This window comes from Anolis sagrei, chromosome 3, assembly GCF_037176765.1.
Source record: "Anolis sagrei isolate rAnoSag1 chromosome 3, rAnoSag1.mat, whole genome shotgun sequence".
Taxonomy (NCBI): domain Eukaryota; kingdom Metazoa; phylum Chordata; class Lepidosauria; order Squamata; family Dactyloidae; genus Anolis; species Anolis sagrei.
Window position 1 is genome coordinate 163,606,672 of NC_090023.1, and position 275,077 is coordinate 163,881,748.

Below are 275,077 nucleotides of genomic sequence, written 5' to 3' on the forward strand. Positions count from 1 at the left end.
GGATTAATGATTCCCTTGCTTTTATCATATTAAAAACTAGAACGGTAGCATTATAATTGCTAGCAATTATAATAGGTGGCAAAATCATCAGCATCTGTGCAATGTAAGGCTAGCATATTCATTAAATTCCTACAATCAAATATTCCAATTTATATGGTCCCTATGGAGATAGAGAGAAAGAGGGCAATAGCAACCATCTAACCTCCATGTTGTATAAAATATTCATAGCATTATAAAGCATCTGAACTCAGCTACTTAAAATATAGGACTGAGGCAACCAATGTGATTGGATTTCTTATGACCTAATCGTTTCGGTCCCATATGTGGCCCCCAATCTGTTAAGGATTGTTAACATTCTTGGGTTTTGTACTGCCTTCCCTAGAGAATGCTGGGAAGAATTATAGGTAGTGGTGGGAACAGATGGGATGTTAGAGATTGGAAAAAGTGAAATATTTATTTTTAAAGGGAGTAGTGCCTACGTTTAGAGGCAATCACAGTGGAAAAAAATAACCAGGTCAAATTAAATCTTAGAACCCTCCCCCCCCCCCGCTACCCTCCACCACTATGTTCCTGTCCAGCGTACCTGTCCGAACGTATCTCCTTCTACATCCCACCTCGGAGTTTAAGATCTTCTGAGGAGGCCCTGCTCTTGTTATGAATGACTTTTCAATGATTTTAAAGCATAGGTTCTTCTTATTGCAATTTCCAGTGTGAGAAGGTATATAAGATTACAGAAAACATTCAGACAAAGAATGACATTGGACATACAGACATACAGATTCTATGCAACTACATTGGATTCACAATTACATTGGTTAACAAACAAACATAGGGGAATTACCTTTTCACTCAACATTCACACACATGTACACGCATTCATCCACATGCATCCAACTATTACCATATCCTTTTTCCCTCCTTGGAGAAGCACCTGTTAGGCCAGACCCTGCTTTCCTGCAGCCTGCCAACGCAGTTCCATAACTTCCATAATGCCAAAACTTCAAAACGCTGAGATGCCAAAACTTCTTTCCCTAAGAACAGTGCCAAGGACCAGACCTCTGTTTTCCATACAGCAGAACCTGACTCCCTGCACAAAATCCAAGACTCCAAAAGTGCACTTCTTCCTCTTCCCTTGAGAAAGAAGCCCCAAAGTGTCCAGAATCATGCTTTCCCATAGCATATCTGACACTCTCTGAATACACCACCTCTGTCCTTCCTATGGAGCAGAGCATGGCGGGTGGAACAGACTCCTTGGTCTGCCACAATTTGAGCATTATTAGCCTGAGTCTTTTATAGGAAAATTCTGTTGATGTCGTCCCAAAGTTGCAAATTAATGATAGACGTCTTCCATCCTGGATCCATCCCAGTTTCCTGGCCAGATGTTGATCTTCTTGATTGGTGTTGATCTTCCGTTGACTTCCTTCTTAACATAAGGAAGGTTGCAAACATTTCCTTTATCACTGTCCCAGTTCTTATCAGGGTTTCTCATTAGCAAGTCCAGCAAGCAGGTAGTTAGTCATTGCAGGCCTTAATATTATACTGGTGTTCCCAAAATTATTAACTCCATCCATACAACTTCCATTCTTCCATTCATTCCCACACATCATTCACATTTATTGAAATTGCACATTGAATTTCTTATTACACTCTCGGCCCCACCTCTATCACAAGTGAGGTTGGTGGGGATGAGGGGCAGGGCCTTCTCGGTGGTGGCCCCTCGCCTGTAGAGTTCGTTTCCCGGGGAAATTAGATCATCGACATCCCTCCTCTCTTTTAGAAGGAAACTAAAAACATGGATATGGGACCAGGCCTTTGGGTAACCTGCAGACAGACAAAAGACAATGACAACTAGAACTGGATAGGATTATGACAATGCGGAATGAACTTACGGATTTTGAGCTTGCCGAACGTTGATCACTAGATTGGTATTTATTAGTTGTACTGTATAACTGGATTGTTTTAATTGTTTTATAATTGTTGCTGCTATGTATTTATCTTACTATGTGTATTGCTGGCATCGAATTGTGCCTTTTGTAAGCCGCCCTGAGTCCCCCTTCGGGGTTGAGAAGGGTGGGGTAGAAATATTCGAAATAAATAAATAAATAAATAAATTTTACATCCACTTATTTTAATCCTTCTTTCTGGTGCATCAAAAAACAACCCTATTTCACCTTCACCATGACAGTCCTTCAGGTAGTTTTCTTGAAGACTTCTGTCAAGTCTCCACTTAATCTTTTCTTCCCCAACCTAATATTTCCAGTCCCTTCAAAGATTTTTTTCATGAGACTTTTTTTCTACATCCAGACCTGTATCAGGACTACATCCTTTCTTAAAGCATGCGATGTGCAAACTCTCCATTTCTACAAGGCACTGGGACATCGACAAATGGGTTGAGTTTCATCAGTCTAGCAAAATCTGTATTAAACAAGCCTGGATTATTTGTTTGATGTCTTCCTTCCCTGGATTGTTGTAGGTTTTTTGTGGCTATATGGTCATGGTCTAGAGGCATTCTTTCCTGTCATTTTACCTACATCTATGGCAAGCATCCTCATAGGTAGTGAGGTCTGTTGGAACTAGGAAAAAGGGTTTATATATCTTTGGAATGACCAGGGTGAGACAAAGGACTCTTGTCTGCTGGAGCTAGGTGTGAATGTTTCAACTTGATTAGCATATAATGGCCTGACAGTGGAAACCCATTTTCCTAGTTCCAACAGACCTCACTACCTCTGAGGATGCTTGCCATAGATGCAGGCGAAACGTAAGGAGAGAATGCCTCTAGACCATGTCATATAGCCCGAAAAAACCCTACAACAACCAGTGATTCCGGCCATGAAAGCCTTCGACAATGTTCCTTCCCTGTTTCTGACTGATAATTAAAAAGAGTTGTTGATGTTCTTGAATTGATGTATTGAATGCATGAACAGTGATTTTTGAGAGTGTTTATCTATTGGGAGTTGAGGGCAAAGGATTAGTTCTATTTGTGTTAGTTTAATCCTTTGGCATGTATGACAGCCACAACGTAGCTAAAAACTAAAATATAGGATTACCCTGTTAAAATGATGCGCAGATTATGGAGTTAATGTGGCCTCTTTCTCTGAGCATTTGCAATTTCATGATGAGGCCAGGTAAGAGCCTTTTGTTTTCTTAGAGGAAATAAAAAGAAATAAAAGGATAGCAATCCTGAGAATCCACACAGCAAGACGTGAAACCAGCTGAAATCAATGGAATGTACTTGCATGTCAATACAGTTTAGTCATTGAGCAGACAAACAGGCAGAAAGAAGCAAGATAGAGGAGGGCAAAGGGAAGGAAGTTGAGGGAAGTGAATAGCAGAGCACATGGAACAAGGGAGGTGGGTGGGAGCATGTTGCACAGCAAGCGGATCTTCGCCACATTCCATGCACAAGACATATAGACAAGAGTAGAAATGAACAGGAAAACTTTTACTCTTAATAGCAGAGATGAAACACAAAGTTGCAATGTTGCATACAAAAAAAAACCAAAAACAAACAGCCCAAGAAACTTACATAGTCTTTGTAAGTAACACAAAATAAGGCATCGTAATCTTAAGTCATATGAGAGAGCAAAACATAAACCTTGAGCAAAGAGCTATTCCACCATAGCCTCCTTTAGAGCTGCATAACAGTTTCTTTCCAATCTGCTCCTCAGGACAGAGCCTTTGTGCATAGATAAAATAAATAAATAAATAAACTTTATTTGTACCCCGCTACCATCTCCCCCAAGGGACTTGGTGCGGCTTACATGAGGCCAAGCCCAAAGTACATCAAACAAAACATCAATAAACACAACATCAATAAACAATCAATAAAATACAAATCATATAAATCACATAAACAAAAAGAAAACAATCAATAGTGACATAAACAATTTTAAAAATGGCTGGGCCAAATGTAATAGATTAAAATTGAAATCGAGGAACTTTGACTGATGAAGCGGGAAAAGAGACGGCTAGAGGGCATGTGGTGAGAACTCCATGACGGAGCATCAAGAACTACTTATGAGGCATTTAGGGAGTCTTATGAGCATGCTATCACCGAAGCAAAGCGAGTATATTATGCCTCTTTGATCCCTGTCTAGCCTGCCGCAGATGAAAAAAGGCGGTTCTGCTAACGGCGGAAACCTGGGCCTCCATCGTCAGCAGAGGGTCCAAGAGGACTCCCAGACTCTTTACCAATGATGATGGGCGTAGTGCCTCGCCATCCAGGGTAGGTAGCTGGATATCCCCACTGCCTCAGCCATAGGATCTCCATCTTTGCTGGATTCACCCTCAACCTGCTGGCATGCAGTCATCCTACTTGTCCAGGGATGACCTAGCTACGGTGATCCAGGCCACGGTCATCTCAAGACTGGACTACTGTAATGCCCTCTACATTGGCCTTCCTCTGTCGGTGATCCGGAAGCTCAAGTTGGTACAAAATGCAGCTGCTCGGCTTCTTGCGGGAATTCCGATGAGATGCCACATAACATCAATCTTCCTACAACTGCATTGGTTACCAATTGAGCACCAGATCACTTTCAAAGTGATCATACTTACCTTTCAGGCCTTGCATGGATATGGGACCGATGTACCTGGGGGACTGCCTCACCCCCTTCCAACCCCAGAGATCCCTCTGTTCTGAGGACCAAGATTTATTGGAAATTCCCAGTGTCAAGACCTTGCGTCTAACAGCAACCAGACACAGAGCCTTTACAGCAGTGGCACCATCACTCTGGAATACTCTGCCACCTGAAGTCCGTGCCTTGCGTGACCGATCAGCTTTCCGCAGGGCATGTAAGACATATCTGTTTCGACAGGCCTTTGATCTCTGACATTGTTGTTTTTAAATTGTTTTTAAATTGTGTTTGATTTTAGCCTGTTCTTGTAAGCCGCTCCAAGCCCCAAGGGAGTGGTGGCATATAAGTTTGAATTATAAATAAATAAATAAATAAATAAATAAAATATACAGTAATGTAATATAAACTACTTTAGTAGCAACTCTGTATATTATGTGAAGTTTCTTCTGAGTAGCCAATTGCATATTATCTTATTAACACGTAACTTCAATAAAATTGTGTCTTTATCAGTTAGATAGTACATTTTTTGGATTTCCTAAGCTATGTGAAATTACTGCATGGGCTTAAGAATTTCCCTGAATTATGGGTTTTTGTGGTTCCGACTTACAATATTTTGGTGATCCAACCATCCACCTTTTTCACTGTTGATCTCATTGAATCACCATCCCGTGAATTCCTCAAATCTTAAAACAGTTTTGATGGTAGGAAATTTTCTTGAGCTACTTAATATCAAAGATCACACCTTCAATTCTGATTGAAAACACTGTTGGAAGTAGAATCTGTTCCTTTGCACCCAGAGAGATAACCAAGCAGAGAGATAACCAAGCTCTTGGCTTGCTCATACTATAAAAGGGTTAAATGAACACGCACGCACACACCACCTCACAGGCACAGGCACTCTTTTGCATTTCTGTCAAAGACCCACTCTCCAAGCCGCACCAGTGGGGCATGGTGAGCTTTCACAGACTAGCTGCCTGCCAGACACCTTTCACAAGGGAAGCACTCTTGGAATTGTAACCAAATTGTCACAGTGGGACCATCTGTTTCTGAAGACATCCCAATGGCCCAGGTTTGAAGAAAAACAAGAGAACTTTCTCACTTTCTTTGCCTGTAAGACTGAAGGCATTTTACATAATCATTCTGCCTGGAACATATGGAAAAATCAATTCTGTGCTGTTAAACACGTTTCCCGATTGTGTTTTCCACCTGCCAGCAAAGTATTCCAAAAGTCGAAGTTGGAGTGCTTCATTTGGATTTCTGCTCTGAAGGAAAGTTGCTCAGATAACATCTATCTTAAGGTAGGTGAACTAAACTGTTGTGTCTCTTCATTTTCTGGGGGGGAAGGAAACATAACATTCTCTCCAATAATATCTTGATAGTAGTTGGTTTAACCAAGAAAAATTAGATTTAACAGTGTTATTCTATTTGGATTCACCCTGTTGTTTCTGTCTTTTTCTGGGAATTTTACTCAATATGGGAACATTATTTACCTTTTGGATTTCCATGAGCATAGGAAAACTGGTGTTCTCACCTATACAAAAGTTAGAGCATTTTGTTCCATTTATAAGATGCAGTTTCAACAAAATATGTTGCAAGAACAATAATGTGGAGGGTTTTATTTATGTACTTAAGAGTCTAAAGAAGTCTTGCAAGTGTCATATATTTGCATTCAGCCATTTGCTTTTAAAAATTATGGGCCATTTATCGACGTCCCTTCAATTTTTCCATAGCATTTTTCCATAGTAAATAATTGTATATGGTATAAAGGGGAATTGAGCATTTCTTGATTTGTATTGTCGAAGGCTTTCATGGCCGGAATCACTCAGTTCTTGTGGGGGTTTTTTTCGGGCTATATGGCCATGTTCTAGAGGCATTTCTCCTGACATTTCGCCTGCATCTATGGTAGGAATCCTCACCTCTGAGGATGCCTACCATAGATGCAGGCGAAATGTCAGGAGAAATGCCTCTAGAACATGGCCATATAGCCCAAAAAAACCCACAAGAACTGAGATTTCTTGATTTGGTGACAGATGCAAGCACATCTGGAAACATCTTTAACAAAAAAAACTGAGTTATAAATTTAGTTTCAATGCAATGATAACCAGTACCAATCTAAGCAAAATTAAACAAAATTGCAATGGTGGAATGCCTTTGGAGTTATTCTCATATACACCAAATCATTTTCGCAAGGTAACAAAAACATTTTTCTTGTCTTTGTATATTCACAGTCTTTGTTGCCATTGTTTGTGAACACTATTTTCCATTTCCCCGCACTGTGTACTGCTAAGGTCCAGCTTAAGGAAGCATTCCCTCAAACGGATGCTGTTCTAAGAGCACCCCCTGCCTACAGACATTTTGTTCTGCAACAGCTATCTGTTCTCCAAACTTGGCAGCTTCCCCTCCCTCCATCTCTCTGTTTTTCTCTTCCTTTTTCAATTTAATGTGCTCTTTTTGTTGCAACAAATATGCGGTGCTGACTACTTTGTACAGTCTAGAACACAGATGGGAGAACTTTTGTCCTTGGACTAGATGTAGAGATAGAAAAAAATAATTTGAAAATGGTCAAAATATGTTACTCAAGTGTCAAGAAACTTTGAAGACTACTAGACTGAAGAAACTTTATGAATCAGGGCATACTACATAAAATCCATGTGTAGTTTGTGCGCCAGCTGCGCCCGTACCTTGGGAAGTCTGACTTGGCCACAGTGGTACATGCTCTGGTTACATCCCGTATAGACTACTGCAACGCTCTCCACGTGGGGTGGCCTTTGAAGACTGTCCGGAAGCTACAACTAGTACAACGAGCGGCAGCTTCCAAGCACAATTCAAAGTGCTGGTGTTGACCTATAAATCCCTAAAACAGTGTTTCTCAACCTTCCTTATGCTGTGACCCCTTAATACAGTTCCTCATGTTGTGCTGACCCCCAACCATAAAATTATTTTAATTGCTACTTCATAACTATAATTTTGCTACTGTCATTCAGTAGCATACCCGATATGCCCAAATTTGAATACTGGTGGGGTTGGGGGGGGGGGGTTGATTTTGTCATTTGGAAGTTGTAGTTGCTGGGATTTATAGTTCACCTACAATCAAAGAGCTTTCTGAACTCCACCGACAATGGAATTGAACCAAACTTGGCACACAGAACTCATATGATCAACAGAAAACACTGGAAGGGTTTGGTGGGCATTGGCCTTGAGTTTTGGAGTTGTAGTTCACCTACATCCAGAGAGCATTGTGGACTCAAACAATAAAAGATCTGGACCAAACTTGACATGGATACTCAATATGCTCAAATGTGGATACTGGTGGAGTTTGGGGAAAATAGACCTTGACATTTGGGAGCTGTAGTTGCTGGGATTTATAGTTCATCTACAATCAAAGAGCATTCTTTACCCCACCAACGATAGAATTGGGCCAAACTTCCCACACAGAACCCCCATGACCAACAGAAAATAGTCTTTTCTGATGGTCTTTGGTGACCCCATCGCGACCCCCCAAGGGGTCCCGACGCCCAGGTTGAGAAACACTGCTAAATGGCTCTGACCCTATTTACCTGTCTGAAAGGATTCTCCCCTATGAACCAACAAGGTTGTTAAGATCTTCTGGAGGGGCCCTGCTCTCGGTCCTACCGCCTCCGTAATCGCTTTTGGTGGGGACGAGGGACAGGGCCTTTTCGGTGGTGGCCCCTCGGCTTTGGAACTCCCTCCCGATGGAGATTAGATCTGCCTCTTTCCTCCTGACGTTTAGAAAGGAGGTAAAAACATGGCTTTGGGATACTGCATTCGCAGAATGACGACTGAGTAAATAACTGCTGACCTTTCTGGCGGATGGCGATGAATTTGTGATTCTTTTGGACAAACTGATTTTTGCTGTAATTTGTATGAATTGAATGAAGTGTTTTTAATGTGTTTATACTGATGACCTATAATGTTTTTCTTATTGTACTGAGTTTTATGTTGTTAGCCGGCCTGAGTCCCTCTCTGGAGGTGAGAAGACCGGGGTATAAAAATTCTAAATAATAATAATAATAATAATAATTATAATAGTTTCTCATCAGGAAAAGTATCATTATATGTGAAATTTCTGCAGAATAAGTTTTCAGCTGAGAATACTCTGTGAAAATAGCCACTTCGTGTCCCCTTTGGGGAGATAAAGTGGAGTATTATTATTGTTATTCAAAAGTCCTTGCCACTAGAAAAAAATTGCTAAAATTACTCATTGTTTCCTCAAAAAGTAAATAGTAAAGGCTCCAGCAGACAAGAGTCCTTTGTCTCACCCTGGTCATTCCACAGATATATAAATCCTTTTTCCTAGTTCCAACAGACCTCACTACCTCTGAGGATGCTTGCCATAGATGCAGGCAAAAGGTCAGGAGAAAATGCCTCTAGAACATGGCCGTATAGCCCGAAAAAACCTACAACAACCCAAGGATTACATACTTTGTGCAAATTGTCCTTCCAGTCACAAATTTCTGTTATCAGATGAGAGGCTATGTACAACCTAGTAAAGTATGGCAGAACTGCAGGAAACTGTACAAGACAGAGGGCTGAATTGGCCTACAAAATGGCAACTGCTGACCCGTCCTGGAGGAAGAAAACCAGTAGTTGTGACACTGTTACTAGAATCATAGAATCATAGAGTTGGAAGAGACCTCATGGGTCATCCAGTCCAACCCCCTGCCAAGAAGCAGGAATATTACATTCAAAGCACCCCCGACAGATGGCCATACAGCCAGTGTTTAAAAGCTTCCAAAAAAGGAGCAACTACCACACTCTGGGGCAGAGAGTTCCAGCTTTCACAGTCAGGAAGTTCTTCCTAATGTTCAGATGGAATCTCCTTTCTTGTAGTTTGAAGCCATTGTTCCGCGTCCTAGTCTCTAGGGCAGCAGGAAGCAAGTTCGCTCCCTCCTCCCTATGACTTGCTCTCACATATTTATACATGGCTATCATATCTCCTCTCAGCCTTCTCTTCTTCAGGATAAACATGCCCAGCTCTTTAAGCTGCTCCTCATAGGGCTTGTTCTCCAGACCCTTGATCACTTTAGTCATATACTAAACCCATATACTAAAGTGAAACTAGTATGAAGGAGGGACAGATCATTTAATGGTATTCTATATTTAATTATTAGGATAAGATAAAAAAAATATAAGAAAGCTTATTCATATCTTCATTGTTTCCCTAGGCTCCTAGCACAGATGATGTCAAGACTCCAGCCCTGCCTTCTCTCCTGGCTCCTCTTGGCCACATGCTTCTGCCATTCAGTGGAGATGGCCACTAATTTACAGCAAAGCTTCAAGAGTGATCTCCTCCACTTTTATCACACGTTAATTCTTCCAGATGGAAAGGAAACTACAGTCCATCTCATGAAGGATGTACTGAAAAGGTATGGGGAGTCTTCTATGATTTTTCATGTTTTTGCCCATGCCATGACAGCCACATAGGATGTGGAATTGAAATGTTAATTGCTATGAGCCCTTTCCAATTGTTGTAACAATGTTATGTCTATATTATCAATGGGGTTATCCAAGCTCTTGAAAATGACATTACAGTACAATCCCCATATCTACAGGTGATATGTTCCAACACACACACACATAGTATTCTGGTTCAGTTGTACCAGGAGCTCCAATTTTGTTTGCTTTACATTAAATGTTTGTTTGCAGTCCTAGGTTTCAGGGACTCTGCAGATAGGTGGCTTCTTTTGATTGCAGTTATAGGGCAAGCCACCTGTCCATCATCATTAAGTTTGGTCCCGCCCCTTGCTCAGGGCAATTGGGAAGGCAAGGGAGCCATTTTTAGTTAGTCTCAGCAAGGAAAGCTATGTACAGGATGTGTGTAAAGCTTCCCCTGTACAAAAGCTTCAACCTTTAAGAATTTCCAGGGTTACAGAAATTCCAACAGAAACAGAAGGAAAAGAGTCTCCAAAGACTTTCCAGGGAAACAGCCCTAAAAACTCCAGCTGAAGAGACTACAGGCCTTGCTGGTAGGTCCACTCGGTGCTTTGAGATGCAGTTCAACCCGGTAGTGGTGCCCACATCAGTTAGGTTTACATTTACAGTCAGCCTGGGAGAAGTTAAAAAGGGGTTTGTCCTTTAAAGAAGAAGTTATTGAAGATAGTTGCCTGTCCTTCGTGGGCAAGTTTAGGAATTCACCAGTTGACCAAAAGCTTGGACTCATGTACTTAACTTTACTGAAGACAAGAGAAGTTTCTGTTTGATTGTACATTAATAAAATACTTTGTTGTACTTCTCAAGCCATCTAAAGACTGTTTGTGGTGGAAACCTCTGAGAACTTCTCTTTGGGCCCCCTGGCTTCCCGTTGGGCAAAGGTTGCACGTCCTGTTTTAAACACAACTATTTACAGGCCCATCACACGACAGAACACATAGACATTGATACCTTAAACTGTGGGTGATAATGAACCCTATATTTGACTATATATAGGCTAAAAGCATTGAAAGGCCCACAAACATTGCAAGGGGAATTTTTGGGAAGATGGAAAAATGAAATCATAGATCTCTAATCCATGGATAAGGGAGACATATTGTATTTAGTTATGTATTGGGTTTGGACCCTTTTAGTTACTGCAAGAACTTTACTTTTAAGAAATAACTTTTTTGATGTTACTCTGAACTCCTGTGATTTTCTTTGTCATTGTAATCATAGCATGTTGCATAACACTATTAAAATAATTTAAATGTAACATTTTATTAAACACTAGCCATCCCCTGCCACGCATTGCTGTGGCCCAGTCTGGTGATCTGGAAAATAAAGTAATGAGAAAGTGTTGGTGCCTAATATTTATAATGTCTTGATGCTTGTGGGTCAACAGTATTTCTTGCTGTTTCTTTGTCACTGTTGATGTGGAGATTGTCTGGTTTGCCTACTCTGGAAAATGCCACATATAATTGTTCTTCTTTAGGGGTCCCTTTCAAACATACGATACTATATTTCTCTGTGTGTGAATCATATCTATCTCTCTATATCTATGGCTGGATGGCTCTTTGTCAGGAGGGCTTTGATTACGTTTTCTTGCCCTGGTGAAGAGAGTTGGACTGGATGGCCTTAAGTATTTTCTGCTGGTCATCAAGGTTCTGTGTTGGAAGTTTGCCCCAATTTTGTCAGTGGTGGGGTTCAGAATGGTCTTTGATTGTAGGTGAACTATAAATCCCAGTAACTACAACTCCCCAATGTCAGGGTTTATTTCCCCCAAACTCCTTCTGTATTGATATTTGGGTATATGGAATATTCGTGCCAAATTTAGTGTAGATCCATCATCGTTTGAGTCCACAGTCCACAAACTCCCAAACTCAAGGTCAATGCCAACCAAACCTTCTGGTGCTTTCTGTTCATCATGGGAGTCCTTTGTGCCAAGTGTGGTTCAATTCCATTGTTGGTGGAACTTAGAATGCTCTTTTATTGTAGGTGAACTATAAATCCCAGCAACTACAACTCCCAAATGATAAAATCATATATTTTTTTTGAGTTAAGGACATACATTGGGTTGTTAGGTGTATCGTGTCCAAATTTGGTGCCAATTGCCCCAGTGGTTTTTGAGTTCTGTGAATACCACAAACGAACATTACATTTTTATTTATATAAGATGTTGCATAACATGTTTTATAAAATGTTCTATTTAAATTATTTTAATGCTCTTTATGTAGGGTTTCTTATCTTAAGAAAGGTTAAACAAGCACAAATAAGCTGACAAAAGAATGAGTCAGCTTTGCTTCCCTTGGTGGGGTGCTCCAAAGCAGCTGCTCAAAAATGGCACCATCTATCACAGGTATGAAACATCTGTCCTGAAGCAGACCTTGCAGAAGATACCAAAAAAACTTCCTCATGCTACTTATGTTCAACCCATCAGTATTGACACATAGTGAGGCAACAATCTTGGACAGAAATGTGAGGGGAAGGGCATGAAAAGCAATCAGCAGCATATTAGTTTATTATTATTACTAGCTGTACCCGCCACGCGTTGCTGTGGCCAACCTTCCCTCCCTCTTTCCTTTCTTCCCTCTTTCCTTCCTTTCCTCTTTTTCTTTCCCTAACTCTCTTCTTTCTTTCATCGCTACCTGTTTCTTTCCTCCCTTTCGTTGCTCTTTGGTTACATCCTTCCTTCCTTCCTTCCTTCCTTCCTTCCTTCCTTCCTTCCTTCCTTCCTTCCTTCCTTCCTTCCCTATCTTTCGTTCCTTCTCTTTCCTTCCCTCTCTTTTTCCTTTCACTTTTTTATTTCCTTCTCTCCTTCCTTGCTTTACTATCTTTCTTTCCTTCTTTCCCTCCCTACTTCTCTCCTTCCTTCCTTCCCTCTTTCCCTCCTTTCATTACTTCTTGACTGTCCCTTCCATTTAATATTGTATTTACATCTTACATAGAAAGAAGGAAAGGAAGAAGGAAGGAAGGAAGGACATGAAGGAAGGAAAAAGAAATGGAGGGAGGAAAAGAAGGGAAGGAAGGAAAAGAAAAAAGGAGGGACAGGGAGGGAAGGAGGGACAGGGAGGGAGGGAGGGAGAAGGAACGAAGGAGGGAAAGAAAGGAGGGGGATGAAGAAAGGAGGGACGGAAGGAAATGAAGGGGAAGAAAATGAAGAAAGGGAAAGAAGAAGGAAAGGAAGGAGAAGGAAAGGAGAAAAGGAAAGAAAGGAAGGAAGGAAAGGAAGGAAAGAAGGGAAGGGAGGGAGAGAAGGAAGGTCCTTCATTCAAGCACCGTGGACCTTTCTCACCTCCTCCTCCTCCCCCTCCCTCTCCTCCTCCCCTTCTTCCTTGCTCCGTTGCTGCTGCTGGCACTCATCCACCCTTTCCTCTTCCAACAGGGAAAGGAGGAGGAGACTGCCCTCCTGACATAGGAGGGAAAGAGAAGGGGCTGCATGCTGCAAGCCTCCACCTCCACTCGCTTGTGTGTGTGTGGCTGTGCACGTGTGCCTGGCTTTAACAGCCAGCTGTTTCCCCATGAGGAGGAGGAGGGGACGTGGGCATGGGTCTCTGTAGACATGCAGTTTCTTCTTTGTGGACATGCAGTTTAGAAGTCCTTTCCACTTTTGGTTTTCATTGTTTCTTTGAGTGGAGAACATATATTGGGTGGTTAGGGACATAGTGTCCAAATTTGGTGTCAATTGCCCCAGTGGTTTCTGAGTTCTGTGAATAGCACAAACGAACATTACATTTTTATTTATATAGATTATTATTATTATTATTATTATTATTATTATTATTATTATTGGAAACAAAACAAGATGAGTCCACAGCAGACACTCTGCTGGCTGTTGAATTGGATCACACACCGGACACATCCCAAGTGTCTAGGACTGTGTGATGTTTCAGCGAATAATGCATGCAGATCCCAGTAAAATGGCCTTCTGCAGCTGGCAGATGGTAATTTTGTCAGAGCCGATTGTGTTCAAGTGCAGGCCAAGGTCTTTAGGCACTGCACCTAATCACCTCTGGGACCACCTTTACTGGCTTGTGCCAGAGTCTTTGCAGTTTGATCTTTAAATCCTCATATTGTGTCAGCTTTTCTTGTTGTTTCTCTGCAATCCTGCTGTCACCTGGGATTGTGACATCAATGATCCATACTTTGTTTTTTAACACGATTGTGAGGTCAGAAGTGTTGTGCTCCAGAACTCTGTCTGTCTGAATTCGGAAGTCCCAGAGGAGTTTGATATGTTCATTCTCTGTAACGTTTTCTGTCTTGTGACCCCACCAGTTCTTTGTCGCACGCAGATGGTGTTTGTGGCACAAGTTCCAATGAATCTTCCGAGCAATGGTGTTGTGCCTCTGTTTGTAGTCCTGTCTGCGCGATCTTCTTGCAGCAGCTGAGGATGTGATCTATTGTTTCATCTGCTTCCTTGCAGAGTCTACATTTGTTGTCAACTTTTCAATTCCGGCTTTGATGGCATTGGTTCAAATGGCTTGTTCTTGGGCTGCCAGAATCAGGCCCTCTTTTGTCTCCTTTTTCAGAGTTCCATTTGTGAGCCACAGCCATGTTTTTTCTTTGTCAATTTGGCTCTCAGTTTTTGCCAGAAACTGTCCATGGGGTGCCTTCTTTTGCCAGTTTCCTCTTCTGCTCTGGATTGTGTTTTTACAGTATTCGCTCTTTGTCTTTTGCACTTTAATCAGTTTACTACTATTGACTTCCCTCAATGTTGGTTCTTGACTGCCTTTCACATAATCTTCTTCTTCTTCTTCTTCTTCTTCTTCTTCTTCTTATTATTATTATTATTATTATTATTAAGTGTAAGGTGCAAAAGAGAGTAATGGGTATCATGGACCCAAATGTCAAATAATTTGATAGGCCTAAGTTACTCTGGGACTTTGAGAACTAAGTACCATTTTTTTTGGTCTGGCTTAGGAAGTGGAATGACTTTGTCCTAAAAACTGAGGCTTGGATCCACTTCCAGTTACAGTAGAGCACTGAACTCCACACATTTCAACTGTTCATAGATGAAAACAAGGACAGAACTGACTGAGCAATATCACAATGTGATCAATTTGGCGTGGTCAGGCAATAAGAGATCCAAAACCATTAATGAGGAAGACGGAACAAACTATTACTTTAAGCAGACTAACCCTGGAATTTATGTATTAAATTTAGAAAACAGATTAGAGAGATGGGCCAAAACTAACAAAATGAAGTTCAACAGGGACAAATGTAAGATACTCCACTTAGGCAAAAGAAAGAAAGAAAGAAAGAAAGAAAGAAAGAAAGAAAGAAAGAAAGAAAGAAAGAAAGAAAGAAATGCAAAGATATAGAATGGGTGATGCCTGGCTCGAGAGCAGTTATGTGTGAAAAAGATCTTGGAGTCCTCATGGACAACAAGTTAAACATGAGCCAACAATATGATGCGGCGGCAAAAAAGCCAATGGGACTTTGGCCTGCATCAATAGGAGTCTAGTGTCTAGATCCAAGGAAGTCACACTACCCCTCTATTCTGCCTTGGTTAGACCACACCTGTAATACTGTGTCCAATTCAGGGCACCACAATTCAAGAGAGATATGGAATGTGTCCAGAGGAGGGTGACTAAAATGATCAGGGCTCTGGAGAACTAGCCCTATGAGGAGCAGCTTAAAGAGCTGTGCATGTTTAGCCTAAAGAAGAGAAGGCTGAGAGGAGACATGATAGCCATGTATAAATATGTGAGAGGAAGTCACAGGGAGGAGGGAGCAAGCTTGTTTTCTGTTGCCTTGGAGACTAGGACGCAATGGAACAATGGCTTCAAACTACAGGAAAGGAGATTCCATCTGAACATTAGGAAGAACTTCCTGACTGTGAGAGCCATTCAGCAGTGGAACTCTCTGCCCCGGAGTGTGGTGGAGGCTCCTTCTTTGGAGGCTTTTAAACAGAGGTTGGATGGCCATCTCTCAGGGGTGCTTTGACTGTGATTTTCCTGCTTCTTGGCAGGGGATTAGACTGGATGGCCCACGAGGTCTCTTCCAACTCTGTGATTCTATGATTTTAAGTGTTTTAATATTGACGCATCATGTTGTCTGATACTAACAATCAATGTTGCAGAATTATTTAAAGCATTACCTATTACTTCATAATATTTTAAGAGTCACACTGATGAATATTTGGCTATTGGGGCAATTCTTTATATATTAGTAACACATATCTAATGAATCACATTACTGCTTTATCAAAGTCTAAGGTCAATGAGAATAAAATATTTTTAAAATTAATGTTCTTTTTAAGACATCTTTCCAATATTTCTGTGAAAAATATAGTTGACTTGCCTCACTGCTGGATAGGCACAACCCTTTCTGTGTTAGGATACACATAACAACATATTTATTTATTTATTATTTACAGCATTTATATTCCGCCCTTCTCACCCTGCAAGGAACTCAGGGCGGATTATAGTGTACACATATATGGCAAACATTCAATGCCAATTTTGACATACAACATATACAGACATACACAGAGGCTATTTAACTTTTCTGGCCGCTAGGGGAGCTGTCGCTTTCATCGTCCATCTGCAACACTGATGAAGTACTTCCGCATTCCCCGCATGCTTTTGCTGGAGTGCTTTGCTGGAGTCTTTTCTTTAAAATATTTTTTATTGAGATTTCTTAATAGCAATATATCAGTAAGGTGTTAATCATTGATATATTGAAGTTTACATTAAAAAGAAGAAGTAAGGGGAAGCGGATTGGGAGGGGCGTAGGGACTGGTCAGGGTGTCTCTCTATGGGTTGGGGTAGGGGAGCTGTGGATCAGACAGTGTAGGGTGTCGCCTAGCTAATCCGGGTTGGGGTGGGGTGGTTGTGCATGATAAGGGAGGTGAGACGTGGAGTGTGTTAGTATATTAATAAGGTTCCCCCCTTGTTCATTAGTTACCCCCATGGGTTAGTTAATATTTGTGTATTCTTTCTCTGTGTATCTTCATTCTTCTTTGTCTTCTTTCCCAATCCTCTTTTCTATCTTTACTTTCCTTCTAAGTATTGCCTAATTGGAGACCAGTCTGTTCTATTGCTTCTTGTCGTCTGTTTGGCTGTTAAGTATTGTGTCAAAGTGTCCATGTTCATAATGTCCATTAACTTCAGTCTCCATTCGTCTATCTTTGGAATTTCCTCGCTTTTCCACTTGCTTGCCACTACTAATCTTGCAGCGGTCGCCATGTGGAAAAAGAGTTTGTCTTTATTCTTGTCTATCTTAAAGTCAAAGATTCCTAGTAAGTAATACTCTGCTTTTTTCTCTATTCTTAGTTCCAGTATTTTTGTTGTTATTTCATGAATTTCCTGCCAGAAATTGTTAACTTTCCCGCAGAACCACCAAAGGTGGAGGAAGGTGCCTTTGTTGTCTTTACATTTCCAACATTTGTCTGTTACTTTTTTGTAGTATTTTGCCAGTTTACTTGGTGTTAAATACCATTGATACAGCATTTTGATCCAATTTTCTCGTAGGCTGTAAGAGTTGGTCCATTTTAACTTTGTCTTCCATGCATTTTCCCATTTCGGTGTTGCGATTGTATGGCCAAGGTTGTCCGTCCATTTTGTGATGGAACTGTTTATTCTATTTCCTTCTGTTTTCCAGTTTAGGAGGATTTTGTATAGTTTTGTTATTCCTTTCTTTTCTGTTGCCATGATCCTTTCCCATTGTCTATCAGTGCTTTCGAATCCGTCTTTTTTGTCTCTATTGAATGCTTCGTTTAACTGCCTGTATTGGAACCATGAGATTCCACCATATGTTTCTTTGATTTCTTCTAGCGATTTTAATTTGAACCCTTCTCTGTCTTTCTTTAGAATGTCCTTGTATTTAGGCCATTTTCCCCACCCCAGTTCTCTTCTTTGGGATGCCTCTAACGGGGATATCCATAAAGGGGTCTTTTGCTGGAGTCTTTTTTATGGCCTCATAAATTAGTTAATTTAGCCTCCCCACACTTTAAGGTGGTACCTAATTTTCCTACTTGACAGCTGCTACTGTCTTTCGGGTTGCAAAGGTCGACAACAGGCTACACAATTGGTTGGAAACCCACTCCAACCCGGGCTAGCTTCGAACTCATGACCTTTTTGGTTAGAGTGATAATACAATTTTTCTTGGCAAAAGTCACACACATAGATTAACTCTTTTTATTTCCTTGACTGAGTTTAGCTAATATGTGTTACACATAAGAATCTGAAGTTCAATGCTATTGTCAGATTTTTGCAAGGCAGTGGTTCCATCTTTCACCAAATTTTGCCCTGTTATCCCAAAGACATCAATTAAATACATTAGCATTTGTGGATCTGATCCATGTTCAGGTACAAGAGCTACAGTGAGGAAACCAGATGGTTCACATCTGACAAAGGTACAGTTCAGAAAGCTTCCATAAATTCTGCACAGAATACCAAGTTACCTAATATATAGCATGACTGCTAGAGCAAGCTGGAAAGCTCCCACAGGAACAGTAAAAATACGAATTGGAATAACTGGTAGTGGTTTTAAAATATTGCATCTGTTCTCAGCTATAACAGCTGGTTAAGACGCAATTCAGCAGTGTTTGTCTTCATTTCAACCATACACACAAAATCAATTCTCGTTTATGAATATGCCCATTTAAAACTTGGGCTTTTAAAAATTAGAAATGAATAAGGATTTACAAATGACTTATGTGGTTTAAATGTTGTTGATTTTTATCTCAGTTCCTGCATGGCCAAAGAAAGGGAAGTAGTTTCCACCTGCATTGGGATCCCTCCAGACCACTCAACCAACAGAAAAAACAGTGTTTGAAACAAAATATAGGACTCTGACTCCAGTACAGTCACTCCCCAAATTACGAACAAGGTTCTGTAGGCTTGTTCTTAAGACCTATAAAACCCTATACGGCTCCGGCCCAGCGTACCTGTCCAAACGTATCTCCTTCTATGTTCCACCTCGGAGTTTAAGATCTTCGGGGGAGGCCCTGCTCTCGGCCCCGCCTCTATCACAAGTGAGGCTGGTGGGGACGAGGGACAGGGCCTTCTCAGTGGTGGCCCCTCGCCTGTGGAATTCACTCCCCGGGGAAATTAGGTCATCAACATCCCTCCTCTCCTTCAGAAGGAAGCTGAAAACATGGATATGGGACCAGACCTTTGGGTAATCTGGCAGACTGACAAGGTAATGACAACCAGAACTTGGAAAGGACTGTGGTAATGCTGAGTGGACTTACGGATTTTAGAACTCGGTGAACGTTGGCCACTAGATAGGCTTTTCATTGTTATTGTTTTAATTGTTTTAACTACTGTGGTAATTGCTGTTATGTAATTTATCTGTTGAATTGTTGGCATCGAATTGTGCCGGTTGTAAGCTGCCCTGAGTCCCCCCTTGGGGGTTGAGAAGAGCGGGATAGAAGTGCCCAAAATAAATAATAAATAAAATAAAATTTGGAAGTAAGTCAGAACAGATACATTTTAAAGTGTAACTCCAGATACATACACACACACACACACACTTTGGATAACATGGGGAAGGGTTAACACCCCTGGATTGTGCCCATTCAAAAGATTTCACATCACTTTCTGTTTCTGTGATAATTGGATTCTTTAAAAAATTGTTTACTGATTTCTCTCACTTCCTGTTGTCTCCCCCCATTTGTAACAATGAGTTGTTTGTACGTTGAATGTTTGCAACTTGGGGACTGCCTGTACTATCACTTTTCTTTTCTTCTCCCGTGTGATTTTTAAAATATATATATTTTTAAAATATACTCTTTATTGTAATTTTTACATACTTTAATTGAAAATATTTTTAAAATATTTTTATGACGAATCCAGTATAGTTTCAAATACTTGCAAGAAATGTTTTGTGAATTTTAAGGGACCAATAAAGGCATGACTCATATGTGGGATATTTTTTTTTTGCACAGCCAATACCCTTGAATATGTATTAAGGATTTCCTGTTCTTTCATGACACCCAGAATCTGTGCTTGAGGTGACTGCCTACCTGGGCTCCATAGTGGAATGTGTTTGGTCTAATTTGGTACCTTGGGAAGTCGGATCTGGCCACAGTGGTCCATGCTCTTGTTACATCCCGAATATATTACTGCAACGCACTCTACGTGGGGTTGCCTTTGAAGACTGTTTGGAAACTTCAATTAGTCCAGCGGGCGGCAGCCAGATTACTCACCGGAGCGTCATACAGGGAGCATACCACCCCTCTGTTATGTCAGCTCCACTGGCGGCCGATCCAGTTCCGAGCACAATTCAAAGTTCTGGTTTTGACCTACAAAACCCTATACGGCTCCGGCCCAGTGTATCTGTCCGAACGCATGTCCCTCTACGTCCCACCTCAGAGTCTCAGATCTTCTGGGGAGGCACTGCTCTCGACCCCACCTCTATCACAAGTGAGATTGGTGGCAACGAGAAGCAGGGCCTTCTCGGCAGTGGCCCCTCACCTGTGGAATTCACTCCCCGGGGAAATTAGGTCATCAACATCTCCTTCAGAAGGAAATTAAAAACATGGTTGTGGGACCAGGCTTTCGGACAATCTGGCAGTTAGACAAGGACAATGATGACTAGACAATATGGAATGAATTTATGGACTCTGAGATGGTGAACGCTGAGTATTGACTGGTTTTATTGATTTTTATTTATTCTGTTGTATAAAGTGACTGTTTAATTGTTATAATTGCTGTATGCATGTTTTATCCATTGTTTATGTTTATGCTGGCATCGAATTGTGCCTTTTGTAAGCTGCCCTGAGTCCCCCCTCGGGGGTTGAGAAGGGTGGGGTAGAAATGCGCGAAATAAATAAATAAATAATAAATTTGAGAAACATCATCACTGTCTACAATAGAACACATTTCAAGGATTACCTCTAGTTTCTTTGAACCTCTTCTGCTGGAAATCTGAGCCTTGACATGCATTTCATTCCATGTATCACTTCATTTCCAGGTATTATTTTGTTTTAGAAGAAGGCAGAAGCTCAGCGCCACTCACAGTGACAGTGACCCCATGCGACGTCCCTATCGAGTGGAGTATACGGGTCCATAAGTCTTCGACAAACTACCTTGGAAAAGCAGTTCAAGGTAAAAGAATATTCAAGGACAATCTCAAAGGATATTTAATAGCACAATTGCTATTTTTAACACAAAACTATTGATTTGTTCCTTCACTTTATTTCTCCAGATGTCAAAAGAGTTCCCAGTATCAGGGCTGGTGGACTTAAGATCAGGAAGGGAGAAGGGAGGAGGATTATGAGGATGCATGATTTAAATCAATGACACTTTTAGAAAATCACATAAAAACAAATTATTCTCTTACATCGCCTGATCCTTACTACCTTGTGGATGCTAAAGTGCAGAAGACAGACAATCTTGCTCCTCATCAGATTGGCAAACTGGCACAATGAATTGGTAGGTGAAGTGGTGCTGAGTCTCATTGTCTTAGAGCCTCATCAGATGGACAAAATTGCCTGTCATATGATGCTCCTATTCACTTGTGGCGCAGAGCCCGTCAGCTCCCATCCCATGATGACAATCCACTTCCAGTAGGGCTCCATGTTGCAAGTGAAGTGGGAGCATGGTAATTCATTGCTGCAGCAACACAAGAGGCTTCCCGTGTTGTATAGGCAACAACAGGAGGAAGCCATGAGGTGGACACTTCCCCCTATGGGATGGGGTTAGGAGGAAAATGGGTGATGTGGGGTGCAGGGCAATGGATTCCCCACACCGGGCCCTTCCGGATTAGTCATGATGCATACGTAATCCCACCTTTAATGTGATGAGGTCCAGAGTCCATGGTTCAAGACCTCCTGTGTGCATCTGCACTGGGCACTGCACAGTTACAGCGTTTGATTAGCCAACAATAATAAATTTAAGAAGTGTGTGTCTACATGTGTGCAAAAATACTTTTAAATCATCTGTCAGCTTTTGATGACACCATGAACTTCATAAGATTTACTTAGACAAACAATATTCTGGGGTGATTTTGCCAATTCTATAGCCTACAGCACTTAGTAGACATGGTTAGGTATCGTCGGAATACTCGTAATTTGGAACAAAGTCGGAAAAGTTCCCTTTTCGAAGCAATTTTGACGTTATTTTAAAAACAGGAAGTCCCATTGCCCTTTCGAAGCTTTCCTTGCCATTTTTGATACGATTCAGGAAGTGAGTCAGAAGTGAGTTAGCATGCAAGCTGCTTGCCTCCCAGCCAATGAGAGGAGAAGTTTTGGGGAGGGGAGAGGTTTTAGCAGAGCAGCCATTGCGCTATATAAAGGGCAGCACATAATAATAATAATAATAATAATAATAATAATAATAATAATAAACCTTTATTTATACCCCGCTAACATCTCCCGAAGGACTCGGTGTGGCTTACAAGAGGCCAAGGCCCAACACATCAATAAAACAACAGCGTAACAAATACAACAATAAATAAACTCATAAAATAGCAATAAACATTAAAACAATAGCAATAAACATTAGACAATAACACCATGACACATTTAAAACTAAGACCGGGCCAAATGTAATGATTAAAAATTTTAAATGCTGGACATGACAGGTGAGATGGATAGGTTTTTGGAGATAAGTGCGGTGTGCAGACAATCTTAATCTCTAGTAAAGTGCAATTAGGGCATGATGCTAGGAGTTTCCTATTCTGGGAAGGCACACTGGAACAACCATGTCTTCAAGCTCTTCCTAAAGATTGCCAATGTTGGGGCTTGTCTGATATCCTTAGGGAGAGAGTTCCAGAGTCGGGGGGCCACCACGGAGAAGGCCCTGTCCCTCGTCCCCACCAATCGCGCTTGCGATGCAGGGGGGATCGTGAGCAGAGCCTCTCCAGATGATCGGAGAGATCGTGTGGGTTCATATACGGAGATGCAGTCACATGGCTCAGAAGCTCATTCAGAACCAGAAAGGGAGAAGAGAAAGGGAAGGGAGGTTGTGAAGGGAGGTTGGAAGAATGGTTAGAAGAGCAGGGCAAGTGGACAAGGGCTGTTGCGTGGGTGGGCTGCCTGCCTTGCCACTTGTGTGTTGTTGCTGTTGGGGTTTGGGATGGGTGGGCGATGCATGGGTGGGTAATATTGGGATGTGAGGGTGCATGATGTGGTGTTGCATGGTGTGAGTGGAAGGATGGAACAGCGCAGAGGAAACAAAGCACTCCAACGTTTGAAAAGGCCCCAGTGTTGTAGCAGGTCTCTCTTGCCTGGCCTCTCTGTTGTACATTGCCTCAATAGAACTAGATATCCCATCAATTCAAGCCACTCTTTGAACACCAAGTATCCTTCCTAAAAGTGTGAAATCAACTTCCAAAACCACAAAGGCTTCTCTCTGCTGTTTGTTTCCTTTGTTCGCCTTGCGTTGCCAGACACTACAAATCCCATATAGTCAAAATATTCTTTCTAAAGGTGTGAAATCAACTTTAACGAAGCAATTTGGAAATTTCAGAAATTTCAGAAAGTTCCAAAAAAATTCGGAAAAATTCGGAATTCAATTCCGAATCGAACTACCGGCACCCCCTACATCCGAAACGAGTTTCAACCCATCTTTTTTATCAACCAAGCCTAGCAGCTAGTATTTGTTGGGTGTCTCTTTTCCAAGTATTAGCCAGAGCTAACCCTGTTTAGCTTCCAAGATCAGATGAGATCCAGGGCTTTTAAGGTGCTTCAGCTGTAGTAAGTAATACCAAGTATCTAATCAACTATGTAACCAGCGCAACCCGGGCCATTGTTCAAACTGAAAACGATTCAAAAATCATTTAGATGGGTTAAACCTCTGATAATAAAGATAAACACTCTACCAGGAAAAAGCCATGGCTCTTTGACAGTAGTCATGTTCTGTATGCCAAAGGTCTCTTGGTATCTGCAGCTCAGGCTGTGAAATATGTTTGCTTCAAATGCCAGGCAGATGAGTCACTACTGAGCTAGATGAACCAATGATATGACTCTTTACATATTCATAAAAGATATCTGGTATTAATAAACTACAATTCAATTTGTAGCTGATTTATTTCTTTGTCATGTCAGGGCAACCAGTCAATTATATTACATTTCTAACAGAACAAAGCAAACAAACAGACAAAATACACAACTTGTGAGTTTGGTAGTTGATTAAATGTCCTTTGACCAGTATCTGGCCACTTGGAGTGCTTCTGGTGTTGCTGCAAGAAGGTCCTCCATTGTGCATGTGGCAGGGCTCAGGTTGCATTGCAGCAGGTGGTCAGTGGTTTGCTCTTCTCCACACTCGCATGTTGAGGATTCCACTTTGTAGCCCTATTTCTGAAGGTTGGCTCTGCATCTTGTGGTGCCAGAGCGCAGTCTGTTCAGCGCCTTCCAAGTCGCCCAGTCCTCTGTGTGCCCAGGGGGGAGTCTCTCATTTGGTATCAGCCATTGGTTGAGGTTCTGGGTTTGAGTCTGCCACTTTTGGACTCTCGCTTGCTGAGGTGTTCCAGCGAGTGTCTCTGTAGATCTTAGAAAACTATTTCTAGATTTAAGTCGTTGACGTGCTGGCTGATACCCAAACAGGGGGTGAGCTGGAGATGTCTTTGCCTTGGTCCTTTCACTATTGGCTGCTACTTCCCGGCTGATGAATAATGCAAAGTATTTGAGAGTGTGTGTTGTTCTTTAATTGCCAATTAAGATCCACCAGATTTACAATAGATCTTTTCTTGCTGGATATGAAAGCTGCAAAAATGCTTGGAATTCAATATTTTGGACCTTTCTTGATTGATAGCTATGGAGATTATTCTGATGACAGCCTATACTTCAGAATTTGTCACCATAGCTTTGCCTATGACTTAGGCCAACTATTGATTTCCCCTGCCCTGCAAAATACTAAATAACTGACATATCTGTGTTTCATTGACAGATAAGTTGGATGTTGAAGAATCTCCAAAGTTTCAGAAGACTACAAAAATAATTTCAACTCTTTTTAGCTACAGAGGCAATTCTGTGGAAACCTACACAGGGACATCTTACTATTCTGCTGTCTATATGTTTGAATTTATGTCAGTTGAGAGAGATACCCACATTACAGTGTATCTAGCCACTCAAACAACTTCAGAACACCTATATCCAGAACTCCCTGCAGATCCACGGATTGATGTCATTGGGATTGGGCACACCACAGTAACTCTAGCTTGGAAGCACAGTCCAACAGCCTTGCAAGACAAAGAGAACACCCAATACTGTGTTTTGATGAATGAAAAACACAACTACAAAAGTTTGTGTGCTGCAGAAACTGCAATAAGATCTTCTGGGATGAAATCATACCAAGCATTGGCATTTTCTCTCCCTCAACATGGAGCTTTGTTGGATACTCAACAAGTGATGATACTGTCCAATGGTGAATTAAGTATCATCAACAAAGCTAGCAATGGGGAGGTGAGACAGACATGTGTGGGCACCAAGAACACCTACACAGTGCCCAATCTTACTCCTAGCACTCAGTACTACTTCGATGTTTTTGTAGTCAACTTCCTTACCAATGCCAGTGCCGCTTTTACTGGGACCTTTGCCAGGACTCTTGAAGAACCTGAACCCAAAGTGACTGATATGAAAGATGGGAAGATGATACAACTCACCCTGGATGGAAGAAACCAAAAATCCTCTACTTTGCAGTATCGGGCAAGGCACAAGCAGGTCCAATTTGCATTCCAGTCTTGTAGTGGCCAAGTACAAGTCGAAATCTCTAGGAATGGGAAAGTTCTGATGTCAGAAAGATTCGCAGGCTTGAGACACTTTGTGCTAAAGGGAAGGTTAGGTGATACCTACTCAGTACAGCTGGGGTCTACTGAACCTTCAAACGCCTCTGTAAAGGTTCAGGTGTCATCCCTCTTCCACAAACCTTTCTTTCCAGCTCTTCCAGAGAGTTTAAAAATTAAGTCCTTTAGTAAGCTGAGGACTTGTAATTCGGTCACTATAGCGTGGCTAGGAACCCAGCAGCTCAGCAAATACTGTGTATACAAGAAACAGATTGAGGAGGACCAAGTCTGGATGGAAACAAGAAATGCTGACCGGTGTTCAGGACCTGAGTCAAGGCAAAAAAGTGACAAAGTCCTGTGCAAATATTTCCACGAAGCTAATTTACAGCGAGCAGTGACAACAGCAACCATCAAAGGGCTGGAAGCAGGGATTGTCTACTTGTTTGATGTTTATCTCATTGGTCCCTCTGGGATTCCTGTCAGGTATTACAGCAAAGCTGTAAAGACACGAAAGAAATGCTGAGCGTCCTTCAACCATTGATTCCTGAGAATGCTGAAGCTGGAGAACATTGGACACATTTGTGGCCCACATAACTCAAAATGTGCTGGAACAGAAAACAGTGTTTTCCATTATAAAATTTGAGAGGAAAAGAAATATTCATCTAGAATTATAGACTTGCTCCTGGGACCTTTCCCTGTTAATTTAAAATCTCTTATCTGCAGTTTTTCAAAAAGCACTTTATGAACCAAATGCTTGACATCAAAATAAAAATATGGATCTCAAAACCTGCACGATTTCAATCTAGAAGAAAGAATTACAGCAGCAACATCGGCAAGCAAATTTAGCAAGACGATTTTTCAATAAGCACTCCACTGTGAGTGTCCCAAACCCTCTAACCAGGATTTATGGGTGATAAATTTGCCGTGTAACTTGGGAGCTGAATACTTGGGTTGGAAGTGAACTGAAATCAATTTGTGTAATTAGATTAAAACCCAGAAATGGGAGACCCAAGATATTTTTTTGATAAACAAGAAGCGCCAGCTCATTATATTTCTATCTTACATATAGGGATGCACCATGGCAGTCATAGCTGTTTGCCACTAGAAGGTGATGTAGTGTGAGAACAACCATGCATTGGCTGCACTACTGTTGATAGGATCCTCCGGATACTGTGCCACTTTTTTTATAAAGTATTTTTCTAGAAGGATAGAGAAGTACTCTTTGCCATAGTCTGATCTAGAAATTTGAGTGTTTGACTAGGGATCGGTGACCCCAAGGTTCAAATCCTGAAAAGCCATGGAAAACCACTCAGGCCCCTTCTACACTGCCCTATCTCCATCAACCACTGTTAAGATTGAGATTCTCTGGCATGGTCGCCCGGCAGGTCTGACTCATCTGTTACCCACCTTCGATGATGCCGCCCTATCTCCATCGACCATTGTTAAGAGCTTAGGTGTCGTCCTGGATTCGCAGCTGACAATGGAAGCTCAGGTCACTGCTGCCAGCAAATAGGCCTTTTTCCATCTACGACAAGAGAGGCAACTGGTACCCTACCTATCTGATGAGGCTCTGGCAACTGTCATCCATGCCACGGTCACGGCTAGGCTGGACTATTGCAACGCCCTGTATGTTGGCCTTCTGATGTCTACGACCCGAAAGCTCCGTATTGTACAGAATGCGGCAGCCAGGTTACTCACAAAAACACCCATGAAATGCCATATAACACCAGTGCTGCAACACTTACATTGGCTTCCAACTGAGTACCGTGGCCTGTATAAGATGTTAGTTCTGACCTTTAAATTTTTTTACAGCCAGGGTCCATCCAACCTTAGGGACCGCCTCTCCTTTTCCCATCATCGGAGGCCGCAACGACCAGCCCAACACAACTTACTCTATATACCAGGTCCTAGAGAAATGCACTTGGAAAGTACCAGACGCAGGACTTTTTCTATTTCTGCCCCTGTCTTATGGAATTCCTTGCCGCCCTACATGAGAGCCATGCGTGACTTAGGGCCTTTTACTTTAGCACTTAAGACCTGGCTTTTTACTAGAGCATTCGATCTCTGTTATATTTTAAATTTTGTATGTATGTATTTTATCTTTTACAATTTAGCTGTAAATCACCTAGAGCATTCTCGGATGGAGGGCGATTAATAAGTAATTAAAGATGATGATGATGATGATGATGATGATGATGATGATGATGATGAATATAACCCAGATCATCAAAACAGATAATCCATGTTATCTGCTTTGGACTGGATTATATGAGTCTACACTGCCATATAATCCAGTTCAGAGCAGACAATCTGGATTTATATGGCAGAGTAGAAGGGGCCTGAGTGGCTTTTCAGACATTATTATACTTAATACCAGAAACCTACAAACATTTGCTCTGTGTATTCTTTTTCTTTGAGAACACAGATTTACAATTTATACTTCACAACACTCCTATAGCTGTTTATCTCTTTGCATGTCCTTTTATACTGGAATATGTTGCATTTCTAATCAAGTATAATAAGTTGCGTTCCGCACTGAATCTGTTATCATAGCATGTAACCACTCCATCTCTTAGTTCTGTCATTCTCTTAAGTGGATAGCAATGTGTCTGGAGAGCTTCTTCTGTGCATGTATGCCCTCCATACTATCAAGAATAAAAAAGTCATGTACAGGGGTTGAATGAAAAGTAATGCCTCCACCTTCGTAACTCCTCAACAGAGGGCAGTACTGGTATGAGGCAGGTACTGGCTTGTTCAGTAGCCTCTCCTCTACAGTTCCATTTTGGCAGGAAACCTTAACATTGAATGGTTGTGTTGTTAAAGTGCAAAGTATAGAACCCTGCACAGACGGTTGGTCAATGCGACTTAAGCAACGTACAGTCATTGAATTTTTGACAGCAGAAGGTGTCACCCCAAAGGAGAGTCATCAGTGAGTGCAAGCTGTTTATGCTGATTGTGTCGATGTGAGTACTGTGCATCATTGGGTGAGTAAGTTTAAAGATGTTGAGGTGGGAACATCTGACTTGCATGACAAACAAAGAGTTGGATGTCCTGTGACAGCAACCAGCGAGTTTCACAAGCAAAAGGTTGACAGATTGATTCAGGATGATCGTCGTATCACTCAGAGAGAAATTCTAAGCATAATCGGCATTTCACAAGAATGTGTGGGTCACATCATTGGTTTGCTTGGCTATCGGAAGATCTGTGCACGATGGGTACCCAGGATGCTGACGCCTGAAATGAAAGCATGCAGACTTGAAACTTCGGAGACTGGATCTCACCACCGTACGACATCCTCTATACAGTCCAGATTTAGCACCATCTGACTTCCATCTGTACCCAATAACGAAAGATCTATGGGGACATCATTATGCTTCTAATGAAGACATTGAGAGAACTGTGAGACACTAGTTGCGGACACCGAGTGTTGACTTCTTCTGTGATGGCTTCAGAAAACTTGTTCATCATTGGCAGAAATGTATCCAATTGTCTGGTGATTATGTGGAAACATAAATAGTGGTAGTTAAAGAACACATTCTAAGGATTATTTCTGCATTTGATTTATTAAAATATTCTCATCCAAACCCAAGTAACGAAGGCGGGGCATTAATTTTCATTCAACCCTCGTATGTGAAAAGCATCCATATGCAGGAGAAATTTTCCTGTTCAGATTTGCCATTCCTCCACAAGAGTCGAGTGAGAAACCAAGGGGGATGGGGCTAGAATACTCCTCTATCTTTTGCATGTTGATTCAGCACATTTATGTAATGAGGATATATAACTTACGTAGCATTTTCCAAGGTGCTGCTCTTATTCAATAGCTGGCATAGAGAGTGCCAGTAGAAACAGCTTTTCTTTTGATGTTGCCTCTTTAGTTATGGTTGTAAAACAAAACACAGTAAGAGAGATTAGATAGATGAGATAGATAGATAGATAGATAGATAGATAGATAGATAGATAGATAGATGACACCTCATATGTACATACAATCACTTTCTAAAACACTGCCTCATGGGTATAGTCAGAAAGTAAAAGAGTTACATACCCAAATGTTTAGAGTGGGATACCCCATATTATTCCTCTTCAGCTGTTAGATTACAGTTGAAATGGACTCAAGAAGAAGGGGAACATGCTACCTCCCATACCACATCCCAATGTGTCCTCACTTGAAGAACAGCAATGTAAGACAAGTCTCCATTGTGAGTAAAGGCTGTCCATGTGGACCAAAACGATATGTAAATATCTCTGTTGCAATTAACATTCTGTTATGCCAAAGTGTGGGGCAAAAATACAACAGAATGCAGAGTTATCCTGAAAAGCCTGCTGGCTAATGTTGTTTAAATCAAACCACCCACATTTCTTTGATTCTAAAGTGATATTGATTGTAAGGCACACATTAATTTCAGTACAACCTAAAGACAAAAACAGCTTTATTTATATACTAGTCGTCCCCTGCCACACGTTGTTGTGGTCAACATGGGGGTTCTGTGTGGGAGGTTTGGCCCAATTCAGAATGCTCTATGATTGTAGGTGAACTACAAATCCCAGCAACTACAACTCCCAAATGTCAAGATTCTATTTCCCCCAAACTCCACCAGTGTTCACATTTGGGCATATTTATTCATGTAGAATTTAGTCCAGATCCATCATTGTTTGAGTCCACAGTGCTCTCTGGATGTAGGTAAACTACAACTCCAAAACCAAAGGACACTGCCCACCAAACCCTTCCAGTATTTTCTTGGTCATGGGAGAACTGTGTGCCAAGTTTGGTTCAATTCCATCGTTGGTGGGGTTCAGAGTGCTCTTTGATTGTAGGTGAACTATAAATCCCAGAAACTACAACTCTCAAGTGACAAAATCATTTTTTTTAGTGAAGGACATACATTGGGTTGTTAGGTGTATCGTGTCCAAATTTGGTGCCAATTGCCCCAGTGGTTTTTGAGTTCTGTGAATACCACAAACGAACATTACATTTTTATTTATATAGATTGTGATACAGACTATTGCTCTGCTCATGCCAGTCTCACTGTTACACTTTAGGAACAGGAGGTATGCTTTACAGCACATAAAACTTTCCTTTTTGTAATTGCAAGTTGTAGGGGGTGGTCAGCCATGGTGAAAAACCCTATCCCTGATTGATTTTCTCAAGACTTGTCCTACCATTGGGCAGAGTATAATTCATATACATCAGGCAACTGGTTTTGGCTATCATGAAAAGGTTACACTTTATTATTTATTTCATTCATTATGATTGTATCTGTTATTGACAAAGATGGGAAATGACGATTGTAGCATTTCCAACGAAATATGCCATTATAATTTCCCTAGTTTGAACCCTCTGCTTGTTCTAGTTTAGGCCAGTCTTGGATCTCATGACAGAAAAACCGCTCATCTTTTATTTCCAAGAAATCCCAAGATTTCCCAAAAACATGAATGTACAAAAGCAAATGCATTTTTTCTTGAATAAATCTGACACAAAATAATGTTGTTTATAGATGCTGTGTGTATCCATCATCTCATATGTAGTGAAGTCATGCCAGACTAATCTGAGCTCTTTTTTCAATAGAGTTACAAGCTGGATAGATGCAGGGAATGCTGTGGATCTGGATTTCAGTAAGGCATTCAGTAAGGTCCCCCATGACCTTCTGGCAAACAAACTAATCAAATGTGGGCTAGGCAAAACTACAGTTAGGCACCGGGATTGTGGTGCAGCTGGCTGAGTGTCAGCTGCATTAAGATCACTCTGACCAAAAGGTCATGAGTTCAAAGCCAGCCCGGGTTGGAGTGGGTTTCCAACCAATTGTGCAGCCTGTTGTCGACCTTTGCAACCCGAAAGACAGTTGCATCTGTCAAGTAGGAAAATTAGGTACCACCTTAAAGTGTGGGGAGGCTAAATTAACTAATTTATGAGGCCATAAAAAAAAGACTCCAGCAAGCACTCCAGCAAAAAGCTTGCGGGGAATGCGGAAGTACTTTGTTAGTGTCGCAAATGGACGATGAAAGCGACAGCTCCCCTGGCGGCCAGAAAAAGTTAAATAGCCTCTGTCTATGTCTGTATGTGTTGTATGTCAAAATTGGCATTGAATGTTTGCCATATATGTGTACACTGTATTCCGCCCTGAGTCCCCTGCGGGGTGAGAAGGGCAGAATATAAAATCTGTAAATAATACATAAATAAATAAATCTGTAATTGGTGAAGTGACCGAACCCAGAGGGTGCTCACCAATGCTTTCTCTTCATCTTGGAAAGAAGTGGCGAGAGGAGTGCCACAGGGTTCCGTCCTGGGCCCAGTCCTGTTCAACATCTTTATTAATGACTTAGATGAAGGGTTAGAAGGCATGATCATCAAGTTTGCAGGCAACACCAAATTGGGAGGGATAGCCAATACTCCAGAGGACAGGAGCAGGATTCAAAACGATCTTGACAGATTAGAGAGATGGGCCAAAACTAACAAAATGAAGTTCAACAGTGACAAATGCACGGTACTCCACTTAGGCAGAAAAAATGAAATGCAAAGATACAGAATGGGGGACAATGCCTGGCTCGAGAGCAGTACGTGTGAAAAAGATCTTGGAGTCTTCATGGATAATAATAATAATAATAATAATAATAATAATAATACTTTATTTATATCCTGCCACCATCTCCCCAAGGGGACTCAGGGCAGCTTACATGAGGCCAAGCCCAACAAAACATCCGTTAAACAACAAAGCAGTAAGCAGATAAAACAATACAATTAATATAACTCACATATAAACAGTAACACACACAAAAAAAAAATTAAAACGCTTAAAGCCCGGCCAAATGTAATAGATTAAAATAGAATAAACACTGGGTGTGAACAGAGGTAGGATGTATCTAAGCAGGAGGGTTTTAAAGGATAATGTAGGGAGAGTAACCCAGCAGGTAGTTAAAGTGCTTCTGAGGACATTTTGCAGGAAATGAGCCAACAATGTGATGTGGTGGCAAAAAAAGGCAATGGGATTTTGGCCTGCATCAATAGGAGTGTCGTGTCTAGATCCAGGGAAGGCATGCTCCCACTCAATTCTACCTTGGTTAGATAACACCTGGAATACTTTGTCCAATTCTGGGCACCACAATTGAAGGGAGATGTTGACAAGCTGGAATGTGTCCACAGAAGGGTGATTAAAATGATCAAGGGCATGGAGAACAAGTCCTATGAGGAGTGATTTAAAGACCTGGGCATGTTTATCCTGAAGAAGAGAAAGCTGAGAGGAGACATGATAGCCATGTATAAATATGTGAGAGGAAGTAATAAGGAGAATAATAATAATAATAATAAACCTTTATTTATACCCCGCTAACATCTCCCGAAGGACTCGGTGCGGCTTACAAGAGGCCGAGGCCCAACACATCAATAAAACAACAGCATAACAAATACAACAATAAATAAAATCATAAAACAAGCAATAAACATTAAAACAATAGCAATAAACATTAGACAATAACACCATGACACATTCAAAACTAAGGCCAGGCCAAATGTAATGATTAATTTTTTTAAAAAAAAAATGCCGGGCATGACAGGTTAAATGGATAGGTTTTGTGTTTTGTCTATTCTGTAAGTTGTTATTGTATGCAAATAAACATTTGAAAAAAAAATGGATAGGTTGTTGGAGATAGGTGCGGTGTGCAGACAATCTTAAATCTCTAGTAAAGTGCATTTGGGACATGATACTTGGAGTTTCCTATTCTGGGAAGGCACACTGGAACAACCCCGTCTTCAAGCTCTTCCTAAAGACTGCCAATGTTGGGGCTTGTCTGATGTCCTTGGGGAGAGAGTTCCAGAGTTGGGGGGACACCACGGAGAAGGCCCTGTCCCTCATCCCCACCAATCGTGCTTGCGACGCAGGTGGGATCGTGAGCAGGGCCTCTCCAGATGATTGGCGAGATCGTGTAGGTTCATATACGGAGATGCGGTCATGCAGGTTGGCGGGTCCCAAACCGTTTAGGGCTTTGTAGGTAAGCACCTGCACCTTAAATTGGGACCAGAAAATGAATGGCAGCCAATGGAGCTCCTTAAACAGGAGGGTTGACCTCCTGTTTAAAGGAGCAAACTTGTTCTCTGCTGCCCTGGAGACTAGGATGCAGAACAATGGCTTCAAACTACAAGAAAGGAGATTCCATCTGAACATGAGGAAGAACTTCCTGACTGTGAGAGACATTCAGCAGTGGAATTTTCTGCCCCGGAGTGTGGTGTAGGCTCCTTCTTTGGAGGCTTTTAAACAGAGGCTGGATGGCCATCTGTCAGAGGTGCTTTGAATGCAATTTTCTTGCTTCTAGGCAGGGGGTTGGACTGGATGGCCCATGAGGTCTCTTCCAACTCTATGATTCTATGATTCAATAAGTCCATAGAGCTACAAAGAATGGTAAAATTCATATTATGGCCGAAGATTGACTATACACAGTGAAACTTCCATATCTGCAAGGGGGTACGTTCACAGCCAGTCTGTATTACCTGAAATTATGGATGGGATCAGATGCCATTAACTTACCAAACTGATGGTTCCAGAATACAACAGTCACTCAGGTGAAGATAAGAGAAACTGTGGATAGAGGTTCCGTGGTTGCAGGATCTTATTGTAATATATCTCTTATTATATAAGCCCACTGGCGAGTCATTTTAAAACTCGAATAATACACTTTCTTAATTAAGAAAAAATTCAACCAGACTGGCCAGTTTCCTGTATACATTATATCTAAATGACTGTTATTGGATAAGAAAACAGAATTGAAGTTTTTTTGGTCTGATTTGGAATTGTGTTGAGTTCCTTCCCAATTGTTTCATGCTTAATATTAGCTTGAAAGACCAGTAATTGCTATCCTGGAATGCACAAATTTTACCACAACATAGAGATCCGGCTGAGTTTTATTTTAAAGTTGAAATGTCAGCATCCACCTGATGAACTGTCAGAACCTCATTCCCAAAGATTCAGCAGCCAAGCTTTGGATGTTATTCTCTGGCGTAATATTTGAAGGCAGTGTCTGTTTCTAGAACAGATTAGCAAATTTCTTTGATACAGGACACTGCTTCCTCTTTGGAATTTATTTTTTGTTTAAAAAGGAAACTCTTACTCAGATGCTTGCTCTACTTTTCTCCATGGATGATACTACTGGTGTAACTAGAATAACAAGAGTGGAAATGTGGGAATTCATCATGCAATGAAGGTAATAAGCCTCAAGACTTAGAGGTGTTATCTATTTGCAGTGGTACTTAAATTTATCAATACTGCAAGGTTAAACCCTCCTAAAGGATTGTTGCTGATCAAAAACATATCATCACAAAAATATTTTTAAAAACCAGAAAACTGCACCTAGTGTCTTTTTCTGTACAACATTCACACACAGATACTCCACTTAGGCAGAAAAAACAAAATGCAAAGATACAGAATGGGGGACAATGCCTGGCTCGAGAGCAGTATGTGTGAAAAAGATCTTGGAGTCCTCGTGGACAATAAGTTAAACATGAGCCAACAATGTGATGTAGCGGCAAAAAAGGCCAATGGGATTTTGGCCTGCATCAATAGGAGCATAGTGTCTAGATCTAGGGAAGTCATGCTACCCCTTTATTCCGTTTTGGTTAGACCACATCTGGAATATTGTCCAATTCTGGGCACCACAATTCAAGGGAGATATTGACAAGCTGGATTGTGTCCAGAGGAGGGCGACTAAAATGATCAAGGGTCTGGAGAACAAGCCCTATGAGCGGCTTAAGGAGCTGGGCATGTTTAGCCTGAAGAAGAGAAGGCTGAGAGGGGATATGATAGCCATGTATAAATATGTGAGAGGAAGCCACAGGAAGGAGGAAGCAAGATTGTTTTCTGCTTCCCTGGAGACTAGGATGCGAAACAGTGGCTTCAAACTACAAGAAAGGAGATTCCATCTGAACATGAGGAAGAACTTCCTGACTGTGAGAGCTGTTCAGCAGTGGAACTCTCTGCCCCGGAGTGTGGAGGAGGCTCCTTCTTTGGAATCTTTTAAACAGAGGCTGGATGGCCATCTGTCAGGGGTGATTTGAATGCAATGTTCCTGCTTCTTGGCAGGGGGTTGGACTGGATGGCCCATGAGGTCTCTTCCAACTCTTTGATTCTATGATTCTATGACAGCGATTTTACATAGAAAAAAAGAATTTTCTGCACATAAAAAAAATCATCTTTGTGATTTTGAAGAATCTGATTTTGGGAAGTTGGGGTGTATGTATTAGGCTTGTGCATTTCAAGTGAATTGCCATCTGTTTGTGATGCTGAATAGAGAAGGAGGATCGATGATCGGCTGCCACATGGCCCCTTTTCATGGCTAGCCCCTTGTTGTTTCAAGCATCTGAACAAAACAGATAAGCCAAATGACTAAAAACAGATACATGCACATGTCTAGTAGGTATTCATATACCGTAGTTCCAGTTATGGGGAGGAATATTTGCTCTCCTGCAAAAATAAATAAGGCTATGTGTAGCTCATATATGAACCCCTCACACCTTCATCTATAAGATGATGTCCAAATCTATCACTCCTTTCCACCTGTCACTAAGGAGCCTGTTCAAACCTAGATTACTGCAGTGCATTATATGTGGTGTTGCCTTTGAAGACTGTTCAGAAACTCCAACTAGTTCAACGGGTGGCAGCCATGCAGGGAGCACACCACCCCCCTGTTATGTCAGCTCCACTGGCTTCCGGTCCACTACCGAGCACAATTCAAAGTGCTGATGTTGGCCTATAAAGTCCTATACGGCCCAGCTTACTTATCCGAACTTGTCCCTCGATCTAAGATTCCCATTTCCTCAAGGTTGGGCTGCTTGTTAGTGTCAGCCTGGTTGCCTTCCTGCCTATTATCAGGCTGAGAACTGTCCTCCTTTTCTGAGTCAATTTGCACCTGGTTAGTTTCAGTATCAAAAACATCATTCCCTGCTGTGGGAAACTGAACTTGCACACCCCGTTCCTCATTGTCTACAACAGGAACATTTTGAACCTGATTGTGAACCTGAATCCCACCATCCTAGTCAGAGTCACTCTGAGACCCCATCTGAGTCACAACACTATCAGTCTGTGTCTGTGGTTCCAGCTGAGTCACAACACTAGAGTCCACCAAAAATATGCTATAAAAAAGCTATTTGCAACAAGCTAACATGATCTATGTTTTGAAATTGGAAGAAAATACAAAACCTCATTTATGACCACTAGAGGACAGCACAACATTAGAGAAAGTAAAGAAAGTGTGACTACTTAAGTTGACAAACCAAAACACAAAGCCTTAAACTCTGCAATCATATATTTGTCTGCTTGAAAATAAATCAATTGACGTCAATGGGGCTTACTCTCAAGTAAGTCTTTGGCACACAGTGACCATGCAAACAAATTCCTAATTAAATAGACCCCAAGAAAATCATTAAATAGTGGCACACCCTTGAACAGTGTAAATATTGGTGAAGAACAATATAGTGATGGTCAGAATTGTAAATAATGTTGAAGAACTTGTGTGGTCCAGAGAGCTGGAAGGGAGGGGTGCCAAGCTTCAATCCCTCTTCAACTGTAGACTTATTGTGGGCTTTGGGAAAACTGATATCTCTGAATTTCACTACTCCATCAGAAAAATAAAAACAAAGAATCGTTCTCATGAACTGCTGAGATTTTTAAAAACAACCACTGATCTACTTTGCCTAGCTAGTTATATCTATGTTTGACTTCTGCAATGCAATTTACATTGGGCTAACTTCAGGCCCGTAGCCAGGATTTCGTTTCGGGGGGGGGGGCTGATTTTTTTTCAGGGGGGGGGGTCGGGGGGGCTGAGTTTCGGGGGGGGCTGAGTCTGAGTGAAAGAGGGTCTAGCCTAACAAACCCTTTTGTATCATTACCCTAATACTCCCATGCATATGGGATATATTGAGTATGGTGATCAGATCATGATATGAATAAACATAACAGTTTAAACAATGCAACATTAAGGCCTTTTCGCTGAAGCCCCCCGAGCCCCCCCCCCCCCCCGGCTGCATGCCTGGCTACCTTTGTACCAAGTTTGGAAACTCCAGTTGGTTTGAAATACCAAATTGGTTGCAGGAACATCTAGAAGTGAGCATATTATACCTATCCTAAAGTCACTCCACTGGCTGCTAATTAGTTTCCAGGCAAAGTACAAGGTTTTGATTTTGATCTTTAAAGCCGTACATGGTTTGGGTTCATGTTACCTTGGGGGGCAGTTATTCTAAACAGCCAAAACCCGACTGGCAACTATCACCAAAAGGATCTTTTCATTGGGTGCACCAAGACTGAGGAATGACCTGCCGGATGAGCTTCAACAAATAAATGAGCTGTCAGAATTTAAAAACCATCTAAAGGTCTATCACTTTCACTTTCCCTAATCCATCTAAAACACAGACATGCGCCTTTCACCTTAAGAACAGACAAGCATCCCGAGCTCTGAGGATTACCTGGAAAGGAATCCCATTGGAGCATTGCAGCACACCCAAATACCTAGGAATCACTCTGGACCGTGCCCTGACCTACAAGAAGCACTGCCTGAACATCAAGCAAAAAGTGGGCTCTAGAAACAATATCATACGAAAGCTGACTGGCACAACCTGGGGATCACAACCAGACACAGTGAAGACATCTGCCCTTGCGCTATGCTACTCTGCTGCTGAGTATGCATGCCCACTGTGGAACACATCTCACCACGCTAAACCAGTGGATGTGACTCTTAATGAGACATGCCGCATTATCACAGGGTGTCTGCGTCCTACACCATTGGAGAAATTACACTGCTTAGCTGGTATTGCACCACCTGACATCCGCCGGGAAGTAGCAGCCAATAGTGAAAGGACCAAGGCAGTAACATCTCCAGCTCATCCCTTGTTTGGGTATCAGCCAGCACGTCAACGACTTAAATCAAGAAATAGTTTTCTTAGATCTACAGAGACACTCGCTGGAACACCTCAGCAAGTGAGAGTCCAAACGTGGCAGGCTCAAACCCAGAACCTCAATCCGTGGGTGATACCAGATGAGAGACTCCCCCTTGGGCACACAGAAGACTGGGCGACTTGGAAGAAGCTGAACAGACTGCACTCTGGCACCACGAGAAATGGGGCTACAAAGTTGAATCCACGACATGCGAGTGCAGAGAAGAGCAAACCACTGACCATCTGCTGCAATGCACCCTGAGCCCTGCCACATGCACAATGGAGAGACTCCCCCCTGTGCACACAGAAGACTGGGCGACTTGGAAGGCGCTGAACAGAAGACTGGGTGACTTGGAAGGCGCTGAAGACTGGGCGACTTGGAAGGCGCTGTGTCCAATTCTGGGCACCACAATTCAAGAGAGATACTGACAAGCTGGAATGTGTCCAGAGGAGGGCCACTAAAATGATCAAGGGTCTGGAGAACAAGCCCTATGAGGAGTTGGGCATGTTTAGCCTGAAGAAGAGAAGGCTGAGAGGGGATATGATAGCCATGTATAAATATGTGAGAGGAAGCCACAGGGAGGAGGGAGCAAGCTTGTTTTCTGCTTCCTTGGAGACTAGGACCCGGAACAATGGCTTCAAACTACAAGAGAGGAGATTCCATCTGAACATGAGCAAGAACTTCCTGACTGTGAGAGCCATTCAGCAATAGAACTTTCTGCCCCGGAGTGTGGTGGAGGCTTCTTCTTTGGAAGCTTTTAAACAGAGACTGGATGGCCATCTGTCAGGGGTGATTTGAATGCAATATTCCTGCTTCTTGGCAGGGGGTTGGACTGGATGGCCCTTGAGGTCTCTTCCAACTCTTTGATTCTATGATTCTATGAGGACCTTCTTACGACAACACCAGAGGCACTCCAAGTGGCCAGATACTGGTCAAAGGACATTTAATCTACTACCAAGTTTGCAAAATTTGTGGGTTTTTTATCTGTTTGTTTGTTTTGTTCTGTTAGAAATGTAATAACTTTCAGCAGCCCTACCCAGCCAGTTTTTAAGCATGAATTTTCAACTCACGTTTATAGAAGAAAACAAAATAGAAATATCTAGCCTCAAGAGTTTCTCAATTGTGTATTCCTGGATGAACCGGATGGCCCTTGTGGTATCTTCCAACTGTATGATTCTATGAAATAAACAATTGGCAGCATTCATGAAAACAGGCTTGGGTTTTGGCTGTAATCGGAGCTCTCAAAACCTAGCACCAACTCAGAAGAAAACACTTGGAATGAAAAGGACCCATGAGGCAGTCAGGGTTTCAAAATTCAAACTCTAACAGCCAAGCCCAACAACTTTGTTTTTATCTGACTGTGGCTCCAGTTACACTGACCACTTAATGCAATTTCATATGAGTACTGAAGAAAGGGGCTTGTGCAGATGATTACATATGGAGTCCTGGAACCCGTTTGAGGCCCAGATGGTGATTACACAACCAGGCAGCACTGATATGTATTAAGGGCTTTCTTTCACATTCTTTTGTGGGAGTTTTTTGTCTGGCCACCACAGTTTGAAGATAGTGTCAAACTGTATTAAATGGTCTGTATAGATGAGGTCTTTAATGGTGAGCCAGAATAAGGAGCTGCTGGCCTCTGCAGCCAAAAGACATTGCCAAAAGACAGCTGCTGGTTGAACTGATCAGTGGTCCTATAAAGCAAGAGTGAGGAACATTTCTCCCCTAGAAGTTCATATTTGGGTTGAAAATTCTGATCAAGCCTAGATTCAGTCACATACATGCCGCATTATCATGGGGTGTCTGTGCCCTACACCACTGGAGAAATTACACTGCTTAGCCGGTATTGCACCACCTGACATCCACCACGAAGTAGCAGCCAATAGTGAAAGGACCAAGGCAGAGACATCTCCAGCTCATCCCCTGTTTGGGTATCAGCCAGCACATCAACTACTTAAATCAAGAAATAGTTTTCTTATATCTACAAAGACACTCGCTGGAACATCTCAGCAAGCGAGAGTCCAAAAGTGGCAGGCTCAAACCGAGCACCTCAATCCGTGGGCGATACCAGATGAGAGACTCTCCCCTGGGCGACTTGGAAAAAAAAAAAACAGAAGACTGGGCGACTTGGAAGGTGCTGAACAGACTGCACTCTGGCACCACGAGATACAGAGCCAATCTTAAGAAATGGGACTACAAAGTTGAATCCACAACATGTGAGTGCGGAGAAGAGCAAACCACTGACCATCTGCTGCAATGCACCCTGAGCCCTGCAACATGCACAATGGAGGACCTTCTTGCGGCAACACCAGAGACACTCCAAGTGGCCACATACTGGTCAAAAGACATTTAATCAACTACCAAACTCACAAATTTTGTATTTTGTCTGTTTGTTTGTTTGTTTGCTTTGTTCTGTTAGTAATGTAATATAATTGACTGGTTGCCCTGACACGACAAATAAAAGTCACATACATATGTTTATATAGATGAGAGTTATACCCTTCTTACTGTCCTTCTGGCAGAAGGTGGAGACATTTTTCACACAACTTTTTAACAAAGATCTGCAAGTGTTGTATTGTAATTTAAATTGTGTAACTTTATTTTGGAGTTTAAGTTATTAACACAGCTACAGTTTAATTTTAGTTTTAATGTTGTTTTTGTATGTTTCTAACTGTAAGCTTTTGAATGTGCAAGTCATTTGAGTCCAAGTCTTGAGAAAAAGACAAGAAAGAAAAGAAAAGAAAAGAAAGAAAGAAAGAAAGAAAGAAAGAAAGAAAGAAAGAAGGAGGGAGGGGATGGGATGGGATGGGATGGGAGAAGACGTGGTTGTGGAGACAGGCTTTCGATCAATGAGACAGCACCCTAGGATTGTGGATGGAAGATGAGGTATACTTGTTTTAATATGACGACTGACCACCGTAGTTTTAAATATAGTTTATTTATTATTTATTTATTTACTATTCTTGTATACCGCTGTATCTCAAGCCCGAGAGCGACTCACAGCGGTTTCCAAACAGCAAAAACAATAAAAACAGCAATAATTAATATACAATAAGTTACATTACACATTTCCATTAATAACTAATAAGCAATCATCAATACACAGTTATCACAAATCCCATCCCTGATCGCCTCATCATCCAAGCGTGATCCAAATTTGTCGTCCATTGTTCCGTTCCTATGTTCAAATTACCAAAATTGCACTGAATTACTCAAATGCCTGCACAAACATCCAGGTCTTCAACTTTCTACGGAATGTCATGAGAGATGGTGCCAGCCTAACGTCTACAGGAAGGGCGTTCCACAGCTGAGGAGCCACCACCGAGAAGGCCCTATCTCTCGTCCCCACCAACCGTGCTTGAGAGGCTGGCGGGATCGAGAGCAGGGCCTCCCCGGAAGATGTCAAAGTCCGGGTGGGTTCATAGGCCGAGATGCGGTCAGATAGGTATCTTGGGCCGGAACCATTTAGGGCTTTATAGGCCAATACCAACTTTGAATTGGGCCCGGTAGCAAATCGGCAGCCAGTGGAGCTGGTGCAACAGGGGAGTTGTGTGCTCCCTGCGCTCCGCTCCTGTTAGAATCATGGCTGCCGTGCGTTGGACTAATTGCAGCTTCCGGGCCGTCTTCATGGGCAGCCCCACGTAGAGAGCGTTGCAGTAGTCTAGGCGGGATGTGACAAGAGCGTGGACTACCGTGGCCAAGTCAGACTTCCCAAGGTACGGGCGCAGCTGGCGCACGAGCCTGAGCTGTGCAAATGCTCCCCTGGTCACCGCTGAGATGTGGGACTCCAGGCTCAGCGACGAATCCAGGGTCACACCCAAGCTGCGAACCTGTGTCTTCAGAGGGAGTGCGACCCCATCCAACACAGGCTGTAACCCTATACCCTGTTCGGCCTTGCGACTGACCAGGAGTACCTCTGTCTTGTCTGGATTCAACTTCAATTTGTTCGCCCTCATCCAGACCGTCACAGCAGCCAGGCACCGGTTCAGGACCTCGACAGCCTCCTTAGTAGCAGGTGGAAAGGAGTGACAGAGTTGGACATCATCTGTGTACAGGTGACACCGTACCCCGAAACTCCGGATGATCTCACCCAGTGGCTTCATGTAGATGTTAAACAGCATGGGAGACAGAATAGAACCCTGAGGAACCCCACAAGACAATGGTTGTGGGGATGAACAGGTGTCCCCCAATAACACCTTCTGGGAACGACCCTTAGTTTATTTATTTACTTTATTTGTATACCGCACTATCTCAGCTCGTAGGCGACTCAGTGCGGTTTACAACAGGACAATATACAAGGTGCATAGCATTAGCATCTAAACAGTCATTAAAGCAGTTAAAACAATACAAGTTGTTATTTTAAATGTGTTATTGTAATTATGGACTATGATATTTTACTGATTGTATGTTTTTATGGCTGTAAACCGGGCTGAGTCCCTCTAAGAGGTGAGAAGCTCGGTATAGAAAACTTTGAAATAAATAAATAAATAAAATGGGATGGGATGGGATGGAGGAAAGAGAGGCCATTGCCCCAGTACCATTCTTGATTTATTTATTTATTGTATTTGTATACTGTCCTTCTCAGCCTTCAGGCAACTCAGGGCAATTTACAATGGAAACTATTCGATGCCCAAAATCACCACAAAACATTTTAAAACATCTATATATATAAATAAAAAATAATGTTTGTTTGTGGGATTAACAGAACTCAAAAACCACTGGACGAATTGACACCAAATTTGGACACAAGACACCTAACAACCCAATGTATGTCCTTCACTCAAAAAAAATAATTTGGTCATTTGGGAGTTGTAGTTGCTGGGATTTTTTAGTTCACCTACAATCAAAGAGCATTCTGAACCCCACCAACGATGGAATTGGACCAAACTTGGCACACAGTTCTCCCATGACCAACAGAAAATACTGGAAGGGTTTGGTGGGCAATGCCCTTTGGTTTTGGAGTTGTAGTTCACCTACATCCAGAGATCACTGTGGACTCAAACAATGATGGATCTGGACCAAACTCTACACGAATACTCAATATGCCCAAATGTGAACACTGGTGGAGTTTGGGGGAAATAGAATCTTGACATTTGGGAGTTGTAGTTGCTGGGATTTATAGTTCACCTACAATCACAGAGCATTCTGAACCCCACCAACGATAGAATTGGGCCAAACCTCCCACACAGAACCCCCATGTGGGCCACAGCAATGTGTGGCAGGGGACGGCTATAAAACTATAACAAGAATATTAAAACAAGAATATTGATTCCACCATATCACCCTTCAATAAAAAGATATGCTTTCTCAGTGTGTGTTTATATGTGTTGGTGAATCATAGAATCATAGAATCATAGAATCAAAGAGTTGGAAGAGACCTCATGGGCCATCCAGTCCAACCCCCTGCCAAGAAGCAGGAATATTGCATTCAAATCACCCCTGACAAATGGCCATCCAGCCTCTGTTTAAAAGCTTCCAAAGAAGGAGCCTCCACCACACTCCGGGGCAGAGAGTTCCACTGCTGAACGGCTTTCACAGTCAGGAAGTTCTTCCTAATGTTCAGATGGAATCTCCTCTCTTGTAGTTTGAAGCCATTTTTCCGCGTCCTAGTCTCCAAGGAAGCAGAAAACAAGCTTGCTCCCTCCTCCCTGTGGCTTCCTCTCACATATTTATACATGGCTATCATATCTCCTCTCAGCCTTCTCTTCTTCAGGCTAAACATGCCCAGTTCCCTAAGCCGCTCCTCATAGGGCTTGTTCTCCAGACCCTTGATCATTTTAGTCGCCCTCCTCTGGACACATTCCAGCTTGTCAATATCTCTCTTGAATTGTGGTGCCCAGAATTGGACACAATATTCCAGATGTGGTCTAACCAAAGCAGAATAGAGGGGTAGCATTACTTCCCTAGATCTAGACACTAGGCTCCTATTGATGCAGGCCAAAATCCCATTGGCTTTTTTTGCTGCCACATCACATTGTTGGCTCATGTTTAACTTGTTGTCCACGAGGACTCCAAAATCTTTTTCACACGTACTGATCTCGAGCCAGGCGTCCCCCATTCTGTATCTTTGCATTTCATTTTTCTGCCAAAGTGGAGTATCTTGCATTTGTCATTGTTGAACTTCATTTTGTTAGTTTTGGCCCATCTCTCTAATCTGTCAAGATCGTTTTGAATTCTGCTCCTGTCCCCTGGACTATTGGCTATCCCTCCCAATTTGGTGTCATCTGCAAACTTGATGATCATGCCTTCTAGCCCTTCATCTAAGTCATTAATAAAGATGTTGAACAGGACCGGGCCCAGGACGGAACCCTTTTTGTGAGAAGACCGAGGCAAAGAAGGCATTAAGTAGTTCTGCCTTTTCCCTATCCCCTGTCAGCATTGCCCCATCTTCTCCTCGAAGAGGTCCTATCGCCTCCTTGTTTTTCCTTTTTCTACTGACATAAGAATAGAAGCCCTTTTTATTGTTTTTAATGTCCCTGGCAAGTCTGAGCTCGTTTTTTGCTTTAGCTTTGCGGACCTTTTCCCTACAGGTGTTGGCTATTTGTTTGAATTCTTCTTTGGTGATTTCTCCCTTTTTCCACTTCTTGTGCATGTCTCTTTTGTGTCTTAGCACAGTTAGAAGTTCTTTGGACATCCATTCTGGCTTCTTTGCACTTGTCCTATTTTTTCTCTTTGTTGGCACGGTTTGCAATTGCGCCTTGAGTATTTCACTCTTGAGAAATTCCCATCCATCCGTAGCTCCCTTGTCTTTTAGTATCTGTGTCCATGGAATGCTGCTCAGCGTTTCCTTCATTTTTTGGAAATCAGCTCTCCTAAAGTCCAAAATGCGGGTTTGACTTGTCTTAGTTTCGGCCTTCCTTTGTACCTCAAATTGCAGGAGCACATGGTCACTTGCCCCTAAGGATCCTACCACTTCGACCGCATCGATCAGGTCCTCCGCATTTGTTAAGATGAGATCAAGAGTAGCCAATCCCCTTGTTGCCTCTTCTACCTTCTGGACCATGAAATTGTCTGCAAGGCAAGCGAGGAATTTGTTGGACCTTGTACTCTTGGCCGAGTTTGTTTTCCAGCAAATATCGGGATAGTTGAAATCGCCCATGACTACTACATCTCTTTTCTGTGCCTGTTTGGTCAACTGTTGGCAGAAGACTTCATCAAGATCTTCCTCCTGGCTTGGGGGTCTGTAGTAGACGCCTACAACGACATCTTTTTGAGTCCCAGTTCCCTTGATTCTTACCCAGATGATTTCAAGCTGGTTTCCCAGATTGCTGTCTTGAATCTCTTCTGCAGCATAAGAGCTTTTGACATATAAGGCTACTCCGCCTCCTCTCCCCTTTGTTCGGTTTCTGTGAAAGAGGTTATACCCCTCGATATCTACATTCCAGCGATAGGAGTCATCCCACCAGGTTTCAGTGATGGCTATGATATCATATTTGTGGTGTTGTGCTAGAAGTTGGAGTTCGTCTTGTTTATTTCCCATGCTCTGTGCATTAGTGTAAAGACATGTGAGCCCCTGGGATCTTACCTTGAGCTGTTTAATTGGGATTATTGTGCTTTTGGTACTTGGTCCTTGTTGTGTTTGTGCAGCCCTCCATTTAGCCTTCTGGCGATTCCCAGACATTATGGGTAAAGTAGTGTTCGCAAGGCTGTTGTCCCCCTCCCCCGGTGGACCTAGTTTAAAGTGCGTCTAATGAGGTTTGCGAGTCTGTGAGCAAAAAGGTGTTTTCCTACTTGTGTGAGATGCACCCCATCCCTTGCCAGTAGGCCATCCTCCTGGAATAGCAGGCCATGGTCGAGGAAGCCAAAGCGTTCCTCCTGACACCATTTTCTAAGCCAGTCATTGACCTGTACTATTTTTCTGGCTCTTGTGGGTCCGTGTCTTACAACAGGGAGGAGGGATGAAAAGACCACCTGTACATTACATTCTTTTAGCATTGCTCCTAGAGCTCGAAAATCATTTGTGATCTTTTGAAACGTATGCCTTGCAGTATCATTGGTTCCTACATGAATCAACATGAGGGGAGGACGGTGATAGGGCTTGAGGAGCCTGGTGAGCCTCTGAGTGATATGGTGTATTTTTGCCCCCGGTAGGCAGCATATTTCTCAAGCCATCCAATCTGGTCTGGAAATGACAGCTTCCGTTCCTCTAAGGAGGGAGTCGCCTACTACCAAGACCTGTTTACTTTCAGGAATGACAGGGCCCCTTTTGTGCAATGTAGTGTGTAGGTCTCCAGAAAAGTGATCCTGTTGGTGTGAATTGTGTAGGTGAAAAGTGTTGTCCTCCTCCTCGACATCCCCGGTGCATTCGTCAAGGACAATCCATTGAGATTCGTCCAAGAGCCTATGGTTCTCCTGTATGTGTTCCTGTTGCTCCTGGTCTATGGTTGGGGATGGTACCCCTGCACGATTGTGCAAGTGTGAATGTTGTGAAGTGTTGTCCCAGTCAGGGCTATCCCCTGCACACTGATCAAGGATGAGCCACTGATCAGTATCTAAGCCATTCTGGTCTTCCCCAATATGTTGTGTTTCTTGGTCAGGTGCTAGTTGTGTGAGAATTTGGAATCTATTGTGTAACTGCAGCTGAGCGGAAGTATTCTGAGGAGGCTTCTGGGTCCTATGTGTCCTTCTAAGGGTGACATTTCTCCAAGCCTGAGGGTTGTCCACATCTGAGGTGCTGTTCTGTTGAGCCTCCCCGTAATGTTGGTGTGATATGGGCCGCGTGTCTAGGCCAGTGTGGTGTGTGGTGTCTAAGAACAGCTCAAGTTCCTGAATGTCCTTAAGGGTCTTAATACGGTCCTCGAGTTGTCGTATCCTGTGTTCCATGCGAGTGATCTGTGTACACTTGGGGCAGATGTAATTGAGTAATTGTAGTGTGAAAAAGCTGAACATGCCACAGCTTGTGCATGAGATGGGAAGTTTTCGTGTTTGTTCCATCTGGAGGTTGCTAATGACCTCCTCTTGGTGTGTGTTTGATGTTGTTGTCTGTATGCAGGGGTGAAAGTATAGATTACTGAGTGTACGAGTTCACTCGTACACTCACGGCGCGCGCGACACTGGTGCGCACGACACCTCACGGCGCGCGCGACACTGGTTTATATAGGATAACCAGGAAGCCCCGCCTCTCAGACAGAGCAGTTAATTTTTAAACTCAGGAAGCCCCTCCCCTCAAACAGAGCAGTTAATTTTTAAACTCAGGAAGCCCCGCCTCTCAAAGAAAGCAGCGCTGAAAGCTGTTAAATTTAAACAAAGCTTACCCTGAAGCAGAAGGAAACAAAATGGGTTCCTGCTTCCTCCACTTCTGTGGAAAGCCCAGCTGCCCCTTGGGTTCAGACACTGGTTTATATAGGATAACCAGGAAGCCCCGCCTCTCAGACAGAGCAGTTAATTTTTAAACTCAGGAAGCCCCTCCCCTCAAACAGAGCAGTTAATTTTTAAACTCAGGAAGCCCCGCCTCTCAAAGAAAGCAGCGCTGAAAGCTGTTAAATTTAAACAAAGCTTACCCTGAAGCAGAAGGAAACAAAATGGGTTCCTGCTTCCTCCACTTCTGTGGAAAGCCCAGCTGCCCCTTGGGTTCAGACACTGGTTTATATAGGATAACCAGGAAGCCCCGCCTCTCAGACAGAGCAGTTAATTTTTAAACTCAGGAAGCCCCTCCCCTCAAACAGAGCAGTTAATTTTTAAACTCAGGAAGCCCCGCCTCTCAAAGAAAGCAGCGCTGAAAGCTGTTAAATTTAAACAAAGCTTACCCTGAAGCAGAAGGAAACAAAATGGGTTCCTGCTTCCTCCACTTCTGTGGAAAGCCCAGCTGCCCCTTGGGTTCAGACACTGGTTTATATAGGATAACCAGGAAGCCCCGCCTCTCAGACAGAGCAGTTAATTTTTAAACTCAGGAAGCCCCTCCCCTCAAACAGAGCAGTTAATTTTTAAACTCAGGAAGCCCCGCCTCTCAAAGAAAGCAGCGCTGAAAGCTGTTAAATTTAAACAAAGCTTACCCTGAAGCAGAAGGAAACAAAATGGGTTCCTGCTTCCTCCACTTCTGTGGAAAGCCCAGCTGCCCCTTGGGTTCAGACACTGATTTATATAGGATAACCAGGAAGCCCCGCCTCTCAGACAGAGCAGTTAATTTTTAAACTCAGGAAGCCCCTCCCCTCAAACAGAGCAGTTAATTTTTAAACTCAGGAAGCCCCGCCTCTCAAAGAAAGCAGCGCTGAAAGCTGTTAAATTTAAACAAAGCTTACCCTGAAGCAGAAGGAAACAAAATGGGTTCCTGCTTCCTCCACTTCTGTGGAAAGCCCAGCTGCCCCTTGGGTTCAGACACTGGTTTATATAGGATAACCAGGAAGCCCCGCCTCTCAGACAGAGCAGTTAATTTTTAAACTCAGGAAGCCCCTCCCCTCAAACAGAGCAGTTAATTTTTAAACTGGTGAGAAATAAATACTTTCTACTGGAAATCACCGAGAGTAGCAATTCTCCACCAAAAGCCTTTTGGCTTTCTTTTTCCTGACCCATCACAAGACCCAGAGGTCACAAAAATCTGAAGGCCCTTTTATTTCTAGCCTTCAGTGCCATGTCCAAATGAGCAGAACAATGTTATTGGAGCATTTGGGGGTGTTTACTGTGTTTGTATGTTTGAAAACAATACCTCATTTTTCCTTCCATGACCTCAAGGAAGTGTACACGACTTCCTCCAGTCCAATTTATCCTCATAACAACCCTGAGAGATGGGTCAGGCTGAAAGTGAAAGACTGACCCCAGGTGACCTAGTGAGCTCAGCAGAAAGAAAGACTTGGGTCTCTTAAATCTGTATCCCTTATCCCAACCCTCTGTCTGCATTGGCATTCATAAGTTGCATATCTGTAAACCTAGTATATTTAAAGAACAAATAGGATACTTAGGGTGAGGTCAACTATTATTTTTTTTGCTTAAATTATTAAAATGAAGATCTTTTCTTATTTTAGATAATTAATATCTTACATTTTCAGCCCTAGAAGGGACCAAGTAATGAAGATTACACTCATTTTAACAATCTAACATTTTCTCCTTCTCATCCTTGAGTCAGAAGTTAAATATACTAGCTATTTGGATAAGCCTTTCATCACCTGTAGCATGCTGATTTTTTATTTGCTTGCATGTCTTAAACTCCTGATTAAACAAGGTATTCATAAAATGTGTGGTAATAGAATGGGTCAATCAAGACATACCAAACATTCTGTTCCAAAATGGATTGAGAAATAGCTTTTTTAAAGAAAAAGAAAGAAAGAAATCCAAACACTCTTTTGCAACATCCTTAAACTCCTCCATCTCTTCCACAGTCATGGAGGACAATTGTGAAAGTTTCACATTTTATGTCATTTTCATATCAATCCCAATATTATTTTAAAAAAATAAACAGAAAGGAAAACTAACAAGGATTGCAGTAAATAGCCCAGTTAGTTATTTTTTAAACATTGCCATGAGTAACTGCAACTAATTGCCTTATGATAAATGACAACAACTTTTAAAAAGTCAATTACTAGCATATGCAAGTGCAAGCAATTTTATTATTTATTTCGAGTATTTCTACCCCACCCTTCTCAACCCCTGAAGGATTACAGGGCGGCTTACAAAAGGCACAATTCGATGCCAACAATATACATAGTAAGATAAAATACATAGCAGCAACAATTATAAAATAATTAAAACAATCCAGTTATACACTACAACTAATAAAACCAATCTAATGATCAACGTTCGCCAAGCTCAAAATCCGTAAGTTCATTCAGCATTGTCATAATCCTATCCAATTCTAGTTGTCACTGTCCTTTGTCTGTCTGCCAGGTTACCCAAAGGCCTGGTCCCATATCCATGTTTTTAGTTTCCTTCTAAAAGAGAGGAGGGATGTCGATGACCTAATTTCCCCAGGAAGCGAATTCCACAGGTGAGGGGCCACCACCGAGAAGGCCCTGCTCCTCGTCCCCACCAGCCTCACTTGTAATAGAGGTGGGGCCAAGAGCAGGGCCTCCCCAGAAGATCTTAAACTCTGAGGTGGGACGTAGAAGGAGATGCGTTCGGACAGGCATGCTGGGCCGGAGCCATATAGGGTTTTGTAGGTCAAAACCAGCACTCTGAATTGTGCTCAGAACTGGATCGGCAGCCAGTGAAGCCGACATAACAGAGGAGTGGTATGTTCCCTGTATGATGCTCCGGTGAGTAATCTGGCTGCCGCCCGTTGGACTAATTGAAGTTTCTGAACAGTCTTCAAAGGCAACCCCACATAGAGTGTGTTGCAGTAATCTATTGCAAGAGCCTGTAATGAAAAGTTACAGTATTTTTTAGAGGTGTGCACTTTTTTCGTTAGTTGTAAGTCATATCAAATTCATTGAATTCATACTTATGATGCGATATCCAATGCCCAGGCATGGCTCATGCCAAAAACTTAAGAATTGAAACTTACTCAATACTTTTTCATTTGAATTTTGTAAATCTCTGAAACCTCCTAAAGTCAGTCTGATTTTTAGTTCAAGGAAGCAATGCAAAGCCAAAAAGGCAGCCTTTCCTCTTTAAATTAATGGCCTCCCACCATTAGGAGAAGGAAGCAGCAGGGAGAAAGCAGAGTTTGCTGGGAAAGAGAAAGCGAAAGCTCACAATTCTGGGAAATGTAGTTTGAGAAGGCGAGGAGCTCTTTGCCAGAGAATCCCATCCTCTGTCATTCATCCTCCCCCAAACTGCACCAGGATGTAAAGGGGCTCATGAGGATTATGTGTGCCAAGTTTGGTCCAGGTCCATCACCCGTGCAGGTCGCAGTGGCTTGTGGAAGTGGGAGCCAATCAGAAAGCTGCCACATACACTGCCGTTTGCATGCCTGTCACACACATACATACAAACATTGACTTATATTATATTTATAGATCAGTGAATCCTTGGTTGTTTACCTTGAATTAAGAGTTTAATTTACTCCATGGTGGTCCTCTTAACTCAAATCACTCTTATCTCAAGGCAAATTTCCCATTGAAATGCTATTAATCTATTCTGCCCCCCCCCCCGAAACTTCCTCCCCCATTTTTGTTACATGTTTGTAAATAAGAAAATGTACTTTATAAATAAGAAATAACGTATAAATGCACATTCACATGGAACAATAAAAAGAAATATCAACTTTAAAGTGGTAGAAGCGCAAAGTTGTGGCACAAAGCAAAGAGACAGAAGCATCATTTTCTTCATACTGTACTTATTCCAGCCTCCTTTCCTCTCTTACTCTCTCTCCATGGAGTCAAACATAACAGAAATAAAACCACACAAAATCAACTAACCCAGAGTTCCTCAAAGCAGACAAGAGAAAAGGAGACAGCAATCTCTCAAAGTGGGCAAGAGCGCAAGATAGAGCAGGAAGGAGACACGAGGCATAGAGGCTACTTCCTTAGAATCATAGAATCAAAGAGGTGGAAGAGACCTCATGGGCCATCCAGTCCAACCCCCTGCCAAGAAGCAGAAACATTGCATTCAAATCACCCCTGACAGATGGTCACCCAGCCTCTGTTTAAAAGCTTCCAAAGAAGGAGCCTCCACCACACTCCAGGGCAGAGAGTTCCACTGCTGAATGGCTCTCACAGTCAGGAAGTTCTTCCTAATGTTCAGATGGAATCTCCTCTCTTGTAGTTTGAAGCCATTGTTTCATGTCCTAGTCTCCAGGGAAGCATCAAACAAGCTTGCTCTCTCTTCCCTGTGACTTTCTCTCACATATTTATACATGGCTATCATATCTCCTCTCAGCCTTCTCTTCTTCAGGTTAAACATGCCCAGCTCCTTAAGCTGCTCCTCATAGGGCTTGTTCTCCAGACCCTTGATCATTTTAGTCGCCCTCCTCTTGACACATTCCAGCTTGTCAATATCTCCCTTGAATTGTGGTGCCCAGAATTGGACACAATATTCCAGGTGTGATCTAACCAAGGCGGAATAGAGGTTTAGCATTACTTCCCGAGATCTAGACACTATGCTCCTATTGATGCAGGCCAAAGTCCCATTGGCTTTTTTGCCACCACATCACCTTGTTGGCTCATGTTTAACTTGTTGTCCACAAGGACCCCAAGATCTTTTTCACACGTACTGCTCTTGAGCCAGGCATTGTTCCCCCATTCTGTATCTTTGCATTTCGTTTTTTCTGCCTAAGTGGAGTATCTTGCATTTGTCACTGTTGAACTTCATTTTGTTAGTTTTGGCCCATCTCTCTAATCTGTCAAGATCATTTTGACTTCTGCTCCTGTCCTCTGGAGTATTGGCTATCCCTCCCAATTTGGTGTCATCTGCAAACTTGATGATCATACCCTATAGCCATGTACTCTCACATTAGTGCTCCCTCTGACACTAGCTCTTAACTCAAAATGCTGCTTGTATGCCAAAGTGAAACTTGGGCCAAGCGTTAACTCTTCTCAAAACACTCTTAAGTTGGGACACTCTTAAATCAAGGTTCCACTATGTTTTTGAAAAGGTTGTTTGGTTATCCAGTATTATAAAATGTCTTATAAAAAGGTCTTTACATAAAACAGAATAATCAAAATTAAATACAACAATTAAGAAGCAAAATGAGACCTCTTTATTCTTTTGCATGTCAATTCTAATACGTGCTTTCCAGTCTTTGAATGTGCAAAGCCCAGGGATCCCCTGTGGATAAAGAAGTGGTTTAAAGATTTCAAAAATACATACATAAAATTAGAACCACCAAATTCCAAAACGTGAGCACATATGATTGTTCCCCTGTGTAGTTTTCCTATTGCAGGATACAAATTGCTCTGTAGCTTTGGCTATTTGTCTTGCTGCTCAGATTCATCTGACCCTGTTCATTCCTAAACGTAGTCTAATAAAACAGAGTCCTCTTGCCTGCCCGCCAGCTCCAGTAATCCCTGTGTGTATGTGGTTCTTTTCCAGCTAGATCTATGAATAATTTACCCGCTAATGACCCCTTTCTCTGTTTATGAAACGATACTCTTAAGAATAGTAAGGCAGGACATAAGCGGGAGCCATATGTTTCTTCTCGAATTCCTGCTCGACAAATGACCTGAAAATTGCTGTTGCAAGAACTTCTAAAACATATGGCTACGCAAAGGGAATTTTAAGTTCTTGTGCGGGTTCCAAAAACTTTCCAATGATCAACAAAAGATGGCATACCAGCCCAATTACTCCTGAAAGATTCCAGTCAAGACGGAGACTGAGTAACCAAAGTTGTGTGGGCGTAGTCAGTTTGAAATGACAGGAATTGCTGTGAATTGCAAGTGTAAATAAAGTGTGGAGACCATTTATATCTCCCTTTCACGTTCAGACAAATGTGTCCCTGCTGTGCTGAATGTGCTTACAGGAGGAAGTTGGGGCTTTTTCGGCATCTGACCAACACTGATCTCAAGCCATCATAAACTATTAGAGGTAGCGTTCATTCTCCAGTGTCACAAAACTCCTGCAACAGCTTTTTCACTTCATTTGTCAACAATGGACAAAGGACAAGAGCCAAGCTCTTACATAAGGAGATAAAAATGTCCTGAATGGTTATCAGTTGTGTTGTCCCACAATACGATTAATTATTAGAGTCAGGGAGAAGGGTGGGGAAAATCTTTGACAAATAGTTTTGGGTGTAGAATTTATACCTGCCTTTCCATACTTCTTGGTCTACTGGACTGCAACTCCCATTACAACCACATCATCTGAAGCTATAGAAAGTTCAATATATCTGGACATCACCATCTAATGGGGAAGGTTAATATAAACAGTTATTACAAGGATTGATATGCATAACTATAGAGGTGGCAGGTCATATTGTACTGTTCCATTATCTGGGTATAGAATTGTGGAAAAAATGGACCCCTGTCTGATTCCACAGGAAGCTGGCTTCAGGTAAGGCAAAAGCTGCACATTGCAAGTGTTGAACCTGACTCAGCACAAAGAAGATGGCTTTGAAAGGCAGCAGATCACAGGAGCTGTCTTCATAGACCTGTCAGCGGCTTATGATACTGTGAACCACCGCCTCCTCCTGAGAAAAATGTATAATATCACAAAGGACTACCACCTCACCCGCCTCATAGGAAACCTGCTACAAAACAGGAGCTTTTTTGTTGAGCTCCAGGAACAGAGAAGTAGATGGTGGAAACAGAAGAACGGCCTGCCTCAGGGGAGCGTGCTCACTCCATCAATGTTCAACATTTACACAAATGACCAGCCACTGCCAGAAGGGACAGAGAGTTTCATCTATGCTGATGATCGTGCCATTACCGCTCAAGCAGGGAGCTATGAGAGGGTTGAACAGAAGCTCTCCGACACTCTAGGTGCTCTTACTGCCTGTTACAGGGAAAACCAACTGATCCCTAATCCATCTAAAACACAGACATGTGCCTTTCACCTTAAGAACAGACAAGCATCCCGAGCTCTGAGGATTACCTGGGAAGGAATCCCACTGGAGCATTGCAGCACACCCAAATACCTGGGAGTCACTCTGGACTGTGCTCTGACCTACAAGAAGCACTGCCTGAACATCAAGCAAAAAGTGGGTGCTAGAAACAATATCATACGAAAGCTGACTGGCACAACCTGGGGATCACAACCAGATACAGTGAAGACATCTGCCCTTGCGCTATGCTACTCTGCTGCTGAGTACGCATGCCCAGTGTGGAACACATCTCACCACACTAAAACAGTGGATGTGGCTCTTAATGAGACATGCCGCATTATCACGTGTCTACGCCCTACATCACAGGAGAAATTACACTGCTTAGCCGGTATTGCACCACCTGACATCTGCCGGGACGTAGCAAGCAATAGTGAAAGGACCAAGGCAGTGACATCTCCAGCTCATCCCTTGTTTGGGTATCAGCCAGCACATCAACGACTTAAATCAAGAAATAGTTTTCTCAGATCTCGCTGAAACACCTCAGCAAGTGAGAGTCCAAAAGTGGCAGGCTCAAACCCAGCTCCTCAATCCGTGGGTGATACCAGATGAGAGACTAGCCCCTGGGCACACAGAAGACTGAGTGACTTGGAAGGCGCTGAACGGACTGCGCTCTGGCACCACGAGATGCAGAGCCAGTCTTAAGAAATGGGGCTACAAAGTTGAATCCACGACATGCGAGTGTGGAGAAGAGCAAACCACAGGCCACCTGCTGCAATGCAACCTGAGCCCTGCTACATGACCTTCTTGCGGTAACACCAGAGGCACTCCAAGTTGCCAGATACTGGTCAAAGGACATTTAATCAACTACCAAGTTTGCAAAATCTGTGTTTTTTTATCTGTTTGTTTGTTTTGTTCTGTTAGAAATGTAATACAATGGTATGGTTCCTCATGACACGATAAATAAATAAATATAAACAGTTATTACAAGGATTGATATGCATAACTATAGAGGTGGCAGGTCATATTATACTGTTCCATTATCCGGGTAGACCCCAAAATAAACTATTCTTCTCTCTCAGTTCCCCCTTTGTGGTCTTTACCCAGATAATGGAACAGTACCAGTTATATTTTCCAGTCTGGAGATTTTTCCTGTGATACAGACTCCTAGCTTAGTGATAGGCAACATGGCTTGAACTCTTAGACAGGAATCCAATCTTAAGCATGTATAAGTTCCTCTATGTGAGTGGTTGAGCATTTTAATCCTAAAAAGACTTACTTAGGCGATCCCTCGCTGTCCAAATAGGATTGTCTTCCAAGATCAGTGTACTTGCAGTGGGTACATAAGTGACTGTGAAGCCCTATTTTTGACCTGCATGTTCTCCCACAGAGAGGGCATTGGTTTCGAGGTGGAAGGCGGTCCCGGTCGGGATTGGCTTGACACGCCTTCTTCTTGTCACATTTTTCTCTTTCATTCTCCATTCATGCCACCTCAAATTCTACAGGACTGCTGGTCACAGCTGACCTCCAGCTGGAGCGTTCGAGACCCAGGGCTTCCCAGTTCTCAGTGTCTATGCCAGAGTTTTTAAGGTTGGCTTTGAGCCCATCTTTAAATCTCTTTTCCTGTCCTCCAACATTCCATTTTCCGTTCTTGAGTTCAGAGTAGAGCAACTGCTTTGGGAGACAGTGGTCGGGCATTTGGACAATGTGGCCTTTCCAGCGGAGTTGATGGCAGAGGACCATCGCTTCAATGCTGCTGGTCTTTGCTTCTTCCAGCATGCTGACATTTGTCCACCTGTCTTCCCAAGAGATTTGCAGGATTTTTGAGAGGCAATGCTGATGGAATCGTTCTAGGAGTTGCATGTGATGTCTGTAGATAATCCACAATTTGCAGGCATATAGCAGGGTTGGGAGGACAATAGCTTTATAAACAAGCACCTTGGTATCCCTACAGATGTCTTGGTCCTCAAACACTCTCTGCTTCATTCGAAAAAGTGCTGTACTTGCAGAGCTCACGTGGTGTTGTATTTCAGTTTCAATTTTGACTTTTGTGGAGAGGTAGCTGCCAAGTTAGCGGAAATGGTCAACATTTTCTAATGTTACACCATTAAGCTGTATTTCTGGCATTGGAGAGGGATTGGCCGGTTACTGCTGGAAGAACACTTTGGTTTTCTTGATGTTCAGTGACAGGCTGAGCTTCTCATATGGTTCTGCAAAGGTGTTTAGAGTAGCTAAGAAGAACACATTCAGTTCAAGGTTGTGAAAGACTGATTGGGCACATGAAACTGTTGTACATTCAGCTATACAACAGGTGTTGTGCTAATCATCTATATATTTCTTAAATTCTAGTGTTATGTAGCAAAATCAATGTAAATAAATCTCTACATGGCTCAAGAGCAGTATGTGTGAAAAAGATCTTGGAGTTCTCGTGTACAACAAGTTAAACATGAGCCAAAAATGTAATGTGGTGGCAAAAAAAGCCAATGGGATTTTGGCCTGCATCAATAGGAGCATAGTGTCTAGATCTGGGGAAGTCATGCTACCCCTCTATTCTGCTTCGGTTAGACCACACCTGGAATATTGTGTCCAGTTCTGGGCACCACAATTCAAGAGAGATATTGACAAACTGGAACGTGTCCAGAGGAGGGTGACTAAAATGTTCAAGGATCTGGAGAACAAGCCCTATGAGGAGACGCTTAAGGAGCTGGGCATGTTTAGCCTGAAGTAGAGAAGGCTGAGAGGAGATATGATAGCCATGTACAAATATGTGAGAGGAAGCCACAGGGAGGAGGGAGCAAGCTTGTTTACTTCTTCCATGGAAATTAGGACAAGGAACAATGCATTCAAACTACAAGAGAGGAGATTCCATCTGAACATGACAAAGAACCTGACTGTGAGAGCCGTTCAGCAGTGGAACTCTCTGCCCGGGAGTGTGGTGGAGGCTCCTTCTTTGGAAGCTTTTAAACAGAGGCTGGATGGCCATCTGTCAAGGGTGATTTGAATGCAATATTCCTGCTTCTTGGCAGGGGGTTGGACTGGATGGCCCATGAGGTCTCTTCCATAGATTCTATGATTCTATCATTCTATCATTAAATCTTTTTTCCTGTCCACCAACATTTCATTTTCTGTTCTAGGATGTGTATACATTTTAGAAAGAAACTATATTTTTGCAACAACAACACAAATCCCAAACAGGTCAGTAGGAAGGTATTTTATAACTGGGGTATCAAAGCAGATGTTTCTCATCTAGTACGCTAAAAATGTGATGTGGAGATATGCATTATCACTGTAGATTATGCAATTCAGGTCTGTGGAATCAGACTGATTAGACTTTGAAGCTGCAAGGCCATTCAATGCTAATCAAGGTGGCCAATTGCAACATTCACACTTGACTCAAGAAGAGAAGAGTTCTTTCTCCAACCCTGGACATTCCACAGATATACAAACCTCACTTGCCTAGTTTACAATACTCCTCACAATCTCTGAGGATGACTGCTATAGATGTGGGTGAAATGTCAGGAGAGAATGCTTCTGGAACATGATGATAAAGCCTGGAAAACTCACAGCAACCCAGACTGATTTAATCTTAGTTTGGCAAACTGCCTCTGACTGTGGAAATACCAGAGATTCCTGTAAACTGTCCAGGGGGTATATCACAGTTTTCTTGAAGGAGACGTAGAAATAGATGAAACCAAGTGGTTTTGCTCAGATAAAGTTTTCAGTTTCTTCAAAAATGTTTGCTTTCACCTTGAAATTACTTTGCTCAGAATGAACTCCCCCAGCAGGCAAAGTGTGGCAAATGCCTCAGGCATCAGTCAGAGGGGAGATGGAGGGAGGCAGCAAGAAACAACAGATAGATATGGAGAGAAATAAACTTTCCTTCAGTAGAATGAGGCTTAGTAATTTTCTCTATGATCTCCCAGAAACCCTGCTTTCCTCAAGATTGTCCTGTCCCTTGCCTTAGTCAATAAACTAAACCTTATGCTGGCGTTATTTGTTTATCCTTATTAGTCTCCTTTATTGACACTGTGAAATGACATGGATAATGAACATTTGGCACCAGAGGTCAATTGACAATGGATCCTAGTGGTCCCCACCCTTGGCGGGGACGAGGGACAGGGCCTTCTCAGTGGTGCCCCCCCCCCCTGTGGAATTTACTCCCTGGGGAAATTAGGTCATCGTCATCCCTCCTCATCTTTAGAAAGAAGATAAGAACATGGCTGTGGGACCAGGCCTTTGGATAATTAGGCGAAAATGACAATTGACATTGTTGACAATGGCTTGGAAATGGATTATGGATAAGTTGAATGGAGTCCTCAATCATAGCATATGGCTAGACAATGGCCACCAGACTGGTAATAGTTTGGTAGACTGTAAGTATATTGCTTAAATGTTTTTATGCTTTTAACTATTGTAATTATTGGTGTTTTGTATTTTATTATGTGGCATCGAATTGTTGCCAATTGGAAGCCACCCTGAGTCCTCCCAGGGGTTGGGAAGGGCAGGGTAAAAGTGTTTGAAATAAATATTAAATAAATTATCATGTCAGTGTGATGCTGAATCCACTTCGGGTTTTTGTCCAACCTTTAAAGCACTTATCCATACTACTGGATCTATAGGTTTCAGCACCATGGACAGCCCTTTAAATATTTATTTATTTATTTATTCACTTATTTATTTATTTATTTATTTATTTATTTATTTTTGACCCTCCTCATTCACAGTATAGGGACTCAAGACAGCTAATCATCATCATCATCATCATCATCATCATCATCTTTATTTGTACTTCGCCACCATCTCCCCAATGGGGACTCGGGACTGCTTACATGAGGCCAAGCCAAACAACGCAATACAATAGATAAAATCAAAACACAACAACAACAAAAACATAATAAGTTAGATAAAACATAAAATATAAGAAGATAGTAAACAAAATAAAATTACAATAAAATCATTCATAACATAACATAGAAGAGTGAGCAGGCCTGTACAGACTAAAATACTAAGGCTAAAAACACGGCTGAAACACAGGGTGAGACAACAATGGATCAGATTATTTGTGGGGGAGAAGTTTTTCCGGAGTGGAGTCGAAAAAGGGGCTTTGTACAGAAGAGGAGGGAGTACGCACTAAAGACATATGTTGAGGAATAACAGTCAAATGAGACACATGCCCATCCCCCACCAAACACCCCACCTTGTCATGCCCAGCATTTTTAATTTTAATTTTAATTATTACACTTGGCCCGGCCATTGTTTTTAATTGCGTCATTGGGTGTTGTTTAATGTTATTGCTTTGTTTTTTGAGTTATTGTGTTGCTGTTGTTGTTGTTGCTGCTGTTTTAATTGTTGTATTTGGGCTTGGCCTCTTGTAAGCCGCAGGGAGTCCTTTGGGAGATGGTAGCGGGGTACAAATAAAGGTTTATTATTATTATATTTATTAACACAAATGCATTAAATCATGAGCATAAAAATAAAGAAATCAATTAATCCCTTTGTGTCAATAAACATTATTGTTTATTTGTTCATTTGCTTTCGACTCTTCGTGACCTCATGGATCAGGCCATGCCAGAGCTCCCTGTCGGCGGTGGCTACTCCCAGCTTCTTCAAAGTTGGATTTTCTCGTGGTCCAAGGCACTCTCAGAACTTTCCTCCAACACCACAAAAAGCATCTATCTTCCTTCGCTCAGCCTTCCTTCGCTCAGCCTTCCTTATGGTCCAGCTCTCACATCCGTAGGTGACTACGGGGAATACCATTGCTTTAACTATGCGGATCTTAGTTGCCAATGTGATGTCTCTACTCTTTACTATTTTATCGAGACTGGACATTGCTCTCCTCCCAAGAAGTAAGCGTCTTCTGATTTACTGGCCACAGTCTGCATCTGCAGTAATCTTTGCCCCTAGAAATACAAAGTCTGTCACATTTTCTCCCTCTATTTGCCAGTTATCAATCAGTCTTGTTGCCATTATCTTGGTTGTTTTTTATGTTTAGCTGCAACCCAGCTTTTTCACTTTCTTCTTTCACCTTGATTAGAAGGCTCCTCAGCTCCTCCTCACTTTCGGCCATCAAAGTGATGTCATCTGCATATCTAAAATTGTTAATGTTTCTTCCAGCATTTTTAACTCCAGCCTTGCATTCCTCAAGCCCCGCACATCGCATGATGTGTTCTGAATACAAGTTGAATAGGATGGTGAGAGTATACAACCCTGCTGTGCACCTTTCCCAGTCTTGAATCAGTCTGTTGTTCCATGGTCAGTTCTTACTGTTGCTACTTGGTCCTTGTACAGATTCCTCAGGAAAGAGTCAAGGTGGCTTGGTATGCCCATACCACCAAGAACTTGCCACAATTTATTATGATCCACAGTCAAAGGCTTTAGAATAGTCAATAAAACAGAAATAGATGATGATGATGATTATTATTATTATTATTAACTTTATTTATACCCCACAAAATCTCCTGAAGGACTCAATGCGGCTTACAAAGGCCGAGGCCGCTGCCAACAACAACATACAATACACATTAAAACTCATAAGCAAATAATAAAACATCAAGCAAAACAATGGAACAGTAAAACAATGACACCGTAACGCAATTAAAAACCTAGGGCTGGGCCAAATGTAATGGACAAAAATTTAAAAGTGCTGAGCCTGACAGGTAATATATAGAGGTATTTGGAGGTAGGTGCAATGTGCAGATAATCCTGAATCTCTAACAAAGTGTTTTTGGGGCTTGAAGCCAGGAGTTTCCTATTCTGGGAAGGCACACTGGAACAGCCAGGTCTTCAGGCTCTTCCTAAAGACAGCCAACGTTGGGGCCTGTCTGATGTCCTTAGGGAGAGAGTTCCAGAGTTGGGGGAGCACTACAGAGAAGGCCCTGTCCCTCGTGCCCACCAAACGCGCCTGCGACGCAGGTGGGATCGTGAGCAGGGCCTCTCCAGATGATCGGAGGGAGTGTGCGGGTTCGTAAACAAAGATGCGGTCACGCAGGTAGGCAGGTCCCGAACCGTTTAGGGCTTTGTAGGTGAGGACCTGCACCTTGAATTGGGACCAGAAAATGAACGGCAGCCAATGAAGCTCCTTGAACAGGAGGGATGACCTCTCTCTGTAAGGAGCACCAGTTAACATCCTGGCCACTGCCCGCTGGACTAGCTGAATTTTTTTTCTGAAACTCCCTGCCTTTCTCCATTATCCAGCGGATATTGGCAATTTGGTCTCCCGTTCCTCTACCTTTCCTAAACCCAGCTTGTACATCTGGCAACTCTCTCTCCATGTATTGCTGGAGTCTTAGAGAACTGTCACAGAGAACTGATAAATTGCATTAGACTTGTGAGCATTAAAATATCAAGTCTACTCAAAAGTATTTTTGTACAGATTATTAACATATTTCAATGTCTCATGGGCCAACAATTAGAGGACCAATTTGCCTTTAAACAAAATAAAATCCATTTAACATTTTATTTACTATGCTGCAAACCCATTGCTGTTCTTACAGCTTATATCACACTTTCTTTTTTAAACCAAGAACTCCAGGTAGGTTCTGTTAGTTTGCATTATATATATAACACTGAAACTAATATCAGAAGTTTCTTTCTGTATACAGATTTGCCACTTGTTTTGCTAATATTGAAAGAAGAGGGATAAACAGAGAGATGGAAACCGTTATGACACCAATGTCTTCCTCCCAAATGGAAGATAAAGGGGAGCGTGTGTTGCTTTTTATCAGAACAAACAGTGGTATCGTGCAAGCCGCACTGGAATTTCCAATATTAACCTACCTGTAAACCAAGGGAAACATTTTCTCATAGCTCAGGAATCACATTAGCATAGTAGTTGGCTTCAAACGATAAGGAATGTAGCTTGTCGGAATTCTGACTAATTGCAGATGTGAAGGGCTGAGGGCGACTGAAAAAAAAGAGGCCCAGGTTTAATTACTTATTGCCTTTCCTTTTTCTCATCCACAATCTTAAAGTTGACCAGAACTTTTCTTTCACAGAGAAATCCAAAGTAATTATTCAGTGGATGAATTACTTGAATGAATTAAAGCCAAGGCTCTATTATTCACTAGTAGCAACCTTCTCCTTGAGTCCAAATTATTTTAAAGACATTGTGTGCCATCGAGTTGTTTTGATTTATGGGGCCCATAAGATCATAGAACCATAAAATCAAAGAGTTGGGACATCCAGTCCAACCCCCTGCCAAGAAGCAGGAATATTGCATTCAAATCACCCCTGACAGATGGCCATCCAACCTCTGTTTAAAAGCTTCCAAAGAAGAAGCCTCCACCACACTCCGGGGCAGAGAGTTCCACTGCTGAATGGCTCTCACAGTCAGGAAGTTCTTCGTCATGTTCAGATGGAATCTCCTTTCTTGTAGTTTGAAGCCATTGTTTTGTGTCCTAGTCTCCAGGGAAGCAGAAAACAAGCTTGCTCCCTCCTCCCTGTGGCTTCCTCTCACATATTTATACATGGCTATTATATCTCCTCTCAGCCTTCTCTTCTTCAGGCTAAACATGCCCAGCTCCTTAAGCCACTCCTCATAGGGCTTGGTCTCCAGACCCTTAGTCATTTTAGTCGCCCTCCTCTGGACACATTCCAGCTTGTCAATATCTCTCTTCAATTGTGGTGCCCAGAATTGGACACAATATTCCAGGTGTGGTCTAACCATCCAGGTGTGACTAACTCATGGTCAACCAGTGGGTTTTGATGGCAGAGGAGGGATTTGAACCCTGAACTTCATAGTCATAGCTCAATGTTCAAATTGTTTCACCACTGAATTATATCCAAAACCAAACCAGCATGAAGATGGGGAGCTCTATTTTCCAACTGAAGCTCTTTCTACCAACTAGAATTAAACTACCATAGAATCATAGAATCATAGAGTTGAAAGAGACCTCATGGGCCATCCAGTCCAACCCCCTGCCAAGAAGCAGGAATATTGCATTCAAATCACACCTGACAGATGGCCATCCAGCCTCTGTTTAAAAGTTTCCAAAGAAGGAGCCTCCACCACACTCTGAGGCAGAGAGTTCCACTGCCAATAACATTTTAAAACAATTTAAAACAGAGCAAAACCCAAACCTCCCCCACTGTTTGCTAAAACAGTATATCAGAGCAAAAAAGCTTACCACTACCTTCTTTTTATGGTATGTTTATTTTACTTTGTGCAGGAAGCTTTGTTTATAATGAAGAATTCAAGATCTGACTAGCCAAAAAAGCTGAAGTGGTGTGGTCCAAAATTATACCACCTCCATTTTTTATACACACAGAGATGGACTCACGCCCACATCCTGCAATAAATCTATATTTTCATTATGAGAGTTACCGCAACATGATTTCTGTACTGCAATAAGAAAACATACGAATCCCTGGGCAGTGTGGGGAACTGGGTATATGGAAAGGTAAACATTATAATCTGTTTTTGTGTGATCCCTCCGTTTTTCTCCTTCACTGATGCTAGAGTGTTCACTGCTATGGAAACTCAAGGAAATATCACTCTGCATGTGCAGGTACAACTGTACCAGGAGCTCCAATTTTGTTTGCTTTGCACTGAATGTTTGTTGTAGTCCTAAGTTTCAGGGACTCTGCAGATAGGTGGCTTCTTTTGGCTGCAATCATAGGGCAAGCCACCTGTCAATTATAGTTAGGTTCCCTGGTCCCGCCCCCTTTTTGGGTTTTGGAGGGAATAGGAGCCAGTTTGGGTTCAGTCCACACAGAGAAGCCTTTCATGCAGGACATAATACCAAGAGCTCCTGTAGAAAGCTTCGTCTTCTATGGCTTGGCCAGGGAGATATACAGCCCACAGCTTGGCCGGGGTTATACAGCCTTACCGCTCCTTTGCTGAAGGACTTCAGTCAGCCATTACCAAAACCTGAATTCCTTTTCCCTGGAAGTCTACAAAGCTCTGCTTGGTAAGGGTCACTCACGGAAGCCAGAAGCAGTTGGTACCGGGTGCAGGGGCTCCATGACAACAGAGGCAAAGACAGACTGCCCAGATTAGAAGTTAAGGATTTCCCTATTAGCTAAATACAGTTTATGAAGATAGTGCCTGTTCCCTGTGGACAAGATTGAGAGAGAGCCAATAGACTGTTAAGAAAGCTTTAAAGTACCTGTTTGTTTTCATCAGTAAAGAACATTGTTGAACCTTTAAGCAATCTAAAGACTCTGTTTTAATGAAATCCAAAGGCCTTTAATCTGAGGCAGCCCCGGCGTCCCGTTGGGCACACGGAATTTATGTCCTGTCTACAGTCTTATGCACAGGCCCAGCGTGCGACAGCACACTGCATTATATGATCTACTATCAGCTACCCCCGGTGGTGCAGTGGGTTAAACCCTTGTGCCGCCAGGACTGAAGACCAACAGGTCGCAGGTTCGAATCTGGGGAGAGGCGGATGAGCTCCCTCTATCAGCTCCAGCTCCTCATGCAGGGGCATGAGAGAAACCTCCCACAAGGATGATAAAACATCAAATCATCCGGGCGTCCCCTGGGCAACAGTCCACAGTAGGCACACTGCTGGCTGTTGAATTGGATCACACGTCGGACACTTCCCAAGTGTCTAGGACTGTGTGATGTATCGGCGAATAATGCGTGCAGATCCCTGTAAGGTAGCCTTCTGTAACTGGCAGATGGTAATTTTGTCAGCACCGATTGTGTTTAAGTGCAGGCCAAGGTCTTTAGGCACTGCACTTAGTGTGCCGATCACTACTAGGACCACTTTTACTGGTTTTTTCCAGAGTCTATGCATTATTATTATTATTATTATTATTATTATTATTATATTCAGAGGAACAGTGGTAGCTGATAGTAGGTTGTATTATGAGCTAATTTAGGTAATAGACATGGAGTAGGGACAGAGCCACAGCTATCCAGGCTGTTCTTCCTGACATAAGGCATAGTGAACATCTTGTGGCTTGACATGCATGGCTAGTAGACTGTAGCCATCAAAGGTCACAAAGGATTTTGATCAGTAGGAGCCAGGGGCGGCTCAACCCATTACGCAAAGTAAGCATTTGCAGTATAGTTGAGTTTGCCCAGGGGCGTTCTTGGGTGAAAATAGATCTTGACATATGCGAGTTGTAGTTACTGGGATGTATAGCTCACCTACAATCAAAGAGCATTCTGAACTCCACCAATGATGGAATTGAACCAAATATGACACACAGAACTCCGATGATGAACAGAAAATATATATCAGTGATTGGTTGGGGGGGGGGGGGGCTAAATACTGTTTGCTTACCGTTGAAAATTACCTAAGATTGCACAGCAGAGACAAAGCCATGCCATTGGAGTTCTGTACAATTAGCCCTCCATTTTCACAAATTTTGCAGCCATGGATTCCAATCTCCACAGCTAGAAAATACCCCCCTCAAATCCCCCAAACCAAAACTTGATTTCACCATTTTATGTAAGGGATACCATTCTACTACCATGACGTTTCAAAGAATGGAATCATCCACCGATTTTGGTTTTCATGAAGGAGAAAGGAATCAACCCCAGCCACTAGCAAGGACTCAAGATAATGCTGAAATGTTATCAAACTGAATGCAATTGTATGCATATTTCTTTGAGCAGAAAGTGCCCTCGTGCTTTTTACATTAATGATTAAAGGAATGTTCTAGCCCAAATAAGTTACTTATTATTTCATCTTGTCTTTAAAAAACAAAACAAAATGATGTCACTGGAATTTGGAGATAATGGTAATCTTTAACCTCAGTTCCTTTATTTCTAATGACATCATTATATTGACAGAGCATTGCAGAGCATGAAGAAGAAGGGTAACATTTGGCACTCACCACTTCCCCAAGCAGTAACAAAAATAAAAATATTATTCAACACCACTTTTGGTAAGTATACCAAAGACTGATGCTGTCACTGCAATATTTTTATATGTATAAACATACAAGCTAGGCCTCGTAGGCCTTGTTAAATCAAATAATTCCAGAATCCTGGAATCAGGCTGAAATAGTGATGATACATAAAGAAGGCCTACCATCTGAAGACATTAAAAATTATAGACCTATTTCCCTACTAAATGTGGATTACAAAATTTTTGCGAATATATTGGCAACGAGGCTGAAAGAATTTTTGTCAGACTGGATAGGGGAGGACCAAGCTGGATTCCTCCCGGGAAGATATATGAAGGATAATATCCGAACTGTTTTAGACTTGATAGAATATTTTGAAGTAAATCATCAAAAGGAAGCGGCCATCTTATCAATTGATGCAGAGAAAGCTTTTGATAACTTAAACTGGGACTTTTTTAAGATGCTGATCCAGGAAATGGACATGGGGATGCAATTTACGAATGCAATCAATGCTATTTATGAAGTACAAAGAGCGAAAATACGGATAAACGGTCAACAATCGGAAGAATTTATAATAACGAAAGGAACAAGACAAGGCTGTCCGCTATCCCCCCTGATTTTTATTATGGCCTTAGAGCCGTTGATGAAGAAAATAAGAGAAGATACAAATATAAAGGGAGTAAAAATTGGAAAATTCGAATATAAGATTAAAGCCTTTGCGGACGACCTGTTAGGAATTGTGGAAGATCCCATAAATAACCTTCAGAATTGGATATATAAATTGCAAGAATATGGAAAAGTGGCAGGCTTCAGGGTGAATAAAGGGAAATCAAAGATTTTAATAAAAAATGTAAAGAAGGAAAATCAGGAAAAGATTGTATCCACTACAGGAATGGAAATAGTTAAAAAACTAAAATACTTAGGAATTTGGATAACAGCAAAGAATGGCCAATTGTTAAAAAACAACTATGAATTGGTCTGGAATAAAATACAGAAAGACCTTAAGAATTGGAAAATTCTGAAGCTATCTTTATTAGGAAGAATTGCATTAATTAAAATGACTGTTTTACCGAAGTTATTATTCTTATTCCAAAATATTCCCGTAATTAGAAGTAAAATAATGTTCAAAAATTGGAATAAAGAACTCCTGAAATTTGTATGGGACGGAAAGAGACCCAGAATTAAATATATTAATTTAATCGATAAAAAAACAAGAGGTGGACTTGGTTTCCCAGATCTACAAACATATTACGATGCAAGTGCTCTCTTGTGGATAAGAGATTGGATGTTGCTAGAGAATGAAAAATGTTTGAATTTAGAAGGACATGATCTACGTGTGGGCTGGCATGCCTACACGTGGTATGAAAGAGAGAAAAAGGAAAAGAACTTTGGAAATCACTTTGTTAGAGCATCTTTGTTGAGAGTATGGACAAAATATAAAAATCTCTTTTATAATAAAACACCTCTTTGGGTTTCACCAATGGAGGCACATCAAAGAAGATTACTAGGCTGGAGAGCGTGGCCGACATATAAGGATATTTTGAAAGAAAATACAGGGGAGATTAAGTCTTATGAGTTTTTAAAGGAAAAAAATAAGAATATGACATGGTTACATTACTTACAAATGAAAGACTATATTAAACAAGATAATAAGACAGGCTTCGCTTGGGAAGGATCGACGTGGGAAAAAATTCTAAGGGTGAAGAAGAAAGTTATCTCGGTTATCTATAATACTCTTTTGACGTGGTTAACGGAAACTGAACAGGTTAAACCATGTATGATAAAATGGGCACAAAATATAAGAAGACCTATTCAATTCAAGGAGTGGGAACAGATGTGGAACAAGAAACTAAAGTACGTTTATGCAACTGATTTAAAAGAAAATTGGATAAAAATGTTCCACAGATGGTACACCACTCCCAAGAAATTATCTTTAATAAATAAGAATTCTCTGGATAAATGTTGGAAAGGATGCCAACAGACAGGTACCTTTTATCATATGTGGTGGACTTGTAAAGAAGTAATGAAATACTGGTCTTCAATCCACGAAGCACTTCAAAAAATTTTGAAAAAAACATATAAGAAGAAACCCGAATACTACTTACTGGGCTTTACGGATAGTGAATTACAATTACAAGATAATGAGGACAAACTTTTTACCTATATGACAACGGCGGCGAGAATTGAATTAGCAAAAGTGTGGAAACAAGATAGAATCCCTACTAAGGAGGATTGGTTGGGAAAAATAAGAGAAATAAGGGAGATGGACGAGTTGACTTTTTATTTGAAGAAAAATACCGGAAACCCGATAAAGAGGACAGATTGGACACTTTTTGACAAATACGAGGAAGAAGAGAAAAAGTAAAAAAGAGCTAAAGTTTAGAAAAATAATAGAAACAATTTTGGAGGCACTACACCTGACGATGAGATGGAAGTCAAACCTTTTTATATTTTTCCCTTTTTTTTTCTTAGTTTTATTTTTATTATTAGATTTTTGTAGTTTTGTATTTTTTCCCCTTTTTATATAGTGCGTTTTCTTCTTTGTGCCCCTTCTATCTTCTTTCCTACTGTTCTATCTTCTTTAAATGTTCTCACTCTTTCGTTGTATTATATAAACACCTTAATAAAAACCATTAAAAAAAAAAACATACAAGCTGATCAGGGAAAAGTAGGCAATCAGCCAGACAGGTAATTTTTTCAAGCAGCTATTAGTTCAACTGCCAAATAACAGCAAGTCCTTCAAACTGCTTCTTGTCAAATTTAAATTTGAAAATACATATTTAATCAGAGACAAGTACTATAGTCTTCAGTGGAGCATAAGTACTGGAAAGATATTTATTTATTTATTTGCGACATTTATATGCTGCCCTTCTCACCCCAAAGGGGACTCAGAGCGGCTTACATATATATATACTAGGGCTGGGCGGTTTCGTTTCGTAATTTCGTAATTCGTTAAAAATTCGTTATTTTTTTATAACGAAGCGATAATGAACCATTCAGGAGCATCTAAAAAACGAAACGAATTTTTAAATTCGTTTCGTAATTGCTTCAGATTCGTTTTGTATTCATTTTGTTATTGTTTTGAAATCGTTTCATTATTATTTCCGCATGTCTGGGGCAAGTTGTATAGTTGTTGTTTGTTTAATCAGTGAAAAAAAATTATAAATATCACACCAACAGTCAACAACAGAGGGAGAGGGAAGCTTCAGAAGTTCCCCCTGTCCCATTTGGAGGTTTTTTAGCGTATTGCGCGGTCGCGTCCGCCATTAACGAATCGATTCGTGATTGTTTTGTAATTGTTTTGTAATTATTTTACGAATTACGAAATTTCGTAAATATCGAACATTTTTACAGAAAAATTTCGGAATTCTTTTAAAAATCGAAACACAAAACCCCCCAAAAAAACGAATCGATTTTAGAAACAAATTTTTCCGTTGTTACCCAGGCCTAATATATACAAACACACGCACATACATACGCACACACAATACATTATACAGTGAGGACAGTACAATATCAGCGCTATACATCACTATATTGTACTATACAATTATATTGTAATACTAACTGTCCCCTGCCACACGTTGCTGTGGCCCACATGGAGGTTCTGTGTGGGAGGTTTGGCCCAATTCTATCGTTGGTGGGGTTCAGAATGCTCTGTGATTGTAGATGAACTGTAAATCCCAGCAACTATAACTCCCAAATGTCAAGATTCTATTTTCCCCAAAATCCCACCAGTGTTCACATTTGGGCATATTGTGTATTCGTGTAGAGTTTGGTCCAGATCCATCATTGTTTGAGTCCACAGTGATCTCTGGATGTAGGTGAACTACAACTCCAAACCTAAAGGACACTGCTCACCAAACCCTTCCAGTATTTTCTGTTGGTCATGGGAGAACTGTGTGCCAAGTTTAGTTCAATTCCATCATTAGTGGAGTTCAGAAGGCTCTTTGATTTTAGGTGAACTATAAATCCCAGAAACTCCAACAGTCCCACATGACAAAATCAATCACCCCATCCCACCAGTATTCAAATTTGAGCATATCGGGTATTTGGGATTTGAAAGTACATCCTGCATATCAGATATTTACATTATTATTCATAACAGTAGCAAAATTACAGTTATGAAGTAGCAAATTTGGTGTCAATTCATCCAGTGGTTTTTGAGTTATGTTAATCCCACAAACAAACATTACATTTTATTTATATAGATATATTATTAGTAATATTACATCTATATAAATAAAAATGTAATTTTCGTTTGTGATACCATCAGAACTCAAAAACCACTGGGGGAATTGACACCAAATTTGGACAGAAGACACCTAACAACCCAATGTATGTCCTCCACTAAAAAAAAATTGCTTTTGTCATTTGGGAGTTGTAGTTGCTGGGATTTATAGTTAACCTACAATCAAAGAGCATTCTGAACTCCACCAATGATGGAATTGGGCCAAACTTAGCACACAGGGCTCCCATGACCAACAGAAAAAACTGGAAGGGTTCGGTGGACATTGACCTTGAGTTAGGGAATTGTAGTTCACCCACATCCAGAGAGCACTGTGGACTCAAACAATGATGGATCTGGACCAAACTTGGTACGAATATGCAATATGCCCAAATATGAACACAGATGGAGTTTAAGGGAAATAGACCTTGACATTTGGGAGCTGTAGTTGCTGGGATTTATAGTTCACCTACAATCAAAGTGCATTCTGAACTCCACCAATGATGGAATTGAACCAAACATGGCATACAGGACTTCCATGCCCAACAGAACACACTGGAAGGGTTTGGTGGGCATTGACCTTGAGTTTGGGAGTTGTAGTTCACCTACATCCAGAAAGCACTGTGGACTCAAGCAATGATGGGCCTGGACCAAACTTGACACAAAAATTCTATATGCCTAAAATGAACACAGATGAAGTTTGGAGGAAATAAACCTTGACATTTGGGATTTGGGATTTGTAGTTACTGGGATTTATAGTTCACTACAATTAAGGAGCATTCTGAAACCCACAAATGACAGAAATGGGGCAAACTTCCCACACAGAACATCAATGACCAACAGAAAATACTTAAGGCCATCCAGTCCAACTCTCTTCACCAGGGCAAGAAAATGGAATCAGAGCCGTCCTGACAAAGAGCCATCCAGTCATATTTAGATAGATAGATAGATAGATAGATAGATAGATAGATATGATTCTCTCTCACACATACACAGATATAGTATCACAGATTTGAAAGAGACCCTTAAAGAAGGACTATGATATGTTGCATGTTCCAGAGTAGGCAAACCAGACACTCTCCACATCAACACTGACAAAGAAACAACAAGAAATACTGTTTGCTCACAAGCATAAAGGAATTACATATATTAGAAACCAACACTTTCTCGTTACTTTATTTTCCAGATCACAAGACTGGGCCACAGCACCGCATGGCAGGGGACAGCTAGTGTAATATAAATATATAATTATAATATCATAATTATTGGACTAGATGGTGGTGCATTAATATTATACTGTATTACATTATAACATTATAAATATAATATATATAACACATTATATTATATTACATGTAATATTCTTTCATTATTGATTTCCCTTTCTGCTCTAAAGGCAGATCATCCTTACAATCGTAACCAGAAATAAAAACATTTGAAAGTGCTTATTTTTGAGATTGCTGCAGTTGTCTCACCAATCATTTTGAAATAGCGCAAAATATCTTGAGATTTGTCTTTAGCAATATGATGAAAACCAAACAGTCACTTAGTCTCGGGGATTTACATTCCTAACTATCATTTTACTCTGGACATGCTCACCCACATAAGGTGAGGGGGAGATCTAAATAGCTTCCATTTAATAAGGTCCAAATTGCATGGTACAAAGTATAAATGCAAGCCAGGAAAAATACCACTCGCTTCCTGCATAGTGAAATAGACAGCTATTGTGTGTAATTTCTTCTAAATGGAACAAATTAAACTAAAATAATGGTCATAGATTTCATTTTACTAGTGTGGTATGTTAATGAATATACATATACATACACACACACTGTAAATTGAAATGCCACATTGTTATTAAAAGTGTTACCACCCACTTATGTGCACATGAGTCTTATACTGAATTCATTTTCAGGTTATTATGCTTGAAAATGATCTTAATTTTACACCTAAGCTACAAAGAAATAACATTAGATCTGGGTAAAGTTCACGTTCATCTCAGCTCAGAACAAAATTGGGCAAATAATTTTTTAAAGTATGTATTTTTTTCCTGAGCCCATTTTGTAGTCTGGAGCCTAAAAGCTCTGGTGATTAAGGTGATGGTTCAAATACCATATGAGGCCCCTTACACATAGCTGAATTATCTGCGTTGAACTGGAATATGAATGATGAATGAATCAATGAATCAATGAAACTTTATTTATAGTCCACCCTTTCTCCCCGAAGGGACTCAGGGCAGCTTACAAGAAAATACACAAAGGCAAACATTCAATGCCAACAATTATATATATAGTATTGTCGAAGGCTTTCATGGCCGGGATCACTGGGTTGTTGTAGTTTTTTTCGGGCTATATGGCCAAACCTCTGCTGAGGTGTCGCCTGCATCTATGGCAAGCATCCTCAGAGGTAGTGAGGTCTGTTGGAACTAGGAAAAAGGGTTTATATATCTGTGGAATGACCTGGGTGGGGCAAAGGACTCTTGTCTGCTGGAGCTAGATGTGAATGTTTCAACTAACCACCTTGATTAGCATTTAATGGTCTGACAGAGCCAGGAGCAAACTTTTGTTGAGAGGCTATTAGATGTCCTTGTCCAACAACCACCATGTCAGACTACACAGAGAAGCCACTGAAATCCACAAGCATGTGGACAATTTCAACAGAAAGGAAGAAACCATGAAAACGAACAAAATCTGGCTACCAGTATTAAAAAACTAAAATTACAACAGCACAACAACAGAGAGAAAACAAACAAGGACATCTAATCACCTCTCAACAAAAGTTTGCTCCATGCTCTGTCAGACCATTATATGGTAATCAAGGTGGTCAGTTGAAACATTCGCACCTAGCTCCAGCAGAGAAGAGCCCTTTGTCCCACCCTGGTCATTCCACAGATATATAAACCCCTTTTTCTAGTTCCAACAGACCTCACTACCTCTGAGGATGCTTGCCATAGATGCTGGCGAAACGTCAGGAGAGAATGCCTCTAGAACATGGCCATATAGCCCAAAAAAAACCTACAACAACCCAATTATACACACACACACACACACACATATTATACACACACACACACACACACAGAGGGTTATTGTAAGTTTTTTGGTCATGCTCCAGAAGCATTCTCTCCTGACATTTTCCCTGCATCTATAGCAGGCATCTTCAGAAGTTGTAAGGACCTTCAGAGGTTGTAAAGACTCTAACCATGAAAGCCTTCGAAAATAAAAAAACCCAACTCAATAAATTATAAAACAACTCAAGTAAAGCATATGTAGCATGATACACATAATTACAAACACATTAAGTCTTTAAAATCTCATTAAAAATCTCTAAAATTAGGCTAAAATCATGAACCACAGTTTAACAAGGCAGATATTAGCAGCTAGGCAAGAGTGAATATAGATGTACTTAATCCTTCTCTCCATAAGCTAAATTGCATAGATATGTTTTAATAGCTTTTTAAAGGAGAGGAGGGAGGAGGCCATTTTTAATTCTTTAGGGAGGGAGTTCCAGAAGTGGGGAGTAATCACAGAGAAGGACTTCTCTCTTGTTCCCACCAGTCACACTTGAGACGAGGGTGGGACTGAGAGGAGGACCCCTCTCAGCTGACCACATATATGTCAGTGAATATATGTCAGTGTGGACTCGAATAACCCAGTTCAAAGCAGATACTGTGGAATTTTCTGCCTTGATATTCTGGGATATAGGGCTGTGTGGAAGGGCCCATAGCCTCAGTCCGAAGATTTAGTAATCAGAGCAGAATCAATATGTTTTTCTCACTCTGGAAAAAACTAACATGGCATTCTGTCTTCAGAACCTAAACGAGAAGATTCTGCTTTCAGCCTTGCTTTCAGAGCTGTTCAGCAGTGGAACTCTCTGTCTCAGAGTGTGGTGGAGGCTCCTTCTTTGGAGACTTTTAAACAGAGGCTGGATGGCCATCTGTCGGGGGTGCTTTGAATGCAATATTCCTGCTTCTTGGCAGGGGGTTGGACTGGATGGCCCATGAGGTCTCTTCCAACTCTATGATTCTATGATTCTGGTGGACAGGGCCAAACTGAATATACATGCATTTTGACTAACCCTGTATACTGATATCTATCTAGAAGTGCATTTGCACTGTAGAATTACTGAATTTTGACACCACATTAAATGTTTGCAGCTTAATTTTATGGAATCATAAGAGTAGTAATTTTCCAAGGAGCTTAGTCTTTACCAGTGTTTACTCCTCGGGATTCCCTAACATTGAGCCATGAAAATAAAATTGATATCAAACTGCATTAATTCTCCAGTGTAGATGAACCATAAGCTTTATCATATTTTATAAGCCCCACAGCATTATCCCTCAAAATGTTTTATTTTGACATATTTTATTTTCTATTTGTTTTTTATGGCACACACAGCTCTGTCTTCCAACGCTTTGCTGCCATACTGGCATTTGCCAGTGGAAATGACTTGTCCCAGTGTTAAATAGCATGGCTAGCCCTGCTAATAGTACAAGCTCAAGATTCTTCAAAGAAATTACTCTCCTTTTGCCTTTCTAGATGGAATGGAGACTTACTTACTTACTTACTTACTTAGGTGATCCCTCATAGTCCGAGGATGATGGTCTTCCAAGTGTAATGTTCTAGCTGAAATGGTCCACATTTTCTAATGTTACACCATTAAGTTGTATTTCTGGCATTGGAGAGGGATTGGCTGGTGACTGCTGGAACAGCACTTTGATTTTCTCGATGTTTAATGACAGGCTGAGCTTCTCGTAAGCTTCTGCGAAGGTGTTCAGAGTGGCTTGTAGGTCTTCTTCTGAATGTGCACAGACGACGTTGTCATCAGCATACTGGGTGCTATAAGGGATGTTGTAACCTTTGTTTTGGCTTTCAGTCTGCTGAGGTTAAATAGCTTGCCATCTGTCCAATAGATTGTTTCCACTCCGGTGGGAAGCTTCCCATGAACAAGATGGCAATGAAGATGGAAAATAAGGTTGGGGCAATAACACATCCCTCTTTGACACCTGATTCCACCTTAAATGGGTCACTTTGGGAACCATTGCTGTCCAAGACTGTTGCCATCATGTCATCATGGAGGAACTGCAGGATGTTCACAAATTTGTTAGGGCACCCGATTTTTTGGAGGATCGTCCAGAGAGCACTGTGATTCACTGTGTCGAATGCCTTTGCAAGGTCGATGAATGCCGTGTACAGAGGTTGATTTTGTTCCCTGCATTTTTCTTGGAGCTGTCGTGCAGTGAAGATCATGTCCACGGTTCCTCTGGAGGGGAGGAAGCCGTTCTGGGATTCTGGGAGGGTGTCTTCTGAGAGGGGCAGAAGGCGGTGTGCAAGGATTCTTGCGAGGATTTTCCCAGCAGAGGTTAGAAGAGAGATACCTCAATAGTTTTTTCAGTCTTTTCTCCCCCCCCCCCTTTTTTTTTTTTTTTTTTTGAAGAGGGTGATGCTGGTGGCATCCTTGAAATCTGCTGGGATTTTCTCGGTCACCCACACTTTTTCTATGAGCTGGTGGAGCTTTTGTGTCAGCTCAGGTCCTCCCTCTTTAAAAATTTCAGCAAGGATCCCATCAGGTCTGCTGGTTTTGTTATTTTTTTGAGAATAAATATGGGGACAGGGTGGATTTTTGTTAATGTACTAATAAAATTTCTCTTTACAAGGAGGCCTGGGTAAGTTATGATTTCCTGCTCCTCCAATATCAACAAGCAAGTGTTCCAATATATTATTTTATCTTTCTATGCTGCATACTTCATACTGGGGAAGAAAATCAGCCTCTATTCATTTTGGGATTCTGAGACCACAAAGCAACTGAGATCATTATAGGAAGCATTATAAAGGGATATCACAGAAGGGAAAAATTGTGCTATTCTTTGATCAAAAACGACTAGCCACAGAACAAAAAATACCAAGTTACACATGCCAAAACCAACCTCAACTAATATTCTGCCTAAGTACTAGTGTCATGATCTGCCAACTTCCCCACTGTCTGCACATGCCATGTTTTTCTAACCATTAAAATGTGGCTTTCTGATTTACTTAAATGTAACTTAATCTGTGCTGTGCACTTGGTCCTTTATGGTGACATTGAAATACTTTGAAGGAACACTCTAGATTACATGGAATCCATGTTCTATGATGCGATATGCTGCATCTAAAGGATTTTGAGGGGAATATGGGAAAGTGATATGAAGATGGTATCCATGCAGTGATGGGACCTGCACTTGTAGCTTCTGTAGATAGATTCATGGCACTCTTAGGTCAGGATTGTGATGAGCTGGTCATTAGAAGACTCTGGAATTTTAGGATTTAACTAGAGGTCCTTTAATACTACAGAATAGTATTTAATACTACTATGATTCTACTTTTAACTGCTGCGGCTGTATTCTATTTGTAGTTTAAGGGGAAAAAGCATTTAGAGAACTCAGCCAGAGAGCTCAAGAGATTCACCAAGGTCACTTCCAGATAGCCATATAACCCAGAATATCAAGGCAGATAAATCACAATATCTGTTTGAACTGGGTTATCTGAGTCCACACTGCCATCTAATCCAGTTCAATATGGATTTTATACAGCTGTGTGGAAGAGGCCCAAATTGCAAAATCTGGAAGTCCCATAAGAGTTGAGTAACACTTAGAATCATAGAATCACAGAGTCATGGGCCATCCAGTCCAATTCCCTGCCAAGAAGCAGGAAAGTCACATTCAAATCACTCACGACATAAAGAATTATGCTTGTATTATGGATAGCGAAGTATTTATTTTATTTTTCATGTCAGGAGCGAAACAGAACAGTTGTATTGCATTAAAAACAAACAAACAAACAAAACACAAAGTTTGCGGACATGGTATTCTATTAAATGTCCTTTGATCGGTAGCTGGCCACTTGGAGTGCCTCTGGTGTTGCAGCAAGAAGGTCCTCCATTTTGCATGTGGCAGGACTCAGGGTGCATTGCAGTAGGTGGTCTGTGGTTTGCTCCTCTCCACACTCACATGTTGTGAATTCCACTTTGTAGCCCCATTTCTTAAGGTGGGCTCTGCATCTCGTGGTGCCAGAGCGCAGTCTGTTCAGCGCCTTCCAAGTCGCCCAGTTTTCTGTGTGCCCAGGAGGGAGTCTCTCATTTGGTATCAGCCATTGATTGAGGTTTTGGGTTTTAGCCTGCCACTTTTGGACTCTCGCTTGCTGAGGTGTTCCAGCGAATGTCTCTATAGATCTTAGAAAACTATTTCTTGATTTAAGTCGTTGGTATACTGGCAGATACCCAAACAGGGGGTGGGCTGGAGATATCACTGCCTTGGTCCTTTCACTATTGGTTGCTACTCCCTGGCGGATATCAGTGGTGCAATACCAGCTAAACAGTTTAATTTCTCCAGTGGTGTAGGGTGCAGACACCCCGTGATAATGCGGCATGCCTCATTAAGAGCCACATCCACTGTTTTAGCGTGGTGAGATGTGTTCCACACTGGGCATGCATACTCAGCAGCAGAGTAGCATAGTGCAGGGCAGATTACTTCACTGTATCTGGTTGTGATCCCCAGGTTGTGCCAGTCAGCTTTCGTATGGTAGCGAAGTCAGAGTAAGCAATGAGGTCTAATGGCTTTACAAGGAGCCATATAAAGTCCCCAAAGAATAACTGAAGAGGATGCAAATGGAAAACCCACTTCTGAGTATTCCTAGTCTAAGAAAATCTTATGAAATTCACGATGGGAAACTTGAAATCACATTCACACACACAAGATTAAAAGATGTTGAAGGCCTGCTATTCAACATCCAAAGTTAAACTGCACAGTGCGGGGTGTAATATTAAAGATGTCTGCCTAAAAGCGACAGGTCCAATGATTTCGACTGATAAGCAGGGTCAGTCCTGGTGAGTACTTGGATGGAAGACGACCAATGAATGCCAGTGCTGTAGGTTATATTTTAGTGGAAGGAACAGGCAAAATCATCTCTGAGTATTCCTTTCCTAAGAAAATCTTATTGCCACAAGTTGACAGATGAGTTAAAGGCACATAAACACACACCAGCACACACATTTTAAAGGACCGCAACCATTTAAACCAGTGTTTCTCAACCTTCCTAATGCTGTGACCCCTTAATAGAGTTCCTCATGTTGTGGTGACCCCCAACCATAACATTATTTTTGTTGCTACTTCATAACTGTAATTTTGCTAGTTATGAATCATAATGTAAATATCTGATATGCAGGATGTATTTTCAAATCCCAAATACCCGATATGCTCAAATTTGAATACTGGTGGGATGGGGTGATTGATTTTGTCATTTGGGAATGTTGGGGTTGCTGGGATTTATAGTTCACCTAAAATCAAAGAGCCTTCTGAACTCCACCAATGATGGAATTGAATCAAACTTGGCACACAGAATTCCCATGACCAAGAGAAAATACTGGGAGGGTCTGGTGGACATTGACCTTGAGTTTTTGGAGTTGTAGTTCACCTACACCCAGAGAACACTGTGGACTCAAACAAAGGTGGATCTGAACCGAACTTGGCATGAATACTCAATATGCCCAAATGTGAACACTGGTGGAGTTTGGGGAAAATAGACCTTGACATTTGGGAGTTGTAATTATTGGGATTTATAGTTCACCCACAATGAAATAGCATTCAGAACCCCACCAATGATAAAATTGGACCAAACTTCCCACACAGAACCCCCATGACCAACAGAAAATACTATGTTTTCTGATGGTCTTTGGTGACCTCTATGACACCCCTTCGTGACCCCCACAGAGGTCCCGAACCCCAGGTTGAGAAACACTGATTTAACCAAAGCTATTCAATCTTGAACAGCTGACACTTTTCTTCTAAGAAAAGATTTCCTCCTTCTCCAATCTTTTGGGACTTCTCCTGTTCTCCAAAAATTCTCAAAAAATAATTGCCAGTGGTTCTGAAATTACTTCTGCTAGTTCCTCTTCCAAGTACTAACCAGAGATGATTCTGCAGGAGGATCCTGGTGTCTTTACTATCCAGTACCACTTAATATTTCTTGTTGAAGCAAGCTTGATGAAATTCATGGGGTTGTCAAACATCATCAGGTGACCTAAAAGCACACATATATACACATATGTGAGTGTTTAGTATATAAGCCTAAATTAATTGCTTCTTCCCAGGATGAATGTAGGTGTTTAATTTTATCAAGAGCTCCTGATGGAAATAACAACTTGCAATTTGTTCCCCTTTCCAGCAACTCGGGGCCCATCCACACAGTCCTATAACCCAGAATATAAAGGCAGAAAATCTCACATCTGTTTTGGATTGGGTTATCTGAGTCCACACTGCCATATATTCCAGTTCAAAGCAGATAAATGTGGGATTTTCTGCCTTGATATTCTGGGATATAGGGTTGTGTGGAAAGGCCCCAAAATGCAATTTTATTACATTGTTGTTGTAATTTAATGAGGTATAACTGCACTGTTTTCCTTATGCTTCATAGTTAATTGTAAAGATATGGATATGGATGTGGTCTCAATAAGTGATGAAGAATATCATATAGTTCAACTGCTAGCTTGTAGCAAGCCGTGTGGATTCAAATGATTTTTTTTTTTGAAACAAGAAGGGCTCTAGGTACTTTTCTGAAATGGGAAAGAGTTACTTATTAAAAACTGAAACTCTGAAACAGATGACTTAAAGGCACATAAACACACATCAGCACACACATTTTAAAGGACCACAACCATTTAACAAAGCTATTCAATCTTGAACAGCTGACACCTTTCTTCTAAAAAAAGATTTCCTTTTTTGTTTACCAAAAACAAGTCATGCCAGATTAATCTGGTCTCTTTTTTCGATAGAGTTACAAGCTGGGTAGATGCGGGGAATGCCGTGGATGTAGTGTACCTGGATTTCAGTAAGGCCTTCGACAAGGTCCCCCATGGCCTTCTGGCAAACAAACTAGTCCAATGTGGGGTAGGCAAAACTACGGTGAGGTGGATCTGTAATTGGTTAAATGGACGAACCCAGAGGGTGCTCACCAATGCTTCCTCTTCATCCTGGAAAGAAGTGACGAGCGGAGTGCCGCAGGGTTCCGTCCTGGGCCCGGTCCTGTTCAACATCTTTATTAATGACTTAGATGAAGGGCTAGAAGGCATGATCATCAAGTTTGCAGACGACACCAAATTGGGAGGGATAGCCAATACTCCAGAGGACAGGAGCAGGATTCAAAACGATCTTGACAGATTAGAGAGATGGGCCAAAACTAACAAAATGAAGGTCAACAGGGACAAATGCAAGATACTCCACTTTGGCAAGAAAAACGAAATGCAAAGATACAGAATGGGGGACAATGCCTGGCTCGAGAGCAGTATGTGTGAAAAAGATCTTGGAGACAACAGGTTAAACATGAGCCAAAATGTGATGTGGCGGCAAAAAAAAGCCAATGGGATTTTGGCCTGCATCAATAGGAGCATAGTGTCTAGATCTAGGGAAGTAATGTTACCCCTCTATTCCGCTTTGGTTAGACCACACCTGGAATATTGTGTCCAATTCTGGGCACCACAATTCAAGAGAGATATTGACAAGCTGGAATGTGTCCAGAGGAGGGCAACTAAAATGATAAAGGGTCTGGAGAACAAGCCCTATGAGGAGCGGCTTAAGGAGCTGGGCAGGTTTAGCCTGAAGAAGTGAAGGATGAGAGGAGATATGATAGCCATGTATACATATGTGAGAGGAGGTCACAGGGAGGAGGAAGCAAGCTTGTTTTCTGCTTCCCTGGAGACTAGGACGCGGAACAATGGCTTCAAACTACAAAAGAGGAGATTCCATCTGAAAATGAGGAAAAACTTCCTGACTGTGAGAGCCGTTCAGCAGTGAAACTCTCTGCCCCGGAGTGTGGTGGAGGCTCCTTCTTTGGAAGCTTTTAAACAGAGGCTGGATGGCCATCTGTCAGGGGTGATCTGAATGCAATATTCCTGCTACTTGGCAGGGGGTTGGACTGGATGGCCCATGAGGTCTTGGAAGGCGCTGAACAGACTGCGCTCTGGCACCACGAGATGCAGAGCCAATCTTAAGAAATGGGGCTACAGGGTGGAATCCTCGGCATGCGAGTGTGGAGAAGAGCAGACCACTGACCACCTGCTGCAATGCAACCTGAGCCCTGCCACATGCACAATGGAGGACCTTCTTGCGGCAACACCAGAGGCACTCCAAGTGGCCAGATACTGGTCAAAGGACATTTAACCAACTACCAAATTTGCAAAATCTGTGTTTTTTTTTCTTTTTAATCTGTGTGTTTGTTTTGCTCTGCTAGAACTGTAAAACAATGGTATGGTTGCTGATGACACGATAAATAAATAAGACATGGTGGTTGTGAGAGTGGTCCAGCATTTCTGTGTTTATTTATTATTTATTTATTTACTTTATTTGTATACCGCACTCTCTCAGCCCGTAGGCGACTCAGTGCGGTTTACAACCAGGTCAATATACAAAGTGCACAACATTAGCATTAACATTTAAAACAGTAACTAAAGCGACTAAATAAATATAACAATACATCAGTACATCAATATAATATCAATACATCCATATAACTAATCCATCACGTCTCATCAGTAAAGTCATAATCCGATCTCCTCGTCCATTATTCCAAGTTCCAAATTCCATCAATTGATTGCACTGCTTAAACGCCTGTTCAAAGAGCCAGGTCTTCACTCTTCTCCTGAACGCCAGCAGGGAGGGGGCCGATCTAACATCTGCGGGAAGGGCGTTCCACAGCCGAGGGGCCACCACTGAGAAGGCCCTGTCTCACGTCACCACCAGCCGTGCTTGTGAGGCTGGCGGGATCGAGAGCAGGGCCTCCCCGGACGATCTTAATGTCCTAACTGGTTCATAGGGGGTGATGCGTTTGGACAGATAGGTCGGGCCAGAACCGTTTAGGGCTTTAAAGGCTAAAGCCAGCACTTTGAATTGTGCCCGGTAGCAAATTGGCAGCCAGTGGAGCTGGCGCAACAGAGGAGTGGTGTGCTCCCTGAGTGCCGCTCCTGTTAACAACCTGGCTGCCTGTTCTCAAATAAAATGCTGTGTCCAGGTTGGTTCATCAGGTGGTCTGCTATGGCTGACTTCTCTGGTTGAAGTAGTCTGCAGTGCCTTCCATGTACCTTGACGTGTGTTTGGGCAATGCTGCATTTGGTGGTCCCTTGCATTTTTCACTGTTGAATAATACTACCTGCTTTAATCTGGGTTATCTGAGTCCACACTGCCCTATATTCCAGTTCAAGGCAGAAAATGTGCCATTGTATTCAGCTGTGTGGAAGGGGCCTTAGTTTGTAAAGAAGGCCTGTCATCCCTATGGCGCTCATTTGGAACAGCTGGCCCTGCAGTGTTGTGAGGAGGAGGAGGGAGGGAAAGGAGGCTGGGGCGTCGCCGAGGGGGCGGAGCTTTGCCCCTCCCCCTTTTTTTGACAGACGGCTCCCGGAGAGCTGGAGCGGCGCGTTCTTCTGCTTTTGGCTTGGCGGCCCCGCCCCTTGGAGGCGCGAGGACAGCCCTTTCCTCCCGCCCAGGCCTCGCGCGCCCCTGCCTGATTGCTCCTTCTCTCTCTCTCTCTGGGATGGAGAAGCCGAAGGAGGAGGAGGCTGGTGCCGAGGAGGCGGGGATGCTGTGCGGACTGCGGGCGGGTTGGGGGCGCAGCAGAGCCGCCGCCGGGCCGGGGCAAGCACTTTGCAAAGCCAGCGGCGGAGGTTGCGAGAAGAGCAAAGAGCCCGAGCTGGCGGCCAAAGCGGACTGGGATGAAGGCGAAGGCGGAGGAGGAGGAGGAGGAGGGAGAGGGCTGTGGGGACAGATAGCTTCCCGCGGAGGAGCCGCCGCAGGAGGGAGGCGCAGAGGCGGCGTCGGCGAAGACCTCAACGGCGGCTGCTGCTGCTGCTGCTGCGGGGAGGCCGCGTTGGCGGCGTTGCCTGAAAGCGACGGGGCGGGGGGGCGCCTCCGAGTGGAGCTCTTCCTCGGCGCCTTTCGGGATGGCGGCCCCGGCGCTCTCCGACCCGGGCTCCAACAGCGAGCGCAGCGCCGACTCCCCGCTCCCCGACGACGACGGCGGCAACGGCTCGGCCCGCGCCCACGCCGCCAGTCCCGAGTGGGGCGAGGAGCGGTTCCGAGTGGACAGGAAGAAGCTGGAGGCTATGCTGCAAGGTGAGGCCCCGACGAGGGAGAGAAGGAAAGGGGGGGGGGGGAGAAGTAAGACGAGAGGCTGTTTCCCACGTGGCAAAACGAGCCCCTGAGGAGAGGCTCTTCCCTGAGAGGCTGCTTTCTGAAAAGAGGCTCTTCCTTAAGAAGACACCCTGAGTTGAGGCACTTCCCTGAGGAGAGGCTCTTCCTTGAAGAGACGCCCCCCCCCCCCCCCTTGAGGAGAGGCTCTTCCCTGAGATGCTGCTTTCTGAAAAGAGGCTTTTCCCTAAGAAGACACTCAGGCACTTTCCTGAGAGGCTCTTCCTTGGAGAGAAGCTCCCCCCCGCCTGTGGAGAGGCTCTTCCCTGAAGAGAAGCTCCCCCCCGCCTGTGGAGAGGCTCTTCCCTGGAGAGAAGCTCCCCCCCGCCTGTGGAGAGGCTCTTACCTGGAGAGAAGCTCCCCCCTCCCAGGAGAGGCTCTTCCCTGAGATGCTGCTTTCTGAAAAGAGGCTTTTTCCTAAGAAGACACTCAGGCACTTTCCTGAGAGGATCTTCCCTGGAGAGAAGCTCCCCCCCGCCTGTGGAGAGGCTCTTCCCTGAGATGCTCCTTTCTGAAAAGAGGCTCTTCCCTCTCCCCCCCCCCCCCCCCGAGGCTCTTCCCTGAAGCTCCCCCCCCCCCCCAAGCTCTTCCAGATGCTCCCTTCTGAAAAGAGGCTCCTTCTCTAAGAAGACCTTCCTCAGTTGTGGTACTGCCCTGAGGAGAGGCTGATTCCTGAGGAGAGGCTCTTCCCTGAAGAGAAACACACCCTAGGAGAGGCTCTTCCCTGAAGAGAAGCTTCTCCCCCCCCCCCCCCAGGAGAGGCTCTTCCCTGGAGAGAAGCTTCTCCCCTCCCAAGGAGAGACTCTTCCCTGAGATGCTCCCTTCTGAAAAGAGGCTCTTCCCTAAGAAGATGCTCCTTCCTCATTTGAGGTTCTTCCCTGAGGAGAGGCTGATTCCCGAGGAGAGGCTCTTCCCTGAGATGCTACTTTCTGAAAAGAGGCTCTTCCCTAAGAAGATGCTCCTTCCTCATTTGAGGTTCTTCCCTGAGGAGAGGCTGATTCCCGTGGAGAGGCTCTTCCCTGAGATGCTACTTTCTCAAAACAGGCTCTTCCCTAAGAAGATGTTCCTTCCTGAGTTGAGGTACTTTCCTGAGGAGAGGCTGATTCCTGAAGAGAGGCTCTTCCCTGAAGAGAAGCTCCCCCACCCCCCTGCAGGAGAGGCTCTTCCCTGAAGAGAAGCTCCCCCCCCCCCATGAGAAGAGAGTCTTCCTTGAGATGCTCCCTTCTGAAAAGAGGGAGCATCTAAGAAGACGCTCCTTCCTCAGTTGAGGTTCTTCCCTGAGGAGAAGCTGATTCCTAAAGAGAGGCTCTTCCCTGAAGAGAACCCCCCCCCCAGGTAAAGGTGGCCCTAGGTAATTTTCAATGGTAAGCAAACAGTATCCCCCCCCCCCCCCCCCACCAATCACTTGTCATGGGAGTTCTGTGTGCCTTATTTGGTTCAATTCCATCATTGGTGGAGTTCAGAATGCTCTTTGGTTTTAGGTGAACTACACATCCCAGTAACTACAACTCGCATATGTCAAGGTCTATTTTCCCCCAAGAACGCCTCAAGAGTGCACCTGGGCAAACTCAACTGCAAATGCCTACTTTGCGTAATGGGTTGAGCCACCCCTGTCCTCAGGAGAGGCTCTTCCCTGAGATGCTCCCTTCTGAAAAGAGGCTCCTTCCTTAAGAAGACGTTTTTTCCTCAGTTGAGGTTATTCCCTGAGGAGAGGCTGATTTCTGAAGAGAGGCTCTTCCCTGAAGAGAACCCCCCCAGGAGAGGCTCTTCCCTGAAGAGAAGCCCCTCCCCCCAGGAGAGTCTCATCTCTGAGATGCTCCTTTCTGAAAAGAGGCTCTTCCATAAGAAGAGGCTCCTTCCTCAGTTGAGGCACCTCCCTGAGGAGAGGCTCTTCCCTGAAGAGAAGCTCCCCCCTCTGAGGAGAGGCTCTTCCCTGAGATGCTCCTTTCTCAAAAGAGGCTCTTCCCTAAGAAGATACTCCTTCCTAAGTTGAGGCACTTCCCTAAAGAGAAAATCCCCCATGAGGAAAGGCTATGCAGCTGAAGCCCCTCCCTCTTCTCTCCTGGAGAGTGACAGCTGTCCCCAAAGAGGAGGCATAACCAAAGACCCGACCCACACTTCCTTTCCGCAGGGAAGCCTTTCTCCCAAGGTTGATTCTTGGGTTGGTTTCCTCTAGGACAGTGTTTCTCAACCTGGGAGTCAGGACCCCGGGGGGGGGGGGGGGGTTCACAAGAAGGTTTCAGAGGAGTCGCCAGAGACCATCAGAAAAAAACATATTACGGATGGTCTTAGGAACCCTTTGGCAGACAAGACTGAGGATCTCTCTGCCTGTTCTTTTCCTTTTTGGTGTTGGTGAATTACAACTCCTAGAATTCAAAAACAGCCCCCTCCTCCAACTACCCCACCAGTATTCAGTGTTGGCTATGTAGGTAGTATGCCAAGTTTGGTGTAGATCCATTGTGGGCTGCGTTCAGAGTGCTCTTTGATTGTAGTATAAATACTAGCAACTACAACTCACAAATGTCAATGTCTATTTTCCCCAAACTCCACTATTTGGGCATATTGAGTATCCGTGCCACGTTTGGTCCAAATCCATCATAGTTTGAGTCCACAGGGTTCTCTGGTTGTAGGTGAACTACAACTCCAAAACTCAAGGCCAATGTCCACCAAACACTTCCAGTATTTTCTTTTCGTCATGGGAGTTCTGTGTGCCTAGTTTGGTTCAATTCCATCATTTAGTAAAGTTCAGATTGCTCTTTGATTGTAGGTGAACTATAAATCCCAGCAACTACAATTCCCAAATGTCAATATCTGTTTTCCCCAAACTCCACCAGTGTTCACACTTGGGCATATTGAGTATCCGTGCCAAGTTTGGTCCACATCCATCATTGTTTGAGTCCACAGTGCTATCTGGATGTAGATGAACTACAACTCCCAAACTCAAGGTCAATGCCCACCAAACCCTTCCAGTATATGTGGTTGGCCATGGGAGTTCTGTGTGCCAAGTTGGGTTCAATTCCATCATTGGTGGAGTTCAGAATGCTCTTTCATTGTAGGTGAACTATAAATTCCAGCAACTACAATTGCAAAATGACAAAATCAACCCCCCCACCCAAACCCCGCTAGTATTCAAATTTGGGCACATTGGGTATTTGTGCCAAATTTGGTTTAGTGAATGAAAATACATCCTGCATATCAGATTCATAACAGTAGCAAAATTACAGTGCATAGGGTACTGTTCCATTATCCAGGCAGAGGCCACAACGAGGCTCTAGAGAGAGAAGGATAGTCCATTTTATGGAGAGGGAGTAGTTGAAGGAATAAAACCATTTTCCCCAGTTTTCCTGTTATTCCTCCCACCCATGTCCTCATCATAGAAACAACCCTCGTTTATGAAATGGGATGGCGGAAGGGGGCATGACTAGAAATAATGGCCACTCTGGGGCCAGAATAAAGAAGGGGAGCCGGGAGGACATTGCCATCTTGTCCCCTGTGACATCAGCGCCCCTGCCCTAGCAATAATGTAATATTATGTAGTACTAGTGTTATGAATGATATAATAGTACTATGCTAGTTAGTTATGTATTATATAGTATGTTGTATGTACTTATGACTTGTAAGCCGCTCTGTGTCCACTTCGGGGTGAGAAGGGCGGCATATAAATGCCGTAAATAAATAAATAAATAAAATAATGGGGGAAATGGCTTTCTTCCTTCAACTCCCCCCCCCCCCATAAAATGGACTGCACTTCTCTTTCTAGCACCCCCTAGTGGCCTCCGCCCACATGATGGAACAGTACCATAAACACTATGTAACAGAGTTTGTTGTTCGTGGGTTATCAATGTAATTTTTTTATTGATTCTATCATAAAAAATGGGGAAAAGTGGGAATAGTTCCATTAACCTGGCAGTCCATAGGGAGTATTAGAAAGAGAAAGATAGTCCATTGAAGGAGGAAACCTATTTCCTCCATTTTTGCTGGTTATCCCCCTCCCATATCATAAAAGATGGTTGTTTCTATGACAGGGACATGGGTGGGGGGGGGGACAGCAGGAAAATGGGGAAATTGTTTGCCTCCTTCAACCCCCCCCCCCCCGGATAAAATGGGCTATCCCTTTCTCTCTAGCACCCCCTAGTGGTCTCCACCTGGACAGTGAAAAAGTCATCAAAGCAACCATCATTTATGATGAGGGAAAAAGAGGGGGTTGGGATAACCAGCAAAAACGGGGGAAATAGTTTTCCTCCTTCAACTCACCCCCCCCCCCCAATAAAATGGACTATCCCTTTCTCTGTAGCACCCCCTAGAGGTCTCCATCCAGACAGGGAAACAGTCATCAAAGGAACCATCATTTATGATGTGGGAAAAAGAGGGGGGGGGATAATGGGCAAAAATGGGGGAAATGGTTTTCCTCCTTCAACTCCTTCCCCCTCCCACATAAAATGGACTATCCTTCTTTGTCTAGGCCCCCTTTTGGAGGCTGCCCGGATAATGGAACTGTACTGGAGGTAGTGCACAATGAAACAGGAAAGAACATCAAATCAGGAATGGGTTTTTTTCCAAAGTTTGTTATATAGTGTAATAATAATAGTGATAAATGAATGGGGCTTCCCTGGGAGGATTGCACCACAAAGTCACAGAGTCTGGTGAGTGACTGTAAATCAGGACTTCTTAACCCCCCCCCCCCTCCTAGTAGTGATCCCTTTCTAGCTGACTAGGTATATAAAAATATTCAAGATTTCCTTATCATAAATCAGCACATACAAGGCTTGTGAAACAGGCCGATGTTCCTTTTTGTGGAGTACAGCTGAAGCATCTTCTGCAGTGTCCACTGTAAACATTCCATTGTACTGTTAACAGATTTGTATAAAGTTAAGAAAACCTTTTAGTGTTGCCAATTTTTGGGACCCCAACATGGCTACTCAAGTCCACAGGGGTCCTGGAGCCCAATGCCAGTTGATAACAAGAACTTTTTGAAGTGCATGCTTATAGCTCAGTTGTTTGAAATTCTAGTTTTGAGAAGGTCTCTCTTTTTGTGCCATAAATGTTGAGAGGAGTTGGCCGTGACCCTTGAGATCACATTGGGAGCTCAAAGCCATCCTGATGGGACTGGCTGTCTGGTGAGAGAGGAGATGTTTTGGTGTGAGTTGCTCTTCTCTGCCCACATTACAGTCGAGTTTCCAGCCCAGTCTTCCTTTTCCCCATTTTGAACCAAAGTATCCTTTTCCTCTGTTCTGGGAATGGAAGCTGCTGTAATTTGATGCTTCTGGGATGCCTCAAGTTCAGCCTCTCCGGCTCCCTTGGAAGCGCCTGCTTACAACACAATGCTAGAAATAGGCTGTAGAGCAGACACGCTGGGATGTGCGGGTTGGAAGCCTCGCTGGCTGTTTTCTTCTCTCCCTCCTCCCAGTTTTCCTTCCCAGCTTGTTTCTCCAGATACATCAAATCCCAAATGTGTTTAAACTGTCCTTTCTGCAGATGTCAATGTTTGGAGCTTCTTCCTCTTTTAGGAGGGCTGGAAGTGAATTTGGGGTTGCCAGATGTGTCCAGAAGTGAGCTTTTATAGAGGGAATGTCTTTGTTTTATTGATACAAAGATACACTTTAACATACGCAAGAGTTCTAGTTCACAGTATCTTGGAGCTGTAGGGTTTACTGTCAACATGTTAGTTTCACATATTAACCTGCAGTGAAATCTATAAGTTTGTCCTTGGTATTCACTGGGGTTTAGCTCCAGGACTCCCCACCCTATGGATTACAAAATCTGTGGGTTCTCCAGTCCCATTATATACAGTGAGGTAGTTAAATGAGGTCTCTTGAATAAAATATTAAAATCCAGGCTTGCTTTTTGTTTGTTTTTGCTGGAAGAGGAGTATTTTCAAGCCATGGATAGTATCTGTGATTGCAATATCTATGGACATGGAAGGCCAGCTGAACAGTCAGCCTTCCATATTCACAGAGGTTAGGGGCACAGAAACCCTGAAAAAATGAAGAAAAACTAAATAATAAAACTGCTATTTTCTCCTGCCTCCCTCCCTGAACTGAATATTTAGTGTCTCCAGCAGGACTCTGTAGCTGTGTTTTGCTTAACAACAACAACTTTGTTTGTATATTTATTTATTTACAGTATTTATATTCAGCCCTTCTCACCCCACAGGGGACTCAGGGCAAATTACAGTGTTCATATACATGGCAAACATTCAATGCTATAGACACACAACATGTATAGACAGACACTTAGAGGCTATTTAACATTCCAGCTTCTGGACACCAGGGGAGCTGTCGCTTTACCGTCAGTTTGTGATACTGATGATGAAGTACTTTCCTAATTCTTTGCATACTTCCTGGAGATTTTTAATGTAACTTTTATTATACTGCTCTATCTCCCTAAAGCAGTGGTTCTCAACCTGTGGGTCCCCAGGTGTTTTGGCCTAAAACTCCCAGAAATCCCAACCAGTTTACCAGCTGTTAGGATTTCTGGCATTTGAAGGTCAAAACATCTGGGGACCCACAGGTTGAGAACCACTGCCCTAAAAGGATTCAGGGCAATTTCCAACATTTAAGGCAAACGTTCAATTGCCGGAAAGAAAACCATACAGGACAATTACATCAAAATAAACACATTCGACAATACACAACCTAATTTAACTTAACAAACAAAATAACTAAAAATATCATAAAATACCAAAATCCTGTCAAACACACTAAAAAAAATTAAAAACCCATTTCATTGTAGCTCCACCAGTTGAGGTTCAACAAACCAATGGCCAGGATTACAAAATGAACATGGCCAACTATAAAAGGGCTGGCCAAGGGATAGTGCAAACAGCGTATCATAGGGCTGAGGAAGTGGATGAATTGCAGAACAGAGTGCTAGCTGGCTATTTAGGGACTGGGCCTAGGGACTAAACATTCTTGAAAATTTCCTGGAACATCCAGGTTTTCAGATCCCTATGAAAGGAGGACAGTTTAGGGGCTTGCCCAATCCCCCTGGGGGAGGGTGTTCCAAAGACCGGGGGGGCACCACCGAGAAGGCCCTATTCGTTGCCGCCACCAACCATGCTTGTGATGGTGGTGGAAGCAAGAGGAGAGCCTCCCCAGCAGATCTTAGAGCCTGCACCGGTTCATTGGGGGAGATGCAATCATACTGGAGGACCTAGATATTCTTAGGGAAGTTTTCTCTCTATGAACCTCTAGGTCCTCCAGCATGATTTAATGATCAGTTTTTGACAGAAGTTGATCATAGAGTCATATTGATAGACCTGGAGTTTCCTAGAGATGACATATTAATCAAATCCATGAATAATCAAATCCACAGAAGTCGTCTGCAAATGTGGAGAATCCATTGAACTCTGAAGTAAATGCTCTGTGCGAAGTGGTTCTCCACATTTTAGATTTATGGTCAGTCTTCTCAATAGGAACATCAGATTTCAGCTGAACTAGCATTTTAGATAAGTAACTACTTTAATGCAAGCATCTGTGGCAACAGGAGCTTTTAGAAATTTGATTTGAGAATCTAAAGGTTCTCAAATATCTGTGCTCTGAGGTGATATAATCTGGCCTAAGACCCTCTCCACCTAGAAACCAAACAGAATATTTTTCTTGTGCTATATTTTACTTACATACCGTAATCAGAATTTCCTCCAGATCCTTCTCATGTTGACTTGATTTAAATGTTGATGCTGGGTGTAGCAAAGGTTTATGGGACCTATCATAGGATATTAGATGCTGCTAAAGCCTCTTGAACCTAGTTGCAATCACATACAAATAGATAGCCTGATCTGTTTTTGCAGTATTTAAAGAAGGTGTTATAGTAGTACCTCTTTCATTTGTTGTGTGCATGAATTGACCCACTAGTGCAGGGCTGGGCAAAGTTTGTCCCTATTCTGACTCCTAATCCTGTGAACCTCAAAGAGATATGTAATCATTTTGCAGCTCGAGGCCCCATGACAGTCCCCTCAAAATCCTATTTCCAGTTTTAAAAATGCAATTTTGAGTCAAAGTTCATGTGAAAATAGTGCAGAACTCCCATATGCAAAAACAACCCACAGCCTTCAGAATCCCCCACACTAACTTTTTTCATTGGCTTCTCTCTCAGAAAGGCAATGAGATGTGTCACAATGTTATTACCAGTCACTATTTTGAAAGAAACTCTGAGGGGAAAAACTCCACTAGAAGTATGTTCAGTGTGCTGCAGGAGCAATGCAATTGTGCGTGTGTGTGTGGCGATTGGCCTCTATCCCCTTTCAGTTATTCTCCCTTGCAGGAATGTTTTGGTAATAAAGATTTCAGAAAGTTTTATTGCACTAAATGTTTATTTATGACATTTCTGCCCCACCTTTCTCATCCCGTAGGGGCTCAACTATGTAATGTTGTCACTTACATAGCAGATGTTAATGGTTGTGCTGTGAATTATGAATAATTTTGGGTGCATCTACACTGTAGAATTAACACAGTTTGAAACCACTTGACCTTCCATGGCTCAATGCTATGGAATCCTGGGTATTGTAGTTTGGTGCGGCATCACCACTATTTGGCGGAGACAACTAAAGACCTCATGAAACTATAATTCCATGATTCTGTAGCATCGAGCCATGGCAGTTAAAGTCAAACTGCATTAATTCTACAATGTAAATGCACCCTTTCTCACATTGTTGTTATCAGTGTAAAAAGATGTCACTGTTTTTAGTAAAATGTGCATTCTTTAGTTTGGATAGCAGAGGTTTATGCAGCCTATAAATTGTCTTTGAGTTTATATATCATTTTATTATGGAATTTAGTAAACTTTTCTGGTATCTCAGAATTCTGCTGGATTTTGTTAGAACCACTATTCTATGAATTAAAGGTCAGTGGTACTGCACAAGTGAACTTCTGTATTAAAAAACATGTGCATGGTGAGAATTGTGTGATAGAAAATGTTTGACAGCGAGGTCTGATGGTTGCCCTTTATTCTGGTAAAATGCCTTCTGTCTAGCTATTTATTACCAAAACATTTACTATGAGTCGTATATAAAGAGTGGCATGGGTTTGAAATTATTAGACACACAAAGAAATTGTGTGACCAACTGAGATTGTAATGGTTTCATTGAAGAAGACCAGAAATAACATCACATTCTCCTTTATGAGTTGTATAGAAGAGATATGAAGAACATTAGGCCTTCCAGATTTTGGGAATGTGGTTTCTCCTATTATTGAAATGAAGTCCATCAACCTTAAAGTGCTACATACATCCCAGTACTGATGTAGCCAATACATTGACACAACACAAAAACAAAAGAGAGCAAAAGAAATAAACAAAAATCAAACCTTTATTTTAAGGAGGAATATATAGAAAACCTGACCTCATGTTCATTGTTTTTGCTCTTTTCATAGCAATCTTTACGGTTATGTTGCCTATATGTATGTTGGAATGTTCTGTTCCATTGATTATGCCACAACTCTTTATCACTTCAGTGAACTATGTTGGTATGACTCGACCATAATGTTTGGAATTTGTTTCAAATTAGATTCAGTCTCCTGGGGGTAAGTTAATCTTTAAGCAGTTAATATTTTGTTTTGCTGATAGAGGGATTTTGGTATGCAGCTAGACAGGGAGTTCACGGTACTTCTTGTAATTCGTACAATTTAACTTTTAATTTGAAAATACCTGTAAAAAAAGAACAATAAGACTGTTAGAAAGAAGTAATGGGGTGCTTATGTGATTGCACAGATCATGAAAACTGCTGCTTCATTAGGAAAGAAGAGTTGAAAAGAATTCCGAACTGATTACAGGATTGATACCTATGGCCTGTTAAGGATTCTTGCCCATCATAGTTATTTAAACAAACCAGAATGTGGCTGAGTAATTGATTTCAGAGGTAGTAATTTCTTTTCCTGGTGAAGACTCTGGAGCTTTCATTTGCCTTTTTAAAACAAACAACTGCTGTTGGGTTTCAGGTCCGAGGCCCATTATCCCTGATCAAAATTAACTGTGGTTAGGGATAATGGGAATTGCCTTCCTGCATATCAGGAGACATGCTGCTCATCCCTACCATACGAGATGATTTGCATGAAGGATTAGATAGTGAGAATACAACTTTCTTGGTTCTGCTAGATGTCTTATAATTTGGGCATTGTGCAGCACTCACCATGATATCCTTCTGGCGTATCCTTAGGATTGTGGGGGATTCCACTTTTTAGTTGATGTTCAGTAGTAGTTGGTTGGTCTAGGTCAGGGGTCCTCAAACTTTTTAAACAGAGGGCCAGGTCACAGTCCCTCAAATTGTTGGAGGGCCGAATTATAATTTGAAAAAAACATGAATGAATTTCTATGCACACTGCACATATCTTACCTGTAGTGCAGAAAACACTACAATAATTAAAATGAAGAACACCTTTAACAAATATAAACTTACTAGCATTTCAATGGGAAGTGTAGGCCTGCTTTTGGCTGATGAGATATGATTGTTACTGTTGTGTGCTTTCAAGTCATTTCAAACTTAGGTTAACCCTGAGCGAGGGCCAGGTAAATGACTTTGGAGGGCCATACTTGGTCTCCGGGCCTTAGTTTGAGGACCCCTGGTCTAGGTGATCTGCTGTGCAGAGCTCTGCCTTCCTCTGTGATCCTTACCATTTATACCACATAAGATGTGGACAACTTGTGTCTTTCCAGATGTTGTTAGACTAACTCTGGGCCCTTCCACACAGCCATGTAACCCAGAATATCAAGACAGAATAACCCATATTATCTGCTTTGAACTGGGTTATCTGAGTCCACACTGCCATATATTCCAGTTCATAGTGGATAATTTGGGATTTTATTAGCTGTGTGGAAGGGGCCTTTCTTCAGCACTAGTCCAGGGGTCCTCAAAGTTTTTAAACAGAGGGCCAGATCACAGTCCCTCAAACTGTTGGAGGGCCGGATTATAATTTGAAAAAAAAAACATGAATGAATTTCTATGAACATTGCACATATCTTATTTGTAGTTGAAAAACACTTAAAACAATTGAATAATTAAAATGAAGAACAATTTTAACAATTATAAACTTGAAATATAGTATTTCAATGGGAAGTGTGGACCTGCTTTTGACTGATGAGATAGGGTTGTGGTTGTTGTTGTTGTTGTTGTGTGCTTTCAAGTCATTTCAGACTTAGGTTGACCCTGAGCAAGGGCCGGGTAAATGACCTTGGAGGGCCATATCCGGGCCTTAGTTTGAGGATCCCTGGTTTAGTCAGTGTTGAGGGATGAAGGGCAACCATGTCAAGATGACTACAGGTTCTCTGTACCTTTGTCAGAAAAAAATCTAGCTGCTGGTCAAAATAGATCAGCTAAATCAATTTGATTTACATAATTGTTTATGCATTGTTTAGTAATGAATAAAGTGGATCTACTCTAGTTGGGACTAGTAGTTGGATTTAGACCAAGAGCTTCATTGTGTGCAACATGTAGGTCTATCTTTGTCTATATGAGAGTTCAGGAAACACAATGAGGTGCTTAAATAACTATTTAGATGTGGCACTTCTTTTCATGAAGAAAAGAAACTAAAGCTTAATCTGGAAAAGAAGGGGGTACTATGATCTGGGGAAGGTGAGGCAGTAGATATAAACAGATGTGTGTTAAGTGTGGTCATCTTAAGATATCAGATGCACAGTTTGAAGTTGCTCTTGGACATGCCTCTTGGATTTTTGGGTGGTAGCTATAGCCAGGAGATTTTTTTTTTTTACAAACTTTATTTGTATATAAACTACGACACTAGGGACATAATTATGCATTAATTTTCTTCTGGAAAAAATAAATGTTCTTTGTGCTGAGGAAATATCTTCAAAAAAAGAATAGTTTCAAAGACCTTTTTGCAACTTGTGACTTCTCATTGTATCAGTCAGATTTTATCTGTGCACTGCCTACTTCAGTGGGATTTAAATGGGACTGCATTTAGTAATGAATAACAAAATTCATAGTACACAGTGCAGAAGTTTCCCCAGATATGAGATACAGCAGTAGAGATGGGTTTTTTTAAAAGGATTTCCTATTACCATGTATTTTCCTACATAACCCATTAATATAGTATAGACATATATACAGATCATATGTGTGTGCATGCATACGGTTTGGAAATATATCTATGTCTAGGAATGCATATGCATTATAGATTTACACATACATTTATATGTATGTGGTAGTTTTCCTTAGTTAAGGAATAGATTAGCCTGAGAGACAAATTACTCAATATCGTACCATTAAGTTTTGCTGCTGAATCGATAATTCAACCCCAAATCTTGCATTTCTCAATCTAACTTTTTCCATATAACCACAGCATTGTACTTTACCTTTTCCTTACCAGTTTCAAGGACTTACTCCTTGGATAAGTTTACCACTTGGCAATAGATTTTACAGACAACTAAGTTAACAGTCATTGTGAGAGCTCATAAAGCATGGGTTTGCATTCAGGCTCATGCATTCAGATTTTTAAGTGGTTAGAAGCACACACTGATGAATTAATATTTGACAGATCATTGTCTCTGTTCTCCAATACATATATTCTTTTTACATGGTGCCTGCCTCCAGGCTATGTAACAGTTTAGTTCATTTTCTTTTCTTTGCTAAGGTTCACATACATTATGCATAGGAATAATATAAATCATAGTATGTACCCCTCCCTGGATTTAATCATAACATTCCTCCAGTCTGTCTCATATGGTTTCATCTCCTTATCTAAAGTAAGACATAAAGTAATCCAACAACTCTTGTTATAGAGGAAGGGGATAAGGCAGGATAGTGCTGCTGTAGAAGTGCTCTAGATACAGACATGGTTAATTTTGCATAGGTGTTCAGTATTTTGGGTTTTTCAGACAGAAGTACTACTTTGTTAAAATTATGACATTGATAGATAGCTCTTCTGTAAATGACATGTTTGATTGGAGAGCAAGGGACACACTGGAGTAATATTCATAGAGAGAAATTAAATGGATCACTAGGTGACATTACTTCCCCTGCCAGAATTCACTCCTTTCTCTGGATTACTCTCAGCCATTATTAAAGGTGTATTAGACAAGATGATGTAAAGGAAGTTTTTTCTGTATTTATTTTAAACATACTTCTGTTCAAGGTGTCCTTTCTATCAAGGGGTCCTGTTTCAACATCTTTATTAATGACTTAGACCAGGGGTCCTCAAACTTTTTAAACAAAGGGCCAAGTCACAGTCCCTCCAATTGTTGGGAGGGCCAGATTATAATTTGGAAAAAAATGAATGAAGTTCTATGCACACTGCACATGTCTTATTTGTAGTGCAAAAACACTTTAAAACAATTTTAACAAATATAAACTTATTAGTATTTCAGTGGGAAGTGTGGACCTGCTTTTGGCTGGTGAGATAGGATTGTTGTTGTGTGCTTTCAAGTCATTTCAGACTTAGGTTGATCCTGAAAGAGGGCCAGGTAAATGACCTTGGAGGGCCATATCTGGCCTCTGGGCCTAAGTTTGAGGACCCCTGACTTAGATAAAGGATTAGAAGGCATGATCATCAAGTTTGCAGATGACACCAAATTGGGAGGGATAGCCAATACTCCAGAGGACAGGAGCAGGATTCAAAACGATCTTGACAGATTAGAGAGATGGGCCAAAACTAACAAAATGAAGTTCAACAGTGACAAATGCAAGATACTCTACTTAGGCAGAAAAAACAAAATGCAAAGATACAGAATGGGGGACGCCTGGCTCGAGAGCAGTACGTGTGAAAAAGATCTTGGAGTCCTCATGGACAACAAGTTAAACATGAGCCAACAATGTGATGCGGCGGCAAAAAAAGCCAATGGGATTTTGGCCTGCATCAATAGGAGCATAGTATCTAGATCTAGGGAAGTCATGCTACCCTTCTATTCTGCCTTGGTTAGACCACACCTGGAATATTGTGTCCAATTCTGGGCACCACAATTAAGGAGAGATATTGACAAGCTGGAATGTGTCCAGAGGAGGGCGACTAAAATGATCAAGGGTCTGGAGAACAAGCCCTATGAAGAGTGGCTTAAAGAGCTGGGCATGTTTGGTGTCCCTTGCTGTATATAAAACCACTAAGAAGGTTTTTATGCCATAGATCAGTGGTCCTTAAACTTTTTGAACAGAGGGCCAGGTGACAGTCCCTCAAACTGTTGGAAGGCCGGATTATAATTTGAAAAAAATATGAATGAATTCCTATGCACACTGCACATATCTTATTTGTAGTGCAAAAACACTTAATACAATAATTAAAATGAAGAACAATTTTAACAAATATAAACTTATTAGCATTTCAATTGGAAGTGTGGGCCTGCATTTGCTGATGAAATAGAATTGTTGTTGTTGTTGTTGTTGTTGTGTGCTTTCAAGTTGTTTCAGACTTAGATTGAGCCTGAGCGAGGGCCGGGTAAATGACCTTGGAGGGCCATATCCAGCCCTTGGGCCTTAGTTTAAGGACCCCTGGTCTATGTCCTTAACTCCAAGTTGGCTCCTAAGGCTGAGTGGAGCATTTAATCTTGCCATTTTCTCCAAATGTTAGGGCAACATTTTGTAGACTGTTGATAATCAGCTGAGTAAAGATTTATTCATTCTGCATGTAGAATTATAACATATTGCTGCTGTGGATTTTTCCAGGAGGAGAAAAGTGACAAATTACCCAGTTACATTTTATCACTTAGAATTAGGATGAGCAAAGTGTTGGGCTCTGGAGAACTTCATTACAAATCTGTTGCTAGCTGGAGGGCCTAGACTGATTTGACTAACTGCCTTGTGGAATGTGATTCTTTTAATTTAATCAATATACTACTTTATGAACGGTGGATTCCAAGCTCTAGGGGACTTACTGGCATTAGTTCTATACTAGTGGTGGTATTAAGTTATTAAATGAGAAAAATCTGGATAGGATACGGTCTTCTGAGCCAGTGGGAAATTTTATTATGTAAATATACAAAATGTGAACAATCCATCTACATTTATTGGAGGCTGGAGGTCAATAACAGCAGTGTCATCCAGAAAAAGTATGCATCCCATGACCTATATTTTACTCACCTTGTGAATGTAAAAAATGCCCCTGATGGCGCAGTAGGTTAAATCGCTGAGCTGCTAAACTTGTTGACTGAAAGGTCACAGGTTCAAATCTGGGGAGTGGCGTGAGCTTCTGCTGTCAGCCCCAGCTTCTGCCAACCTAGCAGTTTGAAAACATGCAAATGTGAGTAGATCAATAGGTACCAGTCCGGTGGGAAGGTAATGCCGCTCCATGCAGTCATGCTGGCCACATGATCTTGGAGGAGTCTATGGACATTGCTGGCTCTTCGGCTTAGAAATGGAGATGAGCACCAACCCCCAGTGTCGGACACAACTGGGCTTAATGTCGGGGGAACCTTTACCTTTTTGTGAATGTAAAATGCTGCAAAGAATAGCAAAATGTTGATATTAATATGATCCTGGTTTAGTGCTGGTTGATTGCTAGATAGGGTGAGTATTTTTCCAACAGCAGCTTGCCAGGAAATTACTTTTTGAACAAGAGCAATAATTTACCACATTTAACTTTTAGCATGCTGGTAGCAGGTGGCATGATTGGTTTGAGAGCTGAGGATCGCACAGCCTCACATGTCTACAGACACTAAATGTGTACAGAACCCTTTAGTTGCCTTCTACGTGTACCTATGTTAGTCATTTGTGCCACACTGATGACATATACAGGGAGGAAAATAGCAATTAATATTACCATTTCTAAGTGCTTCAACAAGGCCTGGCATAATACCTTTGTCACAGACAAATATAGTTGCCCTTTTGAAAAGCAGAACCATTTTGTGGAAGGAGAGAGCCACAAATAAATGATAGAAAGAAGCACTAACAATGCTGTCCCCACTGTACTCTAGATAGTACAGTAAGGAAAAGAAAATAATGCTGAAGAAGAGATGTTACCTAATACCAAAAAGCTTGTCAAATGATTCAGTCTTATGTAAATGCCGATCCCTCTATTTACCATTTGAAGACTAGCACCAAAGACCATCAAAACTAGTGCTTCCATCTTCATAGAGTTTGTTTACACTTCTACAAATCTGTGAGGACCCTGCAACATAAGAAGGCTTATCTTTCGTTATATTAAATTTAAATATCTATTAAAACTAGCTTCGAGGTTTCAGTCAAACCAGATATGCTACCCGAAGACAACATTCTAAAACATTTATTAATTAAACATGCATTGAATAATAGTTACCAGGACCGGTTTCATGTCCCTGATGAGATTTACTTAAGGTCAGATGTAAAAAGACTACTGGGACTTTCACCTGCATCCAAATCTTTTTTTAAAGTGTCTTATTTTAGTTGTTGCTTATGCCATGGGAACACATTTGCTTACTCTTTATGTTACCCTCCTTCTCCAGGAATCACTTTAAAATATCATAGAATCATAGTCGGAAGAGACCTCATGGGCCATCCAAACCATCCAAAAAAAAAACAAACTGAAAACATGGATGTTTGAGCAAGCATTCGGCTAATCCGATGCGATGAAGTTTTTGATCAAGGACTGGCAATCATAGACAACGAAATTGGATTATGATTTTAATTAAGAGATCCATTGGTCTGTATTGGTGGCCCAATACTGTGTATTGTATATGTATGTGTTTTATATTTTTAATCGGAATTATTGTTGTTTTTAAATGTTGTAAACCGCAATGAGTCGCCGTTTTAGGCTGAGATATTAGTGGTATACAAGTGTACTAAATAAAATAAATAAATAAATAAATAAATAACCCCCTCCCAAGAAGCAGGAAAGCACCCCCGACAGATGGCCATCCAGCCTCTATTTAAAAGCTTCCACCACACTGTGGGGCAGAGAGTTCCACTGCTGAACAGCTCTCACAGTCAGGAAGTTCTTCCTCATGTTCAGATGGAATCTCCTTTCTTGTTGTTTGAAGCCATTGTTTGACGCCCAAGTCTCCAGGGCAGCAGAAATCAAGCTTGCCCCTCCTCCCTGTGACTTCCTCTCACATATTTATACATGGCTATCATGTCTCCTCTCAGCCTTCTCTTCTTCAGACTAAACATGCCCAGCTCTTTAAGCTGCTCCTCATAGGGCTTGTTCTCCAGACCCTTGATCATTTTAGTCACCCTAAGTTTGCATTTAGGCTTTCTGTTTTGTCAGGCCTGAAAACATTTATACAGAACATGTGAAGTATTGATGAGAAGCTAAGTTGACCCCTCATGGGTATTTAGACTTTAGAACTCCTGAAGGATTGAAGGATGCTACGGTTTGGCTTACATGCTATATTTAATGTGTTTTTGTTAGGATAGGGATTAGTGTTTTTTGCTACATGAAGCAGTAAAATCTCTCTATATAACTCTTAGGTTTGTTTCTGAGTTTGGTGATCTTACTTCAGGTTGATGTTCACTGACTTGGTATTCTTACAGGGACAAAGTGATGGATCTCAGTTTGCTAGGTCATTCAGAAACTCTAGCCAAGTATTGTTGATGTTCTGATTGGCAATAGGAGGGTTTAGCCCAAAGAATTCTGCTAAATTCCAGATACTGTATATACTCAAGTATAAGCCTAGTTTTTCAGCCCCTTTTTTAGGCTGAAAAAACTCCCCTTGACTATACTCGAGTCAAAGTTATTTATTATTTTACTCTGTTTATTACTTTATTATTATTTTTATTTCATGTATTATTTTACTCTCTTTATTATTATTACATTTACAGTATTTTACCCTATTATTATTATTACATTTATTATTTTACTTTATTATTATTACATTTATTATTCTACTCAATTATTCTGTTATTGCATTTCCATTATTTTGCTTTATTATTATTATATTTATTATTTTACTCTATTGTTGGAAGGATATGTAAGTACATTTACATTGAAGATATGTAATGATTAAATCAGAGTTGGGCAGTCTTATCTCAAATTACAGTTTTATGTAAATACTCAAAAACATTTCACCTCCTGATGCCTCAATTAATGTAATTTTATTGGTATCTATTTTTATTTTGAAATTTACCTGTAGTGGCTGCATTTCCCACCCTCAGCTTATACTCTAGTCAATATGTTTTCCCAGTTTTTTGTGGTAAAATTAAGTTCCTCGGCTTATATTCGGGTTGGCTTATACTCGAGTATATGCGGTAGTTTACTAGTCCATAATATTAATGATGCCTTTTTCTAAACCATGGGTCAGCATAGCTGTATTATAGTGGAGAAACATAAGGGAAGCTGTTTATGTATAGAGAAGGAAGCAAATACAATTTAATAAATATATTGTTTATGTGATTGTTTTAATCTCAATTTTAAATGTGCTTCCTTAAAACCTGAGTCAACATGGTGGCTAGAAAACTGCTTTCGACCACTGCTTTCCAAGAGCCCTGTTTTCTCCTACATATGCATTTTCCATTATTTGGTTTTAACTATCATGATAAAAGGGCTCTCTGTGCTTAAGTGATCACCACAGATGTAAAACCTATTTCCAATAGTTCAAGTTACAGTTCAGAATAAGAATTAAATTCTGGCTTCTTTGGAATCAGTAGGTGCATGAAGCAGGAAGTTCATTCTTTCCTATGTAAATACTTTTCAGTAATAATAAACCCTTGAAAGAATCCAAGTCTCTGTTTCCCTGGGTTTTTAATGTACCTCTGTAACTCTTTGCTTAGCAAATCAAAATACTGAAGTTTCAGGTTAACCATCCAAATTTTGTAGTAACCAGGCATGTTTAATAGCATTTACATTTTGTGTTTTATGTGTGCCGAGCAGGAAGAGTTTCAGTTACTTTTTCGAGCTTTCATGTGCCAGATTTGCTGATTAGGCTGTCTTGTAGATAAAATAAATATATGAAATGGATTTGTGGGAGTTGTAGTCTTTAAAACGTTCTTGCATTCCTTTGCTATTGTAATAATACCACTTACTCAAATGTCAGTGTTTCTTTAGTAGTGTAACAATCTATCTTGGTTTGGCATGGTCGTCTTGGTTAAGTATTGCTAGCTTGCACATTCTTGTTGGTTACATTATAATCTCTACCTATCATTGGAAAATCTGCCCTGTTAAATGCTTATTGTGGACAGCCTGATTAAAAACCTGCCTGAGTAAACATGTCAGTGTTTATTCTCTACACGACCTGGAAAAATGATATATCTTTATAATTGTACATGTTCAATATTTTGAAATGGTTAATGGGAACCATGTGTGTTTTGCGCACACACAAAATTGCAGGTTCAGGATACAGAATAAGTTACACAGATATGCATACTATGTGCATAGATTCCCATCCACCCACCCATCCTAGGAGGTTTAGAAACTCCTCTGTAAGAAATTAGGTGATAGGAAAAGATAGAAACTGCCTGATAAAATGTATGAGAATTACAGTACAGAATGAGATAGTACCCAAAGAGTGAAGTAGGAGCCAAGAATACTGTTTGTGTTACTGCATGTGATCAAAGACTATGTCTGGTTTGGTCAGTTTAGCAATTGTAGCAGCAGAGAGGGAAATACTAAGTAAATGTGTTCATTAAAATAAAATCAGTTTTTTAAGGGTCAGTTCTTAAAAATAGTTTCATTTTTCTGAGAGGTTGTATGCCTGTAGGTCAGTGCCTTTCACCAGCATGGAATAGGAATATCTGCATTAGATTATTCAGCATGGAGCAAAATAGCTGGATGCATATTTTTGTTGTTCATTCGTTCAGTCGTTTTCTACTCTTTGTGACCTCATGGACCAGTCCATGCCAGAGCTCCCTGTCGGCCGTCACCTCCCCCAGCTCCTTCAGAGTCAAGCCAGTCATGTCAAGGATGCCATCTATCCATCTTGCCCTTGGTCAGCCCCTCATCCTTCCATTTCCCCCAGCATAATTGTCTTCTCTAAGCTTTCCTGTCCTCACGATGTGGCCAAAGTACTTCAACTTTGTCTCTAATATCCTTCCTTCCAATGAGCAGTCAGGCTTTATATCCTGAAGTGTGGACTGGTTGGATCTTCTCGCTGTCCAAGGCACTCTCAGAACTTTCCTCCAGCACGACAGTTCAAAAGCATCTATCTTCCGTCGCTCAGCCTTTCCTATGGTCCAGCTCTCACATCCGTAGGTGACTATGGGGAATATCATTGCTTTAACTATGTGAATCTTCATTGCCAGTGTGATGTCTCTACTCTTCACTATTTTGTCGAGATTGGACATTGCTCTTCTCCCAAGAAGTAAGCGTCTCCTGATTTCCTGGAAGCATATAATAAACAGTTATTAAGTTTTTAATTCCATTTTTTTAAAAAAAGAAAAGAAAATGAAAAACAGCTTGCCTCATCATTTCATTTACTTTTAAAAAATAAAACATCTTGCGTCACCAAAAGTGATCCCACAGCTATGTGTGTAAAGTTACAAAAACAATCACAGGTAACAGAGTTGAATTCAAAATTGTAATGATTATCTTCAGAATGCAAAAGCAAATAGGAGTGACCACAATACAATTTAGACTCATTTAATCAATGGAAATTTGGTGAGTCAACACTTATTTAAGTTCTTTTTATTCAATGGGTCTATTCCCCTTATGATTAGTAATTGGATCATTTTAATTTGGTGTAGTAAAGGATATAATATTCAAGTTTTAAAGTTCTCAGGGGAGGCCCATCCCTGCTAAGGCCATGAAAGAACAGTACTGATACTACTCTCAGGTTGTGAACTCACTTCTGAGGCACACTAAGACAACTCCCTCCCTTTTGCCCTTTCACAGCACTGGCAGAAAAAGATCTTTTTATTTAGGAACACTTTTGGAAATTGACTGGTTGTGGAGGAAATGACTTTTTAAAATTAAATGTTTTGAGACCTAATGTATTTAGGTGCTCTCATGTATATGCACACCTTTTTTCATGGTGTGCTTCAAAATTACTTTTCACTTCATCATTTTAATAAAACCTGTTTAATTGTGCCTTATACAGGGTGAGGCAGAATAACTTCCTTTGTTCAAAACTTAATAAAAACCATTGTATGAATCAGAATTTTTTATTATTCTGACAAAAAAGTTTTGTTTTGCGTAGTTTCGAAGATCAAATTAGGTAGGTGACGTCCCCCATTCTCCATACACTGAGTAAACTGATTTCTGGCATTTGTCATGACCCTTGCCAGCATAGCACGTGCTATGTTGGCAGTTTCTTCCTGGATGTTGGTCTTCAAATCTTGTAGGGTCCTTGGACAGTTCACATAAACACGGGATTTCAAAAAACCCCATAGAAAAAAAAATCACAAGGGGCCAAATCTGGAGAGCCACTACAAATCCGCTCAAAAAGTAGGCCTCAATGGCAAAAGCCCGCTCCTCACTGTTCCAATGCATGATGGTGACTGAACTGTGTCAGGACAAAACTTTATACTCCCGCCTCTCGAACGAGACCACTAGTGCTCCGCTACGTCTTCAACCGACTGAACGGCGCGCATTTTAAAAAGGAAGTTATGCTCCCTCACCCTGTATTAAGAGACACTGGAAACGTGAGTGACTGAACTGCCCTGGATTCAATACATTTTGCTATTATGAACTATAGCAATTTCTATTTGAAATATTACCATCTCACACTTCTGTGTGAAGAATACATCTGTCAATTTGTCTTATAGATGAATGCATACATTCATTGATTTGATGTCTCTATAAATAGCTGAAGTAGTAATAGTTTTACAATCGTAAAAATCAGTCAGTTCATTTTTGTTACATTTATCAAAACACCACTAGCTTTCTTGTCCTGTCCCAGTTCTGTATCAGGTTGCAAGGCTTCTTCCTCCATAGAAATGTGTGCATATTTTGATGTATATTTTCTTAAAATATACATCTTATAACTGACTAAAATACTATATACAATTTTCTGAAACATATGCATTTTTCAAAGGTATGCATGGTTTTGTGGTAATTTTTCTTTGCCAAAATGTATTGAACGTCTTATGAGGTTTCCCAGGCAAAATGCCATTTACCCTGTTGTAGTTCCAGGAGTTACAATATGAGTCTTTTTGTAGGGAAATGTGAACCCCACAAATTCCTTTTATTTTTCTAAGAAATTCAGATAGATACAGCAGTGTTTATGCTTATATCTACCATGGGAAGTAAGATGACATGAGAATGATTTGCCCAGACGTCTCAGTGATGTTGGCAAAATAATTAACTTACCTTATTTCTTGATTAAATTTTTTCTACCCCACCCTGTGATATAGGATCCCATTGTGGCATACCAGTAAAATTATTTAAGCAGTTTAAAACCTAAAGCAGCTAAGAAGTGTATTCATCATTTCTATGATTTCAACAATCTGAAATAGCTTAAAATCATGGATGGATGTAGATTTAGATGAAACTATTGGTTTTTAAAGGCTCTAATTAAAACCAATATTCTAACTTGAAACTTGAATTAAGTCAGAGTTACTGCTAAATAGACTACCAAGTAGAGGTTATTCCACAGCTGGAGCCACCCAGTAGAGAAGGCTCTTTCATTCATCCTTTTGTCCTCTGGTCAGTTGAGCAATAATTGGCCGAGAAATACTTCTTTAGGTTGGAGTGTGAAAGGTTGACCAGACTGTATGTTGTTTTCAATATGTTAAGTTTCAATATATGCCCTTTCTTTTGATCAGAAATCATCCAAGGGGGAAATTTAGTCTGGAACTGCAATAAGGGCAGGGAAATGGGTTTATTTTACTTTCTGTATCCATGGATTCTAATATCTATGGCAGGGGTCCTCAGACTAAGGCCCGAGGGCCGAATACAGCCCTCCAAGGTCATTTACCCAGCCCTCATTCAGGGTCAACCTAAGTCTGAAACAACAACAACAATCCTATCTCATCAGCCAAAAGCAGGCCCACACTTCCCATTGAAATACTAATAAGTTTATATTTGTTAAAATTGTTCTTCATTTTAATTATTGTATTAAATGTTTTTTGCACTACAAATAAGATATGTGCAGTGTGCATATGAATTCATTCATATATTTTTTTCAAATTATAATCCGGCCTTCCAACAGTTTGAGGGACTGTCACCTGGCCCTCTGTTCAAAAAGTTTGAGGACCACTGATCTATGGCATAAAAACCTTCTTAGTGGTTTTATATACAGCAAGGGACACCATTTTACTATGCCATTGTATGTAATGGGATATCAGCACCCATAGTTTTTTGTATCAATGGGGTGCTGTAACCTATCATTAGCAGATACCATGGGCCCACTGTATATTCCTCCCCACCACAGCACTGAATCCCTCTCAACCCCTCCCCCAGTGTAGCTATTGATCTATATAAATAAAAATGTAATGTTCATTTGTGGGATTAACATAACTCAAAAACCACTGGATTAATTGACACCAAATTTGGACACAAGACACCTATCAGGCCAACGAGTGACCATCACTCATAAAACACTGACAAACACAGCAGAAGGGACTTAAAAAGCCACCCCCCCAAAAAAAAATATTACAACACATGCATAAAACCACATATACACACACACATGTACACACACATATATGCATATACACACATGAAACACATACACAGAAAGGGGGAAGGAAGGAAAGAAGGAAGAAGAGAAGGCGGGAGAGGAGGAGGGAAAGAAGAAGGGAAGGAGCGAAAGAAGGAAGGGTAGAGAAGGAAGGAAGGAGAGCAGGAGGGATAGAAAGAGGGAAAGAAGGAGATAAGGAAAGAAAGAAAGGTAGAGAAGGAAGAAGAGAAGGAATAAAAAAGTGAAAGAGGGAAGGAAAGAGAGAAGAAATGAAAGAGAGAACGAAGGAGGGAAGGAAGGAAGGAAGGAAAGAGACAAGGAAGGATGGAACCAAAGAGCAAAGGAAGCGAGAAAAGAAACAGGTAGAAAAGGAAGAAAGAAGAAGGGAAAGAAAAAGAGGGAGGGAAGGAAGAAGAGAAAGAAAGGAGAGAAAGAGGGAGGGAAGGTTGGCTACAGCAACGTGATCTGCTGGCGTTGGCCTTTAAAGCCCTAAACGGTTCTGGCCCAACCTACCTATCCGAACGTATCTCGGCCTATCAGCCCACCAGGACCCTAAGATCTTCTGGGGAGGCCTTGCTCTCTATCCCGCCTGCTTCACAGGTGCGGCCGGCGGGGACGAGAGACAGGGCCTTTTCTGTGGTGGCCCCTCGGCTCTGGAACGCCCTTCCCATGGAGGTAAGATCAGCCTCCTCACTGATGGTATTCCGAAGAAGACTAAAAACTTGGATGTTCAAACAGGCATTGGACCACGATTTTAGTTAGGAGATGTATTGGATTGTGATTTTGTGATTTCATGTAATATTGTGTATTATGTTTTTTATGGTTTTAATTGTATACTGTGCACTGTATATTTTGTTGTAAACCGCGTTGAGTCGCCAGTTAGGCTGAGAAACGGCGGTATACAAGGACAGTAAATAAATAATAAATAAATAAGAAAAGGGTTAAAATGTTTCAATCATATGGATTACAAAAATGTGTTTGAAAGTAGTAAAAGAGATTGCATGAGAACATCAGCTTCTGCACTTAATCAAAACTGAGTAACACCAGATTTGATGAAAATGTCAAATTCATGGGAAAATGGCATGTTGCATGACATATTTGTGTTGTTCAAATCCATCACCCCAAAATACATTTTAAAAAATTATATTAGGAAAATAATATAACATACTTGTATGTGCTCAACCCTAAAGAAAAAGCTACCAAAATTAAATGAGCCTGTTTCTACCTACCACCACTCAACCCCTGAAAAAAGCATGTGAGGAACTGAGATTAATTGGAAAGGAGGTTTATCCATTGCTATTGCAGACATGGGGTTGGGGGCAAAAAGAAGTTATCTGCAAAAGTTATATTTTATTTGATTTACCATTAAGTTTTATTTGCTTCAAGGTTAGAAGTCTTTGGTTAGCAAAACTACTTGTTGTTTATCATCTCCCATAATCCCTTACAGTTGTTGTACAGAAATAGTGTGCTGAAAATTCCTCACCTCTGATTTACATAATTTCTCCAGCAATTACAGATTTGTATGTGCATATGTGTGTGGATGCACATTTTCCTAGTTTCTGGTTGAGCGAGTGACTGCAACTTTCAGTTACTTGTGGTTACCACAAGTAACTGTTTCTCAATAATAAGGTATGACTCAAATAGTGTGGACATGGCATGAAATTATCTTAAAGATAGCCAACAATTAAAAAGGTATCCCTACAATTGAGTATTTTTCCTAATCCATGCTTTTGCTAACAACAGTATAGTAAACATTAAAACGAGGACAGAGGGAATTGCAGTGTGAGTGGTATATCTGAGGTGAACACAATGAGTAATCCAGTTCTTTAAAAAGCAGATTTCAAGGCAGTAGATGAAAATCTAATAAGGATTGTTCCAGTAATCATTAATATGTGTTACTAGTAGCTATTGTTTATTTATTTATTTAGAAGTTTTCTATACTGGCCTTCTCACCTTGACGAGGGACTCAGGTCGGTTTACAGCATTATTGCACATACAAGTGTTCATAATTTTCACCTATCATTCCAAGAGTTACTGAGAAATTGAGCAAGAGTATATGCTCTGTTATTTGGACTGACATGGAACGTACACTGAGCTTAAGCATTTAATTGACTTGATTTGATTGTGGAGTGTGACAACTGATTTTCATAAATGTTGTTAGATAATGTTGAAGGCCCCCTCCCTCAACTTTCAAGTGTTTTTTTTTAAAAAAATGAGTGGGTGATGGCTGCAAAAGACCACTGTGATGGCACGCCTGAGCCTTTGGGAAAAACTAGTGTCCGGCTTTACTGGGGGGCTATCGGATACCTTCTGTTAAGATTAAGACCCTTAGCAGACAGAGCTACTTTAGGCCAGGTGAAAAGATAACTAAAATGAGTTTACTGAAAACAAGATGAATAAAGGGTTAATTCCACCCAGGACTATTATAGAATAGCTTGAAACAATATGTTACAAAAGGAACCTTTGCTGGCTGCAGTCATCTCTCTGGAGTCTTCTGCCTCTGGTGCAAAACGATGATTTTACAAGCTGTTGCTTATAAGCTGTCTCAATCTTCTTTCTTGTGAAGCTTAAGCTGGTCAAAAGCTTCTGTTGTTACTGGGACTGGTGGTATAAGAATACTGCTGAATGCAGGTGCTAAGAATGCCTGTTTTTGGATTGCTAGGGCCTCCAATTACCAGATAATCTGTAGCTTTGATGCAGAAAAGGAAGGGGTCCAGCAAGAGAGCTATATACAGACAAATGGAATAACGCTGGCCTCTAGAGGGCTTTTTATGCTCCACCCAAAAACTAATACAAAGGAAGGTATCTACACTATCGGGAAAACATAAACAGGGAAAACTAAAGCAGAGGAGAGGAAAAGGCAGAGCCAAGACTTCACAACCACATATGTTTCTATCAGTTACAAGGAACACTGACTTCACTATGGATTGGTTTTGCCATTGGTTTTAGCAACACCATCAATTCCCTCCCTCTGATTTTGACATGGTCAAAAAAGCTCAAAGGGCAGGGAGTTCATGATGTGAGTTTTTTTGAAGACAAGCTATTAAAAGCACAATTGGAAGCAATTCTAATGAAAACTGGCTAAAGAATCCAGGGTGAGTATATAAAGTAGTTGCTCAGATTTAAAAATTCAGTCTTGCTAAAGAGGTCAAAATAATAAAGGGGTGGGCGGGAAGATGAGACTATGTTCAGAGTGGAGGAAGAACAAGAAAACGGTGAGGCTTCTACATAAAGAAAATGGTGAAGCCGTAAGAAAGAACACAGAGAAGGCAGAACTGTTCAGCAACTTCTTTGTCTCAGTCTTATCCCAAATCTGTTCAATTTGATACAGATAGAACAAATGACTATAGCCCAAAGTAGTATTTTAAGAATATTTAGGCACTCCAAATGAATTAAAGCATCCAGGGTCTGATAATCTGCATTCAGTAGTATTAAAGGAACTCATGGATGTAATCTAAGTGCTATTGGGAGTTCTTGGAGAACGTGATAAATACAACCAGGCTGGAGAAGAACAGATATTGTTCTCATCTCCAAAAGGAGGTTGGAAGACTACTAGAGAGAGGGACTGGATTACATGGCTTTGTGGTTCCCTCCAACTTTTTATAATCATTGGCTAAAAGAGAATTAGTATACAATATTTGACCTCATTTCTGTGAGGTTGCTTCTGCGAAAGCTGCCAGGCAAAAGGGAGTCCCTATATAAGAAAGGCTAAAAAGGGGTATTGAAATTGTGAGAAGCAGTGACAGTGAATAAGTTAAAAAAATAACACTGACTCAACTATTTTTCCCTTTGAGGAAAGTTTTTTGCTTCCCTAAAAGCAGTGCCTTCAACTTCAAAACCCCATCAGACTAATAAAAGACCCTTAAAAACAAAGTATTAGTGTTCTTGCTTTTCATTCATAAAATGGAAAAGTGAGATATTTGATTCTTCAGTTTTTTGTGTACTGAAGCATACCAGTGACAAAAATGTTCAGTGCTGTAAAATGTATTCTGATGACATTGTTGGTTTTAACTTAAGGAAGTTCATATTATGAATGAGGAATAAATATTTTCGGAAACTGTTTGACACAAACTTCTAGAAGGCATGTAAAAGTGAAGAGTCCGTAGAAATAATTCCAAATGCCATGTAAAAGCACTCAGTGTGTATTTAAGAAAGCTTGATTGTAGTATATACAGTTCACCAAAGGCTTTGGAAAAAATCTTTGAAAGAGTTGTTACTTGCAATGGCTTCATTCTACCCTGTTTCCACAAATATTTAGGATTGAATTTTTGCAATAGTTTCAAAACCCTTGACCAAAACCTTTGCTTGCTCATACAAGGAAGGTTTGCAACCCATCTATCCCTTAATTAAAAACTCACATTTTGATGGTTCTGCTGACTCCACACATTGTTCACAATCCTCTTGGGAGGTCCATTCCACCTTTGAGAATTGTTATTTGAGTTTATTTCTTGCACATTCCCTAGACCCTGGTATACAGCTCTCTATAGTTCTTATCAGCCATAAATGCCTTCTGTATTTCCTTGATTCCTGAAGAGACTGTTGTAAAATGAGCAGAAGTATTGTTTGACATTCTGTCTGGACCTTGGTAACCATGCTACATAGATAAGGAATTGTTAAAGTAGATGTAATCGACCATTGGTTAAATGCTTTAGATCTCTTTTGGAAGCCCAAGATGACCTGGGCCTAGTATTTATTAAGCATCATCTTAGGCCCCTTCTATACTCCATATAATTCAGATTATCAAATCAGATAATCTACATTACCTTCTCTGAAATGGATTATCTTATTCTACACTGCCCGATAATCCAGTTCAAAGCAGATAATCTGGATTTTATATGGCAATATAGAAGGGGTCCTAGTCCTCTTCATTGTGGAACTTCTTGCAACCACTTTTTGGTAGAGGATCCTTGGTCATTTTCATGAGGTGATACCTGTTAGCAGTGGTTCTCAACCTGGGGTCCCCAGATGTTTTTGGCCTTCAACTCCCAGAAATCCTAACAGCTGGTAAACTGGCTGGGATTTCTGGGAGTTGTAGGCCAAAAACATCTGGGGACCCCAGGTTGAGAACCACTGTGTTAGAGCAGTGGTTCTCAACCTGTAGGTCCCCAGATGTTTTGGCCTTCAACTCCCACAAATCCTAACAGCTGGTAAACTGGCTGGGATTTCTGGGAATTGTAGGTCCTAACACCCGGGGACCCACAGGTTGAGAACCACTGTGTTAGAGCATGCAGGGTTACATGTACTGTAGAACAATTTCCCTGTGAAGTTTGTCATTCCTTCTTGCCTTCTCTGATGTGACTGAAGATGTTTTGCTCACCAAGGCTTTTGCTCAACTTTCCCCAACCAGATGCCTGACAGATGTTTTGGCCTCTTCTCCCATTATTCCCAGCAGGCATGGTCAGTGGTAACTCCATCACCCCCAGATTCTCTTTTGTCGAATTTCCCAGTCATTGTAGTTGACTGATGAGTTCTTGGATTTGTATTTATCATGTCTGAAAGTTGTAACATTGCAAGAACTGATTTATTAGCTTTTAAATGTTAGCATTTTAATGTGCATTGTTTACTATAGTTGCTTTTGAAATCTTAACTGTTTGGATGAAGTGTTTTGGACAACTTGTTAGAACAGCTTTTTTAAAAAACAATAACATCAGCAAGGATCCTTAGGCACGGCAATTCTCTTTGAGCAATCCCCAGCCTCTTACTCAGCTGCAATGTGTAAATGATTTCTAGTTTCATTGTGATGAAGTTTTGAAATGTGAGTGAGTCATTCTTTCCCTCTACCACTGCTGTAGGACAGAAATTCCCCCAGTTAATTAATTCAATATGTCTGATACAGAAGAGATGACAAGTTTAATGTTTGTCTCCAAAACTGCTGCTGTTGTTAACAGGCATTACCTAAATTTTTAAACAAGTATTAACTAATCTAATAGCAAGAAATTAAACAAATCAGTTCTCACAAAATGCTCATATTTTCATTTCTCTCTTTTTTGGTATATACATTTATTTGGAAGATATTTTCTGATCTGTTCTTAATTGTTTGAAAATTCCTTTGAAATGACCTTTTGTCTAGCCTTAGCTCACAAATATGGGCACTTCCTGAAGCTGTTAAATACAAGAAGCTGAGAATTTTTTTAAAAAAAGTTACAAGTTTAATACTTCCTTTCTACTTACCACAGTCAGAAACCTTTTGTCACATATCATGAAGTGGTGGCGATGTTCTCACATAATAGGAAGCCAAAATTCTGGATAATCCTGGTTTATGATAGACAGTCTGAGTGCTGATATGCTGCTGTGCTGCTAAAAGAAGTTAAACACATCCATGCCTATACCACCCTGAGCACACCTGATTTCTTCTGATCCATTATTCAGGTGTCATTAAACTTGGAGATGCTAATTTATTACTCCCTTTACAACACAGATCATAATCTACAATTTACTGTTGTCTTACAAATTTTGACTTCTTTTTGAAAAATAAACCACGGTTCTTGGTTCTGATTTTTTATGCTTATATTGCTTTGTTAATTTTATGTTTATGTTGTTTTGTATTGATGATGTTACTTGGAAACATCTGAGTCCCCTCGGGGAGATAGAGCAGTATATAAATAAAGTGTTGTTGTTGTTGTTGTTGTTGTTGACTGAAAATTCCAGCATTCTCTTCCTTTTGCCCCTTTGCTGTTAGAGCAGTGGGAGTTTTCACTAGAATAGGGCCTTTGGTAAGATAAATTCCTGTTTTCAGTCTTGTCTCTATTGTGTTCTCTGCTCCTCCTGAAATTTCCAGCCATATTTTCCCTCTTCTGTCAAAAGGTGATGAGTTAAGAATGAAGTTTTTTTTACTGGTTAGGATGTAAATTCCCCATTCATATATATACAAATACTATGAGTAAATGTTTATGTTTGTAACCAGCAATGGCCTATCTTGCTTGTTTTTGCAGTTACAAGGGAACTCAGAAAGATAACGAGAAATTGAGGCATGCTTTGTTTGCTTCTTTGTTAATTGAAGGCTAATCCTTCATAGTTCTAGTTTTCATACTTTTTCCCGAACAGGGCTGACATACTGGGAAACACTAATTCTCCGTATGATAACCTAACAATTTGAGGTTTGCCTACTTGTGCTGGCTAGAGGAACTAAGCCAGTGGGCCAGATATAGTAGTTTAATCTGCTTTCTTGATAACCAAGATTCTGTAAAATCTGCAGCTCTGTAGAAATGCATCAAATATGTTTAATATTTATGAAAGGAAAGTACCAAGTAAATTTGTCTTCAGAGTTGAGTTTCTAAACATTCACATTTTTTCCATTTCATTAACAAAGCTTAGAATTCATTGCTGTTTATAATTAATTATTAAGTGCAGATTGCTTTCAATTATTTTTCAGTGCAGAGTGATCTACTGTTTTGTGTTTAGCCTTTGATTGGCCATGGAAACCTATTGGGTGACATTGACCAAGTCGCTTTCTCTCAGCCTCAGAGAAAGGCAAAGACAACCTCACAGAGAAAGGCGAAGATAACCTATCACAGGGTGTCAAGAAAACCCTGTCGTAGGTTTATTTATTCGTTGTTTGCTTTATTTTTATTCCACCTTTCTCATAATACAGCAAACATGACACATGTTTTTGTTCCTTCTTATGGTCATGATAATTCAGATATGATTTGGAGATACTACCAACAAAGAACTTTTCCTTTAATATTATGTTTCTTCTGGAGTGCTTTTTAATTTTTGGAAGCATGCTCCTATTTTATGTTGTTTTGTTGCTTAAGCCATGTGGATATTAATTTCAAGAATTATACATCTGCTTCCTATAAGTGAGAATATATAGGTATTATCTGGTTACTAGGTTGTAAGGCCTAACACCACTGGAATCTGGACAGGAATTTCCATCTCTCCAGCAAAACCAGAATAATAGGAAACTCTGGAATCTGCCTTATCTAATGATTAAGTGATACAAGTTACCTATCTCGATATCCTCCTGTTAAAAAAGCAACAAAATTAGCATTCTTGAAACATCTGGGCTATTTGGAATGCTGGCTTTTAATCTTTAAGTGTCTATATCGTTTGGAGCCAGATTATCTGAAGCAAAAAAGGACTTTTCAATGTTGAACTTGGGCAGGGTTTCTTAAACCTTTTCCACTTATGATCCTTTTCTACTTGAGAAATTTTTATGCGACCCCAAATCCTATAAATACCATAGGTATAAAAATTAAACATTTACTGACAATAAATCAGTAAAGGCTTGCTAAATCAGCTGGTTTTCCTTTTTATGTAGTATAACTGAAGCATTTTCTATAGAGCCCACTGTAAAAAAACTGCACTTTCATGTAAAGGGCTAGGTGGCATTCAGATTTTTTTTACTGTTGCCATTTTTTTGAAAACCCAACATTGACCTAAGCAGACCTCATTTGGGATTAGGACCCACAGTTTAAAAAGTTGTAATCTAGGTGATGTCCTCCCCAGAGAGGCTTACCTGGCACCTGTATTATGCAAGAGTAATGAGCTTTTTATTTCTCCATTTAAAATATGTTTCTTTCTGTTATATTCCTACTGATGGCTTTTCTTTCTGTATTATTATGTGTTCTTTATCTTGTGCTGTTTTATTGCCATTGTTTTGTTGCCTTGCTGTTTATATTTTTATCGAAGCAACACTCAGAGAACTTTGGTTATTGGGCTTTTAAAACATGTAAGCAGTCTGGCAATTCAAATAATCACTCACTCATCTGTAAATATTGAAATGCAACTAAATAATCAGAGGAGGAAGGATGCAGCTGGTGGCATTGTCAGTCCTTTATAAAGGCTATGGCAGGGATTTAATAGATGAACATATGTTTTCATATACTTCTAGGTCATTTGGTGATTGCATTTTCTGAGTTAGGAAGATATGGTCACTATTTATGTTCTTACCGTATCAACAGAGAATAATGTAGATCATGATATTTTTTTACTACCTGGAGTCCAAATTCCATTGTTGGAAGAGTCCACTCTTTCACATGTATAGTTTCAACCCCCAAATTATGGTGGATAGCATGAAGATAGTTCACCAATGTCTCATTTTATAGAACAGCCATGGCAAAGTGATGCTAGTTGGTGCACACTTGTTATTGTTTGTGTAAAACAAAATGGTTCTCCAGCTGTTGGAAAAGTTGCATGTCGAGTCAGTCACTTAGTGATTTGTATTCAACTGTTTTGAGCTGTAAAAGTGGTTATTGATAAGCTTGCTGTATATTGATAATGCTATACTTGAACATTAGGAAGAACTTCCTGACTGTGAGAGCCATTGAGCACTGGAACTCTCTGCCCTGAAGTTTGATGGAGGCTCCTTCTTTGGAAGCTTTTAAACAGAGGCTGGATGGCCATCTGCCAGGGGTGATCTGAATGCGATTTTCCTTCTTCTTGGCAGGGGGGATGGACTGGATGGCCCGTTAGGTCTCTTCCAACTCTATGATTCTATGATTCTATAAGGTTTATATGAGAAATAATGCATACATTTTCATTGTAAAAAGTTCTCACTCTAAACCAAGCATGGCAAAAGTGAGGCTCATGGGTCACATGGTGATAGTTGGTAGTTGTTGGTTGACACTAGCCATAACTTGTTCTGATGTGACATAGTGGTAAATCATGGCCATGTAAACCAGGGAAATAAGCAGAATGTATGTGAATGTGTGACAGAACAGAGTAGCAAAACATGCTTTGGACATAACTTGGAAAAAGGACTTTTCTCAGTGTTGGTTTTAGAATTTCCCAGTTCATATTCATGCTGACTAATGATTCTGAGAGCAATAGACCTGCAAAAGTAACTTTTCAAAGCTCTGCCCTTCCTGTGTTCCTTGCAGAAGTTCTGTCTGACTAGTACTGAAAATGTTGTCTCCATTGTTAGTGACTTCTTTTTTTTTTCAAATCTTGATGCTCCCCTTCATGCAAAGATTTTTAGATTTGCATAATCTGTGTTTAATTATTCATAGAATGATCAGTCAGTTTGGCTTCCAAATGTTGAGACAGTTCAGTCTGCAATCCATTTTCTGCAGTAACTCATGGTTTATAGTATTTCATTCTGTGAAATGGAATGTTTAAAATGCTTTTTTGTGGCAATGGATTCTTTTGTCAGATGGCTCCCATTTTGTTGTTTAGGATGGCAATAAGTGGAATGTTGTGACTTCATAATGAAGACCTCTTGTTTGACAAAACCTTGCATGATAACTAGAACATGTTGATTGCTTTGCTTGACTTTAGTAAAATATTCCTATCCCTGGAATTCTTTGTAGACCTATGACATCATTTGCTAATACTGAGGTTTATTCTGGGCGCCTAATCTCATTTTGACAGCACCATTCCCAAGGTGATCCCCTTCAAATATTGAAGACATGCACTATTTATTTATTTATTTATTTATCGTGTCATCAGCAACCATACCATTGTATTACAATTCTAACAGAACAAACAACCACACAGATTAAAAAGAAAGGGAAAAAAACACACAGATTTTGCAAACTTGATAGTTGGTTAAATGTCCTTTGACCAGTATCTGGCCACTTGGAGTGCCTCTGGTGTTGCCGCAAGAAGGTCCTCCATTGTGCATGTGGCAGGGCTCAGGTTGCATTGCAGCAGGTGGTCAGTGGTTTGCTCTTCTCCACACTCACATGCCGAGAATTCCACATTGTTTATTTCTTACATTTATTTATTTATTTATTTTATTTCTTACATTTCTACCCTGCTCTTCTCCCCATATTTATTTATTTATTATTTATTTAGAAGTTTTATATACCGGCCTTCTCACCTCGAACGAGGGACTCGGGTCGGTTTACAGCATATATGCAGATACAATAATATACAAAAACAAGAAAGTGCAACATCATTACAGATTAAAATAGTACAGTCAAAACAACATCATCACATTACCCAAGCCAAATCGTCAATACAATCACAGTCATAGTCACAGTTCATTATCCTCCTTCCTTGTGGACGAAGGTTATAGATTCAGTCCTCAGAAGCCACGTTCCAGAGCCAAGTCTTTATTAGTTTCCTGAAAGTCAGGAGGGAGGGAGCAGATCTAATCTCTAGTGGGAGGGAGTTCCAAAGCCGGAGAGCCACCACCGAGAAGGTCCTGTCCCTCGTCCCCACCAAATGTGATTGCGATAGTGGTGGGACTGAGAGCAGGGCACCCCCAGAAGATCTTAATAACTTTGATGGTTCATAGGGGAGAATCCGTTCAGACAGGTAAATTGGGCCGGAGTCGTTTAGGGCTTTATAGGTCAAAACCAGCACTTTGAATTGTGTACGGAAGCTAATTGGCAGCAAGTGGAGCTGGCGTAACAGAGGGGTCGTATGGTCTCTGTACCCCGCTCCTGTTAGCAATCTGGCTGCTGCTCGTTGGACTAGTTGAAGCTTTCGGGCAGTCTTCAGAGGCAACCCCACGTAGAGAGCGTTGCAGTAGTCTAGACGGGATGTAACCCATAAGGGGACTCAGGGTGACCTCACATAAGCATCAAATGATGCTAACAACATATACACCATAAAATTAAAATTAAAACATTAAAATCATTTTAAAAACACTATACAAAATCATCAATACATTCATTTAAGGATACATTAACGTGCCAGTAAACCAAAACCAAGCCGGAAGAAAAATAATTTATTGGGTTGTTGTAGGCTTTTTTGGGCTATATGGCCATGTTCTAGAGGCATTCTCTCCTGACGGTTTGCCTGCATCTATGGCAAGCACCCTCAGAGGTTGTAAGATCTGTTGAAACTAGGAAAATTGGGTTTATATATCTGTGGAATGACCAGGGTGGGACAAAGAACTCTTGTCTGTTGGAGGTAGGTGTGAATGTTTCAACTGACCACCTTGATTAGCTTTTGATGGCCAGGCAATTTTTGGTGTGGCTAGATAGTGCCTGGGGGAATCTTTTGTTGAGAGGTGATTAGCTGTCCCTGATTGTTTCCTTTCTGTTGTTTTGCTGTTGTAATTTTAGAGTTTTTTTAATACTCGTAGCCAGATTTTGTTCATTTTCATGGTTTCCTCCTTTCTGTTGAAATTGTCCACATGGTTATGGATTTCAATGGCTTCTCTGTGTAGTCTGACATGGTGGTTGTGAGAGTGGTCCAGCATTTCTGTGTTCTCAAATAATATGCTGTGTCCAGGTTGGTTCATCAGGTGCTCTGCTATGGCTGACTTCTCAGGTTGAAATAGTCTGTAGTGCCTTTCTTGTTCCTATATATCTATATCTATATATATAATTGTAGGTTTTCAAGGGTACATCTGAGAGTTGTTATTCATCAGCATGCTATATTTTAATATTAAAAGTATTGGGGATTAGGGTAGGGAAAAAAGGAAGGGGGAGAAAAGTAAAAGAAAAAAAGAAGAAAAAAAAGGGGGAGTGATTGAGGGTCAGAGTGAAGGAAGGTTAGTATTATTATTTAATTACTTATTTTCCCCCTTATGGTTGTGTTAGTAGTGATATCAGGTCATCTAGTTCTTCTTCTCTCAGTGCTGCAATTTGTTGATATTGAAATATTTTTTGACTGGAGACCAATCTGTAGTTACTGAATTGGCATTTTGTCTAATTTTTAGGAGTTGAGTGAGGTTATCCATATTCATTATGTCTAGTAGCTTAAGCATCCATTCATCTATGGTTGGTGGCTCTTTATTCTTCCATTTTCTGGCTAGAACCATTCTCGCCTTTCATGTTCCTTGATTCGTGTTTGGGCAATGCTGCGTTTGGTGGTCTCTATGTAGACTTGTCCACAGCTGCATGGTACACGGTAGACTCCTGCAGAGGTGAGAGGATCCCTCATTGTCCTTTGCTGTTTATGTTTAAGATAGCTTATATTTATAGGTTATGTAGGTAAAATAATTCAAATAGTTTATTTGCATTAAAAATTCAAGCCTCATTGAGATAATTATACTCATTGTTTGCTGATCATCCTGATTGCATATTATTTGTGCCATAGTGTATCTATACATGAAATTTGCTCCAAGGCTTCAGAAAAATACTCACTTTAGTTCTCGCGTTACTAAAAATCACGAAATATATTATTCTTTTCATTTTTTCATTTTGTATAACAATGTTTTCTAACATTTCATGCAAGGTATGGTTCGTGCTAATCAGGAAATGCCTCCAAACTGAGGTTTGTGGTTTTGCATGGTTGTGGAGGACCAGGAATGCTGTGATGTCTGAACTAAGCCACTGTGCCTTTGTCAGATATGTCTCTTATTACTGTGACCAACTAGTAAATGTGGGAAAGCTTGGCTGCTTAACTTTGACCCTTCCTAAAAATTCCTTATATACCCTCTGACCTAATATTTCAGGATCTGTGCTATACAGGATTGTAGGCTGAGAATAACTGCTTCTTTAAACAAACTCCTCATTTATGCAGCAGTGTTTTCTGCATCCTTTTCATGGGATTGTGCCATGATTCATATTTTTTTCATTTTTTATTTTATTTAAGTAGACATAAAGGCTGCCTGCCTGAATGCACAATGGAGTTCTTGAAATAATTGGATAATAGTAGTCTATAAAAGGCAGTTGGCTGATGTCCCAAAACTAACAGGCTGTCAAATTATTGAGGTTGGGTGCTTGCATAATGGCCTTTAGGATGCGATAAAATGGGGCTAACTCCATAACACTGAGGTCAAGGATGTTACTGTGCAGCTTGATATATATAATCAGCCTTCTGCTGGCCTCTTCATTGCCTCCAGCAAAAGCAATAAGCTTCCCTTTCAAGAAGGGGTGGTAGAGAAGAGCTACTTTATTGTTCAAAGGATGAAGAAGTTGAGGCACCAAAATCATTTAGCTCTGACATTGAGATTACCAAGTAGTTTTAAAATATTGAATTCATTACTCCAAATTCCTTGGTGGCTCTTAGTGTTAAAATGGGATGAGTAGGGCTGAAGTATTTGTGCCCTCTTAAGTGCATTGTTGGGAGTTGAGCAATCAAAAGAATCTGTTTTACGATAATAGTTTAATATCCAAAATTAACTTCATCTGTTTCTTTTTATAACACTATAATTAACCATTTTAAATATAAAAAACACTTACATGCCATTGTCGAAGGCTTTCATGGCTGGAATCACTGGGTTGTAGGTTTTTTCGGGCTATATGGCCATGTTCTAGAGACATTTTCTCCTGACGTTTCGCCTGCATCTGTGGCAAGCATCCTCAGAGGTAGTGAGGTCACTATGCTTGCCATAGATGCAGGCGAAACGTCAGGAGAGAATGCCTCTAAGAACATGGCCATATAGCCCGAAAAAACTTACAACAACCCACTTACATGCGTAACATGCCAACCCTGAATGCATGTAGAATTCTCTCCATTTCTTGTCTTTTCTTGCAGTTTCCATGTGTTAAATGTATACATGTGCATACCAGTTATGGGCCAGGATGGTTTGGGCTCATGTGTTTGCCTTTAAATTTTCTGTCTACTTATGGTGACTCTAGGAATTTCATGGGGTTTTCTTAGGCAAGGAATATTCAATATGGTTTGTTGTTTCCTTCCTCTGAAACATAACATAAAGCACCTGGAATTTGTTGGCTGTCTCCCATCCAAATACTAACCTGGGCTGATCCTGCTCAGCTTCCAAGTTCAGATGGGATCTTCTGCCCTTAGGATATTTAACCTAAATAAAATAATCACTGTTTTGTAGTTCCAACTATAATTTATTTTAATTTTAATCCTAAATAGAATTGCCTGCCACTAGTGGTCAGTAAAGATCCTTTGTCTTCTGCTAAGTGTTCCAGTGCTCTGTACTCCTAGCTGCCACTGTTCATTGCAAAGCAGAAATGTCTAAGATCTCATGCCTTGTGCATTCCCTTGGTGGGGTAAACATCTGCCTGCCATTCCTGGCCTACATTTAATTAAAAACAATATTTTAGAATTATAAAGTAATATTCTGCATATTAAACATGCATTCTCCATTTCTGATTTGTGCACAATTTTCACATGTCTCTACTTGCATATATATAGTACCTATGCCTGTGTGATCAATGAAAGAAATATTTCAATACTTGTTACTAAATTAAGGGGGGGGGGATAATTTCTAAAGTGTTTCTAAAATATTGTAAGGCATTCATATCATAACTATGATGATATAATAATGCATATTATATACATTATTATATACTTGTAGCCAGGATCAGATTGAATTGTTTTACTCCTTTGTAATTTTAATCACTTTGTTGTGATACTGGATTAAAGATTTTGGCCTTGATAATTTTTATAAAGATAAAATATTGAGAGGGATTAAAAAAAAATAACATAGTGACACATATTATTTATTTCAAATATTTGTACCCAGCCCTTCTCGACCCCCACAGAGGAACTCAGGGCGGCTTACAGCCGACAACAATTTAACGCCCTCACATACAACATAATAAAATACAATAATTACATACAGGTAAAATATTAAATCAATTCAAATTAAAATCTGTTTAAAATAGTTTTAGTTAGTTAGGTGCTCCCTCGTTTTCCGAGGAGGATTGTCTTCCAGTATTCTTGTGGGTCCATATGTAGCTGTGGAGCCCTATTCTTGCTCTGCATCTTCTTCCGCAGTGAGGGCATTGGTTTCCAGGTGGAAGGTGGTCTCAGTCGGGGTTGGCTTGACACGCCTTCCTCTTGGCACGCTTCTCCCTTTCACCCTCCATTCGTGCCTTTTCAAATTCTGCAGCACTGCTGGTCACAGCTGAACTCCAGCTGGAGCGGTCAAGGGCCAGGGCTTCCCAGTTCTCAGTGTCTATGCCAGAGTTTTAAAGGCTGACTTTGAGCCCATCTTTAAATCTCTTTTCCTGTCCACCTGCCCAATGCTAGTGGTCTTTGCTTCTTCCAGCACGCTGACGTTTGTCCACCTGTCTTCCCAAGAGATTTGCAGGATTTTCCAGAGGCAGCGCTGATGGAATCGTTCCAGGAGTTGCATGTGACGTCTGTAGACAGTCCACGTCTCACAGGCATATAGCAGGGTTGGGAGGTCAATAGCTCTATAAACAAGCACCTTGGTATCCCTACGGATGTCCTGGTCGGCAAACACTCTCTGCTTCATTTGCAAAAATGCTGCATTCGCAGAGATCAGGCGGTGTTGTATTTCGGTGTCGATGTTGACTTTGGTGGAGAGGTGGCTGCTAAGGTAGCGAAAATGGTCAACATTTTCTAATGTTACACCATTAAGCTGTATTAAAATAGTACTGGCTTGTTGGCCTTATCTAAACCAAATTCTGTGACCACTGACTCAGACAGAAACCTGTCCATGGCGTTGTCATCATTGTCATTGCCATTTTCAGCCTGCCACCCAAAAGCCTGGTCCCACAACCACATTTTCAACTTCTTCCTGAAGGAAAGGAGGGGTGTAGTTGACCTAATTTTGCTGGGGAGTATTAATGTACATATGTGATGGAATACCACATGCCTTTGCATTAAAACCCAGGCATAGTCCTGCTTTTCTTTTATCTTTCTGTAGAGATATGCTGAAGCACGTAACACAATGTCCTTTGCATTTCAAAACACTTGTTATCTGACCAGAACTAAATTTTGGCAGCAAATACAACATACTCCCATTCAGATGGATGATACTTGAAGGGGATATGTGTAGAAAAGGAGTTGTTAGAGAAGAAAAGCAATAAACAGAGGAACAGTTGGGTTGCTGTGAGTTAATCCCCCCTATAGCCATCCTTTTTTCTTTCCTTTGCAAATGTCTGCATCTTTCTTTTCACTCTTGTGCACACTAAAAGTGAAAACATGCAGAGCTCAGTGATCTTAGTTCTTACGTTAATATTTCCTTTGAAAAGGCAGATAGGTGCTGGATGAAAATAATGATAACATGGTTCCTGAATAGTTCTAATTACAAGAGCAGTAGATATGGCTCTCACTTTAAGACAGTCGGCTTCCACTCCAGAGCTCGATTTCCTAGCACACTGAGGTAATGCAATTAAGTTGAGTGCCAGTTCTGAAATAGTTCAGGTTTGTTCATTTTATTAAAATGTTTATGGCAACATGGTCAATACCAATATTATTTCCAGCTGTTGGAAAGTTTGCCAGTACCAAGTTTGGGAGAAGTTATGCTATTTTTTTTATTTTAAAAAGCTCTAGAAAATTCTGGATGTTTCCAGTTAAGTCTTTTGTGTTTTTCTAAAGATAGTTAAACTCTTTGCTTTATATTGGATCCAGGTTGCTTTTCCATCCCATTCAAGTACAGAATTTATGTGAATTGAAAATGTTGAATTCAACATACCAAGCAAATGTCTCTTTGTCCACATGGTTTGCAGATTGTGTGATATATGTATAGACACAAGTCTCTGATCCAGATAGAATCATAGAATCCTAGAGTTGGAAGAGACCTCATGGGCCATCCAGTCCAACCCCCTGCCTAGAATCAGGAATATTTAATTCAAAGCACCCCCGACAGATGGCCATCCAGCCTCTGTTTAAAAGTTTCCAAAAAAGGAGCCCCCACCACACTCCGGGGCAGAGAGTTCCACTGCTGAACAGATCTCACAGTCAGGAAATTCTTCGTAATGTTCAGATGGAATCTCCTTTCTTGTAGTTTGAAGCCATTGTTTTACGTCCTAGTCTCCAGGGAAGCAGAAAACAAGTTTGCTCCCTCCTCCCTATGACTCTCACATATTTATACATGGCTATTATGTCTCCTCTTTAGCCTTCTCTTCTTCAGGCTAAACATGCCCAGCTCTTTAAGCCGCTCTTCATAGGGCTTGTTCTCCAGACCCTTGATCATTTTAGTCGCCCTCTGGACACATTCCAGTTTGTCAATCAATATCTCTCTTCGATTGTGGTGCCCAGAATTGGACACAATATTCCAGGTGTGGTCTAACCGAGGCAGAATAGAGGGGTAGCATTACTTCCCTAGATCTAGACACTATGCTCCTATTGATCAGGATCTAAAGGAAGATGGGGAGAGATACCAATTCTCAGCGATCCTGATTTCCATTGAGCCCTCTGCTCTTATAATTGGCACTGTTAGATAAAGCTTTCATTTGTTCCCATAGAAGCTAATTTTACAGATGTTAACATACTTATTTGGCTTTGAGACTGGTTCAGCTAGACTCAGCATTGCCTTTTGATAGTGTTATTTGAATGTGGATTTTGTGGATGAATCCTTAATGACAGCCTTGTGACTTTTTAGTTTGGTCAGACTGTCAGCAGTTGTCCACTATACAGATAACTGTTGCACAGTATAAGGCTAGGTGGCTGTCTCAGAAAGCAATCGATACAGGTAGCAGACAAGTCTGACCCATAGGAAGCATCGCTTGAGGAATCATAGAATCATACCATCAAAGAGTTGGAAGAGACCTCATGGGCCATCCAGCCCAACCCCCTGCCAAGAAGCAGGAATATTGTATTCAAATCACCCCTGACAGATGGCCATCCAGCCTCTGTTTAAAAGCTTCCAAAGAAGGAGCCTCCACCACACTCCGGGGCAGAGAGTTCCACTGCTGAACTGAATGAAGTGTAGTACTACTTTTTTGATCCTTCTGTTTAGAGCTGGGCTACTATAGAAGATTAGGGGGTTTATTAGTCCTCCAGGTGACCAGAAGGGGCTTCACATCCCCTTGTACCTGCTTCCACAAAATTATCAAATATCATTTGCTCCAAAATGCCTTGGGGAGCATGTTTTAGGCCTTCTAGGGCCTCTAGAAGATGTTCTGAAGTGACATGTTTTGAAAACTTGTGCTAAATTACATTTTGGCCCATGGAGGGCACAGGAGGCTTCAAACATCATTAAAATGACTCCAGAACACATATTGGGGCAAATCCCCCCCCCACACACACACACATACTGTGCCTACCACATGTCAATGTTTACTAAACCACAAACACCCTGAGCAAATGTATGTTGCTCCAGGCAGTCTCTTTTCTCAGGCAATATAATGTCCTGGAAGAACCCTGATACATAATTTGCTTGTTGGTGTGTGAGGGGAACTTATGGAATTTTGGTAGAATTGGGGTCTTAATCAATCTATTCCCATCTCAGTTATAAACAACAATTTCTTGCCTGTGATACTAATAAGAGAGTGATTTGGAAGTCCAATAGCTTTAATTTTTTCAAAAGGCATAAAATTACTATGCTGGGACTTAATTTGGAAAGAAGTTTAACCAAGTATACAAAGCTGTTTTTCCTTAACTGTCGAAAGAATCCACACTGGCAGTAAATCCATATACAGTAACAGTATCCAGGGTGATTAAAAAAAAAAGAGTTGTGTTGGCTTTTCCTGTTGGGTCCCTGACATTCCTTCTAAATTAATGCAATTCCTATATCTCCCTTAAAGAGAACAAGCCATTTGGCAAATTATTTTGAGCAAAGCACTGAAACACAAGAATATTTGCTAGAGGGATATTATTTAGTTGGAGACTTCAAAACCCATTGCACAACATGCTGTACTAGTTCATTCTCTGAACATTTGGCGTACCATGAAAATGTTAATGTGTTCTGAAAATACTAGATAGTGTGCTGTGTTGTGCTACTAAACAGAAATCTGTCTGGAAATCTGGAGTGATTCATTCTTGTTTAAAAGCTTGCACTGTGCTCCATCAGAAAGAAAATGTGTGTCTTTGTGTGTAGGTGGGTGGGTGGGGAAATTACTCAGCAGTTGTAGCTGTGGATATGAGTAGGCCAGATGTTTTGCTATGTTGGTGACAATGTTTGATTCCATTGTGTTGTGATCCACAATTTTTATCAACTGTCTTCCATTACTATTTCTGTATGAAACTTCAGTCTACATTGCTAGTCAAATAGAAGCAAACATTTTTGACATCTGCTTGATGAAGTTGCTTTTTTTTAGTACTTCTTACATGGCTTTGCCTTCTAAAGTCTAATTATGTTTGCCCTCGCTGAATCTTCAGAACATAGGCCATTTGAACTGGGGTTGTGGTTTGCTCTTGCATTCACATCCATTGAGGAAAGAGGAAATTTGGTGAGGCTTCTCAGCTTCCAACCCCTTGGACCCAGGACTAATTGAGACTGTAATGTATGTTTTCCTTCGCCCCTCTAAAGTTTTCCAGCTCATTGCTTTGAAGAAATGACTTTGTGATAAATAAAACTTATTTTGAGCTATTTACAGCATTTTGGGTTTTTGGGAGTTCCAGTTTCCTATAGGAGGGCAAGAAGCAATCCCCCGGGGGAAAGATGCCACGTCCATCCCTCCTTTATTGAGAATAATAGCCCCCAGGCACGACGGCACAGAAGGGGTTAAATCTACAATATACCTGAGGCAGGGATTTGTTGTGTCTTTTCTCCCACCCAAGCAGCAGCAGTGTCCTCCTCCAGAGAGGGCCCTGGTTTCCCAGCAGCACTTGCTCAGGGAAGGCATTGAAAAGTCTCCTCTTGGAGCATGATGGGAGTTGAAGTTTTTCTCTTTCTTTGTTTCTCAGCCAATAAAAAGCCTGGTTTGTCCATGCTTAGATTGGCTGAGAATGGACACAGCCAGCAAGTACAATTCCCGGAACCCTTTCTTGTGTTTTGTCTTACTTTAAAAAATGTTATGGTTAAAACTTTAAATAATTCTAAAAAAATCAGTAGATTGGTGACAGTAGAAATGGCAACACCTCTCCCAATCTGAGTAACTTCCTGGTAAACAGCATGAGAGGTCAGCTGACAATGGACCCTGAAATAGGATTCCTTTTGGCTTAATAGCACACTCCTATTGCTTATCCAAGGTGCTTATATGGAGAGCAGTCCTCACTATATTTAGAAATACGTTGAGATTAAGTACGTATAGCACTGGCTCCATTTCTATGTGTTAAGAAGATGATTGGATTGGCAGTAAAGTCTTTCTGTAAAATTGATAAAAGAACAGCACCTCTCCACTACACCTGAAAAGAGTGTATGATCTGAACAGTCGCCTCTGGGTCTTTGCCACCTTTCAGCATCTACCGCTGGAAGCAACCACCTCACTCTGCCTAGTGATAGGATTAGTCTGGTATTCTATTCTGCTAAGGTAATACAATGCTGTGGATCTTTGGCACAGATGATGCACAAGTATATTTTTCATGTGACAAAAGTTTCTGTCTCCAGTCTGCTAATATGATGTGGTTTCAATTCAGAATTAAACCCGCTTGGAATCTGCCTTACATTGGGTTGTTTTTGAGATTTACTAATGCATTCCATATTTTATTCAGTTGGGAAATAAAGTAGAACCCTTGGATGCTGTTGTGCGCATAGCTAGGAAAGAACACAGATGTGCCTCTAAATGTTTTGTGCTCTCTTAATTTGCTCAATTTGATCTACTGCAGTTTTACCAGTTAATCATTTGCTTCTCAATATTTTTATTGTGCAAAAATAAAATGTTCTTTGGCTTGCGGTCTGCTACAAGGGAAGTGAGGCGGCACTGTTCCAACCAGCATCAATTTTTCATTTGTTTCAGCATTTGGGAAGATAGTGTGTGATACTTTGTCTTCCTTTCAAGACATTTTATATCCCTTCAGTGCACATTGTCTTGTAAAACATTAATATTTGATAAGACTGAGGGAAAATTGTTATGAATACTGTAAATACAAAAGCCACAGAAGACAATATTGTCCAACTTATCTTGCAATCAGATGAAAGATTGCTGGACTTTTTGCTAATTCTACATTAGACATTGCTTTTTTGGTGTTCCCTAAAAAAACATGTTGATATAAACATTCTAGATTTGTCACCACAAAATGTGGCAACATAATGTTTATGTTAGGTTTTTTTCCCAAATACATATTTTCCCCCTTCTTTGCAGTGAGGAGAAATAAACAGATTGTAGCTGGTATAGTATAGTGATTTAACGGGAAGTACAAATTTCTCAGTTCAGATCTTTACTCTAACATGAAAATAAGGACCTTTTGCAGTTCGCAGTTTATAAAAACTACAGTATGGATCCATTTAAACTGCCAGGGTAATGCCCTATGGATTCCTAAGCTTTGCATTTTAGGAAGAGATGTTTAGAATTCTTTGCCAAGAGGTCCTTGAATGATGAGGAACGTAGGTTCTGTAGGATACAGCCATACAGTTAAAGTGGAATCATAATGTTGCGCGCTGGGCCTGTAATGAATTTCCTTTAGAACAGGACATGCAACCTTTGCCCAGCGGGAAGCCAGGGAGCCCAGAGAGAAGCTCTTAGGAATTTTCCACCACAAACAGTCTTTAGAGGGCTTGTGAAATATAACAAAGTCTTTTATTGAGGAACAATCAAACAGAAATTTCTCTTGTCTTCAGAAGGTTAAACAAATGCTTCCAGGCTTTTGTGCAACTGGTGGCTACTAACTGTTACTTTACTTTAAAGGAAAATTCCTTTCTAACTTCTCCCAGGCTGACTGTGAACCTAAACCTAACTGATGTGGGCTCCACTACTGGGTTGAACTGCGTCTCAAAGCAGTTCAACCCAGTGGACCTACCAGCAAGGCCTGTAGTCTGTTCAGCTGGAGTTCTTTGATATTCAAAGCTGTTTTTCCCTCCAAAATTCCTCAGAGCTTTAGGGCTGTTTCCCTAGGAATCTTTGGGAATCTTTGGGAATCTTTGGATGCTCTTAAGACTGTTTTCCCCTGGAAAGTCTTAAGGGTTGAAGCTTTTGTACAGGGGAAGCTTGCACACGTCCTGTACATTAGCTTTCCTTGCTGAGACTGACCAAAATGGTTCCTATCCCTCTCAGAGCCTGAACAGGGGGCGGAACCAAAGCTTAGTGATGATTGACAGGTAGCCTGCCCTATAACTGCAAGCTTTAACAGGAAGCCACCCTTCTGCAGAATCCCAAGCCTTGGACTGCAAGCAAAAATTTAATACAACGCAAATAAAACTGGAGCTTCTGGTATGGCCGTACCAGCACACATTGTGTAGAAAGGGGTCCTATTTTTTATTTTTACATCCCCCTTCTCTCAACTCTATGAAGAATAATAATGCTGAGTTGCCTTATGGGATTGTTGTAAGGTTTGCAATCAGATAGGGTGAAACACTTTCTGTAATTGACATCACTATGCAAATGTTAGGTAGTAGAACTGGGCATGGTTCAGGTTTTATAATGAGTGACAGAATGTCTAGCAATCATTTGTTTGAATCTATTCTGCAACTCCACAGCCCAATATTGAAGCCTATTTTCTTTTAAAGCCACATTGGATGGCAGCTGACCGATAAAAGATAGGGTCCAGAAACTACTTAAGGCTAGCCCAGGGCTATGTGTTGAACTTTTGTACCTTTCATTTGAACAGCTCACCATGTACTCAGTCCTAATCTGTTTTGTGCAGTCCCTTTAGCAGAAATCCACAAATGTTGGCCTGACTCAAGGGGAAACCGAGATGTCATTCCTGCTGTGTCTCTGACTTCCAGAGGCACCTTTTAAAAAAGCAAGATTATTTTTGTCATTCCCATACTGCAGTGAGCTAGGATGGGGTTGCTTTTGTTTGTTTGTTTGTTTGTTTTGGTCGTGTCAAGAGTGACAAGTCTCATCTGGTGTGAGAGAACTGGCCGTCTGCAAGGACGTTGCCTAGGGGACACCCGGATGTTTTGATGTTTTATCATCCCTATGGGAGGCTTCTTTCATGTCCTCGCATGAGGAGCTGGAGCTGATAGAGGGAGCTCATTCACTCTCTCCCTGGATTCGAACTTGCGACCTGTTGGTCTTCAGTCCTGCCGGCAAGGGGTTTAACCCACTGTGCCACCGGGGTTTATTTTAGTCTTTGTAGGTACAGTATCAAGAATAAGCTTGCCTTTTACCCTTCTCTCTAGACTAAAAGATGAGCTATCCTTTGACCTGAATATTCCAAATCACATTGCCATACTGATAGGTGAACTGAAGCTTAGAGCCTCCTTTGGCATATAGAAGTAGTTTTACAGTTCTGTTGAGGTAGACCATGATCTTTAGCTATTTAGGGGTAAAGGCATTGAAATACTTCAGTGTAAGCATTTGGAGGATCTAAAAAAAATCTTAAACTAGATTATTTCTAGACCAGGAATGTGCAACCTGTGGACCCTCAGGTGTGATTGGATTGCAGTTCCCATCAGTTCAAGCCAGTCTAGCAAATTATGATGGATGGTGAAAATTTCCCACTGTAAATTTAGAGACCAGAGTTGCCCATCTCTGCTGTTGAGAGTGTGTGTTCTGTGTTTGTCCCTACACTCCTAATCACCATTATTGAAACTCACTCTTAGATGACCTATAGTTTTGTTACTGAAACTCACAACAAAAATGTTCATTGTTGAATATTTTATCAGGCACTAGCAAATATTAATAATTTTCAGGCTTGCTTGCAATCATTTCTCAAATCTCAGAGGTAAGCAGATCCACTTGGAAGGGCTGTTGATCCAAGATCTGATTTGGAAATTTTGAAAATTACCATTCTGCTGACACAGTACGCAAAGTATATTGCATTAAACTAATTTCTTTAGTCTAAAACATTATTCCTGCATGGGGAAGTTTTTATGATGGGCTAGGATTTTCACTTGGTTTTCTAATGTTTTTCAATTCAGAAATAACTTTCAAAAACATTTTAATTATATATAAAATACAGATTGCCAGCATCATAAATACTAAAGAAATGAACCATGTTCGGTCTAATTCTGTACTTAGGCTATATATCAGATGAAGGAATTGACAAAGCCACCTTTGAGGATTCCTTGCCTAAGGAAACTGTAAGGTACATGTACTGTAAGGTACATACAACACATACATACAACACATACAAGACAAAAATAGGTGCTAACTCTAAATAATGAGATTTGTCTAGCAAATAAAACGACCCTGTTCTCACCCGACTGTCTACTCAGACTTAGTTTAAGTAATTTTATTAAATTGGTTAGTTCCTCTAAATATTATTGCAGAAATCCAAATTGATGTGAATACAATGTTATATATCATATTTTTATACAATGTTATATATCATGATGTTTGCGTGTATGTGCCTTCAGATTGCTTGTTGATTTAAGGTGACCCCCATGAGTTTCATAAGGTTTTCTTAGTTAAGGAATACTCAAAGGTGGGTCTGCCAGTTTCTTCCACCTACAGGCCTTGCTATTCCTTGCCAAGTCTCTCATACAAGAACTAAGCAGGCTTTATCCCGCTTAGCTCCCCCGATCATAAAGGATCTCACTATTTTATAGTACTGAGAAGTTAAAATATTTTTCATTTCTTAAACTGTCAACCATATCTTCAGAGTGGGAGGGAAAAGTGCACAATAGAAACATGGCAAGTTGATTTCTCACTGTTTAAATATCTGAGTGATGTAAGTAAATCTGGTGTCCTTTCACACTATGCAGATTTCAATTAAACTGTAATGGTTGCATCCTATGGAATTATGGGGTTTGTAGTTTGGCCAGGGACATCAAAGCAGCTCTGTGAGGAGTCCATATATCCCCCAGTAAACTGTCTGTCCCTCAATTTGAAAGAAAGGTTTAGGCTGAACTGGCATTCCTGCGCAAAATCCTTGAGAAACATATTCATTTCTTTAAAATTTCCAACAAATTTTAATTTTTTAAAAAAAATGTGTTGGATTCAAATTCACTCATATTTCAGGCACATGCTTTTAAATGAGTGAAACCTATTATTATTATTGGTAGTAGTATTACTATTATTATTTCCTGTTTTTTCTCTCTATACGGAGACTCAAAGCAGCTCACAATTAAAAGCATTACAATACAACTTAAAATATACAAGTATACAAATATTAAAACAGTATTAAACATCATTAATGTTAAAAACAATTCAGGTTAAATCCATAAAAACACCTAAGCTATGACTATCTGAAGCCACGGGTATCTTGAAGGTATTACTAAATCTGGATTCAGTCCAATGTTTTCTGCGTGGAGTAGTTAGGAGATCTGCACCTTTCAGCTGATAATAAATGCCATGCCAAAAAAAATATCTGTCTTCCATGATTGGTTTAATTCAGAGTTTGATAGGGGAAAATATTCCTTTGTAAAAGCATGTCAGAGGAAGAGGGAACATCAGAGGAGTTCTAATGGATGAGGTTTGGAATTATTCTGCTCTACGTAAAGTACAAGGTAGTTGAGCTGTGTGAATATGAATGTCTCACCTCTGTGGCACCCAGCAGCTTCCAACACTTGAATTAAGCCAAGGTAAATCCTCCAGAAGGGCTTTTACCGGGTCTGAAAGTATGGACAGTGAGAGACCTGCAGAATAATGAGGAAATACATGTTTGAATGATAAACAAGACATTCTTGGCTGCTTTGCCCTCTAAGTGAACTAAGCGATATCACAAACGAAATTGTAGGGACTCATGTGAATAAAATAATAAAAGAAGCTTTTTTTTCAAGTGAAAGGAGAGCTTTTGAGAAACTGGATGACAAAGTTTGGCACAGCACTAGTTCCACCTCTTTTCTGGAGCTGGGCACAGCAGAGCCCACTTTCAGACTGCTACATACAGGGCTTACCCAGGGAAAGACCAGTACTAAAGACCCTGTAAATTCCCATGTTTCCATAGCATCTAGGTGTAGCACTTAAAGTAGTACCAAACTGTATTAATTCTATAGTGTAAACGAATCCCTACCTATAGTAGAGTTGCTGTTACATGTAGTGGAAGTGTAACAAAAAAACTTGGGAGGTTGGAGAAAGAAGCTGTAATTACCAGTAGTAATTAATGTTGTTTATTCGTTCAGTCGCTTCCAACTCTTCGTGACCTCGTGGACCAGCCCACGCCAGAGCTCCCTGTCGGCCATCACCGGCCCCAGATCCTTCAAGGTCAAGCCAGTCACTTCAAGGATACCATCCATCCATCTTGCCCTTGGTTGGCCTCTCTTCCTTTTTCCTTCTATTTTCCCCAGCATCATTCTCTTCTCCAAGCTTTCCTGTCTTCTCATTATGTGGCCAAAGCACTTCAACTTTGTCTCTAATATCCTTCCCTCCAATGAGCAGTCAGGCTTTATTTCCTGAAGTGTGGACTGGTTGGATCTTCTCGCTGTCCAAGGCACTCTCAGGACTTTCCTCCAACACCACAGTTCAAAAGCATCTATCTTAATTTGCTCAGCCTTCCCTATGGTCCAGCTCTCACATCCGTAGGTGACTACGGGAAATACCCTTGCTTTAACTATGCAGTTCTTCACTATTTTATCGAGATTGGTCATTGCCCTCCTCCCAAGAAGTAAACGTCTTCTGATTTCCAGGCTACAGTCTGTATCTGCAGTAATCGTTGCACCTAGAAATACAAAGTCTGTCACTGCCTCCACGTTTTCTCCCTCTATTTGCCAGTTACCAATCAGTCCTGTTGCCATAATCTTGGGTTTTTTGATGTTTAACTACAACCCAGCTTTTGCACTTTCTCCTTTCACCTTGATTAGAAGTAATTAATAGTGAGCCCTATTCATGGCCAAGGCATTCTATATGTATATTTGTATCAATGGATTACTGTATATATTTGAGTATAAGCCTAGATTTTCAGCCCTTTTTAAAAGCTGATTAGGGAAAGACAGATCTTTCCTCCCTCCTATATTTATTGTGAACCCTTAATAGGGTTTTGTTTAAGTATTATTCTGCAACCATTTTCTCTCCTACCTACATGCATTTATTTTTCTCAGTTTGTTGTGTTGAGTCTCCTCCAATCTGAGATTGTTTCCACACACTGGGAATTTTTGTTGGATGTTTAACAAGAATTGACAATTCCATTTCCCCATGAATCAATCCAGAAACAGCTGAGAAAATACAAGTGTGCTCACCAGTCTAGTTTTCTCTTGTGCTTTGATCTTATTGACTCAAGAGTGACTTCATTTCCTTGATGTTAAAAGTAGGAGGATGCTGATAATCTGAATGGACTTAGAAAAGTAGCTTCCTAATGTACTAAATACAGTTTTGTTAGGTTTTGAACATGTAGCAAAATAGTCAGAAATTTGTGTACATCCCATTGCTGGCACAAGTCCTCATAGCAAAGTTGCATAATGTTTAGCTGAAACTTCCATGAGTGTGGTATAATTTGAGCTTGTATGTATTCCCCATCTGCAAAATGGAGAATTGTGATTGGACACGTACTTTTCAACCATGGAAAGCCAAATACTTTTGTAGGGACTGAATTAGATTAAGAAACTATAAAGAATTAGATTATTCAGACATGAAAGTCCCAAATCCAATCATTAGTCCTGATTAGAGTAGATCCATTGGCTCCTTAAGAACTTGATAAGTCAACATTTACATATGTTCCATGGATTAAGTGGCTCTCTTTAGGCTTGAACTAACACTTGAATTTAAACAAATAGTTTATTTATTTTAGGACTACAGACATTGATAGTACAAGAAGGGACCTATAACACAGTATGGTACTACTACACTCTTTGAATACCCTATGCACTCTGTGTCAGAAGTGATGAATAATTTCATAGATAACTTTGATTAGGAGAAGATGGCATACATTCAAAGGTGAACGGTCCTTGAAAGAGACAACATTTCAGGGTTTGCACAAAAATTGCTTTGTCTTAATACATTTTTATGCTCTTGAAATGTACCAAAGGCTGCTGCAGTATTCTGGAATTAAAATAACATGTAAGTAGAATTTCAAGATCATTTGTTTAAATTTGATCTCAAGAATTTTAAATAGTACTTTCTCGTGGCTAAGTAGACAAAACCTTCAAGTTCTTGGGTACCATAATAGCTAACACCTGTTTCAACTTTGTGTTGTTAGTTTTGGATATAACTTTCGTAGTTCCATATTGGCTGAAAATGAGAGGTGTATGAAATGCAATATTGCATGATAACTGTGGAAACCACAAGAGTAAGGCTGAAAATATAAATTGCTTGAAATATATTTTTGAAGAGAAATAGATACACTTTTCAACACACCTGTAGTTTATATAGAATAGACTGCTTTCTTAAAAATGGTCCGATAGTCTGTACAAATAGTGTAACAGAAAAATGCACCGTCTGTTAAACTTCAGAAGGTGTGTATTTTAGTAATGGGAGAAAAGAGGCTTGCTGTCATTAGCTTAGGCTAGGGTTCTTCCACATTTGAATTTGTGTGAAACATTCTGTTCCCCATGCAGGAATCTTGTGGTATATTTTGTTACACAAATCAGCCCATTCAGCAGTATTCAGATTTTAAAACAGTACAATGGAGTAGTAAAGGCTTCTCGGTTATAGAATAAATGTCAGAGAAACCAACAGGGCAGATATCCCAATGCAGGTCCTGATTGGGCTACTCCAGATCAGCATTGGAGGGTGGGGAGGGGGATAACTACAATGTTAACCCCTCAACCTGCTCGGGAGATGCATGGCATCTATACCAGCAGCCCGAAACCATGATGGCTGCACAACAACTCCTCTGACAAGCAATGGCAAAACTGGTCTGCCATTGCTTTCCCACCACCTGAAACTTGTATGTATATCTATATAAATAAAAATGTAATATTCGTTTGTGATATTAACAGAACTCAAAAACCACTGGACGAATTGACACCAAATTTAGACACAAGACACCTAACAACCCAATGTATGTCCTTCACTCAAAAAAATGATTTTGTCATTTGGGAGTTGTAGTTGCTGGGATTTATAGTTCACCTACAATCAAAGGGCATTCTGAACCCCACCAATGATGGAATTGAACCAAACTTGGCACACAGTTCTCCCATGACCAAGAGAAAATACTAGAAGGGTTTGGTGGGAAGTGTCCTTTGGTTTTTGAGTTGTAGTTCACCTACATCCAGAGATCACTGTGTACTCAAACAATGATGGATCTGGACCAGACTCTACACAAATACTCAATATGCCCAAATGTGAACACTGGTGGAGTTTGGGGAAAATAGAATCTTGACATTCGGGAGTTGTAGTTGCTGGGATTTATAGTTCACCTACAAATCAAAGAACATTCTGAATCACACCAACGATAGGATTGGGCCAAACCCCCCACACAGAACCCCCATGTGGGCCACAGCAACACGTGGCAGGGGACGGCTAGTATTGTATATACATATAATATTTATAATATTACTAGCTGTGCCCTGCCACGCGTTGCTGTGGCCTATAGTAAAACTTCTGAAAGTTGAGGTAGATATCTGGACTATTATGAAAGAGAGATCCCTACCTATTCCTTCCCCCTTTTCCTCCCCCTTTCTCTCCTTTCTTCCTTTTCTACCTCTTTCTTTCTTTCACTACTTGGTTTCATCCTTCTCTCTTTCCTTCATTCCCTCCCCCTTCCTTCCTTTGCCTTTCTTCCCTCCCTGTTTGCTTCCTTCTTTCACTTTTTATTTCCTTTTATTTCACCACCATCATAACAATAACAATAATGCAATGCATTGCCTCTGGGACATGACACCTCTCCCATTCCCCCTAAAAGGGTCTCAGAGGAAGAATCATAGCATAATAATAATAATAGAAATAACAACCTTTACCCGCCACGTGTTGCTGTGGCCAATCTTCCCTCTTTCTCTCCTTCTTTCCCTCCCTCCCTCCCTCCCTCCCTCCTTCCTTCCTTCCTTCCTTCCTTCCCATCTTTCCTTCTCCTCTTCTTTCTCTATCTCTTTCCTTCCTTCCCTTTTTCTTTCTCTTCTGCTGTCTCTCTTTTCTTTCCTTCCATCTTTCCTTTTCTTTCCTTTTCTTCTTCCTCTAACTTTCCTTCCTTCCCCCTTTTTCTTTACCTCCCTTTCTCTTTCTTCCTTCTTTCCTTCCTTCCTGTCTTTCCTAGATTTTGACAGGGCGGGAAGGGGCGGGGTGGGGTTTGGAGGTGGCCTGAAGTAAAAGGAGGTAAGATTGGGGCAGGGGAGTGATGGAGCGTGGGGTTGCGTGTGTGTGTGCGGCGGCGGGGGGAGTGATGGAGCGTGGGGTTGCGTGTGTGTGTGCACCGGCGGGGGGGAGTGATGGAGCGTGGGGTTGCGTGTGTGTGTGCACCGGCGGGGGGAGTGGGGTTGTGTGTGTGTGCGGCGGTGGGGGGAGTGATGGAGCGTGGGGTTGCGTGTGTGTGTGGCGGCGGGGGGAGTGATGGAGTGTGGGGTTGCGTGTGTGTGTGCGGCAGGGGGTGTGTGTGTGCGGGAAGCGGCACGGCGGGGCTTGGAGTGGGCATGGTTTCCGCAGAGGGAACGTTGGCCGGAAGGCCATGTGCGCGCACCATGGAACTTGCGGCTGGGCGCCAATGCGCATGCTCAGTTGTTTTGCTGTTTTGTGAGTGTGTTGTTGTGTTGTTTTTCATTTTGAGTAGATATGTTTGTACCTTGTGGGTTGTGTTATGGGCACGGGGATTTTGGTTAAGTTTCGTTGGGGGATTTTTGAGTTTTGTTGTTTTGCCGTTTTGTGAGTGTGTTGTTGTGTTGTTTTTCATTTTGAGTAGGTATGTTTGTACCTTGTGGGTTGTGTTATGGGCACGGGGATTTTGGTTAAGTTTCGTTGGGGGATTTTTGAGTTTTGTTGTTTTGCCATTTTGTGAGTGTGTTGTTGTGTTGTTTTTCATTTTGAGTAGATATGTTTGTACCTTGTGGGTTGTGTTATGGGCACGGGGATTTTGGTTAAGTTTCGTTGGGGTTTTTTTGAGTTTTGTTGTTTTGCCGTTTTGTGAGTGTGTTGTTGTGTTGTTTTTCATTTTGAGTAGATATGTTTGTACCTTGTGGGTTGTGTTATGGGCATGGGAATTTTGGTTAAGTTTCGTTGGGGGTTTTTTGAGTTTTGTTTCCTCGTTGGATGCCCCTAACAAATTTATATATATAGATAATAGTTTATTTATTTTAGGACTACAGACATTGATAGTACAGGAAGGAACGTATAACACAGTATGTTACTACTACACTCTTTGGATACCCTATGCACTCTATGTCAGAAGTGATTAATAATTTTGTAGATAACTTTCATTAGGAGAAGAAGGCATACATTCAAAGATGAATGGCCCTTGAAAGAGACAACATTTCAAGGTTTGCACAAAATTGCCTTGTTTTAATACATCTTTAATTAATATAATAATGTAATGCACTATAATAATAATATATTATTATATATTTATATTACATGTAATATTACTAATAATATTATGATATAGTGGTATGGTGCAATATAGCAATGTTTCATGCTGATATTGTACTATGCTAATAATATAATATACTGTATTTAATATATACCTTGTAAGCCGCTCTGAGTCCCCTTTCGGGTGAGAAGGGTGGCATATAAATGTCATAAATAAATCAATAAATAAACTTGCCCCCACCTACTTTACCTTAGATTCTATCTCCCTCTCCCCCTACAATATCTCTAGCAGGCTAAATAGTGTCATTAGAAATGTGAAGGACAGCCTCCCTCCAATTTGGTGACCATTTCGGGCAGGGGATACTATCCCCTTCCCTGGGCTATCTGAGGGAAAAGCAGACTGATACCTAGCACCAACCATTCCTGAGATGACCCCATGATGCTATATTCCACTTGTCAGTTTGCCCAAATAATTTTGCTTTCTGGGGGGGATTAACAAGTTAAGGAAGAAAGCAGAAAATCGCACATGTACATTCTCATTCTGTGACACAAATATGATAACAAAGCAAAAACAACTTGCTGCCCTTCATGACACTCCAAAACTGCTGTCTGAGGTGTAGGTGTTTGGGAACTCATCGTTATACTTTCTTGCTTTCTCTTTTAAGATTTTATCTATATTTTAATCCATGTTTTGAAATTATGCATTTTAAATTTTATAGACAGTTTAATCTTTTTGTATTTTAAAAAAAACCCATATGGACATTTATTTGTATCTCTTTTTATTCTGTAAACCACCCTGAGTTCCACTTTTTGGGAAAAGGTGGGATATAACTCCCTGTATATGGTAGTAGAGAAATAATTATTTCCACCCAAGTCTATTTTTGTCATGTCTAAAGGAGAGGATAGTGAGGTCTCAAACAAAACTTCTCCCTCATGACGCTGAAGAGTGCCTATTCCCTCTAGTACTTTTAATCCAAGTCTGTTTTTCAGTAGGATGTAGAGGCATTGTCTCTTTGTGGATCCATTCCAGTTGTTTTATTTGAAATACAAATAAAACAACTGGAAGATGTTGACAGTTTTTGGTTTCAGTATCACCAGTATGATTATGACCTTTAACTCCATATAATCTAAAAAGGCTCTTCTACTTATGAATCAGTATATAATGTTGAAAGTGATAGGGAGAGAAGAAAGAAGTTTTGTGTAATTAGTATTTTTAAAATGATGTTTAATCAAGACAGAATGAAACTGTTTTCAGTAGTTTGAAAACCAGATAGGGATTCAATCTGTGCTGACTGGGTTTATGATTCCCTTGAAAACTTGGGATTACTAAGAAAAAGGAAATTTCCATCATTATTAGTATATACAGTGCATGAACTTCACATTAGAAGTTCAGAGGATTTTCTATTTGCTACACAAACTATCTTTAGGCATTAAACACCGCCCCCCCCCCCCAAATATTTTTTTGTAATTGTTTTTATTTAGAATATAGTGCTCCTCAGAATGGAGTGGATAGAGAGAAAGAAAGAGAAAAAAGTGTCAGTTTACATGGAAAGAGTGGGAACAATGATCTTGAGTAAAGTATAATATTCAAGGATTTTTCAGTAAATTTATTCTACCCAACCTAGTACCTTCCATAGGAAATGGAATATAATTGTCATCACTCAAATAATTATGGTGCTAGGAAATGCAGTCCAACATATCCAGAGATTTTTTAGTTACATTATTTGTAAGTGTTGTAGAACTTTTGAAGAGGTCAGAAAATTCCCAGGTACTCCAGTGTTCACAATCTCCATATTGGTGTTTAGAAAATTCGGATATTTAGTCATGTTTTCCTGCTTGCTTCCCTGTGATAAATCTTAAATACTTGGAGCTGGCAGTAGAACATAACATGATTTTTTTTTTAAAAAAAATGACCTGTTTTCTTAATATATATATTAGAGTTTCAGTGTTAATGTAGTATTCACTGGAGTAAATTTTCTTACATGAAAAGTTTGATAGTGCTTGCTTATTATTAATGTAATCGATATTCAATAATCACAACCAAGGTTCTCAAAATGAACAAGTCAAATTATATTGAGTTTGAAATTCAGATATCAAAGGGAGAAGTTAAGAAATAAAATGTTCGTGGTTGAACATTGGCAGTAAGTTGTGTGAGTGATAAGAAACTGAATACTTACAAATATGCAGACACACTTGGTTTATTCATTGAAGGAAGTTCAAAGACTAACATACTTTAGTTGTGAAAGCCAAAGCAAAGCATTAGATTAGATCTAATCTCAGGCTGGGGGTCCAGAAAACCACACAACTGATTCTTAATGCTCAAGATAGTTTCATTGGACAGGATTTATTTAATAGACCGTACCCCAACATACTAAAGCATATTTGAAACTGAACAGATGTCAAAGTCATGTTGTCATATTGCAGGAATATGGTGGTTGGTTGTTAGTTCAAAATAATAAAAGTAAAATGCAACTGGCCATGCCTAAAGTATCTCTTTGACTCAAAGCCCTATTTTTGAAGTATTGACCAAAAAAAAAAACCAAAACCCGAACAACAAAAAGTGTGGACTACCTGTCCAACTCTAAATAGCTATATATAGCCATGCAAATCATTTATTTCGGTCATAGACCGGCACAAGAAATAGAAGTCACATTTTCATACAAACTTGGTACATTTAGTACATTAAAAATATAAATATAACTACTGAAGCACAATATGGGTGAGGGAACAGAAAGGGAAACGGTAAAAACATACAATGCACAGATCCATCAGCAAATTATAGATTCAGGGAAGATGATTACTAGACATACAGTTAACTTTTGGGACTAGTCATCCCCTGACGGATTTTGTATGCTGCTGCACAGAACTTTGCAACATTGTAGGTTGTAGCTAAATTAGTATCTACAAATAGCAGGGAGGTATAAAATTGTCCTGAATGGCCTGGGTGCTTGTATATCAGAGGTAAGATAAGCCTGGCAAGGATATCCCTGTAGAATGGGCACTGAAAGAGCACATGTTCTATTGTTTCTACATGACCCGAGTTACAGGGGCAGAGTCTCTTTGGGAAAGGGATCTTCCAGTAGCGGCCTTGGAGTACAGCTGATGGGAGAGTGTGGCATCGAGCCAGGGTGAAAGCCCTTTGATGAAGAGGAACCTCTAAGTTTGTTAAATATGCCATAGGGGAGGCAAGATATCTGCTGTCTTCATTGATAAGGAAGGTTGGAACGGAGGTCAGATCTAGTTGGCACTCTGTGTCTGTGATACGTTGCTTAATAAGTACTTTGGCTTGATTGTAATCCATAGCAAATAGTAGACCTGGAGAAAATCCCAATGAGATTTTGGATGCTACCACCTGCTTCCATGTGGATTGGAAGTTATCCTCCATGGTTAGCGGGACAAGACCAAGGGGTGCACGGGATAGTCTGAGCCAAAGGTTGAGTTTGGCCACCCACACTCTGGCCTCCACCCTCATAAAGCCCGTCTCTAGTCACAGGGTGGCATTAGAGACACATTTCAGTACCTCCAAGGCTGATCTCAGAAACTTTGACTGAACCAGCTCTCCAATGGGGCAAAACTGGGGAAGGGGTCCAGCTGAGCGCTATACAAGAATTGGGCTAATGACTTAGCTTCAAACAGTTTGAGTGCTGCCAGTGTAAATTGGCCCCCTATATAGCCATGCATTTAGGTAGAGTGAGACAGTCACCACAGGTGGCATATACTGTGTGAGCCTGCTATGTTTGATATGGCAAATACTACAATGAGTCCACTGTATCAGTAGGGATTCAGTTCCCAGACCTGCCACAGATACAAAAAAAATTATGGATGACCATACAAATATTAAATGGTAGCACACATGTCCATGTTCATACTGTCACAATTTACTAATATGGGATGTAACCACTCACTGTTACTAAAAACCACAAATCCAGTTTCCTTGGATAAAGGGGGGGGGGTCTACTGTACTTTCCCATTATTAATTATGAATACTGCTTGTACCATACAGTGGAGAGGGGTACCATCTTACCTTTTGCCTCAGGAAGTGCAGTGTCAGAACACTAATTCTAGCATAGCACAAAAGTCAAGTGTTTCCTTTAAGTGTTAATAAATCATAATCAAGAAAAGCATTGTTGACATCTATTTCATTGTGTACTCTTTTATTTTCAGCTGCTGCTGAAGGAAAAGGCAAAAGTGGAGAAGACTTTTTCCAGAAGGTAAGAAATAATGCACTCACTGTTGTCTGCATCAGTTAAATATGGGATAATTTGAGAAAGGCATTGCCTGGTTTATGAATGTGTGTCTAGTATATGAACCATGTAAAACTGGGTACTACTTTGTATTGGTATGAGTGTTGGATTAGAACTCTGGGATTACAGTTTTTATGGCAAATCCCTGCTTTGCTATGAAAACCAACTGGTGATCATGGGTAAGTCATGCTTCTCTGAGCCTCAGAGAAAGGCAGTGGCACATTCCCTCTCAAAAATCTTGTCAAAGTTGTTGTACATCAAAGAAGACTTGAAGGCAATCAACAGTAATAGCAATGATACAGTCAGTCAGTGACCTGTGGGTGGGATCTAACATATTCAGCTACTTTGGGCTCCACTTGTCCAGAGGTCTCAGGGACATCTTCAGGCACGGGAAATAATAAAGCTTATTCTCTCCAGTCCTTTTGATTGGCAGATTGTATGAAGTCACTTATGAAGTCACACACAGCAGCCAGATTAATAACTGGGGCAACCTACTGGGAGCAGTCAACCCCCCTGTTTAAGGAGCTCCACTGGCTGCTGTTTATTTTCCAGTCCCAATTCAAGGTACAGGTTATCACCTACAAAGCCCTAAACAGTTTGGGACCCATCTACCTTCATGACTGTATCTCTCTCCACATACCAACCCAGGCCCTTCATTCCTCGGGGGAGGTCCTCCTTTCGCCTTTACCAATCTCACAAGCTCGTCTTGTGGGCACAAGGGGGAGAGCCTTCTCTTCTGTGGCCCCCCGACTTTGGAATTCCTTACCTGGGGAGATCAGGAAAGCCCCTTCACTAGAAACGTTTAACAAGAACCTCAAAACCTGGCTTTTCCGCTGTGCATTTGGTGAGTAGGTGCACAGCATGATATTTTGCACCCCTTAACGTTCTCTGCTAATGGAGTTCGTGCCCTCCAAATAGGATGTTTAGCCTCACAACTCTGTGTGTTTTATGAGTTCCATATAAACGTCCTGCTCCTATTTTATCTCATTATAGTTTGCTAACTGTTTTTACCCTGAATATGTGGCCTGCCCATTGTCAACCCTACCATGATTGTATTTATTGGAATGTTTATTTTATGATTGGTTTTTTTCTCCTTTAATGTCGTTTTGATAATGATGTTGTTGTTGTTGTTGTTGTTGTTGTTGTTGTTGTTGTATATGCTTTGATTTTATTGCTGTATTATGTTGTCCAGGCTTGGCCCCATGTAAGCTGCTACGAGTCTCCATCAGGGAGATGGTGGTGGGGTAGAAATAAAGTTTATTTAAGTTTATTATTAGTACCCCTGGCATTATACAAAGATCATAAGCCTACCTGTTGAAGAGAACAGTATTTCCTCCTGGAAACATTTACTCTGCTTTCACAATTCTAGACATAGATTATTTGAGGTTAGCATGCACATACCCTACAAATTGCCCCTGACAGTTATTAGTAAATTTTATGGATTTTTCTCCCATCTTCTCACTCCCCCCCCCCCCCCCCCAAAATTGTCTAATGTTCCTGTAATTTCCTAAACATTACGTTAGAGCTAGGCATCATTCACTACATTGTCCCTCATGCTTCCAAGACTGGTCTTCTTCTGGGAATGTCTGAATTTCAGAAATGAAGTTTTGGGGGGTAATTCTAAAAAAAAAAATATGGAAAAAGCCTAATGTGATGGAGAGGCTTTAAATGCTATATCCATGAGAGGTTCCCTCCCCCCCTTTCTAAATCTATTTTAAAGTTGCTAGCTTTTTAAAACCTTTGACACCACCAACACCATTCTCCTTTCTCACTCTGACATATTAAATTATCATTATGGTTGCTTAAAATACTGCTTATTTACTTCACGCATACTTAAGCCAATATAATGTACAAGTAGGTTTACCATTTCATTCAGTTGGTAACTCTAGATTTTTAATGACATTGCATGAGACTGTTATAATGATATACAACCTGTAATGGATCCGTATCAAATTTTGGAAATGAAATAAATTTTGGAAATGAAATAACTTTTAATTTTTCATATATTCTAGATATACTTGACAGCAGTGTGAAATGCCTTAGGTCAATGTTTGGATTACTCTATCCAATGCTGGGTTGGCTACAGATTGAAGTAATTGAATGTAAATGCCACTGAAATATGTGAATTAGGGATGAGTTAGTCTTGACTTAGTTCCCACTGAATGCAGTGGAATTTAAGTTGAGGGAGGACACCAGTGTCAGCCAGTATAGTGCAAGTATGAACCAACCTTCTCCATTGTGGCACCACATTTCAGTTCCCAAGCAGTCTATATGGTTGATTTAAACCATATGATTGCTACAGATGGTTTTTAATTCCTTTTTTTCTCACAATACATAATATGTTTTAAGAAGCCGCAACTTGAAAAAAAAGATTTAAAGATGGGTGGGTTTTTTTTGTTAATCTAGTAAAATTTAAATATTTGTCATTTTATGTGGGTTATGGGAAAATGCAATCCTTGCTTTTTAATGACATTTTGAAAGTGTCCTTGATACAATTGGATGAGAAAACCCTTAAAACATTTAGAACTTTACTTTGGATAGCTGTTCATGACTTCATTATTGTTTTATTTGTCCACTTTTTAAAAATCTTCTTTCAACCTATTTACAATGCAGTATGAAGAAAGCCAACTTTGTAGGAAGAAAAAAAAGCAGAACAGGGAAGTAGTAGAAGGAAAAAAATAAATTGTAGCTTTAGGCAACAATGACCATAGCTTAACAGATTTTCCAGACTGGAAACGTTTTCACAGAAGCCACACATTCAGGAGGAGTTGGGGGATGCTCTGACTGCTAAGCAATAAACAAATAAATAGGTTCACTATATTCAGTTTTATGCATTTTTGTGTCTTTTTGTGAGCCGACAAGAGATGTGAGAGCAGTTGAAGGGTAATGGACACTAGAGTCAAAATGAACAGCAAGTTTTGAGCATCTAAAAGCCACTCTTTTGAATGTTCACTGTCTGCTGAATGTCCCCCCCCCCCCCCCCGGACACCTTATATACACACACACACACACGGTTTTATCCATCTTTACCCTTTCTTTCTTTCTCTAGATCCATCCTCATATGTCATACCTATGTATGTGGATAAGCATGTACCTGTTTAAGAGCTAGGATTGCTTCTAGGCATTTCATTGGATGCTTATTTTACCAAAGAAAGTATATCTTCGACACAGACAACCCAAATATTGCCATATATGGCAAACCGGGATTGTACTCTGCACAAGATGTTCTGACCATGGGTCATTAGCATCCAGGCTCAGTGTATCAAAATTGCCAGGATCTTCAGAGTTGTATGCTGCTTGACATTAGAAGACATATAGCTTAGATCAGTGGTTCTCAACCTGTGGGTCCCCAGGTGTTTTGGCCTACAACTCCCAGAAATCCCAGCCAGTTTACCAGCTGTTAGGATTTCTGGGAGTTGAAGGCCAAAAACATCTGGGGACCCCAGGTTGAGAACCACTGGCTTAGATGATTGTCAGATAATGTGGTTAACTTGCCAGATCTCTTGTCTGCTTTCCTGTTGATTTCCTGTTTGATTTCTTGGTCAAAGTACCAAGTAGGAGGAAACAAGGTCCAGATTTTCAGAGGACTTCAGGAACTCCAGGTGATCGAAGCACATTATAACTTCAAGGAAATAGTGTGTTACTGGTAGTGGGATCTAATAGATCACATAATAGATCCTGAGGACTGCAGCTTTTATCACCTGTAGCCACCATGACTAATAGTCAGGGATGTGGCAATTATAGTTCATGATGTCTGGTGGACATCAGATTGAGGAAGCTTAATTTAGAGACAATTTTACAGATCTCTGGCATGTTGTGTTTCCATAATGATAACATAACTGAAGTAAATCTCAGGTTTATGTATGCATCATATTGCATGATTTGGAGCCTATTCACAAGGTACTCCTTCCAGAGAAATGGAGAAGATGTCTTGAGTAGGCAAGAATAACTTCTCAGTAAGTCAGTTTCTTATTTTACACTCCGCTGGGCTCACAAAAACCTGATGACTCAATTTCGTCAGAATCTATGTTCTATGTATACAACAGAGCCAGACTTTTTATTGCTTCAGTTTACAAAGCTTTTTAGAAACAAATTGCATAGGGTTTTCTAGCCTTCTTCATATGTCAGAATGTTGATTAAATCTAGCATCTAAAATATAGTTTAGTGAAAATCTTTTACTTTTGTTTGAGTTTATAGAATGTAAGCTGCAGAAATATAGTGTGTTGAAATGATTGTAGTGGATGAAAATCTGCCTTGTTGAATGCCAAGCCAGACATGGTGCTTCACAAGAGCCACTAATTATCCCTTTTGGAGTTAAGTTAAATGCTAATGTTATTCATGTAATGTACTCTGGCAAAACCAGTCTACTAGGGCTGTGAATTAGGTGATTTCCTGCATATGAAGATTGGAGTTCAACACTGCTAGTTAAGTCCTCTTTATAACTCCTGTTTATAAATTATATTGTGCATTGGCCTCCAAAACACATTTGTAACATTCTTAGGAATAAGATTTCGGTGTACGTCTATAGAAGGGCAGAATTATTTTGGCTATATGGGGGCACATGTGATATTGTTAATGGACTGCATGTGCTTACAGATCAGTGTAAATAAGCCTTTTTCCACCCTGGGAAGGAGTAGAGAACCACCCTCCCTCACCAAAAGAGGGTAATCTACATGGAGATCTCTAAGGACCGATATAGTTATTTTGGTGTAGGTCATTTCCCTTTTCTGCTAATAATTGCAGGGAGAAACCAATATTTGTAAAATTGGTAGAAAATCAAGAAATTGAGAAAGGAAATGAGGGATGGTCAGAGAAAGATTGGATGAGGGTTGTTGGAAAAACAGAGAACCATAGGAAGTAAGAGATGTTGGGGAGAGGAAGCGATAAATAATGGAGGAAATTGGAAAGAGAGCAAAGTAGATAGAGAATGAGGAAAGTAAGGAGAGAGAGAAATAGATAGGGAATTGAGGAAGTTAGTTTTAATTACAATTTTAAGGGAGAAGAGCATTACTCTCCAATCTGCTACCAATTAATCCACATGAACACACTTTCCAAACCAATGGGCTTCGGCTAACTTAAGGCCTTGATTGGCATCCAAATAAGGATCCTGTAATAAAAGAACTAAGATGGATGGCAAGAAACCCAAGGGCAGGATAAAATAAAAACTCTGAAGTGGGTTTTTTAAAAAAATCTGTGCTCTAGTTGTTGAATTAAAGTTCTCTGCATCCCTTGCAATATAGTCAGTAGTGAAGGATGCTACAAGTCACAAATACTTGGAAGGCTGTATGATTTCCACCTCTGTTTGACATATGCACTGAGCAGTATGATTGTTCCCACCTGTTTGTATTCATGTCAATATAGATTGTCTTAATAACCTGTCCACCATATCATGCCAATGATGTCCATCATCATGGGAATTGTCACATGCTGTATGCAATCACATTGGAAACAAACCTTTTTGCAATATGCATGGAAGGCAGCATTGATAGAAATGGTGGCAGTTATGCTCCTTGTACATAAATATAAAAAAGTTATTCGTCTGACTCTTCAAACTGTTCAAAATGTTGAAAGCTGAAATATATGCTTGCTTCCTTCTCCAGCCTGTGGTTTAAAATACCACAGAAACCTGAGTGATTTAGCATTCTAACTTAATACCACTCGATTTCTTATTCCACATCTGGGTTTGGGAATTCTCAGCAATAGATACATGTCTTGGTAGAATTTCACTTACTTGGAAATAGTCTTCCAGCTGCAATTTATTATCCCATGACTGCTGAAATCCATACAAAGTAAAGTGTACTGAGCCCTGGCTGACATTTCTCACTTTTTCCACATGGCACCATTCTCTGGAAATAGTGGCTTTAAGGAATTCTATTGATATAGGCAATAGAAATGCGTACCAACATAGGGGGTTTTAGGAGTGTATGTTTATTTTTCAAAGTTTCCTCCACAGGGACTAGCAAAGGATGCACCTGAAGTTTCTTTAATCTTAACTACAGACATATGTTTTTAGATCTACATTACAGTCCTTGAAACTGGATTATTTATGGCAGCTTTCCCCTATATTCAGACAACTAAGATACCCTTTGTTTTGATTCAAAATAGGATGCCTTCTCTCTTAGAAACTATGAGTATGAGCATAAAAACCAGCTGCCACCGTTAAAATGTATTGTTGCTAAGCTGGTGAAGATGCCTCCTGACCAGAAAAATGTGGAAACTCATGCACAATAAGCTGAGTACATATGTGCTGAATTTCTGTATTGAGAACCATTGAATTAATTGCACCACATGTCAGAAATGCAGCAGAATTGCCCTTTACAGCAAAAGGGATCATTTAGAGCAGTGAATCATGCAGAAAAACAGCAAGAAACCCATTCTGTGGATGGATGCTTTGAGTTCAGAGGAGTCTGTATTAAGTTAACTTCTTGGAGCAATCCTGCATTTTTCTTGCACCATACTAATTGCTCTTTTAGCTGTTTTATTTCTGGAATAAATAAGCACTTATGATCCTGGAACATGTTCCAAGTGTGTGCATGACATCTTCAATAAAAGGTGTATTATATGCAGAATGAAGAACATTTATGCTTACACCTAGCTACAGAGGGTTTGCCTTAAAATCATATATTAAATTGCTCTTTTAAAGTAACTATACTCTTTTCTGTTGGTGCAGTTTACAGTGTTTATGTGAGTGCAAAATCAAGTTGGATTGTGTTATGTTTTAAGCAGTGTAATCTGTGTAGCTTTCAGTATAGAACTCAGTTGAGATATATTTGGACTCAACTAAGGCTAAGCAAAGATAATAATGCCTTAATGAATATGTGTGCTGCCAAATCAAGATAATGCACAGTTCATTACATTAATTGATTATATTTTTAAAAAGAACAGATTGAGCTTTAGTCTCTTGTTCAATGCTAGGAGATAAGGCATAGCTAATCTTAAATTAATCATCAATGTGGATTCTCCATGAAGTCCGAATTCTGATTCTCTGTCTTTTCATGTTAACGTTTCCAAATTTTACACAATATCCTTGAGCAAATCTAAGGTCCACAACTGTGTTAGTGGTATTCTCAAATTATGTGCCTTGAACCTACTTTCAATTACATTAGCCTTTCTTACAAGCCTTTCTTGTTGTACAGAATGGTCCTCAAGAGGAACACTAAGTGGTAATTCAATAATACAGTGCGGTGTAAAGAGTGCCAGTATAATACAGTGGTTCATGTGCTGGACCATGAGTCTGGTGACGAGGATTTGAATCCCCTCTCAGCTATGGAAACCCACTGGGTGACTCTGGGGAAATTGACTCTTAGCTTCTGAGAAAGGCATGACAAACCCCATTGGAACAAATATTGCAAAAATCCCCCGTGGCAGGTTCACTTTTAGTTCGTCATAAGTCAGAAATGTCTTGAAGGCACACAACAAAAACAATTCACTATTTTGAAGGCAAACAATGCAGGTCTGTTTGGATCAGATATGGAACTGTTCTCTGGCTGATAGACAACATCTTGGGATCATTATATAGAACATTCAGAGTTCTTTGGAAAATTGACAAGGAATACATGTATCAAAAACATTTGAAAGGGGAACTTGTAATTCTGAATACATTTCTATAAGAAAAATCTGAGGGGAAAATGGGGAGAAAAGACCTTTGAAAATCTAGGGGAACTGTGGTGGGAATTTAATATTGAAGAAGAAATTAGTTAAAATGCAATTTCTCCCTGAGTTTGTATTGTTTCAGTAAAAAGTATAAGTAAACATAAATTAATCTAATATATGTAATAATTACCATATATTATTAAGCACATCTTCAGACATCAAATGCAGAGCTTCAGAAAAAACAAATACAATTCTTCTATGTACTAATACTGAAAGACAGAAGATAATGGCATTACTTTGAACATTTTTTCCCTTTTAACAGATTATGGAAGAAACTAACACCCAGATTGCTTGGCCATCTAAGCTGAAGATTGGGGCAAAATCAAAGAAAGGTAAAATGTTGTGCTATTTTATCTGTATATATACATCTCAATAACTATCAAATAAAAAACATACCAAAATTATTTTGCTTACCTATAATGCAGACTTGGTTTTCTGCTGATTTACAACATGTGTATTCAGAATTCTTGGATATGTATGTAGTCTAGTTGTACAAGAACATGTGCATAAGCAAAACATGTACTTGTGTTATCAGTTTATAAAAACTGGTTGCTACTTTCCCCAAATGGTAATGATTTTTAAAAACTTCCAAAGTTTAGTTTAAATACATTGGCCTATATACGTTTGTTAATCCTAGATAGGGTAGAACCATTAAATCACTGGAATATACACAAGTGATAGAAGAAAGCAGTGGTAGCCACTCCTTAACATTATGTTGGATATATATTTCAGTAAACAGCATGAAATCAATGCTTTCTTTCTGATTGAGGTCCTTATAAGTGCTGTATAATGAACAGCCCCCCCCCCCCCTGCGCTAATGTCTCAGGATAAAATCTTATGATCTTAATATTACTATCAAAAATTTCAACTATCCATTTTGTTTAGATAATGCAAAACACCAAAACCCAGGATTTGATAATAAGCTTTAAAGTGGAATATGGTATGAAATCTGCTGCTGATTTTTTCTGAACAGAAATCATATTATTAACAGGTTTTTGGCTCTATTTGGACAATGTTTTCGGACAACAAGAATCAGCCTACTAAACCTAGCTAGATAATTCTGTGACTTGAGTGGTGTTTTTTAATATTATATTTTGAGGCCCAAGAGAAGCATTTTTAAGCATCAGCAAAGCAAACAGAAATCAATTCCTGTTCATCTTTAGATGCAAAAGTGCCACTTTTGAGCTTATACTGACTGAGGGTGGAATCAAAATGTGGTTGAAACACACACAACACAGCACCAGAAGGCATTTGAAGTGAAAATAATTTTTGAAAAAAATTCAAGTGATTTGAACCCTGAGCATCTCCAGAGGAAGCACTGAAAACAATATTGGAATAATACTACCAATTGTTGCTGTAATGCCTGCTCTCAGAGGAGATAATAACAAGTGATAAAAATCTAATTCATCACTGTAAAACAAGATCGCTATCTGTTCAGACTTGTATTTGGGACTTTATCATGTTTTATAATGGACTATCTGAGTTATTTGGAATACATTCCAAAACATCAGTGGCATAATTTAAAAGCTCTAATCCCCATGTTCACCCAAAAATGGGATAGTATGAGAGCACTTTGATGAGAACTTCAGATGTTGACCAGGGTGTATAAGAGGATATTTATATTATAACCAGTGTCCAAACAATTTAAGATTTAAAAAACAAACTTAAATTGAGTCTCAAATGTATAGGGTTTTAACAACTGGTGCATTTTGGACCAGTTCGTGGTTTGGAGCAGATCCAAAGAATCCCAGTAAGAAATCCAATCTTGCACTCTTGCACTCTGTTTTCATAAGCAGGTAAGCAACTATTGGCAACCAGCTGATTTTGGAAATGAACAAACATTTTTGTAAATAATTTAATTTCTATAGTGTGTTACAGGAGCTAATTCCACTTTTTATAGCAGCCATATATGCATGTTTATATGACATGGATGGAATTTATCAGGGGGAAGTTTAAAGTTTTGACATACTAGATATATTCACATGACTATAATTACTATTAAAACAATATAGGTTCTGTAGTTAGTTCTTAAGTTTAATTTGTATGTAAGTCAGGTACATTTTATGAGGTATAGGTAAAGGTTTCCCTTGATATTAAGTCTAATCGTGTCCAACTCTGGGGGGTGGTGCTCATCTCCATTTCTAAGCCGAAGAACCGGTGTTGTCCATAGATGCCTCCAAGGTCATGTGGCCAGCATGACTGCATGGAGCACCATTACCTTCCCACCGGAGTGGTACCTATTGATCTACTCACATTTGCATGTTTTTGAACTATTAGGCTATCAAAAGCTGAGGCGAATAATGGGAGCTCACCCCATCCTTCCAGTGGGCAAGTTCTGCAGCTTAGTGGGTTAACCAGCTGTGCCACTGTGGCCCATATACAGAGGGGGGGGGGGGGGGGACGGACGGACACAAACACACACACAGTGATACATTGACTTAATAGTTTAATTTGTTCTGTGACCGAGCTCTTAATTTAAAACACTCATATCTCAAAGAAAATTTTCCTATTGAAATGTTACTAATCCATTTCTCCCACTCCCAATTTTTTTACATGTTTTAAAATAAAAAGTACTTTATAAATAACAAATAATTTATAAATGCACATTCACATCTATTTATATCTATATATCTATATATCTTCTAAATAATAAAAATGAATATTTGCAAGTATGTATGTATGCGTCTGAACAATTCTCTCACACCAGAAGCGACTTGCAGTTTCTCAAGTCACTCCTGACACGACAAAAAAAAAAAAACATGTCAAGTGTTTGGAAGAAATTAAATCTATGATTTTCCTATATCCATCACACACTGTTGTGTGATGGATATAGCTATCCATCACACAACAGCTGTATCTATTATATGGATATAGTGAAAGCTATCTGTTTTATTCAGGCGTTCTCAGTTGATTTGCCATCACATTGTAGAGAGTTGTTCCCACCCACTGTCCCTCCCCCATTTTCTTTGTGAAAAGAAACGCCTCATCTCCCAGACTATGATTTTTCTTCCTGGGTTATAAATATTTCCCAATTGATTCTATGATAGACACATGGGAAAAGTTTATTAAAGTGCAAAAACTTTCTTTTTGCATGAGGGTCATCATGCTATAGCACTTTTTGTTCTAATTTCTCAGTGATCCTCCCTCTTCTCTCTCTTCTTCCCCATGTTGGAAGAAAGAAGGAGGGAGGAAAAGAAGGGGAGGAACACACAACACAGAGAAGGAAGCCCCCAGAAGTACATGAAACAGAAAGGAACACAACATACTGCCGCTCTTCCCTCCTCCGTGAGCGAAAGATAATGGTGGAGCTTTTTCTCAAAGAGACATTTCAGCTCTTCTCACAAATTGCGTGACCATTTCATTTTAAAGCTGGGAACTACAAATACAATCCCATGACATTTTGCCCATCTCTTTCTGGATAATTTGCAAAAACAGTGACTTGCCAACCAGCTTAGAAAACATTTGAAAGATAACCCTTTGCAACCCTTTTAAAATGCCAAGCTACACTTTAAGCCTGCGTCATGTGATGAACACAGTAGATTGCCATTTTTTAAGTTGGTGGCTCAGTAGTCCAATTTTGTTTGCTTTGCATTAAATGTTTGTTGTAGTCCTAAGTTTCAGGGACTCTGCAGATAGGTGGCTTCTTTTGGCTGCAATCATAGAGCAAGCCACCTGTCAATTATTGTTAGGTTCCCTGGTCCTGCTCCCTTTTTGAGTTTTGGAGGGAATAGGAGTCACTGGACTGACCTTGAGGGAGCTGGGGGTGGTGACGGCCGACAGGGAGCTCTGGCGTGGGCTGGTCCATGAGGTCACGAAGAGTCGGAGACGACTGAACGAATGAACAACAACAACAGGAGTCATTTTGGGTCCAGTCCACACAGAGAAGCCTTTCTTGCAGGACATAAAACTAAGAGCTCCTGTAGAAAGCTTCGTCTTCTACGGCTTGGCCAGGGAGAAAAGGCCCCACAGCTTGGCCGGGGAGAAAAGGCCCCATGGCTTGGCCGGGAGATATACACCCTTACAGCTCCTTTGCTGAGGGAATCCGGTCCCACAGCACTTCAGTCAGCCATCACTGAAACCTGAACTCCTTTTCCCCTGGAAGTCTACAAAGCTCTGCTTGGTAAGGGTCACTCGCGGAAGCCAGAAGCAGTTGGTACCGGGTGCAGGGGCTCCACGCCAAAACAGGCAAAGACAGACTGCCCAGATTAGAAGTTAAGGATTTCTCCAATAGCTAAAATACAGTTATGAAGATAGTGCCTGTTCTCTGTGGACAAGATTGAGAGAGAGAGCCAATAGACTATTAAGAAAGCCTTAAAGTACCTGTTTGTTTTGAATAATAAAGAAAATTGTTGAACCTTTAAGCAATCTAAAGACTCTGTTTTAAGGAAATCCAAGGGCCTTTAGTCTGAGGCAGCCCCGGCGTCCCGTTGGGCACACAGAATTTATGTCCTGTCTATAGTCTTATGCACAGGCCCAGCGTGCAATAGCACAGTATTTAATGAATGTGATGAAGTGGTTAATCCCTTGGACGATCCAGGAAGTTTTCAAACATGTTGGAAATGCCTTATTCGATGTCATTTTGTGGCAATGTGGAGCAAAACATTTGTTTGATTGTTTTATGATTTATTTTTAAGCCTTGGGTTGCCCTGGGAGATGCAAAAGTAGCCCTTGCTTTACAGCCTGTCAGTTACACATTTACCCACCTTGTCACAAAGGGCTTTTTAACCAATTTCTTGTTTTATGTTTGAGATATTGGTACAATAATAGTTAAAAGATCGCCTGAGACAATGCAAAATGGACCAAACTGTAACAGCTTGGTTTAGTTTAAAGGATTTTATGTAGCTAATCTGTAGTTTTGAATGTGGGCTCTTCAGCTACATTTTTGTATCTAAGAGTCAAAAACTGTAGTTCACCTTGGGGACCAACTTTCACAGAACTCAGTTATGTAAAATGAAACCTTCCAAAGATTTTGGCAGCTCAGGCACAGTTAAGTAAAGATTTTTAAAGGAAACGGCTGGATGGACTTAAGCAATGGGGTTTACTTTCAGAAGTCTTGTTTTTTTCCACATAATACTAAACCAGACTGTAAATATGTGAAAGCATGATGATGTTGTAACTCAGTCTTCACAGCAGGTTTTTTAACAATATGTGAGAACAGAACAAAAACAGTGAGCCACATTGTTATGAAAATAAATTTCATTTAAAACTGTGTTCTCACTTGTAGATAGAAATCAGGAGTGTAATGTCAGATGGCACACAAAGCTGTGCTTACAACTTGATTTTGAACATAACCGGATCCAACCAGATAGTAACTGCCATAGAATCATAGAGTTGGAAGAGACCTCATGGGCCATCCAGTCCAACCCCCTGCCAAGAAGCAGGAAAATCGCATTCAAAGCACCCCCGACAGATGGCCATTCAGCCTCTGTTTAAAAGCCTCCAAAGAAGGAGCCTCCACCACACTCCGGGGCAGAGAGTTCCACTGCTGAACAGCTCTCACAGTCAGGAAGTTCTTCCTCATGTTCGGATGGAACTACTTTCTTGTAGTTTGAAGCCATTGTTCTGTGTTCTAGTCTCCAGGGCAGCAGAAAACAAGCTTGCTCCCTCCTCCCTATGACCTGGGTGTAGTTGATCTGGCCCTGGGGACTTGAACTCGTTTAGAGCGGCCAGGTATTCCCGGATGACTTGTTTTCCCAATTTGGAGTTGGATGTCCTCTAATCCCTCATCCACGCCATCTTGCTGAGGTTGAAGATGACTTTCTTTTTGTGAGAAGACCGAGGCAAAGAAGGCATTAAGTAGTTCTGCCCTTTCCCTATCCCCTGTCAGCATTGCCCCATCTTCTCCTTAAAGAGGCCCTATCACTTCCTTGTTCTTTTTTCTACTGACATAAGAAAATAAGCCTTTTTTATTGTTTTTAATGTCCCTGGCAAGCCTGATGATGTTGAGAAGCCTATGATGCTGAGAAGACTGGATCACTTTAAAAGACTAACTTCCACATCTTTACTCTCGCTCTTTTTTTTTCTTTGATCTCAACCCCCCCCCCCCCGCCCCCAAATTTCCTTTTAGGGCTTATCTTTAAATTTCTTTGACACCAAGAAATCACTGTTATGAGAAATATATAGGACAACATGGATAGGTGTTTCAGAAGAAGAAGTTTTCTGCCCCTGAAAGAGCATCACCCTTTCTTCTCCTGAGAACACCCCATTTCTGTGTACATCACTTAGATTTATTTATTTATTATTATTATTTGAATCATAGAATCAAAGAGTTGGAAGAGACCTCATGGGCCATCCAGTCCAACCCCCTGCCAAGAAGCAGGAAAATTGCATTCAAAGCACCCCTGACAGAAGACCATCCAGCCTCTGTTGAAAAGCTTCCAAAGAAGGAGCCTCCACCACACTTCGGGGCAGAGAGTTCCACTGCTGAACGGCTCTCACAGTCAGGAAGTTCTTCCTCATGTTCAGATAGAATCTCCTTTCTTGTTGTTTGAAGCCATTGTTTCGTGTCCTAGTCTCCAGGGAAGCAGAAAACAAGCTTGCTCCCTCCTCCCTGTGGCTTCCTCTCACATATTTTATACATGGCTATCATATCTCCTCTCAGGCTTCTCTTCTTCAGGCTAAACATGCCCAGCTCCTTAAGCTGCTCCTCATAGAGCTTGTTCTCCAGACCCTTGATCATTATTTATTTATTTATTTACAGTATTTATATTCTGCCCTTCTCACCCCGCAGGGGACTCAGGGCGGATTACAATATACACCTACATGGCAAACATTCAATGCCATAGTCACACAATACATATAGACAGACAGTCAGAGGCTATTTAACATTCCAACTTTCATGGCCACCAGGGGAGCTGTCGCTTCACCGTCCATCTGTGACACTGATGAAGTACTTTCCACATTCCCCGCATGCTTTACTGGAGATTTTTTATGGCCTCGTAAATTTGTTAAATTAGCCTCCCCACACATAGGTGGTACCTAAATTTCCTACTTGACAGATGCAACTGTCTTTCGGGTTGCGAAGGTCAACAACAAGCTACACAAAATTGGTGGGAAGCTCACTCTGACCCGGGCTGGCTTCGAACGCATGACCTTTCGATCAGTAGTGATTTTAATGCAGCTGACACCAAGCCAGCTGGGCCAAATTCCCAATGAAAATCTGCATGAGATTCTCAGTCTGTTAATGGTTTGTCTGCCCAAATTTATCCTCCCAGGCTTAGGAATGGTGCAGACATAGCTGAAGGCTAAACATTTAATGCTGTCAAAAAGAAATTCTGGTTTAACTGTAAGCATTTCCGCCACCTCCTTCTTATAATAAATATCCCTTTAGCCATAATTAATCATTTCTGTTTCCTTTGACTCTGAAATATGAGTTTGAATTACCATTACTATTCATTTGTTTTGGCTTGGTCTTCCTCTATTGTTTCCTGTTTTATATTAAGCACTTATTGAAGTCTAATGTTTGGCTCTACAAATGGTTTTCTATTTCACTGCTGGTGGCTGCTGAAGTTGATTGTGGGCACTTTTCATCACTTGATGAGTTTATTACCTGACAGCAATTTCAACCTATTTAATCTCTGGCCAACTGCTAAAAAGAAACAAACAAGCACTGGGTCAGTGTTAGGCAAAGAGCTGTTTAAAAATTGCCTATACAAATGCTTTTCATCTCTCATTGCATTAACCTGTAGTAAAAACGGCTCATCAAAGTAACAACACAGCCTGTAAACATCAACCATCCTTATTTTTTTGAACACGACTTTAAAATATAGGTTAGGCTTACTTTCTTCCAATTATGTTTCCATAACAACTAACTTTAGCAGATCCATTGAAACTTCTGGTATACATTTAGAGTTTGGAAATAAGTGAAATATTAGAGAGTTCTCAGATATTAACAATTTAAAGAGCTCAAAAAAGGGATTGTAGTGTTGGAATGTTAACACTTTAATTGGACACATCTGATGTGCAACAGAAGCAACAAATGCGTTTTGTACATGAAATTCCAAATTTAATAGCATTTCTAGGGCAGTGTGTGCCTCCTCCAAATGGTTTGGAGTGTTCTGAAGAGAAAAATCTGAAATTGATAACAATCTTTGCAGTTCAGAATATATATTGTGTAACATTTATGCATGGGATTGCTTGTGTGGAGGAAAGCTGTGCTGTGTACAGTGACCTTCTGTAATATATATTTGATAGTTTCAAGTTGTCTAGTATACCTTTCAGTTATACTGTATTTCAGTGTAAAACCTCTCAAACTGGCTTTCTTTATAATCATAAAATAACAAATGCAGTAAAAAAATAATGTTAAAAGTCGAAGAAGCAACAAAAATTGACAATTCAGTGACATCCATGAAGAAGTTTTTTTAAAAAAGGAATATAACTATATAGAGTCATAGAATCAAAGAGTTGGAAGAGACCTCATGGGCCATCCAGTCCAACCCCTTGCCAAGAAGCAGGAATATTGCATTCAAATCATCCCTGACAGATGGCCATCCAGCCTCTGTTTAAAAGCTTCCAAAGAAGGAGTCTCCACCACACTCCAGGGCAGAGAGTTCCACTTCTGAACAGCTCTCACAGTCAGGAAGTTCTTCCTCATGTTCAGATGGAATTTCCTCTCTTGTAGTTTGAAGCCATTGTTCCGTGTCCTATTCTCCAAGGAAGCAGAAAACAAGCTTGCTCCCTCCTCCCTCTGGCTTCCTCTCACATATTTATACATGGCTATCATATCTCCTCTCAGCCTTCTCTTCTTCAGGCTAAACATGCCCAGCTCCTTAAGCCGCTCCTCATAGGGCTTGTTCTCCAGACCCTTGATCATTTTAGTCGCCCTCCTCTGGACACATTCCAGCTTGTCAATATCTCTCTTGAATTGTGGTGCCCAGAATTGGACACAATATTCCAGGAGTGGTCTAACCAAAGCGGAATAGAGGGGTAGCATGACTTCCCTAGATCTAGACACTATGCTCCTATTGATGTAGGCCAAAATCCCATTGGCTTTTTTTGCCGGCACATCACATATAGCAAAAACCTGGCCAAAGTATGTATATTTGTTTGACCATGAGTTTTGGTATTCTGTAAAGTTCTCCAGCAAAACCAGTAGGAAATGTGAAAGCGGTAGGAAATGAGGGTGGTATTCCACAAGTACAGTCAGCCTTCTATGTTTGTGGGTTTAACTTTTGCGGATTTGATTGCTTAGAGCAGGGGTCCTCAAACTTTTGAAACAGAGGGCCAGGTCACAGTCCCTCAAACCGTTAGAGGACCAGATTATAATTTTAAAAAATTATAATAGCCTTCTTCTCTGGAGAAGGCTATTCTTTATGCAGGGAAACACAGCTGAAGAAAATTTCTATCTAGCCATGACACCCATCAGCTCACTTGAGATGATGACAAGGACAACATCAGTCAGTATTTATCCAGTGGCACGCTTTAGAAGGCAGTTTATTTATTTATTTATTTATTTGGCTTGTATACCGCCACTCCCAATTTGGCTTGGAGCGGTTTACAGCAGTAGATTAAAACAATACAACCAACTTTAAACTACAATAAAAACGAGAACAGACATAGACCCAAGTTATTCACCCATCGAAAGCTTGTCGGAAAAGAAAGGTTTTACAGGCTTTCCGAAAAGGAAGTAGCTCTCGGATGGTTCGGGTTTCAACTGGCAAGGCAGTTCAAGTTTTTTGAGAGGCACTGGAGCTTGGAAAAGGTGTTTTCTGTTTATCATATACTAGCTATACGCGCCACATGTTGCTGTGGCCAACCTTCCCTCCCTCTTTCTCTTCTTTTTTTCTCTCCTTCCTTCCCTCCCTCTTTCCTGCCTTCCTTCCCTTTTTTATTTCTTTCTCTCCTTCCTTCCTTCCTTCTCTTTTCCCTTCCATCCCCCATCTTTCCTTTCCTTTCCACTTTCTCCCCTTTCTTCCTTTTCTACCTATTCATAACAACTCCCAGCAGTCATCCTGATCAATCTACCAATCTACCTACCTACCTATCTCTATCTAATCTATCTACCTTCAAGATTACTGGGAGCTGCAGTCCAGGAATAGAAAATTGGAAATATGCAGGGATTGGGATGCTCTCAAAGAAATCTAAGGAGAAGAAAGCTTGCAGCTTGGAAGCAGTGCATTTGGATCATCCTCCTCTCCTAAAAGGCCTGATCTAAAGGATGCTGGGAGCTGTAGTCCAGAAGAAAGTGTGGATATTCTATTGTGTGCTTTGTTTGCTAGAGGGAGTAGTTTTTGCGCATGTGCTGTAGTGTCTTTTTGCTTTTTTGGCCTTTTAAGTCCCTTTCACTGTGTTTTTCAGTGTTTTTATGAGTGATGGTCACTTGTTGGCCTGATAAGTGTATTGTGTCCAAATCTGGTGTCAATTCGTCCATTGGTTTTTGAGTTATGTTAATCCCACAAACAAACATTACATTTTTATTTATATAGATCAGAACTCCCTAGTAAGGAAAGACAGTGGGGATTTTGGGCACTTTACTAAAGAAAAATTACTTTTACAAGGTCACTTATGCTTGCTGGCTACTCACATCATGTGTGTATAGGGCAATGTATGGATTTGGGGATAAGGTTTTCAGATGATGGGGGGGGGGGGGGTGTTTGCCACGTGAAATGGGAACTTGGAGCAAGATAACATTCCCTGACCTCAATAAGCAAGTTTTGAGTTGTCACGCATTTGAGATGATCTCATTATTTGTGTTTATGGATTTTTATCCCCCTTTGTTTCAGGCTGTATACTTTCCAAGTCCCCGTAAAAGGATAATGCATTGCTTACAGCTCTAACCAGAAATGAAATAAAACAAGGAGACAGCAGCTGTGAAAACAGTCTAAATTGCGTGGTTGCAGTCTTATCTCTTCTTGCTCTTACTGAATGCTTACCATGTGTCTCTTTGTTTCCATAGCTACCTGCTAAGCAGTTGAGTCCTCTGGTTTGGTATGCTCTAATGTCAGTCAGTCAGTGCAGAATTCAAGATTGCTTGTTTTGTTGAGGCCTGTCTGCTTCTCTCTGTAGAATTTTATTTAAAGCACTTTCTGGAGGTTTTAGTTCCCAAGATAAAAGCATAGGGCTGGTGTTGGTTGGGTTTTTTACTTGCATAGTGCACTAAGGCGGGTATGTGTAAGTCTTGGCATTTTAATGTTTCCTCAGTGGTCCCCATGGCAACTGAATTGCTCATAGATATTGTGTCAGCTTTTGCTATGGGATTATGCATCAAGTAGAATTTCTTTATGGCTGTCTTCTGGACTTCCATTTGCCCAAAGGAGGGTGGAAAGCAAGGCAAAGGTTATGTGTTTCTGCTGTTTGTCTTTCTTGCAACAAAGACATCCCAGTAAAGCTGTACATGCCATTGTTTAAACAGTGTCATGAAAGTTTTTAAAGATGTACACAACTGTTTTCCAACACCTAGGGCTAACATTTCCCTCTTTCCCTCTTATAAAGGTCTCCCTTAGTTTTATCAAGATATAAATTGCATGAGTAGGAATGAGAACATCTCAAAAAGTTGAACATCCTCGAGTACAGAGCAAATTTTGATCTACATTTGTAATTGTTCTGTCGCGCGCTGGGCTTGAAACGAATTGCTTTTAAAACAGGACGTGCAACTTTAGCCCAGTGGGAAGCCAGGGGGCCCAAAGAGAAATTCGTAAGGATTTTCACCATAAACAGTCTTTAGAGGGCTTGTAAAATATAACAAAGTCTTTTATTGGTGAATAATCAACAGAAACTTCTTTTGTCTTCAAAAGGTTAAACAAATGCTTCCAGGCTTTGTGCAACTGGTGGCTTCTAACTGTTGCTTTTACTCTAAAGGAAAATCCCTTTCCAAACTTCTCCCAGGCTAACTGTGATCCTAAACCTAACTGATGTGGATCCACTACCGGGCTGAACTGCGTCTCAAAACCGAGTGGACCTACCAGTAGGCCTGTAGTCACTTTGCTGGAGTTCTTGATGTTTAAAGCTGTTATTCCCTCCGAAATTCCTCGGGGCTGTAAGTCTGTTTCCCTGGGAACCTTTGGGAATCTTTAGATGCTCTTAAGACTGTTCTCCCCCGGGAGGTCTTAAGGGTTGAAGCCTTTGTACAGGAGAAAGTCTGTACACGTTCTGTAAATTGACTTTCCTTGCTGAGACTGACTGAAAATGGCTCCCTTCCCTTCACAATTGTCCTGAACAGGGGGCGTAACCAAACTTAACGATGATGGACAGGGGACTTGCCCTATAACTGCAAACTTTAACAGGAAACCTCCCTTCTGCAGAATCCCAAGCCTTGGGATGCAAACAAACACTTAATACAAGGCAAATAAAGTGGGAGTTTCTGGTACAGCTGCTGGTACACCAGCACAGTAGTGTTACTGGTAGACAACCTTTGTAGCAAAGATGTATTTGGTTTTCTAATGGTGCTGATGTACATTTGGAGCCCCCGGTGGCACAGTAGGTTAAATCGCTGAGCTGCTGAGCTTGTTGACTGAAAGGTCACAGGTTTGAATCCAGGGAGTGACATGAGCTTCCTCTGTCAGCCCCAGCTTCTGCCAACCTAGCAGTTCGAAAACATGCAAATGTGAGTAGATCAATAGGTACCACTCCGGCGGGAAGGTAACGGCACTCCATGCAGTCATTCTGGCCATTTTCAGAGTTAATAGCCATTTTCAAGTTTGGTGTTCCATACACTGTTGTTAGAGTTCAAATTATATCGCTATGGATCCATACAGTCTTCTCAATCACCATTGTGTTTTTTTGTTAAGTATTCAAATGGAAAATGGAAAACATCCAGCAGACTGCCCAATCCAACATTAGTGCTTCCTAAATTGCCTCTTAACCTATGTTTCAATACTGATTTTTAAACATTTAACTGGAAAAAAGTATTTAATACTCTATGCTTGTATTAGGAAAGTGTGCACCCCTACCCCAGCCTTTTTCAAACAATGCAGACATTTTAATTAAAAAATCTTATAGCTCACTGTTATGCCTGCCTGCCTGAATGCCTGTAGGATGAGCTACCCTGGTGAAGAGAGCCAAAGAGTGGAACTAAATCCATAGTCCACAGCAAGATGATCACAAGCAGATGTCTCATTGTAGGAGAATGAGTCATTATTTTTTCTATAAACAGGTTTCACCAGATCTGCTATAACCTGCCTTTCTTTTCTTTTTGCATGTTTGGTTGAAGTGTGACTTTGACCAGTAAGAATACGTATTTGTGTATTGCAATTGCTTAAGCAGTGGGGGTAAAAGAAGGTATAGCCCATGAATGGCTGTAGTAGTATGTGGAACAACAACAACACAGACTGTAGTCAGGAAATCAGAAGATGTTTACTTCTTGGGAGGAGAGCGATGACCAATCTTGATAAAATAGTGAAGAGTAGAGACATCACACTGGCAATGAAGATCCTCATAGTTAAAGCAATAGCATTCCCGTAGTTACCTATAGATGTGAGAACTGGACCATAAGGAAGGCTGAGTGAAGGAAGATATATGCTTTTGAACTGTGGTGCTGGAGGAAAGTTCTGAGAGTGCCTTGGACCGCGAGAAGATCCAACCAGTCCGTATTCAAGGAAATAAAGCCTGACTTTTCACTGGAGGGAAGGATACTAGAGGCAAAGATGAAGTACTTTGTCCACATAATGAGAAGGCAGGAAAGCTTGGAGAAGACAATGATGCTGGGGAAAATGGAAGGAAAAAAGAAGAGGGGTCGAGCAAAGACAAGATGGATGATGGTATCCTTGAAGTGACTGGCTTGACTTTGAAGGAGCTGGAGGTGGCCACAGCCAACAGGGAGCTCTGACATGGGCTGGTCCATGAGGACACGAAGAGTCGGAAGCTACTAAATTAATAAACAACAAATAATAATAAATAATTTATTTATAGATTCCCTGGGAGGAATCAGGGTGGTAAAAGGGAAGGGAAAACATTGAGAATCCAAGTAGACAAAGCATGGTGTTTGGTGGACTTGGGGGGAGGGATAAAAGAAATGTGGTAAGAATTGTTTGGAGAAGACAGAAAAAAGCAGAGGAAAGCAAAGTAAAAAACTTTGAAGCAGAAGTTAGTAACTTTTCCTATTGGAATATAACCCGCCAGCCAAAAGAATCTGACTGAGGAATCGTGGGAGCTGTAGTCCAAAAACTAATCTTTGATTATTAAATAATCCAGTGTGACATCAAAATGCCTTTATCCTCATATGTAACCAAAAAAAAATCAAGACTGACTTATTCATGAGTCAGTGTGAGTATGGTACCTTTTATGTTTATAAAAAATAAGAAGCCACCCCCTTCTCTAATAATAACGCTTTATTTCTATTCCGCCCTTCTCACCTCGAAGGGGGCTCAGGTCGGATCACAGCACACATACACGGCAAACATTCAGTGCCACTTTGTATAGACAGTACACAGACAGAACAGAAAGGAGGTGTGTTGTTTCGATGCTATGGAAGGTTGGGCTTGAGTCCAGCCACAGCGGGTGCTGTCGCTCCATCCTCTATGACGAAGAGTCATCAGGAGTTCCTCTTTTCTTTTGGTCAGCCAGCATTTTCTGCTCTTCTTTATGGTGTTGTAAAACACTTCCCCTACTTTTAGCGGTACCAAATTTCTCTAATTACAGCTAAAGCTGTTTTAGAACTGCTTAGGTAAACAGTGAGCAGGGCTGACAGTTGGCTGCTCATGCCGACCCGGGGCTTCAAACTTGCAACCTTTCAGTTGATAGATCTTATAGTTGCTGGTGATTTATCAAGCTTCAGATAATAGTGTTTGTGTATAGTTATAGCTTATTTTATGTTCCAGCATTGAATGTTTGCCGTATATATGTTGTGCTCCGCCCTGAGTCCCTCTTGGGGTGAGAAGGGTAGAATATAAATGCTTTAAATAATAAATAAAACAATATTTTTCACATATTGGAAGGCTAGCAATGCTGTTTTCAGTTAGATTTGACAAGAGGATTACTCCCAAGACTGCACCCTTGACTTTTTTGTACAGCAATACTAGTGATCGACGCTTGTTGTCAGTACAGCTGAGAGCCCAAATCCTACTAGGTTTCCCATGCATAGATGCACCCTCCATATTGCTAGGAAATAGTATTGTGTTTTCCAAAAACAAAATACAACCTAAATGAATTATTATTTTATTTTTTTCTCTTGGTAATATTTTTAAGTTTTGTATTTCCAAGGATTTCCAAGGGAAGTTTTAATACAGTTAGGTTGGAATATCGAAAGGCCAACTTTTGAGCTTACAGCAACACTAAGAGCAAATTATTTGTTTTTCCCCACTTGTGCGGCCACATTACTTCAGACCTTTATTTTAAATTGTCTTTAGATTTGAAACCCACTAAAATTGCCTTTAGCTGCAACAATAAAAATGAATATAACACAACAACAAAGACTTCACCAGTATTTGGTTATAGTTTAGGGATTAATCAAAACTCATTCCCACATGATTCACATTGTTGGAATAATTGTTATCAGTGCTGCTTCAGTTAATGTTAATTAGTTTGCACTTTATTTCAGTCTTTAATAGATCCTAGAAGTGCTATAGTCATATGAATATCAATGGTGGGAATTTTCTGCAGTAACATCTATGTATCAGAGAGCTCCAAAATATGATTTTTTTTTATTCATAGAAGCCAGAAAATGATATGTGATCTTAAAGCATATATGTATACATTTACATCTCACTTCTTTCTCTGTGGTCTGCAGATCTAATTTCTTAGACCTCTTTGTACCTTAGTTTCTCATGCAGCTTTTTCCATCTTACTCTAAATTATGAAAAAATCTTTGGAATTTTTATAGGAAGCGTATGGAAAGATTTTCTTATAGTTCCATCTCTCATCCTCAACCACATTGGAAAACTTTTATTTACTTGATTTAGCATTCAAGTAAATATCCAGGACTAAGTAACTGTAATTTCTGTAATATGTTTTTTGGAGGGGGAGGGGGTTGTTTTGTTTTTAATCGTACAGGCAGTCCCCAAGTTATGAACAAGTTAGGTTCTGATGGCTTGTACATTTTAAGTGTAACTTCAGTGATATAAATATAGATTGTTGTTGTTCATCCATTCAGTCATTTCTGACTCTTCGTGACCTCATGGACCAGACCACGCCACAGCTCCCTGTCGGCCATCACCTCCCCCAGCTCCTTCAAGGTCAATCCAGTCACTTCAAGGATGCCATCCATCCATCTTGCCCTTGGTCAGCCCCTCTTCCTTTTTCCTTCCACTTTCCCCAGATACAGATACAGATATAGATATAGATTGTTCTTGTTCATTCATTCAGTCATTTCTGACTCTTCATGACCTCATGGACCAGGCCACACCAGAGCTCCCTGTCGGCCGTCACCACCCCCAGCTCCTTCAAGGTTCCTTTTTCCTTCCACTTTCCCCAGCATAATTGTCTTCTCCAAGCTTTCCTGTGGCCATGATGTGGCCAAAGTACTTCATCTTTGCCTCTACTATCCTTCCTTCCAATGAGCAGTCGGGCTTCATTTCCTGAAGTATGGACTGGTTGGATCTTCTCACAGTCCAGGGCACTCTCAGAACTTTCCTCCAACACCACAGTTCAAAAGCATCTATCTTCCTTCACTCAGCCTTCCCTATGGTCCAGCTCTCACATCCGTAGGTGACTATGGTGAATACCATTGCTTTAACTATGCGGATCTTTGTTGCCAGTGTGATCTCTTTAAGCAGTTATATTACCTGAAGAGATTATGTATATACATGTCTTAGTTTATGGGAAAAGTCACATATAAGAGAGGATGCTTTCTCAAACATCATTGCATCTTGTTGCAAAGTAAGAGCTCTTTTGCCCAATCTGCATGGGTAGCTGGAACAAACGATTTCACTAATTTGAAAGGAACCAGCATGCCCTTTCACTCCCAGTGATGACAGGAGGAAATTGCTGTTAATGCCCTAGACTGTGGTATCTGTGAAGGCATATCATAAAAATGTTGGAGAACTATGCATTTTCAGTGCTTGTCACATTGGGGGGGGGGGGGGGGTGTATTTAAATGTTCCAAAACAGCATGAGTTTTTCCAGTAGCCTGACAGTTTTCATTTCTCATTACAAAATTGCAGGTTTATTTAAAAAATGTATGCACTCAAGAGTTTCTCATTGGCTGTTTCATTTTGCATTTTTATTTTATCCACTTCCAGCTTAGGAGAGGTGAATACGTATACACTCAGAGAATATCTTTCCTAGGCAATGAAACATTGAATTTATATTTATACTAGCCATCCCCTGCCATGCGTTGCTGTGACCCACATGAGGGTTCTGTGTTTGAGGTTTGGCCCAATTCTATCATTGGTGGGATTCAGAATGCTCTGTGATTGTAGGTGAACTATAAATCCCAGCAACTAAAACGCCCTAATGACAAAATCATTTTTTTGAGTGAAGGACATACATTGGGTTGTTAGGTGTATTGTGTCCAAATTTGATGCCCATTTGTCCAGTGGTTTTTGAGTTCTGTTAATCCCACAAATGAACATTACATTTTTATTTATATAAACTAGCTGTCCCCTGCCACGCGTTGCTGTGGCCCAGTCTGTTGATCTGGAAAATAGAGTAATGAGAAAATATTGGTTTCTAATATATGTTATTCCTTTCTGCTTGTAGGTAAACAGTATTCCTTGTTGTTTCTATGTCAGTATTGATGTGGAGATTGTCTGGTTTACCTACTCTGGAACATGCAACATATAATTGTCCTTCTTTAGGGGTCCCGTTCAAATCTATGATACTATATCTTTATGTGAGTGAATCATATCTATCTATCTATCTATCTATCTATCTATCTATCTATCTATGGCTGGATGACTCTTTGTCTGGAGGACTTTGATTACTTTTCTTGCCCTGATGAAGGGAGTTGGATTGGATGGCCTTAAGTATTTTCTGTTGGTTATGGGGGTTCTGTGTGGAAAGTTTGCCCCTATTCTGTCGTTGGTGGGGTTCAGAATGCTCTTTGATTGTAGGTGAACTGTGAATCCCAGTGACTACAACTTCCAAAGGTCAAGGTCTATTTCCCCCAAACTCCATCTGTGTTTATATATGGGCATATGGAGTATTCGTGCCAAGTTTGGTCCAGATCCATCATTGTTTGAGTCCACATTACTCTCTGGATGTAGGTGAACTACAACTCCAAAACCAAAGGACACTGCCCACCAAACCCTTCCAGTATTTTCTGTTGGTTGTGGGGGTTCTGGTTCAGTTCCATTGTTGATGGAGTTCAGAATGCTCTTTGATTGTAGGTGAACTATAAATCCCAGCAACTACAATGACAAAATCATATTTTTTGAGTGAAGGACATACATTGGGTTGTTAGGTGCCTTGTGTCCAAATTTGGTGTCAATTCCCCCAGTGGTTTTCAAGGTCTGAGAATACCACAAACAAACATTACATTTTATTTATATAGATTGTTCAGCAGGTTATTATAGCAGTATTATTGGGAGCGAATATAAAACCATCCACACTCATAAAGCCTTGGCACAAGTCTTAAGCTCCATTCTTTCTAAATATCTCCTCAAAAGCAATAAACTGAGGCAAACTTTACAAGAAACGCCTTTTGGTATCATGGTTTAAATAATTTTTCGCCAATAAATATTTTCCTTCAGAAAACATACTTCTAAAAGAAACAAGCAATTATGTGGAGCATTTGTGTCCTTTATGCAAGTTATGTATCTTGCCTTTCTTCCTTATTTCTTGGTGTATTTTCGCAAGACCCCTGTGGACCCTGTGAGAAAGTAACTGGCCCAAAAATGCTCACTACAGTGACTTTCTATTGAGTTTTTGTTCCAGTTTCCATCACAGCGATGTTAAGATATTTTTTTTTTTAAAAAAAACCTGAAATCTTTTTCTTCTAGTGGATGAATGGCAGTCCCTACAGCAAAGTGCTATTATGACATATGGCTAATAGACAGGCTCCAGCTATGGGGTGGCTAGTAATCTAGAATAAGTCTAGAAACATCCCCATCTACACAAAGCTGTCTGCACACATGAGTGGTGAGTTGTGTGACACAATATACAGATGGCTGGTATGGTCTCTTAGCAGTCGATAAGAGAAAATTAGCTTTTGGCATGCTCTGAAGCATAGCAGCGAGCTCTACTTTACTTGGAGCACTTAACTGAAGCTAACAGTTTCCATATGTTTCTCCTTGTAAAGCAGAGATTTTTTTTAACTCTGCTCTACTCTCATGAAAAATAGCAGGAAATACTGATCAGTGTTCCATTTCATATTTCAGATGCAACTTCTGTGCTATGGCATTCCCTGTTGTTGGTGACACTCCTGCTGGTTTTGGGATATAATGTGATGCCATTGCCAGACTTGTTTTTGGTTCAGTTCCAAGTATATCTGAACGCAGTCCTTTGAACACATTTTTGTTAGGAATGATACTCTTCAAACCAACCTCAGATGAAGAACTGTAAAAATAATTATGCACTTGTTTGAAATATTTTGGGTGGCAGGGAAGCTATACCACGGTGGTGCCTAGGAATAGGGAAGCAGGGTTAAATACACATTTCCTCTTCTCTATGTTCTCAGCTTGAAATTTATATCTCTTGACATTTTAAAGGCATTAGAGCACTGCTGAATGCATTATCATTTGACATGTCATTGCTCTCCTGTGAATAGCTTGACATTAACGCCTGCATATTGGCAAAAGTGCACTTGTGTGTCATCCTTTTACAATGTCCATTGTACTCCCCCCCCCCCCACCCCCATTCCCTGGATATTTAGAGAAAGTGTTGCATGAACTTAATTGAGGATGGGCTTCTTAAAATTGCAGTTGATAATTGGCACTTTCATGCCATACAGTTAGAGCAATATGGCTTTCACTTTTTAAGTGCCATGATTCTACTTTTTTTTCTATTCATGGGATTGGCAGAATTCTCAACCAAAATCTGAGACCTGTAGTGCCTCACGAAACTATAAGACTGTTAAATGACTGTTATGATAATTGGTTCTTACCTACAAAGCCCTGAACGGTTTGGGACCCGCCTACCTGCGTGACCGCATCTCTGTATACGAACCCACACGATCCCTTCGATCATCCGGAGAGGTCCTGCTCTCGATCCCACCAGCATCGCAGGTGCGATTAGTGGGGAAAAGAGAGGGCCCTTTCGGTGGTGGCCCCTTGTCTCTGGAACTTACTCCCTAAAGACGTCAGACAGGCTCCAACTCTGGCAGTCTTCAGGAGGAGCTTGAAGACGTGGCTGTTCCAGTGTGCCTTCCCGGAATAATGATCCCATAGCACTTTGTCCTCCAAAGCACTTTACATTTCTTTAGGTCTGCTCGTATGCCCTTCCACAAACACCAGTATCACCTTTCGTCCATGCCCCAGCATTATTTCCAATTTTAACTCTACATTTGGCTTTCCCACTGTTTTTAATTGTGTGTTGTCTTCTTGATAATCTTGTGTATTTTATTGTTTATGTTTATTAATTGCTTGTATTGTTATTATTGCTTGTATTGTTGTGTTTGGGCTCAGCCTCATGAAAGCCACACCGAGTCCCTTGGGGAGATGGTAGCGGGGTACAAATAAAGTGTTATTATTATTATTATTATTATTATTATTATTATTAATTGCTATTGTTTTAACTCTATATGTATTTATGGTTTTATACTGTGGTTATTGATTGTGGCATCGAATTGCTGCCTTTGTTAACCGCTCTGAGTTCCCCTCGGGTGGTTGAGAAGGTGGGGTAAAAATGCTGTAAATAAATATATAAATAAATAAATAAGACCCAGGATTGCATAGAATGCAGTCATGGCAATTAGAGTGCTATAATGGAGTAATGTGAAAGCCACTGTCACACCCCTGAAGAGCAATTGAAGTAGTGAAGACTGCCAGAATGGAAAACTGAAAAAATGCATTCACTTACTTGAAAAGAATTATGAGGGGTTTTTTTTTAATTTATAATTTTTATTGAGAGACTAGTTGTCCCCTGCCACACGTTGCTGTGGCCCACATGGGGGTTCTGTGTGGGAGATTTGGCCCAATTCTATCGTTGGCAGGGTTCAGAATGCTCAGTGATTGTAGGTGAACTATAAATCCCAGCAATTACAACTCCCAAATGTCAAGATTCTATTTTCTCCTAACTCCACCAGTGTTCACATTTGGGCATATTTAGTATTATTGTAGAGTTTGGTCCAGATCATCATTGTTTGAGTCCACAGTGATCTTTGGATGTAGGTGAACTACAACTCCAAAACCAAAGGACACTGCCCACCAAACCCTTCCAGTATTTTCCGTTGGTCATGGGAGAACTGTGTACCAAGTTTGGTTCAATTCCCTCGTTGGTGGGTTTCAGAATGCTCTTTGATTGTAGGTGAACTATAAATCCCAGCAACTGCAATTCCCAAATGTCAAGGTCTATTTTCCCCAAACTCCACCTGTGTTCGTAGTTGGGCATATCGCATATTCATGCCAAGTTTGGTCCAGATCCATCACTGAGTGCACCGTGATCTGGATGTAGGTGAACTACAACTCCAAAACTCAAGGCCAATGCCCACCAAATCCTTCCAGTATTTTCTGTTAGTCATGGGAGTTCTATGTGCCAAGTTTGGTTCAATTCCATCGTTGGTGGGTTTCAGAATGCTCTTTGATTGTAGGTGAACTATAAATCCCAGCAACTACAACTCCCAAATGACAAAATGAATTTTTTTTGAGTGAAGGACATACATTGGGTTGTTAGGTGTCTTGAGTCCAAATTTGGTGTCAATTCGTCCAGTGGTTTTTGAGTTCTGTTAATCCCACAAACGAACATTACATTTTTATTTATATATAGATAATATGGTTACATGGAAAGTGGGGGAATATTGTGAAGGAGATAGGAAAGTAGGAAATAAAGTAGAGCAAAGGAAAAAGGAAAAAAGGGATGGTGAAAAATTAGAGAACTTGTCTCTACAGTCTGCAGGACCCTTCCAATTAAAAATAAATAAATAAATCAATAAATAAAAAAGGGGAAAAAAGAAAAAATATTTTGGTAGAACTTCCATCTGTTCTTTGAAGATCCTTTTTTTCCAAAAAATATATATATATCAATAATGTTCAGGATTGCTTCCCTATTTTGGTTGTTCTTTAACTTCTAGTTTGTCCTTCAAGAAATGACCTCCATTTTTCATTCTTTAAGGTAACTTTTTACCAAGTCCCAGTTTGTATGTTTCTTTGGAATTTCTTTGGCGACAACCAGTAGGTTAGTTCGTCCATGTTCATTATTTCCAGTATTTTATTTTGCCAGTCTTCTCTTGGAGGGATTTCTTTCTGTCTCCAGTTCTTCGCATATACAATTCGAGCTGTGGTGGTTAAGTAGTTATAGATAATATCCTTGTTCTTCTTCAAAGTCAAGCATTCCAAGCAGGAAGAATTCTGGTTCCTTTTTTATTTGTATTTTGAAAATCTTTTGCATATCATTATGTATCATACTCCAAAATTCTTTGGCTTTTGGGCAAGACCACCAAGTATGGAAAAAAGATCCTGAGTTTTACAGTAGTTCCAAAATCCATTACAGAAAGGGAAGGGGAAATGGGCAGCTATCTCCATTAGTGTTAAAAAAAGATTTAAAAAGTGAAATGGAGGTAGATGGAATGCTTTTTATTTTTCTTACAGCCTCTTGGGGAATGTGGTTGTTTTGAAGTCCTGACTCATGTCCTGTCAGCATAGGCTTTAGCATTCTGTTGTTGGGGTAGGAAATGGATCAGAGTAGCGGCTTAGAAAATTATTTAGGGAACTGTCCACCTGCCTTCCAATTTTTAGGACTATCAGGGGGATTAAGGTTCATATGTGCAGTCATGATTCAGTTTGCTCACAATTGTCTTTTCTACAGATGTACCAGGAGAGTACAAGTTAAGTAATCTGGGCATGTTCTACAGTCACTTTGTATATTGTTCAATCATCCAGTTGTAATGTTCTTGGATGTGCAAAAACAAAATATTTTCCCAGCTTGAGGAAGCACATTTTTGTTCATGGAGCAAGTGTTTTCAATTTGCAGCTCGGAACAAGTTTACGGCTGACATACTACTCAATACAGTCTGTAACTATTTATTCCTGACTAGGTGCAAGGAATTTTGCATCTCTCCCCAGTTGTTGTTGTTGGCAGCCCTAGCCAACTAGTCACTGGTGAAGAATACTGGGAGCTGCAGTCCTACAGTATCTGGAGTGTCCCCAATGCCCTAGATTCAATTTGGACAGGTAGATTCCCATACTTTATTGACAATATTCACCTCTGGGTTTTTGGAGAAGAGATGGCAGAAAGAAATAGAATTCACATAAATTGGGTGAAATTGGGTGTAGTAACCTCCTTATGACTGGGGATGATGATATTTGTTACCTAGCTCTCCTGGAGCCCCTGGTGGCGCAGTGGGTTAAAGCCCAGTGCTGTCAGGACTGAAGACCAACAGGTCGCAGGTTCGAATCCCGGGAGAGGCGGATGAGCTCCCTCTATCGGCTCCAGGTCCTCATGCGGGGACATGAGAGAAGCCTCCCATAAGGATGATAAAACATCAGAAATCATCCGGGTGTCGCCTGGGCAACGTCCTTGCAGACGGCCAATTCTCTCACAACAGGAGCAGTCGCTCCTGACATGACCAAAAAAAACAAAAACAAAATAAAAACAAAAACGTACCTCTCCTCAAAGCTTGACGTTGGGTACGACACAGCTAAAACAGATCACCATAAAATACATACATTAAAATACGCCACCACAAAATCTATATATTAAAATGCATGGTGCATGGATGAAAATACAATCCAAATAAAATGTCATTTTAAAATTCACCATGTAAAATTGACTGGGTACTTACTTACTTAGGCAATCCCTCGTTGTCTGAGTAGGATAATCATCCAGGGTGGGTCTGTGGGTGACTATGGAGCCCTATTCTTGATCTGCATTGTCTCCCGCAGTGAGGGCATTGGTTTCCAGGTGGAAGGCGCTCCCAGTCGGGGTTGGCTTGACGCGCCTTTGTCTTGGCACGTTTCTCTCTTTCGCTCTTCATTCGTGCCTCTTTAAATTCTACAGCACTGCTGGTCACAGCTGACCTCCAGCTGGAGCGCTCACAGGCCAGGGCTTCCCTGTTCTCAGTGTCTATGGCGGAGTTTTTAAGGTTGGCTTTGAGCCAATCTTTAAATCTCTTTTCCTGCCTGCCAGCATTCCATTTTCCGTTCTTGAATTCAGAGTAGAGCAACTGCTTTGGGAGACGATGGTCAGGCATCCGGACAACGTGGCCTGTCCAGCGGAGTTGATGGTGGAGGACCATCGCTTCAATGCTGGTGGTCTTTGCTTCTCCCAGCATACTGGACTGGGTAGGCCTGCCGGAAGAGATACATCTTGAATTCTAACAGCTCATCTGACAGGATGTGCGGGGGATTGTTGCCATTGCACTCAAAATTGACTGATAAAATAGGTATCCTATTCTCTAAGATGAGAATGATACAGTACTTTACATGAGATTTCTTGGGTGCAGGGTTGTGTTATGGAGGTGGCAGACAAGTTTGAACAGGGACAGAGTGTTTGGTGAGTGTGGCAAAAAGAGAGGTAAGACTGAGAGAAAAGAGACCGAACTCAGCAACTATGAGTTTCAGGTATTTCAGGTTAATTTGCCTATCATGCTGTAATATTCAGTTCAAATCAAAATAAAGCTTAGTTTTTGACCTTGAAATATTGTTTTAGCGTATCTTACCTGGTTGCCTATTCCCTTGCATGCGAGATAAGAGGAGGAAAGAGAAAAGGAGAATGAGGATAGAGAAAATAAGTGATTTGACTACTTGATTTTGTGGGGGCGGTGGGGGGATCACACTTATGACAGTTTTCCATTGCAGCAGTAATTAAGACTGAGTAGCTGTTCCATTGATATGATAGACTGTTTTTAACATCATAAGCAGCTGGGGTGAGACAACCTCTGGCAACATTGAACTAGTGTCTATACACTAGGGATAGTAAACATGAGACCCACTAAATTTTAGTAGTTGAATATTCCAATCAGCCCCAAACAGCACAAGATAATGCCAAAGAATCACAGGAGTTGCAATCCAATAGAACTATATCTCTTTCCTTCTATGCAGAAAACACCATTCAGAGTGGAATGGACATTTGGACCTTAAAAAAAAAGAAACCAGAAAATGTAAATATCATCAAATGTGAGAAATTGTTAAATCGTGCCTGCCCAGTTTAACCAGCATTACCATGTTGTAAGGAGGCTCTAGCAAAACTGCAGGACTACGCTTATATGTAGGTTTGATGTGTTTTTCTCTTTCTGTGTGTATGAGAGAGATTTATATAACATTACTGGAACAGTTTACCTTAAGGAAATGCCAGCTGCATTTGCTAACTTTCAACTGTGTTTTTTAATGGCTTTCTGTCAAATCACAAGCAACTTAAAACTAAGTTGTAAAGCTTGAAATTTTAGAAACGGCATTTAAATGTTTCTAGAATTGCATTAACACAAGGTTCCTGGTAACTTTTGCTTAAATGGTTGTAGTTTTGCAGAAATAATGAATGCAAGTTTTTTCTTACGTTCATTCTAAGATGGAAAGATCATATTTCTACATCCTCATATCTGTAACAACAGATACATTTAGTCTGGCCATGTTCCAGCTTTTAATTGCTCTAACTATCCCGACACTCTTGCTATTCCCACAAACTCTTAAAGTATTTTTAATCACAACTCTAGAAGCCATAACGGCTAGGAGATGCTGCTAGCTGTAATACAAAATACCGTACATACTCGAGTATAAGCCGACCTGAATATAAGCCGAGAACCTAATTTTACCACAAAAAAACTGGGAAAACGTAGTGATCTGAGTATAAACCGAGGATGGGAAATGCAGCAGCTACTGGTAAATTTCAAAATAAAGATAGATAACAATAAAATTATAATAATTGAGGGATCAGTAGGTTAAATGTTTCTGAATATTTGCATAAAACTGTAATTTAAGATAAGACTGTCCAACTCTGATTAAACCATTACTCTAACTTTCTTCAATGTAGATGTGCTTAAGTATCCTTCTGATAATAATAGAGTAAAATAATAAATGTAATAATAATAATAAAGTAAAATAATGGAAATGTAATAATAACGAGTAAAATAATAAATGCAATAATATCAAAGTAAAATAATAAGTGTAATAATAATAATAAATAGAGTAAAATGTTAAATGTAATAATAATAATAACAACAACAACAACAACAGAGTAAAATAACCTTGACTCGAGTATAAACCGAGAGGGACTTTTTAGCCTAAAAAAGGGGCTAAAAGTAGGCTTATACTTGAGTATATACAGTAAGTAACTTTTTTCAAATATTAACTCTTTTCTACTCATTTTCTTAGGAAAACAAACATTTAGTGCAACTTACTCAATTCAACTATGAAAATTCACATATCTAAAAAGTTTTAGATATTTCCCCTTTTAATTCAAATATGAAAGGCAGACTTGTTTTCTGTCATGACTCTTAAGTCTGAAATCTCCTATATTTCATTGTTTTGCTCTCAACTTGCCAATTGTGGATGGCTTTACTTAATGTTTATCCTGAACTGCTCTTGACTGGGTGGTCACTCATGTCAAGAATGTAGCATACTGCTAGGATTTGGGTTTTTTTCCTCCTAAATGTGGCTTATATTTGATTATCGGCTTTGTGGGTAAACAAAAAGAATGTGCTGTAATCACTATGGCTCCAAACAGTTGCTTCCCACATATTTGCTTATGTTTTTCTTTTCAATTGGCTCACAAAATGCATGCATTGTAAAGTCAAGATTTTAAGAACTTCTTGTAAATCAAAAATATTTTACTTAAAGTGTCATTAAGGCTCTTAGTACTTATCTTTGCTCAGGTCAAAATTTGTAGAGTATGTTTTCCTGAAGATGTGTTTATTGTTTGGAAGCCACGTGATCTATGATGTTTTTGAGCCTTTATGTTAGAAGCGACATCTGTTTTCTATTATAGTGTTCTCTGTAATTGAGAAACATTGTGTTCAGCGCATGCCTGTGCAAGAAGTAGGCTTATTTTACATTTCCAAAATGTATCCTAATGTTTTGTATGGACTATTTTAATATGGGATTTCCCTAGATGTTATTGATTATCTGTGTTAGATCATCTCTCCTGTCCTTTAGAAGGATGGTAAAAACTTGGCTGTGGGACCAAGCTTTCGGGACAGGGCAATGAAACGGCAGTGGGAAAGATGACAGGGCCAATTGGATTTGATGCGGATGGCTAGGACGGTTTTAAATTGTGTATTTTAATATTTTGATAAATGTTTTTTTTAATGTTTATGTATTGTATGTGAATTTGTGTCCCGGCATTAAACGTTTGCTGTGTATATGCTGTGCTCCGCCCTGAGTCCCCTTCGGGGTGGAATATAAATGTTTTAAATAAATAAATAAATAGTAATAATAATAATAAATGAAAAAGATGAGCACAGTTTCTATTTGGGCTGAACAGAGAAGTGAAAATGAAGTGGCTGACCCCCTTTCCTAGGCTGCAAAATTGGCGGGCGCAGGAACAACAAGACAGGCAGTCAGGTTCTTTCAAGAAAGCAGGTTACTTAGAAGTCAAGCAGCTGCCTGGGTCGCCTCCTACGCAACATGGCGCCTGGTGGAAACGACACAGGCCTCAAGCCATGTGGCCTTTTTATACAGTCAAAGGGGTTCGGTTTAGGACCGCCCATTGGTTCAAAGTTGTGGTGCAGTTTAATAAACATCCAATCATCCCCTGCCACCCAAACATCCAATCACCACCCGCCACCCTTGCCAAGCCCCTCCCTAACCCCATACTGCCCCCTATCCCATGAGTACTGGTAACTTCCCCAACTTCCATTTTGTAGTTCCACCTTATTCCCCCATTTTTTTTTTATTTTTTTTTTGTTATCCCAAAACCCGTCCGACCTCGGAAGTCCAATTTTCTAGGGAAATTGGAGAAGCTTCCAGTAGACCATAATGAAATATCAAACAACCATCTTAACAGTTCTACAAATGTGAAAATGACATTATCATTTGAGTAAAACAATATAAACATTTTATGGATCCCTCCAAGTCTTACTGGGTTGAAACATAGCAACTTTTTCCACCGTTGGGGTCTGAATCATATATTTGGTACACATTTGCATGACTATGGGAGAACAACATAGTACAATGAAAAATACAAACAAGCCTAGCATAAAAATCATCAATATTTCTTTTATCCATGTTCCTGAGGGCAACCAATCGGTTAACCACGAGAAGGGGGACCATCCCAGATCTTCTTTTACATTGTCATTTATTAAGTTGTGTAACGTTTCAAGATCATCCTGAATGGTAGAGTTCAGGTTATGGAACCTAACTATGCACTGGGGCCCCACCATCTTACAGAAACCTCCTTTTGCAGCCAGCAAATAGTCTAGAGCTACCTTTTGCTGCATAATCATCTGGCTTAACTCTTCAACTTCAGTCTGTAAGGCCCTTACAATCTCCCCAGTGGCGTTTACACTCTTCTCCAATCTACAGGTGAGGCCTAAAATACTCCTCCTATTTTCCTGAGAGATGATCCCTGGATAGGACCCGAGTGTCAGAGTCCCAGTGAATGATCCTCCAATCACCCTTGCCCCCTCTGAGTAGGACAAACCTTGTCCTATTATAACCTCGTCCGAGCACCCTGCCCCTAGAGGCCCTGTTTGGTAAGTTGTCCTCTTTTTCCGTGCTCGGGGTCCGGCGGATATCTTTCCTGTGAGGTGTAAAACCCGGACTGGGAAAGTCAGGTATCCTATGCCGGCACACTGATATTTCCCAGGATGGTATTTAGTAGCCCATTTATCAAAGAAAAACCATAAGTTGGGATCTCTTATCCACCATACATTTATGGGGTCCGGAAAGATTCTTACTTGGGAAGTGTACTGAAAATTTGGATATATCTCTTTCCATTCGGACTCATTTAGAAAATCCGAGAGATTATTAGTGTCATTAAGGTATGAGTAATTGTATGTACCATGGAGAAAGAAACGATCTCTACAGGCACTATAGTTCCCCATCTCATCAAAAATCTTTTGTATCCCCCTGGCAAAATTCGGTTGTTTTTCTTTTGTGCCAAAACAGAAACACAAACCCCTGGTGGCTTTTCGGAATCTAATCAATGTACTCCTATCGTTTCCCGCCCTATTGGAAACATTAGTAAATAGCCCTGGGGGCCAATTATTGTTTATTCGGTATAAGTCGTCTAAGACTGGTTGGGGTTCATTAAACACATCAGGGAGAAAGGCAAAATCCCCCACCCTCCGGGGGTGCTCATAAATCAGGGTCACATTTTTCCCATGTACCTTGAACATTTCGCTGGCATGGAGAGTAAACCAATTCCCAAGGGTCGGTGCAAACATGCTAAACAACACTATAAACCCAAACACCGTTCTCCGTCCCACCGGCCCTCTAGTCTCCCTCCTTCCCATGAGGACATTTTTCCACCAACTCCAGGAGAATGCTTTCGGTGGGCCACGCTGGGACATACTTGACCAACGGCGTTCTGTTGTTCCCGAAGGGGTCAGCTTCATGGCCTTGTTGTCCCCTTAGGGTGTTGCCGGACAATCCTGAGTCTTAATCCACTCGGATCGGTTCCTCCTACCCTCCACGTAGGTGGGGCTTGCTTTATGCGGGTATAATGAATCCAGGGTTTAATCTCCCTAACTTTTACTGCGGTTGGGGTTGACAATATCACCATATATGGCCCTCTCCACTTTGGCCCCAAAGGGTCAATCTTCCATTCCTTTACTAAAATCTCGTCACCTGGTGAAAAACAATGCAGAGGTGTGGTAGGATAAGGAGGATGGAGATCTGCAACATATTGAGCTAACTTTTCCAATTGCTTTCCCAAAGCTCGCAACTGTCCCTCCGTTTGCTCTTCTCCTACTACATGGGCCTCTGCCCCTTGCATTAAAATGTTTCTCAAATTGAGTGGAGGTCTCCCATACAGCCTTTCATAAGGAGACAGTCCTGTCCTCCGGTGCGGAGTACACCTGACTGTTAGCAATGCCATTGGCAGGGCGACTGGCCATTGTAGCCCAGTCTCTTGGCAAATTTTGGAAATTGCTGACTTTAAAGTCCTATTCATCCTTTCAACCTTAGCTGATGATTGAGGTCTATACGCGCAATGCAATTTCCACTTTGTTCCAGATAGGACGGCCAATCCCTGTATGGTTTTATGGACAAAAGCTCGGCCATTATCTGAGCCAATCTGCAGGGGTATTCCAAATCGAGGAATAATGTCTCTTAGGAGGGCCCTGGACACCTCGACAGCCTTTTCAGTTCGGGTGGGGTAGGCCTCTACCCACCCGGTATAAGTATCTACAAACACCAGCAGGTATCGGAGCCCCCGATGAGAGGACATCTCCGTAAAGTCAACAACCAGTGCCTCGAAAGGGGTTCCCCCAGTATGCTGGATCCCAGGAGGTTGCAAAGGTCCTTCTCTTGAATTGTTTTTGGCACATGTCCAACATCTCATGGCGGCTGCCCTGGACAGACTGTGTAGCCCTTTGATGTATAGCTGTCTCTCGAGGAGTTTCGCTAGGGCACCTTTTCCTAAGTGTGTAGTATGATGTGCCTGTTGAACTATGTGCCATGCCATGTTTTTAGGAACATAGACACGGTGGTCTGGCATCACGATCACTGAATCTTCCCATTGTCCTCCTTCTGTGAGAGCCCACTCCTCCTCCTCCTTTGTGTATTGAAATCTTTCTAAAGGGGAAGTATCGGTTCTACATACTGCCACCCTTCCTTGTACAGTACCCTGCCGAGCGGCTTCCTTTGCGGCCAAATCCGCCTGGCGATTTCCTCTTGTGACCGCATCTTCCCCTCTTTGGTGGCCCTTACAGTGCATCACCGCTACCCGATCCGGATCCCAGACCGCCTCCAGGAGAGCTACAATCTCACCCGCATACTTTACGCCCTTTCCAGCCGACGTTAGGAGTCCCCGCTCCTTGTACAATGCCCCGTGGGCATGCAGTGTGGTGAATGCATACTTGGAATCTGTGTAGACATTGACCCGCTTTCCTTTCGCCAACTGTAGAGCTCGGGTCAAGGCCACAAGCTCCGCTTTTTGAGCTGAGGTCCCCGGAGGTAGAGGCTCTGCTTCCAGGACCTCCCCTCCCTCCTGGACAACAGCATATCCTGCTCGCCTCTCACCACTCTCAATGAAGCTGCTACCATCAGTGTATAGGGTCAAGTCTACTTTAGACAACGGCACATCCTTTAAGTCTGGCCGGCTGGAATATACCTGTTCCATCACTTGAGTGCACTGGTGAGTTGTTTCATCCCCTGGGACAGGTAACAGGGTGGCCGGGTTTAGGGAGGCACAGGTTTCAAGGGTCACCATTGGATTATTACACAGGACCCCCTCATACTTAGTCAATCTCTCATTCGTGAGCCATCGAGGTCCCTTTGTATCTAGTAATGCCTTAACATGGTGTGGTACCCTTACGGTCAGCGGCTGTCCTACGGTCAGTTTACTAGCTTCCTTGATCAGGTCGACGGTTGCCGCCACCGCCCTTAGGCAAGGGGGCAACCCTTGGGCCACTGTATCTAACTGCTTAGACAAATATGCTACCGGCCGCTGCCAAGATCCTAATTTCTGTGTAAGGACACCCATAGCCACTCCATCCTTTTCAGAGACGAATAGGACAAAGGGTTTTTCCACATCTGGCAGTCCGAGGGCCGGCGAAGTCATCAAAGCCTCCTTCAGTCTCTCGAACGCCTCCTGGCACCCCGGGGTCCATTTGAATGCGTCTTCTCTTCCCCCTCTCGTAGCCTGATATAGAGGTTTGGCAATTGCGGCATACCCAGGGATCCACTGACGACAGTACCCTGTAGATCCCAAAAATTCTCGCACCTGTCGCCTAGTGGTGGGGGTGGGAATGGCACATATCACTTCCTTCCTTTCTGTTCCTAACGTACGATGTCCATCTGCTATCTCGAACCCCAAATATTTTACTCTTGTCTGGCAGAGTTGAGCTTTCCTCTTCGAAACCTTATAGCCCTTTTCCTCTAAGGCTTCCAACATCCTCAAAGTATAGTGCCGACAACCCTCCTTACTGCGACAGGCGATCAGAAGGTCATCTACGTACTGGAGCCACACCCCCTCTGTGGCCGGAATTTCAAAGTCCTCCAAATCCCTGGCCAATGCCTGCCCAAAAATCGTCGGACTGTTCTGAAAGCCCTGCGGCAAACGAGCCCAGGTAAATTGGGCCCTCTGACCTGCCTGCTGCAAGTCCCATTGAAAGGCGAAAATTGGTTGTGACACTGGAGCCAACCGGATGCAAAAAAACGCATCTTTTAAATCCAATACTGAAAAGTAGACAGTCCATGGTGGGATCAAACTCATCATAATATATGGGTTTGGTACTACTGGTGTCAATAGGACTGTAGCTTGATTAACTGCCCTTAGATCTTGAACTGGGCGGTATTCCCCCGGCACCCCGGATTTTTTAATTGGAAGAAGAGGAGTGTTCCACGGAGAACTGCAAGGTACTATAATCTTATGTTGAATCAAGCGATCTAAGTGCTTTTGTATTCCTAATGATGCTTCCCTACTCACAGGGTATTGGGGTTTTCTAACGGGTCCCATTCCTCTCCTAACTTCCACCACCACGGGGGGTACGTTCTTTGCCAGCCCAGGTGGATTGTCCTCGGCCCAGACCGCTGGGGTCCTATCCCATGGCCACTCTTGTATACTGGAGCTGCCTCCGGGGTTCCCCTCCTTTGCAACCATCAGTCTCCATTCCTCTTCCATTGGCAAAGTCAATTCCATCTGGCCCCCTTCTAAAAACTGAATCTGCGCTTGGAGCTTACTCAAAATGTCCCTTCCCAATAGGGACACTGGGCAATATGGGTGGTACAACAGTCTATGTTTTACTTCATGACCTGCTAGGTTACAGGTCCTTTCCTGCAGAAACGGACACCTCTGCATCTTTCCAGAAAGACCCACCACTCGAGTGGTGTAATCTGTGGGGGGGCTCACCATTTGGTTTACCACTGTCCGTTCTGCCCCAGTATCTACAAGAAAGTCCAATTGCTGGTTCCCGATTTTAACCTTGACCATCGGCTCCCCGGGATCCAGCAGTACAAGAGCCTGGCCGCTTCATTCCTCCTCCTCTTCCTCCATGTCCACCCACTGATTCTCTTCTGAGACTATGGCGGCTGCTATCTCCTTCCTGGGGAATGGGACGTAGCTTCCGCGTCCCCTTCCTCGACCATTCCCTCTACCTCTTCCTCGACCCCCCATATCCTTCTGGACTGGTCCCTCTACCTCCTGTCCCCTGCATTGTCCCTTCCAGTGCCCATATTTCTTACATCTGGCACACTGGTTCCAGTCCAACCGTACTCTGCCTCTCCCACGCCCCCGCCCCCTGGGCGCCTCAGGCTTCTCCATCATATTAACCAAAACCTTGTACCCTTCTTTCCTGTCCTTCTTTCTTTTCTCCTCCTCGACTTGATCTCTGGCCATATAGACTTGGTCCGCTATGGCCAGGAGTTCAGTCATAGATTTACCTATGAACCCTGGCTGTTTCTGTATCTTCCTTCTAATGTCATCCGCTGCCTGAGTAATGAATGACTGTTGTATCGCACGTTTCCCATTATCATCGTCCAGATTGTATGGACTGTATTTTCTATATGCTTCTTCTAACCTTTCAAGAAATGCTGTGGGCGATTCAGACTTCTCCTGGCGTATCCCCTGGATTTTTAAAATGTTGGCTGGTCTCGGGGGCCCTCGCCTTACGGCCTTCACCAAAATCCCCTGGAAAACACTCAACCTCTGGCGATGGGCTACCTCCTGGTAGTTCCACTGCGGGTCTACCTCTTGGGGAAACTGCTGACGTCCCCATTCGGCCACATCAGTAGCGGCCGGCCTCCCCTCTACCTCTTGGGCAATTAGGCTTGCCTGATTTAGAATCTGCCTCCTTTCTTCGTTAGTGAAGAGGACCTGCAAAAGTTGTTTGCAGTCCTTCCAAGTGGGATTATGGGTGGACATTATTGTCTCTAGGAGATTTGCCATTGCCATCGGCTGTTCTGAGTAAGGAGGTGTGGAATTCTTCCAATTCAAGAGATCACTGCTAGTAAATGGGACCACCTGAAAGAGGGATTGGACTGCGTCGTTTTGTCCTAAGGCGTAGACTTCCCTTATCGGGAATTCTCCCAATAAGTCCCCAGTAGGCATATCTGCGCCTATTCCTTTTTTCAAAGCCTCCCTTGCTCGTGTAAGAGCCGGGCTTGCATCACTGGGCAGTCTCCGATTCACATACTTCTGCAATTCTTTAGAGAGGTCCCCATGAGGCCCAGATGGAGTAGGCCTCAAGGGAGTGTTATCATAAGGTGGCAAAGGCGGCGGACCCATATTTGGCGGAGCAAGAGGGTCAAATTCTGCAACTACTGACTGTCCTGGGGACAAGTTGTGGGCCGCCGGAGGGGCCGTAGGAGGAGGTGGAGGGCCTGGAAGTCCCGCCGGGATCCTCCTTCGAACCGCCTGGGGCCATTCTTCTTCTGTATCTGCCTCCAAGATCTTGGCTGGTTTTCGGCCTCCCTTTTTGCGTATAGCCATACACCTAAGCTTCTTACACTGCTGCACCCAGTCCGGATTCTGAGTCACTACAGTATCCCATGCATCTATGCAAATGAGCTGATCTGGATGATGTTCAGCACAATAGGCCTCAACCTGCCTAATCTTCTTCATGTCCCAAGTTCCTTCTTCTGGCCACCCAAATGGAAAAGTCGGCCACTCATTAGTGCATAAATTCCTCAACCTATAGTCCTTAAAATCCTCTGGATCGGCCTGACTTGAAGCCGCCACAAATTTGTCAAAATTCCTCAACATGCATCCTAATGGGGTGTCCTTTTTAGAACCTCCCCCACCCATGGTTCCTACGCGGACCTTCCACCTTGGCCTGAGCACCCGGACACTCAACGGCATACGTCAGGAACCGCAAGGTTTTCAGTCCTTCCTCCCTTTTCCCTCCCTCAGGGAAACTTAGTGATCACCCTTCCTTTCCCCCGGTACCGGCCCTATGTGTGTGTTCCCTAGTGTCTAACTTGACCACTATACTTGCCAGATTTCTGAAGACGTCGGAACAACCTTCGCCCCTGGACTTTCCACCTGGATCCTCCCTGGACTGGTTTCTTGCGAACTTTTCGACTGCAATTGTCCTGGTTCGGGCCCGGCCCAAAGAGGGAAGCACCGCAACCGGTTATGCGGCGGTCGGGGGCCCCCTTCTTCTCGGTTCACGGTGGTTGCCTCCAATCCCGGTCCCGGACCAGCAATCGGCCTGCCAACAGGGCCTGCCTTGTTGTTATCGGCCCTTCAAAGTAATCACGTCGGGGTCACCAAAAATGAAGTGGCTGACCCCCTTTCCTAGGCTGCAAAATCGGCGGGCGCAGGAACAACAAGACAGGCAGTCAGGTTCTTTCAAGAAAGCAGTTTACTTAGAAGTCAAGCAGCTGCCTGGGTCGCCTCCTACGCAACATGGCGCCTGGTGGAAACGACACAGGCCTCAAGCCATGTGGCCTTTTTATACAGTCAAAGGGGTTCGGTTTAGGACCGCCCATTGGTTCAAAGTTGTGGTGCAGTTTAATAAACATCCAATCATCCCCTGCCACCCAAACATCCAATCACCACCCGCCACCCTTGCCAAGCCCCTCCCTAACCCCATACTGCCCCCTATCCCATGAGTACTGGTAACTTCCCCAACTTCCATTTTGTAGTTCCACCTTAGTAAAGCACCTTTACTAGTGTTTTCTTGGGAACATATAGTCACAGATTATTTTCAATTGATCATTTTTTAACATTTACACTCATTTTCCCTTGTAGGAACAATTACACTTGAAAAATACAATTTATGAAGTTTTAAATCCCCAAGATTCCATTATAGGACAGGGTTTCCTAAAGGGCTGTCTTCAGCCATACGATCCCACTGATCCATTTAAGTTCCTTATCAGGAACCAAACTCATTTGACACCTGATTAAAAGAGTTAGCTTGCTGTTATAAGGGAAAATGGGTTTCTTGGCTGTAGTGATGGATCTCAGTTTCTCTCATTTTGGCCTTTATAAAGCTTTTAAATATATACTTGTCTGAACTGTCCTTTCCTGAGTACATGTTTTATCCATTCTCAAAAACCTTGAACTTGGCTTGCTTTTCTCAGTTATGATAAAACTTTAAAACATTTATTTATTATTTACTTCATTTTTATCCCATCTTTCTCCCAACTCCAAAACCATCATTGAATATCAGACAACTTGTTAATCTTATGAAAATGAAAATATAGAGATGTGTAATAAAATAGTATTTTGAGGGTGCCTCACACTGTTCTATATACAAGGCATTTTCATGCATTCATATTGTTATTGTTCATTCGTTCAGTCGTTTCCGAGTCTTCTTGACCTCATGGACCAGCCTACGCCAGAGCTCCTTGTCGACCGTCATCACCCCCAACCCCTTCAAGGTCAATCCAGTCACTTCAAGGATCCCATCCATCCATCCATTTTGCCCTTGGTTGGCCCATTTTCCTTTTTCCTTCCATTTTCCCCAGCATAATTGTCTTCTCTAAGCTTTCCTATCTTCTCATTATGGGGCCAAAGTACTTCATCTTTGCCTCTAAGATCCTTCCCTCCAATGAGCAGTCGGGCTTTATTTCCTGAAGTATGGACTGGTTGGATCTTCTGGCGGTCCAAGGCACTCTCAGAACTTTCCTCCAACACCACAGTTCAAAAGCATCTATCTTCCGTCGCTCAGCCTTCCCTATGGTCCAGCTCTCACATCCGTAGGTGACTATGGAGAATACCATTGCTTTAACTATGTGGATCTTCGTTGCCAGTGTGATCTCTCTACTCTTCATTATTTTATCAAGATTGGTCATTGCTCTCCTCCCAAGAAACGTCTCCTGATTTCCTGGCTGCAGTCTACGTCTGCAGTAATCTTTGCATTTAGAAATACAAAGTCTGTCACTGCCTCCATGTTTTCTCCCTCTATTTCCCAGTTGTCAATAATTCTTGTTGCCATAATCTTGGGTTTTTTTATGTTTAGCTGCAACCCAGCTTTTGTACTTCCTTTTTTCACCTTGATTAGAAGGCCCCTCAGCTCCTCCTCGCTTTCGGCCATCAAAGTGGTGTCATCTGCATATTTAAGGTTGTTGATGTTTCTTCCAGCAATTTTAACTCCAGCCTTGCATTTGTCAAGCCCTGCACATCGCATGATGTGTTCTGCATACAAGTTGAATAGGTTGGGTGAGAGTATACAACCCTGCCATACGTCTTTCCCAATCTTGAACTAGTCTGTTGTTCCATGGTCAGTTCTTACTGTTGCTACTTGGTCCTTATACAGATTCCTCAGGAGAGAGATAAGGTGGCTTAGTATGCCCATACCACCAAGAACTTACCACAATTTATTATGATCTGCACAATCAAAGGCTTTAGAATAGTCAATAAAAGAGAAATAGATGTTTTTCTGAAACTCCCTGCCTTTCTCCATTATCCAGCGGATATTGGTAATTTGGTCGCTCATTCCTCTGCCTTTTCAAAACCCACCTTGTACATCTGGCAACTCTCTCTGCATGTATTGCTGGAGTCTGCATTCATATTAAGTGAATTGTAATTTGAACTAAAGTAACAAACTCCCAAAAAGAAAAGAGACACAATAAATGTAAGTAATTTCTGATGTGAGAAAATTGGCTGTCTGCAAGGATGTTGCCAAGGGGACGCCTGGATGTTTTGATGTTTTTACCATCCTTGTGGTAGGCTTCTCTCATGTCCCCGCATGAGGAGCTGGAGCTGATAGAGGGAGCTCATCTGCGCTCTCCCCGGATTCGAACCTGCGACCTGTCGGTCTTCAGTCCTGCCAGCACAGGGGTTTAACTAACTGCGCCACCAGGGGCTGTGGCTTACAACTATAATTATAATACTCTATTATGCTTTATTGCCATGGCTTCATTCTACATTTGGGATTTGCAGCTTAGTGAGGCAATACAATTCTCATACTGGGAACCCCAAATTCCCCCACCCTGAACTGAATATCCCAGGAATCCATAGGATGTTGCAACAAGAGTCAAAAGTGGAATGTAGTGCTCTAACTGTATGAAAAGTGAGCGGAAATATGTGCTTTCAATCTCCTACTCAAGTGTGATTTAACTGAGTGTTCTAATCAAACCAGATCAACCAATGTTAGACTCTTCCTTAGGTAATTATGATGGTGGAATGACATCTCCAAAAACCCTTGTGAAAGTGAATTTTCAAAACAATTTGAGACTAGCAGATGTTAGCTTTAGAGACAGAAACATCAGCCTGCTCTTCATAAAGCTGAGGAGTGGTTCAACTATTTAATAGGATTTGAACCAGGGAGGAAAGAGTGCACCTGGGAAGGGTGAACTGTGAAGTCCTTTTCCTGGTTGTGGCTGGTTTCTAGTTGCTAAGCTAGAGCGGAAAATGTCTTAACAGTTACCAGTCTCTCAGGACTTAAAGCTGGCACTGGCTGTAGACATCTATATGCCTCTAAGCATATAGTTAAACACTACAGTATAAGATTTAGCTCTAGGAATTTGTGTAGTGCTCTATCTTGACATAATATATGTGATGAAAAACAACATTAAATACCAAGTTCCTTGCCAGTATATTTGATTAATGTCAGTGAAAGTTAAATCATCTTGGGTATATTGATGCTTTTTCATTGCTACCCAGCACATCTGTTTCTTGTTTTCTGCTTATGTTAGTCTATCCTTATTAGAACTACACCCATACAAAGCTATTTTGAAGAAGTAGGCTGGCCTTCAGGATCTTTGGCTGTTATTCCATTCTCACAAACCCATGCTTTCGCCCATTGTTTGTCTGTGTATATTTTTATCTTTCTGCTTGTCCAACTATAGTTGTAGTATTAGGAGGAAAACGAAGCACTTTCTTCATCTTTACCTGGCCATCACAGTGATTGGGGCTGATAATGTATAGTTTGAAGTGACAGCACACCTATTTCCAACCTTCCTGTTCCAGGAAAATAATCATAATAAGTAAACTGGAAATAGTAGCAGTATTTCTGTCTTCTCACCTCAGTGTCGTATTGTTTTGATATGCTTACACAAGTTTATGTGTATCACCTTCAATAAATTAGATCAAGTGTATATGAATAGTGACCAAAAATGTATGTGGTAATGGTGGAATCCCCTGTGGTAGTGGAAGTTGAAGAATAATCTAAATAATCATAAATCTACTACGCCTTATTGGAATGTCAAAATTTGCTGCCTGGGGTGGGCTCCTTCACCATTACTTTCCCAAACTCTGTGACAGTCCAAACTCTGTCTAACCAGTGACAATCAATAGATAAACTTTTGTAAGATCTTCATGCCCATATTATCTTCATTTTCCATACTTCCTGCATAGAGCAAAGTAGATATTTAAGTTATCTGTTTTGAACTGGATTATAATCCATTTAATCCATATAATCCAGTTCAAAGCAAATAATATGGATTTCATATGGCAGTGTAGATGGGGCCTCAATTGTCATCTGAAGGTACCTTGAGGGTACTTTCAACATGTATATATCCTTATTAAAATGCCTCTTTTCCCTGTCCCATGAATTCTAGAATTATATAGTCACTCGCCTCTAAATACCAGTTGTTTTGATTTTAGTGACCAACGCTTCTCTATTGGTTAGGATGAAGTCTAGGATTGCTGATCCCTTTGTTTTTTGAAAGAGGAAATATCTGCAAATCACATCAGAAATTTTTTGGAGAGTCTATACTTAGCAGACCTAGTCTCTAAACAGATACTGGATAATTGAAGTTCTTCCATAACTACCAGTTCTTCTTGTTTCTGAGATTTGTTTAAGAAAAGCCTCATCCACAACCTCATCTTGGTTTAGTGGCTTGTACTAAATTCTTAGAAGAGTGTTGCTTTTATGTATTTATTCCATTCAGTTTTACCCAAATGATCTCCACTGGTCCAGTTTGATCAATTATGTGGATTTCTGTACAAGTAAATTAATCTTTGGCATAAAATGTTACTTCCCTTGTTTTTCTTTTCCATCTAGTATTTTCAATCAGATTATATCCTACATTTATTTCTCCCAATTGAGTATTTATTTGTCATGTCAGGGCAACCAGCCAATTATATTACATTTCTAACAGAACAAAGCAAACAAACAGACAAAATACAAAATACAATTGAGTAAGGATACAAGAGTTTTTATACATTTTTGTGCATTTTGGGAACTGTTTATTAATACTGTATGTAAAAATACTGTTGAAAATCGTTGCAAATCCAGTGCTCTGGATCTTTGGTGTTTTCTCCATAAGAAACAGGAAATGTGTGCACTAATCTGTTCTCTCACTAATGATTCCTAATGTGAGAAACTATCTCATAATAGTTGAGCATGCTAGCTGAACATTTTCTTAATGGAACGTTTCATGGTGCCAAAACACTGTTTCTCAATGTGGATGAGAAAAGTGTGCAAACAGGTGTTTAATGGACATTCCAATAAACAACTAGCCCATATATATTGCTTACAGTGTTAAAAGAAGTTACAATTAAAGTGATAAACCATTCTTATTTGTGTATTTTAAGATTACACATAACCAAGAATAATTTGTCAGACAAATAGAAATGCAGTAAATAAATAAATAAGCTGTTGTAAGGCATGCACATCTTTTCACTTAAAATAATTCCATTTTGACTGGAGTGGATTAACAAAATAGATGATGATGATTGTTCTGTCGTTCGCTGGGCCTGTAAAGAATTTCCTTTAGAACAGAACGTGCAACCTTTGCCCAACGGGAAGCCAGGGGGCCCAAACAGAAGTTCTCAGAGGTTTTCCACCACAAATGATCTTTAGATGGCTTGTGAAGTATAACATAGTCTTTTATTAATGAACAATCAAACAGAAACTTCTCTTGTCTTCAGAAAGTTAAACAAATGATTCCAGGCTTTTATGCAACTGGTAGCTTCCTAAACTTGCCCACGAAGGACAGGCAACTGTTTTCAATAACTTCTTCTTTACTTTAAAGGAAAGTCCCCTTTTTAACTTCTCCCAGACTGACTATAATCTAACCCTTACTGATGTGGCCTCCGCTACCGGGTCGAACTGCTTCTCGAACGCCGAGTGGACCTACCAGTAAAGGCTTAGATGTTCTCCAGCTGGAGTTCTTTGGTCTTTAGGGCTGTTTCCCTGGAAATCTTTGGAGACTCTTAAGACTGTTCTCCCCGGAAAGTCTTAAGGGTTGAAGCTTTTGTACAGGGGTAGCTTGCACACGTCCTGTACACACGTAGCTTGCACACGTCCTCTCCCCGGAAAGTCTTAAGGGTTGAAGCTTTTGTACAGGGGTAGCTTGCACACGTCCTTTCCTTGCTGAGACTAACTAAAAAATGGCTCCCTTCCCATCCCAATTGCCCTGAGCAAGGGGCGGGACCAAAACTTAACGATGATGGACAGGTGACTTGCCCTATGACTGCAACCAAAGGAAGCCACCTATCTGCGGAGTCCCTGAAACCTAGGACTGCAAACAAACATTTAATACAAAGCAAATAAAGTTGGAGCTCCATACCAGCACAATGATGATAATGCACTCTTTATTTTATCAATTTATGACAAAATAAATTTCTGGATTATCTGATCTTATATTCTGGATTATATGGCTATGTAGAAGGGGCCTGAGCTGACACTGATGCCTATCTATTCCTTATGGCATATAATGTGAGAGACGAAAATGGGAGTACAATGGTACACTGGTTAACTCGTGCTCAAAATAGATATGAATGGAGGCAATTAGAGAAGATGCTGTGATCAGCATGAAAGCTGAGGAATGGATTGTCTAAGTGGCCAAGTGAAGTAAATGCTTATCTATCAGTATGCAGTGATTCCCAGCCTTTTTTTGATCAGGGACCACAGGGTTCAAGAATAAATAAACTGTGTTCTAAAAATAAACTTTAATCAAAAATTTTAACGTATTTGTCAAACTTCAAGCTAGTAATATTTGCACACACACTCAAGGGCTGAAACTTTCAAGTTCCTGGCTCTCATTGTTGCCAAGTCCCAAAATGAAAAGGGGAAAATGCATAAGTTACCCAGAACAAGGAAACAAATGAAGCTGAAATGCTTTCATAGGCATGGTTTTTAATGCCCATTTTAAATCTCCCAAGCATTCACCACTAAGGGCTGACTCATAATGAGAAATATTGTTGGAAAGGTACTACCAGAGTAATTTTGCATCTTTTGGAATGAAAATGAGGATCTGTTTAAAATATGCTCATTTTAAGTGACACCAGCTGCAAAGGTCTCTAGAAAGGGAACGTGTTCTTTTCTATAAGAAGGAGAACAGCCTGTGATTCAAGGACTCTCATACTACATGTTCCTTAGAATTAATTGTCAGCTTATGTCAGGGGTGTCCAAACGTTTTAAAGCCGAGGGCCGGTTCAGCCTGGTCCCTCAGCCTGTTGGGAGACAGTTTATAGACACTGCATAGTCTTTGCACAAATAGGACATTTGTACTGCAAAAATGATGAAAGAACAATGCAATATTTTTCTGAATATAGGGTGGCTATCTGTGCTTGTTGGGTCACACTCCCCCTGAGGACACAGGTCTGCAGTCTGGGGATCCTTCTGAACTCAGCGCTCACGCTTGAGGCTCAGGTGTCAGTGGTGGCTGGGAGGGCCTTTGCACAGTTAAAACTTGTGCGCCAGCTGTGACCTCGTACCTCGAGAAGCTTGACTTGGCCACAGTGGTCCATGCCTTAGTTACATCCAGAATGGCCCTGTTTGGCACAAGTCTGCCACATGAAGCAGGTGAACATAGCATTGCACAAAACATGCAGAATAGTCACAGGATGTCTTAAACTTACACCTGTTGATAAACTCTACAAGTTAGCTGGCATTGCCTCTCCGTCCCACAGTTAGCACAGATGGTGCTAACTGTGAGAGAAATAAGATTGAACACTGTGAAAGCCATCCACTGCATGGCTATCAGTCTCCTCCCAGTAGACTCAAATCAAGGAAAAGTTTCATGAGAACCACCACTCCTCTTAACGTCCTCCCAGCAACAGCAAAAGTATCCCTCTGGGCAGCTAAACCAGGAAATCCCAATTGGATGCCCCCCCCCCCCCCCACAAGGGTCTTCCTCCAGGGGCAAACCAAGAATGGGCAACGTGGAAATCCCTGGACTCAGAAGCAGAGTGGGCAGATCAAAAGACAACCTGGCAAAATGGCACTATCTAAAAGAATCCCCCACCTTGTGTGACTGTGGAGCAGAACAGACAATTCCGCATCTGTATGCTTGTCCACTATGCCCTGCCTCATGTACAAAGGAAGAATTGTTGGAGGCTACAGACAATACCGTTGCTGTTGCACGTTTTTGGTCAAAAGATATTTAGTCGCTTGTGCTCCTATTTTTATCAGTTTTACACTAATTTATTCAGTGCTTTCGTTACAAAATAAATACATTGTATTTATACTTATGTATTGTTGTCTGTTATATGGCACTTGGAGTTCTTTTGTGAGCCGCCCCGAGTCCTTTTGGGGAGATGGTGGTTGGGTGCTATTATTATTATTATTATTATTATTATTATTATTACAATATATAAAATAAAGAATAATTTTAACCAACGTAAATGTACCAGTCTTTCAGCGGGAAGTGTGGACCTGCTTTTGGCTGATGAGAGAGTCAAGTTAATTGGGATAGTTGTCGTTGTTGTGTGCCTTCAAGTTGTTTCAGAAGGAAAGAATGAAGAGAGGAAGGAAGTCAAGGGAGGGAGGCCTGGAGAGAGAGGGCCGGTGGAAATATGAGCAGGGCCCACAATTGGCCCCCTGGCTGGACATGCCTAGCCTAGGTCACTTTGATATCTCTAGTGGCATCCTTTTTATCTTCACTGTCTCTCAGAGTTCTGCTTAATATGTGTAGGCCAAGTTAGCACAGATTTCTATGTGTGCATTAGGTATTTTAAATGACTTCTTGTCTGACAGTATTACAAAAATTTGAGTGTGATAAGAGAAATTATAGATATCCATAACATTCTGCTGAATTCCTTGACACCCTCCCACTTCTTGAATGTTATAGCAATTTATCAGTCTCTTAATCTGGCAACAGACTGTGTTATTAATGTGGGAGTACCAATTTGATACTGTTTAAAACTATGAGGACTGTAGAGGAATTCTGCTTATTTAAAACCATATAAGGAGTTGGTAGAAATCCAGAGAAATATATAGCTAGTGTTCAATGAAATTATTTCAATATCAGCTCTCATCTTTGCACACACTCTATCAAATCTAAGAATTATGAATTTTGGCATTAAAGGAAGTAAGGGTTGGTTACAGTTTTGAGTGAACTGGAAATATCCTCCCCCCACCCCAAATGTAGAGGAAACAGTCCTTGAAATTATTCTTGTTGAATCCAAAATTATTGTCACTTGAGAAGGGTGTTTGTGTGCTCACTCAAAATGCAAGCTCTGTGGTTTTATTGTAGCCACAGCAGGGACAATTCGAGACCTTAATGTGTTTCTCCTCCAATAAATTGCTGAGCACTAATAAATCAGTGTGTGGAATAAGATTTGCGTTCATGCCCTGGGGCAACTAACGTAATTGCTGCAGCAGTTCTTGTCATCTGCATTTACTGGACGATCTTAAAGTGGTTGAGCCAAAAAGTAATAAATCTCTTGGAACAAAGACATTAAGGTATTTGGCTGCTAGCTGGTTGCAACTTTTGCCAAAATCCTTTAGAAACAGAACTGAATGTTTCTAATGGAATGCTTCATAAAAAGCACAATAAACTTTGATAAGATGTTGAGGGATATCGTGTGTGTTGTGGTTGTGTTCACATAACAAACTTTCTACTGAAAGAAGTACACAGTAGGATAAATTACTCTTTTTTGCTATTTAATCATGTTAGCATTTAAAGCAAACACTGCTTGGTGGAGCAGTTGTTCTGCGTAAGCATCCTCTTGTATTGTGTGTTATTATTGTGGTAGCTCTTACTCCTACATTATCAGTAACTATCCATCTGTAGAAATAATTGACAGCAGTTACTGTGCACTCTGTGTGGGTCAACGTCAGTTGATCTTTGTAAGAGAGCTGAGCCCTTTCAGTGCCTATTCTAGTAGTATTATAAGATGCATTTCAGTCTCTCCATCCCCATCCTGGCATTTGAGCTCATGTACTTTTAACTAGCTTCCAGAAACAGCACCATCAAGCTTAGTTGAATCCCACCATTGTTGGTGTTAAATGCCATCAAGTCAACTTTGACTTATGTGTATCCCATGAATGAAAAACAAAATCTCCAAGTTACCCTTATCCTCATCAACCCTGCTCAGGTCTTGGAGACTTGGGGCAGTCATGAGTTCCTTGACTGAGTCTACCCATCTGTAATGTGGTCCTCCTCTTTTGCTATTGCCTTCTACCTTCCTGAAACTTATTATCTTTTCTACTGAGTCATGTCTTCTCATGATATGGCCAAAATACATTAGCTATGAAGTGACAACACCTCTTTCTGAGATGCAATATTATTGCTTGGAAATAATTCCTTTGACTATTCATGAAATCTTTGCTCTTTGATATTCATTGTGCAAACCTCATAAAGATATCACTTAGTCAGATGTCTTTCCCTCGAAAGAGTGCCCAGGCCCCATGTACATTGTCATATAAAATCCAGATTATCTGCTTTTAATTGGGTTATATGGCAGTTTAGACTCATATAATTCAGTTCAAAGCAGATTCTAGATTATATAGCAGGAATACAGGCAGAAATTCTAGATTATATAGCAGTGTAGATCCAGCCCCAGAGAGGGGCTTGGTACTTCTTTTAGATTCTCTCTAGATGGACCTAGCACTCCCCCTTTGCCACTCTAGTCAAATAGTTCAATATGCAATAAATATATCAAAAAGGAACAATCCCCTTCTCTGAGCACAATGGCTAAAAATGAAACCCTGGCCCATCCCAGAAGAATCTAAAAGAAGCGCCACCATTCCTGCTCATTCTGTTGTGGCACTGCTTCTGGCTTTTCTGAATACTTGGAGGGCAAAGGAATGGCAGTGGCAGCATTGAAAGTGTACATATAGTCCATGCTTCTTTCAGGTTCTCCCAGGTTAGAATAAACTTTTGCCCTTTACCACTCAGAAAATGGGATCACACACACATATCTGGAACCATCTCCTTCTTTTTTGAATGCTTAGGAAAGAAAATGATGAAGGCTACTGACTCTATGGTGAGTTGCTGCTGGCACTTTCCTCTACTTGCAGAATCACCGTTGACATATCCAGGTCATACCAAAATCCATAATTTTTGGCCAGAAACATACCCTTGACTTATACATGAGGTTAACTTATAGTATATATACTATTTCCCTTGACTGTGTTTCAATGTCAACATTATTGTCAGACTTTAAAGTTGAAGTCAGAATGTAGCTAGCTTTGCGGGAATATAAGAAAAACACTAGATGGTGCTATCCTTCTGTTTTTAAATTTCTAGGGTTTTTTTCTGTTATATGAAATTCATTTCACTTCTATTTAAAATCCTGTCAGCAGAATGTTGAGAAAAGCAGCACTTCCAGGAAGTAGTTGTTTGCTTTTGCTCTATCAGTGCATGGTATGAACTGACCCAACTATATACATTTTGTATGGATTGAGTTTTTTTTTAAAGGATAATGAGACAGTACCTACTAATTTTGATCAGTCCATAGAGGAATATTGACAACATGTTTATAATACACCTTATCAAGGAACTGCATACATGTTAATCTGTTTCAGCATAAAACGAGAAGAGGGAGGGGAGAGAGAAAACTAGCAGCATTTTAAAGATTGATCCATTTTAAAAACGAACTTTTGCAAATTTCAGTCTCCTTCAGATGGACTGACAGTGATATAAAAGCTACCATAGTTATTGAGCATAGTTTCAGAGTTGTGGGGTGGGATAGGATACCGAAAGATCCAGATTTTGACCCTGGCTATAAACCTCCAAATTGTTTTAGGAGATAATACAAAATCTTTCAATTGGCTGCCTTTAGTGAGAGCAATAAATCTGCTTACCAGAATTCCCTTGGACCAGATCCATAGATTTTTATGATCTATGTGTAGCTATGAAGACTGAGCATAAAATCATAGAGCTGGAAAAATATCATGCGGGCCATCCAGTCCAATTACTTGTCATTCAGGAATACACAATCAAAGTGCCCCTGACAGATAGCCATTCAGCTTTTGTTTATAAACCTCCAGGGACAGCTACTCCAGCATGCTCCAAGGCAGCATGTTCCACTATCGAACAACTCTTTCCATCAGGAAGTCCTTCCTTATGTTTACACAGAATCATATTTCCTTCCATTTGAATCCAGTGCATCATGTTCTAGTCCCTAGAGCAGCAGAGAACAAGCCCCTACCTCAATATGACATCCTCTAAAATATTTAGAAATTGCTATCATGTCTCATTTCAATTGTCTCTTCTCTGAACTAAACAAACCCAGTTTCCCAAACGTTTCATGTTTTTGGTGTCCCTTCTGTGACCATGTTTCCAGCTTGACAATATATTGCTTGAATTGAACAAAGTACACCAGGTGATATTTGGTCAATGCAGAATTGAACTTCTCTCGATCTAAACACAATAATCCTGTTGATGCAGCCTGGAATCACATTGGCTTTTTAAAGCTGCTGCATCACACTGTTGACTTATGTTAAGCTTGTGGTAGTGTGGAATTTAGATATCCTTTTGGATTTGGTTCCAGGACACCACTCCACTTGTGGAAACCAAAATCCATGGGTGCTCAAGTCCCATTATATATAATGGGATAGTAAACTGTTGTCCCTAATATAAAATAGCAAAATTAAGGGGAGGAGGAAGGTTGGAGGGGGACAGGATATTTTGAAGTCATAGATGATTGAACCCATAGATACAGAATTGGTGGATATAGAGGGGCAATTGTATTAATACATGTCATCTATATAAATAAAAAATAATAATGTTCATTTGTGGGATTAGCAGAACTCAAAAACCACTGGACGAATTGACACCAAATTTGGACACAAGACACCTAACAACTCAATGTATGTCCTTCACTCGAAAAAATGATTTTGTCATTTGGGAATTGTAGTAGCTGGGATTTATAGTTCACCTACAGTCACAGAGCATTCTGAACCCCACCAACGATAGAATTGAACCAAACTTGGCACACAGTTCTGGAAGGGTTTGATAGACATTGACCTTGAGTTTGGGAGTTGTAGTTCACCTACATCCAGAGAGCACTATGGACTCAAAACAGTGATGGATCTGTAACAAACTTGGCACAAATACACAATACACCCGAATTTGAAAACTGTTGGGAGGAACTGATTTTGTCATTTGGGAGTTGTAGTTGCTGGGATTTATAGTTCTCCTACAATCAAAGAGCATTCTGAACCCCACCAAGGATGGAATTGAACCAAACTTGGTACAGAGTTCTCCCATGACCAACAGAAAATACTGGAAGGGTTTGGTGGGCAGTGTCCTTTGGTTTTGGAGTTGTAGTTCACCTACATTCAAAGATCACTGTGCACTCAAACAATGATAGATCTGGACCAAACTCTACACAAATACTCAATATGCCCAAATGTGAACACTGGTGGAGTTTGGGGAAAATAGAATCTTGACATTTGAGAGTTGTAGTCGCTGGGATTTATAGTTCACCTACAATCACAGAGCATTCTGAACCCCACCAACGCTAGAATTGGGCCAAACCTCCCACATAGAACCCCCATGTGGGCCACAGCAACGCATGGCAGGGGACAGTTAGTATATCATAAAATGATTGCCTGTGCTGGTATGGATTGGAATTTGGGAGTATACTATCAGTCCTCCATATTTGCATGTTGGACTTCTGCAGATTTGATTATTTGTAATTTTTATTAAAATGTTTTCTCTACTAGCCTCTAGGTCCCCTACTGTTACTTAATTGACAACTTTGGTTGGAGGAACTATTAATTCATGGAACACCTCCCTAGGAATCTCTAGGTCCTTGACTGTTTATCTGTGGTCCTTACATTGTTGACCATAGAGTCATGTTAAAAGACCTATATATTCCTAGAGAGTTGATATCTCAGTTTTTAAAATTAGCATTTGTTGCATTTTCTCATGGGTTCAGCACTTCTAGTCTCAGTAAATTTGGAGGGCTGACTATATTACAAATCAACTGTTCTTTTTTTTCTAGTCTTTGATTTTTTTTTTCTGTTCAAGAACCACCAATTTTTAAGTGCCATATTCTGTGTTTACAAAGGTTGAAATGTTCTGTAACTAATTTCTCGGAATTGCCATTCAAAACAGAAAAATGAACAGATTCCACTCCCCCACCTTTTCCCCTTTTTAGATATATTTATGTTACCATTTAGAAGAAGTTTTCAACAAAATTCTGAAAGATTAAAAATACAGTAGTTAGGTGGCAAAATCCAAAGAAAATGAGATATATCTTAAATTGGATATGGAGAACATTTGGACCTCTTTATGTTGATGAAGTACTACATAGTCAATCATAGATTGTCATTTACAAGGCCAGATGGCACTGATGGAAATTGGAACTGAACAATATTTGGGTGGCCATGGTTTGCCTTCAGTAGATTTAGTCATTTGCTGAAATACCAGGTGAGCTAACCAGCCAAATAGTATCAAGTTTTAAATACAGACAATTTAGCTGATTCAAAAACCTAATGTATAAGTGAAATTTTAGACTATTGCAACAAAGTATTTATAACATTATGTGAATAGAAATGTTTGTGGAAGGTATTAAGGAGAACAGCTCTCAGCAGTTTTAATTTTTTTTATTTTAAAAACCACAAGGAAATCCCAAAGATTAATATGACTTATTTAGGAGAAATTGAATCAGAATGTTCATAATTCAGACTTGGAATGCAAAAAGATATTTTACACCTTTGAGACTGAGAGAACGAAACTGTAGGGCAAGCTTTCCCAGACAGAGATTACAAATGGAATGAAGGGTCTTCGGACAGACATTTTGGCCTATGAATGAGTGGGTACAAGGGTGAATAGTGATCGAAATGCAAAACGTATGGTTATGCTGATGAGATGACGAGTTTAGTTTTTACAGTAGCCATTGGGGGACAAAACTGTGTCTAAAGGCAAGATGAATAGATACTGTAGAGATAGTTTGAGGGGGCAAACTTCAGGGAACGGTCAACTCACCTGTTTAAGAAGTTCCATTGGCTGCTGTTTATTTTCTGGTCCCAATTGAAGGTTCAGGTCATCACCTATAAAGCCCTAAACGGTTTGGGACCCACCTACCTTCGTGACCGCATCTCCTCCCACAAACCTGCCCATTGCCTTCATTCTTTGGGGGAGGTCCTTCTTTCGCCCCCTCCATTATCACAGACCCGACTTAAGGGAACGAGGTAGAGAGCTTTCTCCTCTGTGGCCCCCCAACTCTGGAACACATTACCTATCAAGATTAGGCTAGCCCCCTCCTTAGAAATTTTTAAGAAGAACCTCAAGACGTGGCTTTTCTGTTGCGCTTTTGGGGAGTGGTCTTTCATCTCCTTTGTTATGCTCCTCTATAATGGGTGTCCTCATATTGTATTGTCTCCTCTCCGTATGAAGAATTGTCACTCCTACGCCATTCATGAATCTCCTTTACAAATATGTAGGTTTTTATCATTGTATTTTACACATGTGGCCCGCTCCTTGTGATTGTGTTTGATTTTTTTATTGTATTATTTTGTATTGTTTTGTTATATTTTATGCTTGTCTTATTTTATTTTATTATGATATTGCTTTATGCTTTTTGTTACTGTATTGTAATGCATTTTTGGGCTTGGCCTTATGTAAGCCACCTCGAGTCCCCTTTGGGAATATAAATAAAGATTATTATTATTATTATTATTATTATTATTATTATTTCTTGGAATGTAATATGATGCTGGCTGGGAACCAGAAAGGAGGTGGGCTACAATGGGGAAATGGACCCTAATAGATGAAGGTACCCCATGCATCTGGCCCCTGATTCCAAGCATCTAATGAATAGACTCATTCTACAAAAGCATATGCTACAACTGTCTTTCTCTTGGTCTCAAAGGTGCTACAATATCCCTTTGTATATTGGCCAAAGTAACAAGACCATGTCTTAGAATCTCCCTATGTGTGCATGTGCCTTTAAGATGCTTGACTTATAGTGCACCATTAATGTCGTAAGGTTTTCCTAAGCAAAGAATAGTCAGAGGTGGCTTTGCCAGTTCCTCCTATATATAGTGTACTTAATCCACTGCCTGAGTCTAAAGCAGTGGTTCTCAACCTGGGGTCCCCAGATGTTTTTGGCCTATAACTCTCAGAAATCCCAGCCAGTTGACCAGCTGTTAGGATTTCTGGGAGTTGAAGGCCAAAAACATCTGGGGACCCCAGGTTGAGAATCACTGGTCTAAAGGCTACAAGTTGTATTGACCTTGGTGTTTTCAAGACTGGAGGTACACCTATTTCTCCTTTTTTTCTAGTATGTAATACTTTAAAAATAAAGTTGGCCATGCCTCTTGAGGGCATTTTTAGGCCATAGTTGGGTTTAGGTGGTCACCCCAACTTTATTACTGCTCGTTCCTTTTATTTCAGTAGGAACTGGCATGATATCATTTATAAAGGCCAAGCCCCACTGCTCCTCCTTCTTGGACTCCTCTCTCACAAATATACTTTTTATTCCTATCTCACCCAGGGTTTTAACTTTTAACATTTTGTCACATATGTCAGGCCCACCATCTGTGTTTGATTTCACTATGCTATTTTATACTGTTTATTTTATTTGTTATCTTATAATTTTGTTATGATGCTTTTTGTTTTTTGTTTTTTGCTGTTCTGTGTCTAAATATGCTGTATTATTTTTGGGCTTGGCCTCATGTTAGCCACCCCGAGTCCACTTTGGGGAGATGGTGGTGGGTTATAAATAAATATTATTATTATTATTATTATTATTATTATTATTATATTGATGATCTCTAAGTAGGCTTGCAGAATATACCCCAGGATAACTGGGCAAAGCGCCATTTATAAATACTTAGACTGAGTGTCTGTGCTCATTCTTCCAGCTGCTGACCGCTAAGATTATGTGTGGACTGGCTATTTTTGATGGCTCATAACTCATAACTGATAAATATTTCTAATGGCTCATAACCCCAGCAGTTAGTTTTTTTTCTGTTCAGAATAGTATCTTCACGTGAATTACCCTGTATGTTTTTGTGATAACGCGTTGAACCTGTCGTGCATGGCAGCAAGCAGTTTTACATTCCAAAAAGGTTAATATGTAGCTTGGAAAATCTGTTTCCTTAAAGCAGGGTGACATAATGAGCAGACACATTCTGGAATCACTCAGTTTGAAAACCTGGGAAATATACAGTAATTGTTTGAAGAAGCAAATTTGTCAATAAACTGTAGTTACTCGTGATTCTCTAAGAAAAGGACTGCAATGTTTTATATACATAATATTTTGTATGCATAAAGTGATGAATATTAACAGTGAGAGAAGCTTTTGCTTGTGTCGTTTGTCACTGTGTTTCAGCAATCCAGTGAAGAAACTAATGTTTATTTTTGTCTTTCTTTCAAGATCCCCATATTAAAGTGTCTGGAAAAAAAGAGAATGTTAAAGAAGCTAAAGAAAAGATCATGTCTGTCTTGGACACAAAAGTAAGATGAAAATCAACTACTCTGCTTTGAACTAGAAGTTCAGGTTTCAAACTTGGGGACTAAGCAATGATGAATTCATCAGTATATTAAGACTAACCTTCTTGGGTTACATTTAGAAAGCAAGCATTTTTCACTGAAATTTACATGGATAATGCCGCAGTGGATTTTTCCATTCTGCATTTGATCTAATTTCAAATAGTTCAGCAGTGCATGCTGTAAAAGGAATCAATGACAGCACCATTAACAGCGGAATTACTTTTGAAGAATTTGGGGCTTTGTGACAGAAACTTACCCTTCAAAAGAACAGTCTGATCTGATTTAAGTGCTTCTTTTTAGTTGCTTTGATACAAACCACTGTCATCGCTGCAGCATCTAAAGAAGACTTTTCCATCCTGGTTCGGTTACATTTGTGTGGAAAGTTTTCCTAAGACAAAAATCCTCATAAAAACAAAAATATCTAAATGTCCTGGTACATTTCGTTTACAGCAAGGGTGAGAGTGGTGGCTCACTGGATGCTGTTGAACTGTAACTCCCTTTAGCCTTATCCTGCAGAGATGAGAGAGTTGAGGAGAGTCATACAGCTTTTATGCTGTGCTGCCTGGGGAATTTTGGGAGTTATTGTCTAGAGTGGTAGTCCAAATTCAAGTATGTAGGTTATTTTTTGTTTTTCTTATTGAAGTCATGTATGTTTGTTTCTTTCTTTCTCATGCTTCCTTTCCACCTCCAGAAAACATGGTAAGTATCAAGTTTCTTTAGGGCTACTAACTAATTAGGGAAGTCAAGCATTATAATCTATGTTGAACACTAGAAGCTGCTTTACATCCTTTTTTGGGTTCAGTACACAAATCCATCCACCCAGGATCCATAAAAGCATTCAGTGTAACAACCTGTATAATACTGTACTAATGAATACATCAGATTCTGAAATTAAAACAAAAAAAAAACTTTTAACAACTTATACTATCTTGTTTTAATGAAAATGGCAAAAAACAGATCTTTAAAGTTCCTTATATTGTTAATTGTGATTTTATTCAACCATTCTACAATCTCCCAACACATTTAAAGTCTCTAAAAGAAAAATCTTTTTGATAGAGTTGTTCCAAGGAATCTTAGTGAATGAAAGACCAAATGACACTTCAACCCATACACGCAACACCAGCATATGAAAAGATACAACAACACAAGCCATGTATGTTGACAGTTTGATATCTGGGAAGCTATGTATTACACCAGTAGTTATACTACTGTTCCAACTATAGCCCTGCACACTCTGGAGTCATTTGAAACATGGAGCAGAATATATTATATATTCAGTATTCTTACATTCTGCTTTCTGCTCCATGGGGCAGCATACATTTAAAATTAATTGCTTTAAATGTAGAACTATCAGGCAGAACTATGGATTTTTGCACACACGCAATGAGAGGGAATTGAAATCCCTTTGAGATACCACACTATATTCATGCAACTAAATATTGAATGCATAATAAGAGAAGTGTAAAACAATATTTAATCTATATCATCAGAATTCAGAGTACCCATGTGCAATAAGAAAGCGGAATTCATAAATAGCCTTCATAAAGAGTACCCAAAAGCCTTGCAAGTATCCAAGTATAGAACAGAATCTGATTGCTTTTTGGATCAGCCCTTCCTTGAAAAATTGTCAGAACTCCAGTGTGTTTTGGTGTGACTCTAAAATGCCAAGGATTTACATTAACTATTGGATCTACATGTGATTATAAGTGTTGTTTATTTGAAAAAGAGGAGTGTTCTTGTTGCAATTATTCTAGTTATTAAAAGTGGGTTTATAATTTACAACTCTAATAATTGCATAAAATAAAACCTAGAAATTCAAGAACTATGTGGTACACATGGAAGAACAGGTTGCTTGGCTGAAAATGGCACGGGAGAAACTTGGTGGAAGCGTAAAGGCAGTATTTATAGTAGGAGAGGAGGCATTAGCTTGAAGAAAAGTGGATCTTTCTTTCTTCAGGTTGAGGGGAACATCTAACTCAGGGAAGGTCTTCCTAGAAAACAAGAGACCATTTCTTCAGTGTACCTCCTGAGACCCCACATGACTTCCTAGTTGTATTAGAAAGTCAGGAAAGCTTTGGACTCCTGCTGACAGCACAAGGAAAAATAAGAAAGATCTTATTTAGTAAAGTTTTTTCTGGCTTTAGAAATAAGTGGTGGAAGAACTTATAGCTGCACACGTTTGTAGTTTTTGGCTTTCTGTCAAAGATATAGGAGAAGGTCGAAGTGGGGACAGAAGTAGCTGTAGTGTGAAAAGTTGGGTACACAAGACATGCCTTGTTGGATTCATTTAAGGTCCAGCTAGTGAGCAACGTTGTAAATAAGCCCATAAAATTACTAACCTGGAAAAGATTTGACTAGCTTGCCTTTTATCTCATAACAGCTGGTTGAAGGTAGAAAGAGCACTTTCAAAAACAGCATTTCTGTTTTTGAAAAGCCTGGGAGTTTACAGCCTTTGTTCATAAGGAAATGAATGTGACTATGTTTACTATATACGCTACAAGTATTTAGATAATGGACACAAAAATATTCATGGTTTTTGTTTTAAATAGTACTTTTAATTTCCAGACTTTCATTATTCATGGATTGTAATAACACTTTGTTAAAACTCAAATTATTTGAAACAGCTTGAATTTTTTTTATCAAAACCATTTTTATTTCATATGCTGGACTGAAGAGCAAAGATGTAAAAATGGGACATAAAAATATTTGGCTTTCTCTGCCTCCAGCTTCTTTAGCAACATTTTTCTCTCTTTAGTTCTATTTATTAATTGCGATTATGTATTTGCCATTCAATATTAGAAGAACTGAAGATTATATACACTGATTTTTTTCCAGAGTAATCGTGTCACTCTGAAGATGGATGTATCTCATACAGAACATTCTCATGTGATTGGAAAAGGAGGAAATAATATTAAAAAGGTGATGGAAGAAACAGGCTGCCATATCCATTTTCCAGATTCTAATAGAAATAACCAAGCAGAAAAAAGCAATCAGGTGAGTATTCTCCAATATTATATATAGTCAGTACTATCCACATATATGCACCAAGTTTTATTTATATCTTGTTTAAATTGACATCCTAGACATGAAAGGGGAAAGCACACATCATAGTCCCTTTGGAATTATAACATGTTAGAATTTTTTTTTGTCGTGTCAGGAACATCGCTTCTGTTGTGAGAGAATTGGCCGTGTGCAAGGACGTTGCCCAGGGGACGCCCTGATGATGTGATGATTTATCATCCTTGTGGGAGGCTTCTCTCATGTCCCCGCATGAGGAGCTGGAGCTGATAGAGGGAGGTCATCCGCCTCTCCCTGTATTCGAACCTGTGACCTGTCTGTCTGCAGTCCTGCCGGCACAGGGGTTTAACCCACTCCGGTGGGGGCTCTTCATGTTAGAATGAAAATATATGTATATTGATAGAAAGGGGACATAGCATTTTGACTATGGACAATTCTGCTATAAGAAAATTCCCTTCTTGCATAGAATGCCAACTTGGTGTTGGGAAGGTCAACTTCGAGGGTTTAGATGTGTTTGATTTCCACAGATAGAAGTTTATTTTGTATGTTTGTATTGAGAATCATTCTGCTGACCTCAGACATTTGTCTTCTTGTCTGCCCAAGCAAGTAAAAGATTAGAGAATGTGTTTATATATCACATAAATGCAGTGGCCATAACTGACAGGTGGAGAAGTGCTTTGAAAATGTTTCCAAAATAATTCAAAAATTACTTATGATCCCTTCTCTTTTGACACTGAAATGGTTTAAACATTGAATCTTTTATAAAAGCATTTTTCTTCATGATTTAAGTTTCCTTGAATACCTATTTAATCTATACCTTACATTTGATTCAAAATATAATTCTAATTTGGTTCAGAGCAAGAAATCAATAATTGGGTTGTTGTAGGTTTTTTCAGGCTGTATGGCCATGGTCTAGAGGCATTCTCTCCTGGCGTTTCACCTGCATTTATGGCAAGCATCCTCTGAGGCAGTGAGGTCTGTTGGAACTAGGAAAATGGGTTTATATATCTGTGGAATGACCAGGGTGAGACAAAGGGCTCTTGTCTGCTGGAGCTAGGTGTGAATGTTTCAACTGACCACCTTGATTAGCATACAATGGGCTGACTGTGCCTGGAGCAAACTTTTGTTGAGAGGTAATTAGATGTCCCTGCCTGCTTCTTCTCTGTTGTTGTGCTGTTGCAATTTTAGAGTTTTTTAATACTGGTAGCCAGATTTTGTTCATTTTCATGGTTTCCTCCTCATGGTTTCCTCAACAATTCTTTGATAAGGACCAATAGATTCTTAACTCTTAGTCAAAACTTCGATTATTTGAATTGATTTTTTTACCTCCAATTTTCACAGGTGTCTATTGCAGGACAACCAGCTGGAGTTGAGTCTGCTAGAGTTAGAATACGGGTAATTATGAAATTCAAGCTCAATGTAATGTTGCTTTTTAAACAAATGGAATAAACAGATTTGTCTCAATTTTTGTTAATTCTGGATACTTCAAAGCTCAATAATAATATCATGTTTCTTCAGTTGTAAGATTTTATGATTTTATTTATTGTCTGTATTGTTGTTGTTGTTTTTACTGATGTGTTTGAGCTTGGCCTCTTGTAAGCTGCACCGAGTCCTTCGGGAAATGGTAGCGGGGTATAAATAAAGGTTTATTATCATTATTATTATTAGTAGTAGTAGTAGTAGTAGTAGTAGTAGTAGTATTAAGATGCCATTGGTTGTAATTTCAGTACCATCACCACCAACAAAAATATGTAAGATATATCTGTGGTTCTAAGATACACCCCATTTTTAGAGATATTTATATAGGAAAAGGGGTTGGGGTTAGAACTGAAGAAATATAGCAGGTCCAGTATTATTTATTTTGTTTTCATTTATTTGAAACATGTATATTCCGCCCTTCTCAACTTGTTGCCTCGACTTGTTGCCAGTAGAATTTTCTATTTGTCTGAAACAAGTGGCCTTTGATATGCTCTTGAACTACAGCTTTCATCAATCATAATGAAAAAGGATGGAAGTTGCAGTCCATTTGCAGGACTACATATAATGCATCCCTGTTCCAGATAGTCCTCTTGGTCAAATATATTACAAACCAGTATAGGTGGAAAAAATGGAGGAAAATATATGGAAAAAAGTGGTCTCAGCTCCTTTGCTGCTATCCAAAATTAAATTTGGTTCTCAAAGATGTCACCTTCTCTTAAAGTTTTAAAATTTAGTTGTACAAATATTTGAAATATGCTGTATTCCACGAGATCATTTCTCACCAAATTCCAACTTGCACATTTTTATCTTGAGTTCAAATTTTAACATTATATACAAGACCACAGCAAAATGTGTCTTCTGTTCCATTAATGGCAGTGACTTTATGATGTGACTTCCGGCTTGTAGACTTCATAAAATACCTCTTGAGACCACTTATCTTAGTGTTTTAGATGTGTGGATTCATAATAGACTGAATGCTTTCATCGTTGTGCTGAAGAGTTCTTTTGATCATTGTTCTAGGAGCTTCTCCCTTTGGTACTGATGTTTGAATTACCTATTGCTGGAATCCTTCAACCAATCCCTGATCCCAATTCTCCCACAATTCAACACATATCACAGACGTATAATATTTCAGTGTCCTTTAAACAGCGTTCTCGGACATACGGTGCTACAGTTATCATCAGAGGATCTCAGAATAATGCTAGTGCTGTGAAGGTAACATCTGGCTAAAATTTGTAATTTTAAGCAAAGCCTTGTTTTTTTATCATCTTTTTTTTTTTTTTTTGCACGAGTTAGTGCTGCTGTTGGACAATCCCAGCCAGTACTGAAAATTTCCCAAGAATAATAGATTGATTTCACAGATGCTTCCAGAATATAGCTGTTTCTGAACAAAATATTGGAATGGGTTTTATAACAGAGACTTCTTTCAGGATTGTCCGCTGTGCATAATAGAAACTGCCACTTGACTTATTCTGCAGCTTGCAATGTTATGATATCCCAGTATAGATAGAAAATTCACATGTTAAATATGCATATATATTTAGGTTGAAACATGAGCATTGGACACATCTGAGTAAGTAGGTAAAAGCAGTACACATTGGGCAGCAAGGTTGTAGCCATCTTGTTTATCTCTAGTAAGACCCTGATTGCCATCTAATGTGCAATCCTTATTTCCATTCCTGCTAGGTTATGATTGTGGCTTCATGTGAAACTCACAGGATTATATGTGAGAGAGTTATCACTGTTGTATGTTGCATGCCATACCATAGTCATCCTTTTTCCCCCAATGTAGAACACTATGCAGAGTTAAGAGGCAAATTTTCTGAAAACATTTTTGCAGTCACATATTTGCTGCTTTTTTATAGTTTTCTGGTGGTTTTCTTTGAGGTTTAATGCAGGTGCACCTTGCTCAAGTTCAGTGATTTGTAAAAATCACTGAACTTGCAAAAAGGGGGTGCTAGAAACAATATCATATGAAAGCTGACTGGCACAACCTGGGGATCACAACCAGATACAGTGAAGACATCTGCCCTTGCGCTATGCTACTCTGCTGCTAAGTATGCATGCCCAGTGTGAAACACATCTCACCATGCTAAAACAGTAGATGTGGCTCTTAATGAGACATGCCGCATTATCATGGGGTGTCTGCACCCTACACCACTGGAGAAATTACACTGTCTAGCCGGTATTGAACCACCTGACATCCGGCGGGAAGTAGCAGCCAACAGTAAAAGGACCAAGGCAGTGACATCTCCAGCTCATCCCCTGTTTGGGCATCAGCCAGCACGTCAACGACTTAAATCAAGAAATAGTTTTCTAAGATCTACAGAGACACTTGCTGGAACACCTCAGCAAGCGAGAGTCCAAAAGTGGCAGGTTCAAACCCAGAACCTCAATCAATGGCTGGTACCAAATGAGACACTCCCTCCTGGGCACACAGAAAACTGGGCAACTTGGATGGCACTGAACAGACTGCGCTCTGGCACCACGAGATGCAGAGCCAACCTTCAGAAATGTGGCTACAAAGTGGAATCCACGACATGCGAGTGCAGAGAAGAGCAATCTACAGACCACCTGCTGCAATGTAACCTGAGCCCTGCTACATGCACAATGGAGGATCTTCTTATAGTAACATCAGAGGCACTCCAAGTGGCCAGCTACTGGTCAAAGGACATTTAATAAACTACAAAGCTTGAACACTTTGTGGTTTGTTTGTTTGTTAAAAAATGCAATACAACTGTTTGGTTTGCTCCTGACACGATAAATAAATAAAAGTGATTTGTAGCGTGAGAAGATATTTTCCAGAGTTTTCAGAAGGAGCAATTGCTTTCACTTGGAATTTAGAAATCTAATTCATTTAGTTTAAGTACAGATTACCTCTGTGAACATGTATTTCTTACATTTATAGCCCATCCTTCAAACAAATACTATGAGTGGGTTGTTGTAGGGTTTTTTTGGGCTATATTTCCTAGGAGAAATGCCTCTAGAACATGGCCATATAGCCCGAAAAAACCTACAACAACCCAGTGATTCCGGCCATGAAAGCCTTCGACAATACAATACTATGAGTAATTCCATAGGGGGAAGCTCATGATATACTTATTGAAATGCCATGAGATTGATCAGAGAGGGTGAGCGTTACCCAGATCATCTAGCATAGATTCAAACCTGCACCCCACCATTCGAAATAGCACTCTTTGAGCTACTATAACACCTGTGCAAGCATGTATATTTCATCTCACTATTTGAAGTCTTTCATTCTTTCCTTGTAGGTGGAATATATAGTGAATAACTTCTCTCAAACCTTCTTTTTCAAATAGGAAGGAACAGTGATGCTTTTGGAACACTTGGCTGGTAGCTTGGCTTCTGCGATCCCCGTGAGCACACAGCTAGATATAGCAGCACAACATCATCTCTTTATGATGGGTCGAAATGGCAGCAACATCAAGCATATAATGCAAAGGACTGGTGCTCAGATCCATTTTCCTGACCCTAGTAATCCACAGAAGAAATCTACAGTCTACCTCCAGGGCACTATCGAGTCTGTCTGTCTTGCCAGACAGTATCTCATGGTAAAAATCTATATCAAATTGTGGAAGCAACAACAAGGGTGCTGGATTGATTTTCCAATTTTATTCATGTGAATGGTAGGGCTGGAAACTGGCTGGAAAATATGAAGTCAGTAGTGAGCTGGGAGCAGCTGCCATTCAGAATAGGGTACTCAACGAATAGGAGTCCCTTCACTTTACCTCTGGTGTTGACTGGACCAGAAGAAAGACAACTAAGAAATATTTCAATATTTGGTAGGTTAATGTAGGAGTAAATGGTCTTTGAAGTATTAAGGATGCAAGTCATTTGGACTATGGAGATGTTATGAATATGAAACAGCCATAAGCGCATAATTTTAGTTTTCACATTAATATCTGCCATAGAGGATTCTGGCCATTATTTCTTAGGAGGTTTTAGCATGTGTGTGTATATGCGCACTCTTGTTCATAGAAATACAGGAATACTCAAAATCTTATCCTTCTAGACTGCAGGCAAAGTACTAAATTTAATAAAATTTGCTTTATACACAAGTGATGTCATGTTGAATTTTGTATTTAATATTTCAGGGCTGCCTTCCTCTTGTGCTCATGTTTGATATGAAGGAAGAAATCGATGTAGAACCACACTTTATAACACAACTAATGGAACAGCTAGATGTCTTCATTAGTATTAAGCCAAAGCCAAAACAACCAAGCAAGGTCAGTAAGAACATTTTTATTTTCTTCTGCTATTCAAGTCCTCATTATGTTGCCCTGAAGTAAACTAAACAAATTTGATAAAAATTATTTTTACAAAATTAAAGGGATTTGTTTATCAGGCCTGTATGAAGATATCTTTTATGTTTTAGTAATGAACTTTTAGCACAAAGCCATTCTTGATGCAAGGATTCATACATGTATGAAACCAAATCCTAATTCTTGGGTTTTCTAGAAGATAGTGTTATGTATGAGGGGTATTTTTTAAGTAAGGTCCGCTTTGTTGTAGACACTAGTAGTTTGCGCGCATACCGTAACGAGCGCATGCCTCGGGAACAACTGTGCTCAATTTTCGCTCTGTAGCTAACCTGTACGGTTCTGTTCTGTGCTTTAAAAATGTTTAAGACTACCAACTCACCCGCCAATGAATTTCTGCAGCAGGCAGGTTCCTTGCTGACAAAAAACTTATCACTGAGCGAGCATCACATGCGGAGGGTGAGTTGATAGTCTTAAACTTTTTTAAAGCACAGAACAGAACTGTACAGGTTAGCTACAGAGCGGAAACTAAGCACAGTTGTTCCCGAGGCATGCCGGTACACGACGCACGCACTCGTTGCGGTATGCACACGAACTACTAGTGTCTACAACAAAATGGACCTTACTTAAAAAATACCCCTCGTATATGTCAGACTACTAAACATGGTGGAGATATGCATATATTCCGAACTACAGACCACCTACTGCAATGCAACCTGAGCCCTGCCACATACACAATGGAGGACCTTCTTGCAGCAACACCAGAGGCACTCCAGGTGGCCAGCTACTGGTCAAAGGACATTTAATCAACTACCAAGCTTGCAAACTTTGTGTTTTGTTTGTTTGTTTGTTTGTTTGTTTAAAAATCCAATGCAACTGTTTGGTCTGCCCCTGACATGATAAATAAATAAATAAACCTGAAAATAAGGATTATCATTACCATGCAAACCTTTTAGTGAGCTTACTTCCTAAAGGAAAGAATATTTTAGTCACATCCTTCGGAAAATAGTATTTGTTGGTCGATTTTGCTGTCTGAAATGGGAAATAGATAAAGGAGAAAAATGTAATTTTGAATAAATAAGTTGTGGAGTGCAGACCATTGGAGTCTCCATCTTGCTTCAAAGAACTTATTTTCCTGGGTACATAAAAAGTAGGAAAAATGGTCCAGTTGCCTAGTATATTTCGAAACAATATTTACACGAATTGATGTTTGCTTAAATATTCATTTAGTTCATCTTTTGAAGTTTTACATAACAGAATCTTTGTTTTCAGTGACTGTGTATTTTATTTTGCGACTCAGAAAATAAACAATCCATTTTTACCATCCCTGTATTCTGCAAGTCTTTGTTTTTAGGAAAGTTTATCAAATGTTACATAAGGCTTGCTAGTTTTGGAGCCTCAAGTACTCACTTTCTGTTCATGCCAGAAAATAAATTTGGTTTCAGAGTGGGCTTGTAAACAATTCCACTTATTGATTCCAGTTGTAGAAAATTGTTTAAATATTTGGTTACACTGTTACAATTTTGTATTTCCATTTTACAGTCTGTAATTGTAAAAAGTGTCGAGAGAAATGCCTTAAACATGTACGAGGCACGGAAGTGTCTCCTGGGCCTTGAAAGCAGTGGAGTCGCAATGGCAACAAGCCCATCCACCATCTCCTGCCCAGTTGGCCTCTCCTGCCCAGGCTTGGACATCTTATCCTCAGCTGGACTGGGACTTACTGGACTTGGTACAGTATATTACAGCTCATAATATTTTGGAACTTTATTTAATGAGTTGAACAAATGAACTCTCTCTATAACTCTGTATATAAACATTGTACTTGAAGAAGAAATGTGCAAGAAATGAAGTATGTTGAAATAGAATGTAACGTAAGGCCTTTTGTGCATATAAAAATTTGTCAGCAAGATAGGGAAAATATGAAAGAATAGATACAGGAAAAACAAGCCAGTCATTATTAACACATCATTAGACATTAATAAATGTTCTGATTAAGACATTGTATTGTTATGACAGTTTACAAATTTAACACTACACTATCTTAATCAAGGAGGAAGAATTTGTATCTCAGAAGAGATAGCTTTGGAATTATAGGGTGGCTGAGAAAATACCTTTAATTTTCTGTTAATGGAGCAAAAATTAAAGAATTGGGTCTTAAATGATGGAAGGTACCCGATTATTTCCATCAGTGCCTCGAGGCTGTTACTGGATGGCTGTGTGCCAGCAGGTTGAGGGTGAATCCAGCAAAGACGGAGATCCTATGGCTGGGTCAACCGGGCAGTGGGGATATCCAGCTGCCTACCCTGGATGGCGAGGCGCTATGCCCATCATCATTGGTAAAGAGTCTGGGAGTCCTTTTGGACCCTCTGCTGACGATGAAGGCCCAGGTCTCCGCCGTTAGCAGAACCGCCATTTTTTCATCTGCGGCAGGCTAGATGGCTGCCCCCCTACCTGTCCAGGGACGACCTAGCTACGGTGATCCAGGCCACGGTCATCTCAAGACTGGACTACTGTAACGCCATCTACATTGGCCTTCCTCTGTCGGTGATCCGGAAGCTCAAGTTGGTACAAAATGCAGCTGCTCGGCTTCTTGCGGGAATTCTGATGAGATGTCACCTAACCCCAAATTTACTACAGCTTCATTGGTTACCAATTGAGCACCGGATCACTTTCAAAGTGATGGTACTCACCTTTAAGGCCTTGAATGGTCTGGGGCCGATGTACCTGAGGGACTGCCTTACCCCCTACCAACCCCAGAGATCCCTCCGTTTTGAGGAACAAGTTCTATTGGAAATTCCCAGTGTCAAGACCTTGCGTCTAACAGCAACCAGACGCAGAGCCTTTACAGCAGTGGCACCATCGCTCTGGAATACTCTGCCACTTGAAGTCCATGCCTTGCGGGACTTATCAGCTTTCCGCAGGGCATGTAAGACATACCTGTTTCGACAGGCCTTTGATTCTTGATATTGCTGTTTTTAAATGGTTTTAAATTGTTTTTAAATTGTGTTAGATTTTAGACATTCTTGTAAGACGCTCCGAGCTCCAAGGGAGTGGCGGCATATAAGTTTGAATAATAAATAAATATGTATTTTATTTTCTCCATGAGATTATATAAGTTGAAATTCCTGTACATTTTATTTTTTGCAGGTCTCTTGGGTCCAACTGCCTTATCCGTCAACACATCCAGTGCTCCTAATTCACTCTTAAATGCTCTAAATAATTCTGTTAGTCCTTTGCAGAGTCCAAGTTCCGGCACACCAAGCCCAACTCTGTGGGCATCATCAATTGCCAATACAAATGCTACAGGTTAGTTTAAGATTCAGATTTTTGTCGTTTTAAAACAGTATAAAATGGGAAATGTTTAATCATTGATTATGTAAAGGTAGTTCTGTTCAAATGTAGCATTTTAATTCTTAAGAACTGTCATAAAGATGTATCAATGTAATGCATTTAACATAATATGTCTTCAATTTTCTGTTTTAAAATGGAATCCAGATTATCTGTCTCTGATTATGATTGTGTTGCACTTTGTAGTGTTGCTATTATTCAGGGTAGAGAATATGCTGTGCATGCTGAAAATTTCAGACTAAATCACTGATATTTCCAGTATAACTGTGCCTGAGATCAAAAAAGGGTTTTGCCAGTATGAGAAGGAAGTAGCATTATGTCCCAACGCACTTTATCAGAGATCCAGGATATCTGCATGCCCATCGCCCTCCAAACATCCCACCTTGTCGTGCCCAGCACTTTTAATTTTAATTATTACATTTGGCCCGGCCATTGTTTTTTAATTGCGTCATTGGGTGTTGTTAATTGTTATTGCTTTTTTTTTAGTTATTGTGGTGGTGTTGTTGCTGCTGTTTTTATTGTTGTATTTGGGCTCGGCCTCTTGAAAGCCGCACCAAGTCCTTCGGGAGATGGTAGTGGGGTACAAATAAAGGTTTATTATTATTATTACCGGCTTAGCTGGAACAGTGGTCTGACTCACTAAAAGTTGATAATTTGTCTAATTTCTACTCTTTCTTCAGTTTCATTGTCTACTTCGTCTTCTGTTTCTTCACATTTTGGGTGGACCATTCATACTTTAAGCAACAGCACAAATAAAACGAACTAATTTGGATTTCCTCAAATTTTCTCACAGGATTTTCTGCTATTCCTCACCTGATGATGCCATCTGCTGCTCAAGCTACTTTAACCAGTATTCTTCTATCAGGAGTGCCAAATTACAGTCAGAGCACACCATCTCCCCCTCCTGGTTTAACCCCAGTCGATATCCACATGAATGGCATTCACACAGAAAACAAAAAAAACTCAACTTCGTTAAATGGTCATGTTAAGGTAACAACTTAAACTGCAGTCCAGAATGTACTGAGGATGGTGGTTCTGTATATTACAGCTAGACTAACTGAGTTCATATACATTGGGGGGGGGGGGGGTAGTTATAAAAATGATACGACATTTTAAGATGGAAATTACAGTTAAATTTTAAATATTTATATCTCAGTGGAACAATATACAGATGGGATATGTATTTTTATTATTTTCTGCTGAAACAGACAGTGTTCCAACATAATGGTACAGTATGATTTAGCATACTGTGCTTAATTATATTTTGACTTGTTTTTTCAGCCTTGCAGAGTACAGCTATTGTATCCTCTTTACACTCTAGGAACATTATCACATTAGGACATACTCAATTTTCGAGACCCCAAATGGGTCCTGTCACATGGTATTTGTCCCATTCTATCAGTAGTCCATTGGAATCCATCTTCAAAATATCACAGAACAGAGTGACTGCCTACAGGATTCTAATTGTGGGTTTTTTAAAGAATATTTAATAATTTCTGAGGCACTGTTTTATGTGTGATTGCAAAATCAGTATGCATCCCATCAGCTAAAATCTCATGAGAATGGTAGTTCAAGACTTCTGGACTGCGTCACTGTGCAATATTAGAGGAAATTTTTTTAAAGAGATATAGGGAGGCATTTGAACAAATTGGGAGGACTCAACCTTCTGTGGTGTGATAAGTCAAGGTGCAGCATTTTCAGAACATAATAATCGGGTGTGATAGGGTCAATATGCATCCTGCCTGAACACAGTATGCATTGAGTCCTAAAAAATATGGGATACGGGATATAAATGGAATATATCCCAATGTGAGAAATCAACTTTTTCCCATTTAGTTTACATCATTTCAACATCTTGAAGGAAACATTACAATTGTATAGTGGAGGGTGGGTAAAGTATTTTCCCTCTTAATCAAGATTTTTTCCCTTGAGATCTGCTGTTTTTTCTGGCAGTAAAATAGCCCACAGTGACAAAATGAGCTCACTTTGTTGGAAGAGACAAGAGTTTAAAGATTCTGTGGTGTATATGATTGAACTCTTACATTTATTAAAGTCATAAATATTACATTCAGCTGCTACATCCTGGAGGATAGTAAATTGGCATAAACCTGTTACGATGCAAGGAAGTAAATAAATAATTTATGAACTTTGCTGTTTCTTTCCATAAGTATTTAAGAAGTAGAGTAGAGGGTCTAATATCAACAAAAGTGTTGGATAAGACAAATTCTGGGTTGCTGGGGTGAAAATCCAGGATTTTTCTTTGTGGACTCTGTGCACACATATGGAATATCCGAGCCAGTGCAGGCTCCAACAGAAAACTTAAAAGTTTCAAATTTTGGTGGTAATGCCATTAGTCTCAAAAGAGGTCATTCAACCTTAATCTTCGCTATTCGTAACTATTAGTGATTTGATAGTCTGAACATTGATACATTGTTGGGAAAGAGGTGGGGGAGCAGATTCTTAATATTTTTTTTCAGTAGCAATGTGAGAAAGCTTAAAATTATGATTAAATATACTTGTAACTATTTCAGACCTCAGCTATGAAGTACACTACGCTATCTGCTGCAGCACTTGGTGAAAATGTATTGAGCACAAACCACGGTGATCCATCCAGACAGACGAATAACCACAATGCTGCTGAACAAGTGACCACCAAGGGAGATGCTAGTGAAGGTATAATTGAAATCAGGAAACAATCAAAATAACGATTGTGTTATTAAGTTTTGTAGTCATCCCACACTCTAAGGAGGCAGTATTACCTCTCCTGAGAGAGTCAAGATAAGCTTATGGTGGGATAGCCAGTGCATAATTCTAAACACCAGCTGAAATAAGGCTGTGCCAAAAGACTAAGCAGATTTTGAGAATTTAAAGGGAGGTTCCCTGTTTAATCAGGACTCTGGAGTATGTTTTGCTAAATATTAAAGGTCAAATTGATCTTGGTTTGTCCAAGATCAGATTGCTGGATTAAGGAGTCTTAAAATGTTTTTTACCATCCTTCTCAGGAATGGGTTCCTCGGTGGGTTGGTTCAGGGCAGGCATGTAGCCCGCAAAGCCCCCCCCCCCCCCGAAATTCTCATGGTGGTCTCTGAAAAGGCCTTACTGGTACATTATTTAAACTGTTATGTTTATTCATATCATGATCTGATCACCATGCTCAATATATCTCATATGCATGGGGGTATTGGGGTAATGATACAAAAGATTTGCTAGGGTTGACCCTCTTTCACTCAGAATCAGCCCCCCCCCCTCCCCGAATCAAACTCAGCCCCCCCCCCCCCCCCCCCCCCCCGGAATCAAAATCCTGGCTTTAGGCCTGGTTCAGGATAATCATGATTTGTTGTCACTGGCATGGCCTTTAGGCTTCTTGGGGTCAATGTTAAACATAGATTTTTTTATTACAGTCTTTGTAGCCTGTTTTCTTCCAAAATTTATACATAGTTTTAAACTATTTTAAGATTATTCCATTGATTATATGTGTTTTGATTTGTCTGCATCATTATAAGTTTACATTTTTAATTGTTTTAAACTGTGTAAATGAATTTTGTTTGCACACTACCCTGAAATCCCACTATATAAAATTTTGTTTGCACACTACCCTGAAATCCCACTATATAAAATGGAAAATAAATATTTAAATGAATAATTTTATCACATGCACACAAACATACATCCTGCATGTGTGAGCGTAAAGGAGGAATGAGTTAGCTTTGGCATTAAACTACCATTCCCTGTTATGACTGAATTGAACCAAAGAGTACTAAACAGAGGTAGTTTTTTAAAACAAAACAAAACCTTGCCATACATTTAATCTCTGTTAGCTTCTAAATTAGTTTCATGGATGCTTTTCTAAGTTATGGAACTGGCCTTTAATATAGTGTGAGGTTCTGTGTTCACATAAGACAAATTCTGCATCAAAGAATATATGACACAAGAACATCTGGTTGTCGTTGTTGATTTGTTTTTCTGCTTCTGTGTAAATACATTAATTGTATTTATTTCATCTATTTTGGTAAGATACCTTACAAAGCCATGAGCACATGGTGTGTTTCTGACAGATATATATGATGTTGATTCCCTCACTCTTTAAGAGACTGGTCATTTTTCTACCTATTTCAATACCATTAAACTCCACATGTCCAGGCTTTTCTCTTCAAAATGCTCAAGTACTGTTTTTCCATTTTTCTTCATATACATTTACTTCCAATTTCCATGCTTCAACTGTGTGGTTTGAAAGTACTTGCTGCCCAAGTTGGATCTAAAATATGAATAAATCAATACAGATCTGTCTATATTTCCAAATATCATCTACCATAGGGCCACTCATGTTGAAGTTATGTCACTGAAGATCCAATGAGTCTGTACAGCAGTAGGATTTTTACTCACCTTAAATCAACCATGATGGATGCTCATTCTTGAAATGCACTGTTTCTTTCACTGTTCTTTATAGGTTGTAATGATGCTTTTGTGGAGGTAGGCATGCCAAGAAGTCCTTCACATTCAGCCAGTGCGAATGATCTCAAGCAAATGATGAGTTCCTCCAAACAATCCTGTACAAAGAGGCAAACAGTAGAACTGTTGCAAGGCACCAAAAACTCTCACTTACAGTATGTGTCATTCCGAAATATAAGACTGTGTAAAGTACTAGTAACATTTTGAGATGCTCTCTGTAATAGTGCCTTCCTTTCCAAAATGGCATTCCTTTAAAGAGTGAAATAATGGTCTTTACATTCATTATGATGTGTAATTGATTTCTCTGCTTTTTAATGCATTGATAAATGTCATTTCTACATGAGTCATACTTAAGGTATATGTGGCATTTCTGTGTTACCTTTTTGCATTGTTCCCATCAGCTAGATCAGGGGTCCACAAACTTTTTAAACAGAGGGCCAGGTCATAGTCCCTCAAACTGTGGGAGGGCCGGGTTATAATTTGAAAAAAAACATGAATAAATTCTTATGCACACTGCACAGTTTATTTGTAGTGCAAAAATCACTTAAAAACAATACAATAATTAAAATGAAGAACAATTTTAACAAATATAATTTTATTAGTATTTTAATGGGAAGTGTGGACCTGCTTTTGGCTGATAAGATTGTTGTTGTTGTTATGTGCTTTCACATTGTTACAGACTTAAGTTGACCCTAAGCGAGGGCCGGGTAAATGACCTTGGAGGGCCACATTCGGCCCCCGGGCCTTAGTTTGAGGACCCCTGAGCTAGATGAACCAGATGAGTATTAACACCATCTTATATCAAACAAAGGGTTTGTTGAAGCTGAGAGCATGTTACATAGGAAAACCTCCTGAATGAAGAGTATGATTTAAACTAAAGATTTTGCTGATTTATATCTCAATATCTTATCTTCCAAGCTAGACAAGAAATGTGTACATCTTCAAAGTGTACCCCAGTTTCCTCAGCCAAGGCCTCATTTTCTTTTCTTGTCACTAGCTTGGTAATTTGGCAGTGAAAATGCTAGGGGTGTATGATGGAGCAATGACATGGCAAGTGACATTGTCTTCTCTTTAGCAGCTAAATTAATCTTCCAATCATATAGAAGAAGTCTTGATAACGAAGATCAAGCTGCATTTCTCATGATTATGTAGTTCCAGGAAGTCAAACAGAAATATTTGAATGATGGGGTAGATCACATCATAGAATTGAAATATGTTCAGGGAATGGGACTGTATGTTGGTCAAATTTCTTTAAGTAACCACTCTGATGTTAGTAGCAAACCCAAGAGGATGGGACTGCAGTATGGTTTGGAAGAGGGGCAGATTTATATTTTGGTTTATGACACTATCCAGATATACAATTAGAGTTGTAAGAGAGGAACTAATACAGAGGGTGTGAAGAGGGTGTGAAGCCAGTGGTATCTCTAACTCAGCAGTTAAATATATGGACAACAGTCTAGAGAAAGCATGAGTTGTCCCTTTCATTCATCTGCCATGGAATGTGAGGAGAAGCAGCCGCGAGGAGCTTTCATTGAGACAACTCACTCCTGCCCACCTTTCTCTTCTTGGAAGGGGCAAACCTTTGAAGAGAGGCTGCTTTGTAAACTTCTTAAAGAGCATTTGATGATCAGAATCTTCTGACAAAGTATCACACAGCTAAGGAAACATCTTTTGATATCTCTACACGTCCATATGTTTACTGTGATGGAAATGTTGGATGTTAGATTAGAAAATAAATATCTTTGGTCCATAAAATTACATGCTATGTTCATTGGCAGTATTCAGTTGTTCAACATATGTTTCTTTATTTAGAAGAGAAAATTCTGGTTTCATAAATAAGCCAAACTTTGTTTATACTTTGATCTAGATTATTGCATGTCATGAAGCAAGCATTAGCAGACTGCTTACTTAGTCGTATCCACATACAAAAATGCAAATTTCATGTTTAGACTTAGACCTCTTCTTCAAGATATCTCATTGTGGATGTATATGTAAATAGAAGCATTCCATTTTTTTTAAAAAAAAAATCCAAAACACTTCTGATCCCAAGCATAAGAGATACTCAACCTGTATATGACAATTTGATAGCATGAGTTTCTTATTTGTTTATTTTCTATTAGAGCTTTATTAAAAATAAAAAATAAAACTGTTAGATTTCTAAATACATTACAGAATCTGAAGACGGATCTGACACACTCCTCCCGAAATAAAAGAATATCTTCTCAACCCTCTTCTTTTAACAGCACGACAGAGAGGTTGTTGTCAGATTCTGATTTGAGTGGTTCAGAGAACCCAGTGGCTGACAAAAAAGCACCTGGAAGTGAACGAGCAGCTGAGAGAGCAGCCGCAGCCCAACAGAATTCGGAAAGAGCACGTCTTGCCCCACAGTCATCATACGTGAATATGCAGGTACTGCGCTCATAGTCCGTAATGCTTATATTTATACAACATTTCTCTTGTAAGTCAAAAATACTCCCAATGAACATAAATTAGAGTTACATTCTCAATGTTACTTCTTTTTGGGTTCTGTATTTACATAGATCAGTGGTTCTCAACCTGGGGTCCCCAGATGTTTTTGGCCTACAACTCCCAGAAATCCTAGTAGTTGGTAAACTGGCTGGGTTTTCTGGGAGTTGTAGGCCAAAAACAACTGGGGACCCCAGGTTGAGAACCACTGACATAGATAATCCTGGTTTCCTATTATGAAGCTATTGAAGTAAATGGCCCGGTTTGAATTAGAAGAGCTTGGCTGCCTTCTTACATAATTTATTTCCAGATCTATGCCCCCACCCCCAACATCATTCACACCAAATTATATAATACAGTTCTGTTGATTCTATTTCTTCTTTTATTTTATTAACAAATGATGTGATCCAAAATAAGTTGGATTTATTTATTTCATGTCATAAGCATCCTATATTTTAATATTGAGATAAATGTTTTAATGTTTATGTATGTGCATATGAATTCTTGTCCTGGCATTGAATGTTTGCCATATATATGCTGTGCTTCGGGCTGAGAAGGGAGGAATATAAATGTTATAAATAAATAAATGAATATGTTTAAAACTGATAAGAGGATGACAAGCAGCTAAATAGTTTTAGACCAAAAACAGGCAACAGTGACCACATTGTCTGTAGCTTTAAAGAGTTCTTCCTCTGTTCATGAGACAGGGCATTGTGGGCAAGCATACATATGCTGAGTTGTTTGTTCTGCTCCACAATCACACAAGGTCGACGATTCTTCTAGGTACTGTCATTTTGCCAGGTTGTCTTTTGATCTGCCATCTCCACTTTTGAGTCTCCTCAGGGACTTCTAAGTTGTCCATTCTTGGTTTGCCCCTGGAGGAAGATCATTGTGAGGGGACTATCCAGTTGGGACTGCCTGATTTTGCCTCCCACAAGGATATTCTTGAAGTTGTTAGTCTTCAAAGACTTATTTTATTTAAATGTGCCTAAAGCAAAGCAAATATGATGTGATTCAAACACAGGGACTCATTTGAAGATCTTTCCAATAGCAGTTAATAATTTTTGAAGTGTGATTAATTGAAAGCAATGCTTTAATATTTGTCTGGAAATGTATTTATTTACCACATTTATATACCGCCTTTCTCAGCCCAGAGGCAACTCGGGGCAGTTAGAAATGGTGGTCTCAAGAATCTTGAGATTAATTCCATGGCAGTGTAGAAATATGAAAGTAAAAATACAGTCATATAATTATAATTATAATTACAATGACCAAGTCGTCACAATAAAATTGTTGTTCATCCCCATCCATCCATATAGCCACGAGTTATTGACTCACTCGTCAAATGCCAGTTTCCAGAGGCAGGTTTTCACCTGTTTCCTAAAAGTCAGGAGTGAAGGGGCAGTTCTAATCTCCAGTGGGAGGGAGTTCCAGAGCCGAGGGGCCACCACCGAGAAGGCCCTGTCCCTTGTCCCCACCAGGCACGCTTGCGAGGCTGGTGGGACCGAGAGCAGGGCCCCTCCAGACGATCTTAACAATCTTGATGGTTCATAGGGGAGAATCCGTTCGGACAGGGAAACTGGGCCGGAGTTGTTTAGGAATTTATAGGTTAACACCAGCATTTTGAATTGCGCTCAGAAGCTAATTGGCAGCCAGTGGAGCTGGCGCAACAGAGGAGTAGTATGCTCCCTGTACCCCGCTCCTGTTAGTAATCTGGCTGCCGCTCGTTGGACTAGTTGGAGCTTCCAGGCAGTCTTCAGAGGCAACCCCAAGTATAGAGCGTTGCAGTAATCTAAACGGGATGTAACCAGAGCGTGGACCACCATTGTTAGGTTTCTTTTTGTCATTAAGCAGCTATTCTTTATTTATTTATGTTGAAATTATCCACACTAATTTCACTGGAAATCATCATTCCTGTAATCACACTGTGAGTATTGTGTGCCTTTATCTCATAGTCAGCATAGTTGCAACTGACTGCAGAAAGGGGAGTGTTTGGGAGAATTTCAAGGAGTCTTTCACAACAGCAATAGCAAAAAAAGTGATTCACAACAGAACAAACCAGAAGAGTGAGAAACAAAACAGTTGACAAAATGGAATGACGTGGTTGCTCCCACATGACTCTAAGAATGTTTAAAGTCTTTTCCCCATGTGGTTTTGCTTTACTGCATGTTTACATAACACACAAGCAGCTTGTCCCCTAACAGATGACTCTTGATCCCATATGTTTTCTAGGTAGCCAGTCTCAATACAATGTTCCTGAAGCAGCACAGGGAGAGCAATTGCTTGTACTCCACTAGTACAAAAAGCAGTGTTTTTAGGATAGTGATTCCAGTAGAGGTTACTTTGCAAAAGAAACTGTTTTTGGAAAAAAAAATAGGCTGTAGATTTTCCCAGACTTTTACTCAAAGGTACTATTGCCCTAATTTGCAAGTTTTAAATGAAAGTTTTAAGTATATCAGAGGTGGAGTCCTGGCTCATTGCTGTTTAGTTCTTTTCATTCTTCCTAGACAAACTTATGGACCATGGTAAAATCTTTGTGGTTTGAAGAGTACAGAACTGGCATGACATTTAGCTAGAGCAGTGATTAAGCTCCCTTCTCTCTGTCTCATTTTTAGGCATTTGACTATGAACAGAAGAAGCTATTAGCAACCAAAGGTATGTGGGACAACTGTGACTTGTAGCATATATCTGTTTGTTAGTAGCACAATGAAAGTGGTCCTGCTTCCTTCTCCCCACCCTTCTCTACCCTGCTGCCCAGAGATTTGGCTGCCTTGGTTGCTAAATGGGAGAAACTGTGTCTTAGACAACTCGTTTTCCATTCCAAGATTTTCTCTATATAAAAAGTTTCAATGTCGTGTTACATTTTACGTGAGAAAACACTGTAATCCTGAAACATCTTGGCCCATGATAAATGTGTCCTGAGGCAGATAGCTCGAAAAGATGTTCCAAAGGTTCCAGTTTTATTAGTCTTTTATGTGACGCTTTACATTTTAAAAATATGTAGGTCTTACATACAGGTTCACCCCAGTATAACTGTGCTATCTCTTCTTTTATGACACTTTGGTGGGAGAGCTGTTCACAAACTGCCTGATAGCATGCTGTAAATACAAAGGCACTTCAATAAGTTCATGCCTCCCCTAACACATGATAATGGATGGTAAATGAATACGCCAGTTATTATGCCCTATTATATGGAATGGAAATGAAAGATATTGTAACAGTTACATCCTTATCATAGCTCTGGGACATCCATTGGAGAAATAAAAGAGGATACAATTTAATCAGTGAACCAAGAACACTAATTCAGATTAAAAACTATGTGTACTAATGCTACAATATAATGGCTAAAATTCTAGATCGAGGAGGTAGAGTCACATGGCAATTGTACAACATCACTTTCTTAATGAATTGAATCACTATAGGACCAAATGGACAGTGCCCATCAGTGGGCAAACGTGCATCAGTGCTCAATCCTGTAGAATTTGTAGCTCTGTATACAATATATGTCTCAATTTTCACAAGTTTGAAATGTAGATAGTAGGCATGGTTAGGTTCGGTCGGAATCTTCATAATTCAGTTGGTGTTTCCAAGGTGCCAGTCAGCCTTTTCTCCACCCCTTAGAAACGTTTCACCCACTCACATGCTCTTAATTACTAACTCTCTTTTTCATTTTTCTCCAATTGATAGTTCCATACTTGTTCGATGTGGTCATCACAGTTTGCTTTTTGGATGGAGCAGTTTTGTCCCAATAGAGTTTTTAATACCTGTTATTTCCCATGTGTAACTTTTATCTAGAATACCTGTACTGAACTCTGTTCCTTTCCCCACTCATACCACTTAATCTCAATTTTTCAGATTTCACTTCTATGATGATTGACAGTTTTGCTGCACATGCTCCGAATCCCTAACCATTAGCCATGCATCCCATATGTGATTTATCAACATATGGGGACCCAAGCTGGGGAGCCATTGAGCTCAAATCCCTTTCTCCCTCTATAGTTTGAATCCAAAGTATAGAATTCTTGAATTGAGTGATCTGCACTCTTAGCTTTAATTTCTGTTTTTTTTTTCCAGCACTCCTCTTTATCCATATATAATCATAACTAAGCATGCCATTTTCAGTTTTGGGAATGTATTTATTTTAATCTGCTAGTTTTTTATTTTATTAAATCCTGCCCCTTATTTTTACAGACTGTCGATGTTTTAGCTGCCTAGCAGTCTGCACCCGTCTCTAAATTTTGCTATTAATATGGATGATTGACTGAGATAGAGATTTGTATGTACACTTATTCACATCAGTTGCATCACACATTTCCTTCTCCATTTCCTTCTCCATCATATCTGCCCACATATACAGAGTCTTAAGTTTGAACTGGATCTTCCCAATATGCAGTGAGGCAAAGGCTGAGAGAAAAGAGTTTCTGGATTTCTGTGTTCTACATGTAAAAATTTGTCTAACAAATACTTCCCCAAATGAATACAAGAAAAAAATCTTACACACATTACTTTTTCATATCTTTAAGCAATGTTGAAAAAGCCAGTTGTCACAGAGGTGAGAACACCCACGAATACATGGAGTGGACTTGGCTTTTCCAAATCCATGCCAGCTGAAACTATTAAGGAATTAAGGAGAGCAAACCATGTATCATACAAACCATCTATGTCAACCACTTACGAGGTATGTACAACAGAAGTGAGTAAAGCACAGCCTCTAGGGTTCAAAATGCATGTTTAAAATGCTTCAATATGAACCTGTTAGAAATCTATGCTCCTCTGGGAAGGGTCTTCTCTCTGTCACATTATCCACTCAAGGATGTTTGGTGGAGACAAGGAAGAGGGCCTTTTTGATGGCCACTCCCAAACTTTGGAACTCCCTCCCAAGAGAGATGAAGGACCTTATCACATTCGGAAATATGCCATGTCTAAAACTGTTTGGGAATGATTTCAAACTGGTCCCATCACATGACGTTTGCCCCATTCTGTCAGTATTCTGTTGGAATTTGTCTGCAAAGCATCACAGAAATTGATTATTTGCAGACGGAATTGTAATCGTGTTTTTTGAAATACTACTGATTTTTCCATTGCTGAAGTGCCGTTTTTGTGTGTGATAGGAAAATCTGTATGCATCCCGTCAGCAAAAATACGTTTTAAAAGGTCATAAAGTCATGTAGGGGTGTTTTGAATGTATAGAGAGGAGCCAGCCTTCCATGGTGTGATGACTCAAAGTGCAGTATTTTCAAGTCATATGACTCGTAATAATCAGATGTGATGAGGAGAGTATGCATCCCGTCTCAATACAGTATGCATCCAGTCCTGAAAAAATATGGGATGCATACCAATATAAATGTATCATATCCCAGTGTGATAAGGTCCCATCCTTGCTTGTCTTTTGCATGCAACTTAAGACATTTCTTTGTCATCGGGCATTTGGGGGAGGATGAGCAGGGGTGGCTCAAGGCAGTACGCAAATTACATTTTGTGTAGAGCACGCGTTGGGGGGGCACCCTTGAGTCGTCCCTGCCACAAGGCAGCTCGCTCTGCCTCCCTCCTTGTGTAAGGCCCTCGACATGGCCATGGCCATAGAGGGGGCCTTCCCCGCCCGCCACCTGCGCCCTCCGGTCTCGGAGGATGCGAGGGGCGGGTGTAAGGCCCTCGCCATGGCCACGGCTATGGAAGGGGCCTTTCCCGCTCGCCTCTCGTGCCCTCCGACCTCAGAGGACACGAGAGGCGAGTGTAAGGCCCTCGCCATGGCCGTGGCTATGGAGGGGGCCTTTCCCGCTCGCCTCTCACACCCTCCGGCCTCAGAGGATGCGAGAGGCGAGTGTAAGGCCCTCGTCATGGCCGCGGCTATGGAGGGGGGCTTTCCCGCTCACCTCTCGTGCCCTCCGGCCTCGGAGGATGCGAGAGGTGAATACAAGGCCCTCGCCATGGCCGCGGCTATGGAGGAGGCCTTTCCCGCTCGCCTCTCGCGCCCTCCGACACACACACACACATATCTCTCTCTCTCTCTCTCTCTCTCTCTCTCAGTTATTGGTTGGGGGGGGGGGGTTTGCCAAAATACTATTTGCTTACCATTGAAAATTACCTCGGGCCGCCTCTGAGGATGAGGGGCACACTGCTGAGGAGGTTGCAAGGGGTGTTGGGAAGAATATTTAGCTTTAAATGTAATTTGAACTGTATGAGTGTTTTATTGTGTCTTGGCTGTATTTTAACTTGTATCCATGTCACCAATATTTAAGTGTTTTTAAAATGTTTTTTTTAATTTGGTATGTTTTTGCATTTATTGGGTTGTGTCACCCACCTTAAGTCTCCATGGGGAGAAAGGTGGAATACAAATAAGGATGATGATGATGACAATGACAACAATAACAACAACAACAACAATTTTTCAGGGGTCTCGCATGAGAAAGTCTACCATAACATTGTTGAGTGGGGAATTGAGACAATCTAAGCAGACTCCTTGTTTCTCATTTTAGAACCTTATACATTGTGTTTCTCTAGCTCATTGGTTCTCAACCTGGGGTCCCCAGATGTTTTTGGCCTACAACACCCAGAAATCCTAACAGCTGGTAAACTAGCTGGGATTTCTGGGAGTTGTAGGCCAAAAACATCTGGGGACCCCAGGTTGAGAACCACTGCCTAGCTGCATTTTTTCTTAGTCTTTAGCACTGAGAGTAGGCTTGGGTAACCACGGAAAAATTTGGTTCTAAACTCGTTTCGTTTTTAGGGGGGCCCTTGCGTTTCGTTTTTTTTAAAGAATTCCGAAATTTTCCTTTAAAAAAGTTCGAAATATACGAAATTTTGTAAAATTACGAATCGATTCGTTAATGGCGGACGCGATTGCGCAATATGCTAAAAAAAACCCTCCAAATGGGACAGGGGGAACTTCTGAAGCTTCCCTCTCCCTCTGTTGTTGACTGTTGGTGTGATAATTTATTTTTTATCACTGATAAAACAAACAACAACTATAAAACTTGCACCAGACATACGGGAATAATTACGAAACAATTTCGAAACAATTTTGAACCAATTACGAAACAATATGAAATAAATTGGAAAAATTGTTTCGATTTTTAAATACTCCTCACAGTAGTCCTGCATGGCTCAATATTGGATCGTAAGCTAATTTAAATACGAATTAATAACTAATTACGAAATTAACAAACTAAACCGCCCAAGCCTACTGCAGAGCTCTCTTTATAGCAGGTCCAGAACTGTAGGAGCAGTGCCATATTTTTCCTAAGCCATAAACAATTTGTGTTGTGCTCCCATTTGATCTGGTTACATAGACTGATATGATAATTTCTGATGCATTGCATAATTTCTGAATGAAAAGCAGTTATGAAATTTAAAACCATGGCAGACAGTTACACATCCTTACAAATTCCATTTTTCTTGCCAAGTTGTATTATTGCATTAAATCAGATATAGGCTTTATGTAAATCCACTGCTTATCATTTGGATGGATGCATATAATAAAATGGGTTTTCCTTAAATGGATGGATGCAAATAATAAAATGAGTTTAGCTTTGTGCACATTATTCTTCCGAGAGAGAGAGAGAGTAAGAGTATATATGCTTTCCAGTATGTTTCATATTATATTCCAGGCATTTTACTTTTGTTTCCTTTTTCTAAGAAGCTTATTGTGAGACTCAAATGTTTTCTGTGTCTGAGTCACTTGGCTCCAACCCAAAACCAAACCACAGCCTGGGTTCCTTGCTCTGTAAACTATTTCTTCAGAGCCTTTGGTGCTCATTGTTTTCGCTGTACTTGAGACATGTAGGAAAAATAAAAGCTATCCATTCCTTTCTTTTCTTGCTTCTTCTGGGTTTTCGGAATGTCCATTGGTATTAGAAAGCACTCCTGTCACACCATTTGACATCACTGATTCCAAAACAATTAGCCAAGAAAGCTTGAGTAAGTTTGTAGGTGTGGTCGCAAAGCTGGAAGGAGGACAGGGGGATTTGATTATGATAAGGACAGGGAGAATCCACTTCAAGGTCCCAGTTAAGAGTGACAACAAACCCCTCTTATACTGGTAGGACCCTGCATCCTTTAACAGCTTTGAAAAACATTCCTCAACACGTTTACTTCTGAAGTAGCTGCTGAGCACCTTTCCTTGTAAACAACATTTCTGAGATGTCTCTTATGGAAATTAATTTTTAATCAGTTTTATGAGGAATAGTCTCTGGCAGGTTCTCTTAGCTCCAAATTTCATTTTCTATTATTGAGAGCAGACAATGAGAATTTTCTAATGGCTTTTTAGTTGGCTGCATGTTCAAGCAGTCCCGACTTTGTGGGTTGGAGGGAGCCATAATCTGATCTGCTAATAGATCCTTGCTCAGTATGTATTTTCTGGGTTTTGTGTTGTTCTCCTTGAAGTTTATGATATAATTAATGGCAGAACTGGGGGTTAAAGTGGACAAAATGTGAAAATGTGATTTTTTTAAAAAAGCACATAGCATTTGCTAGGCTATAGGTGATCACTTTATGATAGCATGTGATGATAATGCAAGAACCTTTTATGATGCATCAAAAAGCAATCTGAAAACAATTCTTACCTGATAATGAAATCATATTTCTGAATGTTCCTCTCCTAAAAATTATGATTACATTGAATCTTCCTCCCTGGTGATTCAGACTGCAATTTAGTTTATTCGCATTATTTAAATCCCTGAGCACAGTGCTTTTTGACCTTTAAGGATTTTTCGTCTTTTAGCTGAAGCTTTTACTATCATTTTTATTGTACAGTGTTGGTGGAAGTTCACAATTTAAGGTGATAATAATCTTTTCTGTTAAGTACTGCAGGTCTACAGAAACTATGTCATGGAGAAGAATGTTTAGCTGTTTTGATATTTGATCATGTACTGTTTTTAATATGATTTATGTTTAAAGTGTGGTTTTACTGTTGTAGTTGTAAGGCATTGAATATTTGCCATTATCTATGTGTAAACTGCTTTGAGTCCCCCCAGGAGTGAGAAAAGCGGTATATAAATGCTGTAAATAAATAAATAAATAAGCTTAGCTCTATCTTTGGTGGGTTTCTAAAATGGGAAACACAACCTGGCAATAGGTGGACTATCCAAGAAATACGACTTCTTCTTCTTCCCACTTTCACCCTGCACCACATATACACTGAATGAAATAGGGTAATCCTCCCCAGAGAGCAGAGTACCAGCAAAATGGCTCAAAATGGTCTTTGCACAGGGAATGTGTTGAGATATAATGTCTTCCCATCACAATTTCTACTCCCCACTAACTCCTTCTGGTTTTTTTTTTTCAGGGTTCATCCATTTCTCTCTCAAGATCCAACAGCCGAGAACACTTAGGAAATGGTAGTGACTCTGATAACTGGCGAGATCATAATGGCATTGGTCCCACAGCTCCTAGTGACTTTGTTTCATCCATTGGTAGCCCTAAGAGGAAGCAAAAATCAGGTAATGAATCGCCTTGGTAGATGACCACAGAGAGCTAGACAGGCAGAGTGTGTCCCTGTTGGTTCTCCTTGACCTCCCAGAAGCTTTGGATACCATCAACCATAGTATCCTTCTGGGTCATCTCACTGGGATGGGACTTGGAGGCACTGACCTTTAAAGCCTAGATGATTCAGGTCCAGGCTATTTGGCTGACCACACATCCCCTTGTATGAACCTGCCTGGGCCTTCAGAAGAGGCCATTCTCACAGTCCCACCTCGATCTCAAGCTCGGTTGGTGGGAATGAGACAGAGGGCCTTCCTTCTTGGTGGCTGCCCCTAGTCTCTGGAACTCCCTTCTTCCCAGGGAAGCCAGAACAGCCCCATCCCTCCTTCCAGAGGCAGGTTAAACCTTTTTATTTAGGCAGGCTTTTAAAGATAAGGGTGTTTAAGACCTAGTCAGGGGGTGCTGTGGTTTTTAACTGTTTTGATGGATTTTAACAGTGAATTTTTTTTAGTGCTGCTTGTGTTTAATTCTATGTTAATGTTTGCATTTTTGTATATTTTAAATTGTATGGTAATGTTTTTATGTCAAGCCATTTTGAAAAGCCAGTTTATATTTGTTAAAATTGTTCTTTGTTTAATTATTATATTGTTTTTATGTGTTTTTTTGCACTACAAATAAGATATGTGCAGTGTGCATAGGAATTCATTCATGTTTTTTCAAATTATAATCCGGTTCTCCAACAGTTTGAGGGACTGTGACCTGGCCCTCTGTTTAAAAAGTTTGAGGACCCCTGACTTAGGGTAACATTTTGTTCAAAGTCTAGGGGAAAAAATCACTTAAGTACCTCAAATCTATATAAATAAAAATGTAATGTTCATTTGTGGGATTAACAGAACTCAAAAACCCCTGGACGAATTGACACCAAATTTGGCACAACACACCTAACAACCCAATGTATGTCCTTCACTCAGAAAAATTTGATTTTGTCATTTGGGAGTTGTAGTTGCTGGAATTTATAGTTCACCTAAAAGAGCACTCTGAACTCCACCTACGATGGAATAGAACCAAACTTGGCACACAGAACTCCCATGACCAACAGAAAACACTAGAAGGGTTTGGTGGGCATTGACCTTAAGGCTGGGAGTTGTAGTTCACCTACATCCAGAGAGCACTGTGGACTCAAACAATGATGGATCTGGACCAAACTTGGCACGAATACTCCCTATGCCCAAATATGAACACAGGCGACGTTTGGGGGGAATAGACCTTGACATTTGGGATTTGTAGTTACTGGGATTTATAGTTCACCTACAATCAAAGAGCATTCTGAACCCCACAAACGACAGAATTGAGGCAAATTTCCCACACAGAACCCCCACGACCGACAAGAAATACTTAAGGCCATCCAGTCCAACTCCCTTCACCAGGGCAAGAAAACATAATCAAAGCCCTCCCAACAAAGAGCCATCCAACCATAGATATAGACAGATATGATTCACACACACACACACAGATACAGTATCATAGATTTTAAAGGGACCCCTAAAGAAGTACAATGATATATTGCATGTTCCATACTAGGTAAACCAGACAATCTCCACATCAACACCGACACAGAAACAACAAGGAATACTGTTTACCCACAAGCATAAAGGAATTATATATATATTAGAAACCATTCCTTTATTTTCCAGATCACCAGACTGGGCCACAGCAACGCGTGGCAGGAGACGGCTAGTTTTAATTATAAATCCTCAAATACTAAAGCATAAAAACTTGGGCCTTCTGAAAATGGCAACTCTGAATTGTATTCATTCTTTTTGACCATATAATGTGTAGTTCAGCATCATTCCCTGATATTAAGTGTTTCCATACACACGCCATGTTGTGGCATATGAAGTATAGAGAAGTGCATTAGGTAGTAGAATTGACCCAGGGATGCTGTTTTCTAACAGGAGAGCCCTAATAGGAAGTTGTTCCTTGATATTTCTGGTCTTTTACTTTCTTCTACAGTACTTCCATGAAAGTAGAAATCTTAAGGCTTGATACTGGGGAATTTGCTTATCCTGTGTGCAGTTTACATAGTCAAATGGTTTTTTTCTTAGAAATGAAATGCAAACTGATTTGAAACTCAAAGACACTTCCTTTCTGAACTTGCAGCTGAACATTATCTCAGCAGCAGCAATTACATGGACTGCATCTCCTCACTGACAGGAAGTAATGGCTGTAACTTGAACAGTCTATTTAAGGGATCTGACCTGCCTGAGCTGTTCAGCAAACTGGGTTTGGGCAAATACACAGACATATTCCAGCAACAAGAGGTCAGTGTCTGGAAAAGGCATTTTGTTGTTGTTCCTGCTAGAGTGTTTTGATTACTTTCCAAACTAAATTGGTTAATCACTACCATATGCTGTACTTCATTGACTATTCCATCCAGACCACATATTTATTCTCTGAATGTAGAACGTAGCCAGCTATAGACCTCAGTGCTTTCATAGGGCTGGGCAGAGTGAAGCAACTCTCCATCTTCCGAAACTGATTTCTTTTGTTCAGAATCACTTTGAAATAGATGCTACTTGTAATGAACAGGTTTTTAATCTGCAGCATGTATGCCATTTGTGGCAATCACATGTGGCAACATAGGTAGGACCAGGAAGGTTTTATCACCCTGGATGAGAATCAGGTCTCGGTCTCTAACAGTTTGTCTGAATCCTGGCCAGATCAGGCCCACCCATTAAGCAAAATTAGACAACAATCAGAGGCAGAAAATTTTTGGCTTCACATAATAGTATCACATTCTCATATGTTTACTCTCAAAGAAGTGGCAGAAGTGCTTTTCTGCCACAGATACCAAAATAACATAGTAGGTCTTGGAGGTGTAGGAATGACACTGTTTGAATACATAATTTAGTATAAACCAAATGGTTGATTGTATTTATTCTGTGCATTTCTACTCCGCCCTTTTCCCCCCATAACAACAATGCTAGTAATTTGACTTTAGGCTGAGCTCTGTATGAAAGATGTTTCTTTGCTATGCATTCTCTCATGTGGTGTTTGTCATAGAGCAGAAAGCGATTAAGAACAGATAGCATTCAGAAATTGAGAACTCTTTCTCAATTTTTCATCTGTTTCTTTTCACATCCTTTTGGCAACACTAATCGCATTAACTGTATGGCTGCTATCAGGACTTTACAGGCATCTGAGAACTCATTTACCTATATAGATAGAATGCCATGGAAGCAGTCCTTGACTTCTTGACATTCTTACAAAAATACATAAAATCTATTTTTCCCAAATAGAAACCTGTAAGAAATGAGTTTTTTTTTACTATTTTGAATAATACTTTGATTGATCGTGTGTGTATGTATAAAAATAAGAGAGAGTAAGTCCCACTGAATGCATTAGGACTTATGTCTGAGTAGATGTATATAGGTTTGAACCACAAATCACTTTTTATGTTTCCTTTTTGGAGAATAAATGTAATCTAGCAGGATAAAAACACGATATCCTCTGTGAAGTGTGTGTATGTGTGTGTGTGGAGGGGGTGTGTGTATATGTTTGAATGTTAGCATGAGATTCCTGTATTTTTTTTCTTTCTTCTTATTGCTTACTCTTTTTGTAGATTGATCTGCAGACCTTCCTCACACTCACAGATCAGGATCTGAAAGAGCTAGGAATCACTACTTTTGGTGCACGAAGGAAAATGCTACTTGCAATCTCAGGTAAACACAAATAGGTGGCTTTTACGTATTCTGCGAGTTTCTTATATTTTCCCTTTTTATTGATGATTACGCTTTAACATTTGTTTTGAGGGTGCTCAAGGTAGTTCACACACATTGTTTGTAAACCTAATCACCAGTGACAGCATATTCCTATCCACGTCTATTCAGAGTCAGTGAGACTTACTCCCAGGTATTTGGAATCGCAATAGAGTCTTAGCATGTTTTGAAGTAGCTTAATTCTACATGAAAGGCACTGCAGACTACTTCAACCAGAGAAATCAGCCATAGCAGAGCACCTGATGAACCAACCTGGACACAGCATTTTATTTGAGAACACAGAAATGCTGGACCACTCTCACAACTACACAACTATGTCAGACTACACAGAGAAGCCATTGAAATACACAAGCGTGTGGACAATTTCAACAGAAAGGAGGAAACGATGAAAATGAACAAAATCTGGCTACCAGTATTTAAAAAAACTCTAAAATTTCAACAGCACAACAACAGAGAGGAAGCAGGCAGGGACATCTAATTACCTCTCAACAAAAGTTTGCTCCAGGCACAGTCAGCCCATTGTATGCTAATCAAGGAGGTCAGTTGAAACATTCACACCTAGCTCCAGCAAACAAGAGTCCTTTGTCTCACCCTGGTCATTCCACAGATATATAAACCCATTTTCCTAGTTCCAACAGACCTCACTACCTCTGAGGATGCTTGCCATAGATGCAGGCGAAACGTCAGGAGAGAATGCCTCTAGACCATGGCCATACAGCCCGAAAAAACCTACAACAACCCAGCTTAATTCTAATGCAAAACCTGACCACAGATTTGTCCATACAGTTGCCAGGTCTGAAATACAATGCTGCATTTTTCTGGAGAAACTTTTTTGGAAACCTCAGATATGCTCATTAAACAACTGCCTCAGATTCCATTGGATTCAGAATGACAGCAAGTCATTCTCAGGTGGTCAGCTAAGCCAAGGACCACTTTTCAGGTTTGGGCAGATATAAAAGAGGTGCTTGGCCTAGAGGGAAGAACTTGGCAGATTTTAAAATAAAAAGATACAATTGTTTTGATAGAATACTTTTCAAATAATATTTATGTTTCTATGTCTCAGTTTCATTACCAAAAATAAAACAGCTCCTTTCATTACAATTCATCAATTAAAATATATAAATATTAATGTTATTGTTAACAAATCACACCATGATTATGTCACATTAAGTTGACAGAATTCAACTATTATTGTTATCTTGACATTTTTATTATTATTATTATTATTATTATTATTATTATTATTTCTTGCCCACCTCTCCTCATGGCTCGAGGCAGGTTACAGCATTACTGAAACATAAACAAACACATAATCATTTTAAAACACTTTGTAAAATACATATATTAAAACATATTTCCATATAATACATATTAAAATACACAAAACATAAATTAGGCATACAATGGAGGTTAAAATTCATCATTAAAACTGTCTGGATAGGCCTGCCAGAAGAGATGGGTCTTCACTTGCATCCTTAATTCAGACAGTTGATCCAGCTGTCGGAGCTCTACTGGCAGATCATTCCACAGTTATGGAGCGATCAATGATAAGGTCCTCTGGGGTGGTTGCCAGTTATACGTAGTAACTGCCCCCAGAGGACCTAAGTGTGTGGAGTGGATTGTACAAGAGAAGGAAATCTTTTAGGTAACCTGGACCCAAAGCATATAGGGCTTTAAAGGTCAAAACCAACTGCCTCTAATACTGCAGTCACTGGGATAACTAGTATCATAGTCTGGGTTGCTGCTATAGTATATTTAAGCAGTTTGCTCCCATGTGTTGATGCCAAATTTGATGCCTGGGGGGACTCTGGGGCAAGAAAAAAAAAGGTTAGCAGTACATCTACCCCAGGGGTCACAATTTGCCCTGCTTAAAGCGGTAAAAAAAACCTCCTCGGACAAAATGTAATTGCTTACCCTATATCCTGGTGTATAAGTCTGTGAAGTTTAGTCACAAAATCAATAAAAAAAGGATTTGACGTATCCATACGTCACTGTGAGTACCGTAGATTAACTTACTCCCCCCCAAAAAGTCATCTCCTTCTCAAAGGAGACTGTCAAAAAGTGAGACCTTAATATATCCTGGAAAAAAATCCAAAAGGAACACCAACCCCTTCAACTCTCTTTGTTGTAAGACTGTTTCTGGCTTTTTTGAGTGCCTGAATGGGGAAATAGTGACAAGATCCAGGGGTGGTTGATCCCTGGAGGTGACTGGTGCTTTCAACTCCCCTTGGAATGGCCCTTGACTTGGTCATATCCCCTGTTCACATCCATATGCATAATTTTGGCTCCAAAACCTCATCTTATACATGAAATAAACTCATACATGAAACATTCACCTACAAAAATAAATGTCACATTTATTTTTCCGTTTGTGAATTATTTATAGTTGTAATGATTGCTTATGTACTGTCTAATTATGATTAATGTTTAATTGTGGTTTTATTATTGTGGTTGTTATGGATTGGCATCGCGTCAGTGTCCAATGTATTTGCCAGTTATGTGTAAACCGCTTTGAGTCCCCCTAGGGTTGAGAAAAGCGGTATAGAAATACTCAGAGGTGGCCCTAGGTAATTTTCAATGGTAAGCAAACAGTATTTTGCCCCCCCCCCCCAATCAATCACTGATAGATATTTTCTGTTCGTCGTGGGAGTTCTGTGTGCCATATTTGGTTCAATTCCATCATTGGTGGAGTTCAGAATGCTCTTTGATTGTAGGTGAACTATACATCCCAGAAACTACAACTCGCATATGTCAAGGTCTATTTTCCCCCTAGAGTGTCTCAAGAGCGCCCCTGGGCAAAATCAACTATACTGCAAATGCTTACTTTGCGTAACGGGTTGAGCCGCCCCTGGAAATACTGTAAATAAATAAATTGATTGTTTTGATTTTGTTAAAAGTAACTATTGATAGTATTAATTTTATGGGTGCTGTTTAATTGTTTTTTTAATGAGAATTTTTTCTTTTCCTTTGCACAGAACTGAATAAAAACCGGAGAAAACTGTTTGACCCCTCCAATATCCGTGCTTCATTTCTAGAAGGCGGTGCTAGTGGAAGGTTGCCACGTCAGTATCATTCAGACATTGCGAGTGTGAGTGGTCGCTGGTAGCAGCCAGTGGAGGCTCTCACAGTTGACTGCACAAAGTGGCATGGCAATCCTGTGGACGGCCATCACTGCACACCACCCTCTGCACTTTGGGAGTTTAGGTAACAAGGACCAAAGCCTTCTTTTCTGCACAAAAACATGTGCCAAAAAGAGAGAGAGAACAATTGTCTGTCTTTCCAAACACCAAATGTGGATTATGTTTTACTCATGTAGATTGGATGGAATTTGCAAGAATAATATAGGGTTCTTTATTTAGTATTTTATTACTTATTATAACTATATTGTATGCACTGAATTTTTTTTTACTTCTTTGAATGGAGAATGAAGGGCTGGGATGCCAGAGGGTATGTGGTTTTTATCAAGAAGGTATTTCTGGTACTTCTTAATAATTAATTGAGGTCTTTCTGCACTTTACGTGTTCTGATTGCTTGTCCTGTGGAAATTATATTGTTTTTCTCTGAATTCCACAGGGGGAAAAATGTCATATTGGCACTAATCAACATTTGCCAGGTTTGTTCCCACATGAGATGATAAATCTTTCTATAAAGGGTACTAGCAAAACAAATTTTGATCTTTATTATTTTTTTACTTTATTTTTGGAGAAGTCTTTCACAATCAGGTCTCTTGGTATTGGACTCAAACCCCTTTTCACTTTTGGGAGGCAGTCTAACAAATCCTTGAAATTAAGTTTGTGCACTGTAAAAGATGCAATGAAAGACCAAACAGGCATTATTGACACCAGTTAACCCTATTTAGCTGCTGCCTGTAATGCTAAAACTGATTTTAATGGTTGTCTGAAAGCAAAAGACTCTTTTAGTATAAACTGCCACTAAAGGACACTTTATTTATAGCAAATGTCTTATTTTTTAGAATCTGTACACTTACAGTGCATAAGAGTAAACTGATCTACTAAAAGGTTTAGAGAATGGAAGGCAATTCAACTTACTGGACCTCTGGGCCATTGCTTTGTTTAAACAGAGCATTAATTTCATTTGACAAGACAGCACTGTTGCATTTTTTTCAAAAAGGACATTGCTTACATGGCTCTTTATTCATTAATTCATATAGAACAACAGGAACTCAAATAGCTGCAATTCCATCTCTCTTCGTGGTTGATATAAGTTTGCAATTGTCAGCTATAAACATTGTGAGATGAGCTATTTCCAAAAATCTGTATTGACTCTCATCGGAAAGAATCCATGTTGTGCATGGATAGAGTTAACAGTTGTGTTCTTATACTGTGAAAGATCACGAAATCTGGTTATACTATTTCTCTCTTTTTGCAAATAACTAGATATAAATTTATGAAGGATAGCATGAAGTGCCCGTCTGTGATGCAATATGATGTTTTCCAAACATGAATTTATCAGAAGGAGAAAAACATTCCCATAGCAAATATTGTGAATTACCTGTACTGTAATTTCTTATTTATGTACAATGTACAAACCCTTTAAGGTGGATGTAAACCACTCTTAATGAAGGCATTAGATTTAACCAATTACCATAGTTCTTTTTTATATATGCAAAACGGAGGTGAGAAATAAGTTTTGACACTTTCTGTGGATAATTCTTTTCTGTGGTGAAGAAAAATACACACAAAGGGAATTTTAAAAAGGTGAAAGCACAGACCATACAATAGTAATATGTGACATGTCTACATTAGTTTCAACTATATCAGTGAATACTTTACAGTTAAACAACCTCTTACTGCTACCGAAATAGCCACATCTGTCTCTTGTGTCTTAAAAGGCCTGGGACAGGTTGATACTTTTAGGACTGCATTACCCTTTCCTGTGTTACCAAATCATGTATTATACTGAAAAACAATCATTCTTGTATTTGAGAAATAGCAAGTGCTTCTCTGCATACCCTTTGGAGATCCTGATCTTTAAAACACTAACTTTTTATCATGAATACTCTCTTTGGTATGAATCTCTTTGTGTGTGTACAAATAAGCACTTACGTTAAAGGATCAGGACCCCAATTTGCCCATGTAAATTATCCTACCAAAATAGGAAACTAACTTGGTTTAATCTGTGCCAACTTTGTTCAGTTGAGGATGATGAGCACTTGCAGTCTTTCAGTTTACATTGGGCCCCCACCCCATCCCAACGGGTATTCTTCTCCCACAGAACTGTGTGTGTTGTTATTTTTTTGGTTTTTACTTAAATGCCATGTGTTGTGACAGTATTATGCCTTCAAGATGTAATCATGCTACTGTCATCTATGCTGAAATGAAGAATTTCTCAGAAATAAAAATAAAGATAGGGGCTGCACATACACAAACACAAACTCCACACTGGAAAAAGAACAACTTTCTCACTCCTTTTGATTCCACAAAAGGGAATATGACAATGCGATATCGGTATTGTCAGTGTTGTATTATGCACAAATAGTATTGAAACGTTCGTTTTAAAATTTTGTGCCTTTATAGCGACCAGTTATCTGTAAATATAGAGCAGATACAGATTGTATTTTTTGGGAGGGAAGGGGTCCATTTTAGTGATTTTTTATAAATAAATAAATGAATGAATGAAAGATGGAATTAAACGTTTAAAAATGGGAAGCCTTCAAATTAATCAAATGTTACATGGAAAGAATAAATTTATATAACCTGTTTGTTACACTGCCTATTAAACGTGGTCTGTCATCTTTTGCAAAAGCCTATTCCAGAGTTGATGTTTTTATATGGAATTATTGTCCTAAGGACAACATGAATGCATGCTAATAATTTCGCCAAACCTTTTGTTCTGATGAGAGCCAAAAGGAACCTGGTCTAACTTGTCTAGCTTTTACACAGAGAAAAATATATTTGTGTTCTCATGATGTATGAATTTCTTTTAGTATTGTCAAAGGCTTTCACTGGGTTGTTGTAGGTTTTTCGGACTATATGGCCATGTTCTAGAGGCATTTTCTCCTGACGTTTCGCCTGCATATATGGCAAGCATCCTCAGAGGTAGTGAGGTCTGTCGGAAGTAGGAAAATGGGTTTATATATCTGTGGAAAGACTAGGGTGGGACAAAGGACTTTTGTCTGCTGGAGCTAGGTGTGAATGTTTCAACTGCTAATCAAGGTGGTCAGTTGAAACATTCACACTTAGCTCCAGCAGACAAAAGTCCTTTGTCCCACCCTAGTCTTTCCACAGATATATAAACCCATTTTCCTACTTCCAACAAACCTCACTACCTCTGAGGATGCTTGCCATAGATGCAGGCGAAACGTCAGGAGAAAAAAATGCCTCTAGAACATGGCCATATAGCCCAAAAAACCTACAACAGCCCAATTTCCTTAAGAATAGATCCACACATCAGTTCCCTTCTGCTTCCAGGTTTTCCAGAGACCATGGAACTGTCTAGTGAGCTGGGAAAAGCCAGCTAATTTTTGCTCCAAGAGATCCCTGCTATCAAAGCAGGAAAGCAGCTTTGCAGACAGTATTACCAAGGTAGAGAAGATGCCCAATGCACTTTGAAGAAATATTATCCATAGTAATGTATACTGCCTATGTGCATGCTTCACTGGGAACTTCTTAATTTTTATTTTTATTGACAAATCATTTGATTTTCAAATTCATATTGCCAGTCCTCTACTCATCCCTAATCACATTGAAACTTTCTGTTTTGTAGTTGCATATTTCTACATGACTTTTACCATCTTTGGAACAAGAACTGTCAAATATTCAGGCAGGATTCAGGAAAGGAAGAGGCACTAGATATCATACAGCAAACATTATTTATTTATTTATTTATTTGAGGCATTTATATTCTGCCCTTCTCACCCCGAAGGGGACACAGAGTGGAGCACAACATATAAACTGCAAACATCCAATGCTGAAACATATTGGACCATACACATACAAAAAAAATCACTTATCTTGATGTTAAAATCCTCTATTTAAAACTGTCTCAACAACCATATCCAATTTGGTTGCCATACTAAGAGTTCCTATCACTGCCCCATTACACAGTCCCAAAGGCTCGGTCCCACAGCCACATTTTTATCATCCTTCTAAAGGACAAGAGGGAGGGGGCTGACCTGATCTCATTAGGAAGGGAGTTCCATAGCTGAGGGGCAATCACTGAGAAGGCCCTGTCTCTTGTCCCCGCCAAATGTGCCTGTGATGGTGGCAGGACCGAGAGCAGGGCCTCCCCAGAAGATCCTAATCTCCATGGTAGTTTTTAGGAGGAGATGCGTTCAGACAGGTAAATTGGGCCAGGGCCACTTAGGGCTTTATACGCCAAAGCCAGCACTTTGAATTGTGCTTGGTATCAAAATGGGAGCCAGTGGAGCTGGTGTAACATGGGAGTTGTATGCTCGCTGTACACCGCTCCAGTTTTTAACCTGGCTGCCCCTCGCTGGACTATTTGAAGCTTCCAAGCAGTCTTCAAAGGTAACCCCACGTAGAGCGCATTGCAGTAATCTAACCTAGATGTGACAAGAGCATGAACCACCGTGGACTTCCCAAGGTATGGGCGCAACTGGTGCACAAGTTTTAATTGTGCAAAAGCCCCCCTAGCCACTACTGCAATCTGAGATTCCAGGCTCAGCAATGAATCCAGGAGGACTCCCAAGCTGCGAACCTGTACCCTCAAGGGGAGTGTAACCCCATCCAGCACAGGCTGTAACCCTATAACCTGTTTGGCCTTGCAACTGACTAGGAGGACCTCTGTCTTGTCTGGATTCAACTTCAATTTGCTCGCCCTCATCCAGATCATCACAGCGGCCAGGCACCAGTTCAGAACTTCGACAGCCTCCTCAGCATCTGGGGGAAATGAATGATAAAGTTAGATGTCATCTGCGTACAGATGGCATCGGACTCCAAAACACCCAACAACTTCATGTAGATGTTAAACAACATGGGGGACAATACTGAGCCCTGCAGGACCCCACAGAACAATGGCTGTGGGGTCGAGCAGGAGTCCCCCAGCAACACCTTCTGGGTACGACCCTCCAAGAAGGACTGGAGCCACTGCAGTGATTAAAGGTTAATGTGGCATATTGAAAAACTGCAAAAGAAAATCAGCCTGTGTTTTAATAGCAAAGTATTTTACTTTGTAGTCCACCAAAATATGGTTTACTCTTAAAGAACTGGAAGCATTACAGCACTGAGTTGTCATGACTACTTTTGGACAAAATATGGAGAAATAGAATTGTTTCATATTGTCAAGGTGGTCACGCAAAGCTGCATTTTATCACCATATCTATTTAACATATCATTTGTAAAACAGAATTAGACTCAGAAGAAGGAACATCAACAATTTCAGGTACACAGGTGATACCATACTCCCAGCAGAAAATAGCAATACCTTGGAATGATTACTGAAAAAAATGCAACTGCAGATGAAATGTGTGTGGAGTTCTAGGGATACTGTGGACATATGAAATTACTTGACTAATTAGCTAAGAAAATTATGCTTAGAAAGGGTAGAAAGTGGTTTTAGTCTGAAATTGATGGATGATGGAAAAACACACAAAGAAAAATAGAAAAATAAAACATTAGTTGACTTATAGTATGGTATGTTCCAACTTGCATAAGCACAGGCCTTTATTTCACATGTAATTAAGTAAGTTGTGCGAAATCATTTGAAATTTGGCCTCTTTGTCCTTTTAACACAGAATATCTTTCAATGAGCAGCCAGTATTAGGTTTTGGATCTGACTATTAATACCACGGTGGTCTTAGGTTTTCAGTTTTGCCAAAATGATAGATTGTCAGTCTGTGTGGTTCAAACCCTTCTTTCTCTCACCCACCCATCCAGTTCCAGCTATTAGGTACATGGCCCACCAAAGCCTGCACATATTTATTAATGATTTGCTAAGGACCACAGTAATTCCTGCCTTAACCTCTGTTCCACAGAAAGCTATAATTTGATATGGCCTTTGGAGATATACAAAATTAGTTTGCAGTTTCCCACAGGACTACCATTCCTCCAATGTTTAGTTATTGGAAGCACCCAGTATATTCTTCTGTGCATTTCTTTCTGTGGTTTTGGTAAAAAAAATTATTTAGAGCACATCATTTTCCACTTTATAGTGTCTTGAAATACTAGGAAATCAAATATTTTCTTTTGTTTGCATTTTCCCCTTCCCAACTATAATGAGCTGTTTCTTGAGACCCACTTTTACCACTATTGCAGAATGTGAAGAGGAACAGTAGTACTACCAACCCAGTCGCAAAATGAAGATTTTTCTGTATAATACTTTAAGGCAAACCTTGCAGCATGCCAAATGTCAGAACTCATAATGAACAAATATACTTTAAAACTGGGCAAGAAGCCATTGCAGAAAACTATGTTAATGCCTCTAACATTGAATAAACTAAAAATGGCGATGGAATCATAGAATCCTAGAGTTGGAAGAGACCTCATGGGCCATCCTGTCCAACCCTGCCAAGAAGCAAGAAAACTGCATTCAAAGCACTCCCGACAGATGGCCATACAGCCTCTGTTTAAAAGCCTCTACCACACTCCGGGGCAGAGAGTTCCACTGCTCTCACAGTCAGGAAGTTCTTCCTAATGTTCAGATGGAATCTCCTTTCTTGTAGCTTGAAGCCATTGTTCCGTGTCCTGGTCTCAAGGGCAGCAGAAAACAAGCTGTTTCCCCATTCTGTCTCTTTGCATTTCATTTTTTTTTTTGCCTAAGTAGAGTATCCTGTATTTGTCACTGTTGAACTTCATTTTGTTAGGGTTGTAGGTTTTTCCGGGCTATATGGCCATGTTCTGGAGGCAATTTTTCTCCTGACGTTTCGCCTGCATCTATGGCAAGCATCCTCAGAGGTAGTGAGGTCTGTTGGAAGTAGGAAAAATGGGTTTATATATTTGTGGAATGACCAGGGTGAGACAAAGGACTTTTGTCTGCTGAGGCTAGCTGTGAAGAAACCATGAAAATGAACAAAATCTGGCTACCAGTATTCAAAAACTCAAAAATTACAACAGCAAAACAACAGAGGGGAAACAAACAGGCACATAAAATCACTCTCAACAAAAGATTCCCCCCAGGCATTTCCAAGCCATTGAATGCTAATCCAGATGATCAGCTGAAACATTCACAGCTAGCCCCAGGAGACAAAAGTCCTTTGTCTTACCCTGGTCATTCCACAGATATATAAACCCATTTTTCCTACTTCCAACAGACCTCACTACCTCTGAGGATGCTTGCCATAGATGCAGGCGAAACGTCAGGAGAAAAATTGCCTCCAGAACATGGCCATATAGCCCGGAAAAACCTACAACAACCCAGTGATTCCGGCCATGAAAGCCTTCGACAATACATTCATTTTGTTAGTTTTGACCCTTGTCTCTGCTCCTGTCCTCTGGAGTATTGGCTATCCTTCCCAATTTGATGTCGTCTGCAAACTTGATGATCCTGCCTTCTAACCCTTCATCTAAGTCATTAATAAAGATGTTGAACAGGACTGGGCCCAGGATGGAAACCTACGGCACTCCGCTCGTCACTTCTTTCCATGTTACAGAGGAAGCATTGGTGATCACTACCTCCTACTTGGTAGACTTATTTTTTTAAAAAAAAAATCTTACTACTCAGTATAGCTCATCGTGTTAATCATAGCTACTAGCCAGAAATATTTTTAAGGGAAAATCAAATTCTTAAAAAGTCTCCTAAAACCTTTGCATTAAAATGAGTTTAAATTCCAGAGTGAATAAGCAACCAAAGATTTCTGAGTTGTCCTTATCTACATTCACTGAGAATGACTTCACAAATTGCTTTTTGAGGAAGCCTTAGAAAAAGATAAAATCATAAATTGTGGTGACGGTACTTCTGAAAAGGAAAGCACAAGATTAAATAAGCAGACCTCAAAAGGTGTGGCTTCAGCATTTTAAGAGATAATGTACTGTGGAAGGCAGAATACTTAGGGGAAAGGAACTGTTCAGGTGTAACAGAACCTCCTAAAAAGAGCAATTACCATTTTTAACTGTCAGCACCAAGAAAGAACTAGAATGAAAATAAAATTCAAGTGGCTGCCTTTCCTTTTTTTAAAAAAAATAATAATTTTATTGAATTTTTACGGAAAAAGAAAAGAAAAAAGAGGGGGAGAGTAATGGGGAGTAGGAAAATTTAATGAGTAGGAAAGAGGGAACTAACGATTGTTAAAGGGGTATGGAAGTTTCCGTACTAATGGAGATTGGAGTGGAAGGCCTGAGGGGGAAGGTGAAAAAAGTGGGATAAAAAGGAAAAAAAGAAAAAAAGTTAATTGAAAAGAAAAAGAAAAATGTAAAAATAAAAAATAGAGTCTTATTAACTTTCAAATTAGAAGGCACGATCATCAAGTTTGCAGACGACACCAAATTGGGAGGGATAGCCAATACTCCAGAGGACAGGAGCAGGATTCAAAACGATCTTGACAGATTAGAGAAATGGGCTAAAACTAAAAAGGAAAAAAAGAAAAAAAGGGACAGGGAGAAATGCAAGATACTCCACTTTGGCAGAAAAAACAAAATGCAAAGATACGGAATGGGGGACGCCTGGCTCGCGAGCAGTGCGTGTGAAAAAGATCTCGGGGTCCTCGTGGACAACAAGTTAAACATGAGCCAACAATGTGATGTGGCGGCAAAAAAAGCCAATGGGATTTTGGCCTGCATCAATAGGACCATAGTGTCTAGATCTAGGGAAGTAATGCTACCCCTCTATTCCACTTTGGTTAGACCACACCTGGAATATTGTGTCCAGTTCTGGGCACCACAATTCAAGAGAGATATTGACAAGCTGGAATGTGTCCGGAGGAGGGTGACTCAAATGATCAAGGGTCTGGAGAACAAGCCCTATGAGGAGTGGCTTAAGGAGCTGGGCCTGTTTAGCCTGAAGAAGAGAAGGCTGAGAGGAGATATGATAGCCATGTATAAATATGTAAGAGGGAGTCACAGGAAGGAGGGAGAGCAAGCTTGTTTTCTGCTTCTCTGGAGACTAGGAGGCGGAACAGTGGTTTCAAACTACAAGAAAGGAGATTCCATCTGAACATGAGGAAGAACTTCCTGACTGTGAGAGCCGTTCAGCAGTGAAACTCTAGCGCCAGAGTGTGGTGGAGGCTCCTTCTTCGGAAACTTTTAAACAAAGGCTGGATGGCCATCTGTCAGGGGTGCTTTGAATGCAATATTCCTGCTTCTTGGCAGGGGTGGACTGGATGGCCCATGAGGTCTCTTCCAACTCTATGATTCTATCATTCTATGAATTCTTTTCCTGTCCGGGAAATTGATCTCATGCATGTAAATTGTAATTAGTCTCTCTGTCTTCTCATAGTTACATTATGTCCATCTGTTTTTTCGGGGGGAAATGTCTCGTAAAGTCCAATCTGTAGGGCATTTGGGTTTGCCTTGATGTCCTTTCAGAAAGTAAGTTAGTCTGTCCATATTCTTCATATCCATTATTTTTAGTTTCCATTCTTCTTCCATTGGGTTTTCTCTTGTCTTCCAATGTCTTGCAAATACGATTCTGCCTGCAGTTATCATATAATTGAATAGGATATCTTGATTCTTGTTCACATTCATGTCTGTTATCCCTAATAAATAATATTCAGGTTTCAATTTAAATTTTATTTTTAAAATTTTCTGAATGTTTTCATGGATTATTATTCACATGTTTTATGTAATTATGATGTTGTTGTTTATTGTTCGCGTTTTTGGTTTGTGTTTTCGGTTTTACTCTATTGTAATTTGTTGTTTGGGCTTGGCTTCATGTAAGCCACTCCGAGTCCCCATTGGGAAGATGGTGGCGGGGTATAAATAAAGACTATTATTATTGTGCTGGTACGGCTGTACCAGGAGCTCCAACTTTATTTGCTTTGTATTAAATGTTTGCTTGCAGTCCAAGGTTCCAGGATTCTGCAGAAAGGTGGCTTCCTTTGGTTGCAGTCATAAAGCAAGTCACCTGTCCATCATCGTTAAGTTTTGGTTCCACCCCTTGCTCAGGGCAATTGGGAAGGGAAGGGAGCCATTTTTTAGTTAGTCTCAGTAAGGAAAGCTAATGTAGAGGACGTGTACAAGCTTTTCCTGTACAAAAGCTTCAACCCCTAAGACATTCCGGGGGAGAACAGTCTTAAGAGCATCCAAAGATCTCCAAAGATTTCCAGGGAAACAGTTCTAAAGCCTTGAGGAATCTCGGAGGGAAAACAGTTTGGAAGACCACAAAACTCCAGCTGGAGAATCTACTAGCCTTACTGGTAGGTCCACTTGGTGTTCAAGACGCAGATCAACCTGGTAGCGGAGCCCACATCAGTAAGGATTAGTTTACAGTCAGCCTGGGAGAAGTTAAAAAGGGATTTTCCTTTAAAGTAAAGAAACAGTTATTGAAGACAATTGCCTGTCCTTCATGGACAAGATTAGGAAACCACCAGTTGCATAAAAGCTTGGAAGCATTTGTTTAACTTTATTGAAGACAAGAAAAGTTTCTGCTTGATTGTTCATTAATAAAGGACTTTGTTATACTTCACGAGCCATCTAAAGACCATTTGTGGTGGAAGATCCCTGAGAGCTTCTCCTCGGGGGATCCCTGGCTTCCTGCTGGGCTCAAGTTGCACGTCTTAATTTAAAGACAATTCTTTACAGGCCCAGCGCGTGACAGAACTATTATTATTATTATTATTATTATTATTATTATTATTATTATTATTTTCCAAAGTGGCTGCCTTTCCTGAGAGGCAAGGAGATGCTAAGTTACCTAGGTATGAAAATGTTCAAGCTACTCCAGGGCAGATTAATAACTGAGAAGTCGGTGCATCTGGTATGCATAAAAGTCAGGGTCTTACATGTATTGGTTGACTCACAGTCCTCTTTTATGGATCTTGTGTGCAGATTTTCCAGTTTTTTGTTCAATCATTTCTTCATCATATCCTGTCTCTGACCTTTGAATGTTAAAGGCCCAGAACTTCTTTTGGAACCACACAGAGATTTGTGGACTTTATACTTAACACAAACATTGTGCTGTTGGCTTGGCCTTCGTTTAACATGATGAATATGGAATATTTCCAGACATGCAAGCAATACAAAAAAGAACACTCCGAGGATGGTGTTTTATGAGTGTGAACGACTCAAAGGATGTGGTGCAAAAAGTACATTAGTCTTGGAGGGTGGCAGCTGAAAAAACTATTTGCACACCTCTTTTAAATGTTGACTCACCTAACTCTGGTTTTCACTTCTGTTTTGTTCCTTCTCCAAGAGGTGAAAAGTTTAGAGGAGCATTTCCAGAATCAGCTTTTGTTGTGCGAGAAAGAGTACTAGAGAGCAGGCCTGTAGCTGGGGAAGGGGGGGGGGTTAGGAGTTCCACCCCCCCCCCCATTTTTCAGGTTAAAAAAGGGATGTGTTATTGCCCCAACTTTATTCTCCATCTTCATTGCTATGATACTTCACCTTGTTGATGGGAAGCTTCCCACCAGAGTAGAAATCATCTATCGGACAGATGGCAAGCTGTTTAACCTCAGCAGACTGAAAGCCAAAACCAAAGTTACAACAACATCTGTTACAGAACTCCAGTATGCTGATGACAATGTCGTCTGTGCGCATTCAGAAGAAGATTTACAAGACACTCTCAACACCTTTGCAGAAGCATACACGAAGCTTGTCCTGTCACTGAACATCGAGAAAACCAAAGTGCTGTTCCAGCAGTCACCAGCCATCCCCTCTCCAATGCCAGAAATACAGCTTAATTAGAAAATGTTGACCATTTCTGCTACCTTGGCAACGACCTCTCCACCAAAGTCAACATCGACGCCCAAATACAACACTGCCTGAGCTCTGCAAGTGCAGCATTTTCCCGAATGAAGCAGAGAGTGTTTGAGGACCGGGACATCCGTAGGGATACCAAGGTGCTTGTCTATAAAGCTATTGTCCTCCCAACCCTGCTCTATGCCTGTGAAACGTGGACTGGCTACAGACGTCACATGCAGCTCCTGGAACGATTCCATCAGCACTGCATCCGGAAAATCCTGCAAATCTCTTGGGGAGACAAGAGGACAAATGTCAGTGTGCTGGAAGAAGCAAAGACCACCAGCATTGAAGCGAAGGTCCTCCAACATCAACTCCGCTGGGCTGGCCACATTGTCCGGATGCCCGACCACCGTCTCCCAAAGCAGTTGCTCTACTCTGAACTTAAGAACGGAAAACGGAACATTAGTGGACAGGAAAAGAGATTTAAAGATGGGCTCAAAGCCAACCTTAAAAACTCTGGCATAGACACTGAGAACTGGGAAGCCCTGGCCCTTGAGCGCTCCAGCTGGAGGTCAGCTGTGACCAGCAGTGCTGCAGAATTCGAGGAGGCATGAGTGGAGGGTGAAAGAGAGAAACGTGCCAGGAGGAAGGCGCGCCAAGCCAACCCCAACCTGGACCGCCTTCCACCTGGAAACCAATGCCCTCACTGCGGAAGAAGATGCAGAGCAAGAATAGGGCTCCACAGCCACATACGGACCCACAAGGAAACCCATCATGGAAGACCATCTTACTCGTCCAACGAGGGATCGCCTAGGTAAGTAAGTAAGTAAGTACTAAGGAATTTTAACTGGTTACCCAAATCCCCATGCTAAGTCTATGAAACGCAAAGAATTAAGAGCCCCTACAGAACTGCAAGCACTATCTCAAGCAAATATTGACAATTTATTCACACTGTCATTACTTGCAGCAATAGCCGATGTAGTAAAGCAACCAAGTTGGGGAGGGGGAGTGTTGAATGCTCTCATTAAGGAGGCCAGACTTGGTGGAGGTGGTTGACAGGGGCGGAGCTGCAGGCTGTTGAAGGCTACTCTGCTCCTGCTGTGCTCTTTGCTTCAGCGTGAGCTAGGAGGCAGGTTTCAACCCCCCCCCCCCCCGAAATTTTCAACTCCTCCCAAAAAAATTTTCTGGCTACGGCGCTGCCTCAAGTAACTGACTAAAGTATGAGAAAATTGCTCTGCTTCTTCATACTAGGAGACATATCTCAAGGTAAGTGGCACCAAAGAAGGAAGTATAATTTTTGTTGTGAGGAAGTGTTAATTAATTAATTAATTAATTAATTTACTTTGCTTGTATACCGCAATTTCTCAGCCTTGTAGGCAACTCAACGCGGTTTACAACAAGAGCAAAAGTCAATCCAACAGCATACAAAATTTAAAAACCATTAACAGCATAATATACAAAATGACATATCAATAACAACACATTAACGTCTCGTAACTAGAATCGTGATCCAATTCGTCTTCCATAATTCCGTTTCCTATATTCATCGTGTACATTGCATTGTTTAACCGAACGCCTGTTCGAACAGCCAGGTTTTTAGTTTTCTTTGAAACACCATTAACGAAGGGGCTGATCTAATGTCCATGGGAAGGGCGTTCCACAGCCGAGGGGCCACCACAGAAAAGGCCCTGTCCCTCGTCCCCGCCAGCCGTGCTTGAGAAGCAGGCAGGAACGAGAGCAGGGCCTCCCTGGAAGATCTTAGAGTCCTGGTGGGTTCATAAGCAGAGATACGTTCGGATAGGTAGCTTGGGCCAGAACCGTTTAGGGCTTTAAAGGCCAACGCCAGCACTTTGAATTGAGCCCGGTAGCAAATCGGCAGCCAGTGGAGCTGGTGCAGCAAAGGAGTTGCATGCTCCCTGTGCTCCGCTCCTGTTAGTATCATGGCTGCCGCACGTTGGACTAGTTGGAGCTTCCGAGCCGTCTTCAAAGGCAACCCCACGTAGAGAGCGTTGCAGTAGTCTAAACGGGATGTAACCAGAGCGTGGACTACCGTGGCCAAGTCAGACTTCCCAAGGTACGGGCGCAGCTGGCGCACGAGCTTTAACTATGCAAATGCTCCCCTGGTCACCGCCGAAACCTGGGGTTCCAGGCTCAGCGATGAGTCCAGGATCACACCCAAGCTGCGAACCTGCGTTCTATTGTTGTTTCTATTTCTTACCATCCTCTCCATGTGGATCTGTGTGGGGAACAACAGATCAAAGTACAGTAGCAAATAGATACATAACACAGTTGCAAACACCAATTAAAAATACATCATCAATTAAAAGTTCGGATTAGCTTTGTAAGTGAGCATCCACAGCACAGAAAGGTTTTCCCAACCTCACGCATTTCCTCACAACATGCAATGTTTTTGCCAAATTTCGCTGTCCTGTTATAACTGCAAGCAAATATGTCATCAACTATTTGCAGCTGTCCACTGCAGACATCACTGGTGTGGTTTGCAGGCAACAGCAGATGGCGGAGTGTTATAACACAAGTGATTTGAGAACCAAGCTGGGATTCTTCTACTCCCCTGCTGGGGAAGCAGATGGGAATATGGGTTGGAAAGGAGAAGACGACATTGCTGTGGTATGCAGTGCATTATACTGGCTTTGATGACTGCCCAGTTAGTTCACAAGAGTTAAAGAAGGTTGAACAAGGTAGAGAGGAATATGAGAAGACTATGTTATTGTTGTTGTTGTTGTTCATTCGTTCAGTCGTCTCCGACTCTTCGTGACCTCATGGACCAGCCCACGCCAGAGCTCCCTGTCGGCCGTCACCACCCCCAGCTCCTTCAAGGTCAGTCCAGTTGATTTGGCTTCTCAGGTCATCAGACCTTCTCTCCCCTAGAGGTGAGAAAAGCGGTATAGACATACTGTAAATAAATTTATTTATTTATTTATTTACCACATTTTTATCCTGCCCTTTTCAGCCCGAGGGCGACTCAGGGCGGCGTATGGACTGGCAACAATTAGATGCCGAACACACATAAATACATAGTTTAAAATGTTAAATCACATAATAAAATTCATATAAAAACAATTTAAAACTATTAAAATCAATGACTTCTGGGTTTAAATTTATGTCCATTTTTATTGTTAAGCTTTTCCATATTTCATAGAATCATAGAATCAAATTGGAAGAGACCTCATGGGCCATCCAGTCCAACCCCCTGCCAAGAAGCAGGAATATTGCATTCAAATCATTCCTAAAAGATGGCCATCCAGCCTCTGTTTGAAAGCTTCCAAAGAAGGAGCCTCCACCACACTCCGGAGCAGAGAGTTCCACTGCTGAACGGCTCTCACAGTCAGGAAGTTCTTCCTCATGTTCCGATGGAATCCCCTTTCTTGTAGTTTGAAGCCATTGTTCCATGTCCTAGTCTCCAGGGAAGCAGAAAACAGGCTTGCACCCTCCTCCTTGTGGCTTCCTCTCACATATTTATACATGGCTATCATATCTCCTCTCAGCCTTCTCTTCTTCAGGCTAAACATGCCCAGCTCCTTAAGCCGCTCCTCATAGGGCTTGTTCTCCAGACCTTTGATCATTTTAGTCGCCCTCCTCTACAATACTGAGTTTATCTGGTTACAATGAGGTTCCCAAAAGCTTGCTCAAAGAGCCAGGTTTTTACTCTTTTCCTAAAGGTCAGGAAGAAGGGGGCCAATCTAATATCCCTAGGAAGGGCGTTCCACAGTTGAGGAGCCACCATTGAGAAGACCCTAACACAATAGGATAGTGGGTGTGCTCTTAGTTCTTCACAGGCTAAAGAGAAGAGGCAGGAGAGGTAAGAATTCAGTAAAGGAAGGACTATGCTAAGATTGCCCTCATCCCAAGTAATGGAGGCCTATGATGCACCCACATTATCTGGCAATTGAAACATTCCCCATTTTCATTTAGCGAGATACCTTTCAAAGAAATCTGTCTTGCTCTCATTCTCTTTTAAAGAGGATATGTGCTAAAGCCGATTTGAAAATATGCAGTAACTTAACTAATAAAAGCTTCTATTTTATTAATCTGATTATTTCATTTGTGTGCTGAAAAATCAAAATAGCAAATATGCCATGTACATACATTCAAGCATACACACCATTGTTTCTCTTTCTCTTGTTCTCCTTTTCTCTTTGCTTTTTCTTCTTTTTCCTTGTTTTCTTTGCAAGGACACACAAAACCTGCTCTCAGCATTTTCCTGTGGAATTTAATAACCTTCCAAATATTGTTGAAAAGTGTTTCACAACTGTATGCTGGCACATCTGTATTGTAATCTTTGCCAGTTCCCTTCCTACGCAAGTTTAGTCTCAAAGGTATCTTGGCTTGTTGAATGTTGGGCAGTTAATGGACTGTAGGAAAATGAAAAACATCTGAGACCATGATTCTCTTCTGTAGAGTATGCATGGACTCTCACTATTTAATATTTTGTGTTGAATAATGCATTTAATATATTACCTCTCTTTACGAGACCTTATTGACTTGTCTTTTTTCATTTATAAAAAAATAAATTATAAAGAGTTTAAGCATATATGAATAGATACTTATATTGAACAGTGGGTTTTCTTTTTCCAGTATGCGATTGGCAAGGGCAACTTTCATTTAAACAAAATACACCTATGCTCTACTTTCTTTAGTATGCAAAGAAGTCTTTTAGCATATTTGATTCATTTGAGAAAGTAGCCTTAAGTCTACAAAAGCCTTGCTCTCATTTAGCATCACATATGCTACAAGATCCCTTTGAATGCTGATATTCCAGACCAACACTTCTATGTCCTTGAATTCTACTTGTTTTAGTACACGAATGGAAAAAATAGACCCCTGTCTGATCCCACAACAAGCTGGCTTCAGGAAAGGCAAAAGCTGCACATCGCAAGTGTTGAACCTGACTCAGCACATAGAAGATGGCTTTGAAAGGCAGCAGATCACAGGAGCTGTCTTCATAGACCTGTCAGCGGCTTATGATACTGTGAACAACCGCCTCCTCCTGAGAAAAATGTATAATATCACAAAGGACTACCACCTCACCCGCCTCATAGGAAACCTGCTACAAGCAGGAGCTTTTTTGTTGAGTTCCAGGGCTAGAGAAGCAGATGGCGGAAACAGAAGAACGGCCTGCCTCAGGGGAGCGTGCTCGCTCCATCCATGTTCAACATCTACACAAATGACCAGCCACTGCCAGAAGGGACAGAGAGTTTAATCTATGCTGATGATCATGCCATTACCGCTCAAGCAGGGAGTTTTGAGATGGTAGAACAGAAGCTCTCCGAAGCTCTAGGTGCTCTTACTGCCTATTACAGGGAAAACCAACTGATCCCTAATCCATCTAAAATGCAGGCATGTGCCTTTCACCTTAAGAACAGACAAGCATCCCGAGCTCTGAGGATCTCCTGGGAAGGAATCCCACTGGAGCATTGCAACACACCCAAATACCTGGAAGTCACTCTGATGTCACTCTGATGTCACAAGAGACAAGATGGAACTCTCTTGTCAGCTCCCTTTTTTACTCTGGCTCCAGAGTAAGGGGTTCTGATGTCACAAGGGACAAGATGTAACTGTCTTCTCGGCTTCTGATGTCACAAGAGACAAGATGGAACTGTCTTCTTGGTTCTGTTTCTTATTGTGATATGGCCTAAGGGCTAATCAATAAAAATTATTACTATTACTCGGCTCCCTTCTTTTCTCTTTATATTTAAAATATATGAATTTTAAATATGTAGGTTTTCTAAAGAAGACAGAAATTCTATGGAGAAGAGAATGAGTCAGGCTCAGGTGGGATTGCCTGCCTTTTTAAATTTTAAAAAATAAATTGTTTTTACTAGCATTTGATATGTGTGTACATTGTGGCTTTAAGTCATTTATTAACTTATGGCTACTAAAGGAAACCTAGGGCCTAAAGTTCTCGTGCAGTAAGTCTCTTTGCTACAATAATGCCAAGGGACAAATAGAAATGTATGTTACTACCAATATAGTAATATTTTCCATATATAATAACTGGATATAAAACTGATGCAACATGGTTTTTTCCCCCAGAAAGACTTTATAAGAGTAGACAATAATTTAACTCAATCAATATATTGAATCAAAGAGAATGATCATATTATAATTGATGATAATTTGTTTTTGTTTTTTTTTTTTGTCATGTCAGGAGCGACTTGAGAAACCAAGTCGCTTCTGGTGTGAGAGAATTGGCCATCTGCAAGGATGTTGCCCAGTCAACGCCCGGGTGATTTGATGTTTTTATGATCCTTGTTGGAGGCTTCTCTCATGTCCCCGCATGAGGAGCTGGAGCTGATAGAGGGAGCTCATCCGCCTCTCCCCGGATTTGTACCTGTGACCTGTCGGTCTTCAGTCCTGCCAGCACAGGGGTTTAACCCACTGTGCCACTGGGGGCTCTATTGATGATAATAATCTGAACACAACTGTATTCGGCATAAAACCCCTTGAATCTCAACAACAACAACAACAACAACAACAACAACAACAACAATATTTTATATACCACTCTATCTTCCTGAGGGGACTCAGAGTGGTTTCCAAGTAACATCATCAATACATACAAAGTAAACAACATAAACATAAAATTAACAAGACAAGATCAGCATAAAAATCACAATAGCACATATATATTTAAAATAATCCTGCCTGTTCAAGGCAATTTAAAAAGACCGGGCCAAGGCTAGTGCAATTTGTAGAGGCCCCGGGAAATTAGGTGCAATGCTAACAGGCAAAAACTATAATGGGTAAAGTCTATGGCTGTTCATTTCCGGGGGAAACGAACAGCCATAGACTAATAGGAGGAAGTGACCAGGGTAATTGGTTGAAAAAGATATAATAATAATAATAATAATAATAATAATAACAACAACAACAACAACAACAACAACAACACTTTATTTGTACCCCTCTACCATCTCCTCAAGGGACCCAGTGCGGCTTACATGAGGCCGAGCCCAAACACAACAATACAGGCAATAATCACATCAATACAAGCAATTAAAATAAAACATAAACGATATACATATAAAATTATCAACAAGACAACATATAGTTAAAACTGTGGGAAGGTCAAATGTAAAATTAAAATTGGAAGTAGTGCTGGACGAACAGGTGATAGTGGCGTTTGTGGAAGACATACGAGAAAACCTAAAAGTATAAAGTGCTTTGGAGGGACAAAGTGCTATGGGATCATTATTCCGGGAAGGCACACTGGAACAACCACGTCTTCAAGCTCCTCCTGAAGACTGCCAGAGTTGGGGCCTGCCTGATGTCCTTAGGGAGTGAGTGCCAGAGTCAAGGAGCCACCACCGAAAAGGCCCTCTCGTCCCCACCAATCACGCCTGCGATGCTGGTGGGATCGAGAGCAGGGTCTCTCCGGATGAACGAAGAGATCGCGTGGGTTCATATACAGAGATGCGGTCACTCAGGTAGGCGGGTCCCAAACCGTTCAGGGCTTTGTAGGTAAGAACCTGCACCTTGAATTGGGTCCGGAAAATGAATGGCAGCCAGTGGAGCCCCTTGAACAGGAGGGTCCCTGTAAGAAGCCCCAGTTAGCAACCTGGCTGCTGCCCATTAGATCATCTGCAATTTCCAGGCCATTTTCAATCCATTCTAGAGGTGACTAAGGCATGGACACCCTATACCCCGATCTGGTTTACGATCGACCAGGAGGACCTCTGTCTTGTCGGGATTAATCTTCAGCTTGTTCGTCCTCATCCAGACAGCCACAGCGGCCAGGCACTCGTCTAGCACTCGAGGGGCTTCCTTGGAATTCGGTGGAAAAGATTAGTAGAGTTGTGTGTCATCTGCATAGAGATGGCACCCAACTCCAAAACTCTGGATGACCTCTTCCAGCGGTTTCATGTATATGTTAAAAAGCATGGGAGACAGAATGGAGCCTTGCGGGACCCCACAGGTCAAAGGCCAGGGGTCCGAGCAGGCGTCTCCCAGCTTTACCATCTGGGATTGACTCCAGGAAGGACTGGAGCCACGACAAAGCCCATCCCGGAGAGGCATCCCAGAAGGATACCATGATCGATGGTATCGAAAGCCGCTGAGATGTCCAAGAGGACCAACAGGGTCACACTCCCCGTGTCCAGCTCCCTATGAAGATCATCCACCAGGGCGACTACAGCCATCTTAGTGCCATGGCCAGGTCTGAAGTCAGACTGTGACTGATCTAGGTAGTTGATGTCATCCAGGAAGCTCTGGAGCTGAGCAGCGACCACCAGCTCCAACACCTTGCCCAGAAAAGGGAGGTTTGAGATTGGTTATTCAAGACCATATTCCATATTCAACAGTATCTGGGGTTGAGCTAGAACTAGTCATTCTCAAAGGCTTGTTTACACCACCAGGTCTTCAAGCTCTTACGAAAGAAGGGGAGGCATGAGGCCTGTCTTATTTCTCTAGGAAGGGCATTCCAGAGGTGGTGGGCCACCACCCAGAAGGCCCTCTGTCTCTTCCCCACCAACCGTGCTTGTGACGGTGGTGGGATTAAATTAAAATCGATATTTAAACAAAAAAAAGCAATCATATAGTGTTATCAATTACAACACAAATCCATAAAAATATAAATCATAAATTTCATCCATTTTAAATATGGCGCATAAGGTCCATTACATAAATATCCATTAGACTTAGCAGAAGGCATAAGGTTCTTACGACAAACCCACAGGGTTTTCTTAGGCAGGGAATACTCAAAGGTTGCTTGGTAGTTTTTTTTCCTTTGAAATATAGCCTACAGCACTTAGTATTCTTTAGTTAGTGGCTTTTCCAAATATGCCTGAATGAAAGCTTGCAGTTCAATTCAGTTCAATTCAGTTCAATTCAGGTAAGATGAAGAGAGAGTCATCTGAATTCTAGAGCTAGCTGGCAATAAGTCGTCACAGGAAACAATGTCTACCCTATTGTTTTGCAGGGAGATTAATGATGTGTTAAAACTGGCACTCTTTGTCTTTATATCTCAACACTTCCTCTTCTACTCAGCTGGCATTTTTGAAAGGAAGAAATATTACAAAGATGTAATAGATTTCAAATATTGTTTTCTCACAAGAAAATTGGCACCATCAAAGGCTACCTTCTGTTCTGGATATTGAGGACATAAAGAAGTGGCTAGAATCCTGCCGATGTCTTACATCTGCTAAAAGTTTATAGCATTCAAACATTTTTTTTCTCAAAGTAATCATAAAGAGCAGCATTTTGTTGCTTCCAAGAAACAGAAAAGTCGTGATATACATATTTAGAATTCTAAATATTATAGTAAGTTGCTACCTTTTTGTTCCCACAGAACTATAATATCTATCTATTTATTTATTTATTTTATCGTGCCAGGAGCAGATCAAACAGTTGTATTGCATTTTTAACAAACAAACAAACAAACACAAAGTTTGCAAACTTGGTAGTTTATTAAATGTCCTTTGACCTGTAGCTGGCCACTTGGAGTGCCTCTGGTGTTGCTGCATGAAGGTCCTCCATTGTGCATGTGGCAGGGCTCAGGGTGCATTGCAACAGGTGGTCTGTAGTTTGCTCTTCTCCACACTTGCATGTTGTGGATTCCACTTTGTAGCCCCATTTCTGAAGGTTGGCTCTGCATCTCGTGGTGCCAGAGCACAGTCTGTTCAGCGCCTTCCAAGTCGCCCAGTTTTCTGTGTGCCCAGGGGGGAGTCTCTCATTTGGTATCAGCCATTGATTGAGGTTCTGGGTTTGAGCCTGCCACTTTTGGACTCTCGCTTGCTGAGGTGTTCCAGCGAGTGTCTCTGTAGATCTTAGAAAACCATTTCTTGATTTAAGTCGTTGACGTGCTGACTGATATCCAGCAGATCACAGGAGCTGTCTTCATAGACCTGTCAGCGGCTTATGATACTGTAAACCACCACCTCCTCCTGAGAAAAAATGTATAATATCACAAAGGACTACCACCTCACCCGCCTCATAGGAAACCTGCTACAAAACAGGAGCTTTTTTGTTGAGTTCCAGGGCCAGAGAAGCAGATGGCGGAAACAGAAGAATGGCCTGCCTCAGGGGAGCGTGCTTGCTCCATCCATGTTCAACATTTACACAGATGACCAGCTACTGCCAGAAAGGACAAAGAGTTTCATCTATGCAGATGAAATATGCCATTACCACTCAAGCAGGGAGCTTTGAAATGGTTGAACAGAAGCTCTCCAAAGCTCTAGGTGCTCTTACTGCCTATTACAGGGAAAACCAGCTTATCCCTAATCCATCTAAAACACAGACGTGTGCTTTTCACTTTAAGAACAGACAAGCATCCCAAGCTCTGAGGATTACCTGGGAAGGAACCCCACTGGAGCATTGGAGCGCACCCAAATACCTGGGAGTCACCCTGGACTGTGCTCTGATCTACAAGAAGCACTGCCTGAATATCAAGTAAAAAGTGGGTGCTAGAAATAATATCATACGAAAGCTGACTGGCACAACCTGGGGATCACAACCAGACATTGTGAAGACATCTGCCCTTGCGCTATGCTACTCTGCAGCTGAGTATGCATGTGCAGTGTGGAACACATCTCACCACACTAAAACAGTAGACATGGCTCTTAATGAGACATGCCTCGTTATCACGGAGTGTCGGCGCCCTACACCACTGTAGAAATTACACTGTTTAGCCAGTATTGCACCTGACATCCGCCGGGAAGTAGCAACGAATTGTGAAAGGACCAAGGCAGTGACATCTCCAGCTCATCCCCTGTTTGGATATCAGCCAGCACGTCAACTATAATAATAATTAATTACTTTAAAAAGTAACTTCCCTAATTTTCTGGTAGGAGCATTATTAGACACTCTATTTTGTAGTTTGGAGATATGGACGATTTAGAATCTCTGAATTACTAATCAGAAAGAACCCCTCTGAAGCATTTATGAATCAAAACACAAGCTTCTGAAACTTTTGGAGAGATTTGTAAAATATTTGTTGTTTTGGAGCTTTTTAAAAAAATAATAATAATATACACATTGTCTCATCACCCATAATTGTGTGGGATGGAAGGGGGCAGGGGCTGATGTGATTGACAAGGGTAGCTTCATGCTGGTTTTTTTCCTTGTCAGCCAATCAGAAGAAGAAAGCCAAATCATGTGGCTTTCTGCAAAGCTAGTGTTATATATACTGCCCTCAGTGTCTTCTCTGTGTGCTGTGGCATTTGCAGGAGAGAGATAGATAAGGTGTGTTTTTTGGAGCTCCGTTCTATTTCGGTATGTTTCTTAAAACTTAAACTTATAGTAGTGTTTAGATCAGGAGTCCTCAAACTTTTTAAACAAAGGGCCAGGTCACAGTCCCTCAAACTGTTGGAGGGCCGAATTATAATTTGGAAAAAAAATGAATGAACTCTTATGCACACTGCACATATCTTATTTGTAATGCAAAAAACACTTAAAAACAATACAATAACTAAAACTAAGGACAATTTTAACAAATATAAACTTATTAGTATTTCAATGGGAAGTGTGGGCCTGCTTTTGGCTGATGAGATAGGATTGCTACTGCTGCTCCTGTTGTGGCTGTTGTGTGCTTTCAAGTAATTTCGGATTTATGTTGACCCTGAGAGAGGGCCGGGTAAATGACCTTGGAGGGCTGTATCCGGCCCTCGGGCCATAGTTTGAGGAGCCCTGGTTTAGATAATTCTGTTTGTTTTTGTTCCTTCAAATATCCAGTCTGTAACCTTCATGTGTTGAAATGTAATTTGGAAAGGCAAGGGCCTGTGTAGCATAGTATTGAAAAGGCCCCACCCTAATTTTCCAAAATTCTGCTCATACTAGAAAACAGGACTGCCCACGGTAAATCCTCAGTATAGGTTAATAACATTTGTTTAAATTAGAAAAACAAATCAGCAGATGGACTGATTATAAAACTTGGCAGTCTTGTTGTCCTGCTCATGTTGTTCCACTGTGCCACAATTTGAGAGGATACCTCTTGTAGGTTTTTTTAATAAATTGAAACAACTTTTAAAAAATCCTAGAAATTAGTAGATGGACAAATATTTGTGATACTTTGCAAGATTGATGTCTCATTGAGTCCAAGGGTTTTGTTTTTTTTAAAAAAAAATGAAAAAAACCTTAAAAAATTCCTGAAAATCAGTATATGATTGAAACATTATGAAACCTGGTGGGCTTAAAGTCATAAATATTGCCTACACATGTGCCAAGTTTCATCCTGATAACCATAAACATGATGAGCCTCACAATTTTCCCCATGGCCACTAATGGAACAAATCTTAATGAAGCAATTATGAAAGAGAGAAAGAGGCGGAGAAAGGGGCGGAGAGAGAGGCGCAGTCTCATGACGTCATGGATGTGCTCGCACAGTTTGCTCCCGCAGGAGGCTAGTTTGCGACGGGTCTTATATGTGCCCACTTTTAATGTATAAAAAATACCTGGAGCTTTCTAGTGAAATTACTGGTGAGCTACAAGGAAGTGAGTAGGAGACTTAATAATATCTTTAACAGCATTTTATTTATTTATTTAGTAATAAGAACCATGTGAAACCGGGAAGGATGATGGAGTTTCTGTAGGAGGGATGGCAAAAAGGAGCTTGCAACAAAAGCCAGCACTGAAAAGGAAGTTATTGCGCTCTACGTGGGGCTACCCTTGAAGACGGCCCGGAAACTGCAACTGGTCCAACGTGCAGCAGCCAGGATGCTAACCGGAGCCCATTATCAAGAGAGGTCTACCCCTCTGTTTAAGGAGCTCCACTGGCTGCCATTCATCTTCCGGGCCCAATTCAAGGTGCAGGTGCTCACCTATAAAGCCCTGAACGGTTTGGGACCATCCTACCTGCGTGACCGCATCTCCATCTACGAACCCACACGCTCGTTACGGTCATCCGGAGAGGCCCTGCTCGTGATCCCACCCACGTCGCAAGCGCGCTTGGTGGGGACGCGTGACAGGGCCTTTTCCGTGGCGGCCCCCAGACTTTGGAACGCCCTCCCTAAAGATCTCAGACAGGCCCCCACCCTAGCCGTTTTCAAAAGGAATTTAAAAACTTGGCTGTTCCGTTGTGCCTTCCCAAACTAGGAATCCCCATCCCAAGTCCTGGAAGCACTTTAGTACAACAAATGTTGCCGCACATCACACTTTAATCCTACGTTCCTCCTGCCATATCAGCACTTTTAACCCTGTACCCCTTTGCGCCGGCCGATCCAGTTTTAATAGTGTCTTGATGTATGTCATTTGCTGTTTATTTTGCTTAATTGTTTTGATTTGCTTGTTTACTGCTGTGATATGTTTTCTTTGTATTGTGCTTGTGGCTTCGGCCTGTGTAAGCCGCATCGAGTCCTTCGGGAGATGCTAGCGGGGTACAAATAAAGTTAATAATAATAATAATAATAATAATATTGGCTGCGCTCAGTAACAACAATTGGGCCAACAAAGTGCAATGGAGGACATTGGCTTCCAGACCTGATGTTTCCATAGCAAACTGAACAGAAAACAAGCAGAGGGGAAACAAGCAGAGGAGGAGGAATTATTTTTCAGCTGGGCCTTTCTTGCCGTGCTTTCAAAATAAATTTCATCCAGGAAGCTAAAATAAACATTTGCATTTTAGTAAAATAGAGGGAGAAGTAATCAAGGGAAATGTCTGATCCGGCAGCTTTTAAAATTGTTCTTGATGTTGCTGATAATCTGTGTGATTGCCACTGTAAACATTACAGTCTAAAGGAGGAAATGGGTGGCCTGGCATTGTTCATCTTTCCACTAGATACTACATTCCAACATGTATGATCAGTACTGCTATTGGAGGTTTTCAGCACAGGGGAGCACAGCATCTGTTAAAAGAACCCTTTCACTCATACTGTTATCAAGCCACAGTATCAAGTCTCGGTGAACTATAAATCCCAAAGATTCACCAAGGGCTCAGAAATTTAAAAAAAAATTATTTATTTATTTCACTTGTATACCTCTTTTCACACCCCAGCGGAAAACTCAAAGCAGTTCCTAACACAATTATGGTAAAATTCAATGCCACACATACAGAAACCTAACATAACGATAATAACATACAATTATCCATTACATCATAAAACATGACATCATTTAACATTAAATTTGGAATTAAAAACATATCAATGAAAGAATTAAAATTACACAACCCAACAATCGTAGTTCAGGCCATCCAGTCCAACCCCCTGCCAAGAAGCAGGAATATTGCATTCAATTCACCCCTGACAGATGGCCATCCAGCCTCTGTTTAAAAGCTTCCAAAGAAGGAGCCTCCACCACACTCCAGGGCAGAGAGTTCCACTGCTGAACGGCTCTCACAGTCAGGAAGTTCTTCCTCATGTTCAGATGGAATCTCCTTTCTTGTAGTTTGAAACCATTGTTCCACATCCTAGTCTCCAGGGAAGCAGAAAACAAGCTTGCTCCCTCCTCACATATTTATACATGGCTATCATATCTCCTCTCAACCTTCTCTTCTTCAGGTAAACATGCCCAGCTCCTTAAGCTGCTCCTCATAGGGCTTGTTCTCCAGACCCTTGATCATTTTAGTTGCCCTCCTCTGGACATATTCCAGCTTGTCAATATCTCTCTTGAATTGTGGTGCCCAGAATTGGACACAAGAGCACCAGAGGACTGGTAGAAGAAGTAGAAGGAGTAGAAGGAGAAGACGAAATCTACAATTTTCCCCTTCTGTATTGGATCCATAGATAGCGAGGAGCTGAGCAATTGCACAAACTGAAGCATTGATAGAGCCTACAAGCTTATTGATGAAAATATTGTTTTTGCTTTTCCCTTTCCTCTATTCTCATAGCCATTTCACTACTTTTGCTCATTTTTTCTTCTGCTTTGGAACAAATTTAGATTATAAACTCAATGAGACAAGGAGTTGTCATTTTTGCTTATATTGCATATTAAGGGAATTGTCAGCTTCTGGGTTTCTTTTCTATGTCCTGTTATTTTGCCACACAATTTGTCTGCTTGTCAAGCTATCCAATATCATCTTTGACAAATTTTGCAAAAGTTATTTTTACATTACCACTCTAAGAATCTCTCAGTCATGCAGGGAGTCGTAATTGATTATTATTATTTTTTACAAAACTCTGATTTTCTTTTGAGCTTCGTTAGGTGTTAAAACATGGTGTGCTGGCCCCATTCACTTTGCTTTAGAAGAATATAATAATAAATGTTCCCATTGTTGTTAAATGGAAGTGGAGTTCTGATTACTTCCAGTTTTGGCAGGAAGAGTATAGTATTACACACAGGTGTGGGAAATGTGCCCCAGGCCCACCACATTTGGCCACCTCTGCCATATTTGAACTTAGTAATGCATAGTCCTATTTTTCAAACCATATTATGTCATGAATAACTTTTCAATGGCTTTAAAGCATATTTTATTTTATTTATTTATTTCGGGCGCTTCTACCCTGCCCTTCTCAACCCCCTAGGGGGGGACTCAGGGTGGCTTACAACTGGCACAATTCGATGCCAACAATTCATCAGATAAAATACATGACAGCAATAACCACAATAATTAAAAAATTCAATTAATACAATAACAACTAAAAAGCCAATCTAGTGGCCAATGTTCACCGAGTTCTAAAATCCGTAAGTCCATTCAGCATTACCATAGTCCTTTCAAATTCTGGTCGTCATTACCTTGTCAGTCTGCCAGATTACCCAAAGGCCTGGTCCCATATCCATGTTTTCAGCTTCCTTCTGAAGGAGAGGAGGGATGTTGATGACTCCCTGGGGAGTGAATTCCACAGGCGAGGGGCCACCACTGAGAAGGCTCTGTCCCTCGTCCCCACCAACCTCACTTGTGATAGAGGCGGGGCCGAGAGCAGGGCCTCCCCAAAAGATTTTAAACTCTGAGGTGGGACATAGAAGGAGATACGTTTGGACAGGTATGCTGGGCTGGAGCCATATAGGTTTTTATAGGTCAAAACCAGCACTTTGAATTGTGCTCGGAACTGGATCGGCAGCCAGTGGAGCTGACATAACAGAGGGGTGGTATGTTCCCTGTATGACGCTCCGGTGAGTAATCTGGCCGCCGCCCGTTGGACTAATTGAAGTTTCCGAACAGTCTTCAAAGGCAACCCCACGTTGAGCGCATTGCAGTAATCTATTTGGGATGTAACAAGAGCGTGGACCACTGTGGCCAGATCAGACTTCCCAAGGTACGGTTCTTTTTATTGCAATTTCCACTGTGAGAGGGTATTTCAGATTACAGAAAAACATTTAAACATACAGACATTGGACATACAGACATACAGATTCTATGCAACTACATTGGATTCACAAACAATTTACAGTTACATAGCTAACAAACAAACAAAGGGGAATTACATTTTCACTCAGCATTCACATCATATGTACACGCATTCATTCTCGTGCACCAAAATATTCTCCCTCCTTGGAGAAGCACCTGTTAGGCCAGACCCTGCTTTCCTGCAGCCTGTGAATGCATGGTTCCAAAACGACAAAACTTCAAAACGCTGAAATGCCAAAACGTTTCCCCTAAGAACAATGCCAAGGACCATATCTTTGTTTTCCATACAGCAGAACCTGACTCCCTGCACAAAATCCAAGACTCCAAAAACTCACTTCTTCCTGTATTGTCGGGCTTTCATGACCTGGGTGATGGTTGGAATTTTTATGTAGATATCTATCTGTATGAGTGGGTTTTCTGTAAACGGTGTGACCCAATTGTTGATCTGGTTTGCGTATGACTAGAACATCTAGAAAAGGCAGTCTTCCTTCATTTTCTTTTTCCATGGTGAACTGGATGTTTGGGTGGATGCTGTTAAGATGGTCCAGGTCCAACCATCACCCAAGTCAAAAAAGAAGCACTATTAAAGCCTTGGCAGACCGTGCAAAAAGAATCTGTGAAACCCACTTCCTTCAAGATGAACTGAACCACCTCAACTGGGCTCTACAGGCCAATGGATACTCCACCTCAGACATCAGAAGAGCTGCAAGACCAAGAACAAGCCACGAGAATAAAGACAAAGATCAACCCCGAGGAAAAGTGTTCTTGCCATACATCAAAGGAACCACTGACCGCATAGGGAAGCTGATGAGGAAACACAACATACAAACTATTTACAGACCCACCAAGAAAATCCAACAAATGCTATGTTCAGCAAAGGACAAGAGGGATCTTCTCACTTCTGCAGGAGTCTACCGTGTACCATGCAGCTGTGGACAAGTCTAATAGGGACCACCAAACACAGCATTGCCCAAACACGAATCAAGGAATATGAAAGGCACTGCAGACTACTTCAACCAGAGAAGTCAGCCATAGCAGAGCACCTGATGAACCAACCTGGACAAAGCATTTTATTTGAGAACACAGAAATGCTGGACCACTCTCACAACCACCATGTCAGACTACACAGAGAAGCCATTGAAATACACAAGCATGTGGACAATTTCAACAGAAAGGAGGAAACCTTGAAAATGAACACAATCTGGCTACCAGTATTTAAAAAACTCTAAAATTACAACAGCACAACAACAGAGAGGAAACAAACAAGGACATCTAATCACATCTCAACAAAAGTTTGCTCTAGGCACTGTTAGGCCATTATATGCTAATCAAGGCAGTCAATTGAAACATTCACACCTAGCTCCAGCAGAGAAGAGTCCTTTGTCTCACCCTCGTCATTCCACAGATATATAAAGCCATTTTCCTAGTTCCAACAGACCTCACTACCTCTGAGGATGCTTGCCATAGATGCAGGCGAAACGTCAGGAGAGAATGCCTCTTGACCATGGCCATATAGCCTGAAAAACCTACAACAACCCAGCACTTCTTCCTCTTCCCTTGAGAAAGAAGCCCCAAAGTGACCAGACTGCTCCCATGCAAATCTGTCACTATCCATAGGTACATGATCTCTCTCCTTCCCATGGAGCAGAGCATAGTGGGTGAACAGAGTCTCTGTCTGTCCTGCTTTGAGCATTATTAGACTGATTCTTTTATAGGAATATTCTGCTGATGTAGTCCCAACGTTGTAAATGAATGGTAGACATCTTCCATCCTGGATCCATCTCAGTTTTCTGGCCAGATGTTGATCTTCTTTATTGGTGTTAACAAACACAAGGCTTGTGTTTCTTTCTTAACATTGTAAACATTGTAAACATTTCTGTTATCACTATCCCTTTCTTATCAGAGTTTACTTTTTCAGCTGTCATTAGCAACTTTTAATTACAGTCCAGCAAGCAAGAAGTTTCCAAAATGATTAACTCCATCCATCCATACATCCATTCTTCCATTCATTCCCACACATCATTATCAAATCCACATTTCTCAAATCTGCAATAATATTTTCGTGACAATACAATAGGATTTATTAATAGAAATAATTATGAACCATTGTTTGCCTTGTATAACGGCTCCCATTTCATTTCCATATACAGTACTGAACAAAAGGAGAAACATGGACAGCCTAGTTTCTCTATGGATCATATTTGCTTGATTCATCTTCCATCAGCTTTTCCCTCTGCTCTTACCACCAGTCATCATGATGTCGGCTGTTCCCCAACCTCTGGCCTTCCTATCAACATCACCACTGTATTTTTGTTTCTGTTGTGCCCAATAGGGAGTCAAGAGTTGAAAACAGTCAGTTTGATCATCCTTCTGTGGATGTTGTGTCTCCTAACCATACTGCCAGCTACTTTCATCCTCTCTTGCCGTCACTTCTACTAGTGATCTCCTTCACCTTGCTCTGCTATCTTGTGGCTTCAGAAAAATTCTGAGGCATCAGAGAACACTTGTTATCTGGAATAGAGGAGAATCATCACTTGAGACTCATGTGTCCTAACTATTTGATTCTTGTATTGTCGAAGGCTTTCATGGCTGGAATCACTCAGTTCTTGTGGGTTTTTTCGGACTATATGGCCATGTTCTAGAGGCATTTCTCCTGACGTTTCGCCTGCATCTATAGCAAGCATCCTTAGAGGTAGTGAGGTTGAAACGTCAGGAGAAATGCCTCTAGAACATGGCCATATAGCCCGAAAAAACCCACAAGAACTATTTGATTCTTTCTTAAAGGAATGTATTTTGAACTGAAAATTTCTTCAGATTAGTATGGGTCTAACTCACCTTCAGATACATGTTTTTGTTTTTTTGTTTTTTGGCATCCTGGGTACATTAATTTTTGGACTAAAATTTTAGAAAAGCACTAGTCATAGTGCAGGGGTCCCCAAACTACAGCCCGCAGGCCACTTCCGGCCCGCCAAGGGCACTTATCCGGCCTGCGGAGGAGGAGCGCCCCCCCCCCCACACACACAGTGCCCCTCCCTTGGCTGGCTCACGCTATCCATCAGGCCCGATGGGCAGCGTGAGCCAGCCAAGGGCAGCTGCTACACACGGCCTACTCGCACGTAAAGCACCTCGCGAGGTGCTTTACACGCGAGTAGGCTGCGCGGTGCTGCTCCTCCCTTGGCTGGCTCACGCTATCCGTCAGATCCAATGGGCAGCGTGAGCCAGCCAAGGGCAGCTGCTCCGTGTGGCCTACTCACATGTAAAGCACCTCGTGAGGTGCTTTATGCGCGAGTAGTCCGTGTGGTGCTGTTCCTCCCTTGGCAGGCTCATGCTGCCCATTGGGCCTGATGGGCAGCGTGAGGCAGCCAAGGGCAGCTGCTCCGTGCGGCCTAATCGCGCATAAAGCACCTTGTGTGAGCTTTAGCACCTCGCAATGGGCAGCGTGAGCCAGCCAAGGGAGGCTGCCCTGGCGCTCCATGCAGTCATGCCTGCCACATGACCTTGGAGGTGTCTATGGACAATGCCGGCTCTTCGACTTAGAGTGAGGCAGCTGCTCCATGTGGCCTACTCATGCGTAAAGCACCTCGCGAGGTGCTTTATGTGCAAGTAGGCCACGCAGTGCTGCTTCTCCCTTGGCAGACTCACACTGCCCATTGGGCCCGATGGGCAGTGTGAGCCAGCCACTTGGAGGTGTCTACAGACAATGCCAGCTCTTCGACTTAGAAATGCAGATGAGCACCACACCCCAGAGTTAGACACGACTGGACTTCATGTCAGAGGAAAACCTTTAACTAGGAAAATTGTGGAAGATCCAGGGTGGGAGAAAGAACTCTTGTCTGTTGGAGGTAGGTATGAATGTTTCAATTGGCCACCTTGATTACCATTTCATAGCCTGACAGCTTTTAGGGAGAATCCTTTGTTGAGAGGTGATTAGCTGGCCCTGATTGTTTCTTGTCTGGAGTTCCCCTGTGTTTTAGTGTTGTTCGCTTTAAAAAGTTTGAGGACCCCTGGTTTAAAAAGTCTGAGGACCCCTGTCATAGTGCATGGGGGATTTCAGTAGCTGTCAACCAAAGGAGTAATTAATTAAAACCCTGTTCATTATTATTTTCCTGCTTCTTGGCAGGGGGTTGGACTGGATGGCCCATGAGGTCTCTTCCAACTCTGTGATTCTATGATTCTAAGTCCAAAGGGAGAGCTGGCTAGATAAATTTATTGATAAATTAAAGGCAGAGGAAGTTCATTGTTTGAGACAAACATAATCTTAGTTAAGGAGTTCTAAAATTACCATCTTTAGCAATGGTTCGTTCTGAGATACGAAGTGAAAGATTTGGATAACCAACTATGTATTGCTAATTAACATTTGCCAATGTCCATACAAATATTTAGCATAATTGATTCAGTATGAAATTTTCAGTTGCATCTGTGATTTATACATAGGAACAGAGCTTTCTCTTCCTAACTCACATTCACTGCCAGGGGGCAGTAAAGAGCTGCATTTGGGACTTATTCCACACAAAAATCATACAGTGTTCTTTGCAGAAAACTACAGAAGTGCTATTTCTTCTGCAGAAACTACCATTCATTCAATACATCCCTCCACTGCCTCCTGGTCACAAAAAAACTTAAGCATACTAACCAGACCGCTGTGAATGTGACTTAGAAAGAGAAAGCTCTTTTCCTTTGTATCCATAAATCATAGATGTAATTGAACATTTCATACTAAATAAATTATGCTAAATATTTGCATGGGCAAACTGATGAAATCTGAAATATTTTTCCTTGAGGTTGAACCAAATGAAAACATTTTGAAGATTAGAAAATGAAAAATGCTTGGCATTATTTGTTCCCTTTTTTGTTCTGCTATATCTCTTGCTGTCTGAGAAAGATGTAGTGCTCTGGAAATTTTATTTTTTTCAGTGGCTCAGCTTTGGCCAAAAAAATCATGAAAAGCTCCATGAAACCTTTGTTCCCAAACTGCCCATTTAGGCAACCAGTACGTTCAATGGTTCAAGTAAATAAAAATAAAAAGGGATTCTTTTCTTATGTCAGTAGAAAAAGGAAAAACAAGGAGGCAATAGGGCCTCTTCGAGGAGAAGATGGGGCAATGCTGACAGGGGATAGGGAAAAGGAAGAACTACTTAATACCTTCTTTGCCTTGGTCTTCTCACAAAAGGAAAGTCATCTTCAACCTCAGCAAGATGGAGTGGATGAGGATTAGAGGACATCCAAACCCAAATTGGGAAACAAGTCGTCCAGGAATACCTGGCCGCTCTTAATGAGTTCAAGTCCCCAGGGCCAGATCAACTACACCCAAGAGTATTGAAGGAACTAGCGGAAGTCATTTCGGAACCATTGGCAATCATCTTTGAGAGTTCTTGGAGAATGGGAGAAGTTCCAGCAGATTGGAGGAGGGCCAATGTGGTCCCAATCTTCAAGAAGGGAAAAAAGGATGACCCAAAAAACTACCGTCCGGTCAGCCTCACGTCAATACCAGGCAAGATTCTGGAAAAGATTGTTAAGGAAGTGGTCTGCAAACACTTAGAAACAAACGTGGTCATCGCTAATAGTCAACATTGATTTATCAAAAACAAGTCATGCCAGACTAATCTGATCTCTTTTTTCGATAGAGTTACAAGCTGGGTAGATGCGGGGAATGCCGTGGATGTAGCGTACCTGGATTTCAGTAAGGCCTTCGACAAGGTCCCCCATGACCTTCTGGCAAGGAAACTAGTCCAATGTGGGCTAGGCAAAACTACGGTGAGGTGGATCTGTAATTGGTTAAATGAGCAAACCCAGAGGGTGCTCACTAACGCTTCCTCTTCGTCTGGGAAAGAAGTGACGAGCGGAGTGCCGTAGGGTTCCGTCTTGGGCCCGGTCCTGTTCAGCATCTTTATTAATGACTTAGATGAAGGGTTAGAAGGCAGGATCATCAAGTTTGCAGATGACAACAAATTGGGAGGGATAGCCAATACTCCAGAGGACAGGAGCAGGATTCGAAACGATCTTGACAGATTAGAGAGATGGGCCAAAACTAACAAAATTAAGTTCAACTGTGACAAATGCAAGATACTCCATTTTGGCAGAAAAAATGAAATGCAAAGATATAGAATGGGGGATGCCTGGCTCGAGAGCAGTACGTGTGAAAAAGATCTTGGAGTCCTCGTGGACAACAAGTTAAACATGAGCCAACAATGTGATGTGGCGGCAAAAAAAGCCAATGGGATTTTGGCCTGCATCAATAGGAGCATAGTGTCTAGATCTAGGGAAGTCATGCTACCCCTCTATTCTGCTTTGGTTAGACCACACCTGGAATATTGTGTCCAATTCTAGGCACCACAATTCAAGAGAGATATTGACAAGCTGGAATGTGTCCAGAGGAGGGCGACTAAAATGATCAAGGTTCTGGAGAACAAGCCCTATGAGGAGCGGCTTAAGGAGCTGGGCATGTTTAGCCTGAAGAAGAGAAGGCTGAGAGGAGATATGATAGCCATTAGGGCTGGGCAACCACGGAAAAAATTGTTTCTAAACTCGATTCGTTTTTAGGGGGTTTTTGCATTTCGATTTTTAAATATATTCCGAAATTTTCCTTAATTTTTTTTCGATATTTACGAAATTTCGTAAATTACAAATCAATTACGAATCGATTTCGAGACAATTACGAATTGATTTGTTAATGGCGGGCGCGATCGCGCAATACGCTAAAAAAACCTCCAAATGGGACAGGAAGCTTCCCTCTCCCTCTGTTGTTGACTGTTGGTGTGATAATTTTTTTTTTTCACTGAGAAAACAAACGACTATAAAACTTGCACCAGACATGCGGAAATAATAACAAAATGATTTCGAATCAATTACGAATCGATTTCGAAACAAATACGAAACAATTACGAAACAAATTGAAAAAAATCGTTTCGTTTTTTAGTTGTTCCTGAATGGTTCAGTATCGCTTCGTTATAAAAAAAACGAATTAATAACGAATTACGAAATTAGCGAACGAAACCGCCCAGCCCTAATAGCCATGTATAAATATGTGAGAGGAAGCCACAGGGAGGAGGGAGCAAGCTTGTTTTCTGCTTCCTTGGAGACTAGGACGCGGAACAATGGCTTCAAACTACAAGAGAGGAGATTCCATCTGAACATGAGGAAGAACTACCTGACTGCGAGAGCCATTCAGCAGTGGAACTCTCTGCCCCGGAGTGTGGTGGAGGCTCCTTCTTTGGAAGCTTTTAAACAGGGGCTGGATGGCCATCTGTCAGGGGTGATTTGAATGCAATATTCCTGCTTCTTGGCAGGGGGTTGGACTGGAAGGCCCATGAGGTCTCTTCCAACTCTTTGATTCTATGATTCTATAAGTTTTGGGATAGGACAATCCTCCCTGAAGAGCTGGAGTGTTCCAAAATAAATGCTCTAACATGTTGTCCGAGCAGCACACCAGACATTGTTGAATTGCAAATCCCGACCAACCTTCCAAACAGAGCTGATGATAAGAAATGTTTCGAGTTGCAGTCCAATACCAGGATGTCTGAATGATGCTCAGCACTATTCTACGGATTGGGAGCTACTTAAAATTAGACACCAACAAAACAGTAAAAATGGAGCAGAAACCTTTGTTGTTCACTCGTTCAGTCGTTTCCGACTGTTTGTGACCTCATGGACCAGCCCATGCCAGAGCTCTCTGCTGGCCATCACCACCCCCAGCTCCTTCAAGGTCAGTCCAGTCACTTCAAGGATGCCATCCATCCTTCTTGCCCTTGGTCGGCCCCTCTTCCCTTTTCCTTCCATTTTCCCCAGCATAATTGTTTTCTCTAAGCTTTCCTTTCTTCTCATGTTGTGGCCAAAGTACTTCATCTTGGCCTCTACTATCCTTCCTACCAAAGAGCAGTCAGGCTTTGTTTCCTGAAGTATGGACTGGTTGGATCTTCTCGCTGTCCAAGGCACTCTCAGAACTTTCCTCCAGCACCACAGTTCAAAAGCATCTATCT

At 40.8% G+C, this 275,077-nt stretch overlaps 3 protein-coding genes across 3 annotated transcripts; 2 read left to right on the top strand and 1 right to left on the bottom strand.

The window, feature by feature from the left end:
- The first annotated feature begins 5,715 nt into the window (after nt 1-5,715).
- LOC132771227 (protein NDNF-like) lies at nt 5,716-27,028 on the top strand. The gene is made up of 4 exons (XM_060768959.2): nt 5,716-5,872; nt 9,761-9,961; nt 20,928-21,061; nt 24,845-27,028. The coding sequence occupies exons 2-4, from the start codon at nt 9,774-9,776 to the stop codon at nt 26,200-26,202; spliced, it is 1,680 nt and encodes a 559-aa protein (XP_060624942.2). The 5' UTR covers nt 5,716-5,872; nt 9,761-9,773; the 3' UTR covers nt 26,203-27,028.
- Nucleotides 27,029-83,493: 56,465 nt separating this feature from the next.
- On the top strand, nt 83,494-241,876 carry BICC1 (BicC family RNA binding protein 1). The gene is given in 22 exon segments (XM_060768958.2): nt 83,494-83,884; nt 83,886-84,097; nt 143,566-143,612; nt 151,561-151,630; nt 203,757-203,836; nt 206,708-206,866; nt 208,232-208,285; nt 209,390-209,584; nt 211,690-211,941; nt 212,485-212,616; nt 214,192-214,378; nt 215,797-215,955; nt 216,791-216,987; nt 218,529-218,670; nt 220,445-220,601; nt 222,690-222,855; nt 225,528-225,567; nt 227,436-227,590; nt 232,196-232,349; nt 234,493-234,653; nt 235,955-236,054; nt 239,087-241,876. Coding segments are annotated over 22 exon segments (3,315 nt in total). The 5' UTR covers nt 83,494-83,519; the 3' UTR covers nt 239,218-241,876.
- LOC137096540 (protein NYNRIN-like) lies at nt 153,997-184,001 on the bottom strand. The gene is made up of 3 exons (XM_067466201.1): nt 183,789-184,001; nt 181,345-183,410; nt 153,997-154,033 (listed from the first exon to the last, which is right to left on the bottom strand). Exons 1-3 carry the CDS (start codon nt 183,999-184,001, stop codon nt 153,997-153,999), a joined length of 2,316 nt encoding a protein of 771 aa, XP_067322302.1.
- Nucleotides 241,877-275,077: the final 33,201 nt, after the last annotated feature.

What these genes read in the sequence shown, in the direction of transcription:
- LOC132771227 (XM_060768959.2), top strand. Translation starts at nt 9,774, where the DNA reads ATGATGTCAAGACTCCAGCCCTGCCTTCTCTCCTGGCTCCTCTTGGCC. An exon ending in ATGAAGGATGTACTGAAAAG is followed by an intron (nt 9,962 to 20,927) that starts GTATGGGGAGTC and finishes CTTCATTTCCAG; the next exon opens with GTATTATTTTGTTTTAGAAG. An exon ending in CCTTGGAAAAGCAGTTCAAG is followed by an intron (nt 21,062 to 24,844) that starts GTAAAAGAATAT and finishes TTTCATTGACAG; the next exon opens with ATAAGTTGGATGTTGAAGAA.
- LOC137096540 (XM_067466201.1), bottom strand. Translation starts at nt 184,001, where the DNA reads ATGGAATTGACTTTGCCAATGGAAGAGGAATGGAGACTGATGGTTGCA. An exon ending in TTAGAAAACCCCAATACCCT is followed by an intron (nt 183,411 to 183,788) that starts GTGAGTAGGGAA and finishes CGTTTGCCGCAG; the next exon opens with GGCTTTCAGAACAGTCCGAC. An exon ending in AAGTGGAAATTGCATTGCGC is followed by an intron (nt 154,034 to 181,344) that starts GTATAGACCTCA and finishes TTGTCGTGTCAG; the next exon opens with GAGTGACTTGAGAAACTGCA.